General features: G+C 43.6%; 4 protein-coding genes across 27 annotated transcripts in view; 2 read left to right on the forward strand and 2 right to left on the reverse strand.

Annotated features, from left to right (window-relative positions):
• Positions 1 to 17,415: 17,415 nt before the first annotated feature.
• TRAF3IP1 (TRAF3 interacting protein 1) lies at positions 17,416 to 105,503 on the reverse strand. Of its 9 annotated transcripts, XM_078848035.1 has the most exons (19): positions 105,325 to 105,387; positions 103,896 to 104,018; positions 103,352 to 103,420; positions 102,468 to 102,629; positions 96,835 to 96,978; positions 96,211 to 96,711; positions 90,087 to 90,164; positions 83,589 to 83,664; positions 80,304 to 80,342; positions 78,393 to 78,494; positions 76,605 to 76,706; positions 70,301 to 70,321; positions 61,688 to 61,778; positions 51,423 to 51,506; positions 46,383 to 46,503; positions 46,163 to 46,199; positions 40,832 to 40,905; positions 23,507 to 23,730; positions 17,416 to 17,624 (listed from the first exon to the last, which is right to left on the reverse strand). In XM_078848035.1, the coding sequence occupies exons 3-19, from the start codon at positions 103,397 to 103,399 to the stop codon at positions 17,459 to 17,461; spliced, it is 2,070 nt and encodes a 689-aa protein (XP_078704161.1). In that variant the 5' UTR covers positions 103,400 to 103,420; positions 103,896 to 104,018; positions 105,325 to 105,387; the 3' UTR covers positions 17,416 to 17,458. The 9 variants fall into 9 exon arrangements, 8 of the variants coding, with proteins under 8 accessions (XP_078704161.1, XP_073162944.2, XP_073162946.2 ...); XM_073306843.2 differs by lacking the exon at positions 103,896 to 104,018 and having other exon boundaries at positions 105,325 to 105,503; XM_073306845.2 differs by lacking the exons at positions 90,087 to 90,164; positions 103,896 to 104,018 and having other exon boundaries at positions 105,325 to 105,503.
• A 17,175-nt stretch (positions 105,504 to 122,678) lies between these two features.
• On the forward strand, positions 122,679 to 129,908 carry LOC140895923 (anterior gradient protein 2 homolog). Its single transcript, XM_073306852.2, has 6 exons — positions 122,679 to 122,817; positions 124,381 to 124,444; positions 125,401 to 125,453; positions 127,062 to 127,138; positions 127,679 to 127,742; positions 129,817 to 129,908. Exons 1-6 carry the CDS (start codon positions 122,679 to 122,681, stop codon positions 129,906 to 129,908), a joined length of 489 nt encoding a protein of 162 aa, XP_073162953.2.
• A 17,881-nt stretch (positions 129,909 to 147,789) lies between these two features.
• On the reverse strand, positions 147,790 to 206,809 carry USP40 (ubiquitin specific peptidase 40). Of its 13 annotated transcripts, none has more exons than XM_073306857.2 (32): positions 206,710 to 206,809; positions 203,496 to 203,714; positions 202,355 to 202,422; positions 201,684 to 201,797; positions 200,841 to 201,005; positions 199,943 to 200,089; positions 194,660 to 194,672; positions 193,146 to 193,216; positions 191,991 to 192,095; positions 191,556 to 191,663; positions 185,911 to 186,232; positions 185,309 to 185,390; positions 183,308 to 183,479; positions 182,344 to 182,428; positions 179,774 to 179,844; positions 178,115 to 178,434; positions 175,003 to 175,129; positions 173,675 to 173,732; positions 172,840 to 172,893; positions 171,427 to 171,515; positions 170,770 to 170,856; positions 169,444 to 169,480; positions 165,833 to 165,897; positions 165,149 to 165,223; positions 164,200 to 164,326; positions 159,956 to 160,050; positions 158,616 to 158,734; positions 158,101 to 158,166; positions 157,621 to 157,831; positions 155,290 to 155,385; positions 154,753 to 154,847; positions 147,790 to 149,129 (listed from the first exon to the last, which is right to left on the reverse strand). In XM_073306857.2, the coding sequence occupies exons 2-32, from the start codon at positions 203,692 to 203,694 to the stop codon at positions 149,021 to 149,023; spliced, it is 3,552 nt and encodes a 1,183-aa protein (XP_073162958.1). In that variant the 5' UTR covers positions 203,695 to 203,714; positions 206,710 to 206,809; the 3' UTR covers positions 147,790 to 149,020. The 13 variants fall into 13 exon arrangements, 11 of the variants coding, with proteins under 11 accessions (XP_073162958.1, XP_073162955.1, XP_073162954.1 ...); XM_073306854.2 differs by having other exon boundaries at positions 194,537 to 194,672; XM_073306853.2 differs by having other exon boundaries at positions 193,146 to 193,274; positions 194,529 to 194,672.
• An 8,014-nt stretch (positions 206,810 to 214,823) lies between these two features.
• The window catches only part of LOC140895926 (UDP-glucuronosyltransferase 1A6), an 87,954-nt gene continuing 14,419 nt past the window's right edge, over positions 214,824 to 288,358 (forward strand). The window contains exon 1 of one of the 4 annotated variants that reach the window (XM_073306869.2): positions 214,824 to 215,728. In XM_073306869.2, the coding sequence (XP_073162970.1) occupies positions 214,868 to 215,728 (861 nt within the window). In that variant the 5' untranslated portion in view covers positions 214,824 to 214,867. Of the gene's footprint in view, positions 215,729 to 234,751; positions 235,724 to 267,579; positions 268,633 to 280,163; positions 281,072 to 288,358 lie in introns of those variants that run through there. The other 3 variants (XM_073306865.2, XM_073306867.2, XM_073306866.2) reach the window with 3 other exon arrangements.

The following is a 288,358-nucleotide window of genomic DNA, read 5'->3' on the forward strand; positions in this document are numbered from 1 at the left end:
TTCCACTGTGGGTGATTGACAAGCAGTACCTAAGTAGGAGGAGGTGTGAGAATATAGAAGGTAGAGCTGAGCAAAGGAGCACCATCCCAAAGGAGACATCACTAGACTTCTGCACCAGGGCATAATGCCTCGCAAATGTATGAATGGAACCCCAAGTGGCCACTTTACAGATATCAAGGAGGGGCAGCTCCTGACGTGATGCCATAATCACTGCTGGTGTTCTTGTGGAATGAGCTCTTACCCCACGAGGAGGGGGAAAGTTTGATAGCTGAAAGAGTAGAACCCAGCCAGCGATCCATTTGGAGATTCTCTGGGTGGAGATGGCATGCACTCTGGTTCTTTATAGTGACGAATAGTCTCAGGGACTTTCTAATTGGCATTGTTCTTTGTAGCTAAAGCCAAGGACCATCTAATTCCCCTGAGGAAGCATGCGGTTTTGGAAAGAACACAGGTAAATGTATTGATTGGTTTAGGTGAAATTCTGAAATGACTTTGGGCGTGAATTTGGGTGTAAAAGCAATTAAACTATATCCTTATGAAATATAGTGTAAGGAGGATCCACCATTATTGCTCCATGCTCGCCAACCCTTCTGGCTGAGGCGTTGGCTATAAGCAATGTAACCTTCATGTAAAGGAGAGACACGCACCAAGAAGTTAAAGGTTCAAAGCGGGGCCTTGTGAGTGCTGAGAGGACAAGGTTCAGGTCCCACTGAGGAGCAGGTTTCTAAATAGGCAGGAAGGTCTGGTTAGGCCTTTCCAGAATCTGGTGGTCAATGGGTGCATGGAGACTCAGACTCAGATATTAAGGTCAGAAGGGACCATTGTGATCATCTAGTCTGACCTCCTGCACAATGCAGGCCACAGAATCTCACACACCCACTCCTGCAATAAACCTCTCACCTATGTCTGAGCTACTGAAGTCCTCAAATCATGGTTTAAAGACTTCAAGGTGCAGAGAATCCTCCAGCAAGTGACCTGTGCCCCATGCTACAGAGGAAGGCGTAAAACCCCCAGGGCCTCTTCCAATCTGCCCTGGAGGAAAATTCCTTCCTGACCCCAAATATGGCGATCAGCTGAACCCTGAGCATGTGGGCAAGACTCACCAGCCAGACACCCAGGAAAGAATTCTCTGTAGTAACTCAGATCCCACCCCATCTAACATCCCATCACAGGCCATTGGGACTATTTACCATGAATAGTTAAAGATCAATTAATTGCCAAAATCATGTTATCCCATCATACCATCTCCTCCACAAATTTATCAAGTTTAATCTTGAAGCCAGATAGGTCATTTGCCCCCACTGCTTCCCTTGGAAGGCTATTCCAGAACTTCACTCCTCTGATGGTTAGAAACCTACGTCTAATTTCAAGTCTAAACTTCCTGATGGCCAGTTTATATTTATTTGTTCTTGTGTCCACATTGGTATTGAGCTTAAATAATTCCTCTCCCTCTCCGGTATTTATCCCTCTGATATATTTATAGAGAGCAATCATATCTCCCCTCAACCTTGTTTTGGTTTGGCTAAACAAGCCAAGCTCCTTGAGTCTCCTTTCCTAAAACAGGTTTTCCATTCCTCAGATCATCCTAGTAGCCCTTCTCTGTACCTGTTCCAGTTTGAATTCATCCTTCTTAAACATGGGAGACCAGAACTGCACACAGTATTCCAGATGAGGTCTCACCAGTGCCTTGTATAACGGTACTAACATCTCATCTCCACTGGAAATACCTCCCCTGATGCATCCCAAGACCGCATTAGCTTTTTTCACGGCCATATCACTTTGGCGGCTCATAGTCATCCTGTGGTCAGCCAATACTCCAAGGTCCTTCTCCTCCTCCTCCATTTCTTCTAATTGATGTGTCCCCAGCTTATAACTAAAATTCTTGTTATTAATCCCTAAATGCATAACCTTACACCTCTCACTATTAAATTTCATCCTATTACTATTACTTCAGTTTACAAGGTCATCCGGATCTTCCTGTATGATATCCCGGTCTGTTTCTAAATTGGCAATACCTCCCAGCTTTGTATCATCTGCAAACTTTATTAGCACACTCCCACTTTTTGTGCCGAGGTCAGTAATAAGATTAAATAAGATTGGTCCCAAAACCGATCCCTGAGGAACTCCACTGGTAACCTCCCTCCAGCCTGACAGTTCACCTTTCAGTATGACCCGCTGTAGTCTCCCTTTTAACCAATTCCTTATCCACCTTTCAATTTTCATATTCATCCCCATCTTTTCCAATTTAACTAATAATTCCCCATGTGGCACCATATCAAACACCTTACTGAAATCTAGGTAAAGTAGATCCACTGCGTTTTCTTTGTCTAAAAAATCTGTTACTTTCTCAAAGAAGGAGATCAGGTTGGTTTGGCACCTTTTGTAAAACCATGTTGTATTTTGTCCCATTTACCATTGACCTCAATGTCCTTAACTACTTTCTCCTTCAAATTTTTTTCCAAGACCTTGCATACTACAGATGTCAAACTAACAGGCCTGTAGTTACCCGGATCACTTTTTTTTCCTTTCTTAAAAATAAGAACTATGTTAGCAATTCTCCAGTCATATGGTACAACCCCTGAGTTTACAGATTCATTAAAAATTCTTGCTAATGGGCTTGCAATTTCATGTGCTAATTCCTTTAATATTCTTGGATTCCTGGATCCCCCGATTTAGTCCCATTAAGCTGTTTGAGTTTTGCTTCTACCTCAGATATGGTGATATCTACCTCCATATCTTCATTCCCATTTGTCATGCTACCATTATCCCTAAGATCCTCATTAGCCTTATTAAAGACTGAGGCAAAGTATTTGTTTAGATATTGGGCCATGCCTAGATTATCCTTAACCTCCACTCCATTCTCAGTGTTTAGCGGTCCCACTTCTTCTTTCATTGTTTTCTTCTTATTTATATGGCTATAGAACCTTTTACTATTGGTTTTAATTCCCTTTGCAAGGTCCAATTCTACATGATGTTTAGCCTTTCTCACTTTATCCCTACATGTTCTGACATCAATAAGGTAGCTTTCCTTGCTGATCCCTCCCATCTTCCACTCCTTGTAGGCTTTCTGCTTTTTCTTAATCACCTCTCTGAGATGCTTGCTCATCCCAGCTTGGTCTACAACCCCTGCCTATGAATTTTTTCCCCTTTCTTGGGATGCAGGCTTCCAATAGTTTCTGCAGCTTTGACTTGAAGTAATCCCAGGCCTCCTCTGCCTTTAGATCTATAAATTCTTCAGTCCAATCCACTTCGCTAACTAATTTCCTTAATTTTTTTAAGTTAGCCCTTTTGAAATCAGAAACCCTAGTCACAGATCTATTTTTGTTTATCCTTCCGTTCAGTTTGAACTGAATTAGCTCATGATCACTCGAACCAAGGTTGTCCCCTACAACCATTTATTCTATGAGGTCCTCACTACTCACCAAAACCAAATCTAAAATGGCATCCCCTCTAGTCGGTTCAGCAACGACTTGCTGAAGGAATCCATCAGCTATCGCATCTAGGAAAATCTGAGCCCTATTATTATTACTAGCACTCGTCCTCCAGTCTATATCTGGGAAGTTAAAGTCTCCCATGATCACGCAGTTTCCATTAGTATTTACTTCATTAAAAACATTAAAGGGGGCTCTATCCATATCCGATCCCTGAGGTCTATAGCCCACCCCAAGCACTATCCCAGGGGAGGCTCTAGTAGTTTTCTTCCCCAAAGTGATTTTTGCCCAGACAGACTCTGTCTTAGCCATTCCATGGCTTCTGATTTCTTTACATTCTACCTCATCCTCGATATACAGTGCTGCTCCACCACCTTTACCTTTATTCTGTCTTTCCTAAGCAGCACATGCCCTTCAATACCCGTAGTCCAGTCGTGACGACTATTCCGCCATGTCTCTGTTCTCCCTAGAATAGCTGGTTTCACTTCCTGCACCAGTAGCTCTAGTTCCTCCATTTTGTTACCGAGGCTCCTCGCGTTGGTGAACAAACATCTTCATTTTTGCTGTTTGGCCTCGCTCACATTCTGTACCCGATTAGGCACAGACATTCTACAGCCAGTATGACCTATTGGACTGTATCCACACTGCCCTTCCTCCTTATGTCCATTCTCCTACCCACGGCTGTATCCTTTCTTGCTTTGTTTTCTTCCCTCTCAATGCTAAAATCCGGCCTGGAGATTACTGGACATCTCCCAACCATCTCCCCCAGATTCCTAGTTTAAAGCTCTCTTAATCAGTTGTGCCAGCCTCCATCCTAGAAGTCTATTTCCTTCCCTACTCAGATGAAGTCCATCCCGAGAGAACAGTCCTCTGTCCATGAATGCCTCTCAGTGGCCATACATCCCAACGCTCTCCTTATAGCACCACTGCCTGAGCCATCTGTTGATAGTCATAATCTTGTCACAACTTTGTTGCCCTTCTCTAGGAACAGGCAGAATCCCACTGAAGATCACCTGAGCCTCCATTTCCTTAAGTGTCTTCTCCAGCCTGGCATAGTCTCCCTTGATACGTTCCAGCGAGAATCTACCAGTATCATTTGTTCCCACATGAAGGACAATCAGTGGATTCTTTCCTGCTCCCTTCAACCTCAGGTCCACATCCCGTATCTTAGCACCTGGAAGACAGCACACCCTTCTATTCTCTGAATCAGCTCTGGTTACAGGCCTGTCTATTCTTCTCAGTAAGGAGTCCCCAATCACATAGACCTGCCTTTTCCTGGTGACGATGCGATTCTCCGGTCTATCCCCTGCTCCCTCTGGCTGCAAGTTCTTTTCATTACTATTCTCCCTTGTAATCCTCTTCAATCCATCCTGTATCCAAGCAGACCTGAGAAAGTGGATGATACGCACTGATCACTGCCAAATGGACTCAAAAGGAGCTGATGGACAGGCCTGATGTCTTCAGAGGAAAGTTATAGTGTACGATGAGAGGAATATCTGCAGTTTCTGGGAGAATGTGCCTTATGTCCCCAAGAAGAAAAGCGTCTCCTTTTAGCTAGATAATATCTTCTAGCAGAGTCCTTCCTATTACTAGACATGATGTCTCATACGGCTGTGGAGCATGAACATTCTAAGGACAATGCCCACCCAAAAACCAAGCCCTGAAGTGAAGCGGACATGGATTGGGGTGCTTGATCTTGCCTTTCAACTGGGTCAGGAGGGCAGGAAATGTTGGGAGGATGATTGGCACTCGAGATGATGTGTAGGAGGCTCAGAAACCAAAACTGTCTGGGCCAGTGTGAGGTGACCAGAATAATCCATAGCCTGTCCTGCCAGATTTTGCAAAGGACTTGTGGCAGGAGCAGTTGAGCTATGCATTCCCTAGACTAATGATCTGGCCAAGGAAGAAGTAGAGCATTACCTTGGGGGTTGCAGCTTAGGGCTCCTCTGGAGCAGTACGTGCTGCGTTTCCTGTTTGTTTGAGAGGCGAACAGATCCCTGGTTGGGGTTCCCAATAGTGCAGAAATGTTGCACAATACTGAGTCATGGAGCTCCCACTCGTGGTCGACTCAAAAAGTCTGCTGAGGGAGTCTCCAAGCATATTTTGTTTCCCTGGAAGGTAGACTGCAGGTAGGATTATTTGATTGCTGACACACCAGTTCCACAGCCTGACGGCTTCTGCACACAAGGGGATGGATCTCACTCCTCCCTGCTTGTTGATGTAGATGGCAGTCAAAACATTGTCTGACATTATGAGGACATGGTGAGCGTGGCTGAATGGAAAAAAGGACACGCATGCCTTCTGGACTGCTCGCAACTCCAGGCTATTGATGACGTGCACCCTGGACTCTCAAGAGGTCTAGGTACCTTGTGCTATGTCGCTGTTCACGTGGGCTCCCCAACCGAATAGGTATGCCTCTGTACTAATGGTCCTGTCTGGTGAGGAAGGGAGAACGCGGACTCGTATGCATACCTGGCGAGGATTCATCCACCACAGCAGGGAGGACACTACCTTGGTGGGAACTGTTACCATGAAATTCATAGGATAGCGGTTTGGAGAGTGTACCAACTCTAGCCACATGTGAAGGGAACAAAGGTGGAGTCTTGTGAACAGGATGATGTAAGTGCATGATGCCATAGGACTTGAGAGACAGACATGTCTTGACTGGTACCCGGGGGTTGTCTGATGTGGATTAGGATATTGTTCATGGTCTGGAACCTGTCCTTGGGCAGGCTCAGGCTTCAGTCCCCACTTCTGGGGTCTAGTAATTTTTGTTGTCAGAGGGAGGTCGCAGTGCAATAAAGTTTGAGAACCCCTGCCTTTGAGGAACTGGAGCCAAATGAACAGCATAATCACATTAAAAGCAAGGCCTCTGGCATGTTTCGTGCTGCAGCCAAAAATGTGAATGCAAACCTGGGATGCATAAATGGGGGAATCTTGAGTGGGAGTAGAGAGTTCATTGTACCTCTGCATTTGGTACTGGTGTGACCACTGCTGGGGAATGCTGTGTCCAGCTCTGGTGCCCACAATTCAGGAAGGACTTTGATAAAATGGAGAGGGTTAAGAGAAGAGCCCCAGGAATGATTAGAGGACTAGAAAATATGCCTTATGGGTTAGACTCAAAGAGCTCAATCTATTTAGTTTAACAAAGACACGGTTAAGAGGTGTTTTGATTCCAGGCTATAAGTATCTACATGGGGAACAAGTATTTAATAATGGGCTTTTCAGTCTAGCAGAGAAAGGTTTAACATGATCCAATGGCTTGAAGTTAAAGCTAGACAACTCCAGATTGCAAATGAGGAGTAAATTTTGTAACCATGAGGGTAACTAGCCCCTGGAATGATTTACCAAGGAGTGTGGTGGATTCTCCAGCACTGACCATTTTAAAAACAAGATTGGGTGTTTTTTTAAAAGCTCTGCTCTAGGAATTAGTCTGGGGAAGTTCTCTGCCCTGCATTGTACAGGAGGTCAGATGAGATGGTCACAGTAGTCCCTTGGAATCTAGCAGTTCTGCAAGGACTTGGTGCCAATTTCAGTGGCAGAGCTGTCAAAGATTCTGTGGCTGCTGCTGCAGAGAGACTGTGCAGGCAGGATAGCCTTGCTCTGCTGACACATCGTCCTACTCTCCTCAATAATTGGTTACAACCTTGACTGTAAACAGGCTGGGATAGGGAGGGTTCCTTTTCCTGGGTATCCATGTGCTTAACACTAATCCTTCATTGGTGTCCCTGGGTGGTACTGCAATCCCAATAAACCACAACAGAATGGGAAATAGGGCACCACCTCAGCTTGGGGCTATAGCCTTACACTGCCTAGATTTCCACACACATACAATGTCCTATATATTTCATATTTATTCATAAATGAGTGGATAACTGGACTATAAAAGCAAGCACCTGAGCATACAAATGATCTGCTAGAGGTGCCAACAAAAATCAAATCTTAACCCAGACCCAGCCACGCAACAACGTCAAGTCTGTAGACCATGGCCCAGCCTAAAATAATTCTAACCCTTACTGCCTTTGCTTGGCAAGTCATAATTTGGCTTGTTTGGGCTTTTTAAAGCATTTTTCTTCTGTGGTTCTCAGGTTCAATTCCAGACTGATGTTTTTTCATCACTTTAAATTAAACTATAATTTTAATTATTTTAATTACATTGCTCACTGGAGAAGGAAATCGTTTCCTAATATTTTCTGGCACAATATGGCAGACAGCATTTCTGAAATTGGCACCTGGCAGCCACGTAGCCAACTAACTTTGATTGATGCATGTTTGGTTGTTCTCTGGCAGCCAGAGAAAATAGGGAAGAACTTCCCAATCCTGCTCCTCCTCCCTCCTTTAATTAGGTAGGAGTCTTGAAGGGCCTGATCCAAAGACCATAGACATTCATAGAAAGACTCCCACTGAATTCAAGGGCTGTGGATCAGGCGTTAGGAGGGTTTGCAGAAAATGGAGAATTAGGCCGATTACCATCAATGGAACCTAGGGGATTTAGGGGGTGATAATAGCAGTAAGGTGCCTAACACCCTTTGAAAGTCATTGGGTAAAGTGTTTAGGTGCCTAAGTGCTTTAGGAGGCAAAATACCATTTATTTTCAATTGGCTTTAGGAGTCTATAGCATTTAGGAACTTTTGAAAATTTACCTATTGGGGTGTGGGCACCTAGCTCCCACAGGCCCTTTAAAAATCACAAGCTTCATCTTTTTGACATCTTCTGTCTACAGTAGGTAAAATATTGCTCCAAAGTTCTACAATTATACTGCGGTTTGAAATAATTTCTGGCATCCCCCGCCATTCAAAGTGCCGCATTACAAGGAGATTTGCTGCCAGGAGGTAGCCCTGAAGAAGGCGGCGGCAGTCTCTAGGTCCTCAAATTGCACCTCAAATCCAATTGAAAGCCAGAGCAGAGCACGAAGCACAGGTGTAACGTGCTCCTCTCCGCTTAGTCCTCCTTATTCAGTAAATATTCAGCACAAGCTGAAGTTTCCACATGGTCTTCAAATCGCCAATCCAATATCACTGACTGAAAGGCCTTGATGACAGTTACCAAGTCCAGCACCTGAAAGCAAAGGTATCATCTGTCTATGCAAAGGATATGCCATTTGCAGAGCCCCATGTATCCCATAGTTCTGCAGTAAGTGATATGCTATGGCTTGCAGTGTTGTGCTCCAGAATAAAGAAGGGTAGTCCCATGGAAATAGATGCAGGGGTGATTTCCTGAGTCTGCAAACAGCCTGAGATGATGGCTCAGAGAGATGAACTCCACCATTCATCTCCAAGGCACCATCTAAAGGAACGGGTTCAGAGCAGCTTGTTTTAGCAGCAGCGCTCAACTAAAGCACTGATTCCATCATCCCTAGCTGCCTCCAAACCCTTTGTTCTACACAAATGCCAGATTAGGGCCAAATTAAAATCAGCTCTGCCCATCAGACAGCTGCGAAGCAGGGTAGGCCAAGAATTCTGGGAGTGGGTTTTAAAGGTGGGGCCTGCCCCCAAGATCACCCAAAGCAGTGGTGTTGTCGATTTTGTTGTTTAGCAGAACAAGAAACCCATTGTCAGGTAGTCTCCTATGGATGGAAGAAAGAAGTGTGATCCTGTGGTTAAACTACAAGAGAGAGGAGCCAGCCACTGGTATTTTTCAATGGGATTTGGGCTCCTAAATCTGGGTTCTTCATCCGGCTGTTACTCTTGATTTCTTGTAGGACACTGAGCGAGTCACTTAACCTTCATGCCTCAGCTTCCTCCTCTGGCAGATGGGGAATAGTACTCAGCATACTTCACACCCCAGGCGTGGTAAGGCTGAAATGTTTGACACACATATTGAGGTCCCCAACTGCAAGGTGCGAGCCAAGTACAAAGTATCATTGTAACAGCGGTTGGTCCACTGCCCTTCTAACAGCTGTACATTTCAGTTCTAGAAATATTCAGAACTCCTAAAGGCTGGGTTGGCAGCACACCCTCCCCAGTTGCACAAGTTACAAGAATTTGATGCACTTTATGAAAAGCAAACAAACGCTTCCCAGAACCGTCGGGCTCTGTTAGTTCCAAAAGGGCCTGCCAAATCAAGGTTTTCAAACCTCAAACCACCAAGCTGGTGAATTTCCCTTGTTAAAGAACCACCCACCTGTTAAAATCCAAGCTGCTAGCTACATGGACTAAGTGTTGCGTGACATATCAAAAATACACCCCTCCATTTGCACAGGGGTGATCTTTCCCTTTCATGCATTTCGGCTTTGTTTGTTTGAAAGGCGGTGTCCAGACTATGGTTTTAAATTCATAAAACCTTGGCTCCAAACCACTATTTTGTTCCCTCCCTGGAAAGGAACCAAATGAATACTGGTGCTAGGATTTACTATGCTTGATATCTAACTCTGATCCTTTTGATTAGAAGTACATTTGATGCCATGACCAAGGAGCGGAAATATTGGGAAATCACATTAGTATGGTTATGAATTTGTATTGCGGTAGTGCTCAGGCTCCCAGCCAAGGACCACGACCTCGTTGAGCTAGGTGCTGTACAAACACAGACTAGAGACTGGCTCCCTCCTGCTGCCCAGATAAGCTCACTGGAATAATCTTGGACGTTAAAAGGCTAATGTGGAAGATCAGGAGGTCTGGGGAAAACACTGGCAAAGAAAAGATCTGAACGGTAAAGCCCTCGAAGGGTGGGAGAATTCTGAGAAGCAGGCCCCTTGCTGATGCCCAAAGACTGACCCAACTTCATCAACCTACATGTTAATCAGGACACAGAATTCCAGAGCCATAAGATACCCTAGCACAAGCCCCATTATGGGGGAAGACGTCTGGTTTCTAAGACTGCTCAGATCAACAGAGTAAGTGAGGGACAGCAAGGTAATTCACACACTTTGTTCTGGACGGGTAGAACAAATGAACATGTCCACATTTCCATCTCTCTTGGTACTCATGTGGCCGCCATTACAAGGGAAGGCATGGCTATTATCCCTATTGCAGAGATTGGAAACTGAGGCACAGAGACACTAAATAAAAGACCTGCATTACAGCTTGGTCTGGCCTGGGTCAGATAACTCGGGCTCAGGGTTCTAAAATTGCAGTGTAGACATTCAGGCTGAAGCCCAGGCTCTAAGACCCTCCCCAGGGAGGTGGGTCACCAAGCCCAGATTCCAACCTGACCCCGAATATCTATGCTGCTATTTTTAGCCCTGCAGCTTGAGCCCTGTGAGCCCAAGTCAGCTGACCCAGGATGACTCGGTGGGTTTTTTATTGTAGTGCAGACAGACCTTAAGGGACTTTCCCTGAATCAACTTGGAAGTCTGTGGCAAAACCAGGAATTGAACCTGGGACTCCCAAATTCAAGACTAATACTTAAGCCACTGGACCATCCTTCCTATTTGAAGGCCTAACTGCTTTGAAATGGGCCTGTTGCCATGGGGCAGAGCAGGCGGCATGTGGCAGTGGAGGCCCTGCAGAGGCATTGTCAGGAAGTAGGATAGCTTAGGAACTGCAAAACGTTATTCCCCTTTATGTACACAGACACCTTCTATGGACAGAACCATCACTCTGCAACACAACTGCACTGGTTTAAAGGACTGAATTTAAAAGCTGGCCTAACAAGCATATTTATTTATTTGCAATAAATATGGCTGTGAAAAATCACTCGACGCTCAGTGCCTCTGGCAGGACCTGCAAGCTCCATGCCTATTTCAATGGAAGATGCGCACGCCATTCACCCATGAAGAAAAGGAGTACTTGTGGCACCTTAGAGACTAACCAATTTATTTGAGCATAAGCTTTTGTGACCTACAGCTCACTTCATAGGATGCATTCAGTGGAAAATGTAGATCTTTTATACACACAAAGCATGAAAAAATACCTCCCCCCACCCCACTCTCCTGCTGGCAATAGCTTATCTAAAGTGATCACTCTCCTTACAATGTGTGTGATAATCAAGGTGGGCCATTTCCAGCACAAATCCAGGGTTTAACAAGAATGTCTGGGGCGGGGGGGGGTGGTTAGGAAAAAACAAGGGGAAATAGGTTACCTTGCGTAATGACTTAGGCTTGAATAGAGTAGTGGCTAAGTTAATTGTATCCAATTTGCAAATGAATTCCAATTCAACAGTTTCTCGCTGGAGTCTGGATTTGAAGTTTTTTTGTTGAAGAATTGCAACTTTCATGTCTGTAATCGCGTGACCAGAGAGATTGAAGTGTTCTCCGACTGGTTTATGAATGTTATAATTCTTGACATCTGATTTGTGTCCATTTATTCTTTTACGTAGAGGCTGTCCAGTTTGGCCAATGTACATGGCAGAGGGGCATTGCTGGCACATGATGGCATATATCACATTGGTGGATGTGCAGGTGAACGAGCCTCTGATAGTGTGGCTGATGTGATTAGTCCCTGTGATGGTGTCCCCTGAATAGATATGTGGGCACAGTTGGCAACGGAACGCCACTAGCCGTCACCTTCAGCCCCCAACTAAAACCCCTCCAACGCATTATTAAGGATCTACAACCTATCCTGAAGGATGACCCAACACTCTCACAAATCTTGGGAGACAGGCCAGTCCTTGCCTACAGACAGCCCCCCAACCTGAAGCAAATACTCACCAACAACTACATACCACACAACAGAACCACTAACCCAGGAACCTATCCTTGCAACAAAGCCCGTTGCCAACTGTGCCCACATATCTATTCAGGGGACACCATCACAGGGCCTAATCACATCAGCCACACTATCAGAGGCTCGTTCACCTGCACATCCGCCAATGTGATATATGCCATCATGTGCCAGCAATGCCCCTCTGCCATGTACATTGGCCAAACTGGACAGCCTCTACGTAAAAGAATAAATGGACACAAATCAGATGTCAAGAATTATAACATTCATAAACCAGTCGGAGAACACTTCAATCTCTCTGGTCACGCGATTACAGACATGAAAGTTGCAATTCTTCAACAAAAAAACTTCAAATCCAGACTCCAGCGAGAAACTGTTGAATTGGAATTCATTTGCAAATTGGATACAATTAACTTAGCCACTCCCAGTCTCTATTCAAGCCTAAGTCATTATGCAAAGTAACCTATTTCCCCTTGTTTTTTCCTCCCCCCTCCCCCCCAGACATTCTTGTTAAACCCTGGATTTGTGCTGGAAATGGCCCACCTTGATTATCATACACATTGTAAGGAGAGTGATCACTTTAGATAAGCTATTGCCAGCAGGAGAGTGGGGTGGGGGGAGGTATTTTTTCATGCTTTGTGTGTATAAAAGATCTACACTTTCCACTGAATGCATCCTATGAAGTGAGCTGTAGCTCACAAAAGCTTAGGCTCAAATAAATTGGTTAGTCTCTAAGGTGCCACAAGTCCTCCTTTTCTTTTTGCGAATACAGACTAACACGGCTGTTACTCTGAATCCTGTCATTCACCCATGGTTCCCTTGGAAAGCATTAAAGGATTGAATTAGTGGCAGATCCTCAGTTGGTGTAAACTGGCATTGCTCCAATGGAGTGACACTATTTACATCAGTGAAGCCAATGGAACACTGTCTATTTACATCAGGGGAAGGTTTGGCCCTGCTTGCCTAGTGGATGTCAGATGATGCCCTAACACACCTCTGGCCAAGTCTGCCGCCTTTGCAGCTCACAGCTTGCAACACAGAGGATTCGCCCCACCATTGAAACAAAGCTCAGACTGATACTTAATGGCAGAGTTGACAACGTAGGACCAACCGCTACAAGCCTGAGGGTCCTTTCTGTCCTGGGCACTGTAGCATCGGGAATTGGACTCTACCGTGATGAAAGCCATACACACATATAGATTGAATCCACAGTATGGCAGCCCCAGCCTGTCATTCTGCTATTTTCAGCTTAACTAATCATAGCGTCCACCACCAGACTCTTGTGGGGCTGGTACAATATTTCTGGTGAACCCTGCTAGAGGCTTCCAGCACCATAGGATAATGCTCACACCCAGCCAAAGAGAAAATGTAGGGGAAGAGGCACTGTCTATAGAAAGGGCTGGTTCCATGTACCGATTAACCACACCCCTTGAGGGTTTTCCTGTACAGGAAGCAGAGAAAGGTCAGATGCTCCATAATTAGTATATGGACCAAGATCCTCCTGTAGGGAGTTAATGTTTTCATTGTCTTCCTCAGGGCTGCATGCTCAGTCTTAGAAGAGTCATCCAAATTCTGGTTTCTCTCCTTGCCCCCAGCAGACATTGCACAATGCTGTATCAATACGCAGGGTGGAAGGGCTGAAGCTGCCTCAGCAGGCTCCATCAAAGGCTGTGTCATGTCTTCTAACGTAACACCTGCCAGAGGCATTGCTAACAGGACTGGCTCTGTGCAGACCCCTGGTACTCCAGAGCCACGGATTTCACACTTGAAGGCAGAATTGGTTCTAGCACCTCAGGCTTGTTGACTGACCCAAGAGATGGTGATTCAGGAGGTGGAGACAAGGCTTGACAGCCTGAGGGCAGTGACAGTCAGCCAGGCCTGAGCAGTTTTGGAGGGGAACAGGACAGCCGGGAACAACTCTCTGCTAGCAGAGCTCCACCGGGAGCCTAACTGCCCTAAAGTAGAGAATAGAGAGAGTGGGAGGCAAATGAATTGTACTGAGGTGCTCCACAGTGGTCTGAAAAGAACCTACTCGCTGACAGCAGAACATACACTCGCTAGGCACCTCGGCAAAGGTGGTACAATGCCCTCAGGTAGCGCCACCGACTCTGAGCTTGGGGGATTCTTTCCAGGCACTCTGACCCACCGGTGGGATCTGCATGTCATGACAGGACTCTTACACCCAAGACAAAAGAAATAGTAGCCTATCTTCCCTTGCATAAATATTAGCACACAGGACGATATAGGCGTATGATAGTCATATGGAACCCCAGTTTTACCCTCAGTAGTATTCCTTCCTTACTGGACTTTATCCAAATGGTGAATCAGGCATTATTGCATCAACTTGTGTGTTAGCAATAATTCAAACAGAGAGCATTGGGTCATGTGTTGTAAAGAACAGAGCTTCTAATACTCTTTTTATACCTTCAGAATCGCCCCATTTCCTTTCCACTCCCACAAAAGCCCCACATCACTGCAGCCTGTTATTATGGTAATGGAGGCTTGGCTAGAGGCCTAAAGGCAGGACACTTTTGTTCTATCTGAATCATTCTATTTCCCCTGGGGCTAAGAAAGTGGCCTCTGTAGTGGTCCCAACTCCAGAAGCTTCAGTCCCAAACTCAGATGCCTGCATGGAACAACTGTCACCAGACCCATCAGCTACTTAAAATATTTATATTTTAATAAAATGTCCATATTTATCGTATATAATGCTCTCAGACCTCATTATTGACTTTAGCATTTATAGACATACCTATGCTAACTTTGATCTAACTAGCTTAGACAACAATAGCAATGAAGCAGAGGTGACAACATGGGCTAGCTGCTCCAATACATCCACAGGGCCACACAGCCCACGCTGCTGCGGCTTCCCTGCTGCTGTTACTCGGAGTGCACAGATGAAAGGTAGCTTGGGTGTGTTTATACGTGCTGCGGTCACACCTCTGCTGTGTGGACGTTTACTGAAAAGTCCTCTCAAGGGCTCAGCGTGGAGGCAGTGTTAACACACAAATAAGAATTTACAACACACTTTTTCCAAACAAGTGGATTTAAAAAAACCCAGTCACTTATATTTCCAAAAAGGTAATTCAACTACTATTTTAAATGTGAACTTCACAATCCGAACACTCCACTTCATAAAAAAAATAGGTGATCATTTTTAATGATTTTTATATAAAAGAAAAATAATTTTATGATACAATTTGATATTCTACTTTGTACAAATTTTTGCTCACACACAGTATATTTGTTAAGTTTTTCTACATAAACAGTCCTAGTCGTATTTACAGATTTATGGAAGGCTTACATAGGACCTTGAAGATCAACAGAACTTCTCATGTTGAGAGTGTATAATTAAGACTAACTTCCAAGTGCCAATCAACACAGGTGGCTTAGTTCTAGCATAAACAAAGACTTGTACCTAATCTTTTAGCTTAACATTTTTGACCGATTACAAAGAAAGACCTTAACTCCAGTGTATCAGAGGTCTTGGTAGTTTTTTCATAGAGCCTTTCCAAGGAAAGCAACATGGCATCCTACTCAAAGGGATTATTTTGCTTATTCCACAAACACATTTGAAATGATATTTGTAATATTCCTTAAAGAACAAATATTCCGCTCAGAAAACTGAACTGTACTAAGATGTCATCCCAAAACTCTCATTAGTGATGAACCTATCTAGAAAAAATGAGTAAAGAATCAATCATTTAAAGCCAGCAAGTGCATGCTCTCACAGTATAAACCTTGTTCTACAATTTAGACTGATCAGTTCAATTACAGCCTAGTCCAGAGCTAACTGAAATACTGCACTGAACCAGTTTTAAGTCCCCAATGCTTCTTTAAAATTCCTATCAACAGTGACATACCAAGGTTGAAAATGGAGATTCATCCATTCATCTCTCTCCTATAAAGAGCATCTAAAATGTCACATTTTGTAGCTTTTGAGAAACATGTCTGAAAAGGTCAAGCCGCCACACAGTGCATGTTTGCTAACATACAGACCAATGTTTTCTAGTTTACACGCAATACAAAAATGGAACCGAAGAGGTACTTGTACATTATAAAACCTTGAAAGAATGGCCTACAATTTGCAGGAAGCTAGAATTCTCTGTGTTTCACATTAAGTTGAGCTCAACGTACTTTTAACAGAGGTCTGATCAGGCCTAATTTTTAAGCAGAACCCAAGCCCATGAGGGTTGATTTGTTTTCCAACCTGACCCCACTCCAGCTCTTGCCCCCGCACCTGAGTAGCCACTGCCGCCTCCTGCCTCTGGGGTCGGCACGGCTCTTCCTGCTTGGGGTTAGTGCAACAGCGGCGGCATGCCCTGCTCGTGCCATCCACTGACCCTGCTGCTGCGTGCACCTGTGGAGCAAGAGGTCCTGCCACTCCGCAGCAGGCTCACTCATTCTGGACCGCATCAAGGTGGTGGCGGCCAGCAAGAGGGGGTACGTAGCCAACACTGCACCCATGAGCAGGAGTGGCGGAGAGCAGACCTGACCCTGGAACAGTCTAGTTGTTTTCCCACCCAACCCGGACCTGACATTTGTAGTTGGGTCCTGATCAGGTTGCAGGGCACTAATTTGTGCCACATTTGAATATGCTTTTCAAATTCATGAACATGCAAGGCTGGACCCTTACACACAGTACGCTGGAGAGGTCAGCAGGAAAACACAGCAGCAGTTAACTAAAATCATTGGAATTATGCATGTACAAAAATCATACATGAACATGCATTTGGGAGGAAATTGGTACTTCAATGAAACCTTTCCAAATGAATGTATGCAATAAAAATGGAATTAACACCTGTACATATAAAATACTTTAGATCCCTTCCATGGTGATGCTTGTACTAAATTTTATAGGCCCCCTAATAAAATTCCTTGAGAGCTATGGAAATATGACATCACCCTTGTGACGATATAAGGAGCCATATAATAAACAACGTGGTTTTTTTTCAGGACTTGTAAATCATGGAAGGTATTGCAGACTATTCTGATCTGTAGGGATTTCAGAACTTTCTGCAAAAAAGGTACTTAATACCATTTTTCATGACATCAGGGTAGCCCACTATTGCCCAAAAGTAACCAAAATGGGTACACAGTAGGAAAAAAGGGGCAAGTTTGAACAGCAGATAGTTATAAAAACGGGTCAGGGAGGGCAAGTGGGTTATAAATAGCACATAACTGTATCATAGCAGCCTATGTCTAAAGACACTTAAAAGAGATACTTTAAAAGCTCTAGAAGATATCTGAATTCATGTAATTTGACGTGGATAATACCAATCTCACAAGTAAATTGAATGTAACGTGTATAAACTAATATGAAATATTTAGGTCATTGTTCTTGGGCGCTTTATTTGTACACAGTTTCTCTTCATTCTTTTCCCTTTTCTGTCTTTATTTGGTAAGAATATAAGTTCATCCTTCTTTTCACCTTCTCATAGATAAGTTAATGTTAAGAACCATCTTCTGGATTTTTTCTTCCTTCTTTAAAATATTAGCCTTTACAGCACAAATCTTGTCTTGCTGGTCTTTAATCAACTGTTCCAACTCAGCCAGCTCTGCTTTTAAGGGCTCCACAGCGCTGTCTGTGATGCTGAAAGACACAAGAAGCACACTACATTTTAGGGGATTACTACATCGTTTTGCATCATTTATGCCTCTGAGACAGTACATGAAACACTTGGAATTTGCAAAGAATTGTTAAATCAAACCCACCCTACCTGAAACAGACAGAATTAGTGAGACAGCTGAAGGGGAAATGAACACAGACAGAGAAGTAGATTGTCCAAGAGCTACCCTGATGTTTTACCACACAATTCATGGGCTAATGGTGGTTTCACAGCTAAAACTGCTCTCCTGCTAAACTTTGTTTACTTTATGGTTATTTCATCCTCCCAGCCCACCCTACCCTGTTTGTCTATTTCATCACCTCTTGCATCCTGTCTGACATGTAGACAGAGAACTCTCTGGGGTTGGGATTGTGGTGCCTAGAGCAAGGGGGCTCCTATCCTCAGCTGGGGTTCCTAGGCACTACACAATACAAATAATGCATAATGATCACCCCCCACACAACGAACTTCTCAGGGGGAGAAGCCGGCTTGCACAGACAAGGAGGTGGGGAGGTTGAAGCTATGCCAGAGGCTAAGACACAGTTCAGTGACAGGAAAGGAAAGTTCTCCCACTTGAGAGTCTTTCCACTGGCAGCTAACCTTGGAAAGGAAAGAACTCAGGCAGTTGGGGACCACATGGCCTCTTTGTAACCTCAGCCCTGAATGTTCAGTGCTACAAGAGGTCACTTGCACAGCTCCAGACCCATTTCCGAGAAGGCTTCTGAAGTTCAGTGGCACCAGATCACACATACCATAAATAGGAATATGCTGCCATGAGGCTCAAAGAATTGTAAACTATTAGTTGCAAACCCAGGCAGTGATTGCACATTGCAAAGGGACTTCTCTATTAATAAACTAACTCATGAGTAAGGGTGGGTTTTGTTTGTTTATATGAATTGAGATGTTTTATTTTAAAACAAATATGCACCCTTCCTAAATGCTTGACTTAAGATCCTACAGTTAGGGCAGTGCTGGACTGAAGTGCCCTGTAGCAGTTCAGAATTACACACGCACTCCCTAGAGTCGTCATTTAGAAGTCCATATTTCATAACCTTTTAATTCTCCTTCCCTTCCACAAATCACAAAAAATTATCAATGAAAATTGAACTTGGATTTCCCCAATGGGACCCATCAATTATCTTCCACAGAAGTAAAGAAAACAACACTGTGCATCCAAGTTATACTACATATGGGAAACATTGTCTTCTTCATGTCGGATACGGAGTAATTTTTTCCTGAAAGATGTGAACTGCCATAAAGTTGATGATGATCTTATTAGGATTTCACAATGAATCTGGCAAAGAATGTATTGTTGCAGAGTTTTCGATTTTTTATTTCTTCTTTATGTGAAAACTGAATGGCTATTACAAGGAGACGTTAGTCTCTCCATTGTTAAAGTAGAAGCCAGCAGGGTGGATTGATTTAAACATAAGCAATTTAAGTCACAAATTTTAATTATGATTTAAATCAGCAAGCAGAAAACTTTGATTAAAATCTTCAGTTTTAATTGTGTTTTACATTTGTGCTTTTTATTTATTTTCCTAAAGAAAAAAGCATTCTCATTAGCTTATAACCATTAAAACATGATGATTTACAACTAAATATAACCTATACACTAAATTTGGTGCTTCTTTTTGTTAACCAGGAATCCTCCAGTATATGCATACTATATTATATTTAAGCAATTTTACAGCTTAATTTACATTTATTCAAATTCCTAATTTCTACATTTTTATTACACTAGGAAATGGGTAATGATGCATTTCTTATTTACTAGAAGAGTAATGTTTTACTTGTGATTTCTGTCAAGCTGTATTAGAATGGAAATTCAAATTCAATTTAAAATGCACAAAAACAGCATTATATATATATATATGAATAAAGCTATTTTAAATGTGCTGAATACATAAGAAAAAAGTTTATCAAAAAGTTTATCACATCATGTTTTGTATTTAAAACCAATGGGTTTTAAACAAAGAAAGTATTATCTGTAGTTAGCAAAGTGAACTGATTGTTTCTAGTCACCATATGAACCAGTCATTGAATGGAGCTAGCTGAATAAAGGGAAAATAAGAAAATTTTCTCCCTTCACCTGCAGAAGAGGCTACCACTGTCAAAAGCTGGTTTAGCATTTATACATACTCCAGTTCCAGATGCTTAGCCAGTAACTCAAATCACTAAAACTGGTGGAACTTTCTTTAAAACATGCACTATTTAGTATTTTTTTAAAATTTAATTTAAATGATTTTAATAGATGACAATAAAGTTTAGGCCTTAACATAAGTAGACATTTTCTAATTTAATTTTGAACAGGTTTATGTTTTAAGTAGGGCTGTCAAGCAATTTAAAAAATCACACGATTAAGCGTGCTGTTAAATAATAGAATACCATTTATTTAAATATTTTTGGATGTTTTCTACATTTTCAAATATATTGATTTCAATTACAACACAGAATACAAAGAGTACAGTACTCACTTTATTTTTGATTATAAATATTTGCACTGTAAAAAACAAAATAAATAGTATATTTCAATTCACCTAATATAAGTACTGCAGTGCAATCTCTATCATGAAAGTTGAACTTATAAACAGGGCTTTGGAGCGGAGCCTGGAGCTGGAGCACGGAGCAGCAGGTTTTTGCCTGGAGCTGGAGAGGAGCCAGAGCACAGCTCCAAAGCCCCGCTTACAAATGTAGAATTATGTACAAAAAAACCTGCATTCAAAAATAAAACAAACAATGTAAAACTTTACAGCCTACAAGTCCACTCAGTCCTACTTCAGCCAATCGCTCAGACAAATAAGTTTGGTTACATTTGCAGCAGATAATGCTGTCCACTTCTTGTTTACAACATCACCTGAAAGTGAGAACAGGCGTTCGCATGGCACCGTTGTAACCAGCGTCGCAAGATATTTATATGCCTGATGCACTAAAGATTCATATGTCCCTTCATCCTTCAACCACCATTCCAGAGGACATGCGTCCATGCTGATGACGGGTTCTGCTCGATAACAATCCAAAGCAGTGTGGACTGACCCATGTTCATTTTCATCATCTGAGTCGGATGCCACCAGCAGAAAGTTGATTTTCTTTTTTGGTGGTTCGGGTTCTGTAGTTTCCACATCGAAATGTTGCTCTTTTAAGACATCTGAAAGCAAGCTCCACACCTCATCCCTCTCGGATATTGGAAGGCACTTCAGATTCTTAAACCTTGGGTCAAGTGCCATAGCTAATTTTAGAAAGCTCACATTGGTGCCTTCTTTGCGTTTTGTCAAATCTGTAGCGACAGTGTTCATAAATCAAACAACACGTGGTGGGTCATCATCCGAGGCTGCTATAACATATATGGCAGAATGCAGGTAAAACAGAGCAGGAGGCATACAACTCTCCCCCAAGGAATTCAGTCACAAATTTAATTAACTCGCTAGTTTTTTAACAATCATCGTTAGCATGGAAGCATGTCCTCCGGAATGGTGACTGAAGCATGAAGGGGCACATGAATATCTGGCATGTAAATACCTTGCAATGCCGGCTAGAAAAGTGCAATGTGAAAGTTTGTTCTCACTTTCAGGTGACGTTGTAAATAAGAAGCAGGCAGCAGTTATCGTCCGTAAACGTAAACAAACTTGTTTCTCCTAGCGACTGGCTGAACAAGAAGTAGGACTGAGTGGACTTGCAGGCTCTAAAGTTCTACATTGTTTTGTTTTTGAGGGCAGTTATGTTTAAAAAAAAAATCTACATTTGTAAGTTACACTTTCACAATAGAGATTGCACTACAGTACTTGTATGAGGTGAATTGAATAATACTATTTATTTTATCATTTTTACAGTGCAAATATTTGTAATAAAAACTAATATGAGTATGTAAACTTTGTATTCTGTGTTGTAATAGAAATCATTATATTTGAAAATGTAGAAAAAATCCAAAAATATTTAATAAATTTCAATTGGTAATCTGTTAACAGTGTGATTAATCGCGATTAAATTTTTTTAATCACAGTTAATTTTTTTGAGTTAATCGCATGCGTTAACTGTGATTAATAGACAGCCCTAGTTTTAACAATATAAACCTGTATTTAATTTAAATTTAAAATTTACTTTTTTTAAAATCATTGATTTTTATTGAAAACAAGCTTTTCATCATAATGCCCAGTTTGGACACAAATCCACTGAAACAAAATCAATCCACCCAAAATGTAAAAGGCATAATCTTGTCCAGAATATAATTTGTCTGGAAAGTTAAGAGGCATATAAGAGGCCAGCGAGGCATGTACAGTGTACAGCTGTCCTGTGAGAGCACAATGAAGGTGGATGAGAGGCCTGGCGTGAGCAATATTCTTCCACTAGCTAAGCACAGACTTGGGGAGCCCTGAGCCCCGAGTTCCATTGCTAGCTCTGCCTAACACTGTATGTAAATTGGAGAGAGTCACTTAACCTCTGGGCCTCAGTTTCTCGATCCATAAAATACCATTTCCCTACTCTTTATGGGAGTGTTGTGTGATGTTGAAAAGTGTGCTGAGATTCTGGGATAGTAGGTGCTATGTAAATGCAAGATACTAACATCATTATACTTCACATACAAACCAAAGCCCTAACTTATTCCCATCTCAACCATTAAACGCCTATGCCAGATGTTAGAAATGTATAGTTTTAACCTTCTACTACATAGTGTGATGGGGCTTCTTGCACTCCAGAACGTCCTAAAAATCAAGCCTTCCACTTAGGCTACATATATAGTGCCATGTAGCCTAAAATACATGTCCTGAAGGCAGCAGCTGTAGATAAAACAGTGCAAGCACAAGGGTTTAAAATGTCCCCAGCTATCCAGGTTTATGGCGATACCAGGAAGATACATATCTGTTACTTGACTTAAACCATATCAAGGACAAGCAGTAATGGGCTTCATCTGTGGCAAGGGAGATTTAGATTAGATATTCGAGAAAAACTCTCTATCTAAAAGGGGAGTTAAGCTCTGGAATAGGCTTCCAAAGGAGGTGGAATCCCCATCACTGGAGATTTTTAAGAACAGGTTGGACAAACACCTGTCAGGGATGGTCTAGGTTTACTTGGTCCTGATCAGTGCACTACCTGACCTCCAGAGGTCCCTTCTAGCCCCACATTTCTATTATTCTAACACAGGAATACACTTCGTAGTGACTCACTGAAGGCAGACCATTTCAGCTTCCTTAATCCTGCATTTTCATAATTTGCTTTAGCTAATTGTAAGCATAACTTTACTCTCCTGCTTTTCCAACATTTTTTTTAAACTACACTGTTAAGGTTGTTTTTTCTATTCAATTATTCTGCTGTATTTAAAAGTTGCACTCCATTTAAACCTTTTCCCCCCACTGTAAGTATTTATTAAGTGCAAAAGAAAATCCAGTTTTAATGTAGCGTAGAGGTTTCAAGCTCAAGCAGATGAGTGAGGATTAGTGTGTTAGGGTTTTATACTTGAAACTGTTCTGCAGACTTAACTATTGTGGACACTACTACGAAGCACTCATTAAAATAACTGCTTTATAGACTTCTTAACCCAAAATAACATCTAATTTACACCACATAACATTTGTTTGCATTAAATGGATATTCATGTAGGCTCTTGGAAAGGGTTTGGAAAATGGTCAGTATTTCAGAGGTACCACTATCTGCCATGTAACTCATTTAACATCATTTATTCACATAACAGAAGAGCTGAAAAGACTTTAAAATCTGCGTTAAACCAGAACCTTGACAGAATACGTGAAACTTTTACTATTTTTTTTAAAACAAAAGGTAATTAAAATTGTAGACACAGCCATTTGTAATTCAGCCTGTCCAAGGTGGCAAACCAGCCTTGCCCTGAGGACACTTCTTTAGGTCTTCTTACCTCTGCTCCTTCTGGAGAGCCTCTGCATGCTGTTTGTTCTCATGCTGCCACATTTGCAGTTCATTCTTCATGGAGTCCATGTCCTCCTGAATGTAGTCCATGATTTTCCCAAGAGGAAGTGCACTCCGACACAGCGTCTGAATAGATCCACGAAACTTCTCTATTTCTTTTGATACTAGGTCCTTCTCCTTTCTCCTTGCTGCTTCTGACAAAAGCGGCTTCTCCTAATTTAATTGATTAAAAAAATAAAACAGGAAAAAACATGAAGTCAAGAAAGGCCCTGAACATATTTAAGAGATGAACTAAAGAATTTTAAAAACAGGAAGTTGTGCATTGTAGAGGGGATGTTTGAGATCGACTGCAATGAAGCTATAAAGCCAAAGCAGTATTCTAGAAGAGGTCAGCAGTATCACCACTTCATTGAAAAGTGCTGGTCACAGAACCATGTAGTAACAGTATTAGCCACATTAAAACAGAATGATTTCCAGATCATTCAAGAAAAAAAGGGCAAGTTAAATTACAAGTGCAAATTCACTTTTGGCAATGCATAGCTTACGTGACATCACACAAAGATGAAAATCAAAGGATAAAGGGAGGCCTCGTTTAATCTGAATCTTCAATCTATTTATAAAGAGGCAACATCACTACTGCCCAAACTGAACTACTGAAGACACCAACTCCCCAGGATTCTCACTCCTGGCAGACCTCCCCTAATTCATAAAGATTTGTTTTGTAACCCTTGAGGGCAATGGTAACAGGGCGAGTACAAACCAGGCACACCACTGCAGAGTGTAATTGTTACCCAAACATTCCAATCTGTTCCTTCAACTGCATGGGTGGCCATTTGCCCAGAAAGAAAAGCCCATTCAAAAGGATCAGTGGAATATCAAAAGTGTTTGAGAGAAAAATCTATAAAAAAGGCTAGTGTCAAATTCTGACAGGAGGCGAGTGAGATTCCTACAAGATGGTATCTTCAGGATCCATGTGGCTAGTCTTCTCTTTAGCTACTACCCTCTCAACACCAGCTTTTCATGGGTAGGATGTTAGACAGTGTAAGTGGCATTCTTGGGAAGGATATACTTGACTGCTTAAGACAAAGAAGCTGTGTGAGAAGTCTGCCACATCTCCTTAACCAGTGGGTCCAAAATAGGTGCATGGCCATGGCATCCTTTACTGGACAAGAGTTGGTGGCTCAGGAACCTATCAACTGTATCCTTGTAGGTTCCTGGTCCAGCTTCAACAGAAAATCAGCTGACTTGGACAGGTTCTGTAAGAACTGAGGAAAGGTAGGTTCCCCTCCATGGAATCACTAAATGACTGTTCTGTTGGAAACGTATGTGGCATCAGAAGAATTCTTCAGCTCATCCTGGTCCAACTAATAGTCCTCCTCCACCTGATTGCTCACTCTGTCCTCATTACAGCAGCTACAATTATACATTATGCTATACCTCAACTCCAGGAATGCAGGTGCAACTTACTCCTACAAAGTGGAGGCTGCCCTCCTGAAAAGGATAATTCCAAATCACTGCAGTGTGTGTTATGATAAACATCCTGCTCAAGACGGACACAGGACTTGAACAACTAATAGGCTGTAGTAAGTCTGAGGTGCAGAACACGAGAGGAAATTAGAACAGCACCTGCTTGTAGTATTGTCTTTCTGCCACTAGTTGTAGCTCATCTTATTATGATCAAATTTTTAACTCTTAAAAATACTGATAGTTGCCAGCCAAAAAAATTGGAGAAGACACTTTCCAAAGCATTATGAAAAACTATCAAAGAAGTGAACTATAAAACCATAGCAGGAGAAGGCTGAACATTTACTGTAAGAAAGTATTTTACTATTCTAAAGAGGTTTACAAGAGGGGGTACAGGGCTCCAGGAAGATCTCTAGAACATGAGATCTGATCATTAACTGTGTTGGTGGGAAGCATGACCGCTGAGTATCATGTCTACTGAACACCATCATGAGACTCCATCAGGTACAACAACATGGTTAGTCAGCGTGGCTCAGCTAGACTGGCACTGGTAAGTCAGTGTGCCCAGTGTGTCACTAACACAACATGCTGATTTTCGGATAAGATTGTCACAGGCACAGATGGAAGTTTAGGTGTCCAAATAAGACTGACTTTTGATAGAGCTGGGCAACTCACTGCCATTTGTGTCTTTAAAATTTTCCCTCTTGGTGGTCCAAGTACAGTAACTGGGGAAGACAAGATTTTAAAAAAAATTAAAAGGACAGTGGATGGGATTTTCAAAGCATCCCAAGGGACTTAGGCACTCAGATCTGACTTTCAATGGAAGTTGGTTGCCAAAGTCCCTTAGGCATCTTGGAAACTCCGAGCCCACAGCATTTAACTTGGAGTGACAGACTAGTATTTGCTAAAAGTGACTAAATCACAATGGCCAATCTGACCTTAGCTGACACATCATTAACATTCTGTAACAAACCTATTCCAGTGAGCTTTCCTTCAAATGCACCATTTGCTGCAACAGAATTTCCATCTCCACCTCACCCCCGAAGTCCCTCCTTTCTGGATTCATTTTTCTTTCTATTAAAAAAAAGCCAGCAGCCAGAGAGTTTGGTTTCCAAAACTGAGTTTTCCTTTAGTGCAAAGTTTGTGCATGTTGAAGTTGATGTAAATTCCTTTCAGCTATTTAATGGATGCAGGAAAACTAGAAGGTCTTTATTTAACATCCTAGCTCCAGGATTGATCGGTTACTAAAAGCAGTTCCTACAGGCTATATAAATCCAGAGGTGGCAGCCAGGGTGTGCCTCACTGGGCCACAATCTACTATACTGTCCCCTATTGCCCCCCTACCTGATTGGACTTTCTTCCTACACAAGCTGTGGATTGTTTGCTCAGCTGCAATCTACAGGCAGCAGGGAATTCTGCCAACCACATTTCAACAGCCTTTGGCTTACTGATGAACTCAGATATATATTTTAGAAAAATACTTCTAAGATTTTAAGGCAGATTTACTTACTCCTGATGCTTGTATTTTACCACACACACTGTGTATGAAAACTATGGGACTTCAGAGTTTTCAGGGACTTTAGAACTTCAGATTTGTTTAATTAGGAATCAGGTGAGGCAATGAACACTGGTGAACTTTGTGACCTTGGCTTCGAAAGTCAGTTCTTGAGTGTTGTGGGCTTATGGTTTGACGGTTAAAAGAAATACTCAATTTAATTCTTCTGTTACTTGCCCATTACTTCTTTCTTCAAAGCAGGTGTTTCATTATACTGCACCACTGTATCGATTAAAGAGGACAGTATTCAGGTATTTTGCTCTCGTTTGTAATACAAACTTCAAAGCATGTCTTTCTTGACCAGTTTTGTCCTTTGTGATCTGGTAAGCATTGACACTCCCAAAATACCAAAGCTTCTTAGAGGGAGTGTTCCACAGAGAGCTGTGATGCTTCACCTCCTTGGCAATCTCTTGGGGAAATAACCAAATTAATGCTGATTATGTCAGTAATAATTCCCATTTGTTCTGCAATCCATACCACACTCCATACATTTATCATGACACACCATCTCTCTCCTGAGATCCATAAAACTTCCCCCTGGATCTCAAGACACACTTTGACCTGGAGGGCCACAACCTTTTTCACGTTGCCATCCACCACGCCATATCCACTGGAGGTATCATGGCAAACTTCATGGACACACACTCAGATTTTTCTATTAAATTTTTCCATTCTACTTTGAGTCTTGTACTGAACCTATCACCACAGTATCTCAGCACCTTATGCTCGCCCACATTTTATTTTTTAATTCCTTCACAGTGGAGGGCATAATCTCACCCAAAGTAACACCCTAATTGACCAAGGCATCAAAACTGGTGTTTTGAGGTTGAGGGCTAAGATGCTGAGGATTCAGCGGCTGATGGTTTATGCCTTCGAATCCTAGGCCTCTTTCGCTGTGGCTCATAGTAACGCTGTGGTACTGCGGTGGTCAGGATCCGTGGGATGGCTAAGAACTGAATTTTCTTTTCTGTCCTGGTGTGTAAATCCCTAGCAAGCACAGTGTGGCTCTGGAGTCCTTTAGAGTATAGAGTGATGCATCAGTCTTGTATGCCCTCAAAAAGGAGGTCCCTCAACCGCTGTCTGTACCTCCTTTAGCAGCCCTGAGAAATATAACCATGAGGTCCGTCGCATCACCACCGCCATCGATACCAAGCGCGCTGCTGTACCCGCGGCATCTAGCGTGGTCTGAAGTGCCATTCTCACTACTAACTGACCCTCGTGTAGGATTGCTTGAAACAGTTCTCATTATGCTTCCGGTAAGTGGGCAATAAAGGCATTACGTTTAGCATAGTTCATGTGGTCATACTTCACCATTAAGGCTTGGTAGTTGGCAATCCTGAATTGCAAGGTTGCTGAGGAGTATGCCTTCCTACCAAATAAATCAAGTCTATTCCAGTCTCTCTCATAATGGATTTAGTATGATATTGTCAGCCCCGGGAATCCACAGCATCCACAACTATAGAAGTAGGTGAAGGAAGACAGACAGACAGGGATTCTGCATCCTTGGAGGGCACAGAGTACTTTTTAACTGGCCCTTTTACACGTTGGTGTACTGGAGGCTGGCGTCTGTCAAATGATCTTAGCAGGATCTAGAAGCATCTCATTGACTGGGAGGACGATTCTTGAGGAGGAGGAGATGTGCAGTATATAAATCTAGTAACTTGTGCTGAGTATCTTTCACCTCTTCGGCGGGAATTTGTAGTGTCTCCCATCCTTTTTGTGAGACCCTGAAGCAGTTTAAATTCATTCGCCATGGATGGTGATAGGGGCATCACTGCCTCGTCTGGGGAGGCGGAGGAGGAGATATTCCCGTGTGGTGTAACCTCCTCTTCTAGGCTGGCCTCTTGCTCTTCAAAAGTTTCCTCTTGCTGTTCTGGGGCTCTGGATACAGAGGCTGAAGGAGACCATCTTATGGATTCTTGGTAAGAGACGCTAGATGCCGGAGAAGTATGATGTCTGTAGGCTGCTCACAGGTCCCCGTACAGCCACTGGGGCTGGGGAAAGGGCACGAGTGGTGGTACCCACGAGTGGCCATACCAAGAGGGTTGAGGCTCAGACCGAGTGTAACTGGGAGGGTCCTGGCTGATGTAGAGATGGGCCATGGTGTCGGGGTAGTAGTGAGAGGATATCATCCTGGTCACTGAGTCCTCACTGGATAGCAGTGGAGCCAATAAGGAGACTGGAGGCAAACGCCCCGGTACCAGTGGTGATTCTGGGGATCGAGATGTAGAGTGGGAACTCTGGAATCTCAGCCATCATGAGGTCTCTAGAAAAACTAAACGACTGCAGTACCACTGTGATCAGTGCATTCAGGGCTTGTTGGTGCTGAGTCGCTGGTACAGAGGAAATTGGAAGAGATCTTGTGAGAAATGATAGGTTTGACAAGGGTTGTTTGGAAGTAGTTGGTACCGTAGGTTTCCGCGTTGGTACCGCCTTCACAGAGACGGTATGGTCTTTGCTCTTGCCTTTAGCAGGCAGTGCTGCTGCTTCAGAGCCTGCACCCTTCAAGTCCTTAGGCTTATAGGTGGTGTCTGCACCGGAGGACCCATGTGTCCTACGGGTACCGTGTTTTGGGGCCGTCGGTGCCTAAGTGACCCATTGTGCTGGGGATCTCCTCTAGCCAGTCAGGAGCTCAGTCTGAGGGCTTGCAGCCCTCTTTTTGGAGAGAGCGAGAAGAGCCTGAAGATTTCCTGCTCAGCTCTCCCTCCTTAGAAGTTGAAGGCTCTGGGGACTATCTTTGCCGTGGAGGGGATTTGGGACTGGGGTCAGATGACTGTTTCAGAGCACCTTCCATCAGGACTAGTTTCTACTTTAACTCCTGGTTCTTTGGGGATCTAGCATTCAATTGTTGGCACAAGGTACACTTCTGCGGAATAGGAGTCTCTCCGAGGCACAGGACGCAGCAAGAGTGTCCGTCCATAAGTAGTATTGCATTCCTGCATGAGAGGCACTGTTTAAAACTGGGGGATCCAGGTATGCTCCTTACTGTGGTGATCCCCAGACAGTGGGGGGGGAAAAGTGGGGGGGGGACAGGGAGAAGGATTTTTTTTTTTTAAACATGGGGAAAAAAACTAAAGAAAACTCTATAAAGCTAAGAAAAAACAAATGGAAACTCTAGTAGGAGCTAAGAAAGTGAACTCAAACTCTGAGGTAAAGAGAAAAGCAGACTGCTATTCGCTCTGTCTCAGGCCAGGGGCAGCAGAGAAAGAACTGAGGGTGGGTCACCCGTGCAGGGCTAGTTACCTTCAAAGAAGAGCACAAGGGAGGGAGAGTGCATGTGCGGGCCAAATGGACACTGCTATCTAAAATCTCTGATCAGAGGTGCAGGGACGCAGATAAATGTATAGTAGAGCTACTATTTCTACAGGGTAAATGAGTAAAACTTTGCAAGAATGCCCAGTGAGAAAGGCAGTTAATAAAAATGAAGAGTTCCTGATCTCACGGCTATGTTTATGGGTTAAAATTTGCTTGGATCATTTCTCTTTAAATCCCTAAGAATTGTGGCAGATGGTGCATTACAACAAGCAATGTGGGTGGTAAAATCCTACATGTCACCTTTGCTCATTTTGCACAAATATATAACAGGATATATTCCATTTTAAGAAAAATGCCAGAATCATTTAAGTTGGTCATATACTTCAAACAACCCACTCTCAATAAAATCCAAGAATCAATAAACTGTCCCCATATAAAAGGACTATTTCACTCAATAGGCCCAGTGTGCCTCCTTTTCTTCATGTTTTTTTAGGACACCAAGATAAATGTTTATTTTGGATGCCTGGGGAAAAGGTCTACCTTTCCCCTTACCTTGTTCAGAACAGACTGCAATGTGGAACGGCACGCAGGGATTTGCCAAATTAAAAAGTAGGAACATTCTCTTTTTGTAATCAATGAGGGAAAATCTACCATTGATGCAGGGGGTGCGGGTGGGAGAGGGGAGGGATGGGAACCCAAAATAAACCACCAACCCACAGGATTTACTTTCATTTCATTCCGCCTTTCTTAAGCGACTAACACAAGGTTATGGTGTGCATAGCTCTGCAGATGGTTTATCATAGAACACCCAGTTCTAATGCTCAATTTTTTCGGTAAATTTGAAGTGCTTGACATCCTAAAAAAGTTAGGAAAGAGGTGATGTAATTATTCACCATTTGGAAAGGGTATTTCTAGAGTCAATATTTTAATGAATTATTTGATAATAGTTTATTTTATGTTTATTACCACGTACAGTGCTTGTTGTTTGAAAATGAACGGAAGTGAAATATGGATTAAATTACAAAACATGCACACTATAAATGGTTAACAGTTTCTACATCCCCTTTTACCGAAGTAGTACATCCTGCTATCAAAGTAGAACAAAACAGCCACACTTTTATTGAGCTACACCGTTTCCCCCTTTTTTCTATAGCACAGGAAAGGGCAGAACACTCATTTTGGACAAGTTTTTTCTTTTTTTAAATCCATTTGACTCCAAAACCACAGTTTGGATTTTTTATTATACAAAATATTGTGTGATCATAAATAGCATAGTCTATTTAAAATGCAGAAACTATCTACTAGGGATGCCCAAGAGAAACCTTTTCACAGAAACCATTGGAAAACAGGTTTCAGAGGAACAGCCGTGTTAGTCTGTATTCGCAAAAAGAAAAGGAGTACTTGTGGCACCTTAGAGACTAACCAATTTATTTGAGCATGAGCTTTCGTGAGCTACAGCTCACTTCATCAGATGAAGTGAGCTGTAGCTCACGAAAGCTCATGCTCAAATAAATTGGTTAGTCTCTAAGGTGCCACAAGTACTCCTTTTCTCATTGGAAAACAGTAAAACAAATAATTTCTCAATTAACAGGATGCTTTTTCTGCTTACACCAGGTATGAAGTTCAAAGTAGGAGGCCAAGAAACAAGGACACAATGTTATTTGCCCTGCAAATTCTGAAAGTGAGTGAGTGTTCCCAGCTTCTGAACTGGAACCCACAAAGAAAAAAAAAACAACAGATTTCATGAAGAGTAGGGATATTATTTTTTATTTAGAACACACAATTTAAAGTTCATATTTATATGGAGGAATAGAAATGCTGAAACAAACACAGGAAGAGCCACCTAGCCCAGGTCAGCTTCTGGTGGTCATCTTACTCAACATCAATGAACGTTCTGGAGAAGCATCAAAACTAAATACTTAGCAAGGGTTTGTTTAAGCAAAGTCCTAGGAGGTTTTGAAACCCAAACACATCCAAAAACAAATCTAATGATTAATTTTTATACATACAGGAAGTTAAGTGGAAAATATTAACTCAGCACTGATTTATAGAGGGCAGTAGTTCTATACAGACATTGGTTCTTTCTGAATGACATCTTTAAGATCCAGCAGTTGCTTTCTGTCCATTCTGCTAAAGCTCGTTTACGTTCTCATCTTCAACCTTGCCTACTACAATCTCTCCTTTCTTTGCCTTCGCAGATGCTTCGCCCCGCCGCCTCTGCATTTATATCCATTCAAAATGATACCAAAAATAAAAAAAATCATCTTCCTGCCTTGTCATTTACTGCGTGACCCCACTCTTGCATCCCTTCACTGGCAATTTCCATGCCTCACCCATCGCAACAAACACAAATAACTTGTCTTCATATTTAAGGCCCTTCATGGCTTAGCTCTCCCTCATCTCTCAGACTATTAAGCTGTTGAATCCCCATCTCTCTGTCAATGGTACCAGCCTTCATCAGCCATTAGTTTAAGGACATGTCTACGTTGCAATGTAAGCCCAGGGTCAACCATGAGTTAGCAGACCAGGATTGTTAACCTAGGGTTTGAGAGTCTACACTCATTTGTAACCCCAGATTAGGAATTGTTGAACCCAGGATCCCAACCTAGGGCTCCAGTGTCTACACTACATTATGTAGGGCCAAGTCCAACCACCCGTATGCCAGAATTACTAGTGCCCTCCCACATGTGGGTGCTTTAGCTCTTTGTTGGTATACAGTGTAGGAAATCTTGACTGTCCACTAAACTTGACTCTCCAGTGAGCAAAGAAAGTCAGCCTGTGGGATACTTTTGGTGGACTCCCAGAGCCCAAGTCTGGTGGGGCTGCGTCAACACTGCAAAGCAATAGGGCTTGAACCCTGTGTTCCAGCTTGATTCAGGCTTGGACCCTGCACCCCCATGGGGTCCTGGGACTGAGCCACGAGAAAGTACAATTTGTGTGCAGATGGAAGGGGGTAGACTTGAGCCTGAGTTCAAATCCTGGGCTTACATTTCAGTGTAGACATACCCTAATTTTTCCTTTAGACAACTTCATGCTTTCTTTCAGGTCATGCATGGGAAGGGCTCCTCACATAACTCCACAAAGACACATTACTGTCCTCTTTCAAATTCCTCCTTGAAACTTGCTTCTGCCATGACACCTACAAAACACTTAATTAGGCAGCGAATGTGTTGTGACCCCTGGTAATTACAATAAGCATAACTGTCTCACTGTGACTTTGTGCATACATTCTGCCCCCCCGCCAGTCTGTTTGCTGTATCCACCTGTTGTCTCATCTTATATTTACATTGTAAACTCTTCAGTGCAGGGATCATCTCTTTTTTTGGGTGCGTGGTGTACACATACAGTGTCTTGCATAACAGGCCCCGATTTCTAATTGGGGACTCCAGGCACTACAGGAACTCAAATAATAAATATTCACAAAATCCTGTTCATTACATTGCAACCATCTTTTGGTGACTTCAGGGTATTCCTGAGAGCTGTAGTCACAGTGATCTGAACCTGGGACTAGGATAAAAGACCAGATGGATTTGAGCATTCCATTAGCCTGTGCTAATTTTCCCTCAGTGACGTTAAATGAAAGGTTCATCAGCCATATCCAGGCTCTACTGCAGGAGCCCTGAAATAGTATGGTTGTTTACTTGCAGAAACATATTCGTTATGCTAGTATCAAAAGTTTCTCACTGTATTTTATTGCAGCTTTAAATAATCACTACATCACGACAAAGCACTGATAATACAACTGGCCTTCGGTATGCCTCTAGGGTAGCTGCATTCTCATAGTTAAATCCCACTGTAAACATTTCCTTGTGACACAAACTAGTAGGATACAGAGAAGCTTGGGCTCCCAAAGAACAGACTGTCACAACACTTGATCTGAGGATAGTTTAAACAAACAGAGCTAATTTAACTGTCATAAATTACTACTACTGAGGTAACATCTTTTATTGAACCAACTTCTGCTGGTGAAAAAGAAACTTTTGAGCTACACAGAACGCTTCTTCAGCTATAAAAAATATTACCTCACCTGTGTCTCTAATATCCTGGGACTGACAAGACTACACCACTGCATACATAAATGACTAATTGCATTTATGGGGGATCCATCATATCATATGGCTGATAGACTAGTGCAGAGTCTATGCTGTTCTGAGGAACTTTACCAAAAATAATATCAACAATCAGCATGATTTGTTTGGTCTTAAAGTGATAAGATTTTTTGTTTTTAAACCATTTGTGATAAAAGGAAACTTTATCCAGGTTATGGAACTATTTACTAAATTTGTTTCAAGCAAAAACCTTGCAGAATTGCTTCTTTTTCAGAGCCAGTGAACTTTTTTGGTAGTACAAAGATGGGAGCTTTTATTAAGTGATCCCACGTAGCAAAAACTCTATTTCATAACCTGTCTACTTTTGCCATGCATCAAATAAATGAAGTGGAATACAAAACATAACATCTGTTTCTTTCTCTGACTGTTTAATATAGGGGTCAGGTTCTAACCAAATATATTTAGGAAGTCTTTTCAAGAATTTGTTAGGCTGAATGCAGCTAATCAAGACAGCAAAAACCTTGTGTATTTCCAAGGTGACCTCTTTGTTTGACCTGAAAAATTTGTATATTATTTTAAGTACTTTCACTACATAGCTTTTGCATTTGTAGATTTAACCTTCTTTTTCTAACACCAGTGTTTCAAGAAAGCATAGGTATGTTTGTGAGGGTGGGCACGGAAAGTATTTCAGATGAAGCTATGAATAAATAAATGCTACATTGCAATCAGCAGTTAAAAGTTACGGTGTGTAATATCCTCTAGTCAAAACATAACACTGCTGAATTCTAAGCATTAATTTACCATCTTTACCCACTTTATAGATTGGATTTTTAAAATCAAACAGTATCTAATAATAAATTAATGCACATAAACAGTACTCAGAATACAGACAGACAATTTTTCTGATCTTTGCTAAGTAACAGCTTTAGGCTTTAAAGTCTAAAGAATTGAAGATGGAAAGAAGAAACATTCTTCTGCCAACAGGATTAGTTTAGCAACATCAGGGAAGATACGTACTCTTACTTTTAGGGGAAAAAAACCCACCTTCTTACTGCCAACTGCAACTAAGATTTTGCAGTCACCAAGTTAACGAGGCAGTTCAGCTATAGCTTGAGAGAGATGAGACCTCCTCCATTAGCTCCAACGCTACCACAGTGTGTCAGATATCCAGATGTATCACCCTCAACATATGGACTTTGCAATTCCCCTGACAGTGCCTGAGTGAAGATATTTTTAATACTATTTCTTTTTGCACCACACATTCAGTTTCTTAATTCCTCAAATTAAGGCAAATGCTTTCCTGAAATCCAATACCCTCCAATTATCACAGCTACCAAGCTCCTTTAATTTCCCCCTCAAACAGTTCTTCTCTATTGTTGGAAAAATAACAGCTTCTCTCCGGATCATAAAGATGCCTCTGATGTAATCTGAAAAGCAGTAGCGATAAAGACCCAGTACAATAGCAGGCAGCTACTTAGAGGTCATATGATACAAAGATATACAGTGTGACTAAATGATCACAGAGGAGGGATACAAATGCCATGTGCATTTGAAAAATGTGAATGGCCAGAAGGGAGCAGATTTGTTCACTATGGTTTAAGGAGATTTAATTAGGAGAAATGGAATGAAATTATTCAAAAGGAGATTTGGGCTGATTACCAAAAAAAAAGTCTCCTGACAGTGAAATCTATTAGGTGTTGTACAGCTTCTCACAGGAAATGGATGAAGTCCCACTGCTTACCTTGACAGGACAAAATACTCTACAGAACAATCCCGCCCTGGCAGAGGAATGAACTAAATGACCTGATAATTTCCCCCAAATCCAGTTTATCAGATTTGATGATTGAACAGCACCATCTAGTTACAGATCTAGGAATGGTAACATGCACAGAAGAAAATCCAATACAAGTTCAGTGTACACTGCTGGTAACTAATTATGCAGTACTGCAGAGCAGAATGTCACTCACTCATCCCTTCCATTCTCTAAGCATTTGTATACAGACAGAGCTCATTCCTGCCAATGGATATTAAATCAACAGCCTTATTAGTTCAAGATGACCTATATACTTTGTATATGAGAGGAAAGTGATCAGGAACAGCCAGCATGGATTCACCAAGGGAAGGTCATGCCTGACTAATCTAATCGCCTTTTATGATGAGATTACTGGTTCTGTGGATGAAGGGAAAGCAGTGGATGTATTGTTTCTTGACTTTAGCAAAGCTTTTGACACGGTCTCCCACAGTATTCTTGTCAGCAAGTTAAGGAAGTATGGGCTGGATGAATGCACTACAAGGTGGGTAGAAAGTTGGCTAGATTGTCGGGCTCAACGGGTAGTGATCAATGGCTCCATGTCTAGTTGGCAGCCGGTGTCAAGTGGAGTGCCCCAGGGGTCGGTCCTGGGGCCGGTTTTGTTCAATATCTTCATTAATGATCTGGAGGATAGTGTGGATTGCACTCTCAGCAAATTTGCGGATGATACTAAACTGGGAGGAGTGGTAGATACGCTGGAGGGCAGGGAGAGGATACAGAGGGACTTAGACAAATTGGAGGATTGGGCCAAAAGAAATCTGATGAGGTTCAATAAGGATAAGTGCAGGGTCCCGCACTTAGGACGGAAGAACCCAATGCACAGCTATAGACTAGGGACCGAATGGCTAGGCAGCAGTTCTGCGGAAAAGGACCTAGGGGTGACAGTGGACGAGAAGCTGGATATGAGTCAGCAGTGTGCCCTTGTTGCCAAGAAGGACAATGGCATTTTGGGATGTATAAGTAGGGGCATAGCGAGCAGATCGAGGGACGTGATCGTTCCCCTCTATTCGACATTGGTGAGGCCTCATCTGGAGTACTGTGTCCAGTTTTGGGCCCCACACTACAAGAACGATGTGGATAAATTGGAAAGAGTCCAGAGAAGGGCAACAAAAATGATTAGGGGTCTGGAACACATGACTTATGAGGAGAGGCTGAGGGAACTGGGATTGTTTAGCCTGCAGAAGAGAAGAATGAGGGGGGATTTGATAGCTGCTTTCAACTACCTGAAAGGGGGTACCAAAGAGGATGGATCTAGACTGTTCTGAGTGCTAGCAGATGACCGAACAAGGAGTAATGGTCTCAAGTTGCAGTGGGGGAGGTTTAGGTTGGATATTAGGAAAAACTTTTTCACTAGAAGGGTGGTGAAACACTGGAATGCGTTACCTAGGGAGGTGGTAGAATCTCCTTCCTTAGAAGTTTTTAAGGTCAGGCTTGACAAAACCCTGGCTGGGATGATTTAATTGGGGATTGGTCCTGCTTTGAGCAGGGGGTTGCACTAGATGACCTCCTGAGGTCCCATCCAACCCTGATATTCTATGATTCTATGAACTTTCACTAAAATTTGTTGTAAACAATAGACTTTGCTGTAAGAACCAGGGGGGGCTAGTATTTCTGTACATTTAAAGAAAAGGAGCACTTGTGGCACCTTAGAGACTAACCAATTTATTTGAGCATAAGCTTTCGTGAGCTACAGCTCACTTCATCGGATGCATACTGTGGAAAATACAGAAGATGTTTTTATACACACAGACCATGAAAAAATGGGTGTTTATCACTACAAAGGGTTTTCTCTCTCCCCACCCCACTCTCCTGCTGGTAATAGCTTATCTAAAGCTATTACCAACAGGAGAGTGGGTTGGTGGGGGGGGGTGAGAGAAAACCTGGATTTGTGCTGGAAATGGCCCACCTTGATTATCATACACATTGTAAGGAGAGTGATCACTTTAGATAAGCTATTACCAGCAGGAGAGTGGGGTGGGGAAAGAGAAAACCCTTTGTAGTGATAAACACCCATTTTTTCATGGTCTGTGTGTATAAAAACATCTGTATTTTCCACAGTATGCATCCGATGAAGTGAGCTGTAGCTCACGAAAGCTTATGCTGAAATAAATTGGTTAGTCTCTAAGGTGCCACAAGTACTCCTTTTCTTTTTGCGAATACAGACTAACATGGCTGTTACTCTGAAATCTGTACACTTAGTATTGGGCTAGATCGGGGTAGTCAATTATTTTTTTGTCAAGGTCCAAATTTCTCGGTCAAGGTGTAGTCAAGGTCCAGACTCTAGAGAAACATTTTTCACACCGCAAGTGCCCCTATTCAACAAACTCATACAAGCTGTGCATTAGTAATATACCCCATTGCTAATATTTGTAATGCATTACATGAAAAATAAAATCAAACCGCTGTATAAATTAAGCATAGTGGTCAAGCCTCTGTTCTGATGCTGTGCAAAATAAAAAAATATTAGTCTACTCTTCCTGAAATGAACAGTTTTTGGTATCAATTTTATGTTTAAACATGGCATCAAAAAAAAATAAAGCCATTAAACGTCGAAACCACCGGAGGCAGGACTACCGCTTTCAACAGAGTAAATGCGCCTATGAGCATGAAATCATTTTTTAAAAAGGAACACACAGTTTTTTATTGGAGGAAATGATGATAGCTCAAATTAAGCAAATAAAGAATTAAGGTGGACCAGTCAATCATTAATTCACAGTGCAACATATTAGAGATTGCACTGTGAGAAAATGAGAGGGTAAAAATAATTTTAAAAACAATAATGATCATCAGTAAATAAAAAGATTTTGCAGTCTGTTTAAACACGTCTTTTGGTCCAGATTTGGTCTGCGGTCTGCCTTTTGACTATTCCAGTCTAGATAATACTTAGTCCTGCCTTGAGTGCAGGGGACTGGACTAGAAGACCTCTTAAGGTTCCTTCCAGTACTACACTTCTATGGTCTATGATTTGTAATGCAATGTATTTTAAAGTAGAATAAAGAGGAGTTTGATGCAGCAAAGTCTTCTGATAATGGGTTGCCATTTGGAAAAATCTAATGGGTTTTCTTGTTTGAGGAGGTATTCATTGTATTGTTTGACCTCACTTTTCCTCTGCCGCATTGTGGGACTCTCCCCCGGCCAAGGAAGGCTGGCTGGACACAGCCTCCCGCATCACTCAGGAAGATGCTCCTTCCCTCTGAGGAACTGCACTCCTCCTTGACAGTCCCAATATGGGGAGGAAGGAAAGTAAATCCTGATTCCTCTGCCCTAGATCCATAAAGGGATTTAGGTGCCTAAATTGCTTGCCTCCCCCCATTCATTGTATCGGGAGAACATGGCCTAATTCAGGCTTTGTGGATTTCAGTGATTTTTAGGCGCCTACAAGTTAGGCATCGCAACCCCTATGTCTATTTGTGGATCCAGGCCTTTCTGACAACATAATCTACTGCCTCCAGACAGCAAGGCAAACTGTGTTTATTTTTTAAGACTAGATATACCAATCTCAGGTCTTAACTATGGACAAACTGAAGATTATACTTCGAAGGGTTCAGGTTAACACTACCACTTTTGGCACAGAAACTAGAGGCCACTATTGAGCCATAATAGCTCTTCATAAGGTAAGTTCTTCGGATGTATCTGTTTTTCAGTCATCTAGAGATATTTATACTCTCTAATGAATTCTGTTCCTGATCCACCAAGATGCCAGCAGCCAGCCTTGTTGCATCAAATTAAAAAAAGAGATATGTGACTAGAATGGGACTATAGTATTCAAAAGCTTCCCAAGATACTTGTTCACAACAATGAATCAACCACAAAGTCATCAAATAACCTTCATGACTCAAGGTATCTTTGGGACTAATATTAAAACTATAGCCATAAAGTCTGCCACTAAGCGTGAAATTATTAACTCTGATATGACAAAAGAAACCCAATGGCCAAGGTCCTCAAAACTGACTAGTGATTTTGGATGCTCAACCTGAGACACCTTAATAGGGGCAAGATTTTCAGAAGATGGGTGCTCAGCACCTTTTTTCAAGTTGGGCACCCAATATTTGAGGCACATAAAATCCCAGGTCACTACTGAAGTTCTTGCCCAATGAAAACAGTTATGAATAAAGATTAAGGATAAACTGAAGTAAAAATAGGTTTGTGGACTTTCCAGGTGAGATTTGATGATAATTGGGAGTTACAAGTGCCTTCTTGTAAGCACATGAAAGTCTACCTGTCTAGGCTCTTATATTGGCACTCGCCAACATATATTTTAGTGACTCCCAAGGTCCTTCTCCAGCTCATCAAGTTGGCCCAATAATTTACTAGCCTTCTCAATGGCTGGTTGATCAGGAAAATCAATCAAAAGTTATTGTGCACTCTAATAGGCATTTGCAACAAGATCTTGACAAGGCACAAACAGTAAAGGATTTTCAGTATAAAGACTAAAGACACTTACTACATTAATTACACTTCAGTACTGACTGGAATCAAGATAGCTTTGGAGACATGAAGCAGTATCAGAGAACCAACATCTGATTATACTTTATAAGGTTAACAGTATCTTAAGATCGTATTTTGGTTAGCAGCCCATGAAAACTGTTGTTGGACAACAGGATGCTGCTCTACAAATGCCCAAAGGACAACTAAGACTGGAATCAAAACATTACAGCTATTCAAACACACAAATCATGCCTCATATAGTTCCCAACTGAAGCAGTGTTACAACTACAGCAGCTTGAAATTAATAAAACTCATTGGCTTCTGTTGCTGCAAAGATGCTTTCTTGATAAAGTCAAGCGACTTCAATTATAGAGCTCTGACCAGAATACGAGTGTTCAGTGACATTTGATAAGTAGCAAAATGAGAGATGTCACTATCTTCTGAGACTCACTTATTTTCCTCATTCTCTGTCCTGTCTTTTTTTCATTTTCTAGCTAACGAAAATAAAGGACATGAAAAAGGAGTACGGTACCAAATACAAAAACAGAATGAAAAAAGGGAGAAAGGCAGAGTCTGATATGGAAAGCTTGACATAATTTGAGAAGCACAAAGATAAATTTAAGAAATCAAGGATAATAACTAGATAAGTAAGGAAAATAAAACTGGGAAGAAAAAAACAATGCACGGACGAAAGAGAGGTCACTACTGAAACATTTATGAATGACAAGTCTTTGGAGCCCATTATCAAATTACCTTCTCTGTAGACTTTGACTGTTGCGATGTCTCATAATCTCTCTTTGTTTCCAAGATTCTTTTTACAAGACCACCTGTTGAAGATCAATGTTTCTCTTAGTGCTGGTTACTGACATTAAAACACTGTTGTAAATAATCTGAAAACTAATCTAAAACCTGATCACTTAATTCTGTTAAATGAAAAGTGATTTTAGACCAGCTGTAACTGTATTCCAGTAAATTAGTCTATCTATCCCATCTCTATATGATGTCAAGATGGTGTAGTGGCAAGTACATTACACAGCACAACCAGAGAGGAGATGGGGAGGAAAGAAATCAAGTCAGGTCACAGAATCATAATAGAGGCCTACTAGGCTTCGTTCATCTTCCTGAGGCACATACCAAGGTTTGTCTTTTGCTCCTCTCAGTTGAACTGCCAAAGAGGCAGCATCTAAACTGGTGGTCAAAGCAAGGATAAAGGCTTTATGGGAGCCACATCCAAATCTGCTTGGCTGGAGGGTAATGGATAGGAGAAGGATAAATGGGAACAGCTCAAAGGACAACATCCCCAAACAACTACTTTTGTCAATCGGACTACCTCATGTTATAACAGTATATTTACAAGACTACTATTCTAGCCTTTGAACTGATGACTTAAAGGCAACCTGAACCACCCAAAGTAGGTTAAAGTAAACCTTTCTTTTGCAAAAATATCAAAGAGTAAACGTGGTTTTAATTTTGATTTAAATACATTTGAAAAAATTAACACAAAATTATGTGAAAGTACAGTTCACTAAAGGTATAGAACCACACTCTTGACTTATATGTTATCATAACAATCTCTTACATTTATACAGCATTTTTCATTCAGAAAAATTAGCCAAATGCTGTACAGACTACATACAGAGATCATCTAATCTCTACGCCCTTCCTTTACAAAGTGCAAAATTTACATGTGGACATTTAGGAAAACACCTCTCTCAAATAAACCAGGTCCAATACAATTACAATGGATTCTAGGTTTTGAGAAACTAAATAAATGAGATTTGGGATAAAGAATAAGCCTAATGATGTTTAGAACCAAGTTGCTTGTGTAGATTTATTTGTACACTTTTTCAAAGTTTACTCTAAATCGGTCAATCATACAGAGGTACACACACTGCTGGCTAAAGTAACATGCCACAAGAACATTTAAATTATTTCGAGACAAAACATGTCTCCTGAACTCAGCCTAAAGAGACAACCATTTGAATTGGATACTTGATTACATTTCAGAGATACCAAGTCTACTATTCACACTGACAGAGTTACAGATTACACTGCCATGGTGCACTGCCCAACAGGCTTTTCACAGCTATGAAGATCAGATTTTGAAGGATTCTATTTTTTCTGCAACTTTTAATGTCGTCATTAGTACCTAAAGCAACACAAGGTATTACCTGCATTTCCTATGCAGTCTTAGGTGTGTATTGTAGAAGAGGAAACAGCACTCAGGTATTGTTAGGTAAGAGACATTTAATTTATTCTGTTTTAAAATATAGTTATAATACATCTAGAGATGTAGTCTGTTAAGGTTCAGCAATCAAACAGTTGAAAGGTTTTTGTTTTTTTTCCTTCAAAGCATTTTATTTCATTTTAGCACAACAATGCTAAATATTGGAGGTACAGGTTTTCTATACTTTCATTCAGGTACAGTGTCCTTCAGAAATTCTCATTTAAATGACACTATGTAGCGACAACTCATCTTTCCTGTTAACTGAAGTGGTCACACAGACCATGCTGGGCTACTGAGTATGAAGTCTGAAACTAACTCCCTGCAGATTTCTGGGCTAGCTCAGAATCAGTTTCCACATGATTTTTCTCATCTTTTTTCATACTTTAACATAACATTCTTATGGCTGTGAGAAACAACAATAGTACTTGATACCTAGATAGTATTTTATGCTTTCAAAGTGCTATGCAAACATGAGCTAGTCTTCACAACACCTTAGCCCTGATTCAGCTAAGCACTTAAGCATGTGAAATCAATGAGACTGAAGCATCTGCATAAATTTAAGTATGGATAACATTTTCAAAAGCATTTAAGTGACTTAGAAAGTTAAGTACCAGCAGGAGTCAGGCCTGGTCTACAGCAGAAAATTAGGTTGGTATAATTATGTCACTCAGGGGTGTGAAAAATCCACATCCCTGAGCAGTTTAGTTAAGCCAACCTAAGGGCATATCTACACTACAAACTATTTTAGGTTGTCTTATAGCTACTGCAGCAGTTACTGCGGTGGTTCAAGTCCACACTGCCCTCCTTCTGTTGGTGGTATGCCTACTCACCAGGAACACTTCCAGAGACTTAAGGGGGGGGCTGAGAGCTCAGAATCTCAGCTCTACACAGCTCCCTGCTGGGAGCCTGTCTGCTCTCACCCCCACCCCCTCCGGGTTCTTGGCTCCCTGCTCCCCACTTGGAGCTCCACACCTAGAACCTGGATGGCTGCCAGGTTCCCAGTGGGGAGCCAAGAGCCCAGTGTGGAGGGAGTGGTGAGCTGGGAGCCTCGGTGTTGCGGGGCTCCCAACAGAGAGCCAGAGCAGCAGCTGAACTGGAGGACAGGAGCCTGGGGGGCAGCCAGGCTCTAGTTGGAGCCCCCGACCCACCCCTGGGTGATCGCTCAAGCTGCCAGCAGCTTTCTTGTCAGTTTCACGGCTCCAGCATGGAGCCAATGTAAGTAACTCATAGTGTTCACATAGATGCTGCATCATCCTAACTACATCGACATAAGCCTTACGCCTCTTGTGGAGGTGGAATTATTATGTAGGTGTAGTAGGGCACTTACATTAGTGGGAACAAGGCTGTAGTGTCTACACTGACATAAACAGGTCAACATAAGCTGCTTTACATTGACCTAACTCTGTAGTGTAGACCAGGCCTAAGTCCCCATGTAGACATTGGTATGTCGACCTAGCTACCGTCTCTCACGGAGGTGGATTACCTCCTGTCAGAGTAAGTAGTCTCTACACTGAAGAATTACAGCAGTGCAGCTATGCTGCTGTAGTGTTTTACGTATGGACAAGCCCTTAGGCACTTAAGCATGTGAGGTAAAATTTTCAAAAGCTTAAGCGCTTTGCTGAACTGGAGCTCTTGTAAACTAGACAATCCTCAATCCAATCCCAAGGTCTGTCTATATAGAGATATTTGTACTGGGGCAGCTACACTGATGCAAAACTCCAGTGTAGATACACTGTCTCAGTATAAAATGGGAATTGACCCCTTGGCGGCTTACCACAATCACAAAACCACAGTCCCTGATAGGCAGAGACAGAGAGAAGTTAAGTGACTCCCTCAAGGCCACAAAATGGGTAGTGGTAGAGCTCAGATTAGAACTCATATCTAGATGATTGTTTTTCAGGAGACACTTCTCAGAAGTTAAGTATCTATTCAGTGTTATTAGAATTTAAAACAGGGGTAGGCAACCTATGGCACACATTCCAAAGGCGGCATGCGACCTGATTTTCAGTGGCACTCACACTGCCCAAGTCCTGGCCAACGGTCCCGGGGGCTCCGCTGCCGGCCTGGGGTACCATCCGCCGGCCCTCTGCCATCCAGGGTTCTGTCTGCCGGCCCTGCTCAGCCCGCTGCCAGCCCCGGGTCCCAGCCACTGGCCCGCGGAGCTCTGCTCCTGGCATCGGCCCGGGGGGCTCTGCAGCTGCCCCACGCTGTGCCCCTCTGGCCCCAGCCTGGGGCAGCGAGTGGTGAAGACAGGGCCAAGAGGGGGAGCAGCTCAGCATGGATTCTTATTACTGGCACGCCAAACCTTAAATTAGAGTGAATAAATGAAGACTCGGCACACCACTTCTGAAAGGTTGCCGACCCCTGATTTAAAAGGACAACAAGTTTAGTTCCTGATAATATGTGCTGCTTATTACATAAGTGTGACCTGACAGTTCCGACCACACTCAAAAGAAAGTCTACATCGGCTGTATAATACCACCAAACTTAGCTCCTTCTTGGGCTTTGCCTTACTGGTAATTCAGTCACCACCACAAAACAAAACTAATTAAGCCTAGGTGCCTGGTGGATTGATTTAAATCACCAATTTTAAATCAGAAACCATGATTTAAATCTTCAATTTTAATACTGTTTTGCATTTGTACTTTTTAGTTATCTTCCTAAAGAGAAAGGTTGATTCTCATTGGTTGGTAACCATTAAAACATGTTGATTTGCAACTAAATATAGCCATTATCCTAACTTTGGTGCTTATTTTGCTAACCAGGAGGATATACTATATTATACAGATTTATTTAAGCAATTATATAGTTTAACTTATATGTATTTAGATTCTTAAGTTTTATATTTTATTAAGTTAGAAAATGGTGAATGTGAATGATGCGTTTCTTATTTGCTAGATGATTTTTTTTTTTTTAACTTACAATGTGATTACAATGATTACTTACAAAGAATACAATGTGTGTCTATCTCTATTTGGATGGAAATAGAAATTCAATTAAAAATGTACAAAAATCGCATTTTATTTACTAAACACTACTTTAAATGTGCTGATATGTAAGAAAAATGTCTATTAAAAACGTTTTGCATTTAAAACTAATTTAATAAACAAAGGGAAGTATTATTCGTAATTAATGAAGAGAACTAATTGTTTCTGGTCACCATGTCCTTCAAGATTTTAGAACTAGTAGATCTTATCCTCTAATCCGTAGTTTTTATTCATAGATTAGGGAAGGAAAATAAACTTCCCTGCTTTTTCAACTCATAACCAGTTTCTCAACGGTGAATGAACTAGTCATTGAATTGAGCCAGCTGAATAAACTGAAACGAAGAAAATATTCTTTCTGCACCTGAAGCTATTACTCTAAAATCTGGTTGAGCACGTCAACAAACTTTGGTTCACGGTGCTTAGTCAGTGACTTCTGCCAGTTCAGTGGTTTGATCTTCTTTAAAACTTCGCAGCAAACACATACTGATACCACAGTTTAGTTTCACTTTGATCTGATAATATGCTGGTTCTCTGTGGACTTTACCAGCGGTACCTACCATAATAAGTTAGCAGAATTTACTCAGCAGGGTTCTAAACTCTTGTTAACAGGATGAATTAACAAATCTGTATCCCTACCTGGATTGTAGATCCTGCTACCCTGTTACAATAAGAACAGATTGCTTTTGCTAAATAGCTTGTTTCTATATTTTTCTTTTTTAAAGTTATTGCATAAATTAGAAGTATGTACCCTCAAGATGCAAGATCAAAACATGATTAAGAAAGGTTATTCCCATTATCTATTTAAGATTCTTTTACATCCTGTGCAGAGTATGAACCACAGATGAACGGAGAAGAGCCAGAGAAACTTACCATGCTTCTCATCACCATCCAGCTCTACTATTGGCTCCTACATAAGAAAAAGAAAAAGCTTTTAGTTATTAGGAAGCTTACACTGCTGTGATCTAACGCATGCACGCATCTCAGATAAGAAACTGCTCAAATAAAAAAAATAATTGGACAGCATTAAGGGAACTCAACATTAAGGGAACACATTTGGACAAAAAGGCTGGGTTTTGTTATATTAACAGACCGTTTCCATTTCTGGCATTTCAGGTAGCTGTGGTGCTGCCTCCACCACAAACTGATCATCCTCATCGTCAGAATTCTGTTTGTCTATGATCACATTTGAGACGGCTTTACCGCTGCCATTCCTGAAAGACAGACCATGGAAATTTAAACCATACAGAAATTTGACCAAAAGTTGTCCATACCTGAAGAGAGCACACACCTCTCTCTCTAATACAGTAGAGCCTCTCTTTCTCTAATACAAGTATCAGGGGGTAGCTGTGTTAGTCTGTATCCACAAAAACAACAAGGAGTCCGGTGGCACCTTAAAGACTAACAGATTTATTTGGGCATAAGCTTTCATGGGTAAAAAACCTTCATCAGATGCATGGAGTGAAAATTACAGATGCAGGCATTATATACTGACACATGAAGAGAAGGGAGTTACCTCACAAGTAGAGGACCAGAACTAAAATTCATTTGCAAATTTATCATCATTAATTTGGGCTTGAATAGGGACTGGGAGTGGCTGGCTCATTACAAAAGCAGCTTTGCCCATCCTGGAATTGACACGTCCTCATCAATTATTGGGAGTGGACTACATCCACCCTGATCGAATTCGCCCTGTCAACACTGGTTCTCCACTTGTGAGGTAACTCCCTTCTCTTCATGTGTCAGTGTATAATGCCTGTATCTGTAATTTGCACTCCATGCATCTGAAGAAGTGGGTTTTTTACCCACAAAAGCTTATGCCCAAATAAATACGTTGGTCTTTAAGATGCCACCGGACTCCTTGTTCTCTCTAATACAGTAGAACCTCTGAAATGTTTGTGACTCTGAACAAAACGTTAGGGTTGTTCTTTCAAAAGTTTACAACTGAGCATTGACTTAATAGTTTTGAAACTTTGCTATGCAGAAGAAAAAACACTGATTTTAACCACCTTAATTTAAATGAAGCAAGCACAGAAACAGTTTCCTTGGCTAGTCAATTTTTTTTAAACTTTCCCTTTATTTTTTTAGTAGTTTATGTTTAGCACAGTACTGTACTGTATTTGCTCTTTTTTTTTTTTTTGTCTCTGCTGCTGCCTGATTGCATACTTCTGGTTCCAGATGAGGTGTGTGGTTGACTGGTCTGTTTGTAACTCTGGTGTTTGTAATTCTGAGGTTCCACTGTATAGGAGAATCACTTCCTAATCTAAATTTATGCCATTTTCCAATTGTAGCCCAACTTTACTTTGCAGTCTATAAGTATCTCCACAGTGAACAAATATTTAATACCAGGCTCTTCAATCTAGCAGAGAAAGATCCAATAGCTGGAAGCTGAAGCTAGATAAATATAGACTGGCAGTATTAAGGTGAAAATTCTTAATGGTGAGAGTAATTAACCACTGGAACAACTGACCAAGAGTTGTGGTGAATTCTCCATCGCTGACAATTTTTAAATCAGGACTGGATGTTTTTCTAAAAGATATGTTCTAAGACTGGTTTGGGAAGTTCTATGGCCTGTTTTATACAGTGTTGTAGTAGCCACATTGGTCCCAGGATATCAGAGAGACAAGGTGGGTGAAGTAGTATCTTTTATTGAACCAACTTCTCTTGGTGAGAGAGACGAGCTTTCCAATTTACAGAGAGCTCTTCCTCAGGTTTGGGAAACTTACTGAGAGCCTTGGAATACATGAATCTATGAAGACAAAAGTACTGGCCAGGCATTCAGGTTCTTCTTCGAGTTGTTAAAGACATTCCTTTCAGGTGTATGCATGCACAGCTCACAGAAGTTAGATAATTTTGCCTCGCAGTCACTGCAGGGGCAGCACTTAGGCCCTTTTTGTCACTGCCCCTCCCATGACTATGTAAGGGCAGTGACACCCCCCTTAGTTCCTTCCTACCGCCAGCAGCTAGCACTTAGTGTGACCTTACCTCACGCTTGCCTTCACTGTCTTCTGTGATCTTTTTTGCATATATAGTAAAACCTGCTTTAGCAACCACCTCTGAAGAGAGACCACCGAAAGTTTTTCCCCCTATAATTTAACTGTGAAGAAAACGTGAAGAGCGATAACCTGGCATCTGCAACCAGTGACCACATTTTCTTACTCCTATCTATAAAAACAAACCTGTAGAAGAAACCAATCTTCCTTACCTCCAGCAGCTGCTGCTCTCCGGTGTGCAAACCTCTGAAGAGAAGCCACCTCTTACAAGCGACCACTTTTCCGAACTCCCATGAGTGGTCACTCTTGGCAGGTTTTACTGTAGTTAGTAGTACCTTTTAGTTTGTAGTAATTAGGTAGGTAGTTTTTCCCAGTGGGATGCTCTCCCAGAGTTTAAATATTGTCCTTTTGTAACACCGATGCTTTTGTGCCTCAGAGAAGGGCACATGAAGGAAAGGTGCTTCACCTGTAACTCCTTTAAGAAGAACTCAGGTGGCTAGAGACTTCAGATTAAAGCAGCAACTTCTTGAGCAGGCCATGAGACTTGCCTCAGTAACAGGAACAATCCAGGTGTGTCCGGCTCCTAAAAAAAGGACCTGACTTCTTGACTGAGCTCAGATTCCTTGCCCAGAAAGAAAAGGGAATGCTCTCCTTCAGCAGGTCCCCCAAGAAAAAGAACCCAGAAAATGGACCGGGGGAATTCCAGAGTATAAAGGAGATTCATCTTCTCTGTATAGGGAAAGTACCAATTAGCACCATGAGTCTGTGGGTATGTGGGATAGAGCTCGGCTGTCAACCTCTCAACAGTTCCATTGCAGGACCAGGGGTACTCCATACTGTGAACTCTGGTATTGCCTTGGGGACATCTGAAGAATCCAGTACTAAGGAGCATTGTCTGTTTCCACACCAATTGCATACCAGACAGCAGATTTGCTGTGCCTGCCTGTCCTAACTTGCTGCTTATTCAGGAACAATTGACTGCAGCAGTGTTATCTGTGGTGTCCCCACTTCCACCTGGACCAGGGGCAGACTTATAGTTATTTACAGCAATGTCCTCCACCCTGCGGTCCAGGGGTGCAGCTGTTTTCCTCATTGGCGCTGAGGGTGTCGTTAATGGGGACGGAATTTTTGGTGCAGACACTGATTACAATGTAGTCTGCATCTGGCAGGCCTGAGACCAGCTTCAATGGCTGCTCCAGGGCCAAATATGAGTGTGAGGCTGCTACCAGTGGTCAACAAGCCGTTGACTGTTCCTCCTGCACCAATGACATCATCAGGTTGGAACACAAATGATGCAGGGCATTTAGTGGCGCCATCAGGAGCAGCTCCCCTGCCACCATCAGATTACCTGGAAGGGTCCTCAAAGTGGAATTTGGAGGCATCTCCCTCTGCTTCCTCCTATCGCTTTCAATCTTGAAGGTCATCGAGACAATGGGAATCATGGTCAGTTCTGGGATTGGTACCATTACCACCACAGAGACAAGTGCTCCTGCTCATTTGGCTGTGATCTGAGTTTTCCATCCTCCCATACAAGGAACGGTCAGTATTCTCAAACCCCATGAAAGTGAGTTTTTGTGTTTTTTTAAGGGTATTGTTCTCCTTTTTCTACCAGTGAAGGAAATGGTGCAATTGTTGGACCTTAATGGGGGCTGACGGTGCTAAAGAGCCTGCAGCTCGAGCAGATAGCAACATGTTTATTGGCTCTCTTCTCGCAAGATGACGGAGCAAGATACAAGCCTTAGTGGCAGATCCTTGTACACTCAATTCTTCAAGAACAAAGTGGCTTTAAGACCACATCTAAAATTTTTGTCCGAAGTGGTATCTCCATTTCACTTTACTCAGGTTACTTACCTATATTTTTTTTCCAAACCATATTCAAGTGCAGATGAGCAACATCTATATCCCTTAAATGTCAGGAGGTGCCTAGCATTCTATTTAGAAAGGACTAAGCAGTTTTATACATCATCTCGACTATTCGTACCCTATGTGAGCAGATGAAAAAACAACTGGTCTCCATTCAGACCATTTCCAAGGGGATAACTGCTTGTATTACCTAAACTCATGATGTTGCTCAGATGACATCCCCTCAGTCATTATGGGCTCATTCAATGAGAGATCAAGTGACATCAATTGGATTCCTTAGCAATATCTCAATATTGGATATCTTCAGGCCAGTGACATGGTCTTCTGTACATACTTTTGCTAATCATCATGCTATCACTACGGCATCGAGATCGGATGAAAACTTTGGAAAGACAGTTCTGCAGTCACTGTTTAAATAGACTCTGATCCACACCTCCTGCTCAAACTGCTTGAGAGTCACCTGAATGGAATACATGTCTGCAACCACTTGAAGAAAAGACGGTTACTTACCGGTATCGTAACTGTTGTTCTTCAAGATGTGAGTGCAGACATATATTCCACAGTCCACCATCTGATCCCTCAGCACTAGAGTCTCCAACCTGGGGTTTCAGTGCAAAGAAAGGGAAGGGAGGACGGGGCGGCACTGCCATATAGCCATGGGAGGGACTAGGAAGGAAAAGGCATGAGTGCCACTTCTACAGGTAGTGCTAGGCGCACACAGACCTGAGTGGAACACACGTCTGCACTCACGTCTCAAAGAACAGTTACAATACTGGTAAGTAACTGTCTTATTTGGCCACAGAAATATTTTTTTTTTCTTTTAACTATCAACTTGCTTTTCTGGATTAGAGGAAGTTAGCAGTTATCAGATGCTTATCATTTTGGTAATTAGAACTAGTTTCAAAACGCACCTTCAGCATTCTGGAGCCATGGTCTATTCACTGCATTTTTGACAGGTCTTTTCTAGGCCTATTTTAGATTAGCATTATCAGATTTATTGTTCCAGAGTTTGCAACAGCCGACGATTTTATCTGCTTTTCAAAGCTTCTGACACCACAGGTCAGTTTCACTTTGTTCTGACAATATACTGGTTCTGCAGAAACAGTAAGACCAGCATATGAAATCTTTAAATTTTCTAAGCTGAGGCCATGTGCAGCATGTATGTTTTAGTATCATTGTTATGGGTGAGTGTCACATGGCACACTACAGAATGATGTGTTGGGATAACTAGGAATGTTTATTCTGCATCACGTACCCACACATAGCCCTTCCCTTACCTCTCTGGAAGTAAAACCTCTGTACTTTCTTGTCGTTTTATCCGGGGGGGAGCTGGCCTGGCACTATTGGGACGTGGTGGTCTTCTACAATAAACAAAAGATTTTTCCATTTATAGCTACAAAACGTACTAATACATGTCCATGGAAGTTACTAGTTTATAGTAGGGCTGTCGATTAACCATGGTTAACTCACACGATTAACGCAAAAAAACGTAATCGTGATTAAAAAAATTAATCATGATTAATCGCAGTTTCAATCGCACTGTTAAACAATAGAATACCAATTGAAATGTATTAAATATTTTGGATGTTTTTCTACATTTTCATATATATTGTATTGTGTTGTAATTGAAATCGAAGTGTATATTATTTTTCATTACAAATATTTGCATTTTAAAAATAATAAACAAAAGAAAAAGTATTTTTTCAGTTCACCTCATACAAGTACTGTAGTGCAGTCTGTTTCGTGAAAGTACAACTTACAAATGTAGATTTTTTTTGTTACATAACTGCACTCAAAAACAAAACAATGTAAAACTTGAGAGTCTACAAGTCCACTCAGTCCTACTTCTTCTTCAGCCAATAGCTAAGACAAACAAGTTTGTTTACATTTACAGGAGATAATGCTGCATTCTTCTTATATATTTACAATGTCACCAAAATGTGAAAACAGGCATTTGCATGGCACTTTTGTAGCTGGCATTGCAAGGGATTTACATGCCAGATACACTAAACATTTGTATGCCCCTTCATGCTTCGGCCACAATTCCAGAAGACATGCTTCCATGACATGATGGAATGATGACGCTCGTTAAAAAAAATGTGTGAATTAAATTTGTGACTGAACTCCTTGGGAGAGAATTGTATGCCTCCTGCTCTGTTTTACCGGCATTCTGCCATATATTTCATGTTACAGCAGTCTCGGCTGATGACCCACCATGTTATTTGTTTTAAGAACACTTTCACTGCAGATTTGACAAAACACAAAGAAGGTACCAATGTGAGATTTCTAAAGATAGCTACAGCACTCGACCCAAGGTTTAAGAATCTGAAGTGCCTTTCAAAATCTGAGAGGGACGAGGTGTGGAACATGCGTTGAGAAGTCTTAAAAGAGCAAAACTCCGATGCAGAAACTACAGAACCTGAACTACCAAAAAAGAAAATCAACCTTCTGCTGGTGGCATCTGACTCAGACGATGAAAATGAACATGCATTGGTCCGCACTGCTTTGGATTGTTATTGAGCAGAACCCGTCATCAGCATGGACACAATGGTGGTTGAAGTATGAAGTGACATATGAATCTTTAGCACCTCTAGCAGGTAAATATCTTGAGATGCCAGCTACAACATGCCATGAGAATGTCTGTTCTCACTTTCAGGTTACATTGTAAACAATAAGCGGGAAGTATTATCTCCTGCAAATGTAACCAGACTTGTTTGTCTGAGCAACTGGCTGAACAAGAATTAGGACTGAGTGGACATGCAGGCTGTAAAATTTTACATTGTTTTGTTTTTGAATCCAGGTTTTTTTGTACATAATTCTACATTTTAAGTTCAACTTTCATGATAAAGAGATTGCACTATAGTACTTGTATTAGGTGAATTGTAAAATACTATTTCTTTTGTTTTTTTCAGTGCAAATACTTGTAATCAAAAATAAATATAAACTGAGCACTGTACACTTTGTATTCTGTGTTGTAATTGAAATCAATATATTTGAAAATGTAGAAAACATCAAAAATATTTAAATAAATGGTATTATTATTGTTTTAACAGTGTGATTAACTGCAATTAGTTTTTTTTAATCGCTTCACAGCGATTAAAGGAAAACACAAACTGAACTTTACAAACATTAAGGGTTGTGTTTATAAAACAACTCATCTCCCGATATCACAACAGTAGTAAGTATTGTGATCATACTATGAAGCAACGTAGAGAATGCATTCCATAAATCAATATACAGTGATCCTTTGCACAGTAACCTTTTGCATTTCAAGGAATCCAAATCTTTTGCACCAGCTGAACACCTTGCGCACCCTGTTAATAACATAGCTATGATCTGCTGCACTATGTTTAGCTTAAACAACAAGGAGTCCGGTGGCACCTTAAAGACTAAGATTTATTTGGGCATATGTTTAGCTTGACTTTGAACTGCAGCAGCTGCATCAAATTCAGCATTAACAACAGAAATCTTAATGTAAAAGAGAAAGTTTGGTTTTGGCTCCAACTATAAGGAAAGAGTCACTAACTTATTTCACAATAAGTTTTCCTTCAGGATGTGTTCCGCATGTCCATTCCATTCTTGGTGTGGATGTGCCCCAAGCACAGCTGTCAGAAATTTTCCCCTCAGTGGTACATCAGGACAGCTCAAGGGCCCTCTGCTGCTGCATGCCACTGCATGTCACTGCATGTAGGTATAAAGGGCAGACCTGCCCTGATCCTTCTCAGTTCCTTCTTGCCAGAAAAATTCAAATGGAGAGGAGTAGAAGGATGGGTCATGGAATGGACATATGCAACACATCTTGAAGAACAATAGTTATGGAACAGGTAAGTAACCGTTTTTCCTTCTTCCAGTGACTGCACAAGTGCATTCCAGTTTTGGTGGCATCAAAGCCCATCTGAACAACTGAAGGACAAGCTTCGTCTCTTGATTGCTGAGTGATGGCATAATGGGAAATACACATGTGCAACGAAGACCAAGATGCTGCCTACAAATGTCTAGGACAGCCAGGAAAGTCGCAGAAGCCTCTTGCAATCTTGTCAAATTGCTGCCGCTTTGCTTGGGGGATAACATTAGCCAAACTGTAGCACAAGAGAATATGCAAGGCTATCCAAGACGTTATTCTATAAGAAGAAACTGGGAGCCCCTTCATTCTCTCTGAGATCACCACAAAGAGCTGGGAATACAGACAGAACTGTTTAGAACTGTCAAGGGAGAATGCTAATGCTCTTCATCTTTATTCAGGTGTGGTCTCGGGGAAAAAGATGAAGGTAGGTAAATCGCTTGGTTGATACGGAAGCTAGATAATGCGGTTGAGAGAAACTTTGGGTGAAAACGAAGGTACATTTTGTCTTTAAAGAAAACAGTATAAGGAGGGCCAGACAGGCAGGGCCTGCAGCTCACCTGATCTCCTACCTAGCAGAAGTCACGGCCACCAAAAAATGTTACCTTCATTGAAATCAATGAGGGCCAAATCGCACCTGGAGCTGCAGCTAGCAAGAGATGTCAAGAGTAACAAGAAGGGTTTCTTCAGGTATATTGGCAACAAGAAGAAAGCCAAGGAAAGTGTGGGCCCCTTACTGAATGAGGGAGGGAACCCAGTGACAGAAGATGTGGAAAAAGCTAATGTACTCAATGCTTTTTTTGCCTGTCTTCACGAACAAGGTCAGCTCCCAGACTGCTGCGCTGGGCATCACAACATGGGGAGTAGATGGCCAGCCCTCTGTGAAGAAAGAGGTGGTTAGGGACTATTTAGAAAAGCTGGATGTACACAAGTTCATGGGGCTGGACGAGTTGCATCCGAGAGTGCTAAAGGAATTGGCGGCTGTGATTGCAGAGCCATTAGCCATTATCTTTGAAAACTCGTGGCGAATGGGGGAAGTCCCAGATGACTGGAAAAAGGCTAATGTAGTGCCAATCTTTAAAAAAGTGAAGAAGAAGGATCCTGGGAACTACAGGCCAGTCAGCCTCACCTCAGTCCCCGGAAAAATCATGGAGCAGGTCCTCAAAGAATCAATCCTGAAGCACTTACATGAGAGGAAAGTGATCAGGAACAGTCAGCATGGATTCCCCAAGGGAAGGTCATGCCTGACTAATCTAATCGCCTTCTATGATGAGATTACTGGTTCTGTGGATGAAGGGAAAGCAGTGGATGTATTGTTTCTTGACTTTAGCAAAGCTTTTGACACGGACTCCCACAGTATTCTTGTCAGCAAGTTAAAGAAGTATGGGCTGGATGAATGCACTATAAGGTGGGTAGAAAGTTGGCTAGATTGTCGGGCTCAACAGGTAGTGATCAATGGCTCCATGTCTAGTTGGCAGCCAGTGTCAAGTGGAGTGCCCCAGGGGTCGGTCCTGGGGCCAGTTTTGTTCAATATCTTCATAAATGATCTGGAGGATGGTGTGGATTGCACTCTCAGCAAATTTGCGGATGATACTAAACTAGGAGGAGTGGTAGATACGCTGGGGGGCAGGGAGAGGATACAGAGGGACCTAGACAAATTGGAGGATTGGGCCAAAAGAAATCTGATGATGTTCAATAAGGATAAGTGCAGGGTCCTGCACTTAGGACGGAAGAACCCAATGCACAGCTACAGACTAGGGACCGAATGGTTAGGCAGCAGTTCTGCGGAAAAGAACCTAGGGGTGACAGTGGACGAGAAGCTGGATATGAGTCAGCAGTGTGCCCTTGTTGCCAAGAAGGCCAATGGCGTTTTGGGATGTATAAGTAGGGGCATAGCCAGCAGATCGAGGGACGTGATCGTTCCCCTCTATTTGACATTGGTGAGGCCTCATCTGGAGTACTGTGTCCAGTTTTGGACCCCGCACTACAAGAAGGATGTGGATAAATTGGAGAGAGTCCAGCGAAGGGCAACAAAAATGATTAGGGGTCTGGAACACATGACTTATGAGGAGAGGCTGAGGGAACTGGGATTGTTTAGTCTGCAGAAGAGAAGAATGAGGGGGGATTTGATAGCTGCTTTCAACTACCTGAAAGGGGGTACCAAAGAGGATGGCTCTAGACTGTTCTCAATGGTAGCAGATGACCGAACAAGGAGTAATGGTCTCAAGTTGCAGTGGGGGAGGTTTAGGTTGGATATTAGGAAAAATTTTTTCACTAGGAGGGTGGTGAAACACTGGAATGCGTTACCTAGGGAGGTGGCAGAATCTCCTTCCTTAGAAGTTTTTAAGGTCAGGCTTGACAAAGCCCTGGCTGGGATGATTTAATTGGGGATTGGTCCTGCTTTGAGCAGGGGGTTGGACTAGATGACCTCCTGAGGTCCCTTCCAACCCTGATATTCTACGATTCTATGAAATATGCAGTAAAGAGCAGGTAGCTAAAGGCTCAAAAGGACAATTTCAAGTTTAGATCCCATTAGGGAACAGGATCTTGTTCCTGAGGATACATCTTTCCAAGTCTTTCAAACATCTTCTTGACATTCTATTAGAAAAGACAGCAGTTATCCACCTGAAGGTGGAAGGCCAAGATAGTCCCATCAAGGTCTACTTAGCAACTAACAAAACAAACCTTGCTGTTTCAGAGACTGGTTTGGCATCCTCGATTCCACCACCAAAATGGTTGCTTAGCAACCCCAGGATGCTTAGATGGACCAGGAAATTCTGAAGCAGCAGCAAGAGCCAGTTTGCGTCTATAACTCCTATTCATTTTCCTCCATATAGCTTGACAAGGTGCAGAAGTGGGGTAGCTGTGGGACAGCTGAGGACAAAAGTGCTTCCTAGACTTCAGAGTCATCTTAGAGTCCTTTAAGCTGTGAAGTTTATCATCAGTCTGAGATGAAAAGAGGGATGACCTTCAAATAGCAGGTCCTACAGAGTCTGCTCAACCTTCTGGGGCAACTCCAAAGACTGTAGACATGAGCACCTGCGTATGGTGATGGCAGAGGCAATGGTCCTAGCAGCTGAATCAGCCATGTCCAAACCAGCCTGAAGTGATGTTCTTGACATTCACTTCCCTTCATCTATCAGTGAAAGAAACTCCTGCTTAGAATCCTCAGCCAACTTGTTTCAGGATCCCGACAAGGGAAGTCAGGGCCTAGGGTCAGAGCAGGGGCAAACCCGAGGCTAGGAGTTGCAGAGGAGTTTGGAGTAAGGGCCAGGCCAGGGTTGATAACAAGGGTCAGAGTCTGAATCAGGAGGCAAAGTCCATATCAAGCCAAGGTTAAACGAGGAATTCAAGACCAAGGAGCAGGAATGGTCATGGCAGCTTCAGAAGATCCACGCTGTTGCCTGGACACTTCCTGGAACTCCTCTGGGATTTATATCGGGCAGAGAGCCAATCGGGAGATATGGGGCTGCCATCTGTAAAACCTTTGAGGCGGAACTTCCCATGGTCTGTGTCCACGGTGGGTCACGGGAAGCAGAGTGCAAGTTGATTGCAGCTGCCGCTGGGTGCCAGCCTGGAGATGTCAGCTGCCTGGTAGCTCTACAGGCCCAGGTTCTAGATCCATGAGGCCTTACAACTTGTCCTTAAATTTTAGAATGGCGTCCCAGATATTAGAGTTATATCGCCCTAATAAAGCCTCCTGGTTAGTGAGTCTAAGCTGTAACCCTGCCATAGAATAATTTCTTCTACCGAACAACTCAAGCTTTTTAGCACTCCTTGATTTAGGGGTAGATGTCAGTTGCCCCGGAGCTCCCTCTCATCATCAGCTGAGACTAGTGACCCCAGAGAGGGATGGGAATAAAAGTGCTCAAAACCTCGGAGGGTTCATAATATTTATGCTCCACTCATTTAGATGTGGGAAGGAGTGAGGAGGAAGTTTGCCAGAGAGAGACTTGATAGGTTCTAAAATTTCCTCATTAAATTGGCAGTGCCACCGAGATGGAGCGGCAGAGGCCAGAATATCAATGAGACAGGGAAAAGATTCCCTGACCTCCTCTACCTGAATGTCCAAGGCCACCCTTTTTAAGAGCTGCTGGTGGACCCTCTAGTCATCAGAAGGGGGCAAAGGCAACCCTAAGGAAACTGCCTCACCTGGTGAGGAGAAAGATGAATCCAGCACAAGCTGGGGCTGTGCGTCCCTGTTCATTGCCCTGCCAAACGTTCATGGACACCTTCTTCCTGCTCTGTATTGGACCCAATAATGGGCTTGACGAGCTGACTCATCATGTTTAGCTGAGGAAACTGAACTTTGGGAGGGTGATCTGGAAACAGGGGGAGCCCCCATGGGTTCCAGAAGGGCAACTGAAAGGGCACTGGACCCCAAAGTCTTGCAGGTCACATGTCCATGTCAGCACCACTCACAGGATCTAGCAAGTGTACCCTGGGTCGTAAGGTTTAGGAGGGGGAACAGCAAGACACACACTGCAGCTGGGAAACATAAGAGCAAAGGTCCGAGTCAGCAGAAGAGTCACCTTCTCCTGACCAAGGAGGGGCGAATCCAGTCACTGCCAGGGACTGGTGCCAAGAGTCCAGGGAAGAGTGAAGGATAAGAGCTCCAAGACTTCACTTCAGTACCGGGCAAATTGGTTGAAACCATCATAAAGAACAAAATTGTCAGACACATAGATGAACAAAATTTGTAGGGAAATAGTTAACATGGCTTTTGTAAAGAGAAATCATCCCTCACCAATGTACCAGAATTCTTTGAGGGGGTCAACAAGCATGCGGACAAAGGAGATCCAGTGGATATAGTGTATTTAGATTTTCGGAAAGCCTTTAACAAGGTCCCTCACCAAAGGCTCTTAAGCAAAATTAGCAGTCATGGGATAAGAGGGAAGGTTCTCTCATGAATTGGTAACTGGTTAAAGGATAGGAAACGAAGGGTAGGAATAAATGATCAGTTTTCAGAATGGAGAGAGGTAAATAGTGGTGTCCCCCAGGGATCTGTACTGGACTCAGTCCTATTTAACATATTCATAAATGATCTGGAAAAAGGGGTAAACAGTGAGGTGGCAAAATTTGCAGAGGATACAAAACTACTCAAGATAGTGAAGTCCCAAGCAGACTGTGAAGAGCAACAAAAGGATCTCACAAAACTGGGTGACTAGGCGACAAAATGGCAGATGAAATTTAATGTTGATAAATGCAAAGTAATGCACACTGGAAAACATAATCCTAACTATACATATACAACGATGGGGTCTAAATTAGCTGTTACCACTCAAGAAAGATCTTGGAGTCATTGTGGATAGTTCTCTGAAATCATCCACTCAGCATGCAGCGGCAGTCAAAAAAAGCGAACAGAACGTTGGGAATCATCAAGAATGCATCCGATGAAGTGAGCTGTAGTTCACGAAAGCTTATGCTCAAATAAATTGGTTAGTCTCTAAGGTGCCACAAGTACTCCTTTTCTTTTTATCAAGAAAGGGATAGATAATAAGACAGAAAATATCATATTGCCTCTATATAAATCCATGGTATGCCCACACCTTGAATACAGCGTGCAGATGTGGTCACCACATCTCAAAAAAAGATATTGGAATTGGGAAAGGTTCAGAAAAGAGCAACAAAAATGATTAGGGGTATAGAATGGCTTCTGTATGAGGAGAGATTAATAAAACTGGGACTTTTCAGCTTGGGAAAGAGGCGACTAAGGGGGGATATGATAGAGGTCTATAAAATCATGAGTGGTATAGAGAAAGTAAATAAGGAAGTGTTATTTACTCCTTCTCATAACTCAAGAACTAGGGGTCACCAAATGAAATTAATAAGCAGCAGGTTTAAAACAAACACAAGAAAGTATTTTTTCATGCAATGCACTGTCAAACCTCTGGAATTCCTTGCCAGAGGGTGTTGTGAAGGCCAATACTATAACGGGGTTCAAAAGGGAGCTAGATAGGTCCACCAATAGCTATTAGTCAGTATGGGTAGGAATGGTATCCCTAGCCTCTGTTTGCCAGATGCTGGGATTCGGTGACAGGACATGGATCACTTGATGATAACCTGTCTCTTCATTCCCTTTGGAGCACTTGCCATTGGCCACTGTCAGAGGACAGGATACTGGGCTTGATGGACCTTTGGTCTGACCTAGAATGGCCGTTCTTCTGTTCTAAGACACAGGAGATTGACTCAGTGCTGGGAACTGCACTGAGGAGCTGGCACCAAGTGGTCAATCGATACCATATAAGCGATCTGCACCGCTGCCCTGATAAGCTCAGCAAGTCCATTGCAGCTTAAAACATCTCTGGAGTAGATGTACTGGGATAGTCTTTGACTGATGTGCAATAGGCGTAGACAGTGTTGGAACTGATGAAGATGCTTCTTCAGGCCCCAGACTCGACAGTCCCTGCCCCAGCACCAGAGTCAACGGTGCTGATATAGCTGATGATGAGTGGAGGAGTGCTTCAGTTTTGATTGCACTCTACTCTACACTGTCCCCTTTCTTGGCTGACTTAGCGACTGGGGATCTGCATCTCCCAGCAGCGTCCTTGGAAGCCTTCTGCTTCTTCCTGGGCACAGGCAAGGGAGAGCAGTGCCAGGATTCAGTCAGTATCGGAGCCTCACTTCTTCAGATGCTGAAATGCTCAGTACCATCTCCAATCGAGACGGCTCTGAAGATAGTCTCAGAACAGTCTCTATCAAAAGAAACTCCAGTCTGGTCTCTAGATCTTTCTTGGTTCTAGACTTGAAGTCCTTGCAAATCTGGTACCAATCCTTATATGAAACTCACTCAAGCATTTCAAACAACTAAAGTGAGGGTCACCCACAGGCAAAGGCTTCAGTCATGCCAGGCAAGGCTTGAAGCCCAGTGACTGAAGCATTCCTCAGTACTTATAACAGATCCCCAACCTTGGGGAACCGAGAAAGAACTAACAGACACTAAACTAACTCAACAAACACCAACTATCCCTAATAACTGTACAAACATGTAACTATATACAAGAAAAAACATGCTGAGAGCTCTTGCTAATGCAAGACCAACAGATTCGAACCATCATCATGCGAAGTAAGAAGAAACTGAGGCGAGAGAGGTTTCAAGGGCAGCTTGGCCCTATCTGCATGCAGTGGCATGTGGTAGCAGAGGGCACTCAAGCTGCCCCAATGGGTAGCACTGAGGAAAAAATTTCCGACAACTATGCCTAGAGGGTGCACCCACCAAGAGCAGAACACACATGTGCAATCACTCAAAGAACCACCTTTGCTGTCTTGCCTGGACATATAGAGGAAATGTAAATTTGGATTTGGAAAGACTGAAAAAAATAAGGCAATTGAAAAGGAGAGTTCTGTACCTCAGTAGTATCGAACTTGGGAAATGCATTAATGTAATGTACATCTCATTATTTCATTCTCAATCTGTGCACTGTAATTGAAAATAGTACCATTTACATCAAAGCATGCTATAAACTAACACAGTAACATTGAATTCAACAAAAATTACAAACTGGAAATAACTGTTCATTAAGACAATGAAGTCAACCATATCTAGGAGTACTGGGCTGAATCATCTGATACATCTTCTTAATGCAGACTATCATTAGCAGCAATTTCTTGCCAGAAGTGTCCTTATCTGCTCTCAAGTCAATTGCCTTCTTCAGACCTGTTACAGTTAGGTTAGAAAGGAACAGAGAGATAGGAACGGACCTTTGGTTGACGTGAGGTGGAAGATCATTAGATACTTCGCCATTCTCGGACACCATTGGCTTCTCAGAGGCACGGTTTCCAGCTTCTCCTTCTATTAAAAGGAAACACCACCACAGCTTAGTCATAATTACAAGTTTGAAATGTAAATCTAAGATTTTGTACTGCATTATTTTACATTTTATCAAAGCTCATCAGTGTGCCAGTTAACTAAATCCACTACAAAAGAAACACTGAGTTTATTTTTTAAAATTTATTTGTAACCAAAACCTTTTAAGACTGAAATATTTAAAACTATTTAAATATTGAACTTACAGTTCAAATGGATATTGAGAAATAATACTATACTCCAGTATGGTTCGAGTCTGGGGCGTGAAGAAGCACCTTCATCAGTTCCAACACTGTCTATACTCTAACTCTTCACATTTGTTCACAGTACTGTGACCTTTTCCATTTGGAAAAAGATGGCTACTTACCTGTAGCATAATTGTTGTTCTTTGAGATGTGGGTGCAGACATGTATTTCACTCAGGTGTGCACACGCCCAGACACCAAGGCGAAGAACTTTGCCTAGTAATACATGCAAGGGCGGAGCTAGTGCCCTTTCCCTCGTAGGTTCTACCATGGCTATATAAGGGCAGCACCACCCCAACCCTCCCTCTGTTCCTTTACACCAAAACTGAGGCTGGAAACTCTGATGCAGAGGGGATGAAAAGAAGGAAAGGTTACTCACCCTGTAACTGTAATTCTTCAAGTTGTGTCCCCCAATGGGGTGCTCCACTTCAGGTGCAGATGCACCTCTGAGCAGTTATTTTCATTAGCAGTCTGTTGGGCTATTGTGGAAGCATTTGTGATTAAAGTTCTGGTTCGTGGAAGAAAGGCAAAAGGGACCCCTTTGAAACACACTGCTGTGCTCTATCCATGATTGTAGTGAGTCCAGTAGCTCTAAGGATACTCAGAAAAGGGTGTCCAATGACTAGCAACTTGGGTGACGGACCAACCTCAGACACAACTGATGAGGGCAAAGAGCCTCTCCTGCTGTGCCTTGGAAATACACGAGGCCATATGGCCCAGTAATCTCAGGCATACACAGACCATGGTTGAAGGATGGAATTGGAGAGCCAGACAAAGGTGCCAAATTGTCTGGAATTGTTCTTACCAGAGAAAGACCCTAGACTTTGTAAAGTCTAATAGGGCCCCAATTAATTCAATTTTTTGAGTTGAGTTGGGATTAGAATTTAATTTTCCTTTGTTCAGGATCAGACCCAGCTAACCAAAAAGGTCCAAGTGAACTGGACATGAATGATGACCTGCTTCTTGGATGTGCCTTTCACCAGCCAATTGTCCAAGTACAGAGAGACATGAACCCCTCTCCTTCTGAGAAAGGCTGCCGCCACCATCACAGTCACCCAATCTGGTAAAGACCCACAGGACTGAAGATAGACCAAAGGGGAGAACTGTGTACCGGCAGTGTTGGCCAGTAACAAGAAATCTCAGAATCTTTGTGTGGCCTGGGAAGATTCCTCATTTGAAAATAAGCATATTGGAGAAAGACATCAGCAAACCAGACATTATAATTCAGTGCAGAAAGAACAGTAGTCAGGGTAATCACAGAGATCAAGGATAGGTCTCTCTCCTTCCTTGGACTTAGGGATCAGGAAGTACTGGGAGTAGAATCCTTTTCCATGAACATAAGGAGGAAGCTCCTCTATGACCCCATAGCACACAGGGTTTGCACCTGCTGAGTAAACAATGATAGGAAAGAGACTGGATATGAACTGAATAGCATAATCCGATCACATAGTGCTAAGGACCTACCTGTCTGTAATTATAGCCACCCAAGTACTACAGAAGCGGGACAACCTGTCCCGGAACAGAAAGGACAGGAAAGTGATGTTCCAAGATGGAGTCCTGCTCTTGAGACTCAAGTCAAATAGGCTGTCAAGTCCACGAGACAAGAAGATGGGCCATGTGGCTAGAATTAGACCCAGAAAGTCTTCTCTGCAATTTGTGCCCCTTTCTGGAGAAATCCTGCTACCTCATAGAGTAGAGGACTGATGGAAATATCGCTGAGGGGGATATTGCTGCTGTTGTCGATGGCTACCAAAGCCATGTCTCCTTGGGGCCTGCACATAAATCCTCAAGGAGCACGGGGGGTTTGGAGGTCTTTAAAGGAATGCAATGTCTCGTCATTTCTCTCAGTAATGATGAGGTGACTAAAAACAGCAAGTCCTCTATGCTCTGCTAGATTTCACAAGCTATGACAGGGTTTTGCAACCATATAAGATCCTTCTCATTGTAAAGACTGAAGCCACTAGCCTGGATGAAGCATCCACTATATATCCAGAGCTGACTGTAATGATGTCTTCGTCACTAAACGGCCTTCTGCAACAAAAGCCTTGAACTCCTCCCTGAAGGATTCTGGTAACTTATCCACAAATTTGGACATGGGGTCCCAGTTCACAAAGTCATTTTTATACAATAGCACATGCTGGTTGGCAATACACATCTGCATGGGGGACCTGATGAAAAGAGATCCCTCTTCCTTCTGACGAGGAAACTGCGCTCAGCTGAGAAGATCCAGCCTGTACTAGTTCAGGCCCCTCAGTACCTCTGACGGGCCTGATGCTCCAGAGTGGTCCCCAGTGCAGAGGCAGAGCTCAGGGCCTGCTTGAGAAGATGCTGCTTTAATCTTAAGTCTCAAGCCACCTGTGTCCTCTTTTTTAAAAAGCTTACAGATGGAGCACCTTTCTCTAATATGCCCTTCCCCCAGACATCATAAACGTCAAGTGTGGGGGACGTTATTGGGGTAGCTACCCTACACAAAGGACAAACTTTAAACCCTGGTAAGGGCATTCCACCAGGAGAAACTACCTAATTAATTACTATTACTACTACTAACTATTATGACTAACAGGTACTACTAACCAACTATAACTATTTTCCAAAGAAACAGAAAAAACTGTGAAGGTAAGTGCGGGGTTTAAAAAAAAAAATCTCACCGAAGACTCACTGCCTACAGCAAGCATCCGAGAAGGAACTGAGGCGGGTGAGGGCAGTGCTGCCCTTATATAGCCACGGGAGGGGCTATGAGGGAAAAGGGTGCAAGGTCTGTCCCTACAGGTACTGCTAGGCAAAATTCTCCAGCTTTGATGTGCTAGGCATGCTCACACAGTTGCAACCACATGAAGAACAAGGATTTCACTCTCTCCTCCAGTTCTTCGAAAGTAACATAGCAAATTTTTCCTCTTAACTTCAGATTTGTTCATTATACAAGGTACATATGAGAGAGGAGATGAAGTTCATAAAAAAGATTATGTTCCATACATTAGGACATTTAAAATCTATTGCAATTACAAGCTTCTATTTCATTCCATTAAATATTTACATTTGCTGTTTCCCCTCTAACAGTGTTCATAGAATCATAGAATATCAGGGTTGGAAGGGACCTCAGGAGGTCACTTAGTCCAACCCCCTGCTCAAAGCAGGACCAATCCCCAACTAAATCATCCCAGCCAGGCCTTTGTCAAGCCTGACCTTATAAACCTCTAAGGAAGAAGATTCCACCACCTCCCTAGGTAACACATTCCAGTGTTTCTCCACCCTCCTAGTGAAAAAGTTTTTCCTAATTTCCAACCTAAACCGCCCCCACTGCACCTTGAGACCATTACTCCTTGTTCTGTCCTCTGCTACCACTGAGAACAGTCTAGAGCCCTTCTCTTTGGAACCCCCTTTCAGGTAGTTGAAAGCAGCTATCAAATCCCCCCTCATTCTTCTCTTCCGCAGACTAAACAATCCCAGTTCCCTCAGCCTGTCCTCATAAGTCATGTGTTCCAGTCCCCTAATCATTTTTGTTGCCCTCCACTGGATGCTTTCCAGTTTTTCCACATCCTTCTTGTAGTGCGGGGCCCAAAACTGGATACAGTACTCCAGATGAGGCCTCACCAATGTCAAATAGAGGGGAAAGATCACGTCCCTCGATCTGCTGGCAATGCTCCTACTTATACATCTCAAAATGCTGTTAGCATTTCCAATTAGTTAGTGATTCCAATTCTTGTTTAGTTATAGTTACATGATTATGATCTCAGTACAGTTGATGCCACGTATTATAAAGATTACTCTAATAAAATACAACTAATCTCCCACCCCGACCCTTGAATGGAATACAAAACTAGTCTGGTCAAAGGGAATCTCAACATTTCCTCATGCTAAACCTATGGAGATTGTCTTCTGAATCTGTCTTTTTCAAGCTGAGTTTAAATAGACATAAGAATGGCCCTACTGGATCAGACCAAAGGTCCATCTAGACCAGTATCCTGTCTTCTGACAGTGACCAATGCCAGGTCCCCCAGAGGGAATGAGCAGAACAGGTAATCATCAAGTGATCCACTCCCAGCTACTGTCAAACAGAGGCTAGGGACTCGATCCCTGCCCATCCTGGCTAATAGCCATTGATGGACCTTTCCTCCATGAATTTATCTAGTTCTTTTTCTGTTCTCTCTGACAAATAACTGTGCAGGTTAGCAGGATATAAACAGTTCCTCAGGCTTTGCAACAGTATTTCTGTGGATACTTTTTATAAGTAAACATAAAAATTAGAAAAAACAATATTAGGAGGCAGAAAGCATTCGATACCCTTACAACCAATCTTAAAATTTGTATAAACAGATATTTAATGACTTTTCCTATTTAGTATTGATGTGTTCAGATAGTGCTCTAAGAGAAGACTAACCCTCTATAAGAGGTTTGTCTTCTGCCCCCATAAACTTTAGTTCTGATACCTCCGAAGAATGGCTCCGTCCCAGTAAACCAGGCTTTGAGTCATCAAGGTATTTATGCATATGCCTAACTTTGAGCATGTGTGCCACCACTGCCCTCAATGGGGCTACTCGCATGTTTAAGTACTTTGCTGACTGGGATATCATTTGTTCACTTTTCTTAACTTTTTTATTTTTACCCTGAGCCCTGAACAATTCATTTATTATCAGTAAGACATCCCCTTTCTTTTTTCATTGGCAAATAGATAGTAAGGATTTTTTAAAGTTAATTTTAACTTAATGCAGCACCCAGCCATTTTGAATACGTAGTCTACTGATTTACTTCGTTAGAGTAAAAGAATAGGCATGAACACATTTAATGTACAAAAATGCTACTTTAACACTAAAGTTGATAGTACAAACTAATGAATAAGGAAATTAGGAGTTAACAAGCCATATCACCCTTAAGCAAGAGAGGACAAATAGTTCAGTGACTTAATATCTAGGCTAAGAACAGGTTTTCTGATTCTCATTGCTGACTCTGACGGGCTTTGTGTGGCCCTCGCAAATCATGTAAGCCTTCCTGTTTCTCAGTTTCCTCATATATAAAATAGGCATAATATTTCTCTATCCCACACGAATGAAGAATACCACAGATTGCTTATAAAAGTAGGAAGTAACTTCTTAGTAAAGCACATGACAGTATGCATTAAGATCCACTGACTGAGAGACTGCACATATGCACAATACTAAGTTACTTAGAGACTACGGTGATGGAGCTTTAGAGAAGATTTAGGCAGCCTTAACTCAGAGTGCTTTGTTATGATTAGTGTGAAGGTCAGGCCTTTTTCTTTTTAATGACAGGTTTCAGAGTAGCAGCCGTGTTAGTCCGTATTCGCAAAAAGAAAAGGAGTACTTGTGGTACCTTAGAGACTAACAAATTTATTTGAGCATAAGCTTTCGTGAGCTACAGCTCACTTCATCGGATGCATTCAGTAGAAAATACAGGGGGGAGATTTATATACACAGAGAACAAGAAACAATGGGTTTCCATATTTAAGTGCTTACCAGCAGGAGAGCGGGGGTGGGGGGGGAACCTTTTGTAGTGATAATCAAGGTGGGCCATTTCCAGCAGTTGACAAGAATGTGTGAGGAACAGTGGGGGGTGGAGGGGGGGAAATAAACATGGGGAAATCGTTTTACTTTGTGTAATGACCCATCCACTCCCAGTCTCTATTCAAGCCTAAGTTAATTGTATCCAGTTTGCAAATTAATTCCAATTCAGCAGTCTCTCGTTGGAGTCTGTTTTTGAAGTTTTTTTGTTGTAATATTGCGACTTTTTAGGTCTGTAATCGAGTGACCAAAGAGATTGAAGTGTTCTCTGACTGGTTTTTGAATGTTCTAATTCTTGACATCTGATTTGTGTCCATTTATTCTTTTACGTAGAGACTGTCCAGTTTGACCAATGTACATAGCAGAGGGGCATTGCTGGCACATATCACATTGGTAGATGTGCAGGTGAACGAGCCTCTGATAGTGTGGCTGATGTGATTAGGCCCTATGATGGTGTCCCCTGAATAGATATGTGAACACAGTTGGCAACGGGCTTTGTTGCAAGGATAGGTTCCTGGGCTAGTGGTTCTGTTGTGTGGTGTGTGTGGTTGCTGGTGAGTATTTGCTTCAGGTTGGGGGGCTGTCTGTAAGCAAGGACTGGCCTGTCTCCCAAGTTCTGTGACAGTGATGGGTCGTCCTTCAGGATAGGTTGTAGATCCTTGATGATGTGTTGGAGATGTTTTAGTTGGGGGCTGAAGGCGATGGCTAGTGGCGTTCTGTTATTTTCTTTGTTGGGCCTGTCCTGTAGTAGGTGACTTCTGGGTACTCTTCTGGCTCTGTCCATCTGTTTCTTCACTTCAGCAGGTGGGTATTGTAGTTGTAAGAATGCTTGACAGAGATCTTGTAGGTGTTTGTCTCTGAGGGGTTGGAGCAAATGCGGTTGTATCGTAGAGCTTGGCTGTAGACAATGGATGGTGTGGTGTGGTCTGGATGAAAGCTGGAGGCATGTAGGTAAGTATAGCGGTCAGTACGTTTCTGGTATAGGGTGTTTATGTGACCATCGCTTATTAGCACTGTAGTGTCCAGGAAGTGGATCTCTTGTGTGGACTGGTCCAGGCTGAGGTTGATGGTGGGATGGAAACTGTTGAAATTCCTCAAGGGCTTCTTTTCCATGGGTCCAGATGATGAAGATGTCGTCAGTGTAGCGCAAGTAGAGCAGGGGCATTAGGGGACGAGAACTGAGGAAGCGTTGTTCTGAGTCAGCCATAAAAATGTTGGCATACTGTGGGGCCATGCGGGTACCCATAGCAGTGCCACTGATCTGAAGGTATACATTGTCCCCAAATGTGAAATAGTTATGGGTGAGGACAAAGTCACAAAGTTCAGCCACCAGGTTAGCCGTGACATTATCGGAGATACTGTTCCCGACGGCGTGTAGTCCATCTTTGTGTGGAATGTTGGTGTAGAGGGCTTCTACATCCATAGTGGCCAGGATGGTGTTTTCAGGAAGATCACCGATGGATTGTAGTTTCCTCAGGAAGTCAGTGGTGTCTCGAAGATAGTTGGGAGTGCTGGTAGCATAGGGCCTGAGGAAGGAGTCTACAGAGCCAGACAATCCTACTGTCAGGGTGCCAATGTGCCACAAGTACTCCTTTTCTTTTTAATGTGTTCTATTTGGTTTATTAATGGCACAGTTTTACTATTCACACTGTAAAGCCATCACTTGGCATCATGATTTTCTTCTAACTTTGGGGGGAAGTGTGTGCATGGTTTTTCCTGGCCTCCGTGCACACCCAACTCCCATTAAAAGGTTCCCTGCAAGACTTTAAAATTAAGCGAGGAGTGCAGGCTGCTAACTGAATTTAGCCTTTAAAACAAAAATCAGCTGTACTCAAGTTAGCAACAGAGGGAAACCAGATATCTCAAAATGCATCCCTCTTTGATATAACAGCTACCAATAAACTCTGCTGGAGTACAGAGTTGGCCTAAAAGTAGCCAGGAAAATGGCATGGCTATTATATGGAGCAGTTACAGAGTCTTTAAAATATTATTTAACCTGGAGATGAAAACCATACTACATATAAAACTTCACTTTAGTGAACTCTTCTGGGCTCCTAAGTGCAACAGGGGGAAATGGTAGCTGCAACATCACAGCATAACAGACTGTGGAACATCACAGCAAAATACCAATGACTTTAAAGAGTTGGTATATTTCATTTTTCTAAAAGGCAGTTACTAGCAGAATTATCCATCCCATGCTATTTGGGAAGTAAATGTTGCAGATCAGCTTTAACATAAATTGAAGCCGTAAACACATAAATGGGGGCGGGGAGGGCACTGGGGGAAGGAGAGAGACCAATGTCTTTCTAAACTTGTACTTACATTAGGAAAGTGGAAGATGGAAATGCCACTGAAGTAGATGGTGAAGTAACTACCTACAGTATTTGCAAGGCAAGTTCCATGCAGTGTCTGCTTATTCTCAAAATATATAAAGCAGTTGTAATTTAAAAAAATAAACATACAGAAACACCACTTAGCCCTAAATACAGACCAACTCCTAGAGTAACTTATTATTTTTGACTTAGAACTACTTGAATAAAAAATTTAAAAAAGTGTGAAAACAGATAATTTTATATTTCATTTTTTGTTTATAAATTAAACGTTCTTTAATGTATACTGCTGTAAGTGTAAAAAATACACCATTAAAACCATAAAAATTATTTAATACTACAATGACAAATTTAATTTTAACTGTGGATAGGTATTTTGTGAGTGCTATTTATATTTCAGTGTAATCCTTACTATACCTGCATCACTGGCAGATTCCCCTGAAAAAAAAACAAACACACATTTATCAATCTTCAGATAAGAAATTCTATATCTTGCTAGAGAAAATAATGATCAAGTTAGACTTCTAGCACTAAAACAGAACTACAGAAAAGTACAACCCACAAAGGGATTGAATCATTACCACGGAGAGCAAATAATTTAGTGGAGTACTCCACGTATAGAATCACAGTCTGTTCTATGATGCTGTAGTTATTATGCAGAACACAGATTAGTGTCTTAATCATGGGCTGAAACAAATTTAATGAAAGACAAGAAACTCCTGTAGCTTTCACCTGACCAGACCATAGGGAGCTGCCTCACTTTGACATAAATGTAGCATAATCCACAATTACACTAACAAATGAAAGGTGTAAAGAAAAACTCAGAGATGAGAATATTTAGAAGCAGTCATCACAACATGCTTTGTGGTAAGCCCGAAGTTCCAGCACATTGATATGGATGAAGGCTTCCTATTCTGACCGCAGGCCCTACACCCTCAATGAGTCCTGATGCACACCCCAACCCAGAAGGGACGTGTCAGTAACCACTGACTTGGTCAGAGGGCCGAGCAAGGGGGACCCCGGCACAGATTGTGTGGGGACTCCCACCAATGAAGGGAATCTAGGACTGGCGGTGGGAGGTGAACCAACCTGACCAGAGGATGCAAGACAGGGCAGTAAACTCTCCTGAGCCATATCTGAAAGGGGCAGAAGGTGCAACCTGGTGAACTGGGCCACCTGTGTGCAGGCAGACACATGGCGCAACAAGCTCAGGCACACACAAACTGTTGTGGATGGCTGGGATTGCAGACTGAAGCAGATGCTGAATTGCCTGGAAGAGGTCGGTCGGCAGGAATGCTCTCAACCTCGTGGAGTCTAACATGGTCATATTAAACTCGACTTTTTGAGTAGAAGCCAAGATTGACTCTGCGGTTTTTAAAATGAGTCCCAGATGGTCAAGAAAATGCAACATGATATTGACGTGGGTGAGATCATCATCTCTGGAGCCACCCTTCAACCACCAGTTGTTGAGATACAAGAACATGTGGATTCCCTTCCTCCTGATATATTCCATGACCACCACCAGACATTTGGTGAAGACTTAGGGGGGCAAAAGAAAGGCTGAACAGGAGAACCGTATATTGAAAGTAGCATTTTCCTACTATGAAACACAGGAACTTCCTGTGGCTCAACAGAATGCCCACATGAAAGTACCCTTTCTGAAAGTCCAGACCAACGAACTAGTCATTCTGAGACTAGCGCAGGGAGGACAGTCAACAGTGTGACCATGTGGAGTCTCATGTACTTGATGAATTCGTTGAGGCCATGAAGGTCAAGACTAGGTTTTATCCCACCCATAGACTCCTCTCTCTTGTGGGGTCTATCCCACTCTTCCTAGGCCAGTCCCATTGTTTCGGGGGAAAAACTGCGCGAATCATAGAATATCAGGGTTGGAAGGGACCTCAGGAGATCATCTAGTCCAACCCCCTGCTCAAAGCAGGACCAATCCCCAATTAAATCATCCCAGCCAGGGCTTTGTCAAGCCTGACCTTAAAAACTTCTAAGGAAGGAGATTCTACCACCTCCCTAGGTAACGCATTCCAGTGTTTCACCACCCACCTAGTGAAAAAGTTTTTCCTAATATCCAACCTAAACCTCCCCCACTGCAACTTGAGACCATTACTCCTTGTCCTGTCCTCTTCTACCACTGAGAATAGTCTAGAACCATCCTCTTTGGAACCACCTCTCAGGTAGTTGAAAGCAGCTATCAAATCCCTCCTCATTCTTCTCTTCCGTAGACTAAACAATCCCAGTTCCCTCAGCCTCTCCTCATAAGTCATGTGTTCCAGACCCCTAATCATTTTTGTTGCCCTTCGCCGGACTCTCTCCAATTTTTCCACATCCTTCTTGTAGTGTGGGGCCCAAAACTGGACACAGTACTCCAGATGAGGCCTCACCAATGTCAAATAGAGGGGAACGATCACGTCCCTCGATCTGCTCGCCATGCCCCTACTTATACATCCCAAAATGCCATTGGCCTTCTTGGCAACAAGGGCACACTGCTGACTCATATCCAGCTTCTCGTCCACTGTCACCCCTAGGTCCTTTTCCGCAGAACTGCTGCCTAGCCATTCGGTCCCTAGTCTGTAGCGGTGCATTGGATTCTTCCATCCTAAGTGCAGGACCCTGCACTTATCCTTATTGAACCTCATCAGATTTCTTTTGGCCCAATCCTCCAATTTGTCTAGGTCCCTCTGTATCCTATCCCTACCTGCCACCTTATCTACCACTCCTCCTAGTTTAGTATCATCCGCAAATTTGTTAAGAGTGCAAGCCACACCATCCTCCAGATCATTTATGAAGATATTGAACAAAACCGGCCCCAGGACCGACCCTTGAGGCACTCCACTTGATACCGGCTGCCATCTAGATATGGAGCCATTGATCACTACCCGTTGAGCCCGACAATCTAGCCAACTTTCTACCCATCTTATAGTGCATTCATCCAGCCCATACTTCTTTAACTTGCTGACAAGAATACTGTGGGAGTCCGTGTCAAAAACTTTGCTAAAGTCAAGAAACAATACATCCACTGCTTTCCCTTCATCCACAGAACCAGTAATCTCATCATAGAAGGCGATTAGATTAGTCAGGCATGACCTTCCCTTGGGGAATCCATGCTGACTGTTCCTGATCACTTTCCTCTCATGTAAGTGCTTCAGGATTGGGGACCTGCTCCTTGAGGACCTGCTCTATGATTTTTCCAGGAACTGAGGTGAGGCTGACTGGCCTGTAGTTCCCAGGATCCTCCTTCTTCCCTTTTTTAAAGATGGGCACTACATTAGCCTTTTTCCAGTCATCCGGGACTTCCCCCGATCGCCATGAGTTTTCAAAGATAATGGCCAATGGCTCTGCAATCACATCCGCCAATTCCTTTAGCACTCTCAGATGCAACGCATCCGGCCCCATGGACTTGTGCACGTCCAGCTTTTCTAAATAGTCCCTAACCACTTCTTTCTCCACAGAGGGCTGGCCACCTACTCCCCAGGCTGTGTTGCCCAGTGAAGCAGTCTGGGAGCTGACCTTGTTCGTGAAGACAGAGGCAAAAAAAGCATTGAGTACATTAGCTTTTTCCACATCCTCTGTCACTGGGTTGCCTCCCTCATTCAGTAAGGGGCCCACACTTTCCTTGGCTTTCTTCTTGTTGCCAACATACCTGAAGAAACCCTTCTTGTTACTCTTAACATCTCTCGCTAGCTGCAGCTCCAGGTGCGATTTGGCCCTCCTGATTTCATTCCTACATGCCCGAGCAGCATTTTTATACTCTTCCCTGGTCATTTGTCCAATCTTCCACTTCTTGTAAGCTTCTTTTTTATGTTTAAGATCCGCAAGGATTTCACCGTTAAGCCAAGCTGGTCGCCTGCCATATTTACTATTCTTTTGACACATCGGAATGATTTCCCCCTGTAACCTCAATAAGGATTCTTTGAAATATAGACAGCTCTCCTGGACTCCTTTCCCCCTCATGTTATTCCCCCAGGGGATCCTACCCATCAGTTCCCTGAGGGAGTCAAAGTCTGCTTTCCTGAAGTCCAGAGTCCGTATTCTGCTGCTTACCTTTCTTCCCTGTGTCAGGATCCTGAACTCGACCAACTCATGGTCACTGCCTCCCAGATTCCCATCCACTTTTGTTTCCCCTACTAATTCTTCCCGGTTTGTGAGCAGCAGGTCAAGAAAAGCTCTCCCCCTAGTTGGCTCCTCCAGCACTTGCACCAGGAAATTGTCCCCTACATTTTCCAAAAACGTCCTGGATTGTCTGTGCACCGCTGTAGTGCTCTCCCAGCAGATATCAGGATGATTAAAGTCGCCAATGAGAACCAGGGCGTGCGATCTAGTAGCTTCTGCGAGTTGCCGGAAGAAAGCCTCATCCGCCTCATTCCCCTGGCCCGGTGGTCTATAGCAGACTCCCACCACTACATCACTCTTGTTGCTCACACTTCTAAACTTAATCCAGAGACACTCAGGTTTTTCTGCAGTTTCATACTTGAGCTCTGAGCAGTCATACTGCTCCCTTACATACAGTGCAACTCCCCCACCTTTTCTGCCTTGCCTGTCCTTCCTGAACAGTTTATAACCATCCATGACAGTACTCCAGTCATGTGAGTTATCCCACCAAGTCTCTGTTATTCCAATCACATCATAATCCCTTGCCTTCACCAGGACTTCCAGTTCTCCCTGCTTGTTTCCAAGGCTTTGTGCATTTGTATATAGGCACTTGAGATAACCTGCTGATCGCCCCTCATTCTCAGTATGAGGTAGGAGCCTTCCCCTCACAGACGTTCCTGCCTGTGCTTCCTCCCGGTATCCTGCTTGCTCACTTACCTCAGGGCTTTGGTCTCCTTCCCCCGGTGAACCTAGTTTAAAGCCCTCCTCACTAGGTTAGCCAGCCTGCTCGCAAAGATGCTCTTCCCTCTCTTCGTTAGGTGGAGCCTGTCTCTGCCCAGCACTCCTCCTTCATGGAACACCATCCCATGGTCAAAGAATCCAAAGCCTTCTCTCCGACACCATCTGCGTAGCCATTCGTTGACTTCCACGATTCGACGGTCCCTACCCTGGCCTTTTCCTTCCACGGGGAGGATGGACGAGAACACCACTTGCACCTCCAACTCCTTTATCCTTCTTCCCAGAGCCACGTAGTCCACAGTGATCCGCTCAAGGTCATTCTTGGCAGTATCATTGGTGCCCACGTGGAGAAGCAGGAAGGGGTAGCGATCCGAGGGTTTGATGAGTCTCGGCAGTCTTCCCGTCACATCACAAATCTTAGCCCCTGGCAAGCAGCAGACTTCTCTGTTTTCCCGGTCAGGGCGGCAGATAGATGACTCAGTCCCCCCGAGGAGAGAGTCCCCGACTACCACCACCCGCCTCCTTCTCTTGGGAATGGAATGCTGCGGGAAATATTGCTACTGCTGCACCACCCCTCAGGGCATCTTTGTGCCGACGGCATGGACACTCCCAAGGACCACAAAGTAGCCCTGGAATCCTTGAAGAAGCGCAAAGTGTCATCCGACCTCTCTGAAAACAAGACTCAGCTGTCAAAGGGCAAGTCCTTTATGGCTTGCTGGACATCTAGAGCGATCTCAGAGTTTTGCAGCCAAGAAGCCCTCCTCATGGTTACTGCTAAGGCTATGGCCCTGAACCCAGTAACTGCAACATCAATGGCGGATTTCAGAGATGTTGTGGCAACTAAACAGTCCTCTGAAACAAATGCCTAGAACTCCTCACATGAGGCCTCAGGCACCTGCTCCTCGAATTTAGTTATGGCTGATCAATTAAGGAAATCATACATGGCCAGTAAAGCTTGTTGACATCTCTAGGGACGATGAGGTATGGTTTCCCCCTGAATATCTACAGGCTTTTAGCCTGCATTCTTGATTTGTTTCTAAATTTTAATTTGGTTACAGTATCTACTTACCCTTTCAATTAGGTATTCTTATATTGTAATCTTCAGGAACTGAGGTTTTAAAATAGTGAAATAAGGATGAGGAGATGGAATTTGCTCTAAAATCTTGTACAGGGTTAGCAGGCTGCGACAGTCTGTAGATATGCAGGGGGAAACCCATCCACTTGAACAAATGGGGACATCCTGCAATCACGCAATTGTGGGATGGAAACAGTCATCAAGACGGGGTGCAGCTGGCCTGTCTCTCCTCGGACGTAAGGGAGCATGCCGATTGCTTCTTTTGACAGTTCTGCCTGCATTGAAGTGCAAGTGCAACAACAATGTAGTCTGTTACCACACTTCCCTCTCCCATTCAGCATTGTTTGTATCCCCCCCACAGCATGCCAGCAACAAAGTTCAGTTTGTGGGGAGAAAAACAATAGTTGCTTGGTCATCATAGGAAGGACACAGAGAATAAAAATAGACCAGAAAATAAAGCTTTAGGATGTCTAACTAGGGTTTCAAATCTATTATCGCATTATTCATGAATACAACTAGAGAATAGATGTGGAGTGGCTCATCTCTACCACTCATTAGAGTACCACCACCTATCTTCAAGTTTTGATTTGAAAGGCATTCTGCTTCAGTAGGGAGTAAAGACCTTACTAGGAAAGGTATGATTTCTGAACTATGAAGTTCACGAATAGTTACAGGGTGAGATTAAATTATAGGGGAGCATCTGAATTAGGTAGAAAAGAACACAACTTAACTTCTTAGATGTACTTAAGAGCATGGACCCAAATAAGGAATTCTGAGGAGTGAACAAGGTTTTATTCTTCTTACCTTGGTGTTTTATTGCAGGTCTGGGGTCAGCTTTTGCATGCAATATGCTAGCTGCTTTTTCATCTGAAACACTATCTGCAGGACTATTCGTTTCCACTATTCCTAGCATAAAAGAATTTACAAGAGGAAGAAATTAGTCATATAATAAAAGTTTAGAATAAATTGCTGTGCTAAATATTTAATCCACTTAACTACCTGTTTAAAGATTACTCTGGTTTAATGAATTATCTTGAGTGCAAATAAGGAAAGTTACAAATTTACAATGGCTTTTCACATAATTAGTGAAGTACAAAAAAAAAAAATCACCACAGCAAGTTTTTCATCCCAAGAAGCAAAAGACTGAACTATGTAAGTTACAAACACAAGAAAGTTTATTCTATTCAGGAGCAGTTTACAAATATATAGTATCATTTACTAGAAGGGTAAGTCGTTAAATGAAACTGTATTTACCTAGTAAAACCTAAGCAGTTACTGAAGTATGCTTTCTGGATTATATGGCAAATAACTGACTGATTCAGTTCCAATAACTTTCCATTACATGGTATTCAGTAATAAAATTGTGAAGTGTTATCAAGTAACTACTTCCAAAATATGCAATATGCGCACCATACAATTTGAAATTAATCACATAACAAAATGCCTAAATCCATGGTTATTGTCCAACTTTTTAATGCTACGTAGAAGTACAGTTATTTTGGTACAGTCCATGCTAAAATGATGGAAGAGATTTCATATGCCCACTACCTTAAACTACTTTCCCAGGTGTATGTATAATGAGAGGACACTTAACAAATGCAAGGTAATTCATATCAGAAAGAATAATATGAACTACTCATGCAGATTGCTGGGTGCTATATTAACTGCAACCACTCTGAAAAAGGAGGTAGGGCATCACTGTGGCCAGCTCAATGAAACCTCTGCGCACTGAGCATCCATGGTCAAAAAAGCAAACCAACTGTTAGGACATATAAAAAACAGGACAGAAAATAATACTAGAAGTATTATAATACCATTATATAAATCAATGGTTTGCCTTCGCTGGAATAATGTGTTCAGTTGTCACCCTTGCCCCAAAAACTACAGCAGAAGTAGAATGGGTCCAGAGATAGGCGATGAAAAAGATTAAAAACATGGCAAGACTAGTGTAAGGAGAGATTGAAAAGACTAGGACTGTTTAGAGGAGAAACAAGAGGGGACAGGATAGAGGTACACAATGTAATGAACAGTAGAGAGAAGGTAAATCAGGTGCTCTTATTTAGCTTTGCTCATCAGAAAAGAAGACAGGGACAGTCACAGAAAAGGAAAGGCAACCAATTTAAAACTGTTACAAATTTGGACCACCACACACAATCAATCTATATAACTCTGACATAAGCTATCCATGAGGCCAAGAGCTTAGTAGGAATCAAAAAAGGAATAGACATTTGTATGGATGGTGAAAACATCCAGGTACATTAGAAAAGAATATTGACATGCACAAGGGATATGAACCCTCATACATCAGAGTGTAAGCCAACCACTAATGGTTTTAGGAATAAATATATCTCGTTGACAGGTTAGTTCATAATTGTCCACTAGAGGATTCCTTTGAAGCATCTGCTAGTAACAACTGTCAGAAACAGAATACTGGACTATATGGACCACTGAGCTAATCTGGTATAGTAATTCCTATATTACATCAACTAGCTAGAAAGGTGGACAAGGAAGACACTGCTATTCCAGGAGTGTTTAATAGAACGTTATTAAACCCTATTCAGCTATGACATACCAAGCACTGTTTTCTCTTACCTGGCTCTTGCATTGTAGTGACTGACTCAGCTTTCTCTTTTAATATACTAGCTGCTTTCTCAACCAAGACACTAGTGGCAGTTTTACTAGCTTCCTTTCTTCCTGACATAAAATAGTTTACAATGAGATATATACTATACACATCAGGGACATAATCCCAAACATTTCAAAATCTGTTGCTGCATTATGTAATGTGTTCACAAGCTACCCAGCATGCATCTCGGTTGTCAAGAGCATCCTACCATATGTTTATTCTTCAGATTTATAAACCACAAAGGTGGAGTGCTTTTGCTGCCTTCTGGGTAGGCAAGATGACACTCTTGACGATCATGCAGATATGGCTGTGGATCCACTGACATTTCACAAATGTTTTTAATGTAAAATTCACAAGCTTTCCTCCTCTCCCAATATAAAGGATGCATTTTTATATTACTTTATAAACATTTTACTTTTGACATGGATACACAGGCAAAGAGGCTTTAAATCTTGTAAGTGATCTACTCCTAACACTTGCACAAAAATTAGTATTTTCTTTACATGAGGACGAAATGCTTTAGTGAAACAATGTTATGAAACAAAAATATTCATTCTTTTAAAAGGAAGGCTGTTCACATGCTCTGTTAAAGACAATTATAGACCAAAAATCACAACTGATTTAATGGAAGGAGTTATTTAAACATCACTGACAACTGCAACATATAATTTATGGATTAACTTAATATTTGCATTGCTAGACAATTAGTTTTACTACAAGACATGCTACAACAGTGAAAATAGCTCATCACCAACTTGAATGACAGTAGATTTAACGTTTAACTACACAGGATAATTAAAAAAATTTAAAATGGCAATATTGAAAAATTATTCTTAATAATAAGGATGGGCAAAATATGGCATCATCGGCTATGACTAGTGAGTATTCATTAAGCTGGAAAGGTTCCTGTAGTTTCCATTTCAGTTTTATTAACACGACTGCATTTGCAGGTCTATTTGTAGTGCAAGCATCTTTTCTTCCTGGCATTATTTCTTTTAGATTTAACATTAAAAAACATTCAAAGCTCTGAGCCCCCTGACAAACTTACAACAGCCACAAAATAATTTGCAACAGGCATTAACACAGGAAATAAATGGGTCTAAGGCACATTGGCACTTTTGGAAATCCTACCAGGTGCCTAAGTACTTTTCAATATTGTACCCATGATCTGATGTAACATGTTAGCTTTTTACCTGACACACCTCGGAACCAAACTAGCTTGGGATCAGTTTCTGAACACAGGGGATTTGAGTCCTGTACACAGACAAAGTGGTTTGAATGGTACACCATGATTAGCAATCTGCACAAAAGCTGGAATAGCAGGAATGTTCCAGGCCAAGACTAAGGGATGTGGGGAACTAAACATCTCACTTGTCTAAACTGTGAGTCTTTCTCAGCAGTATTTCTTACCTTTTTAAAAACCAGGTAGAGGAAGAAAGTGAAAATTCACCTTTTAAAAATCAATGCAAGTGTCTAAATTAATGTAAAAATCAGAATGATTGCTGCTGCAATCAATGTGAATAGTGTTAAATCTTTAAAGTGTTCAAAAATGAGAAAAGTATGATCCACATTAAACAGTTAAAATGAATGAAGTAAGGGGGGGGGGGAAATCATAGAATATGGAAACGCCAACTAAAGTACCAAAACATGAGACATGGTTAATGGACAGGTTGGTTCTTACCTAGCTGTTTCACTATCGTGTCCTTCCTGGCTTTCATATATGAAGGGCTAAGCTTTTTTTCAGTTGACACACTAGCTGCACTGTTTTTAGATTCCTTTCTTCCTGACGTGAAAGTTATGAGATAAGCATTTAGGATATTTTAAAAGAAATGTTATAGACTCAATTGGTGTACAAATACCATATCTAATGCACTTACTAACTACAGGTGGTGACCTAATCAGCTGGAATGAAGAACCTTAAAAGATAAACAAGATAGGTTACATTTTTGCAAAGTACAGGACAGCTGTTCCTAGGCATAGCTAGAATTAACAAAAGACTAAAATCTTCACTTAAACACGGTCTAAGGAGATAAAGAGAAATTCTTAGAAGGAGAATGTGGCAACAGAGGTGAAGAGTTGGTATCAGGCTCAAGTCTGCTATGGTCTGTAGGAATTCAAACAGATCCCCATACAATAACTTAAATTGCCTATTCATACGAATAGATTGGTGGTCTCAGTCCACTTCCTAATGGGCAAGTGTGGCCATCACAGAACCATTGCCACAACTGATAAACTTGGACAGTCTTAGGACAGAGGCCAAGGACTGAAACTTGGAGACAACTACATCTTTACTTACTGATCTTTTCACATACAGTCATGGTATGCTGGCAGGGTGGCAAGTGAAAGGCTTACGTTGCTGCTTGCCCCATCTGTATCTGTCCTACAGATGCTTTCAGTTTGCATGCTGTCAAAGCAGGCACTTTTCACATGTACTCATTTTTTTTCTTGTTAACGAGTTAATTATGAACCCAAATCATAGCAAAAGTTTGATTAGTACACTTGATCCCAACATTACACTAAAGCAGGAAACCCAGGAGAGTCTCTTGGAAAATTTTCTGCTTGATTTATCCATGGGGCTTTTTTGGTTTTTGGAGATGGCACAGAAGTAATTTTCTAATATTGATAGGAACCTAGTTTTCTTTTTTCCATATGATTCACCTTGGTATACACAGTTAATTTTCACTCACTATGGTACTACATTTCACTTGAAAATCATGTTTGAAATGAGAGAAAGGTGGAATATCAAATGTCTCAATAAGCATACAGTTGTTTGCTACAGCTTCCTTTCCTTCACAGCACTGTGACTTTCCATGTAACACCCAGAAGATGACAATGTGAACACAACCATTCAAGCATGTATGCTAAGACTCTGATGGTGTACTAATACTCTTTCCTAATGCTGGTGCCCACTTCTGCAGTAAGGGAAGTGCCTTAAACAATGTGATTTATTTACAAAGTAAAAGTATTTCTTAGGTTTTTCTAAGATCACAGCATTAAACTGATCATTGAATACTGTGGTTTCAGAGCACAAAAGTTCTGACAGAGAAGACATTTGACATCCATGACAACAGCCACTTTGGGTACAAGAACCGGCAAAAATGAGAAAAGGAACAGAAACGAGAAACACATGACTTTCTAAACTTCGGTTTAAACTGGTTTAGTATAGATCAAGCGTCTGTGACACAGAGATCTAGCTTCTTCTTGCATATGCCACAACAGCACGGCCTATCCACGCTAGCAATGTGAAAATTCTTTGATTCAGATTAGATGTGTTTCTGAATACTGGCCATTTGCTAGTATCTGTATTTAATCAAATGACAAAATAATACACAAATGTCACAAATATGATGGTATCCATTGAATTCCACTAAAACTGGGAAACTCCAGACTGCACTTTGCTTCTGAGCATAATGCATGAGAGATATTAAAACCAAGGAAAGCCCAAGGTGCAGTCAATTGTGCAACAGCATCCTCCATAATCCTGCCACAATTCCAAACCACATCCCATTGCTGCTACACTCCCCTCACTCCTTCCCATCTTCTCAGGGAAATGGACAGCTACCAGGCACAGAATTGCCTCAGATTGACCTGCTCGTTCCTTTCTGATTGTTTCCAGAGATTAAATAAGCGACTAGCTTCTCCCAATCAGAGGATCACAAAAGTGATATCCCACAACGTTCAGTACCATCCCACTTTTTATTCCTCAACTTCTAGGTGAAACCATTGTGGGAAAAAATAGGGGCTACAAAGTCAGCAGCATACTGACAACACCTAGCGCCCTATCCTTCTCCAACTACCTAGACAAGCCACAAGGCAGGATGAAAAAAGATAGCTGAAACGCAATCTGGACAAGCCTGATCTTATGCAGAGAGTTTGAGGAAAGCACTTAGAGAAGCTATCAAAAGGTATCTGTTCCAATAATTGGGGGCATCTTCCCTAATCAACATGGTCTGCAGTCTAGTGATCCTACTTGACTCCTCAATATTGCTAGACTTGCAGATTACATTGATCCCCATCCTGTCAGATATGGGTTGTGTTACTTCTGCACCTCTCAGGACTGAAATTGTAAGCAAACGCTACCCCAAAAATCCTATCTAGTCCAGAATTCATCCAACCATCTTCTGAATCTGGTGAACTCATAAAAGCATATCAAACCTGTCTTCTACATTCTGGGCTGTCTATCAAATTACTGCAAGGTGAAATTAAGTTATTGGTTACTATGGATTATGCTCAATTCATTCTATGAACCACCTTGTCATTGCCAAAAAAGCACCTATCTGATTTTCATGCACAAATCTGGAACTCCATGTTCTGGAAGCGAAGACTTGTAGGTATTGGAGAAAGAACATTCTTAACTGCAGGCCCACACTTCTGGAATTTGCTCTCTCCCAAAATAAATGCAAATATGACCCTGGCTGCTCTCAGAAAGAGTTTTAAGATACACTTCTATGCCTAGGTCTTACCAACTGATAAAATTATGAAATGCTGGGTTCCTAGTCAAGTGATCAGTTTAAAAGTTGCAGGGCAGCATCGTGTTTTGTCTCATTATTGAGATCTTTGCAAAGGCACCCAGATACCAAGGTGAAGGGCATCCTATAATAAGTATTTCAAGTTTAAGTCTTTCAAAATCTTTTGCCCTCAAGGATTTCATATTGAAAGGGAAATTCTAGATACTTAGCTATACATACAAGCTGTCCATTTTTCAGTAATGCCATAGCATGTGCACACCCACACACATACACTTATACAGAGTTTTAAAGGAAATATTTGTCTAGTCCTGATAGCTTATGGAGCATCAAGAAGCATCCTTTGTGATAGAAAAAAATAAAAAGTTTCCAGACTTTCTAGAGATCATAGGTCATGATCTAATAAACCGTACCAAATTTTCAACATCAGCCCCTAAGTTTGTGCCTTAAATTTTGCATGCACAGCTTTTCTGGGGGGTTTTGTTTTGGGTTTTTTTGGTTGTCATCATTTTTGTTTTGCATGCTAAATTGGGTAGATATATCTACTCACTCAATCTATGCAAAAAATTGCCATTTGGATTTATAAATACATGTTTTGTGCGTAAAATAGTAAACAAAGATACTTTATACATTTATGATATTCCTATTTATCTCTCAAGCATATTTAATAGACAAAGAAAAATGCTTTACAGTTACCTTCCGCTCCAGGTTTGACTCGTTGCCTGGGTCCCTTTGTTGAAGACTGCCTCGGTATTCTTGCAGGACTTTCACTCTTAAAAACAAAAAAACAAAACCAAAAAAAAGCCCCACATTAATGTAAGTTAGATTTCATTCATATAGACAGATCCACATACATATATTAATAAAATAAGGTCTAGCAAGCAGGAAACTTTCGTAGATTAATGCAATTTCTTACCTTTTTTGTTTTAAAGCAAATGAAGTTTTTAGCCTTCACAGTTTCAAGAGAGAACCTCTTGTGAGCTAAGCGTACCCAATGCAGAAATGTCTCCCCAGTCTGCAGAAAGACTGTTCCAGTGTCACTGCTGGTCTTGGAGTGATAGGGGCGCTGATTGTCACCGCCGTTAAGGCAACCTGGGGGAAGTGAGCCACTGTAGGAGTGGGTGCCCTAGGGGTCTGCCACTCCCACTGCTGCAGCAGATACATTAGATGGGGCTCAACTGCCCCAAAGAAGGTCTCTGTACATGGGGTATAAGGTAGTTTCCTTCTACTCTAGCAGAAGATTCAGGCAGGGGAGGGGAGATCATACCATACAAAAACTTCACTCCAAAGCCAAATGTGGGGTAGAGTGGAAAAAAACAGGTCTTCAGACAAGTACTATTTTGTCATATCCCCCTGCTCAAAAAAAGGTGTCTTTGAATTTGCTGAGAAGACTTCTGCTCACTTGTAGGTTGAAAGATGAACCCAATGATGGAGATTAGCTCATCATTTAACCATTGCTCCCTTGCTCTTATAGCATGGCACAGAGGGAACAGAACACCCAGTAGCTTTCACTAAACCATTCATTATTAATGTCATCCACCATACCTCTAATCAGTTTCACTGCCCTTTTACAGAACTTTCCTATTTTGTCTACATCATTTTTAAGATGTAGTGACCAAAATTGAACAGTATGAGGTGAGAGCATACTAGTTCTTTATAGAAAGCAGTTTTATTTTTCCCATATTCCAAGGGTTCTCAAACTGGGGGTCGGGACCTCTCAGTGGGTCATGAGGTTAATACATGGGGGGGTTGCGAGCTGTCAGCCTCCACCCCAAACACTGCTTTGCCTCCAGCATTTATAATGGTGTTAAATATATTAAAAAGTGTTTTTTAATTTATTGGGGGGGAGGTTTGCACTCAGAGGCTTGCTATGTGAAAGGGGTCACCAGTACAAAAGTTTGAGAACCACTGCTATATTCACTATCCCTTTATATATCTCAGCATCTTGGTCCAAATCCTGAAATATGTTTAGCACCTCTCAGGATTTCCCCCTCATCTGACTTTTGAATGCTTCTATGAATTAACAACCCATGTGTTTTACATCCAAGAATAACTGCCAACCCTACTGATAATGCATATTCTCATAATATGAATCAGACTCATATCTTGATCATTTCTATATGGTTATTAAAAAAATGCTTCAATACGCCTTCAAATCTGAACATTGCTCTAAGCTAAACAGCACACAATAATATTTCTTACATCTGTGATAACTTAAATACATGGCTATAGAACCCCTACCCATGCATTAAGGAAAACACTAACCATAAAAGACATATATGAAGTAAAATGAAATATAGGAGAAAGGAAAAGTATGCTTACAAACTACTGTATATTCCTATTCACAACAATGCTAGAATCAATTTCTAAGAAAGCACGGAGACAGTGCACCCCTTTGATAATAATTTGAGACACTATTAATATTAAGAAGGCGAAGATTACACGCTAGAGGAGGGTCTGTAAATTTGCATTTAGAGGGTATATTTTCCCCATTATGTGCTAGTAATGTTCATGAGCACAGTTGGAGTTAAGGATGCAGACAGTAGAGAGAACTTACTGATTTTGTCCTAACACAGAAGTGAAAAATAGTTATTTTTAAATGGTGGTTGCAATTATGTGATTGCTTCACCTCTTTCCAGGAGCCATTAGTCACTACAGGCATCCTATGGACAAGCAAGCAATCTACGGGCAAGTCAGATTTAACAACTAGTTTGAGCCACTCAAAAATAGTAAGGCGCATACCTCTGCCTTCAGAATTTCAGAAGGCTTGAAATAAAACAAGAACATACAGATATTACAGTCAGAAAAGTCACTATACAAAATGAACAACAGGTGATATTGAATAAAGCAACTGGTTTTGATAAACATTTATTCAATTAGATTTTTGCAGTTATTTTACCTATAGCAAGATAGGAAATGTTTTGGTTTCACTCTAGGAAGTATTGAGTTTTACTGCAAAATAAAACTACTATAAACAAAAGTGAAGGTAATAATGAAGTGGTTTATTTTAATTACTACCATCTTTTTACATTCATAACATTATGCAAGAGGCAAAATAAAACCTAGCATTCCAGCAAAATCTGGGTTGAGAGCCTTTGGGGCACATCTGGTCTGGTCAAGCATTCTTCTGACTTTTGGTGATGCAATTATTAGCACAAGTGGGGAAGAAGCTGAGAATAGGTGGAGAGGCTTCTAACAGAGCTGGTTTAGTGATTTATTTGCGTCAGGTAGGGACTGAAAGCATGGTTTTACATTTTTGTACAACACATGCACCATGGCAACAGATGCAAAAATAATAGCTTATTTTTATCTCTGTGGTAATGTACAAAAACAGAAAGGCCACATGTTTACAATCTGACTTTTTCCAAAGGGAGATTAAAAAAAAAAAAAAAAGGTATGTTAATTCTGTTCTCTTACAAATTCAGAGGCTCTGAGACCTTAGCAGTCAATAATGGAGTCATTACAACAGTTTTTACTTTATAGTCAATTTGAAACTAGTCTGGAAAAATTAATTTAAGACTTAACCCAAGTAGTAAGTACAAATACTTGCAAATTTTGTGAGGTCTTACTTGTATTTGTTTGGGAAGGTTAAAAAAGTCTGTGCTACATCTAAATCTAGTTCTCAGGCCTTCCGTATCAGCAGCTACACCCCTTCGATAGCTGTATTTATGTGGTAAGAGGCACAAAAGTAATGTTGATCGTTGGAAATCTAGCAGATCAAGAGGAGAATATGCTCCAGAGAGATTGCCACTTTTGCTTTTAAATCCCTCTTCTGATCCATGTGAGCAATGCTGTTCAACCACTACATTAACGAGACACTTAATGCAGAGACATTATGAAAATCCTTTGTCAATGTCCAAAGCCCTTCCGCTGAGCTCCACTGCCCTCAAGTCACCATGACATACAAAAAACTCATGCCAAAAGTAATGGCATGGCAGAGGTTAGAACACTGCTGGACACAAGATGTGTTCACGATCCAATCATTGGCTCAGTGATTTTATACTCCTAGGTGGTCTGAAGGCTAAGTAGTTAACTGGGAACTCAAGGACAAAAGTAACATACTGAGAATATACCTTTATAACCTGGGAGGAAGAGAAGTTAGTGTTTGCACCATAGTATTCAGGGTCTCATGGGGATATAAATTGGACCAATGTCTACTTACTGGACTTCTCATATTTCTCACTGGCCATTGTGGTAAAATGTATCTCCCACTCAACAGAAAGGGTATACAACTCATACATGTACTGTAAGGTATTAGCAGTTTGTTATACCCTTCTCCCTTTGTCAATCATCAAGTCCAACAGACTGGGCACTACATTAAAAAAAAACAACCCTTCAGCATTCCTATTCTCAGGCGTAATTCTAATTCACCCATTACCCCAGAATCTTCCAAAGGGTACTGTTACCCTAATTAGAACAACATTGCTATGCTTCTTTTTTAAATATAGACCCAGGCTTTGCTCATGTCTGCATATCAATATAAAGCATTTAGCACATTCTCTAAATGAATGTACTGTTGTGTTAAGTGAACAGTAAACACTTGAAATACAGCTCATTTCCAATGCACTGAGAGCTACTATCTCCCTTGGAGAGTTCCCTGAATCTCTCTCCAACCTTTTATATTCCCATTATTTGCTTCTAAAACAGTTGTCATTCTGAATCAAAGTTTTGTTTAACAGCCACAATTTACTGACCATTTGAGATGCATAACAGCAACAGACAAAGATCGATATTTGTCAAGGTCCTTACAACTTGTGTGATTTTGATGGTATGACTTACTACCTGAGGTCTGTAGCCTGTAAAGAGATGTCCCACCAACTTTGGCTAATGCTAACTAACCCTTGCAGCCACAAAGGAATGTCCTAGGACAGAGAATTTTGGCTGGTAAATTGTATATTTTAACGTACGACTTCCATTATATGAATGGAGCATGAATAAGTGACACCATCAAAAGAGAGTCATTTGGAACTTTAATATTTATGGAAAACTCCCAAACAAAGCTCTGTGGAACTACTGCCTTTGTCTCTCTCAGAGCAGCTATGCTTTCTTTGATTCAGTAAAACTGTTTTAATATGTATTCCAGACCAACTTCAAGTAGAAATTCTCCTCTGAAAGATCATCATTAGATGTGACTTAAAGGATGATCCAAATGATCAGTTCCAGAGCAACATAGCTTGTGCAGCAATAAACAACAGACGCTATAGATGTGGCCAAAAATGAGAGGATATTTGAAAATGCTACTGCCAAAAGTTTCAACAGTCATCTGTAAAACAGGACAGACCTTTTCAATGTGTTTTGCCTTACAGTTAACTGACGTACCTATCCATCTTCTGTAGCCACTTTCCCCATAAACAGCACCATATGCTTCAGAAGGTCTGCCTACGGCCTGAGTCCCCCGCTTTTGTCACAAGTCTCCAAGTTGTCTTTATGATCTAAAAAGTCAGTCATGCTATGGAAATGCCCACTTGAGAACAAAACTACTCACTTAATCTGGACCACGAACATACAAAACACAATTTTACTTTCTTTGATCACAAGCAAGGTGATAAGCAATAACCAGCAGGCATCCATCTTCCAACAGACACTGAAGATTGCCAGCCAGATATTATCCAAATGCTTCCTGTTTGTTTCTGCTCATACTATATTTACTTTCATTTCAGAAAATGTATTATGGATTCCAGGACATCACCACTTGCTGGCGACAGAACAGATTTTCACTAATAAAGAATACGCAAGAATTTGAAGGAATTTGCCCAGTACTCTGACATCTGGAGATAAATAGCAAAAGGAATATTAAAATTCTGAAAAGAGAGAAGCACACACAAAATCTAGTCTAGAACTCTAATCTCAAACAAGCATGGTTAACAAATTGAGGCCTAAGTGACAGCTTTACTATACATGAAATGTGTTAAGATAGACTTCTAAAATGAACAAAGCTTTCTTAAACGTAGTATTCAAACCATTCAGTTTGAAACACTGCAGGCATCAGAACTGAGAGCAGGGAGCCTGTCTCTCCTGCACTTTCAGTATCCCCTCTGCTGCTGCCCAGTCAGAAAGGAACAGGAAGGTGCCTGACTTGAATGCAAAGGGGACAGGAGCCAGACCACATAAAGGGAAAGGAGCAGATTGGTACAAGAAGGCTGGTAAAACTCGGACTAACGGTGGGAGGGGAGAGAGATAATGACTGGGAGCCAGGAGTGGAAACAGATCTGGAGCGTAGGGAGAGAAAACGGGGACTGGCTGGGCAAAGAGATTGGGACGATGAGCCAGGGGTGTGGTGGCATAGACTGGGGCGCAGTGCAGCGTCGGAATAGTTTAAAGGTCAGAAGGGACCATTATGATCATCTAGTCTGACCTCCTGCACAACGCAGGCCACAGAATCTAACCCACCCACTCCTGCGAAAACCTCTCACCTATGTCTGAGCTACTGAAGTTCTCAAATTGTGGTTTAAAGACTTCAAGGAGCAGAGAATCCTCCAGCAAGTGACCTGTGCCCCATGCTATAGAGGAAGGCGAAAAACCTCCAGGGCCTCTTCCAATCTGCCCTGGAGGAAAATTCAATCTGCCCTGAAGGACTGTTGTTGTTACGAAAACAGTCACTAATGTCATACGCATTGTGAGTCACTGATGTATGATCATTCAGGATGAAACTGTCCATAGAAAGAGTTATAGAGATATCATGCAGTGACCACAACCAGACAGTCTCTTCATGGACAGTTAAACTTCTCTGCAGTTCCTTTGTAGGCCCTAGCCTGCCTTAGCTGGGTAGCACCGCCAATGGGACTTTTAACGACCCGGTCGGCGCTGCTGACCAGAGCAAGGTGACCCAGTGCCTTACATGCCGCGACCCAGTACCGGGTGGCGACCCATGGTTTGAAAAACACTGCCTTAATATACTTGCTTTAGCATCCTGCAACTTTATATTAACCTAAACCAAATTTTTTTTAAAAAAATCACAGCAATCCTCAGATGACAGACTCCCATAGGTGCTGGCACTAGGGCCCCCTGGCTTAAAGTGGTTTCCATTATATACAGAGTTTACACTTTCGTTCAATGGCTCTCAGCCCCCACACTATGAAAATTGTTCCAGTTCCACTGCAGACTCCCAGAGCTCAATATGAGTTAATATATTCTAAAATGTGACACTTTAAATAGCCAGCTTGATAGAGCTTTGTATCGCTTTGCAATACTTACCTCTTTATCTGGCTCAGTCTTAGTGTCTTTAGAAGATCTCTCTGTTTTCTTAGTTAAAGTATCCTCAGCTCCTGTGGACTGAAGAGAGACAGCTGCTATATATACACAACCACTGAGATACTTAATATAAATGAATGACCTACATTAAGCCACCTAAAGGAAAAAACTTGATGATAAAATCAATGTACAGTAATGCTGAGTGTAATAATGAGGCAAGTTTCTTCTTATCTGTCTTCTTTTAACAGATATCCCCAAGCAATTACTGGTGTAAGGGTCACCCTTAGGACAAAGGGAGTTCTCTGATAGAGGTTTTGGTGTAGTGCAGTGCCTGTATAAAAACCCAGATGGCACCACACCTCCAAGTATGCATCCACTGATAAACAACTAAAACTTTTAAAATGTCACCTTTTCTGAGTAATCCCAGAGGGAAAAGAATCCTCCAGATTGGGGGGACATGTACCTGTAAATTATCTTCTCACACAAAAATTAACCTGTCCCCACACTCCAGATGTCCCCTAATCTGGAGTCACTATTGGCAAATGGCAAGCAGCAGAAGAGAAACAGAAGCTAGGAAAGATTTAGAGAAAGTTAGCAGGACCCTGCATCCAGAAAGCCACAGCTTGAGTGATGAAGTGAAAGACAATGAGGAGATGGATCTTAAGACAGTTACGAGTTCTAGACAAGAGAAGACTACATACAGGGAGTAATGACTGGGAATATGTCCCTTGTCTGAGAGAGAACTAACAAGTGTGTGATCCATTACAGATTCAGATATTCCAAGGCCAAATAGGACCACTGTGATCACCTGAGCTCTTATAGAAGACAGGCTAGAGGAGTTCCCCAAATTAATTCCTAGAGCAGATTTTTTTAGAAAAAAAACTAATCTTGATTTAAAAGTTGCCATTAAGGAAGAATCCACCACGACCCTTGGTAAATTGTTCCAGTGGTTAGTTACCCTCACTGTTAAATATGTGCACCTTATTTCCAGTCTGAATTTGTCTAGCTTCAACTTCCATTCACTGGATCATATTATACCTTTCTCTGCTAGATTGAAGAGCCAATTATTAAATATTTGTTCCCATGTAGGTACTTATAGACTGTAATCAAGTCACCTCTTAACCTTCTCTTTGTTAAGTGCTAAATAGATTGAACTCCATGAGTTTATCACTATGAGGCACATTTTCTAATCTTTTAATTAGGGCTGTCAAGTGATTAAAAAAATTAATTGCGATTAATCACACTGTTAAACAATAACAGAATAGCATTTATTTAAACATTTGTGGATGTTTTCTATGCTTTCAAATATATTGATTTCAATTACAACACAGAATACAAAGTGTACAGCAATTTATACAGTTCACTTTATTTTTATTACAAGTATTTGCACTGTAAAAAACAAAAGAAATAGTATTTCTTTAATTCACCTAATGCAAGTACTGTAGTGCAATCTCTTTATCATGAAAGTTGAACTTACAAATGTAGAATTATGTACCAAAAACTGCATTCAAAAATAAAACAGTGTAAAATTTTAGAGCCTGCAAGTCCACTCAGTCCTACTTCTTGTTCAGTCAATCGCTCAGACAAACACGTTTGTTTACATTTGCAGGAGAAAATGCTGCACGCTTCTTGTTTGCCAGTTCTCACTTTCAGGTGACGTATTCTCATGGCACTGTTGTAGCTGGTGTCGCAAAATATTTGTGTGTCAGATGCGCTAAAGATTCATATGTCCCTTCCTTCTTCAACCACCATTCCAGGGGACATGCACCCATGCTGATGACGGGTTCTGCTCAATAACAATCCAAAGCAGCTTTCTTTTTTGGAGGTTTGGGTTCTGTAGTTTCTGCATCAGAGTATTGCTCTTTTAAGACTTCTGAGAGCATGCTCCACACCTCATGCCTCTCAGATTTTGGAAGGCACTTCAGATTCCTAAACCTTGGGTCAAGTGCTCTAACTATCTTTAGAAATCTCACATTGGTACCTTCTTTGCATTTTGTGAAATCTGCAGTGAAAGTGTTCTTAAAATGAACAACACGTGCTGAGTCATCATCTGAGACTGCTATAACATGAAATATATGGCAGAATGCGAGTAAAACAGAGCAGGGGACATTGAACTCCTTGGGGGAGAATTGTATCACCAATTTAATTAACACATTTTTTTTAACGAGTATCACCAGCATGGAAGCATGTCCTCTGGAATGGTGGCTGAAGCATGAAGAGGCATACGAATGTTTAGCATATCAGGCACGTAAATACCTTGCAACGCCAGCTACAAAAGTGCCATGCAAATGCCTGTTTTCACTTTCTGGTGACATTGTAAATAAGAAGAGGGCAGCATTACCTCCTGTAAATGTGAACAAACTTGTTTGTCTTAGCGATTGGCTGAACAAGAAGTAGGACTGAATGGACTTGGAGGGTCTAAAGTTTTACATTGTTTTGTTTTTGAGCGCAGGCATGTAACAAACAAAATCTACATTTGTAAGATACACTTTCACAACAGAGAATGCACTACAGTACTTGTATGAGGTGAACTGAAAAAATGCTATTTCTTTTGTTTTATCATTTTTACAGTGCATTTGTAATAAAAACTAACATAAAATGAGTACTGTACACTTTGTATTCAGTGTTGTAATAGAAGTCAATATACTTGAAAATGTAGAAAAACATCCAAAAATATTTAATAGATTTCAATTGGTAATCTGTTTAACAGTGCGATTAATCGCAATTTTTTTGAGTTAATCGTGTGAGTTAACTGTGATTAATAGACAGCCATAGTTTTAAGAATATAAACCTGTATTTAATTTAAATTTAATTTTTTTTTAAATCATTGATTTTTATTGATCCTGAAAACAAGCTTTTCATCATAATGCCCAGTTTGGACTGAGTAGACTTGTAGGCTCTGAAGTTTTACATTGTTTTGTTTACGAGTGCAGTTATGTAACAAAAAAATTTCTACATTTGTAAGTTGCACTTTCACAACAAAGACTGCACACTACATTACTTGTATGAGGTGAATTGAAAAATACTATTTCTTATTTATAATTTTTACAGTGCAAATATTTAGAATCAAAAATAATATACACTGATTTCAATTACAACACAGAATACAATATATATGAAAATACATCCAAACATAGAAAAACATCCAAAATATTTAATAAATTTCAATTGGTATTCTATTGTTTAACAGTGTGATTAAAACTGTGATTAATCGCAATTAATTTTTTTAATCACTATTAATTTGAGTTAAATCACGTGAGTTAGCTGCGATTAATCGATAGCCCTACTTTTAATCGTTCTTGTGGCCCTTCTCTGAACCTTCTTACATTTATCAACACCCTTCTTGAACTGTGGACATCAGAACTGGACACAGTATTCCTGTAGCGGCTGCACCACTGCCAATATAGCAGTAAAATAACCTTTCTACCCCTAATCGAGATTCCTCTGTTTATGCATCCAAGGATTGCACTAGCTCTTTTGTCCACAGCATCAGACTGGAAGCTCATCATCAACCACCATCCCGAAATCTTTTTCAGAGTCACTGCTTCCCAGAATAGAGTCCCTCATCTTGTTAGCATGGCCTGCATTCTTTGTTCCTAGATGTATACATTCACATTTAGCAATATTAAAATGCCATACTGTTTGTTTGCACCCAGGTTACCAAGCGATCCAGATCAATCTGTATCAGTGACCTGTCCTCACGATTATTTACCACTCCTCAATTTTTGTGTCATCTGCAAACTTTATCAATGATGATTTAATACAGATATAAAATATCATAGCACTGAGAACCAATTCCCCTGGGACACCATTAAAAACGCATATATTGGATGATGATTCCCCATTTTGAGACCTATCAGTCAGCTTTTAAGCAATTTAATGTGTACCATATTGACTTCATGTCGTTCTAGGTTTTAAATCAAAATGTCATGCGTTACAAGTCAGATGACTTACAGAAGCCTATTACATCAACACTATTACTTTTCATCAACCAAACTTGTAATCTGATCAAAAAGATCTATCAAGTTAGCTTGACAGGATCTGTTTTCCATAAACCCATGTTGATTGGAATCTAGTAATGGATCGATACTATTGTTAGGATTCTTTTTGTTCCTAATATACTTTAAAAAAACTCCTTATTGTCCTTTACTCTCCTGACCATAGATTTCTCCTCGTATCCCGTGGCACCCCATATAAATTTTCCACAATTCCTGTATTTATATTCATTGGTATATAGGCAATTAAATAATTTATTCTTTTCATGTCCTTTGGTTCCTTACGTCCTGATGGACATAATATCCCCTCAGGAAGGAAATGGCTTGATGCTGGTGGACTTCCTTTCAGCTCTCCCAGCAAGAACAGAGCTGGAACCAAGTGAACAAGTCTAAAGACAGCCAGTCACAAGAAAGGCAGGCCAAAGAGGCCAAACTTCTACACTAACTGCCCTACTGCCATTCAGAAAAGCAATGCCAATTTGATTATCAGGAAGTACAATACAGAACCTAATGGCTCAAATTAAGGTATCACGGAGGGAGGTGGGATTTCCACAAAGGCCTGATGTTAACAAGGCTTTCTAGCACCTAGTAGTATTCAGTTGATTTTACCACTAGGTGATTTAAGTGCTAACAGGCCCATATGTCAGTGTTTCTCAAACAAGGGGTCTCTACCCATAAGTGGGTCATGGGAAGGTTGTAGATGGGTCACAGGACGTAGGCAAATGTACACTTCTCCCCTCTCCAAGCACTGCAACCTGACACGTGGTGTAACCATTGGATGATGGAGCCAGCCCCATGAGATAGGAGCCACCTCTGCAGGCTGAGTGCAGGGTAGGCTCATTATCTATCCCCCACCTCCTCCAGGGCATCCCTCCATACCTGGCTGGGATCAGGGTTGCAGTGCTGGGATGGGAGGTGCATATATGTAATGGTGGGTGGCAAAAGACAAAATTCAGCTGATGGGTCACATCAGTAAAAAGTTTGAGAATTACTGCTATGTGTTATTCCTCCTGGAGAAACTTAAAAACTTCAGAGGGAACATTTCCAATAATGGCACTCAAAGAGGGTGTTGGTATGTAACTGGAGATTTAAAATTATTACACCATTACTCCACTCTCTTCACAAATTTTGTTTTTTTCACAGAAGACATCAGGATATCTACCACTAGCAATTACATGGACTGATTTATTGGTGAGAAGAGTTCCTCAGCTCAAGAGAGTCAGGCCTGTAAAGACAGTCACCTGCATAGCAGCAACCCGGAGTACATTCTTATCCCTGATACAGTAGTAGGAGCTGAAAGATTTCTTGACTGAAGACTAGAAGTAGACAATCCAGAATGGGCAATAGCTTCCCAGAGAAAAATTATGTTATAAATCAGAGGCAACAGCTATTGGTTTGTGTTTTGCGGTTTAATAATGAGAGCCCTTCCCCCTCAGCAATCATTTTACATAAAAGGGAAAGTAGTCCTCACCTTCTGCATATCTGAACTGTTGCAGGACTGTTTCTTTACTGAGACTCTGCTGCTACTGTCTACAAGGACTCCACTATACCACAAGAATATTTTCAACAGCTGCCATTTGTAGGGAGGATGCTGGTTATGTGGTCACTTGCAGGACTCAGATGCTCAAGATCCTCTTAGCTAGAGCACACAATGCTTCAAATGAGATGCAAGGGGTTCCACTACCTTCAAGGTTTTGATATGCTCCAAGATTCTCTTTGCTGGATGCCATTTACAAAAGCTGTGAAAAGGCTAGTACAAAGGACACAGCATCAACAAACAGGATCATGGAGGACACTACAGCCCCTGGAGCTGCCTCTGCAAAGCAGTATTCAGCTGAAGGTATAGCGTGTATATGCGTTCATACAATCGCAGACCATGTTAAGTGCTACAAAAAAAGAAGGGAAAGGGATTTTGATGGTAGGAAAGAGTCTCCATTACTTTTAATGAAGCAAGTAGGTTTTTGCTTGAAAACAAAGGCACTTAAGAATCATTAAATTAACCACAGACAACCAAAAATGCCAGATGAAGATATGTGCAAACATGATATTAAGACACAGACTCAACATTAATACCACAGGGCTCAGAGCACATTAGTAAGGGACCTTTTTTCCCCACAAAGTGTTTGTTTTACCTTTTTTTCTGCTTTAACCGTTCCTTGTTCTTTCAAGCGTTCCCCGACTTTGCCTCGATCCCTTCGTCTGTCCCTCTCTCTGTCTTTTCCCCTATCTCTGTCTTTCTCACGGTCTTTGTCCCTGCCCTTCTCTTTGTCCCTTTCTTTCAATTTTTCCTTTTCTTTTCCTCCTTCATTTTTTCTTTCCTTCTCCCGTCCTTTATCACGTTCCAGATCTTTTTCTCGTTCCAGATCTCCTGTGTCTTTTTCTCTGCTTTTTTCTGTTTCTCTTCCTCGTTTGGATGTTCTGTTCTTGCTTTTCTCTCTTTCATGTTTTTCACCTTCTCTAAAATTGCCCCCTTCAAGGTCTTTGTGCCTGTCCTCATTATCTTTATGCTTGTCTCTTTCCTTTTCTCTTTGCTTCTTCTCTTCTTCTTTCACCTCTTCTCTAGGTTTTCTGTCTCGGCTAGGTTTTCTGTCTCGGCTTGTACTTCTATCTTTTATTTCATTGTCTCCTCTGCCCTAAAAATAGAGTAGAAGGTAATATTAAACTACAGCACAAGCCAGTTCCATTACACAGTATTTTTCACCCCAAAATATTTCTAGTTGTAGCCCATTTCCCCCCAGAAACACAGCAAAGCCCACCTCTTTATCCTTATGGCTTTTTTGTTCTTCTGCCCTGGATTCTCTATTTTCTTTATCTTGAGATTTAGAAGTAGATGGAGGCTTTCCTTTGATATCTGCTTTCTCCCCAGCAAGCACCCTCTTCACAGCATCATCACTGGACAACTGCAGAGAAGATTAAATCCAATGAAAATTAGCTTGTGTTACTTTATTAAATGCAATCTGCATTTCTAATTCTGTAGTTCCCAGGATGATTTTTATGAAATCACGTATGTTTTATGCTACTCCTCTCATTCAAAGACAATTCACCGATTTAAGTCAACTGCTTTCTTGTGCCTCTTTTTTAATTTGACTCTATCCACCAAAGCTATCCATATATGTTGTGATTTTTTTCTATTACTATTACATGTTTCCAATGCTAATGATTCTCAGTACTTCGTCTTTTACATTTTCTCTGTAATAGCAACATGGATTATTTTGAAAGTGTCTACCATATTACGACTGCTACACTAAATATTCCAAACCCTACAATGCTGCATTTAGATATACTCTGATGTGGCTCCATTTTAACCAACAAACTGTTTCATTTTAAAGATGCATTTTTTACAAAATGCTAGGAACCCGATGCTGAGGAGCACTTCCAACAGAATTTAGCGACCATGTTAAAAGAAGCCCTCAAGTGTCCAGTTCAATTTGATCTAGCTTTGAAAAACTACTAAGCAAATAATTTTTACCAGTCCAATTGGGTGGCAGCTAAAGTCAGATCTCAGCTTCTGCACAACAGTGACCATGAATTCTATTATACCAAGATCTGAGTATATATACTGAGGTTACCATACCCTTAGGAATTTTGCTACTCAAGCTTCCTCTTCCTGAAAGAGAACTGGATAGTTAAAATCACTGGAACTGATTTTGCCCCTCATGATAACTCAATAGAGAGAAAAGTCAGGCACCTGAGCTACTCTGATCCTCTCTTGGTATACAATTGGAGAAGGATGACTTTTTGTGGGTTTTCACATTCAGTCACTAGCATCTGAACATCATTCGTGACATTTGCCACATTTACGGAAACAGTAAAGAGCATCAGATTGGCATGAAAAGTCTTAAACAGTCCTGAGACCAGAGGATCCTTTGCACACAACAGACCAAGTCTGATATTTTCACAATCATAAAAATAAATAGGATAATTATCTCAACCCCATACCCAGGCAACTGAGACTACTTTCAGGATACTGGATCTTGTCAAAAATTCCCAAGGAAATTCGGGGTCAAGAACATTATCTAAGCAATCCAAAGCCTGTTTCCTAGATTCTCCCTCCCTAAGTTCAAACAAGAAAGAATCTAACACAATTGATTTACTGAAAAGCTATGGGAACGGCTCGCATGCAATATGAACTTCAAAAACTACTGGATTACCAAAAAATCAATTTGAATGATCCTCATGTACAATCCAGTATTTTATAATAATGTCCTTAAAAACTTCACTATCATTATCCCAAGTGTTTTGGACCATTAATATAGTATTTTCTTTTATGAAAGGGAAGGACTCTGCAGGAGACTAGAGCCTGTCCATCTGTTCTTGTTCAGATCAATGATCAGACTGAGGCTATAATCAAGGAGGGCATCAGTGGATAAAGAGCTTGAGAAGATTAGTCTTATTTGAAAAGCTCCACAGTGACTATAAGCAAAAAACAGGAATACAACAAGCTATATTAAAGGCAACAGCTGTTTTAAAACCCATGAGTTTCCAAGGGTACTAAGACGAGATCTAATGTCTCCATTGCTGCTTTTTTGTACACTCGGAGGAAAGAGTGGCTTCTCTACAGTAAGCACCTCCATTTGTGATTTTAAAAGGTTGAAAGATTTTGAAAAGTAAGTGCCTAAAGATATGCTCATCAACTCTTTCAGGAATATTCAAGTGCACTGAAAATCTGGAAATTCCTACTGAGACAATGCTTGTGGATTCTGTTGTAATTAAACCGAAGAGTATTCCATGTTCACCTAATATGGTGATGATACAGCCAAAGTTCATGGGCCAGATCCTCAATTTATGTAAAAAGCTCCACTGATTTCCATGGAGTTACACTGCTTTACATCAGTTAAGGATCAGGCCATCTGTACTTTTAGTTATGTTATGCTGCAGTTAACACAACAATACAATTCATATATTGAGTAAATACAAATAGTGGATGAGTTTCCATATAGTTTGTCATATCCATGAATCAGTTTAAACTAAACGGAAGGATGAAACAACTGGGGTCCTTGATTTCAAAAGGGCAAATAAAAAAAAAAAATTAAGGGACTTAGTTACAGAAGAGGACTACACTGACTAACCCAAGGATCTGAATAGAAAAGAGGCTTGGAATCACTTTAACTCAAAGTTGCAGGAATTATCTGGAGCCCACCTCCTGAGCAAAGGGGGAGGGAGAGGGGGGAATCATAGGAAGGGTTGCAGACCAAACTAGATGGAAAAACACCTCAAACCGGTTATTAAGAGAAAGCAGATAGCCTGCCTATGCGGAATAGAAGGGATGGATCCGCAAGGAAAGATACCTCTTGGAAGTCAGAAAGCGTAGGGGAACAAGTAAGAATTGCCAGAAGCCAAGCAGAGCTGGAATTTGCAAGGGAAATTAAAATCAATAGTAAACGGTTCTTTAGCTATGTAAAGAAAAAGAAAACAAGGAAAGAAGAAGTGCTTAACACTGAGGATGGGGTGGAGATTACAGCCAATCTAGGAATGGCCTAACACATAAATGAATACGTTGCCTCAGTTTTTGATAAGACCAATGAGGAGCCTGGGGATAGTGGCAGGATCAGTAACGGAAATGAAGATGTGCAAGTAGAAATCACAATATCAGAGATAGAAGTTAAATTCAAACAGCTTGACGGGATCAAATCCAGGGGGCCTGGATAATTTCCATCCAAGATTTTTAAAGGAACTGGCACATGAAATTGCAAGACCAATAGCAAGGATTTTTAATGAATCCGTAAACTCGGGAGTCGTACGCTATGACTGAAGAATTGCTCATATAGTACCGATATTTAAGAAAGGAGAAAAGGCAATCCAGGAAACTACAAACTATTAGTTTGACCTAAATTGTAGGCAAGATCTTAGAACAAATTTTGAAAGAGAAAGCAGTTAAGGGCATACAGGTAAGTGGTAATTGGGATAAAATACAACATGGTTTTACAAAGGGTTGAACATGCTAGACCAACCTGATCTCTTTCTTTGGGAAGATAACTGACTCTCTAGACAAAGGAAATGCAGTAGATCTAATCTACCTGAATTTCAGTAAGGTATTGATACAGTTCCACATGAGAAATTAGTTAAATTAGAGAAGATGGGGATTAATACAGGAATCAAACTGGTTAATAGGAGACCATAACCAGTCATCCTGAAAGATGAACTATCAGACTGGAGGGAAGTTACTAGTAGAGTTCCTCAGGGATCAGTCTTGGGACCAATCTTATTTAACATGTTTATTAATGACCTTGGCACAACAAGTAGGAGTGTGCTAATAAAATTTGCAGATGACACAAAGTTGGGAGGTATTGCCAATAAAAAGGAGGACTGGAATGTCAGACAAGAAGTTCTGGAGGACCTTGAAAACTGGAGTAATAGAAATGGGATGAAATTTAATTGTGCAAAGTGAAAGGTCATGCACTTAGGGACTAATAACCAGAATTTTTGCTATAAGCTGGGATTTATCAGTTGGAAGCAACAGAAGAGGAGAAAGACGGAGGTATATTAGTCAATCACAGGATAACTATGAGCCGCCAATGTGATGCAGCTGTGAAAAAGGCTAATGCAATCCTAGGATGCACTTGGCGGGGTATTTCCAGTAGAGATAGAGAAGTGTCATTGTCATTACAAGGCATTGGTGAGACCTCTTTTGGAATACAGTGTGCAATTCTGGTCTCCCATGTTTAAGAATGATGAATTCAAACTGGACCAGGTGCAGAGAAGGGCTACTAGGATGATCCAAGGAATGGAAAACCTACCTTATGAGAGGAGATTTAAGGACCTTGAACTGGTTTACCCTAACCAAATGAAGGCTGAGGGGAGATATGATTGCTCTCTATAAATACATCAGAGAGTTAAGTACCAGGGAGGGAGAGGAGTTATTTAAGTTAAGGGACAATGCTGAGATAAGAACAAATGGATATAAACTGGCCACCAACAAGTTTAGGCTTGAAATTATACGAAGGTTTCTAATCATCACAGGAGTGAAGTTTTGGAACAGCGTTCCAAGGGAAATAGTGGGGGGCAAAAAAACAATTTGTTTCAAGACCGAGCTTGGTAAGTTTATGGAGGAGATGGTATGATGAGATTGCCTACAATGGCATCTGGCCCGTCCACGACTGCTATTAGCATTTATATCCTACAGCCATAGATGGAACACTAGATAGGAAGGGCTCTGAGTTACTACAGATAATTCTTTCCAGGAGTCTGGTTGGTGGGTCTCGCCAACATGCTCAGTGTCACTGATTGCCATATTTGGAGTTGGAAATGAATTTTTTCCCAGGGCTGATTGGCAGAGACACGGGTTTTTTTGGCCTTCCTCTGCAGAATAGGTCACTGGCTGGTTTGAACTGGTGGATTCTCTGAATTTTTAAGTCTTTAAACCATGATTTGAGGATGTCAGTAACTCAGCCAGAAGTTAAAGGTCTTTTACAGAAGTGGGTAGGTGAGGTTCCATGGCCTGTGCTGTGCAGGGGGTCAGACTAGATCAGGGTGGCCAAACTTATTGAACTTCCAACCCACATACAACAATCTTCAGAAGTTCGAGAGCTGGGGAGTTCCTGCTGGGGCTCAGGGCTTCAGCCCCATGGGATGCACCTGCTGGGGCTTCAGCCCTGCAAGGAAGGGGGTCTCAGGGCTTCAGCCCTGCAGGAGGCACCTGCCCAAGCTCAGGGGTTCAGCCCTGCAGAGAGAGGGGTGTTGGAGGTTCAGCCCCATGGAAGGCACTTGTCCCACTCCTGCTGAAGCCCTGAGCCATGGCACGTGTACCCCATGGGGCTGAAGCCCTGGCAGGTGCTTCCCGCGGGGCTGAAGCCCTGAGACCGACCCACTGGGCAGAAGCCAGAGGCAATGTGGGAGGGAGACACATGGGGTCACATCCTCCCCCCACAATTTTTGCCAGGGGTTGCTGGCCCCGCTTGGTCACATGGTGCCGCCGGGCCCCCTCCCTATATGGTAGCTGCTGGAGCCGGCAAGCTGGAAGCTGCGATTTGGGTAGAGGCAGCAGTCAGCAGCTGAGAGCTGCAGGGAGAGCCACTCCAAGGAGGGGAAGAGAGAGGGTGTGCCTAGGGGGTATGACTCAAGCTGTTGTGGGGGGAAAACCTTTACAATGTGTGCCCCCACTCTCAGCAGGCATCAGTCGTCTCTGGCAGAAGTCCTAGCCCCACCACAGGGCAGAAGCCCTGAGCTCCCCCCCCTCACAGTCTGGTAGACGAAGAATGGAGGGTTGTGGAGGGCTCCAGGAGCCTCACTTTAACTGTAAAAGAGCCACATGTGGCTCACGAGTCACCATGATGGTCTCTTCTGGTCTTGAAGTCTATGAATCACATATTGGTTATGTTTAACAAGAGACACCCACAGGACTGAAAAGGTTGGGAACCATTCATGTGAATCACTGACAGTATGATCATACCTTATTGAGACAGCATTTTCCAATTGCTTGGAGAAACTCATTGGTTCTTTCAGGTTCATGCCCAGCTACAATACGTGCTGGCTTCACTGACAATGGCTCCCCTGTTACCATTATGACAACATCAATAGCCTTCTGGAGGAAGCTGATTTTGGCATCTTTATCCTGGGAAAAAAATTAACGTTATACTTTATTAAAAGTCTATTTAACCTCTGATTTGTAGCATATTTACACAAACTTTCCTATATGAAATTATCCATTATTATTACAAATCATTTTCATTTTAGAAATAAGCATTTTGATAATGGATAGTTATTGTAATCCAAAATTAAAATATGAAGTTCCAATTGTAAGAGAAATGAAGAGGGCAGTTTAACCTGGACACTCTAGTTACCTTCTCCTGACCTGAGGAAGTTCAAAAGCTTGTGCCTTCCACCAACAGAAGTTGGTTCAATAGACGATACTACTGCACCCCTTTTGCCTCTCTTATCCTGCGACCAACAGCTACAGCAACACTGCAAATCATTGTTCATCTCATGTACATTATAAGATGTGCAGACATTGAGTTCTATTTTCTTGAGCTACATATTAAACAGATTAATTTTAAAAAACTGTAGAGGTAAGTATCTTTCCAACAATTTTGTTTTGTATCTGTACAGTGCCTGGCACAGTGGAGTTCTGATCAGTGACTGGGCACTACCACAATGCAAACATCACCACAACACTTTAAAAAAGGCAGCATCTGAGACTAGTCCTTGACAATATTAGCTTTAGAAGAGTGTAGGTTTGCCATAGTAAATAGAATTCAGTGACACATGAATAAGTGACAGTACCTGATGGCAAGTTATAAAGAATTCCAACATGAAATAAGGAAATTTCATACCCACCTTAACATTATCAGATTTCATCTCAAAATCTGTGTAAAGCCCATTCATAAAACCTGTCACTCTGATTACCTTCAAAGCAAAGGAAATGCAATAAATTACTAAAAAATACTGGAAAGCTTCTGAAAAAAACTTTTTTGAGCTTCCTGCAATCATTTAGAGAGATACTATTTCATGCTGAATTATTTTGGGGGCAGTTTTAAAGATCTTCTCTATTGCAATGATCACTTATGTAATGTGTTTCAATAAGCCATTCAAAATCTTGTCAATTATTACATCTCTGCAGTATGGAAGATTTGTGCATCCACTCTTTTTTTTTAATAGGAAATTAAGGTTCATGGACCCACAAGACTCTATGCTTTAACTACAATCTTGATTTATTCTGTTTCTGTTACTGCCTAACTTGTTGGTGGTTGATTTCTTTGTGGACATGCACAGACTATGAGTTCAGAGAATTTCAAATTTTCTAGTGAGTAATCCATTTTTCTTTCAAGAAAGGTAAAAAAGCATAAACTCTGTGAACATCTTTCAATATAGGAGTGCTTACCTCCTTTTATTAAATCTGTCAGAAGAGAATATAGTAGACATTCATTAGTAGCAACATATCTGTGCCTTTTGCTACGTTGCTCCAGTGGGAGTTGTGGATGCTCAGAAGGGCAGCCTGGGGGCGCTGTGGAGGCACAGGGGCGGGGGTGGGAGAGCAGCACACAGCCCAGGACCCCCGCTAATGCTGGGAGTGGGAGGTTGGTGGGGCTGGCAGACTCCCTAACCAGCTCCTCACAGCTCCCCAGAAGTGGTGACATGTCCCTCCCTCAGCTCCTAGCTCCGCATGCTGCCCATGCCCCAAGTGCTGCAGCTCCCATGGGCTAGGAAATGTGGACAACTGGAGCTGCTGGGGCCGTGCCTGCGGGCAGAGGCAGCGCACAGAGCTAGGAGCTGAGGGAGGAACATGTCTCTGCTTCTGGGAAGTCTCCCAAGGTAAGCGCCACCCAGAGCCCTCACACCCTCCCCAACCCCCCGCACCCAAACTTTTGCTGCTGCTGGGAAGGGAGGGGGCCTGACACTGCCCCAGCAGCAGCCGGTGTGGCTGGCTCAGGGGCTGCCCAAGCCCCTCAGGCAGCCCCCAGGCCAGCCGGACCGGCTGCTGCAGAAGCCACAGAATCCGTGACTTCCATCACAAACTCGCAGCCTTACTCATAAGCAGCGGTTGCTCTTACAAGGTTTGCTGCAAACAAGCATCTCCTGTAGTATTAAAGGCCAACTGGAATGCTAAAGACCAAAACTACTTTAGACTTTGGCACTATCTTTCATCTGCGGCTGTTAATAAGTTTGATGAAGATGGGCAAAAACTCTTGCCTCCACACATTAGAAAAGGGAGGCAAAAGCATGGCACTGCAGGGACGGAGGGGGTTTCTCCTTGCTGTAACAAATCCCTCCCCAGGGCAGCAGGTAGATAGCGACAATGCTGGGTCCACAGGAGGGGTTAGGTGGCCCTAACTAGGTTGCCCAGGGTGTGAAATGGGTCACAGCCCTGAGCCCTGCCGCTAGGTTGCCCTACGGTCTAGGTGTCAAGCCCAGGCCCGGGGGACTGGCCCATGGCCACTCCGCAGGCCGGTGGAAGGATGGGAACTCAACCCAGGCCCCCTGCACGGCGCAGCCCCTGATCTAGCCCCTCAGTTGCAGGGCTCTCCCCAGGCCGACGCTGCCCCCAGGGGCTGGGCTCCAGCCACACGCCCCCTTCCTTGGCCTCAGCAGCCGGGAGCCAGACTCTCGAGACGGCAGCTTGGAGAACCGTGCCGGGGAGGGGGCCGCGCCGGCCCCGGGCCCGCCGGGGCTCCCGCGGCGCTGCGCAGGGGCTGAGGCGGCGGGTAGGGGAGACGGGGTGGGGGGCTCCCTCGGGCGCTGCCCCCAGCCAGGCCCACGGGGGCGGCGCCTAGCAACCGGGTGACGCGGAGCGCGGGGCCGCCCCGCCTCACCTCGCCGATCACGTCGTGCAGGTAGCGGAAGGGGGGCTTGCTGAGCAGCCGGTCGGTGAGGGGCGGTTTGCGGATCACCCGCCCCAGCAACTCCTGCGTGCGCCGCACCACGGCCCCGTTCATGGCGGCCCCTCAGCACCGGCCGGGCCGGCTCGGGCTCCGACCCCTCCCGGCATGCACCGCGCCGCCCACGACTGCGCAGGCGCAGCGGCCGAGCTCGCTGTGACTACCCACATCGCGGCCCTAGCAACAGGCCGGAAGAGCCCTACTGGGCCCCGCCCCCAGCGGCTCCCCCCGCTCTTGGAGCAGCCCCGCCCCTCCGTGCCGGGGCCGGGACAGGGCCCGATCCGAGCGCCAATGGGGTCAACGGGGGCGGGGGGCACCACCAGGGCGACAGGGGCAGGGGGGCAGGGATAAGGGAACGGGGCATTGGGGCACCCCCGGGATGACAGGGGCAGGGGGGCAGGGATAAGGGAACGGGGCATTGGGGCAGCACCGGGATGACAGGGGCAGGGGGGCAGCGTTAAGGGAAAGGGGCATTGGGGCAGCACCGGGATGACAGGGGCAGGGGGGCACCCCCGGGATGACAGGGGCAGGGGGGCAGGGATAAGGGAACGGGGCATTGGGGCAGCACCGGGATGACAGGGGCAGGGGGGCAGCGTTAAGGGAAAGGGGCAGGGGGCACCACTGGGACCACAGGGGCAGGGGGGCACCGATAAGGGAACGGGGCAGGGGGCAGCGTTAAGGGAACGAGGCAGGGGGCACCCCCGGGATGACAGGGGCAGGGGGGCACCCCCGGGATGACAGGGGCAGGGGGCACCCCCGGGATGACAGGGGCAGGGGGCACCGATAAGGGAATGGGGCAGGGGGGCACCACCGGGACCACAGGGGCAGGGGGGCACCGATAAGGGAACGAGTCAGGGGGGCACCACCGGAACGATAGGGGCAGAGGGACACCAATAAGGGAACGGGGCAGGTGCATGCATCTGAAGTGGGGTTTTTTACCCACGAAGGCTTATGTTCAGATAAATCTGTTAGTCTTTTAGGTGCCACCGGACTCCTTGTTGTTTTTGTGGATACAGACTAACACGGCTACCCCCTGATACTTGACTGCCACTAATGTTTGGAATTAAAATGTTGATATGCCTATGAAAAATTGGGTTTCTTGTGGTGCATTATGGCTGCATACACCTTTATCAGCCCAACCTCCCAGCTCAGCTTGAGCAGCAATAAATTGGGAATTATTACAGGTTCACTTACCCCTCTCAACTTTTCTTTCCGAAACTATTGTATTCCCTCAGACAAATTCAAATTCAAGTGCTGCGGGGTAATGGAAAGTCTGAGTGAGAATGTGACTGAATAGGACTCTCAGAATCTGCTTCAGTCCAGGCAAGAGAGGGTGCCAAGCAGCAGGAGAGTTTGCTGCTGCGCTCATGAGAGCAGGTACTTCAGCACAAAGAGCTTGGAGGGAAATAGTTTGTCTCTTTTTTCTCAGTTTGAAACAATCTGAAAGTGACGAGATTCCCAGACCAACTCCGCGTCAGAGGACCTCTGGCGCCTGGGAAGAGTAGGAGGTAGTGACAGTTTCCTACATCCAAGGGCTTTGGAAGGAGTCTCGTAGGAATCCAGAAGAATGGGAAGAAGAAACTGGGGAGGAGGAACTGTGTTTATTTTGGAACTGTCTGGTTTATTTGGACTTCTGCCACTGGCTCTCCATGGAGTGTCTGCAATGCCTGAGAAGGACTGGGAGGAAGAGTCCTCAGGGGTTCTGTTAAATGTAAACTTTAGTGTTTATTTGGATGGCGAGGTGGTACCCTGAGAAAGGATGGGTCGGTTTAGCTGGAGAGTCAGAGGCTAACAAGCCACAAAGACTGTGTAAATCCCTCTGGACCCAAAGAGAAGCACTTGGAATTGAAGGCCATGTCCTGGAGCAATGACACGGAGAAGGCTTGAGTCTTGGACTTGGTCTCTATTTCCTTTTTGGGGCCAACGGCTAGAACTGTTGCTGGTTGGGAGCTCCATTCAATCCCACCGTATTAAGATGGGAACTTGTGATGTGGTGTGAGGGGTGGGATCTGTGAAAAGGGGAGAAATATGAAGTCTAGAGAGCTCTTATCGGTGGGGTAGAGAGCTGAGCGAAGTGTTTCCGTTCAATTTCTGGGAGCACCCTAATAGAAGCAGAAAATGTGGATATAGAACACAACAACTGGGGGAGTGGTAAATAATGAAGAGGACCGGTCACTGATACAGAGTGATCTGGATTGCTTGCTAAGCTGGGCACAAGCAGACACACATGCATTTTAATATGGCTAAATAGATATGTCTAGGAACAAAGAACGTAGGCCAGAAGGATGGGGGCCTCTATCCTGAGAAGCAGTGACTCTGGGAAAGATGTGGGGATCATGGTGGATAATCAGCTGAGGATGAGCTCCAAGTGCAACACTGCTCCCCAGACACTAACAGTGGAGCATTCTGTTTTCAGCCTACATTGAAAACCCGAAAACAAGCATCTGATAGCTGTGCACAATACATTGTGGGGTTTCAGAAAACCCTACAGTGTGGAATTTTTAAAAAGCTTACACTAAAAATCATTTGCCTTCGAAACAACCACCCAATGCCAGGCAAGTCAAAATCAAGAGAAGTAAGCAGAAAACTTAGAACTAGAAGAGAATTGCCATGTGCTAGGGAACAGACTTCCTTGGAACTTTCTTTTGAACTTTCCATCCCTTATATTCAATGTTTTAAAAATAATTATTACGCCTCAAGGGCCAAAATCTGCCCATAGAACAAGGATGCACACAACTATTTTAAAGAAGCCTTACTGAGGGCACAGGAACAAATCATCCTGATGTGCAGAAAGAATAGCAAATATGGCAGGTGACCAGCTTGGCTTAACAGAAATCTTTGGTGAGCTTAAACACAAAAAGGAAGCTTACAAGAAGTGAAAACTTGGACAGATGACTAGGGAGGAGTATAAAAATATTGCTTGAGCATGCAGCGGTGTAATCAGGAAGGCCAAAGCACAATTGGAGTTGCAGCTAGCAAGGGATGTGAAGAGTAACCAGAAGAGTTTCTACAGGTATGTTAGCAGTAAGAAGAAAGTCAGGGAAAGTGTGGGACCCTTAATGAATGGGGAAGGCAACCTAGTAATAGAGGATGCGGAAAAAGCTAATGTACTCAATGCTTTTTTTCCCTCTGTCTTCACAGTCAAGGTCAGGTCCCAGACTGCTGCATTGGGCAGCACAGTATGGGGAAGAGACGAGCAGCCCTGAGTGGTGAAAGAACAGGTTAAGGACTATTTAGAAAAGCTGGATGAGCACAAGTCCATGAGGCCAGATGCACTGCATCCAGGAGTGCTGACGGAGTTGGCTGATGTGATTGCAGAGCCATTGGCCATTATCTTTGAAAATTCGTGGCAATTGGGGGAGGTCCCGGATGACTGAAAAAGGCAAATATAGTGCCCGTCTTTAAAAAAGGGAAGGAGGATCTGGGGAACTACAGTCCCTCGAAATATCATGGAGCAGGTTCTCAAGGAATCCATTTTGAAGCACTTGAAGGAGAGGACGGTGATCAGGAGCAGTCAACATGGATTCCCAAGGGCAAGTCATGCCTGAACAACCTGATTGCCTTCTATGATGAGATAACTGGCTCTGTGGAAATGGGGAAGCAGTGGCTGTGATATACCTTGACTTTAGCAAAGCTTTTGATACAGTCCCCCACGGTATTCTTGCCAGCAAGTTAAAGAAATATGGATTGGATGAATGGACTATAAGGTGGATAGAAAGCTGGCTACATCGCTGGGCTCAGTGGGTAGTGATCAACGGCTCGATGTCCAGCCGGTATCAAGAGGAGTGCCCCAGGGGTTGGTCTTGGGGCCGGTTTTGTTCAACATCTTCATTAATGATCTGGATGATGGGATGGATTGCACCCTCAGCAAGTTCGCAGATGACACTAAGCTGGGGGAAGAGGTAGATATGCTGGAGGGTAGGGATAGGGTCCAGAGTGACCTGGACAAATTGGAGGATTGGGCCGAAAGAAATCTAATGAGGTTCAACAAGGATGGAAGAATCCCATGCACTGCTACAGGCTGGGGACCGATTGGCTAAGCAGCAGAAAAGGAGCTGGGGATTACTGTGGATGAGAAGCTGGATATGAGTCAACAGTGTGAACTTGTTGCCAAGAAAGCTAATGGCATATTGGGCTGCATTAGTAGGAGCATTGCCAGCAGATTGAGGGAAGTGATTATTCCCCTCTATTCGGCACTGGTGAGGCCACAGCTGGAGTACTGCGTCCAGTTATTGGCCCCCCCATTACAGAAAGAATGTGGGCAAATTGAAGAGAGTCCAGCAGAGGGCAATGGAAATTATTAGGGGGCTGGGGCAAATGACTTACGAGGAGAGGCTGAGGGAACTGGGTTTATTTAGTCTGCAGAAGAGAAGAGTGAGGGAAGATTTGATAGCAGCCTTCAACTGAGGAGGGGTTTCAAAGAGGATGGAGCTAGGCTGTTCTCAGTGGTGGCAGATGACAGAACAAGAAGCAATGGCCTCAAGTTGCAGTGTGGGAGGTCTATGTTGGATATTAGGAAACACTATTTCACTAGGAGGGTGGTGAAGCACTGGAATGGGTTCCCTAGGGAGGTGGTGGAATCTCCATCCATAGATTTCAGAGTAACAGCCGTGTTAGTCTGTATTCGCAAAAAGAAAAGGAGTACTTGGCCAGAAGAGTACCAGAAGTCACCTACTACAGGACAGGCCTAACAAAGAAAATAACAGAACGCCACTAGCCGTCACCTTCAGCCCCCAACTAAAACCTCTCCAACGCATTATCAAGGATCTACAACCTATCCTGAAGGATGACCCAACACTCTCACAAATCTTGGGAGACAGGCCAGTCCTTGCCTACAGACAGCCCCCCAACCTGAAGCAAATACTCACCAGCAACTACATACCACACAACAGAACCACTAACCCAGGAACCTATCCTTGCGACAAAGCCCGTTGTCAATTGTGCCCACATATCTGTAAGCAGTGTCAGGATGAGCTCCACCCTGACATCTGGTGGTGAGGTGTGGCAAGTTGTGGAAAAGAACTTCAGGGGCTGATCTCATTTGCATAGGCACACCCACCCCGCCTAGAATGAGGCCATAGCTGCCCAGATGGTCACTTTGGCTGCTGTGGGATCCCCAGTGTCTCTGTTATTGGGGCAGGAAGAATAAATTGTTATTACCCTGATTATGGGAACTGTGCTTGGAACTGTACTTGGCCTTTTGTTATGATGGAGGGACTCACCATCAACTAAGTAGCACTCGCTAGGCAAGGGTCATGGGTTTTAAAACTCTGTGACTGGAGAGAGGCTGGGGACAAGTATTAATACTTGGTGGCATGGGCCCCTTGGTGAGGGCCTTACGTGCTAATTGCACTTCCTCCTCTCTCCACTGTGGAATATCAGAGCTAATTTTGATTCTATTAGGAGTCTAGTTACAGGTTGCTGAGCTCACTTTGGGCTAATGGTGCACCGGCACTGAGGCTCCCCTACTACAAGCTGAATTCACCTAAGAGCTGAAATCACTGAGCGTTGTGTTAAGTAGTGGGGGAGCCTGAAGATATATTGTGGAAACAGTTTGCGGGACGGCTGGAGTGCCTTGTGGACAGGCTGGTGGACCAGTGCATAGAACGGCGGGAGCTGCTGGTGGGACACGGAGCAGTTTGTGGACTGGCTGGTGGAGCAGTTCATGGGACAGCGGGAGCTGCTTGTGGGCTGCGGAGCGGAGCTGAGCGAAGGAGTTCGTGGGGCGGCTGGCGGAGCGGAGTGGAGTGGAGGCTTATGGGGCTGTGGGGCGGTCAGCTTCAGATCATGTAAGGCGCCTCTTACCCCCGTCTCATCTACACCCAGGTTGGGAGGTAAAGCTCCGCAGATAAACTTTTGAACTCTGGGGCCACCCTGACCAGGGACAGAGACTTTTGGGTCATTGGACTTTTGGGACTTTGGGTGATTTGAGGTTGCCGGACTCAAGAACCAAAGGGAAAAGGGCATGCCCCAATTTGCTTGGGGTGGATTTTTTGCTCATGGGTTGTGTTATGAATCCTGTTGGTGGTGTTTCCCCAACATAATGCCACGTTGTTTCTCTCTGTTATTAAAAGGCTTTTTGTTACACTCAGACTACGTGCTTGCGAGAGGGGAAGTATTGCCTCTTGGAGGCGCCCAGCGGGGGTGGTATATATTTATCCCAGGTCACTGGGTGGGGGCTCGAGCCGGTTTGCATTGTGTTATTGGAATGGATCCCCGAGATATTGAACCCGGCCCTTGTTGCTGCCAACTCTGACGGGCAGAAGGGTTACATATCTATTCAGGGGACACCATCACAGGGCCTAATAACATCAGCCACACTGTCAGAGGCTCGTTCACCTGCACATCTACTAATGTGATATATGCCATCATGTGCCAGCAATGCCCCTCTGCCATGTACATTGGTCAAACTGGACAGTCTCTACGTAAAAGAATAAATGGACACAAATCAGATGTCAAGAATTATAACATTCATAAACCAGTCGGAGAACACTTCAATCTCTCTGGTCACGCAATCACAGACATGACAGTTGCAATATTACAACAGAAAAATGCCCCCCCCTCCCCCGTTCCTCAGACATTCTTGTTAAACCCTGGAAATGGCCCACCTTGATTATCATACGCATTGTAAGGAGAGTGATCACTTTAGATAAGCTATTACCAGCAAGAGAGTGGGGTGGGGGGAGAGAAAACCTTTTGAAGTGATAAACACCTATTTTTTCATGGTCTGTGTGTATAAAACATCCTCACTGCATTTTCCACTTTATGCATCCGATGAAGTGAGCTATAGCTCACGAACGCTTATGCTCAAATAAATTGGTTAGTCTCTAAGGTGCCACAAGTACTCCTTTTCTTTTTCCATCCATAGAGATTTTTAAGGTCAGGCTTGACAAAGCCCTGGCTGGGATGATTTAGTTGGGGTTGGTCCTGCTTTGAGCAAGGAACTAGATGGACTAGATGACCTCCTGAGATCTCTTCCAACCATAATCTTCAATGATTCTATGAACTGCTACTCAGTGTATAACTTGGACTTTAGTCAATTATTTTAAACAACATATATTGTGGCTCTGCACACACACAATGTATTTGTTTAGCACAGGGGTGGCAAACTTCAGCTCACCGGACGGATCCGGCCTGTCAGGGCTTTGGATCCAGCCTGCGGGATTGCCACCCCTCTGGCGCTGCAGGACCTGCACCGCTCCCGGAAGCAGCCGGCACCACGTCCCTGCGGCCCCTGGGGGCAGAGGGCTCCATGCGCTGCCCTTGCCTGCAGGCACCGCCCCCAGCAGCTCCCATTGGCCAGGAATGGGGAACCGCAGCCAATGGGAGCTTCAGGGGAGGTACCCACAGGTGAGGGCAGCACGTGGAGCCTTCTGTCCCCCTTCCCCCAGGGGCCACAGGGACATGGTGCCAGCCGCTTCCAGGAGCAGCGCGGCGTGGGGCCAGGGCAAGCAGGGAGCCTGCCTTAGCCCTGCTGCGCACCACTGCCATCCCAGAGCCGCTCCAGGTAAGCAGTGCCGGGCCAGAGCCCGCACCCCAAATGCCTCCTGCACCCGAACCCCCTGCTGCACCCTGCACCTCAATCTCCTTCCCTGAGCCCCCTATCACACCCCTCCTGCATCCTAACCCCCTGCTGCATCCCTCCTACACCTCAGCCCCCTGGTACACCAGCCTCCTGGGACCCAACCCCTTGCCCTGAGCCCCTTCCTGCACACTGCATCCCCGCCATCACACCGCACTCCCTCCCGCACCCCAACTCCCTGCCCTAGCCCTACATTCATGGCCCTGCATGCAATTTCCCCACCAAAAAGTTTGCCCACCCCTAGTTTAGCAGATCCCGCCCAAGGCGTTGTTTAATCAAACTTTCAGTTGTTGAGAGCCCAGACCCTAAATGATCATTTTCATTTAAGCTTTTAATTTCAAAGACAATTTAAGGTTTCCAGTGAGAAAACGTTCTTTACATATATTTCCAGTCTTCTCTACCAGTTAATTAAGGCTGCTTGTCTCCACTGTCCCAGTCTTGAAAACCCAGCCTGAGCCACAGTGCCCACACAGCTATTGTTAGTGAGCTAGCTCGAGCCCCTGCTAGCTTGAATCTGTCTACCTGGATCTGGAGGCTCGAACCCAGCTGCAGTGTAGAAATAGCCATCAATAGTCGTGGCTGTTCTGCTCCTATTTGGGCACCTCAAAAGAAGTGTTCAGCAGGCTGGATGAAAACAGTAAGCTGTCATGGACCAAGCACATTTGAAAATCTGGATTAGGGTAAAACACATTGTAGCAAGACAGCTAGAAAGAATAAGTGGTTTAGTTGTAAGCATTTCAGTGAATGGATGCAACAAGCAGTTGTAAGTATAGTTTAAAACTAGCTTTAGTATTGAAAGACGGGGCCAGATTCAATGGAGCTGCATACACCATCTCAGGATCTGGCCCACAAGGCTTAATTAGTGTTTTCAGAAGTGACCTTCCATATCTATCATGAGACCTATACGGGACTTCGAAACTTAGCCACGCTGCTTTGACACTATTTTTTTTCTTTTTTGGCTATTGGCAGTTCCTGTAAGATTTCAGCTCCACAATGGCTCCATTTCTCAACTGCTGCACCCAGCAGTGGTCTGGCTAGTGAAATGTGTCCCTGAACCACAACTGCTTCTTTGGCTTATTCCACTTACAGGCAAAGCTGATTTTTCCCTCTTCTTCTCCCATAAGCATGATAAAAAAAGGCTATTGCCTCTGTTTTGCTCTAGATGGAAACCAAGAAAGAGATTGAGTTGCCTGTATGGGTTGTTTTTCAGATCTGAAAGCTCCTAATTAGTCGCCCTGCAAACATGCCTTAAAATACCATGGTAGCAAATACACTGTGCCCAGAGATAACGCTTAGAAGTGTAGGACTTTTTGGTTTCCAGGATAAACACTTCCTGTTCCTTTTGATCACTTACATTCAATTTCTGTGCCAAACATTTAAAAGCAGTTTGTTTCTCTTTTACGTTTATCTGCTCAAGCTATTGATTAGAGGGACCGGTCCGATCCCTTGAACAAATCTGGCTGGCTTATCTGTGTTTGGTTGCTCAGAAAAAGACCCAAACTATGATAACCAGCCTTCATATTGTAACACGTATACACCATTGAATGTTAATAGAAAATCTTGTTTGTTTTATTCTATTGAATCAAATAAAATGGACTTTGTAACTAATGGGTATAGATGAAACAAACCTGCTTGCACAATCAGGAGATGCGGTTCCCATTGTGTCTAGTGAAGTAACATGTTACAACAAGACTCCAGGTACTGCCATTCTCTGAATCTATTCTCTCTCCATTGAGAGACAAGGTGGGCAAGGTAATATCTTTTATTGGATCAACTTCTCTTGGTGGAAGAGACAAGCTTTCGAGCTTACACAGAGCTCTTCATCAGTTCTGGGAAATGGGCTCAGAATGTCACAGCTAAATACAAGGTGGAACAGATTGTTAAGCATAAGGAGTTAACATGTGTTGCAAGAGACCATTCAAGGTGACGTGAGCAGTTAATGCCTCTGCAGTCACAGGACAAAGGAGGATTAGTGGGTTACAGAGTGTTGTAATGAACCATAAATCTGGTGTCTTTACTGAGCTGATTATTTTTAGTGTCCAGTCAAGTTATAAATTCAAGTTCCTTGGCTCATCTTTTGAAGGTGTCATGCAGGTTTCCTTTGGGGAATGAGGATTAAAAAGTCAGATATGGAGTGATCGCTTTGTAATATGTGGTTAATATGGTGTTTTTGTCTTTCATCATTTTTCTGTGTGAGTTCCTTCGAGAGCATAGTGATTTTCTGGTTTCACCCACACAGTTGTTCTTGGGGCATTTAGTGCACTGGATGAGGTACACCACATGCCTTTTGAAACCTTGAATGGTCTCTTGCAACATGTGTTAACTCTTTATGCTTTACAATCTGTTCCACCTTGTAGTTAGCGTGGCACTCTAAGTACCATCCCTAGACCTGAAGAAGAGCTCTGTATAGTTCAGAACTGTGTCTCTTTCACCAACAGAATTGGGTCCAATAAAAGATATTCCCTCACCCACCTTGTCTCTCCCATATCCTGGGACCAACACAGCTACAACAAAACTGCAAACTCTCTCTATTGAGGTGAAGTAGCTGAAATTGGACACAGTAATCTATTCAAGATTAGGCACTAGGTCTAGTGTAATTTAATTCTTTGGATTATTTATTCCATTTTACCATTCATCCTCTGGCTCAACTCCTCCAAGATATTTAAAAATCCAGCTGGAATTTCACCTTTATTTTTCCTAACCAAAATGTGATATCTGCACACTTCAGCAACTTGCTCTCCACCTTCATCCTCACCCCAAGTCATTAATATATTTAAGATCATTGGATGTAGTGGAGTGTAAGAATAAATACACGGCAAAAATATAGGAGACATCACACCTGTCAATTACTACATTTCACCCAGTCAGTGATGCTGGCAAGGTAAAGAGCTGGAGGAGGTTGAGGACACCACTGCTGGGTATCTGAAAGAGAAGAGAGCAGTAGAAGGGAATGGAGGATGGTTGAAAAATGAGAGAGGTCAGCTGTGAAGATCTCGGATGCAGAACTTTGATTCACTCCTTGTGGTAGTGACCCCTGTATTTTCTGTTTGTTTTGTGTCACCAAAAAGGCTAGTAGCAATTGGACATCTAACATAGTGAAAGCCAGCTTAACTTCAGTACCCAGAAAGATAATGGAGCAAATAATTAAGAAATCAGTTTGTACACACGTAGAAGAAGATAATAAGGTGATAACTAACAGCATGGATTTATAAACAAATTGTGCCAAACCAACTTAAAAGCTTTCTTTGACAGGGTAACAAGCCTTGTGGATGGGGGGGGGGGAGAAGTAGACGTGGTATATCTTGACTTTAGTAAGGCTTTTGATACAGTCTCACATGACCTTCTCACAAACAAACTAGGGAAATACAACCTAGATAGAACATAACTGGTTGGAAATTGTTTCCAGAGAGTATTTATCAGTGGTTCACATATGATATGCTGGAAGGGCATATCAAGTGAGGTCCTGCAGGCATAGATGCTGACTTTTATTTTTCCCCGGGGGTGCTCCAGCCCCACTCTGCCCTGAAGCCCCATCCCCACCCCACCCCTTTCCCCAAGGTCTCGCCCTCGCTCTGCTTCTTCCTGCCCTGTTCTGCCCCCACCCCTGAGACCGGGCCCTCATTCCACCCCCTCCCCAAGGCCCCGTCCTCCACTCACTGCTCTCCGCCCTCCTGCAAGCCACACCCCCAGCTGTTTGGCAGCGCCGCCAATTAGCTGATCCAGGCAGCCACCAAACAGCTGATCGGTGGTGCCGCAAACAGCTGCAGCTGGACCAGAATTGGTGCATACGCCCGCAGGGATCAGTTTTGGATCTGGTTCTGTTCAATATCTTCATCAATGATTTAGCTAATGGCATCGAGAGTACACTTTTAAAGTACACATGTGCCAGCAATGCCCCTCTGCCATGTACATTGGCCAAACCGGGCAGTCTCTACACAAAAGAATAAATGGACACAAATCTGACATCAGGAATCATAACATTCAAAAACCGGTAGGAGAACACTTCAACCTCTCTCATCGCTCAGTAACAGACTTAAAGGTGGCAATTTTGCAACAGAGAATCTTCAAAAACAGACTCCAACGAGAAACTGCTGACTTGAATTAATATGCAAACTAGATACCATTAACTTGGGTTTGAATAGAGACTGGGAGTGGCTGGGTCATGACACATATTGAATCTATTTCCCCATGTTAGGTATCCTCACACCTTCTTGCCAACTGTCTAAATAGGCCATCTTGATTATCACTACAAAAGTTTTTTTCTCCTGCTGATAATAGCTCATCTTAATTAATTAGCCTCTTACAGTTGATATGGCTACTTCCACCTTTTCATGTTCTCTGTATGTATCTTCTTACTATATGTTCCATTCTATGCATCCGATGAAGTGGGCTGTAGTCCACGAAAGCTTATGCTCAAATAAATTTGTTAGTCTCTAAGGTGCCACAAGTACTCCTATTCTTCTTGTAAAGTTTGTGGACAATTCCAAGCAGGGAGGGGTTGCAAGTGCTTTGGAGGATAGGATTATAATTCAAAATGATCTGGACAAACTGGAGAAATGGTTTGGAGTAAATCGGATGAAATTCCATATGGACAAATGCAAAATACTCCACTTAGGAAGGAGTACTGCAGAAAGGGATCTGGGGGTCATAGTGGATCACAAGCTAAATATGAGTCAACAGTGTAATGCTGTTGCAAAAAAAGCAAACATAATTCTGGGATGTATTAGCAGGAGTGGTGTAAGCAAGACATGAGAAGTAATTCTTCCACTCTACTCCGTGCTGATTAGGCCTCAACTGGAGTATTGTGTCCAGTTCTGGGTCCCACATTTCAGGAAAGATGTGGACATATTGGAGAAAGTCCAGAGAAGAGCAACAGAAATAATTAAAAACAATGAGGAGTCCTTGTGGCACCTTAGAGACAAACAAATGTATTTGGGCATAAGCTTTTGTGAGCTAAAACCCACTTCATCATGCATCTGATACAGACTAACACGGCTACCCCTCTGAAACCTGTCAGAAATTATTAAAGGTCTAGAAAATATGACCTGTGAGGGAAGATTGAAAAAATTGGGTTTGTTTAGTCTGGAGAAGAGAAGACTGAGAGGGGACATGATAACAGTTTTCAAGTACATAAAAGGTTGTTACAAGGAGGAGGGAGAAAAATTGTTCTCAATCTTTGAGGATAGAACAAGAAGCAACGGCTTAAATTGCAACAAGGCGGTTTACATTGGACATTAGGAAAAACTTCCTGTCAGGGTGGTAAAGCACTGGAATAAATTGCCTAGGGAGGTTGTGGAATCTCTGTCATTGGAGATTTTGAAGAGCAGGTCAGACAAACACCTGTCAGGGATGGTCTAGGTAATGGGTTTTGTCTACACTAGCACTTTTGTCAATAAAACTTTTGTCGGTCACGGCCAGGGGTGTGAAAAAACACCCCTGACCAACATGTGTTTCACCAACAAAAGTGCTGGTGTGGACAGCACTATGTCAGCAACAACACCGCTTGCTGGGGGTGGTTTAATTATGCCAGCCGGAGAGCTCTCTCCTGCTGGCAAAGAGCGGCTACATGGGAGACCTTACAGCGGCACAGCTGTATTGGTAAAACTGTGCCACTGTAAGGTCCATGGTGTAGACATAGCCAGGTCCTGCCATGAGGGCAGGGGACTGGACTAGGTAACCTCTCGAGGTCTCTGCCAGGTCTACATTCTATGATTCTATCATTCGGGCTGTGTCAAGGTTCCTCCCCCACTCTGAACTCTAGGGTACAGATGTGGGGACCTGCATGAAAAAACCTCCTAAGCTTATCTTTACCAGCTTAGGTCAAAACTTCCCCAAGGTACAAAATATTCCACCCGTTGTCCTTGGACTGGCCGCTACCACCACCAAACTAATACTGGTTACTGGGGAAGAGCTGTTTGGACGCGTCTTTCCCCCCAAAATACTTCCCAAAACCCTGCACCCCACTTCCTGGACAAGGTTTGGTAAAAAGCCTCACCAATTTGCCTAGGTGACTACAGACCCAGACCCTTCGATCTTAAGAACAATGAACAATCCTCCCAACACTTGCACCCCCCCTTTCCTGGCACATTCCTGGGAAATGTTGGATAAAAAGCCTCACCAATTTGCATAGGTGACCACAGACCCAAACTCTTGGATCTGAGAACAATGAAAAAGCATTTAGTTTTTTACAAGAAGACTTTTAATAAAAAATAGAAGTAAATAGAAATAAAGAAATCCCCCCTGTAAAATCAGGATGGTAGATATCTTACAGGGTAATTAGATTCAAAAACATAGAGAACCCCTCTAGGCAAAACCTTAAGTTACAAAAAGGGTACACAGACAGAAATAGTTATTCTATTCAGCACAATTCTTTTCTCAGCCATTTAAAGAAATCATAATCTAACACATACCTAGCTAGATTACTTACTAAAAGTTCTAAGACTCCATTCCTGGTCTATCCCCGGCCAAGATGACTACAGACAGACACAGACCCTTTGTTTCTCTCCCTCCTCCCAGCTTTTGAAAGTATCTTGTCTCCTCATTGGTCATTTTGGTCAGGTGCCAGCGAGGTTACCTTTAGCTTCTTAACCCTTTACAGGTGAGAGGAGCTTTCCCCTGGCCAGGAGGGATTTCAAAGGGGTTTACCCTTCCCTTTATATTTATGACAGGCTGCCTAACAATTTTAGTTATACAGGATGTTTGTGACTTTTCTGTTGAGCAGCAGTCCCATCTCCCTCATTCGCAGCAGGCCTTTGATAATCCCTGGGGGCTTGAGAAGTGTCCTTTCATCGTCTCAGGAAATGCCATTCAGCTTTTGCTGAGCTGTAAATTGGTAATCACCATTTCCCTTCTCCTCTCTCACTTTCCTCAGGGAAATGTTGGCAGCACGCCACAATCACTGAACATGCTAGGCTCCCGCCGAGCAGCAGCATCACACACTGGACTGGGAACACCAGCACGTGGCTATAGTAAGCAGAAGGGAGGAGGAGAGCTTAGCTGGACTCCCCCATACATCTGCAGACCCACTGCATGTGGCCATTGATACTGTCCCCAGTGGAACCACCGAGCCAGGAGCTCCTCCAACTCCTGGGCAGAAAGAGATAGATGGGCAGGAACCCTGCCCCCACCGTCCCATCTGGAACAATAGCCTCCTCCTACTGCTACCTGTAGCTTAGGCAGCAATCTGTGCTGAAGGCTCTGGGTTCAACTCTACGGAAGATTCAGGCACAAAGGAGAATTTTTTGCTTAAAACACACACACTTAGGAAACTACACATTCAGAAAACCTGTTAAAAGACCATTATTTCAGCTGCAAAGTCAAGAACTTGAAAGTTAGGAAATGCCAGCTATACAGTTGCCTGGGCAATCTTAATTCAGGCCTTCGTGCGTATGCATTGTGAAACGGTCTTTAATTACATGCTGACGTGCTGTCCTTTTGCTCAGTCAGTGCCCCGGATGGATAAACAAGGGGGCCAAATGATGGTTACAAAGGCAACTGTAAATCTGACGTTTCCTAACTTTGGAGTGCTTGACTTTGCAACCTCAATCATTTTCTTTTAATGTAGTATTTCGGGTGAAATATATTAAAAAATATTGTTTTAAAGAACAAGGCTATAATCCCTTGTGGGGGGTTGGAAGACTCCCTTGGCCATGGTTTATGACAGGCATGGCCAAACTGCAGCTCGTGAGCCACATGTGGCTCTTTTACAGTCAAAATGTGCCCTGAGGAGTGGGCTGGCAAGGTGTGGGGGAGAAGCTCGGGGCTTCTGCCTTGCAGCAGGGTGATGGGACTAGGGTTTTCTGTCCTGCAGGGAGGGGGGGGTCAGGCACCGCCCTGCAGGGCAGATTGTGCCTGTCTTGCAGCTCTCGAACTTCTGAAGATTATCGTATGCAGCTCAGAGGGTCAGTAAGTTTAGCCACCCCTCGTTTATGACATTACAGGACCCCGGTTTGTATTGTAACACTAATCTTCATGCTACCACCTAGATTATCCCATTCATTTACTGCTCTTCCCCGGATCAGCTCTTTTATTATACTACTGTTTTCTATGGCTTCAACATGGTTCCGTTCACAACAGGATTTTGCCCTTCACATTGTGGTAGCTTATTTTCCTTAATAATTAATCTCTTCTAAAGCACCTTAAACTAAAGACGTTTGTAAATGAAAGTACACTGTGGGCATGGACAGCTGGTCTAATGGGTTACAATGGATGTCAAAAGAGAGGCCAGATGCTTTCCACGCACTATCCTTACAATCTACAGTAGTTGTGAGAGTTTACTGACACAGCCAACCAGGCTGATGCAGAGTGTTAGCCATTCTACGGTAATTCAGTCCTGTGTAGCTGAAGCTATGGTAACATACAAAAATGAAAACAGAATTGATTACATTATAAGGCACCTTTGAGATGCTGTAGAATGCTAACAAACAATGTCCATTGAAAAAGTTATTCAAGTGGATTTGAACAGAAATGACACTAACTCTTTGGAAGAATTTATGAAACTAAAAAAAGAAATTACATATGTGACTTCCTCTTAATAAACTTTTCATATGCACTTAGACCAAAATCTTAGACCAGCTCGTGGCTTAGAGACACATAGCCCATACTTAGGGAAGCAAACATGATAGACGAAGGTGTGTCTAGTATAAACACTATAGTGAATACTTTCATTAATCACTATCCCATGATTAAAACCAAGCACACGGCTGTGTCGATTAAAAGAAAGCTATTGTAGAAAGGCTGTTCTGCACTTTGTCAGGAGCAGGATATCCTGGAATTTCAGTTGACATTCATCCTCACTAACTGAGCAAATACAGGGGTATAAATAGCTGTTAGCTTACTTATTCCTACTGCAGATGAGTAACTGGAAGAGGTGCATTTTCACTCTCTGCTCCGAGACCTCAGCCTAAGGTTCCAGGTGAGAAAATCATTCTAAGAAAATGCATTTTTATAGGACTGTCTTTTTCCTGAAAAGGATATGCATTTCCTTTCCAAGGTGTACATGTGCTCCTTGCTGAAGTTCCTACAGCTGTCATTGCTATTCTGTAGGTTAAAAACTGTAACAAAGAAATTAAAATAAGTAAAAATCTGTAAAAAAAATTATTTCAAGAGCTGTAAAGGATTGTTGCTGGGGTATTTGACAACACGGATCCATGCAGCAATGTCAAACCAACATTGTCAAATGTAGCTGATTCATTTTTGGCTACAAGCATATGAATAGAAAGTCTTGTGTTCAGAGCTGCTGAGCAACCCCAGCACACAAATGACCAGCACACCTCTGAAAACCAGGCAACTTTGATTAAAGTGGACTTGGAAGCCTATTTTTAGGCAATGAGGTTGGAAACTTTTGACCTCCAAGTGAAAGAAAAAATTCAGAGGTGCAGTTGTAATAAGATACGTAGAAATGTCTGTCAATGCAGGAAAGCTCCTCTAGTTTTCTTGAGGAGTGGATCGCTAAGGTCCAAGATCCCGTGGCTCAGTATAGATGGAGACCCAAGATCCTGTTGAGTTATTCATAATTGTTTACTCCAACAATAATGAAACAAGGTGCTCTGACCAGAAACAATGCTTCCCGAGTAACTTTTGCTGAAGTGAGGTGTCCATGAGACATGGCTTATAGGCATTTCAAAGTTGTATTGTCTTATGCAGAAGCTGTCTAAAGATTTTCTCTCTTAACACTAGACACTTCTGAATTTACTTTCCAGAAAACATGCACTCCTTTCAGTTACTGTGTTTTCTCCTCCTCTGCAATGCCCTGGTGGTAGCTGCCCAGAGAAAACTACAGAAGGTCCCTGAGCAGGAGGAGGAGAACGTCACGCAGATAAGGATGCCTCAAACTCTCTCCCGAGGTGAGATGGTGAAGTCTCTGAGCACAGCATTTATCTGTATTAGCATTTCCATGTGATGCCCATCTACATAACTTCTGGGCATCTTACCTTAGCAAAAATAATGTATAAACATGAATATCACCCATGCACCCAGGTAGTCAAATGACTTCTGTTGCTTCCCAATATTTACAGTCAGTGGCTGGGAGACCTTCCCTCACTGACATTCAGAAATATAGTCCCAAACCATTACTTAAAGAGGTGCACTTTGATTGGGCCCTGAAGGCCAATAAATCCTGCCTCTGGCCCTTGGGGAGATTGAGATATCTTCCCCAGCTTTCAGCTTGTATGGGACTACAGTGCTTCCAGACCCAAATCTAGACAGGCTATGAAGGGGAGGGAGGGGAGTCTGAAGTTGCTCACCCTGCCCATCCTGCTGGCTGCCAATCCACTACTAAGAGGTTAAATTTCATGTAGGCAGGAAGCAAATGTAGCCTTCTGCCAGCAGGTTCACTAGTGCCATCCCCTCCTGCCCATCTTGGCAGGCAGACATCTGCAGCTATGGCTCCTGACTGCAGCCAGCTCCACTCTTCCTTTCCTGAGCTGCTCCTCTGCTGAGAGTCAGGGTAGCATCTTTACTTCCTAGGGGCCAGGCCCAAGACCGGGGACCAGGGGGAGGACAGCAATATTTGTAGAGTGGAAGTCATCAGTTTTGAAAAGTATTGTGTAGATTTTTGATAACCTGCTTCTGTTGTTAGATTTCTTAAATGTTCTTCAAAGTTGGTGTGTATCTAATCACTAAAGCACAACTGTCCTGTAAAATGTAGATGTTTGGAAATATTGAAATAATGTATATTTGGGTAATTGTCATATAATTGATCAAAGGCATATACCTGACTGGTCTTATCAAGAAAATGAGTAAATCTAGTAAGACCACAAAGGTCCCAGTCTTCACATAGACACATACAGAGGAAAAAAAGGATTATTACAAAAAAAGAGACAAGGAAGAGATTGGAAGGCATTTATGAATTGTGGCAACTCTTGTTCCTATACCCATTGTATGCTAAGTAAATGGGTTCATTATTGTAGTGTGGATAAAGAAAAAGATGTATAGAATGGGGCCATCTTCCATGAAAGGAGATGTTTTAAATGAAGGGATAATGGAATAGTTCAGTGCTTGTGAAAAGGGAGTACAGATGGGTGTCCACCTGGAGGAATCATCTAGTAGAACAAAAGCACGTGTGTTAGTGAAGCACGTGAGTGGCTGCATCTGTAGAAGAGTAACTTTCCTATCCCGTAGTCTACCAGGTGTCTGGTGGAAATTGTTCAATACTCTGCAGGTAAGACATAGCATGGACAGAGCTTAAATGCATTTTATGTGGTTCCAAACTTTTATTTCCAAGCTTCACCCCCCAGAGAGATTCCAAGTTCTTCATTCCCCTTTGTCCTGGATAACAGGAGGATGAGTAGCAGACAACATTTAGCCTTTGGCGACATTGGTCAGCAAAGTGTGGACATCCACCTGCTCCAGAGATCAACTGTACCATTTGTACACAAAAGAAATTAATCAATCTATCTTCTCTATAGGATGGGGTGATGAAATTGAATGGGTTCAGACATATGAAGAAGCTTTAGCTATATCAAGAAACAGGTAATCTTTAGTTATTCTTTTGCTGCATCATAAAAGGGTTTACTTAGGGACACTGGTGATAATTCTACAAGAAGCTATTGTTTAAATAGGCAAAATGTGCTAATATGATGCCAAAACTATTGACTATGATTGTGTTATGGTTGATTTGTATTCCAGCAGTGAGCGAGGCCCTACTCAGAACTGATACTCCATTGAAGCTAGGCACTGTACCAATATATTGTAAAAAGCAACCCCTGCCCACAGCGGCTTTGGAAAAACTAAAGCTCATGAACATTCTAGGAACTACAGTTCCACTTATGTCATTTGACACCCTGACAAAGACTCATCTTTGTTTTCCTTGTACAAGCCTGATTCTCCAAGATGACAAGTGCCTTTCAATCCTGTTGATTTAAAGAACAGCTGAATAGAACTTCAGTGGGAGGTGACCTCCCAGGAGATGAGCACCTTGCAGGATTGGGTCCACAGTATTTATCAGATTAATTTTAATACAGTTGCTGCTCTAACTGAAAGCTTTCATGCTTCAAAACTTTCACACTTCAAAAGTCTTGGACTTTTATACTATAAAATCAACCAGGCTGAAGAGAGTTATAGGAATGTAGTTCCATCCTGGTTTCATTAAATTTCATTTGCGTGTTACGGTTTCACTAGAACCCTTGTACATAATCCTTTCTTTGTATATCATCGCAGCCATATGATCGAATAGCCATATTGTTGTGACTTGGAATATGAAGGGACATTCCACTTATAACAGCTAAGCAATGCACAAAACCTTAGTATGGGAAGTATACTTGGAAGATCCACTGACAAACCAATCAAGCTCTTCTCATAGTTCCTGGATGTGGTTTTTAGCAGCATCAGAACCCCAATGCAATTATAGCCCTGTAACAACATAGTTGCTTATATGTTAGTGTTTTCTATAAATGATCTGACATGCCACCTTTTTCATGTTCTTTTAGCAAAAAACCTGTGATGGTCATCCACCACTTAGAAGAATGCCCTTATAGCCAAGGTGAGAAAAAAGGAAACCCTTCTAAGACCTCCTGAAACATCCTCCAAAACAGGAGCAATAAACTCTGCTTGGCTTATAGATAAGAGTATGGAATAAAAGGTCCATAACACCTTTTTAGCAACCTGCTTTAGGTCAAAACTTCAGTGGTTGAGGCACTGTTTATGGAGGGTAAACCTGTTAGCTTTTTGGATCAGCATCCAAAATAGCCTTGGCACCTAAACTTCCTCAGAGGACACTGACAAGGGACATGAAGTCATTGCATCTTCTTTCACCCAGACCCAGCCAGGGTAAAGCTCAATTTATATTAATCAGGGATTATAATTTTATCAGAAAAAGGTCTCAGATATTCTGTTATTTGTTTCATAGTTATGTAGTATATACAACATTACAAAAACAGTATGTGATCATATCATTAAAGATTGCATCATCACATATGGGACAAGGGGGCAAAAATATTAATTCGGGCATTTCCTAACTTTGGAGTGCTTGACTTTGCAACCGTGATGTTGTTAGTTGGCTTGCGTGTTTGGTGTGTTCTCTCCCTGTGCTTTCCCATCTCTGCGCAGAGAGCTGGTCCAGCAGAGCTCTGGCTCCTCAATTCACAATTAGCATGAGAAATTTCAGCTCTAACAGCTGAAGTTTGGCAAAATAATAAGCAAGTACAGAACAGGGCCAGAATGGCAAGTGTCATGCAACCTTAATTACAGGCATCGCTAGCTGCTAATTATTTTTATTATTGATAAAGGGACCTTCATGCTTATAGTATTCTGAAAATGAGATGAGTTAGATATTGGTAAAGAAGTGACTTGCCAATGACCTGCAACAGCCATTCTCTGATCAACGTGGTCTAAAACATCTAGAATAACTTTAGATGGGACTTCTCTCCAAATGTAACATCTCATCTGTAGGATGGCATCTCTTAGAAGTGCAGTGACTTCTAATTGCTCTATAATGCCACCATAAGGCCTGAGACCGCAGTCTGGTGTGGCATTTTAAGACAGGACCTTCAAGCCTTCAAGGCCATTTATATTTATAAACCAGTCAGTCATTCCAAGAGGGAATATTGGTACCTTTCCATTATCTAGGAAGATCCTTTTTTGCCAAAGAAAACCTGAGAAGAGTCACTGCTCTATTAGCTTTTCATCCCACTGTAGGTCATTCAGAACAAACTTGAGGATCACATGTAAATTCTGACCTCAGTATTTCCTGCAACATTTTAAGTATTTGTTATTATAGTGGTTTTAGTTCTATGCAGCATAAAACATACATACATGCATGATTCCTATTCTGTCTTGTAATGCTAGTGACTACTGGAGGAAGTCAAGTTAGATTTATGATTGAGTCCCACAAAGGGAATGAACTATTTTACATTACATCAAGCAGCAACTAGCTTCACAGGCAAACAACAGATTTTTTTTCCTGCTGCTTAGTTTATTAGACCTGAATTATCCAAGCCTTATCTAACATGTGCATGTGATAGTCTGAAGATGTTAACCATAAATTGATGGTTTTAGGAACACTATAAGTGGATATAAAACATACACCGGAGTGGAAAACAGTGAGCTACAGATCAAATTCCCCACCTAAATTATTTTTGTTTGTTTTTAGCTTTAAAGAAAGCTTTTGTTTCCAGCCCAGAGATCCAAAAGATGGCTCAAGAGGATTTTATTATGCTTAATCTGGTGGTAAGATCATAATTTAAAAGTCGTAATTATCAAAATATATGATGGGAAGCAGAATAAAGAGTCTTAATATCAAATCAGAAATTTACTTCTTTGGGCTTTTTTATTAATTATTTTATTTTCATTCAAATATGTGGTTTCCAAGTTGCTGGAAACCCACAACAGGGTTTGGTAAAAATTCCTTTTTTAGGAGGAGAAGACAGAGACATTACTACTCTCAAATCCAGATATATTTATGTTATCTAGTCTCAAATAGTTTTCTTAGGTTTCTTAGGACCTCTATCGGCAGGTCACGGTCAGTAACAGAATACTGAATTGAGTGGGACCTTGTTCTGATCCAAGACAGCAAGCCTTATGTAACTAACTATTGGTGCTGTGTTATATGCAGGGGGAGGAGGGAGACTCCATAGACCACCCCACAAATTGTACTTGAAGCGAAATAAAGACGACTGATTAGTTTGTTCCATTTCTGTTGCTTTGACTGATGAGACAGCTGTTCTGATAATGACCTGTCACAAAAAAAATTAACTAACTTTCTTTCAGCATTCGAGCACAGATGACAACCTGGCCCCTGATGGCCACTATGTCCCTAGGATCCTCTTTGTTGGTGAGCTTCCCAATTCTTTGTGATAATCAAAATGTAACAATTGCCTTGTGTGATGTGTAGCACAGATTTCTTGCTTGGTCAGCAGGAAACCCACATTTCTCCAAGTTATACTTAAATAGTTAAGGTTTGGTTTTTAAAGCTGCAGGACATTACGACCAAGACTTGAAAAAGTGGTTAGTGATTTTTCTTGCCTAACCTGAGACATTTAAAAAAGATTTGCTTTTCAGAGGATGGCTGCTCAGCACTGTCTGAAAATTGGGCTCCTTTAAGGTGTAAAGTTGGCCACCCAAAAATCAGTAGTCACCTTATTTAAATGTTGGCCACCATGGGCTAAATCCTCAGTTGGTATAAATCAGTGTAGCGCCACTGACATCAACATACCAACTTATACCAGTTAAGGAGCTGGTCCTCTATACACACATGATACAGACCCAACGTGGCACCATGCTGGAGTGTGTGAAAATGGATAAGGATTAGACTCCCTGCCTATATCTGAATATTTATTAAGGATTAAGGGGGGAGGGATAGCTCAGTGGTTTGAGCATTGGCCTGCTAAACCCAGCGTTGTGAGTTCAATCCTTGAAGGGGCCATTTAGGGATCTGCTTTGGGCAGATTGGGGATTGGTCCTGCTTTGAGCAGGGGGTTGGACTAGATGACCTCCTGAGGTCCCTTCCAACCCAGATATTCTATGATTCTAAGACAACAGAGATGGTGCCGCAGACAAGGAGTCTGATGAATTTTTCAAGTTGCAGTGGGGGAGGTTTAGATTGGATATTAGGAAAAACTTTTTCACTAAGAGGGTGGTGAAACACTGGAATGCGTTACCTAGGGAGGTGGTAGAATCTCCTTCCTTAGAGGTTTTTAAGGTCAGGCTTGACAAAGCCCTGGCTGGGATGATTTAACTGGGAATTGGTCCTGCTTTGAGCAGGGGGTTGGACTAGATGACCTTCTGGGGTCCCTTCCAACCCTGATATTCTATGATTCTATGATTCATTGGGCTTCCCAGGGACAGGGTCTAGCCTCATAAGCAATAGTTCTAGGGGAAACCCAATGTGAGATTGTTGGGCATGAATGGGACAAAGACCGACCCTTTTTAATGGCCACACGTACCTGGCATCATTACTAAGCTCAGAATGGCAGTTCAGATGCATCTAACCAGTTTATTGTCCAACAGTCAATCTAAGGCAGAGATTAAGCTCTGAGATCCACAGGGCTGTTAGCCTAAAGTGTTTCTCAGATGTGGCTACCAAGGGCTTTACTTGCAGCCACAGCTTCCTGGGCTGTGAAGGGGGGGAGGGCAAAGTAGAAATCCCTCCCCTGGATGTACCACCCTGATGTTGGTTGCTGGGGCCAGCAGCAGGATTGGGCCCTGCCCCCATGTGGAGTCACCTGGAGCAGAATATTGTAGGAGCAGGCAGCCACTGAGTTCCCCACCTTCCCAGGCTTTGGGTTTCAGCCCTCGGGTAGCAGGGCAGCAAGCTCTGGCTGCAAGTCCTGGGCTCTGGCTGCACAGTGGTAGGCCCCAGGCTCCAGCCAAATGGCTTCAGGCTCTGTCCCTGGACCCTGTCGTCCGGCCATGGGGCTTTGGGCCCAGGACTTCAGGCTCCAGCCCCACACTGCCTCCCCCAACCCTCCATCCAGAGCTTAATTTGTCCCAAGGCCTGCCAGGGCTCATTAAGTCTGCTGTGAAAAGTGATACTTGTATGTTTATTAATATCACTTTTCACAACAGACTTACTAGCCAGCAATAAATAAATTTCAATCATTTGGATGTGAATGTGTGCATATTTATTTGGCTTTCCTAAAGCTAATTAAGTATTTTAGGAAAAATTGTGAGAGCGGCCACTGGCAAGAGTTGGTGGCTGCACTCTGAGGCCACCAAAAACTTTTCCCTGAGAAACCCTAGCCTAAACACAGCGTCAGAGTGCTGTGCTAATGAACACCGTTTTTAAAGGCTTGAATCTCTCCCCTCTCCTCCCTCCACCCCCACCCCCACCCCACCCCCCAAAATTAAGCAGCACTGCTCCTTCCTAAAGGCCTCCATTGCTAACATTTTGGACTTTTCCCCTCAAGATCCCTCTATGACAGTTCGAGCCGATCTGACAGGAAAGTATAAGAACAGAATGTATGCATATGAACCAGAAGATATTTCAAACTGTGAGTGAAATAAGCAACATTTTACATGAAACAGTGTTAGTTTCATCTCAAGCTTATAACAAGACATGGTATTTATAAAGAAATAAGGATTTGAGAGTTTAATTTTTGAAAAGGGACCTATTTTAATGGAACATCCTCTCAAACAGCTTGGTTTTGAAATATTATGTTTGCTTTGTTCATTAACCCTCAATGGGAACAAGTACCTTTGAGTATTGCTGGAAAGCTGAGCTCTTTATTTCTGACAACTTCCCTGACACTATCTGAACCTCTGAAAACTTCCTCAGGAAGCTGGTTGTAGAGATGTGATAGACTGTGCGGGCCACAGCAGCTTACCTGCTTGCGTTCAAGGTTTTTGCAAACTTCAGGATTAGTTTGAAATTGACTCAGTTTGAAATTTCTATCACTTAAGTCACTAAAGTGGATAACGATTCCCACTTGAATATTACCAATCCTGAGTGTTAATATAATGAGACTGCCCCTTAAAAAACCATGAGGTCTTTAAAGTTGTATTTTGGGTTCTCTCTCTGCCTTCTGGTTTTAAAACCTTTACGGTACCTGGCAGATCATTTTCAAGCTTTTCTCTGAAACCATGAGGGCTAGAAACTTATTTTGTAAAATGAAAGATGAGATTGTCACAGTCACATAACTCAAGGAGCTGGGACTTTAAGAAAAAGAACAATCATTTTAAAACCTATGATAAAGAAAAATCACAAGCATTGGCAACAGTGCACTTGTGCAGGTCAGTAATATGTTAATTGAATTGCTCTGTTTCAAGGTTACAAACCCTGCTACTGAAATACTGATTAAAACAGAAGTGTGTGTAAAAAGAAAAGGAGTACTTGTGGCACCTTAGAGACTAACAAATTTATTTGAGCATAAGCTTTCATGAGCTACAGCTCACTTCATCGGATGCATTCAGTGAAAAATACAGTGGGGAGATTTATATACATAGAAAACATGAAACAATGGGTGTTGTCATACACACTGTAATGAGAGTGATCACTTAAGGTGAGCTATTACCAGCAGGAGAGCAGGAGGGGTGGGGGGGAGAGGGAACCTTTTGTAGTGATAATCAAGGTGGGCCATTTCCAGCAGTTGACAAGAATGTCTGAGGAAGTGAGCTGTAGCTCACGAAAGCTTATGCTCTAATAAATTGGTTAGTCTCTAAGGTGCCACAAGTCCTCCTTTTCTTTTTGCGAATACAGACTAACACGGCTGTTACTCTGAAACCTGAGGAACAGTGGTCTCTCTGGTCACTCGATTACAGACCTAAAAGTTGCAATTCTTCAACAAAAAAACTTCAAAAACAGACTCCAACGAGAGACTGCTGAATTGGAATGAATTTGCAAACTGGATAAAATTAACTTAGGCTTGAAGAGAGACTGGGAGTGGATGGGTCATTAGACAAAGTAAAACTATTCCTCCCCTCCACCGTTCCTCAGACGTTCTTGTCAACTGCTGGAAATGGCCCACCTTGATTATCACTACAAAAAGGTCCCCCCCCCCGCTCTCCTGCTGGTAATAGCTCACCTTAAATGATCACTCTCCTTACAATGTGTAGGGTAAACACCCATCGTTTCATGTTCTCTATGTATATAAATCTCCCCACTGTATTTTCCACTGAATGCATCCAATGAAGTGAGCTGTAGCTCATGAAAGCTTATGCTCAAATAAATTTGTTAGTCTCTAAGGTTCCACAAGTACTCCTTTTCTTTTTGCGAATACAGACTAACACGGCTGCTACTCTGAGAAGTGTGTGTGTTACTCTAAATGTGAGTTTACACTAAATCCAGAGTTAAAATATAGTCCCATCAGAAAAAGTAAAAAATCTACAACAAGTTTACAAATCAGTGTTTTAAAATATTTTCTACAGAAAAATCCTCATGCAAACAAGCTTTGCTAAGATACAGTTATGGTTGTGAATAGTTATCAATGTAAAAATTGCTGGAAAGATGTAATTATTTGAAAAAACAAACCATTTAAAAGTCAGGAGATTCAAAGCATAGTATACTCTTATTTCTCACTCCCACATAATGTAGCCATCTGGTCTGTACTGCACATTAACAAATGCACACAGCAACAACATGTCAGTGCTTTCAGTAACTCCAGTATTTTCTACAGTGATTGAAAACATGAGACGAGCAAAGACACTTCTCCACACAGAACTATGAACAACGGGCCTGACCAGATCTACACATGCCAGGGAAGTGGACAGATTGCACAGCAAAAGCCAGGGTTTGACAACCCTGATAGTGCAGAAAACATGAAAATACAAATCTGGAAGTTTAGTGGCATTAGTGCATTTTCAAATGTTCTGTAGATAGTGGCTTTTTCAAAAAAGGTTAATATAGAGGAAGTGGTGGTACTGAGGGATTAGACTAGAATACATTCAATCTTCTCTGAAATAACTCTATGGCAAAGTCAAACTTATGTGAACCCTGTGTGCTGGATGGGGAACATCTGAACAGTACACTTCTTTCTTGTAAGTAACTGTTTATTTAGGAAGTTAGCAAGTTTACAAATCACTATACAAGCATCAGGATTCTGTTTTTGCTCATGTCTGATGTCTTTCAAACTTAATATTTAAAAAAGTGTCAAATGCAATGTTTTTTTGTGGGCCAGTTTACTTTAATTATTGAATAAATAGTAACCAAATATCTAAGTATCCATTTCTGCTCTGTATTTTGGAGGGTATATACTTCCATTAATTTTTCCAAAACATAAACCTATATTTTAACCATTTCTCTCTAATTATGGGCTATTGGTTTTTTCTTCCCATGAGAAGCTGCTAACGAATCTCGCAAATGAGTAATTCTTCATTTCTTTGCACGTGACCATTTCTGCTAGAAAGCTCCAAGAGAAGATTAACCAATGTTTTCTTTGGTAATAAACATCCAACAATCTAATAGTTGGTTATGAATCACATCCCAGTACTCTGATTGGACACATCTACCATATGAGTCTTTTATAAGCTGTAAGTCTGCTTTACTTTTTTCATGTCATCTTGCTTACGTCCTCGACACAGAAGGTAGCTATGGTTAAATATACTCTTCCATAGTTGTGTAGTAAAAATTAAGATGTGTAAAATTCTAAACAGATTAAAATGCACTCAAGGGCAAGCTGTATACATTTTCCAAGTTTTGTACTTACCCCTTACCTACTAGCCTACTGGGTGACCTTGGGCAAAAATCACTTCCTATGTCTGTTTCCCCCTCCATTAAATGGCAATAATGATGCTGACCTCCTCTGTAAAGTGCTTTGAGATCTACTGATGAAAAGCATTAGGTAAGAGCAAGGTATCACATTACATTGTGAATTTCCACCATGACTAATGTAGGTCTCAGAAATGTTACCTGTTTTTAAAAACACCAAGTCTTTACTATCATTCAAAGAACAACGCAAAAGCATCTTCAGTTGATTTTCTTTCCAGTCCAACTTTTTCTTTAATCCTTTACATGGTTGGTTGGTTGATATAAGCATGGCTACACTCAGAAAAGTGACTGGGAATAACAGTGTGGAATTCCATGCTTATGATTCCCATCAAATCTGCTCAATTCATAACGATTTAATTTAACTGCCAGTTCTGCAACCTGAGATTCGGATCTGAAAATCAGAGATTATTTTTGGGTCACACATGACCAAGTTCTTATTGCTGAATCTTTAATGACTTTATTCACCATCCCAGAGTCAGAATAGATTCCAAATATCTCAAACCATCGCAGTCATGTTTACATGATCATTTTTCAGACCAAACCCACACTTATGTTCAAAAAGAAAAACAGAACCTGATCCCTGCAATAAGTATCTGAGAGAAAAACACAAGGCTATGAAATCTCTTTAAAAATTCAACTTTTTTTTGGCATTAAGAACGTTCTCTAAATTACATTAGCATTTCTAGGGAGCAGTGGGATGAGAATAAAGATCTAGGTTTATTGAAGTATATTTTACAGCATCCACACAAACAGAGATGGTGCCCCTGAACTGGAGAGTTCATAGAATATCAGGGTTGGAAGGGACCTCAGGAGGTCATCTAGTCCAACCCCCTATTCAAAACAGGACCAATCCCCAACTAAAACATCCCAGCCAGGCCTTTGTCAAGCCTGACCTTAAAAATATCTAAGGAAGGAGATTCCACCACCTCCCTAGGTAACGCATTCCAGTGTTTCACCACCCTCTTAGTGAAAAATTTTTTCCTAATATCCAACCTAAACCTCCCCCTCTGCAACTTGAGACCATTACTCCCTGTTCGGTCATCAGCTACCACTGAGAACAGTCTAGATCCATCCTCTTTGGAACCCCCTTTCAGGTAGTTGAAAGCAGCTATCAAATCCCCCCTCATTCTTCTCTTCTGCAGATTAAACAATCCCAGTTCCCTCAGCCTCTCCTCATAAGTCATGTGTTCCAGTCCCCCAATCATTTTTGTTGCCCTCCGCTGGACTCTTTCCAATTTTTCCACATCCTTCTTGTAGTGTGGGGCCCAAAACTGGACACAGTACTCCAGATGAGGCCTCACCAATGTCGAATAGAGGGGAACGATCACGTCCCTTGATCTGCTGGCAATGCCCCTACATATACATCCCAAAATGCCATTGGCCTTCTTGGCAACAAAGGCACACTGTTGACTCATATCCAGCTTCTCGTCCACTGTCACTCCTAGGTCCTTTTCTGCAGAACTGCTGCTGAGCCATTTGGTCCCTAGTCTGTAGCGGTGCATTGGATTCTTCCATCCTAAGTGCAGGACTCTGCACTTGTCCTTGTTGAACATCAGATTTCTTTTGGCCCAATCCTCCAATTTGTCTAGGGCCCTCTGTATCCTATCCCTACCCTCCAGCATATCTACCTCTCCTCCAAGTTTAGTGTCATCTGCAAACTTGCTGAGGGTGCAATCCACACCATCCTCCAGATCATTTTTGAAGATATTGAACAAAATCGGCCCGAGGACCGACCCTTGGGGCACTCCACTTGATACCGGCTGCCAGCTAGACATGGAGCCATTGATCACTACCCGTTGACAATCTACATTTAGATGTGACGTGATGAGTGAGTGTAAACATCTATAAGGAAGGTCAATATTTCAGCAGCACAATCATATGGTAACCTGCTGGTTTAGACTAGCCACGTTCAGGGTTTTTTTACAAATGCATTTAACACACTTGGTTACACCGTGACCACTGACACTTCCTTTGGGTGTCATGGAGGAAGTGAATTAAGGAGGGATTGGAAGACAAAAGGGTGGAGGCTGGGTGGGCCATGCATGGCAGCCCATGGAGGAAAACCACCTGGAGACAGTTGTAGAAGAGGACATCAAAGATGGCATAATTGCTGGAGGAGTGGGGGGTCGTCAAGAGCAACACTCAGATTATAGGTTGAATATAAAGATGGAGGTGGAGTTATAGAGGGCAAGGAGAAGATGTTACCTTGATACAGTGGAGGATTCAAAGAGGTGGATGACAGATCGATGAGTAAGGAAGATGATTTCAGTTGGGAGGAAGACAAGATATGATTAGGGCAGGAATGTCATGTCTAGCTGCAGGTACAGAAAGGAAGGTTTGGAACTTCATAACAGCTGGGAGAAAAAATGGCCAAGATTTGGCTACTGTAGCAGAATAAAAACAGACAGAAAATGGTTAATCAGTGGACTAACCAATGTTCAGTTATTTCAAACAAACTTTTTTTTCTGTGTCAGTGATGAAGCAAGCATGACGGCTGAAGGCCAATTTTTATTCTCACTTGATATAAATTTTCCTAGACGATCAGAAAGGGAATTTTAGCAAAGCCAGGTATTTAACCCCTACTGATCACCAAAGTCAGTTTTTTTGAGGGGGTCAGTTAAAACTTGCAACAAGAGCTATACGGTATAAAGGTTTATAGATTTGCTAGTGATGAGAGCCTGAGGCTGTCTTCCTTGGCAGCAGACTCAGCATTCCAGCACGGTAAACATCTGATGAAGTGAGCTGTAGCTCACGAAAGCTCATGCTCAAATAAATTGGTTAGTCTCTAAGGTGCCACAAGTACTCCTTTTCTTCTTTTCTGAACTCCTTAAGAAAGGAGCACAAAAAAAGATGGAACCCTCGAGTGGAGTTCTGTTTGTGGGTGGAGCTCATGAGTACTACCACTTTTTTCGCACTGGATCCACAAATTAGGTAGCATGAAATTAAAGTTACCTAATCCATGGGTCAAATGCAGTGGAAAAAAGTAGTGGTATGCATAAGCTCCACCCACAAACAAAGCTTCACTTAAGAGATACCAGAACAAGATACCACTTTGTGTGCTGCAGATCTTCATATGGATCATTATCATTATTCATAGAATCATAGAATATCAGGGTTGGAAGGGACCCCAGAAGGTCATCTAGTCCAACCCCCTGCTCAAAGCAGTACCAATTCCCAGTTAAATCATCCCAGCCAGGGCTTTGTCAAGCCTGACCTTAAAAACCTCTAAGGAAGGAGATTCTACCACCTCCCTAGGTAACGCATTCCAGTGTTTCACCACCCTCTTAGTGAAAAAGTTTTTCCTAATATCCAATCTAAACCTCCCCCACTGCAACTTGAGACCATTACTCGTTCTGTCATCTGCTACCATTGAGAACAGTCTAGAGCCATCCTCTTTGGAACCCCCTTTCAGGTAGTTGAAAGCAGCTATCAAATCCCCCCTCATTCTTCTCTTCTGCAGGCTAAACAATCCCAGCTCCCTCAGCCTCTCCTCATAACTCATGTGTTCCAGTCCCCTAATCATTTGTGTTGCCCTTCGCTGGACTCTCTCCAATTTATCCACATCCTTCTTGAAGTGTGGGGCCCAAAACTGGACACAGTACTCCAGATGAGGCCTCACCAATGTCGAATAGAGGGGAACGATCACGTCCCTCGATCTGCTCACTATGCCCCTACTTATACATCCCAAAATGCCATTGGCCTTCTTGGCAACAAGGGCACACTGCTGACTCATATCCAGCTTCTCGTCCACTGTCACCCCTAGGTCCTTTTCCGCAGAACTGCTGCCTAGCCATTCGGTCCCTAGTCTGTAGCTGTGCATTGGGTTCTTCCGTCCTAAGTGCAGGACCCTGCACTTATCCTTATTGAACCTCATCAGATTCCTTTTGGCCCAATCTTCCAATTGGTCTAGGTCCTTCTGTATCCTATCCCTCCCCTCCAGCGTATCTACCACTCCTCCCAGTTTAGTATCATCCGCAAATTTGCTGAGAGTGCAATCCACACCATCCTCCAGATCATTTATGAAGATATTGAATAAAACCGGCCCCAGGACCAACCCTTGGGGCACTCCACTTGATACCGGCTGCCAACTAGACATGGAGCCATTGATCACTACCCGTTGAGCCCGACAATCTAGCCAGCTTTCTACCCACCTTATAGTGCATTCATCCAGCCCATACTTCCTTAACTTGCTGACAAGAATACTATGGGAGACTGTGTCAAAAGCTTTGCTAAAGTCAAGAAACAATACATCCACTGCTTTCCCTTCATCCACAGAACCAGTAATCTCATCGTAAAAGGGATTAGATTAGTCAGGCATGACCTTCCCTTGGTGAATCCATGCTGGCTGTTCCTGATCACTTTCCTCTCATGCAAGTGCTTCAGGATTGATTCTTTGAGGACCTGCTCCATGATTTTTCCAGGGACTGAGGTGAGGCTGACTGGCCTGTAGTTCCCAGGATCCTCCTTCTTCCCTTTTTTAAAGATTGGCACTACATTAGCCTTTTTCCAGTCATCCGGGACTTCCCCGGTTCGCCACGAGTTTTCAAAGATAATGGCCAGTGGCTCTGCAATCACAGCCGCCAATTCCTTCAGCACTCTCGGATGCAACTCGTCCGGCCCCATGGACTTGTGCACGACCAGCTTTTCTAAATAGTCCCTAACCGCCTCTATCTCCACAGAGGGCTGGCCATCTCTTCCGTATTTTGTGATGCCCAGCGCAGCAGTCTGGGAGCTGACCTTGTTAGTGAAAACAGAGGCAAAAAAAGCATTTAGTACATTAGCTTTTTCCACATCCTCTGTCACTAGGTTGCCTCCCTCATTCAGTAAGGGGCCCACACATTCCTTGGCTTTCTTCTTGTTGCCAACATACCTGAAGAAACCCTTCTTGTTACTCTTGACATCTCTGGCTAGCTGCAGCTCCAGGTGCGATTTGGCCCTCCTGATAACATTCCTACATGCCCGAGCAATATTTTTATACTCTTCCCTGGTCATATGTCCAACCTTCCACTTCTTGTAAGCTTCTTTTTTACGTTTAAGATCCACTAGGATTTCACCATTAAGCCAAGCTGGTCGCCTGCCATATTTACTATTCTTTCGACTCATTCCTTTTCTTTCATGTGTATTCTGACGGCGGATTGCCATCCTTCTTTCTTGCCTGCTTTGAGCAGGAAGGGAAAGTGAATGTTCTCCCGTTAGTGTTCTGGTTCAGCATCAACTCTCCACTGGAGGTAAATGGGAGCAGTTTACATCTCTGAGCTTCTTTATGGCTGTCTGCAGACTCAGGCAGACATCGCTACGTTAAAGAGCCTTCAGATTGTGAACTGTGTATTTGCTACTATAAAGACTGGAATAAATTTTAACTGAAAGCCTAGAGGCTTCGGCGGGGGTGACAGGAGGGGAGTATGATGGCAGCCTCCAAAAATTACTGGCTCACCGAGCCAGACGCATTCAACCCCTGTTCTAAAATCCATCCACCCCCTATTCAGGACTTCACTGCCACATTGTCTATAATGTCAAGAAGTTTCTTCTGAATCGAGCCTGAATATGTTCTCTCAGTGTTGCCACACATTTGTCCCTGTGCTACCCTAACTCCTCTCCCTTCTTGGAGTTTACCTCCCTCAGATATGTGTAGACTCTAACATCTTTTTGGTGGTCACTTAGAAAAAATTAAAGAGTTAAATAACTAGCTTTCTGAACAAGTGAGTTCCACCAGCTCCCTAATCACTTAGGTAAACTGTAGGAAGTTATAAGAAAAAACAAAATTTTTCCCATAATGAGGTGCCCAGAGCTGAATACAATACTCCAGAAGCAGTCTTGTCAGGGCTGTACAAAGATGGGGCAGATAAAAGATAAAAAGTGGGAGTTCTGTTGGAGGAGAAGGTATTTGTAGAGGCTGGTAGGGGCAGTGTGCTGGGAGAGAAGCTGAGCCCTGGTTAGGGGTCGGGGCTTCTCTGACTAGGAGTCCTATAAAGGTAGCCAGCCAGGCAGGCAGCAGCATAGACAGCTGCAGCAGCCAAACAGAGCTGCAACAGGGGAGTTTAAGCGGGAATGTGCAAGGGGAGTTTGGGGGGGAAGACTAAGAGAGCCAGGCAGAGGAACAGACAGGCTAGTGAAGGGAGTGTTGTGGTGCTCTGGCAGTGTTGTGGTGCTCGTGGGGGGTTTGTTTTGCTGTGGGTGGTGGTGTTTTGGTTTGGTTTGTGTTTCCTGGATTAACAGGGCTTAGGTGACAGACACAGAGGCAGTAGTGGGAGTGACCCATGTCATGGAAGACACAATGAGGATGACTGGATGTGGAAGCTGTGGCATGTGCATGATCCTGGAGGAGGTACCTGAAAAAAGTTTCGTCTGCATGAAGTGCCGCCTGATAGAGCTGATGGAAGAAAAGATCCAAGGCTTAGAGATGCAGGTGGAAAGTCTGGTTGAGTTTAAAAGGGGGGGGGGGTCGAGCAGATGATGGAGCAAAGACATGAGGAGGCTGAAGGGAAAAGCTCAGACTTCTAGATGGAAGCAGGACCAAAGAACTCTGAGGGGAGACTGCTGGGTGAGGAAAGTGGACAGTGGAAGCATGTGACTAAGAGAACCAGGCAGAGGAAAAGACGGGCTAGTGAAGGAGAAATAGAGCTCAGGAACAGGTTTGCAGAGTTGGAAAATGAAGAAGGGGCTCAGCAGGTGGTCACTGAAAGGTGAGAGGGCAAGCAAGAAGAGAAAAGCAACTAGTCCTATAGGAAGAGGGGAAGAGTTAATGGAGATACCACCACCAAATATGAGACCCAGGAGGATATGGGATGGATTGCAGAGGATTGCAAGAGACAATAGGAATCGAGAGGACTTGCAGCCAGGGGGAACAGGGGATAGACAAGAGAATTGCACCATTACCAGGAAAAGGCAAGTCTACATGACTGGGGACTCCTTACTGAGAAGGATAGACAGGCCTGTAACCAGTGGTGAGCTGGAGCCGGTTCACACTGGTTCACGTGAACCGGTTGTTAACCCGCTTCCCTGCAGGGGGCACTGAGGCTTCGATGGGCTCCGGCCGGGAAGTGATGTAATTCCTCCTCCGGCCACCAGGGGTGCTGTGCTGCAGGAGCCATGTGGGCTGCCGCCTGGCCCTGAGCATGAGCCCTGGTGCTGCTGCTGCTGCTCCCCTGGCCCTGGGGCTTCCGCTGCTGCCTGGTGGGTCCCCGGCTGCTCTGCTGGGCCTGGGCTGCGTCCTGCTGCTTTCCCCGTGAGTACCCACCACTCTGCCGCACCCCCTGCCCTGCCTCCAGCCACCCCCCACCCCCTGCCTGCAGCCAGCCCCCACCTCCAGCCACCCCCTGCCCTGCCTCCAACCAGCCACCCTCGCACCCCCTGCTCGCATCTCCAGCCACCCCCGCACCCCCTGCCCGCAGCCTGCCCCTGCCGCACCACGTCCTGCCCATCTCCAGCCAGCCCTGCATCCCCCTGCCCTGCCTGCAGCCAGCCCATCTCCAGCCAGCCCTGCATCCCCCTGCCCTGCCTGCAGCCAGCCCCACACCCCCTTGCCTCCAGCCAACCCCGCACCCTCCTGTCTCCAGCCAGCTCCACACCCCCTGCCCTGCCCCCCGACAGCCCTGCCCCCAGCTAGCCCTGCCCCATGCCCCTGTCTGCAGCTGGCCCTACGTCCACTGGTGCCCTGCAGTTCCCAGGGCAGTAACCCTGCACACCTGCTTCAATGAGGGGGGCAGGGAGCAGCTGGGACCCACACATGTACACACCCTAGGGTGACCAGACAGCAAGTGTGAAAAATCAGGACGGGGGTGGGGGGTAATAAGAGCCTATATAAGAAAAAGGCCCCAAAATCAGGACTGTCCCTATAAAATTGGGATATCTGGTCACCCTAGCACACCCCCAGGGAGTGGCGGGGACCCACACATGTGAAACAGAGCTCATTTCTAGTTCAGGCCCATCTTTTTAAAAAAACTTTAGGCAGGGTTAACACACACCTGTATTTTCCTGGACAGGTCAGGCATTTTGGTTCTTAAATCGCCATCCAGGAGGAATTTTTAAATTTTAAAATATGGGAAAATACGGACGTATGGTAACCCTGCTGGTACAAAAAAATACATACTGGGGCACATCTCTTAAATCAGAACTTTTTATAGGGAACCGGTTGTTAAGATTTTGGCAGCTCATCACTGCCTGTAACCAGAGCTGATCCAGAGGACAGAAGGGTGTGCTGTCTGCTGGGCGCTACGATACAGGATGTGGACCTGAGGCTGAAGAGGATCCTAGTGGGAGAAGGAAAGAATCCACTGATTGTCCTTCACGTGGGAACAAATGATACGGCTAGATTCTCGCTGGAATGTATCGAGGGAGACTATGCCGGGCTGGGGAAGATGCTTAAGGAAATGGAGACTCAGGTGATCTTCAGTGGGATTCTGCCTATTCCTAGAGAAGGGCAACAAAGTTGTGACAAGATTATGACTATCAACAGATGGCTCAAGCAGTGGTGCTATGAGAAGGGCTTTGGGATGTATGGCCACTGCGAAGCATTCATGGACAGAGGACTGTTCTCTCGGGATGACTTCACCTGAGTAGGGAGGGAAATAGACTTCTAGGATGGAGGCTGGCACAACTGATTGAGAGCTTTAAACTAGGAATTTGGGTGAGATGGTTCGGAGATGCCCATGTAATCTCCACGCTGGATTTTAAAATTGAGAGGGAAGAAAATGAAGTAAGAGAGGATACAGCCGTGGGTAGGAGAATGGACATAAGGAGGAAGGGCAGTGTGGATACAGTCTAATAGGTCATACTGGCTGTAGAATGTCCGTGCCTAATCAGGTACAGAATGTGACCAAAGCCAAACAGCAAAAATTAAGATGTTTGTTCACCAATGCGAGGAGCCTCGGTAACAAAATGGGAGGAACTAGAGCTACTGGTGCAGGAAGTGAAACCAGATATTATAGCGATAACAAAAACATGGCGGAATAGTCGTCATGACTGGACTACGGGTATTGAAGGGCATGTGCTGCTTAGGAAAGACAGAAATAAAGGTAAAGGTGGTAGAGTAGCATTGTATATCGAGGATGAGGTAGACTGTAAAGAAATAAGAAGTGATAGAATGGATAAGACAGTCAGTCTGGGCAAAAATCACATTGGGGAAGAAAGCTACTACAGCCTCCCCTGGCACAGTGCTTGGGGTGAGCTATAGACCGCCGGGATCCGATCTGGATATGGATAGACACCTCTTTAATGTTTTTAATTAAGTAAACACTGAGGGAATTGTGTGATCATGGGAAACTTTAACTACCAGATATAGACTGGAGGACGAGTGCTAGTAATAATAATAGGGCTCAGATTTTCCTAGATGCGATAGCTGATGGATTCCTTCACCAAGTAGTTGCTGAGCTGACGAGGGGATGCCATTTTAGATTTGGTTTTGGTGAGTAGTGAAGACCTCATAGAAGAAATGGTTGTAGGGGACAACCTTGGTTCGAGCGATCATGAGCTAATTCAGTTCAAACTGAATGGAAGGATAAACAAAAATAGATCTGTGACTAGGGTTTCTGATTTCAAAAGGGCTAACTTAAAAAAATTAAGGAAATTAGTTAGGGAAGTGGATTGGACTGAAGAATTTGTGGATCTAAAGGCGGAGGAGCCCTGCAATTACTTCGTCAAAATTGCAGAAACTATCAGAAGCCTGCATCCCAAGAAAGGGGAAAAAATACATAAGCAGGTGTTGTAGACCAAGGTGGATGAGCAAGCATCTCAGAGAGGTGATTAAGAAAAAGCAGAAAGACGATATTTTATATTTTTAAGGCCAGGCTTGACAAAGCCCTGGCTGGGATGATTTAGTTGGGGATTGGTCCTGCTTTGAGCAGGGGGTTGGACTACATGACCTCCTGAGGCCCCTTCCAACCCTGATATTCTATGATTCTACAAGGAGTGGAAGATGGGAGGGATCAGCAAGGAAAGCTACCTTATTGAGGTCAGAACATGTAGGGATAAAGTGAGAAAGGCCAAAAGCCATGTAGAGTTGGACCTTGCAAAGGGAATTAAAAGCAATAGTAAAAGGTTCTATAGCCACATAAATAAGAAGAAAACAAAAAGAAGTGGAACTGCTAAACACTGAGGATGGAGTGGAGGTTAAGGATAATCTACGCATGGCTCAAAATCTAAACAAATACTTTGCCTCAGTCTTTAATGAGGCTAACAAGGGGCTTAGGGACAATGGTAGGATGACAAATGAGAATGAGGATATGGAGGAAGATATTACCATATCTGAGATAGAAGCCAAACTCGAACAGCTTATAGGGACTAAATGGGGGGCCCAGATAATCTTCATCCAAGAATATTAAAGGAATTGGCACATGAAATTGCAAGCTCATTAGCAAGAATTTTTAATGAATCTGTAAACTCAGGGGTTGTACCGTATCACTGGAGAATTGCTAACATAGTTCCTATTTTTAAGAAAGGGAAAAAGGAAATAAGGAGGTGTTAGGACCATTATACAAGGCACTGGTGAGACCTCATCTGGAATATTGTGTGCAGTTCTGGTTCCCATGTTTAAGAAGGATGAATTCAAACTGGAACAGGTACAGAGAAGGGCTACTAGGATGATCCGAGGAATGGAAAACCTTTTTTATGCAAGGAGACTCAAAGAGCTTGGCTTGTTTAGCCTAACCAAAAGAAGGCTGAGGGGAGATATGATTGCTCTCTATAAATATATCAGAGGGGTAAATATCAGGGAGGGAGAGGAATTATTTAAGCTCAGTACCAATGTGGACACAAGAACAAATGGATATAAACTGGCCATCAGGAAGTTTAGACTTGAAATTAGACGAAGGTTTCTAACCATCAGAGGAGTGAAGTTCTGGAACAGCCTTCCAAGGGAAGCGGGGGGGCAAAATTAATATCTGGCTTCAAGACTAAGCTTGATAAGTTTATGGAGGGGACGGTATGATGGGACAGCCTAATTTTAGCAATTAATTGATCTTTGACTATTAGCGGTAAATATGCCCAATGGCCTGTAATGGGTTGGATCAGAGTTACTGCAGAGAATTCTTTCCTGGCTGTCTGTCTGGTGAGTCTTGCCCACATGCTCAGGGTTTAGCTGATCGCCATATTTGGGGTCAGGAAGGAATTTTCCTCCAGGGCAGATTGGCAGAGGCCCTGGGGGTTTTTCGCCTTCCTCAGCAGTGTGGGGCACTGGTTACTTGCTGGAGGATTCTCTGCACCTTTAAGTCTTTAAACCACGATTTGAGGACTTCAATAGCTCAGACATAGGTTAGAGGTTTGTTACAGGAGTGGGGGGGGGGGGTGAGATTCTGTGGCCTGCGTTGTGCAGGAGGTCGGACTAGATGATCATAATGGTCCCTTCTGACCTTAAAATCTATGATTCTATGAAAACCGATTCTTTAAAAAGCCTAATTTTTTTTTTAATTGTTCATGGGTTCACTGATCTCCAGAAGGTTTGTGATATTTCGAGAGAGAGAATGAACAGATTAACAGAAGTATACTAGGGAAGTTAAATTTATGGGGCAATAAGTTAGCAGTCTTTTTTTGAAGATGGGGAAAATCTAACAGTTTCAGAGTAGCAGCCGTGTTAGTCTGTATTCGCAAAAAGAAAAGGAGTACTTGTGGCACCTTAGAGACTAACAAATTTATTTGAGCATAAGCTTTCGTGAACTACAGCAGTCTGAATGCATCCGATGAAGTGAGCTGTAGCTCACGAAAGCTTACGCTCAAATAAATTTGTTAGTCTCTAAGGTGCCACAAATACTCGTTTTCAAACGGTTTCAGTTATCAGTATACACAAAGCCTCAGTCATGCAATGGAACATGCCTAGGAAAACTCAATGGAGAGAAGCCAATGGAGCTCCACCCAGATCTGCCAGTGTGGATCAGACTGCTGTACTAGGAAGTAAGTCTGTTTGAAAATTGGGATGAATATAAAATAGTCAGGCCTAGATACACATCTTGGAGCATTATGAAAACGAGCAAAATGAATAGTTCTTTTCACAGAATCTCACCTCCTATTCATCCAAGCTATTTATTTTAATTGTTGAAAATAAATTTTAAAATAGCTGAGTATTTCAGACATTTTGGATAGTCATTCATTTATTTTTTCTCCATGTTCATTAGTATTATTCTGGTGGTTTGGTAACCAATCTAAAATGTATGCTATGGTACAAAGAGCATGAGTGAAACATTTGTTTGTTTATATATATATATATATATATAAAAAATAAACAAACAATTCTTTATTCAGTTTCTGAAGCATACTTGGGAAATAAGGAGCAACACTTCTCCTCACATTGGAGCATAACTGTAAAACTGTGGAATCATGAAAACTCAATTTTAAAAAGGTATTTTCCCCTTTAACAAAAGTCCTTGTTGTGGGCTGATCCACAATGACTTCTCTTAAAGTCTTTCAAGCCAGCATTAAAAACAATAACCCAGTATTGGTCCAGTGCAGTCATTGGTACACTACACTTCAATAAAGGCACATATTACAACACCCCCTTAAGTACTTAATCTATATCTAAATTTCTCTGAGCTTCATGTCTTCTGAAAAGTACAAACTTCACTTATTAAAGGAAGGTGGAAAGAGAAAGGATAGTAGAACTGTCCAACATAGGAACAGAGTAATAAAAATGTCAGCAAATTAAATATAATGTAATGAAATAGCTTGCAAGCACACAAATTCTTTCCTTATTTATCATAATTTTAATCTTGGTACTCATTATGTGAAGTGTCTTCTGAAAAATGTGTGGCTTAACAAAATGTATGTAAAATGAAAAAGGCTTTGGAAAACAAGGTCAGTTTGAGGGAGACAACTTTGCTGACCTCTGCCAAGTCTTAGGAGAGAATCCTTCCATAAATCTAGCATTACATAATTCAACTGCACTTGGCTCTAATTATTTGGTTCTACTCTTTATTTAAGATTAAAATATCCCCTTCCTCCCCCCGACTAATGCCCCAATTCAAGAAAGGACTTAAGCACCTACTTAATTTAAAGCACATATGCAGCCACAGTGAGTCCGGACTGTTCACATGCTGAAAGTTAAGCATATGCTGAAGTGTTTGGCTGAATCAGAGCCTGAAGGCAGGGGACTCAGTTACTCAAACTCTGTCCAAAACAGAAGAATTCTGCTCACCTTAACAGCAGGATTTTCCCACTTCTCTCCCAAAGTTTTAATAGTCACCATAATGAGGTCTTCTACTACTAAGATTACTATACTTACAAAATAAACTATACAAGATTTAGTAGCATACTCTAAATCAATACAGGTACTGTATCCAGTCACTTTGGCAGCAGTAGTTGAATTATAATGAAAACATTTAACTTTCTTTTTCAGAAATTGTTTGAACACTTCCTTTCAATAGTTTACAGGGGCTTTTCCAGCCATGAGTGCAAGGTTTTGTAGTGTATCTGATCAGATAATTAATTTTCCCAGCCTTCTAACAGAGAGAGGCAAACTTGTAGCACGTGATGAACACTTCATTGTAGCTCAGTTAAGGATATGTGGTTATTTTTAATTTATATATCCTATTCTCAGCCTATCATCACAGATATGTTTAAAAAAAAGTACAGTTTATTACAAACGATATATGCTCCAGTGTTTGGTTAATTCAGTGTATCAACACCAAATGAAGAAACCACTGAACCTGACGGCAAATCAAATGATGATGCATGTACTATAAGGGAACATATAAAAAAAGAAAAGGAGTACTTGTGGCACCTTAGAGACTAACCAATTTATTAGAGCATAAGCTTTCGTGAGCTACAGCTCACTTCATCAGATGCATATCGTGGACTATTCTATATCGTGGACTATTCTATTCGACATTGGTGAGGCCTCATCTGGAGTACTGTGTCCTATTCGACATTGGTGAGGCCTCATCTGGAGTACTGTGTCCAGTTTTGGGCCCCACACTTCAAGAAGGATGTGGATAAATTGGAGAGAGTCCAGCGAAGGGCAACACAAATGATTAGGGGACTGGAACACATGAGTTATGAGGAGAGGCTGAGGGAGCTGGGATTGTTTAGCCTGCAGAAGAGAAGAATGAGGGGGGATTTGATAGCTGCTTTCAACTACCTGAAAGGGGGTTCCAAAGAGGATGGCTCTAGACTGTTCTCAATGGTAGCAGATGACAGAACGAGGAGTAATGGTCTCAAGTTGCAGTGGGGGAGGTTTAGATTGGATATTAGGAAAAACTTTTTCACTAAGAGGGTGGTGAAACACTGGAATGCGTTACCTAGGGAGGTGGTAGAATCTCCTTCCTTAGAGGTTTTTAAGGTCAGGCTTGACAAAGCCCTGGCTGGGATTATTTAACTGGGAATTGGTCCTGCTTTGAGCAGGGGGTTGGACTAGATGACCTTCTGGGGTCCCTTCCAACCCTGATATTCTATTATTCTATGACTGCAGTTTCCACGATATGCATCTGATGAAATGAGCTGTAGCTCACGAAAGCTTATGCTCTAATAAATTGGTTAGTCTCTAAGGTGCCACAAGTACTCCTTTTCTTTTTGCGAATACAGACTAACACGGCTGTTACTCTGAAACCTATAAAAAAAGAGTTTAGTAATTGTAAGCACTGAAAAATATTTGACATAAAGATACTGAGAATTAATTAACTGTAATGATCCCAGTTACCCCACACAGTGGTAGAAAAGTGTAGTCTCATCATCGAGCAAGAACTACTGACAATAATGCAGTGAATGTTTTATTTACCATAACCCACAACAGCCTTGGACAGCACAGTGTTTAGCTGGTATTAGAAGCAACCACGTATCCTGTTTCGGTTGTACATACCCCTTGTATTATTGGGGATGTATTCCCAGCTGTACAACACCCAGAGGGGAAACCTTTTTTGGCCTTTTTTTTTTCTTTTAACCTATTGAGGGCTATCAAGTCAGTCAAGCAAAAATTACAAAGGTCCATTTAATTTAAAATAATCACAACCTTTTCCTGAGTAAAAAAAATTCAGTATTCCATCAAATACTCTCTTTCTCTCCTCAAATTTTTAATAACTTAGTCTATAATGAAAAAGGATGAGGCATCTAGAGAAGAAAACCAGCACAGTGACTATATATTTCTATTTTACAGACACAGCTCTCCAGAGTTTTATAGATTTTGAACCCATTTGCTTCTTACTTTGGCCAGCTTAGTGTATTTGTTCTAGAGATTAAGGAAATGCTGAAATCAGTTTCTGCTCATGTTCCTGATGAACAGAGAGCTTCATTATATGGCAAGGAGTAGAGTTTGGACTTGCTGCACAATGGAAAGATTTAATGTAACAGAGAAGGCAAGTACTGAAATGTCACATACACTGTTTAAATCAGTCACTTCTGCAGGGCTCAGATGGAAAACTATTAGCAGTTTGCTGTTGGGCTACTGCTAGAATTACTAGTGCTGCAGAAATTATATTTATCAACAAAATGGCTGCAGAGAGAGAGAGGGGGGAGCATGAACCCAATTTTGATTTAAACTGTCAAAGCTCAGATTTATCAACCAGGCATGTGAACAGAACCTAAGATTTCAGAAGTCAAAAGAGTCAAACAATTCCTTTTAGAAGTTACATGCCTGCATGAAAAAATAGTTTTGTAGTGATGGTATAGGATAGCAATGTCAGAGAAAAATACATATGATTATTACAAAATAGTCACTGAAAGATTATGTAATATAGTCATCCATTTTCTCATTGATAAAGTGCATTTATCTAGCCTGAGAGTAAGTTCCACATTGATAAAGGAATGCTAAAGCATTTCACCAATATAGATTACAGGAAATACAGAGCTGTCCTGAATCCTATAGCCAGTTGTCTCAGCAGAGACTCAGGACACTTCTGAGAAGAGCATCCCTCTGCCGGTCCAGTTGAGGTACTCCATTCTAATTCAGTACATCATTGGCAAGGGTCACTCAGCAAATCACCTGTCCAATGCTATCTGAAGATTCCCACATTGATGGAAAGAGCCACTTCCGGTTTACGATGCTTAGTAGCTACCTTCCCCTCAGAGAAAACATCGTTCTGTAAACGCTGTGCTTGTCGGCTATAAGAAAATCACACGGTGATATTAGCATTAAGCTGTAGTGCTAATAGTGTACTTATAGGAAGCTGTAAATCAATTTGGAACCTGATTACTACTTTGGCAAAGATGACACTGCACTCTGACACTTGCTAATTGTGTATTTAAGTGTGCCCCAGATGAACAAAGGGCTGATTTTTCCATTGCTCTGTATCTTGGGAGGTCAACCTGTGCAAAGTGGGTGAAACATGCTACAAAATCAGAATGGACACACAAAATGCAAGCTAGGGGAGAAGGGAAGGTTACTTACGTGTAACACGAGATTCGTCAAGATGTGTGGTCCCTATCTGTATTCCACTGAGGGTAATGCATACATACCATGCACCTAGAACTGGATTTTTTCAAAGTGGCAATGTCTGTTGGTCTGTGCACGCGCCCCTGCATTACCTCGTGATTTCGCCCGAGGCGATAAAGGATGGGGCAGATCGACCACATCTTTAGTTCCTTCTCTACCTACCATATCCACAGCAGAGGGGAAGGAGGCTGGGATTGGAATACAGCTAGTGGCCACACATCTTGAAGAACCTCCAGTTACAGGTAAGAAACCTCCCTTTCTTCTTCAAGTGATGGCCCCTATTGTATTCCACAGAGGGTGATTAACAAGCAGTACCTAGTTTCAAGGAGGGTGCCAGGAAGAGGACGGAACCATGAAGGGGCGGACTGCTACATCGAACACGGTATCCATCACAGAATCATGCACTAGCGCATAATGAAAAGATGTGTACCGAACTCCACCTGGTTGCCTTACATAGGTCCGCAAGGGGTACGTCCTGGAGCGTGGCCATAGATGATGCCTGTGCTATTGTGTAACGGGCCCGGATCCACCTTGTGGGGACTATCCTGATAGTTGATAGCAGAGCGTAATGAATCCTGAGACTCACTTCAAGGTTCTCTGGATGGAGATGGCCTGCCCTTTAGTTCTCTCTGCTCCAGCAACAAACAGTCTGGAAGACTTCTGGAATGGTTTGGTTCTTCGCAGGTAAAAGGCCAGAGTCCTACCGAAATTGAGGGAATGAAGCTGCCATTCCTCATCTGAGGTATGTGGTTTGGGAAAGAAAGTGGGTAGGTGTATAGGTTGATTGAGGTGGAAGCAGGAAACCATCTTTGGTAGAAACTTGGGATGTAGGTGCATAAGGAGACCTTGTTCTTATGGAATGTGGTGAATGGGGGATCTGCCATCATAGGCCCCAGTTCACCAACCCTCCTTGCAGAAGTAATCGCAACTAGGAAAGTTACTTTCTTAGAGAGAAGAGAAAGACAGCTAGGCCAGAGGTTCAAAGAGGGGCGGGGCTTCCAAGATCTGGCAAACAAGGGGTGGGTAAAGATGGAATGCCTTTCCACAGGAGGCTGGAAGCCACTAATGATTGCAACGTGCACTTTGATGGTGCTGAGGGCAAGCCCTGAGGCCTTTAGAGACAGAAGGTAGTTCAATAGCACAGGGATGCCCAGAACTTCGGGGGCATGACCTCTATATTGGGCCCAGGCAACGAAATGAGACCACTTGGCCTGATAGGACTCCACACGGCGATCCTTTCTGCTATTGGAGAGGATATCACAGACTGTTGGCAAGCAGCCTTGTGCTAGCAGAGGCGTCCATCCAAAAAACCAAGCTGTCAGGTGGAGTGCCCTTGGATCAGGGTGTCCGAGTTTGCCATCGTGTTGAATAAGTAACTTGGGGAACACTAGTAGTGGGAGCGTGGGATGCTTTGACATGCAGAGAAGAAGAGGGAACCAGAACTGACAAAGCCAATATGGGGCAAGCAGGATGACTGTCGCCCTCTCCCGTCTGAGTTGGCGAAAAATGAGTGGTAGGAGTGGCAGTGGAGGGAAGACTGTTGTTCCAGTCCAACTAGTCAACGATCAGTGCATTCCCTATACAAGTGGGTACCAAGACCTCCCCTGGAGCAACTGGTGTTGGTGTGAGATGCGAAGAGTCTCTGGTCAGAGTTCCCCAGAAGCTGAAAACATCCATGAACTGCATTGTGCAGCACCCATTTGCGGTTGGTTGCAAAGTTTCTGCTGAGAGTATTGGCAATCACATTCTGGGTTCCTGCAAGGTAGGCTGCAGCCAGGAGTATATGATATGACATGCACCATTTCCAGAGGCGTACCACTTCCGCATACAGTGCTGGGGACCGTGTGCCACCTTGCTTGTTTATGTAGTAAACTGCAGTGGTGTTGTCAGACATGGCCAGGACATGATGAGAACAGACAGCTGTTAAGAATATGTGGCATGCCTTGCATACTGCTCGTAGTTTGAGAATGTTGATGTGCATCCTGGCTTCTTGGGCAATCCAAGTGCCTTGTGTCATACGATCTCTCATGTGGGTGCCCCAGCCCTCGGATGATGCATCCGTTATAATTGTAAACACTCGGTGAAGACAGGAGGAAAGGTATCCTGGAGCAAACTTGGAGTGGGTTTGTCCACCACTAAAGGGAACAGATGACTTCCGGTGGAATGGTGAGAGGGATGTCCATGGATGGGCACATGGGGGAGTAGATTGTAGCCAGAGTTGTAGATAAGCAAAGTGTGTGATCTACATACACGCTACAATGTTAGCGAGGAGGGAAAGGCAAGTTCTGGCTGAGACAGAGGGACTGAAGTCACCAAAGATGATCAGGTCCAGTAAGCGCTGGAACCTGTCTTTTGGCATATAGGCATGTGTGGAGGCTGCATTGATACACGCTCCTATGAATTCTAGGAATTGTATATAGAGCAAAGTCAATTTTTCTACATTGATGCTCATTCTTAGGGAAGAGTAAAACAAGTTGGGATGTCAATTCCTGAGCTTCTTTTCTGGACTGTGACACCAGCAGCCAGTCATCTAGGTACAGAAAGACAAGGACTCCTTGTTGCTGGAGGTGACCCGCTACCATAGAGAAAAACCTTTGTGAAGACTCATGGGGCAGTTATAAGTCAAAACGGCACGGGCACCAGGTGAACCGTGGGCTCAGGGAAGCTAGTCCCTGGCCTTGCCTGTCCCTTCCACCTGAGGCCCCGCCCCACTGCCCCACTTCCCCTGCTGAAGCCCACCTGAGGAGTGTAAACAGGATTCGCTCCTCATGACTAAGCCTGCGACTCTTTCACGGAGATTGCAGAAGTCATGGATTCTGTGACTCTCCTCCCCAGAGTCTTAGGCAGGTGTGGGGGGGAGGGGGGTGGAATTTTGAGGGGTGGGTTCTGGGCAGCATGAGTGACATTATTGGCCTGCTGGGAGGATTTGAGGACTGGCACTGGCTCAAGGTAAATTGAGTTTGGAGACCCCTGCTCTAAACTAGCTTGGAATTCAAAATGATCCTGGTAGCTTATCTGTGGATTTTACCATCTGTCCATAGTGTAAGAACTCGTATATGGCCATTAGCACCAGAAGGTTCGAGATCCAGAACTGGAGGCTGGCTGAAGAGAAGGTCCAGTCTCTTGCCCTCTTGGTCAGTTGGGGTGGAGCGTGGGTGCTGTTGTATAGCAAGCTGCATAGCAGCCTGAATCACCAGGGAGTTGGGCAGAGGAAGAGAGAACAGGGACTTGCACTCTTTGGGTAGGACACAGTACCTTTTGTCCGCCCCTTTCGCAGTTGGAGGCACACATGGCCAGGGTCTGCCACACAGTGGGTATAGGTTGCAGAATGTCCTCATTGCTCAGTAGGGCCACTCTGGCCAGTATCGAAGTATGAAAAATGTCTAATAGGTGGCACTGCTTGTCCTGCATCTCTTCCCACGGTATTTCAAGGGCATGAGCTATCCTATGTAGTAGGCTCTTGAAATTGATGGTAGCTGGCTGGGGGAGATTGACAACACAGTCTCATCCAGGGATGTTGAGGGACTTCCTCTGGATCCGCCAGTATGGGTGATCAGGGCATCATCTAATCCTGGTTCTGAGCATCTACTTAGCGAAGAACAGGTTGGTGATATGGGAGAGTCCTCCTGTATTGAACAGGACAGTTCTGAAGGCAAATATTAGGGCCACGAGCGCCAATATGGCCAGCCTGGTTGATTCTGGCCATACTGTTACAGCTGTGTAGTCCAGAGATACCAGAGGCTCCTGGGTTAAGGTAAGGGAGGGTATTGCCATGGGACCTTCTGATAGTCATGTCTTCGTTACGGAAGTGGCGGGCCATATGTAATGTCTGGGCCATCAGACTCCATGGAGGAATTGGAGTCCTGCATCAGTGGTGGTGCGGACGGACCCAAGAGTGTCGTATGAACACAGCCAAAAGGTGGAATATTGTGTACGGAGATGGGCCCCTCTTAGGAGGAGAGAATACTGGGGCACGCAGAGAGTGCATGTTTCCCATTGTCAACAGTTCATGAGGCCCGGGAGTGGTTGCAAGTCTCCTTGGAGTCAACCGCACCCGATCGATGGACAGAACCAGGGCCAGTAAGATTCACTGGTTCCAAGACCGGCATTCACTGGATGCCGGTGGAGCTGGTGCCCGGGTGTGCTGATCCATAACCAGGACTGGTGGATCTGGCGAGCAATGCAGGCTTTTGTCACTCTTGTGGGTCTTGGAGCATGGTGCCCCTTCTTGGCCAGAGCTCATGGACAGCAGAGCACCTTTCTTAGACCTGGAGGAAGAGCTACTGCCATGTTTATGTGTGTGCGTCAGTGACTCATGGCTCGACTCTGGCATGGGTGCATAGCACTGGTACTGGTGGAGCCAGTCTGGGGTTCCGTGGCAGGAGGTGTACTCTTGGAGTGTTCAGAGTGATGTATGGAGGGGAGGGAGGATTCCCCGGCCAGGGTCTGACTATGGCCTGATGGTGACCTCCAGGAGGTACTTCTTAAAGTGGAGGGCTCTGCCTTCCCGTGTATGGGCAGGGAAGGAGAGACAGATGCTATATCTGAACATAGTGTGGGCTTCCCCCAAGCACTACAGACAGTGCTGGTGTTCATCGTTGGGGGAGAACAAAGAAGGGCAGGAATCCTGGCCTCTCTGTCATACTCCAGTACTCAGAGGTGGGTTGCTGGAGGCAAGGAATTTTTTGGCGGGGAACCACCAAGGCAACGTTCTGAGTTTGGAGACTTGAAGACTTTCAAAAACAAGAAAAGTACTACATAAAACAACAAAATCCTGACTACATAAAGAATAGAAACATTTTTTTGAGAAAAGTTTGGAAAATGCATCACCAAGGATGAAAGGACAGCTGAAGCTCCAACTTGGACCATGCGGTAGTGAAAAGGAACTAAAGATGCAGTCGGTTCACCCTGCCCTTTATCACCTCAGGTGAATCCACGGGGCAATGCAGGGGCACATGCACGGACCAGCAGACACTACTACTTTGAAAAGCTCTGGGCACATGCACATTACCCTCAGTGGAATACAACAGGGACCATCACTCGAAGAAGAACTGAAGCCCCACATGTTGAATGGGTTCATGGTGCAGACATAGTATTAAAAACAAGAAGTTTTTGAATTACTTTTATTCAATGCACCTCCTTTGGTCCTGTCAGGACTGACGACTGTTACTAGGCGTTGACTATCCTTAGTTACATCTTCTGCCTCAGACAAAATATCACAGCACTAAAAATCTGTGAAAGCTGGTAAACCCCTTTACATATCTGAGAACACAAAAATACTGTAATAAATACCTTTTCTTTTTTTCCATTGCAAGCTGCCTCTGCGTCTCCTTTCCAATATCATCTCTCACAGTACTGAAGTCCTTACCATCCTCAAGTAGGAGATTCTGTTGCCAGAAGGTATTGAGTGCATTAGTTTATTTTTAGTTCTCATATTATATCAGCCTCTTAGTAGTTTAATATAGTTCATTTGATTGAACATTTTTTTTAAAACTTACAATCTTTGCACCAAACCACTTGGGTTACTGAATCTGAAATAATACAGGGTGGTGGGATCCCCACAGTACCCTACGCACTCTTCCATTAGGCTGGTAACGAGCATTAGGAGAGGCAGCAACAGGAACAGTGCCCTGTCCCCAGTCTCACACAAAGTTGTGACAGATGTTTATATGCAGTCTCTGTCATACCCATGCAAAGGAATACAGAAGAATGAGGCAGAAATCAGGACACAGTGGATATTATCACTGTTGAAGCTACGTGCTTGTTCATTAATACAACTGGCTGTTAAATCCCAGCTATTTTCACAACTGTGTTAATTCTTAAGTTTACCTTTACACCGATAATGTCTCCATCTTTCAGGTGAAAGGGTGCTGACTGCAAACTCTCCTGTTTTTTCTTCCGTTTCCTCTTTGAAATTTGCTGGGTCTGAATAAAGCCAAAGTATCAAAAAGTGTTCACATGTCCTAAGCCTAGAGATTTCAGAGATTCTTAAACTGATTTTTGTTGGTTTCACCTTCTAAGGTATGAGCGGCAAAGAGTCCTGTGGCACCTTATAGACTAACAGATGTATTGGAGCATGAGCTTTCGTGGGTGAAAACCCACTTCGTCGGATGCATGTCATCCGACCAAGTTGGTATTCACCCACGAAAGCTCATGCTTCAATACGTCTGTTAGTCTATAAGGTGCCACAGGACTCTTTGCTGCTTTTACAGATCCAGACTAACATGGCTACCCCTCTGAACCTTCTAAGGTATAAAACTCCTGGGGGCAGCTGCTCTTCAGCAACTGAAGAGTCTTATTTATTCTTAGAATTGCATATGTACCTATGTCAACAAGTTTTCCTCCAGAGGTCCCCGTACCCTCATTCACCATGAGGTTTCCCACTTATCCTTCCTCTTCTCCATACACATACTTTAAATTTCCCACATCCCTCCAACAAAGGAGGTCTAGATTATACTGCATTTATAATCAGTTAACTACAAAAAAAAACAGGAGTACTTGTGGCACCGTAGAGACTAACAAATTTATTAGAGCATAAGCTTTCGTGGGCTACAGCGCACTTCATCGGATGCATAGAATGGAACATATAGTAAGAAGATATACATATACACATACAGAGAAGGTGGAAGTTCAGTATATTGAATCTATTTCCCCATGTTAAGTATCCTCACACCTTCTTGTCAACTGTCTAAATGGGCCATCTTGATTATCACTACAAAAGTTTTTTTCTCCTGTTGATAATAGCTCATCTTAATTAATTAGCATCTTACAATTTGTATGGCAACTTCCACCTTCTCTGTGTGTGTGTGTGTATGTATATATATATATATATTCTTATTATATGTTCCATTCTATGCAGCCAATGAAACGGGCTGTAGCCCACGAAAGCTTATGCACTAATAAATTTGTTAGTCTCTAAGGAGCCGCAAGTACTCCTGTTCTTTTTGCTGATACAGACTAACACAGCTGCTACTCTGAAACCAGTCTTATTGATCTCTCCTAATAAGGAAGCCATTCCGTACCCCTAATCGTTTCTGTTGCCAGTTTCAGTACCTTTTCCAAATCCAATATATCTTTTTTGAGATGGAGTGACCAAATCTGCCTGCAGTCTTCAAGATGTGGGCGTACTATGGATTTATATAGAAGTAATATGATATTTTCTGTCTTCTTATCTATCCCTTTCCTAATGATTCCCTACACTCTGTTAACTTTTTTTTATTACCATTGCACATTGAGCAGATGTTTTCAGGAGAACTATCCACAATGACTCCAAGATCTCTTTCTTGACGGGTAACAGCTAATTTAGATTCCATCATCTTGTATATGTAGTTGGGATTATACTTTGCAATGTGCATTACTTTGCATTTGTCACCACTGAATTTCATCTGCCATTGTGTTGCCCAGTCACCCAGTTTTGTGAGATCCCTTTGTAACTCTTTGCAGTCAGCTTTGGACTTAACTATCTTGAGTAACTTTGTATCACCTGCAAATTTTGCCACCTCACTGTTTATCCCTTTTTCCAGATCATTTATGAATATGTCGAACAGTACTGGTCCCAGTAGAGACCCCTGGAAGACACCACTGTTTACTTCTCTCCATTCTCATAATTTATTCCTACCCTTTGTTTCCTATCTTTTAACTAGAGTACCTGGCAATGCTTTCAGGATCATCTAATGATCCTTAATTTAACTTAACGACAAGTCTTTTGTTTGTTATCTTAATCACCCTGCCTCTGTTCATAGACAAACTCCTTGCCACAAAAGTGGAAGCTGTGAGCAGCACAGAATTCATCACATATCACACTCAAGTTGTGTTGCAGTTAAGAGCTCTGTCTGGGGTTAGGGTGAGCGATGTGAGCAGACCTCAGGTATGAAATGGCGTGGGGGCTCATAAATGGCACCCCGGTTCTACTGGCATAGGATGTAACTGAACTCATTGTCCTTCCACTGAAATCAGGAAGAGTTGGATCAAGCCCTTAAAGAATAACCAACCCCATTCACTTCCAAATCCACCTGATGGGTAATACTGAATGAAATGTGTGTTCAAAAGTATTTAAACTTTCCTACTTTACTTTTATATTAACAGTCTCTGCACAAAGTAAAATTGTTGGCATCTGTCATTCCAGTCCCAAATTAGTTCCTCTGTCATTTCAGATCTTACCCAGCTGGAGACTGTCATCCACTCAAACTTCTCAGGGAAGTATTTTGCAATTTCGATTTTCTCCACAGGGAGAGAATAGTGAGCAGCAAGTCTATGCCTCAGTGCCCATGCTGTGCATTCTTTGGAGATATCCCACACCAAATCCACAGAGTGGTAGTAATCCCTCTCCCCAGGTATGCCCATCTGCACCCGAAGCAGCAAGTCACTGGGGCTGTGATCAGAAAAAATAAAATAAGGGGTAACAAAGTTCTTGCGAATCAAGCTTCCAGGAGCCATGCACATTCCTGATCAATTCTTTTCCTTCTAAGGAATAGTTCTGCTGGGAAATAAGAAGTAAAATAATCTGTTTGTGAAATAAATATCCTAGAACAAAGCACTGGCTGGAACCCTGACTGAAAGTTTTAAGTTAAGAACTGCTAGATTAAGTCTCATCTAGTAAGGTACATCAATAAAATACTAATAGGAATTTGTAGTACTTACCCCAGATTCTCTTCCTTCTGTAAAGGCTCAATACAGATTTCTGTTCTGCCTCCCAGTTTATATTCACTAATAAAGAAAGACAAATGAGTTTTATTAAGATTACACCTTGGTTTTGTTTTTTTAATATTTAAAAATCATGTGTTATAATTTGACAAGTTACAGTTTAAAGGGATGGCAAAACTATCTTATGTTGAGTTGGAAACTAAAGTCATAGCCTGTTTGAAAGCAACACGAGGAAAAAAAAATCCAATCAGGTGCATACTGCATTTCAAAAATTCTAAAGAAAAAGTCAGCATAACCAATAAACATAACCTGATAAAAAAAACAAAACATGATATTCCAGATGAAAAACATCTAATTTATAACAGTTACTCAACTCACAACACTGAAATTACCAGGAATGGGTTTTCTGTTAATACTGACTGAACTGGTATATTTCTCCACCAATCCATCTCACAATCCAGTCATGTAGCGTTGCAACAGACTGAAGGTTAAGTGTTCAATTAGAAACCTACTTGAGTTGTTGCTGGTTGTTTCGTAAAAGCTTGCCTGGGCGCTTACTTTCCAATGTCCAGGCTCTGAGAAACTCGGGTGATGGGACACTGAGCTCCTGGAAGAATGGCAAGGTCATGGCCTGAAAAAACCAAACATCTCTTCAATAATTTTAGTTGCCAAGATGTAGTAATGCCACACAATGTAACCCATTTGACTGATCCTCTGTGCAGTATTTAAGCAATCAGAAATATAGAGAATGAATTTACACAGATCTACTTCTACTCTATTGTCCACTTAACTACTGTCTGGTGTGGACTACAAGGGGCGGATTTCCTTTTCAGCCCCAAAACAAATCTGAGTGAACTCCCTCCCCAACATTCCTCAGTTTAACATATAGTTTCTGAGATTCTTTGAAAACACTTACAGACTCGTTTATATTTTGGTTTTAAAAGTGAATGAGATGAGACATGATCACTCCAGCCAGATGCAGAGTAAGCTTTCCCTACTCTTCTGCAAAAGGTATATCAAATGCACACCGCTGTTTCCATTCTGAGTTGGTTTCTTTGATGTGCATAAAGGATGTAAATGTTCAGCATGGCCTTTCATATTCGTCGGCCATACGAAAAGCGTTTGGCTGAAACCAAGCTGTTCCAGTCTAACCTAAAAGTGACATGTAATATGGAGCACAGTTAAGATGATAGTCACCCTTCCCCATGCAGTGAAAATGGAACAACCAGTTGGGTGAATAATGTGCCCTTTGCAGTGGAATTTATAAAAATCTATTCAGTTAGTTATGTTTTCTTGTCCAAAAGCTTGCTACAATTGTTAAGGCATCAGGAATAATTACTAAAATGCATCTTAGATTCCACTCAACAGGGCCAAATCCACATCTTCCAAAATGACATAACCAGGCCTTCTTAGCACCAAAAGCATTTATTGAATCATTAAATTCAACATATGAAACAAAAAACTAATACAGGAACAATGTAGAAATGGAAAGTGGTTCTTTTGATAGTGTTTGTAGAGGTGTGTGTTTCTCTTATTTATCACTTTTACAATAACAAGATAAAAGTAGGCCTGCAAACCATAAGAGGTAAAGTTCAGATGAAGTGCAGCATGACGCTAGCAGCTGGGAACATGTAAAAGGTAGAATGGCAACTGCAGGAAACAGATACTAGGAAAATGTCTGAGCTACATGCTCATATTGCCTGTTGGTACTTACCACTGAACATGGCATATAAGCAAATGCCATATCAGAACATACTGGAGATGAGGGGAAAAGGAAATAAAAAATATATATTAATATAGCTCACTCATAGAATCACAGTAGCATGGTGATATACAAAGAATAGTATCTAACCTGAATTTTCAGATCCTCCAGAAAAGCTTCTCCAGAGATTTCCACATTGCCTGCATAGCAAAGCCCGATGTCTGACTGGACATATGTTGGGGAATCTTTGAAGAGATCAGTAGATACAGTCAAAGAAAAATGACATTATATAACCACATGTATTGTTCTATACAATCATAGAATCATAGAATATCAGGGTTGGAAGGGACCTTAGGAGGTCATCTAGTCCAACCCTCTGCTCAAAAGCAGGACCAATCCCCAATTAAATCATCCCAGCCAGGGCTTTGTCAAGCCTGACCTTAAAAACTTCTAAGGAAGGAGATTCCACCACCTCCCTAGGCAACGCATTCCAGTGTTTCACCACCCTGCAAGTGAAAAAGTTTTTCCTAATATCCAACCTAAACCTCCCCCACTGCAACTTGAGACCATTACTCCTTGTCCAGTCCTCTTCTACCACTGAGAATAGTCTAGAACCATCCTCTCTGGAACCACCTCTCAGGTAGTTGAAAGCAGCTATCAAATCCCCCCTCATTCTTCTCTTCCGCAGACTAAACAATCCCAGTTCCCTCAGCCTCTCCTCATAAGTCATGTGTTCCAGACCCCTAATCAGTTTTGTTGCCCTTCGCTGGACTCTTTCCAATTTATCCATATCCTTCTTGTAGCGTTGGGCCCAAAACTGGACACAGTACTCCAGATGAGGCCTCACCAATGTCGAATAGAGGGGGACGATCACGTCCCTCGATCTGCTGGCTATGCCCCTACTTATACATCCCAAAATGCCATTGGCCTTCTTGGCAACAAGGGCACACTGCTGACTCATATCCAGCTTCTCGTCCACTGTCACCCCAGGTCCTTTTCCGCAGAGCTGCTGCCTAGCCATTCGGTCCCTAGTCTGTAGCTGTGCATTGGGTTCTTCCGTCCTAAGTGCAGGACCCTGCACTTATCCTTATTGAACCTCATCAGATTTCTTTTGGCCCAATCCTCCAATTTGTCTAGGTCCCTCTGTATCCTATCCCTGCCCTTCAGCGTATCTACCACTCCTCCCAGTTTAGTATCATCCGCAAATTTGCTGAGAGTGCAAACCACACCATCCTCCAGATCATTTATGAAGATATTGAACAAAACTGGCCCCAGGACCGACCCCTGGGGCACTCCACTGGACACCGGCTGCCAACTAGACATGGAGCCATTGATCACTACCTGTTGAGCCCGACAATCTAGCCAACTTTCTACCCACCTTATAGTGCATTCATCCAGCCCATACTTCTTTAACTTGCTGACAAGAATATTGTGGGAGACTGTGTCAAAAGCTTTGCTAAAGTCAAGAAACAATACATCTACTGCTTTCCCTTCATCCACAGATCCAGTAATCTCATCATAGAAGGTGATTAGATTAGTCAGGCATGACCTTCCCTTGGGGAATCCATGCTGACTGTTCCTGATCACTTTCCTCTCATGCAAGTGCTTCAGGATTGATTCTTTGAGGACCTGCTCCATGATTTTTCCAGGGACTGAGGTGAGGCTGACTGGCCTGTAGTTCCCAGGATCCTCCTTCTCCCCTTTTTTAAAGATTGGCACTACATTAGCCTTTTTCCAGTCATCCGGGACTTCCCCCGTTCGCCACGAGTTTTCAAAGATAATGGCCAATGGCTCTGCAATCACAGCCGCCAATTCCTTCAGCACTCTCGGATGCAACTCGTCCGGCCCCATGGACTTGTGCACGTCCAGCTTTTCTAAATAGTCCCTAATCACCTCTTTCTCCACAGAGGGCTGGCCATCTATTCCCCATGTTGTGATGCCCAGCGCAGCAGTCTGGGAGCTGACCTTGTTAGTGAAGACAGAGGCAAAAAAAGCATTTAGTACATTAGCTTTTTCCACATCCTCTGTCACTAGGTTGCCTCCCTCATTCATTAAGGGGCCCACACTTTCCTTGGCTTTCTTCTTGTTGCCAACATACCTGAAGAAACCCTTCTTGTTACTCTTAACATCTCTTGCTAGCTGCAGCTCCAGGTGCGATTTGGCCCTCCTGATTTCACTCCTACATGCCCGAGCAATATTTTTATACTCTTCCCTGGTCATATGTCCAACCTTCCACTTCTTGTAAGCTTCTTTTTTATGCTTAAGATCCGCTAGGATTTCACCGTTAAGCCAAGCTGGTCACCTGCCATATTTACTATTCTTTCGACACATCGGGATGGTTTGTCCCTGTAACCTCAACAGGGATTCCTTGAAATACAGCCAGCTAATACAATACCTTGCTAAATACAATACAGCCAGCTAATACAATACCTTGCTAAAAATCATAACAGTTAATGAATGGTCAATTCAGTGTTCAATAAATGTGAGATTTCACTTTCATTTGTTTAATTAACCATCCTCTCTCTAACATTATTATATAATTTCATAAAACCTCTAATACCTTTAGTAGGATGCAAAACTGGAAAGAATTCAGCCTGTCTTAATACTGCAAATTTCAGCTTATGACTGATTACTGTCAACCACAAATGAAAAAATTCTTAAAACCTCAAAGGCAACGTTGAACCAATTACCTCAAAATGAGTGGTGTGTAAGATTTGCCTCCTTATAACTTCTTAATTAGAAAGAAAGTATGTGCTTACTAAGTAGATCAGAAACCAAGACAGAGTGTAAAATAACATGATTTTCCCCTCTGCCAATAGATGTTAAAACGGTGTTCAACAACACAGGTATTAGGACAAGGAAGCCCCAATGAAAGCTATTATCTGAACAGCATTCCAAGAAGATTGGTACAGCTCCACATCTTACATAGCAAGAGTGGGATATATTATTTAGTGACCAGTTATGCTAATTTTGAAGCAGGGAGGAGAGTAACAAGAAAAGACAGAATACTGAGTTCTTCTGTAATGCAACAGAACTCTGTACTGAAGAGGAGGGTTTTTTCCTTCGTTTGGCAGCAGGAAGAGGTGGAAAGTAGCTTTGGTTTTTTCCAGTTTGCATTATTTCTCCACCTTATTTTATTCCTTCCCCACTTCATTTAATCTTCCTACCTTAACTGGTATTGTTTGATTTTATCAATTTTAAATGAGCAAACATTTCTAGAAGAAAGCAATGTATGCATCACCCTTAGTAGCTATGCCCTATTTACTCACCCATCATTTTGCAGCTTATGAAAAGTTACATTTGTCAGCAATACTTTGGGCTCATCTACACTACCGCACAGTTCAGATTACAGGGGTGTGAACAGCAACCAGCACTGAAGTGCTGTGGGTGCAAACTAGAAGGTTCCTAGTTCGCATTAATGTAATCCTCTTCAAATAGGACTAAGTTAATGTAATGTAGTTTTCACATGGGAGGAGTTACAGAGCTGTACGTTGCTGCACACTGATATTCACACCCCCATAATCCAAACTGTGGGGCAGTGTACAGAGTTTAAGGATTGTGGTTAGATGTTCGGCTGCATCTGTGTGGGTTTTTTGTATGCTGCCCCAGCTCTGCACAAACAGCCAGCACAGCAGAACTGGAGTGAACCGCCCAATAACCACAAGATCCGTTAAGGTAAGAAGGCACCCTGCCAGATTTATTGTCAGCAAAGTGCGGTAATAGCACCTGGCAGACTCTATGAGAATACTAAGACATGTATGCCCATGACAATGGACGCAACTCAGTAACTGGCAGGACTTTCCATTCCCCCCTCAGCTGGACAAAGATACTCCCTCTGAAATACATTTTTATACCCTAATACAAACAAGTTAGTACTGGCTCTGACACAGTTAGTTACTGCCCCAAGGTGGCTAGTTATTACCCATCACCTTGTACACGTTGGTTCAATTAAAACATTTTTATTACGTGCTATCTTTTAGGAGGGATCAGTGTGTTCCTGTTATTCTTGGGAAATGTTTATGTACCATCCTTAATATTGGAATGTTCTGGTACAACTTGATATCAGGATGTGTTTGCGTAAGTACTTTGTGCTTAGCACCTCTTAGGAATGTGTATTTTTGCATTACTAGCCCTGTTCTTGCCAGATTCTGTGAGCAGGTCCTACATAATACCAAGCCTCTAATACAAGGGCTTATGTCTTAGGCTCTCTTCCTACTACAAGGATCAGAAGAAGACTGTTATAACCCATAAAACATCAGGCCCTTCAAGAAAATATTCTACAAATATTGTTGCCTACTTGGTAAATATGGGATGGCCATTTGGTTTTGCAAAAGGCAACTTTCTCTACTCAAGAAGTTCATGGAAACCTTTATTTCTGAACACCAAGAACTCACCTCCTGCTGGAGATACTCGCAATGCCCCCATCATGCAGGTCATGCAGTTCATTTGATCCTGCATGCTCTCCTGGTGTCCGAAGTGCATCAAAGGCTTGTACCACCAGATAGGCACTTTCAAGAATCCCTGTACAGTGAATGAAAAATAACTTACTTGTAATAGTACAGAAGTTTGATTTTTGCATCAACAGAGAAGAAGAGTATTAATCTGCAATGTTAATTTTCCATTTTCATTGTTTTTCTAATCTTGTTTTGTGTAAAGGACTCCTGCATGGGCCTCGGATTCTAGCTTGTTCTACCTGTATAGAGCCCAGGGAAACGGTTAGTGACAAAACTGGTAACAGCATAATGATGTCACCCAGTTTTGTCTCCAATAAGTGCAATGAACCCCTTGGTCAGAGGCTTGTAGAGACTGAGACATGGTAAGAACTAGCTGACTGAGGCTTAATTAATATAAGACCTAAGTGACATTGCTAGTTTGGGGAAAAGCATCAGACTGTATTTCAAAGATGACATCTGCCCCTCTGACAGGGGTGTTTGTCCATCTTTGGTGACATTGCTTCACATTATGGGGCTCTGGTTAGACTCCTAACTGCCCTTAGTTGATCAGGAAGTGGAAATGACTAGGATGACGCTCTCTGTCCACATCTGACCAGAAGGTTGCAACCATATCTTTCTGGGGCAGACCTATCATCACACACTTCTTGGTCACTTCACTTCAAGCCTATTGCAATGCGCTCCACACATTTTAAAACCATTTGTGAAAAACCGGATACAAAATGTGGTGATCTAAGTAGTGTCTCTCATCATGTGCACTTTACTGTGCAGAGATCTGGACTGGCTGCCTGTTGGTTACCGAGTGAAGTTTCAGGCTTTGTTTTTGATTTATACAATTCTAAATGGCTTAGGATCTGCCAAACTGTAGCATGACACAAAGTGAAAATTTTACCTTGGGTGGCAGTTTCCCTTCAGTTATGACCAAAGTATCTCCACTGCAGACATTAAGCTCCTTCAGTCTGGCACTCTGAGGGAGCAGAAAGCATACTGTATTTTGTTAAGTGAATGAGTTTTTTCACTTGTAAAAAGCGTGCTGGGTGTGCAGGCCTTAAAGCCACAGGGGCTTGTTTTTCCATACAAGAGCACTTTAAACTTCATCTGGCTGCTGATTACTTGATGGAGACTCAACAACTATTCAGATGCACTAGACGGAGCAGGAATTTGGAGTACCGTGTTGTGCCACCACCTGACCAAATATCCACACCAACGTACAAGTCATCCCTTTATATGGGTCTGTGTTGCAAGTATAACAGGTGTCCTATTGCTCTCTGGTTCCCATTTCCTCTGAAGCTCCCTAAGTTATCAATACATAATAATACCTAGCAGTTATCAGTAGATCTCAAACCTCCTAACACACCAAATCCTAGGCTTCAAGAAACAATTGTATGGAAAATCTTTAACAATAGCCACAGCAAATCACTACAGGGCAAATACTTTGTGTGTTACATATTCTGCACACATTCTCACTCTTGCCTAATCACCAACAACATAAAATAGGATGTGATCTCCAATATACCACAGACCTAGGAGCCCTTAACATATTTGCTTTTTAATGTAAAACATAGGGTTCTCTTACTTCCTCACTTAATGCCTCTCCAGCTTCATAGCACCAATCAATTCTTCTCAAATGCCAGTTGTCACCTGCAAAAAGCAGAACACTGAAAACATGCAGCAAAATATCACTATTACAAAATAATATGTAAACACACTCTTCCCAAGGGTAAGTAATTCATACATTTCTCAACTTTGACAAAATGTTAGAGATTAAATGGATGCCAAATTTAAATTAAAACTAGTTACAGATACCATACATGCTCAACTCCCTAAAACAATTTGTTGTTTTGCAACCACATTTTCCCATTTTATAAATGTTTCTCTCTCTTCCCCTAACCAGAGGAAACTAATAATAATGACCAGGAAGGAGTATAAAATTATTGCTCAGGCATACAGGAGTGAAATCAGGAAGGCCAAATCACACTTCGAGTTGCAGCTAGCAAGGGATGTTAAGAGTAACAAGAAGGGTTTCTTCAGGTACGTTAGCAACGAGAAGAAGGTCAAGGAAAGTGTGGGCCCTTTACTGAATGGCAGAGGCAACCTAGTGACAGAGGATGTGGAAAAAGCTAATGTACTCAATACTTTTTTTGCTTCTATTTTCACGAACAAGGTCATCTCCCAGACTATTGCACTGGGCAGCACAGTATGGAGAGGAGATGAGCAGTCCTCAGTGGTGAAAGAAAAGGTTAAGGACTATTTAGAAAAACTGGATGAGCACAGGTTCATGGGGCTGGATGCACTGCATCCGGGGGTGCTACAGGACTTGGCAGATGTGATTTCAAAGATAATGGCCAATGGTTCTGCAAACTCATGGCAATCGGGGGAGGTCCTGGTTGACTGGAAAAAGGCTAATGTAGTGCCCATCTTTAAAAAAGGGAAGGAGGAGGATCCAGGGAACTACAGGCCAGTCAGCCTCACCTCAATCCCTGGAAGAATCATGGAGCAGGTCCTCAAGGAATCAATTCCGAAGCACTTAGAGGAGAGGAAAGTGATCAGGAAAAGTCAGCATGGATTCACCAAGGGCAAGTCATGCCTGACTAATCTAATTGCCTTCTATGACAAGATAACTGGCTCTTTGGATGAGGAGAAAGCAGTGGACATGTTATTCCTTGACTTTAGTAAAGCTTTTGACACTGTCTCCCACAGTATTCTTGTCAGCAAGTTAAAGAAGTATGGGCTGGATGAATGGACTATAAGGTGGATAGAAAGCTGGCTAGATCGTCGGGCTCAACGGGTAGTGATCAATGGCTCCATGTCTAGTTGGCAGCCGGTATCAAGCGGAGTGCCGCAAGGATCGGTCCTGGGGCCAGTTTTGTTCAATATCTTCATTAATGATCTGGAGGATGGTGTGGATTGCACCCTCAGCAAGTTTGCAGATGACACTAAACTGGGAGAAGAGGTAGATACGCTGGAGGGTAGGGATAGGATACAGAGGGATTTAGACAAATTGGAGGATTGGGCCAAAAGAAATCTGATGAGGTTCAACAAGGACAAGTGCAGAGTCCTGCACTTAGCATGGAAGAATCCCAGGCACTGCTACAGATTAGGGACCGAATGGCTAGGCAGCAGTTCTTCAGAAAATGACCTAGGGGTTTCAGTGGACGAGAAGCTGGATATGAGTCAACAGTGTGCCCTTGTTGCCAAGAAGGCTAATGGCATTTTGGGCTGTATAAGTAGTAGCATTGCCAGCAGATCGAGGGATGTGATCATTCCCCTCTATTCAGCATTAGAGAGGCCTCATCTGGAGTACTGTGTCCAGTTTTGGGCCCCACACTACAAGAAGGATGTGCAAAAATTGGAGAGAGTCCAGCGGAGGGCAACAAAAATGATTAGGGGGCTGGCGCACATGACTTATGAGAAGAGGCTGAGGGAATTGGGATTTTTAGTCTGCAGAAGAGAAGAATGAGGGGGGATCTGATAGCTGCTTTCAACTACCTGAAAGGGGGTTCCAAAGAGGATGGCTCTAGACTGTTCTCAGTGGGAGCTGATGACAGAACAAGGAGTAATGGTCTCAAGTTGCAGTGGGGAAGGTTTAAATTGGATATTAGGAAAAACTTTTTCACTGGGTGAAGCACTGGAATGGGTTACCTGGAGAAGTGGTGGAATCTCCTTCCTTAGAGGTTTTTAAGGTCAGGCTTGACAAAGCCCTGGCTGGTATGATTTTGTTGGGTATTGGTCCTGCTTTGAGCAGGGGGTTGGACTAGGTGACCTCCTGAAGTCCCTTCCAACCCTGCTATTATAGGATTCTCTGAATAAGATATAGAAGAGAAGTGAATTGTCCGCTTAAAAAAATGCTGTCAAATACAAAGAAAACAAAATTTTAAAAATTGATAAAAATTAGTTTTCAGTTACAAAGATGTTAAGCGTTACTTGTAGGTATATTTTCAAACAGATGTACAATTAAAGTTGATGATGGCCTCTTAAAAATGAATACAACTGTTGCTGTAAGAAAAGGGTATTTTTACTACCTGCAAAAATTCAGGGCTGATTTGCACTAGTTCTGGGATTATAATACATTATAGATAGAGAGAGAGAGAGAGAGAGAGAGCAGAGTGAGCACAAAGCATTACGGAAGAGCAATTATGTTTGTTCTTGAATTTTTCCTCTGAGGAAAGTATTATAAAAATATTTATATATGTATGCATTTTAAGGTCTAAAATTTGACCTAACTAAAACCCCTAAATCCAAACAGAATTATTTTAATAAAGTTCAAGAAAAAAAGCATGTCCAACAGTCTTTTTAAGTGAGGAAAAAAAGAATCCAAGTGATCTGAAACACACATTTTATTAGAAAGAGAGCACCTATACATGAAGTTCAAATTAAGGCCTATTTCAGCTTTTCAGGGTTGGTGATATAAAGTAACACACAAGAACACAGTACCATTGCTTTCATGGCAGGGAAATCTATACTTACAGAAATTAATGAGGCTAACATTTTTCAAACATGAATTTACCTACTGGGTGGTGCGTACACACACACAGAGAAGTTTTAGTTTGGCTGCTTAATGTGTATCCTAATACAAGTAAATGAATGTAGATGAAAATGTTTTTTGAACATGAACTTTCCTATTATCTGACTTGTGTTTAAATTTTCAACCTTCACTTTACACTAACATAGAATGTTGCATTTAATACATATTAATTTCAGTGCTCAAGATAGAGGAAATGATGGTACGCTCCTTTTTCTTTCCTTTTTTTCAACCAGCAGCTATGAAAAATGCTGTACTGACAAAACCACCAATATAGACAGTCAATCACTAAATAGCTTCTGCATGCTCATTTCATTTAGCACCTTTAATAATGGAATGGTCCAAAGCACATGTTCACAGATGCAATTTTACCATTAATTTCACTTTTACAGTTTGCTTTGGCAAAGTGATTTAAAGATCTCTTTTTATTTATTGTGATCACTGAAGTCAAGGGTGAGTTTTTGCCCAATTTAGACTGGCATGAACTTTATTTCCAGACCTTCATTCATTTTCTCCAGCCTCTATAAATCCTCTCTCTCTTTCATTGCATCTCACAATGATGCAAATGAGCTTAATTTAAACAATTACTTTTTAAGCTTGTAGGGTGTGCAAAAGAAATCTGGAAAACACTGAACATATTAGACAAACTACCTGGTACAACTAACCTGGTAACCCAGATTTCTCCAGCATTAAGTTTAGACACTGAAAGAAAAGAAAAATAGATGGTGATATTTAACTCCAGTACATAAATTGAAAAATAATTTCATTTACAAAACTAGATTTTCCAACATGTGACCAAGTCACAGTCTGGTTCCTGATCTGTTACTATCTTAATGGATAGAACAACTGCACTCAAACCATTACTTGATGCTTGTTGGAAAGCCATATCTGGGCCCTTAGAATGTACAATTGTTTTCATGTATAAATGTATACATACAAAATTTTAATATTCTATAAGAAGCAGCTTTCACAGCCTGTCAGAAAATAGACTTGTGCTATCAATTTATCACTTCTATGAAAGAACTTCTGTTGTGTAGGAGTTTGACACGACAACTTCCTCCCACAGGTTTCCTTTACTAAAATAAAGCCAGAATCTTAAAAAGCCCAACTCCCTCTGATTACTTTTAGTCTAACTATGTGCATGGTAGATACTAAGAGTTTATGCTAGTCACAATGAGAACTGCTGTGGCAGCAGCAGGGCACCTGCTATGGGGGTGGGCTGGCGATAGAGAGAGAGAGAGTTGTTTTTTTTTTTTTAAGTGTCTTCCAAAAGATTTTGAACCCACATTGTGTGTGTCCTTATGTTCAGCACCAACACTTTGCTTTAAAAGTCCAGAGGAGCAGCATGTACATATTTTAAAGACATGGTAACTCCAAAACACAAAAGTTAAAGATATTAAACATTAGAGCTTCATAACCACAACAATTTAAAACATATTTTAAAGCACTGTTTGATATCAAGACCCGTATCCACTTCCTAGTTTGGAGCAAGGTGCTGCTCTGAAGCCAACTCTAGCAAAAAGAGTCAGCCACTACCAAAAGCTACCTTCTTCCTCTTCCACAATAGGCTCTGCTCACAGACCTTGCTTCAGTTTTTAAAATGACTAATTCTACAATAAAATTGCAGATCCAGCTGCTTACACCCCACTTAATCGTGATCAACCCTGTCATAGTATTACATGGTCCCACATGACTAATAAAGTGACACTACTTGTAAAGATGATCACATGACCATGTCTAAGCCAGCTGGATTCTGATCAGTCCATGGGCAGTATCCTCTCCGCACCATCTTTAAGGAACTCAAGACATTTCTCTCCCCTTTCCTACTTTTGAAATTTTCCCCAATAAATCAATTTTCCCGGGGGCACCTGCTGTAATATGGGTGCTATTTTGAAGCAATACACAGTAGCAAGTGAGAAGTATCCAGGTGCAGAGGAGCTGGCATTGGAGTGCTAAAGTATCCATGCAAAAGGAAAGACTCCAATACTTACCTCTCTCACAGATGCAGTCTCTTCCACTATTATCTCCATCTCCGGGCCTCCCTGCAGATCACTCCCAACAACAAAATACAAGAAGAGCTAAGAAAAGGATAGCATGTCAAGTTAAAGCTCAGAGATCATGCAGCATGATTTTATATACACATATAATAGATTTACATGATTTTTAATTCCAGAATAAGGTTAAGACAGACTACTTACAAATATGGGGTAGTCTATCATAATTACTTATCTAAACTCTCAGAAGATATAGTTAAGAATGAAAACAGGGTTAAGTTTTCTTTGTATTCACTGCACGTGCATGTTGGTTAATTACAGCAGGGTTGTCTCTCTAACAAAACAAACAGCACTGAAATCCTCTTGTGGCAAAACATACAATAGGCAGACCAGGTACATCTTACAGTTAAAAATGAAATAAGGCAGGGAAGGTGCTGAGCCGAGTAAATGACAATGTTCCTACTACCCCTAAGTCTCTAAAGTGAGTAAGCCAATTAGCATATTTCGTAAAAGGAATGAGCATTTCTCCTATACTGCCATTAACTCTACGAAGTGTTATGATGAGAAAATACAAATGATGAATATTGGAAAATGTAAACATGATCAAAGCTCTTTTGCGCCAAGTCCTCTTTCTGTGTATCCCTACTCTTTTACCTGAGTGGAAGTTGGAGCTTTTCCATGACACAGTCCCAAAAGACTTCCCATCTTTAGTTCTGCTTCTTTGACAGTATAATCCTCAGGCACTTTAGAGAGGAGAAAAATATGGAAAACACAATAAAAGTTTGTTTCCAAAAAATACTAGTGTTGCCAGCATGGTCATGAAAGTGATGATGCAAACACTTAACTGTTAATATATTTATTCATGCTTAGTTATCCAATCCATTCTAAAATCCTCCTATTGTGTATCAACTTTAATTATTTAACAATATAAACATTTAGTTTGTAATGTTTATAGGAATATATGTTGTAAATCCATAAAGAGGGACTCTACTTTTCCTGAAACAGTTAGCAAGCAGCCTTAAAAATGAAAGGAGCTATGGACTCATTTTTAGCAAGATTCAAATTACTCTATTTTCTTTATAAATTTATTTACATGGCTTACTTAGTGAAAACTAATAGTTATTTTCATCTACATATAGTATATTGTATTGGGTAGCTGTTCACCTTTTGTGCATTTCTGCAGTGATCCAGCATCCAGTTCCTAATGAATACATGATTGGTAGTACAGTATTTAATATTAGTGAATTTAGATGCAAGTAATAAAAAAAGACAAATGGTTTATTTATCTGATAGCGGAAATGCTAACAGACAAATATTACTATTGGAAAAAAGGCTCCTGTTTTAATTAAGTATGGGAACACCATGAAATGCTACTCATCACTTTAATGTGATATTAGACTTGTATATAGGAGCTGGGTGAAATTGTTACAATGAATAGTTTATTTGGCCAACCTGAAACCATTTGGCAAACACAATAAGAATTCATGAATAGATTCGACATTACTGAAAAACTGAAATATTTCGGTAATATAAGAACCAAACAGTTTCATTTCAACATTAGCAAAACATTTCGAGTTTTTGGGCTGGAGTCACAAAGCAGCCTGAAGCAGCAGCGGTGGCAACCCCACAGCCCTCCTTTTAACGTTTAGTCCAGTGACAAGGGTCCAATTCACTCTCTTCCTGACAGGGAGAAGTGATTTGAACATTCGTGTCCCATACTGCAGGCGTATGTCCTAGTCATCGGCTGATGGGGTATTTTGGGGTGGGTCTCTGTCCATCTCTTCTCTCAAGCTGCTCCACTTTGTATCAACAGTAAGAGAAGAACCTGGAACTTGGGTCTCCAATGTCTTAAGAGAGCGGCCTAGCCACCACGCTACAGAACAACTCTCACTTTCTCCCTGGCACAATGACTATTCATTATAATTATGAATGACTATGAACTTCCACTATGAATGACAGTGAATCTATTATTCACCCAGCTATATTTGTATGTTCTATTAAATGAAAAATATAGCAGCTATGCATCTTCTCCTTAATTTTATCTGACAGATTACTAAAGAGGCTTACCTGGAGAGAGAAGCTTCCCATTTCTGTTAATAGGTCTGAGACAGCTATCGTTCACTACAATGGAGGAAAAAGGAGGACAAGATGGACTAAATAGATTAAAATCAAATTGAATTTGGCTCAGCTGTTTGGAGTGATAGAGGACTGAAAATTAACAGACTAACCGGTTTAGCTAAGTAGAGGCATCTCATAGTAGAAAATTTTTTGTCCCTAAGGTACAGCACTAATATCACAACTTGATAGCACTTCCCAGAGGTCAAGAAAACACTGCTAGCCTAGCCTCCTGGCTGGACATTACTTTCCCTTTTTAAAAAGTCAGCTACCTTAGCAATAATGGCTTGAATATTGTGATTGGCCAAAGTTTCCAACTTTGGATACACATTTTTAAAAATGCCTTGAAATAAATCTTATAGGGAGGGACAGAAAGTATAAGTCTTACAGGAAGGCAATTTACCAGTCTCAGAATTGCTTTCATTTGTGATGTGTTTGTTTTGCTTTTTTAAACAAGATGACAAAGTTCTTGGACCTGCAAAAAAATGGCTTCTAGGAAAAGTAGTTGGTGGATATAAATAAGGTACTCCTAACATACGTATGTTTTCAACAGCAGTTAGTTTGGTACATTGTAGTATTTTTAGCCAGGAAGATTTGTCATTTTATTCACAACTAAAGGAGTCTCAAATCCTTTACATCCTGCAGCAGAGAAAAATTATTAAAAAGTCTTAATACTAAAGACTAACTCCCATATCTCAAGTAATCTCCCTTTTGTAAACTATAAAAGCCATCCAGCAAACTGAAATAACCATATTACCAACAAAATAATTATTGAACAGTTATTTACCTAGATCTTCCCCTAATTGCAGCTCCTGTATTGCTTTAATTTTGATATCTGACATCACCTAAGAGAGAATTATTAGTGACTATGTAATATAATAGACTATGCAAAAAACAGAATGCAAGCTGTGTGTGTGTGTGTATGGAATTCAAGCACTAAGAAAGACATTACTCTTCATTTAAAGTGCATTAATTTCTCTTTGATTTTGCTGTAGCATTTTGCAAATTGGTAATATATTAAGGAGATATTTTCTCCGATTTACATAGTCACATTTTGGGATTTTTAAAACCATCAGCTGCAGCCCTTCCCACCCCCCCCACCCCCCAAAAGTGAATATAATATCAGACTACAGCGCAAAAGAAAATGCACCAAACAAAGAACTAGAAACTGATGCACTATGCTGCACATAATGTTTAATATTCTTTCTATAGCATTCAACAATAATGGGAGAAAGAGCAAGAGAAGTCTCAGAGGATTTATATCTTATGACAAGTTTAGGAAAGTGAAGTTGTAGTTAATGTAGTAGGAGATTAAGAAGACAACTCAGGTGTATAAATAACGTGGGTGATGAAATCAGAGAAAATGGTTTGAGGAGATGGGAATAAGATTCAGAAGATAGGGGAGTTTGAGATGGTGTACAGAAAGTAATTAACATGTAAAATACTCATAAAAGAAGCAATAAAGGATGCAGACGTAAATATGTTAAAAAAGAGAGGAATTACACAGAAACCAAAATCTAAGTTGAATAATTAAAATAGCTTTAGATTAAATGCACAAATTCCTTCTGTTCTTTACTGTTAAGATCGTGCTAAAACACACTAAAACACACAGTCCACCATTTTTTTCCATCGTACCCTTGTAACAAGAACTATTTTCTTCATAAAGAGATATTTAAAAGTTTTGTTCTCCAGCACAGTCTCATGCAACACATTGTTTTCATGATGGCCCCTAGAAAAGCTGTTGTGGACTTTAAAATTCACTGAGGTAGACTGTAGTAAGTCTACATAATGCATCACAACCTAAAGAAATTAAAAAAGTTTCTTCAAAGCAGACATGCATGTGCCTGTCACAATTACACAATGTTATTCTGGCTCTTGTGGGTGACAATGCCAAGCTTGCCACCCTTGCTGTTTTTCCAACATAAGCCAGTGTACTTAACTGAAAATTCCCAAGATGAAATCCTGGTCTCACTGAAGTCAATGGGAATTTTGCCACTGATTTCAATAGGGCCAGGATTTTACCCCCTGTGATTAACCCAACTGAACTGAAGAAGCTGTGCGGAGTAAGGGAAGAATTCTGTTATATCCCTGAACAGTTGTAACTCCTTTACTCACTGTTTCAATGGTTGCAGTAATTTTAACTTGCTTCTCTTCAGCTTCCAACCGGCAGAAATTTTTAACTTGTAGCCAGCTGATATCATGTGTAAAAGCAGTCAAATTGCCACTTGCCATGTTCACCAAGCTGCAAACAAGATATATTTAGAGCGCAGATTTATGTACTATATGTAAGTGAAGAATACAAGGAAAATGTACATTACTTATACTGAGGAAGACTGCTAAATGCCACAGTGTCTTATTGTTTATATATGAACTAGGTCTTATTACTACGCTTATAACATGGTGACACCCAAAGGTCCCAGTCAGTATCCTTCTGTGGTAGGTATTGGACAAACAGAAATAGTTATATGGTAAATTTTTCAAAAATGCCTTAAGAACTTAAGGAACCTAATTTCAATTTTCAAAAGGGATGTAGGCAGTAGGGAGTCTAAGGGTATGTCTACACTACAAAATTATGTTGACCTAAGTTACAGCGATGTACAGCCACCGCAGTAATTAAATCGCTTTTGCATGTCCATGGGGGGAAGGGGTCGCTCAGTGGTTTGAGCATTGGCCTGCTAAACTCAAGGTTGTGAGTTCAATCCTTGAGGGGGCCATTTAGGGATCTGGGGCAAAAATTGGGGGCTGGTCCTGTTTTGAGCAGGGGGTTGGACTAGTTGATCTCCCGAGGTCCCTTCCAACCCTGATATTCTAGGAGTCTATACCACACTCCTTGTGTCAGTGGGGCACGTCCTCACCAGGAGCGCTTGCACCACTCCTGGTGAGGACGTGCCCTGCTGACACAAGGAGTGTGTCATTGACACAAGCACTGTGGGATGGCTTCTGAAAGGCAGCAACAGTCGAAGTAAAGCAACACAGTGTCTACACTGACACTGCATCAACCTAACTAAATCAACATTGATTCTACACCTCCCATGGGGGTGGAGTTATTAAGTTGGCATAGTGGGCAAGTTACATTGACAGGTGAGACATTTTAGTGTAGTTGCTTACAGAGTTAGGTCCATGTAAGCTGCCATACGTCGACCTAACTCTGTAGTGTAGACCACGGCTAAGTCTCATTAAAAGCCAATGTTATTTTTAAGTTATTTTTAAAAATGGGACGTAGGAGTTTCTGGGCTGGTCTACACTAGAAAGTTAAGTCAACCTAGCTATGCCATAGGTATGAAAAGTTTACATGCCTGAGAGATGTAGGTAAGCCAATGTAATCTACAGTGTAGACAGTGCTAGGAAGAACACTTTCCATCTCTGTAGTACGAGTTTATGCTACAACGGCAACAGCAACGTGTCTAGTGCACATATACCCTACGTCAGTCATTCTGACAAATTTTACCCACAGCCCCTGTACTAAAAGAGCTACATTGACCTCCAGAGGCCCAGGTTTCTATTTGTTTTTATACACAAAGGAAATTAATTTGGTGGGCTTAAGCCAACATGATCTTACTAGATAGCAACCATACAATTTTTCCACGATCAGAACTTCTTGCTCAGCAAAATGGCAAGTGGTGGAATATCAGTAGCATTCCATCTAAGAGGGATGATTAATGAGCCAATCTGCTTGTGTAAATTTACTCAACTCCTGACAGATCTTGCCATTTGCCAATTGTTTTTGTCCTTGTGGTTTAAGACACTGGTGTAGGACTCAGGATATCTGGGTTCAATTCCTGGGTCTCTCCAAAGACTTCCTGTATGACCATGGGCAAAGTCACTATTCAGTTCAGCTCCTCGTCTGTCTGAAGAGGACAATATTCCTTTTTCCAACCCTTTACCAGCCGTGTCTATTAAGATTTACATTCTTCAAGGCAAGGACTGTCTCTTACTCTGTCCATATAGAGTATCCAGAACAAAAGGGCAGGCCCCCCGTGCACTACCATAACAATGACAATAATGAGTAAAATACAGCCAGTATGACCAAAATTAAAAAAAAAGTGTCTTTGTAATTAACCCAATAAATGTTTGAAACTGAGGCATATATTACTATGTATACACCAAATGTAAGTTTGGACATATGCATTAGTATTAATTGCACTTCCCTCCTAAGAGGAAAACCATTTTGTGCTTAAAACTGAACTTTTACTTTTTGCCCTTTAATAAGTGCTAGTTAAGTAGTAGTGTTTTACAGCAAAGCACCGGGTGTCACTACTCATAACTGTTCTAGTTATAGTTTCCATTGCAACCTTGTTCTCACATCTCCATAACCGACACTAGTTTGGCTGATGTTTGTACATCTGGTCTTTGACCAAAATGTGAAATCTGTTTGCTTGACAAAACTCCGTAGGGTTTAAGTGATGTATTTTGTGGGGAAATATACTTTTCTGCATTGTAAAAATATTCTAATCATTCTGAGTACCATAAACCACTTGAAATTTAAGTCTTGGTATTAATATAGTCCCCAATGGAGAACCTGTTGTTTCACTTTTTATATTTAAAATGTTTAAAAACTTTACTGTAACCAATAAATCAAAATTTACACCATGGGCACTTGCAGCTGAAAATTTCCATATCTGCAGGAGTGCACTTAACTAATTGCATTTTCATGCACAGAGCCTTCCATATAAGTGCACATTTGGCTGTTTCAGAGAACTGAAAATGTCTACTGGCAAGTCCAACGCAGCTGTATGCTGCCCAGGACAATTGTTACAATTCTCCTCTCCCACCACCACATACAAGCTCCTTAAAGATATCCTATGAAGTCAAATGCCAATTAATTTCCCATTCCTGATGTTGCATTAAGTACTTAAACACCCATGAAATTCCAGAAGCGTTACCTCAGCCAAGCTGCATACATAAAGAGCTTCTTATTGCTCTTTTCCATGTTAAAATGTAAACCTCTCTTCTTCACATACACCCTAAATGCACAAAGGATGTTCAGCATGGCAAAGTTAATGTTGCTGTAGCAATCATAACTTTTTGGAATTCCCCCAACTTCTAAGCACCCCCATTACACAACCCTGAGATCATCACATTAATGGTGGTGGCAAAAATGACTAACAAGAATAGCAACAAGAACATGTAACAATGTAATTCTAGTCAAAGGAATTCTGCTTTGTTAACTGCCTCCTAACTTTGAAACAAGTCCTTCACAGGAAAGAAACACAATTATGAAATTTACCTTTGGTCATGGCTATCTAAAACTAATATTGAGCTTCCATCTGTCAGGCCAACACTTCTGACTGTCTTCTTCATATCCTCCTCAGGAACGACCTTCCAATTCTCCACCTCTTTGTCAGATCCCGAACTGTTCATTAAGATGATCCCTCCTGGCAATGGTAAGGCTTTCCACAGGGTGCTCAGTTCTGCACTGCATGGAACGGCATGCTGGGATTCGATGAAATGCTGACCTTTTCCTCCTTCATTATAGCCCGCCAACCGAAGAACATTTAGGAGCACGGGTTCATGGTCAAGACCTGATAACACCTCCATACCACCAACCTGTAGGAAGCGTGCAATATCTGCAGATGAAGGGTAATCAACAATAGCAAGAGGCCTACAAAGTACGGATGATTCTAGTTGCTCAGTCATTCAGGACAAGGAAGTCTTGCTTTTTCCCCCACCTCATTAGAATTAAGCCTCCCCCTGACTGAATTCCACCTGAACAGCTTGCTAAAGAATATCAGAGGTGTCAAGAAGGGGATATAATGCTAGGAGGCCAGGGATTGCTGTAACTCTGCATCCATCCTGAAAATACTGGTGGTAAAGGAAAAAAAATTGGGACGATAATGGACCCATTTAATCTTTTAGCACAGAAATCTAGAGAATACCTGCAGCTATATTACCTGGATCTGAACACTAACATACTGAATCTAAGCTTCAGTCAGATGAATAATCATTGTCAATCCTCACTGATTTACCCCTTCAAGATATTTATGAACTACACACTTTTATTCAATACAAAAATATATAAGAATAAGACCAAGGCAGCCCAAAAAATTAAAGTTGGGCTATTTTTAAGTTTAGCAAGGGAACAAAAATAAATGTGCATGTCAAGAACAAAAGCTGAGACTGTTAACATTAAATTTGTTTTCATTAGTTATTGGATACATCCTTAATATACAATTTTTTAAAACGTGAAATTTTAATTGGAAATGGAGACATATTTTGCAACAAGGTTTAAAAGATTCCCTAGTATCTTACTCTATTATAGAAAAATAAAGTATTGAGATTACAGAAATTAATACTTTTGAGGGCAAGCCATCTCCTACTACTACATAACTGTTGCATTTTAGGTGCTGAAACAAAGCAGAGGCCTTTATGTTCAAAAGAAGAGAACAATCCATGGAGAGTGTGCTGTGTTCAATGAATTATTCTTTTATATATGGTATCAATCACTGATGCAAATTTAGCTGTCTGCTGGATGTTGCGCAGCTGAGCAAACATTTGTTACTGCATCATAAACTGACCTAGCACACAGCAAATTTAAAAATCTGCTTTAGCTTAATTGGTATGGAATTTTTTTTCCTCCAAAAATCTATACAGTAATCACCTGGGAATCTCATTGACTATCACACACTGTAGGTGGTACAGTCTGTTTACACATCCATATCCTACCAGGAAAATAAATGTACCTTGAGGTAAATGAAGGGTATAGTCACAAGCAGCATAGAGAGAGCCATCTGTGAATGAGGCTGGAGCGGCATCACTGATGCCAAATATCACCAGCACTCCTCAAGAAAGTATTAAAAGGGATTTAAAATGACCAGAAACCTTTCTGAAGATTAAAAATCAGATTCTCAGGATCTGTAGAATATGATTTATTTTCCTGTTGTCTTACCTCCTTGCCATTCCACACGAAGACATGTGCTCCATCGGCAAGTCCAATGCCACCCAGTGTCATCTCATCTCCTGAAAAGATCAAACCATCAAGATTTTCCCAATAGGTAACACCCAAGTCAGCTGGCAAACTGGACACAGAATAGACTTCATTCATATTTGGATGTTCTATTTAGATGTAAAGTTGCTATGAAGAACAGATGCAGAAGGCTAAGTTCAGGGCCCAGTTGTGTAAAGTGATCCAGGCCCATATGCCTCTGAGGAGTCCCGCTAAGTCAACAGAACTACTGATAGACATAAGGGTACACCTAGGCAAATCCTTTTGCAGGACTATGACATTAAACTCTATTTGACCAATCTGTATGGTCAATAACTTCCCACATGAGATTTAAAAGTACATTTTTAAATTTAAGTAATAATGCTAAATGCTGAAGTAGTCATGTACTGTATCCTTACAGCCAGTATTTGACATAGATGTGCTTAATTTTTGCACGTAACTAGTTTTACTTTCTTACCATAATACAGATTAAATGACAATTACTTTAAATCTACAAGGATTACATTAAAATTTGCAAGAACAGTTTTTTGTTTAGCTTCTGTTTTCTGACATTTATGCTATAAAAATTACTTGAGTATTTTTGGCAAAAACCTAATTTTCTGAGGCAGACAGACCAAGGCCTATCATAAGAACATAAGAATGGCCATACTGGGTCACACCAAATGTCTATTTAACCTAGTATCCTGTCTTCCAACTGTGGCCAATGCCAGGTGCCCCAGAGGGAATGAACAGAACAGGTCATCATCAAGTGATCAATCCCCTGTCGCCCATTCCCAGTTTCTGGCAAACAGAGGCTGGAGACACCACCCCTGCCCATCCTGGCTAAGAGCAACTGATGGACCTATGCTCCAAGAATTTATTTCATTTTCTTGAATCCTATTATAGTCTTGGCCCTCACATCATCCTCTGGCAAAGAGTTCCATAGGTTGATTGTGCATTGTGTGAAGCAATACTTCCTTTCGTTTGTTTTTAACCTGCTGCCTATTAATTTCATTGGGTGACCTCTAGTTCTTCTGTTATGAGGAATAAATAACACTTCCTTATTTATTTTCTCCATACCAGTCATGATTTTATAGGCCTCTATCATATCTCCTTTTAGTAATCTCTTTTCCAAGCTGAGAAGTCCCAGTCTTATTAATCTCTCCTCATATGGAAGCTGTTCCATACTCCTACTCATTTTTGTTGCCCTTCTCTGTACCTTTTCCAATATATCTTTTTTGAGATGGGGTGACCACATCTGCACGCAGTATTTAAGATGTGGGCATACCATGGGTTTATATCCAATTAAAACCTGAAGCAATAGATATTGTATTTCACGTAACAAGTCAGATTTTTAAAAAAAAATCTGTTCCAATATCTAGAATGACAAAGCCATATAAAGTTGTAAGTGTCAAGACTAATGAAAGCCAAACTGATTACATCTTAACTGAACTGTGTATTGTGGTATTTATATACATAAAAAAAACCTTTCCTCTTCAAGTTTTCACTTCCATGAAGAAAAGGAGTACTTGTGGCACCTTAGAGACTAACCAATTTATTTGAGCATGAGCTTTCGTGAGCTACAGCTCACTTCATCGGATGCATACCGCGGATACTGCAGCAGACTTTATATACACACAGAGATCATGAAACAATACCTCCTCCCACCCCACTGTCCTGCTGGTAATAGCTTATCTAAAGTGATCATCAAGTTGGGCCATTTCCAGCACAAATCCAGGTTTTTTCACTTTAGATAAGCTATTACCAGCAGGACAGTGGGGTGGGAGGAGGTATTGTTTCATGATCTCTGTGTGTATATAAAGTCTGCTGCAGTATCCACGGTATGCATCCGATGAAGTGAGCTGTAGCTCACGAAAGCTCATGCTCAAATAAACTGGTTAGTCTCTAAGGTGCCACAAGTACTCCTTTTCTTTTTGTGAATACAGACTAACACGGCTGTTACTCTGAAACACTTCCATGAAGACATTCAATTTAAAATGTCCAGTCCACTTGTTAGCTACTATCCTGCCTCTCAGATCCTGTACCTTTTTAACTAATAGATAAATGCTAATAAGACAAACATTCAAACGGATATCACAGTAAAATCTTACATGTCTGTAAATCACAGAGACCTACACTTTCATCCTGCTTCCCACTCAAGGCTTCACAGAAGAGCCACTGTAAGGATCATAAAACTGTATTATGTTTTAATATTATGTTATTTATTATTTGTATTATCGTAGTTCCTAGGAGTCTGAGTCATGGACCAGGTCCCCCCCATCGTAGGCACTGAACACAGATGAAAAACAGCCCGTCCCACACAGCTTACAACCTAAGTTAAGTTTGCCATAAATAAGATCAAGACTGAAGAGACTGCAGTGGATTTGCAAATAGGTCAAACTGAACACTGCAGTTAATAAAATGTAATAATCTATTTCTCCAATAAATTAATAAATGAAACATCTTCAAAATTCCCTAAACGAGGTACAGTGCATGCAAATAGACAATGAAGCCTTGTTTTATGCAGGTCTTACCATCAAGTGTTTGGTAAAGATGAAGTCCTGCTGGTAGAGACTTTGCAGTACTGAGAATGATGTCTCCTTCCCAAAATTCCAACAGCTAATGGGTAAAAATAAAACAACCAATTGTGAAAAAAAGCAAAAGTTTAACCCCTCAAAGTTTCAAACTGGTTGTAAAGGGTGAAATCCTGGCCCCCAAAATGAAGTTGAACCGAGTTTTACTAATGAATTCAATGAGGACAGAGTTTCATGCATTATATTTACATTCTCTCTGCAAAGCAGATAAGCAGTATGCTAGAGCACTTTTTAGTCTTGCACTCAAATATTTTTAGCCAACTGTCACCAATGATTACCTAGCCAACAAAGTTCAGATCAGGCATTTGTGCCAAAGTTTGAAAATATTTTGTCTGCACTCTACAATGAAAATAAAAAGTGACTTGAGTTCTAAAACAAAGCCATTTTTAACTCCTGTGCTATTTGTGAAACTGAACCTGACCACTCTCTGGGAATTGTGATGTTTCTTTGGTTTACTGGGGGGAAAAAAAAGAGTTAGATTTCCCAGTTTGATAGTTTCAAAAAAATTCTAGGACTTCTTTTCAGCATATGCTAACTCTAATTGCTGAGTATTTTCTTAACTCTTTTTCCAGTCCAGGTCAGCAAGCTCCCTCCTAATATGCAGTTGGAAACAGCAATACCCAGATTGCAGACACAAAACGTCAAGAATTAGTCAGGTGGTTTTCAAGACTTCAATCCCCATCCACAGTGTACAAGTCTGTAAGTCAACTTTAACGTTTATTTTCATTACGATGGTAAAGGGCTTGTTTCATCATTTCCATGGCTTCAGATAGCAAAACGTCAAATACTATAGAAAATTTCTTCTTGGCATACAAAGCACAGTCGCATCCACAATTTTAAAGTTGTCTTTGTAACTCAGGTAAAGATAAAATGTTTGGATTAACACTCTTAAAAAAGTAAATACCTGAAATATCGATTGTCGCAGATCTCCTAGGGTTTTTCTTTTATCAATAGTCAGATCCAGCATACTTTCCTTCTGAGAAAGCGATGGGTGTAGGGCCCCATGGTAAAGTTTATAGTGAGAGCCCAAATGGAGGTGCAAATCAATATTACTGTCTGCAGAGTCACAGTCCATCCTTTTTAAAAAAACACATCAACAAAACATATCAATACCAACAGGCTAAAATGAAAGGTGATTTACTGCTGACTGTTCTAGAGTTGCATTCACTCTTACGGGATTGGCACACTATGGTGTTGAGCTCTCAGATTAGCTTTATATCAGCACCAGAGCCACAGGTGGGAATGTGCACAGGCCCAGTGACCCTAAGACCATCCAGTGTCAGACAGCACACTGTTGTCATGATATACACCCAAAAGGTGACATGTAATAGATATTTGGAAAACTAGTAACTCACTGATTAAAATTTTTGCATGATGTATATACAATAAACCCACAAAGGACCTCAAAGATATGTGCTGCAAATATGCTCTTTAAAAGTATTTGGCAGGCAGGGCCTAAACCATGCCTGTTCCAGAGAAAGGAATGAGGTTCTGCCTGTTTGAAGATGTCTCTGATGTAAATTAAGCCAGGCATCACTCAAAGAAAAGCACATTTACATGCAAGGTAAACAAAGCCCCCAGGAGAGCAAGTGGAGAAAGATGAGCCCTTAATTTCAAAAGGGGACAGAGACTACACTCTATACCCCATATGACATGCTGAACCCCATGTTCATCCCGTTATATGATTATGGTATGCTGTGTACAAAATATTCCTTATAAGCTAAGTTTCCTTGAAGGTGCACAGCCCCGCAGGGGCTCAGGGCTGCGACGGGGAGAGGCACCTTTCCCTGCCGGCCCCAGCATAGACCTGTCCTGGACTTGCTGCAGCCAGGGGAGAGGCACCCCTTCGCCAACCCGAACCTGCTGCGGCGTGGGGAGAGGCGCCTCTTCCCCCCCCAGCTCAAGTGCTGCTACTGGGAGAGAGAGAGAGCTGGGGGGAGTCCTCTCTCCCCACCATAGCCCCCGGGTAGCCTGCACCCCAAACCCCTCATTCCCCGGCCGCACCACTGAGCCCATACGCCCAGCAGGAGCCCTCACCCCTCCACCCACAATCCTCTGCCCCAGTCCTGAGCCCCCCTCCCACACTCCTAACCCCTCGGCCCCACCCCCACCACATGAATTTTGTTCTGTGCATCAATATGGAGGTGATGTGTCACACCTCACCTCCATACTAGTGCACAGAACAAAATTCATTCCGCACATGAAAAATTAGAAAAATTAGAGAGAACACTGCTTCTGAAGTATCATTTGAAAACTCAATCTGCTGAATATTATTATCCTGTTCAAACATGTGTAACACTGCACATTAAATTATGAGTTTACTATATGCTTGTTACTGAAATATGCTGTAATTCTGGGAAACACTGTCAGACCATTTTCTCAAAGACAAAGGCACCCTGGCTTGCCAGCGAGGTGCTAAAAGGCCATTACATGCTTAATCCAAGATTCACCAGCAGGGGAGTTGGAAACAAAAAATTTACAATTCACCTGAAGGACTGTTGGCAGCTTTCACAAAGGGAGGAGCAACTGACGACACACCCAGAAACACCCACAAGAATGTTTTTGCCCCATCATGCACTGGGAGCTTAACCCAACATGCCAATGGGCGGTGGGGACTGTGGAAACTGTGGGATAGCTACCTACAGTGCACCACTCTGACACTCAATGCTAGCCTTGGTACTGTGGATGCACTCCACTGAATTCACGCGCTTTAGTGGGGACACAGAAGACCGAATGTACAAAATAGCTTCCGAAAATTCGAATAGAATAATTTTGAAATAATTTCGTATTGTAGACGTACCCTCAGTGTTTCTCATCTGCTAAATTAGGATAATGATATTTTCCTTCCTTTGTAAAGCACTTTGAGATCTACAAATGAAAAAGTGATGATGAAGATACTACATACCTTCTCTTCCGCAGTTCGATGTTGGCAGCATCCATTTCATTCACGAGAGGGCCAGGAACCCGATATCTTGGATTTGCTTGTGCTGTGACCAAAGCAAGCTGGTTAGTTTGGATTTAGTTGTATAAAGCCACACTGACAGGGTTAGAAGATGCTCAAGGCCAGGCCACCAAATATGGTAATCTTTTAAAGTCTTTAATGAAGAAAGTGGTGGGTTCTCTTAAATTACATGTAGATACAATATGCACATTTTATTTCTGTTTCTATTAAGTCTTACTTAATGAAATACTAGATGTAACTGTTATAAAAATTGTTGCTTGTATTTTCATTACAATAGTGAGGTAATTTGCCAGTTTGTGGAAGATGCTGGAAAATCTTGGCATCTGGAGACCATTAGCTGCCTAATTTATCACTACCATTCACACCACCCCATTAAATCTCCTGCTAACCCTTTCCTCCATTATGTAGTGAGAGGATTTTTCTATTCCTTCTGAACAGAAAATATATACAAGAACTCCACTGCTGGGTTGTTCGGTTTGTTTGTCTGAAGTAAAAGTAATTTTGTGGAGGGAAGAAGAATCTGTCATGGTTAGTATTTTTCATACCTTCAGATGGTCTTTTCAACTGGGATTTTCGATAAAACAACATGTAGGCACTCTCTTTACCCTGAAATTGTTTCTCAATATCCTTCTCCTTAATGGGCTGGACTTTTGAATCATTCAAGTCAAACCAATGGGAACCAGAAGCGCTGTCCTTTAGTACTGTACATAGACTTTCTGAAGTCCACTGGACATCATTGTTCTGAGAAGAGCTTTGCAGACCTTGTCCTTGGGAATCTGACCCAAATTGGAGCTTATGGTACATCTCCTTTAGACTAACCTTATTATCAGGACTAAGTCGAAATATCTGAGAATGATTCTGCAAATACTGAAAAGAAAGAAAAACAGTACTGTCATAACGACGGAAACGTCTATTACTTGTGCAAAGCTGCATCTGTCACCTGCAAGCCTTTGCATGGCTTGACCTCCCTGAAATAACACCCACTTTTAGGCATCTCTGAAAAACCTGCTTCTACCATGCTTCCTATAGTGTGTCATCTTGATTTGTATAGAAAACCCCTTTTGTTGCTCCCCACCCCCTCATGTGTCAATCCTTAGGCTGCAAGCTTCTTAGGGCAGGAACTTCCCTTCTTGTCTGGAAAGGGCCAGCCACACTATAAGCACTACCACAAACAAAGAAAAAAATACAGCATCAAGAGTGAGATCAGACTAAAGTCAGGAATTTTAAAGTTACTGGCCTCAAATCATTTGGTACTCAACTTGACACCATATAAGGACCCCAGTTTTTCAAAAGTGCTTTGCTCCTGCCTTCTGAAGAAGAATGCAGAAAGTGTAAACAGAATACAGCTTGGTTCATTAGCACACTGTAGCTTTCACAGAACTTGAACCCTGGTCTCTCTCAGCTTTTGCCATAGTCCTGCTTACCTGACACCTCCTAAAAAAGTCTACAGTGAGAACTACAGGAAAAAAAACCTTCAGTAAATTAAAGTATGAAATAATAAAGATAGGTTAGGGACTGACAGCCCAAACAGGATCCCGAAGTGAATACAGAAAACTAAGAACAGCTACTTGGCAAACAGACATAGTAAACACCTTTGTTAAAAGAAAAGGAGTACTTGTGGCACCTTAGGGACTAACAAATTGGTTAGTCTCTAAGGTGCCACAAGTCCTCCTTTTCTTTTTGCGGATACAGACTAACACGGCTGCTACTCTGAAACCTTTGTTAAAGTAGAACTGCACATAAAATGACCAAAGGACGGGGTTGTTTCCTAACTCCCAGAGTTTTCCCTATTTAGTTTTTATTTATTGTATGTCATTTTGTTTTCTTCTTGTATGTGTTTCTCAGCAAGTCTCCAGAATAAAACCCATGTTGCAAGGTTTTTGTTGTTGAACTAATATCGTTCCTCAATTTAAGAGAGGATCCTCTGTTACAGTGGCCTACCTCTGGAGACAAACAGGATAGATAAGTAACATGGCAGAGTGTTGAAAAACAGCACTGATATCAAGCCCAGCAAACAGACAAATTGAAGTGGAATGTTGGGTGGGGAATAGGGCAGCAACAGGGAGAGGAAAGATGATAAACCAGAACAAGATTTTTCATGGATGAAAATTAATACTTTATACCACTGCATCATACCAAATCAGAGTTTGTGGACTTTAAATTTGTCATTCATCCATAGGACTAGTGTTTTTTGGCCTTTATATTTCAGGAGCATCCAGAGGTCCCAACCTTGATTGTACCAAGTGAAGTACAAATACACAGAAAGACACTCCCTGCCCCAGTCAGCTTACAATATAAGCACTTTATATAGTAAATCCAAACCTCAGACAAGTGTAATTTCTGATCACTAACAAAAGCACATTCTTGAAGTATCAAATGAGTTGATTTCAGTGTATGTTCATACAGTCTCATTCAAATAAGCACACATGCATTAATCAGAACATGTAAGACAGATCTGTACACTAGATGAACTGACATCATGAAAACCCACACATATGTACATGCACATTATAATTGTTAACAGACATTCAATCATGACAGAAATCATTGTGTATGTTCAGAATGCTTTTTAGCTCATAAGTTATTTCTCAGTTTACTTTCAATTGCAGCAAAGAAGCTACTCCTCTAAGAGAGCGGTTTGAATTTCACAATTTAAACTATTTTTGAATTATTCAAAATGTGAAAATAGTTTTGCAGTTCAGTGAAGCTTTCTTGGGAGTGCTCAGGACTGTAAGTCATCTTCTTACCTGATTGCTCAGCTAGAGAGAGACTTGCTAGTGCTAAACTGGGTGTCAGCTCCCTGTCACTCTAGTCTGTTGGCCACCAAAACAATCTCATCAGAAGCTGTGTCAGCCTTTACTTTGCCCTGCAGATTAACTTTAGGTGCACCCCAATCCCTGAGCCCCCTTGAACAGCATTCCCCTGTAGTATCCAGCTCCTGACACCGGACACTCACAGAAATTACCAAGTTCGCTGTCTCCATACAGACAGTGGACATACCAGCCTGTCTGGTTCAGCTAAGGAGTCACAATCTGTTTATAATAAAACCAAAAATAAGTGGTTAGTCTCTAAGGTGCCACAAGTACTCCTTTTCTTTTTGCGAATACAGACTAACACGGCTGTTACTCTGAAAAAAATAAGTGTATTAACAATGAACAGAGAGTCACGAATTCAAGTGATGGTTCAGTAAGAATAATAAACACAAAAAGAACCTGCTTCTACAAGACCAGAACTTAGCTCTAGCAAGTTAATCTTATCTAAAGCAGTTTCTCACCTGAAACCTTTTCTAGGCCATGGATCAGCGAGTAGTGATCGATCTATCGGGGATCGATTTATCCCGTCTACTGTAGACACGATAAATCGATCCCCAATCGCGCTGCTGTCGACTCCGGAACTCCACCATGGCGAGAGGCGGAAGCGGAGTCGACGGGGGAGCGGCGGCCATTGATCCTGCGCCATGAGGACGCGAAGTAAGTGATTCTAAGTCGATCTAAGATAAGTCGACTTCAGCTACACTTTTCTCGTAGCTGAAGTTGCGTATCTTAGATCGATCCCCCCACAGTGTAGACCAGGCCTTACAGAACTTGCTAGTTTTCAGGCTTAACCTGGATCCAGATTTTTCATGAACCACCCCCCCTCTGCCAAGGGTGTTGCTCAGTGAAATGGATAACAACATGTATTTTTTGCTTCTCCTTATATTTCCCCAAAATTAATTGTTTTGATGCCAGAAACAAGACAACTTCCCTATGGTTTTAGTTTCTGGTGTCTTTCCATGTTGATTTCACATCCCCCAACCTGACATTTCCTGTTGGACTTTCTCAAATGCAGCTTCCTTTGTGTTGGTTTCCCAGTGTTTAATTTACAATAGAGACAGCGTGGATAGGTGATTTCACACCCCCTTGTCTGGCAAAAAGCTGCTCATCCATGCCCTGTCACCCAATCCCAGCTTCTGGCTGTAAGTTTAAGGGAATAGACAGAAAGATAATATAAAAACAGGAGTGAGAAAGGAAGACGACATAGACTATGTACAGTCAATTGCCTGACACATACTTTAGGAAATACAGTTCTATTGCCTAAAGAGACATTGCTTTTTGAGCTGCCTATATGTAAAACCTTATTTGTTGTAGGCTGGGTGGGGGAAGGAGGTGGGTATTAGCACAGGACCATGGTTAGTAGTAATATTTAATAGGCGGATTCTTTCAAAGTACAGTACTAAGAGCCTGATTTTAGCCTTATTCATCTCTTTAGATAATCCGATGAGGGGGTCAACAAGCATGCGGACAAAGGAGATCCAGTGGATATAGTGTATTTAGATTTTCAGAAAGCCTTTAACAAGTTCCCTCACCAAAGGCTCTTAAGCAAAATAAGCAGTCATGGGATAAGAGGGAAGGTTCTCTCATAGATTGTTTCCTGTCTTTTAACCAGTTACCAAAGGGTAGGAATAAATAGTCAGTTTTCAGAATTGAGAGAGGTAAACAGTGGTGTCCCCCCGGGATCTGTACTGGGCCCAGTCCTATTTAACATATTCATGAACTATCTGAAAAGGGGGTAAACAGTGAGGTGTCAAAATTTGCAGACGATACAAAACTACTCAAGATAGTTAAGTCCCAGGCAGACTGTGAAGAGCAACGAAAGGATCTCACAAAACTGGGTGACTGGGCAACAAAATGGCAGATGAAATTTAAAGTTGATAAATGCAAAGTAATGTGCATTGGAAAACATAATCCTAACTCTACATATACAATGATGGGGTCTAAATTAGCTGTTACCACTCAAGAAAGAGATCTTGGAGTCATTGTGGATAGTTCTCTGAAATCATCCACTCAATGTGCAATGGCAGTCAAAAAAGCGAACAGAATGTTGGGAATCATCAAGAAAGGGATAGATAATAAAACAGAAAATATCATATTGCCTCTATATAAATCCATGGTACACCCACACCTTGAGAACTGCATGCAGATGTGGTTACACCATCTCAAAAAAGATATACTGGAATTGGAAAAGGTTCAGAATAGGGCAACAAAAATGATTAGGGGTATAGAACGGCTTCTGTATGAGGAGAAATTAATAAAACTGGGACTTTTCAGCTTGGAAAAGAGGTGACTATGTGGGGATATGATAGAGGTCTATAAAATCATGAGTGTATAGAGAAAGTAAATAAGGAAGTGTTATTTACTCCTTCTCATAATACAAGAACCAGGGGCCACCAAATGAAATTAATAGATAGCAGGTTTAAAACAAACACAAGAAAGTATTTTTTCATGCAACGCACAGTCAACCTCTGGAACTCCTTGCCAAAGGGTGTTGTGAAGGCCTATACTATAATGGGGTTCAAAAGGGAGATAGGTCCACCAATGGCTATTAGCCAGGATGGGCAGGAATGGTGTCCCTAGCCTCTGTTTTCCAGAAGCTGGGATTGGGTGACAGGGCATGGATAGATAGATGGATCATCAACCCTGTCTGGAACACAGATTCTAAACATATTTTCAATACATGCATACGCCTTCTTAAATAACATGCATACATATATCTGGCAATACTTATGACCAGCATAATATAAGCTTTCATTTGATACCTCACACAACATCCTTTATAGATAAATACTATGACAGCAAAGTGGTAGGTGTCATGAATTTGTCTGGCCTGACAAGAGTTACACAGACTGATGACCCACCAATGGGCCTGTGTGTCACAACTCTTAAGAGGAATCATTCAAAAGGTTAAAATTAAGTTCAAACTCAAAATTCAAATGCAGCAGTTTCCTTTACTATTGCAATGCAATTCTTGAGCTGGCAAGCCTGAGAATTTACTACAAGTGGTAATTTTTTGGATGGGTTCTAAACTACCAATGAGTAGGATTCAGAATAAGAGTCTCATTACAATCATGACTACTGAGTTGCTAATTCAAGTGTACTGTATTTTTTAAATCACCATTAATATTTCCATATGTACTGACATTTCTAAATACATTGCTATATGCATTTTCATTCATATATTAGACTTACATTACAGATTGCCTGCTGGGAAAGGAGAGCCACTGTTTCTCTTATTGTTCTTAACATTTGAAATTTTATAAGAACACAAGTTTAAAAATTTTTCTTAAACTGAAAAATCTGAAGTGATTTGTTAGTAATAGGTTTAACGAAAATTTAACTAAATGCACCTGTTAGAGTTTTACTGTTTTTCTTACCTTTCGTATTGGTCCATATTGTTTCCTGTATTTTTTGTTCCAGGACATTCCTTTTTTCTCCAGTAGTTTCTGCCCTAACTGATCCACAGGAATTTGTTTAGATTCTTCCTAAAGGAACACAGTTAACAGACTTTGAGATGAAGAAGTGGTGGGAAAAACCTCAAACACACCAACCAAGAAGTATGCAATAAACTAATGGGTTTTGCTAACCTTTGCAACAGCTTGGGTAAACTACTTAAGGCTACTAATGGAGTGGCCAAACAAGTATTCAGAGAAATCCAGTGGATGGCTACTTTTATATTAAAAATCAACTTCACACTTTCAGTCTCATGCTCCTTGCTGAATTACTAGGACAAGTTTAGATTCTTTTCACTTACCCACCCTTCCAGATCATTAATTAACAGGGAGCAGTAAAGATCTGTTTACATACCATACCTCTGATAAAATCCCTTTCAGGATTGTCAGTGGATTCTCCATTTCTTTGGAATTTTCAGTATCTTTTTGAACCTTCTCTTCAGTCATCAGTTTGCTTTCCTCCTCCTGAAAAAGATCATTGATGGGGTCCTTACTACAAGGCTATGGAAATAAAGATTAGTAAATACTATTATTTCAAACAGAGACCTGTATTTTCCTTTGGCTTTCTAACAGATTCTTTTCTCTTTCAGAATTATGGGTACCCATGCATAACTGTAGCAGTTAAAGGTGGAGAAAATGTCATTAAAGAGGTCGTATCAGACCACACACACACTTACTCACCAACAGGGTTGCCATAGGAGCAGGCATCATACTGCTTGGCTGCTCCACTCCCCCCACCTCCTTTTTTTTAAATGAACTTGGATGCTCAGAGGAGCGAAATACAATTTCCACACTGGGTGGCAAAACACTTTGGCATGCAAGGCTGGCCCTATTACTTTTGTCTATAGAAGGCTCCTGATCACTCAGTTACTGCCCCTCCTAATTTCCACATCCTTCCCCAAACCTCATGATGCAGCCTGTCAGATGAGATGTCAAATGTTAGATTCAAAGACTGCCAGTGCAGACAAGGTTCAGTGAACGGAAATTCCATGAGCTTTTACAGTGTAACAAAATAATTTTTGAAGAGGACTATCAAACCTCATACTGTATAGGACATTGACTTTTATAGATGCTGAGGTCACTGGCAATTTTTGATATGGGCTGGTCAGCCTCACAGATGAAGCTGACCCCTCTAAAAGGCTTAGCTCACTGACCCCTCTAAAAGGCTTAGCTTTGTAAATTTGATAGGCCCCTTGGAGCTTAAATCCCTCTCTAAATCATATGATGTGATCTAACTCAGCAGGATAGCGAATAGACAACCAAATCTAGTCACAAGGTTTGATACCGTTTCCAGTCTCCAATTAGAAGAAATCATTCCTTGACTGAATAAAGGGTCTCTTCACATCAGCTGAGCGCATGACAAAGGCCATGAAGGACAGCTTGAGTAAATGCCTCACTAGACTATTTTTGTTGATACAAAGTGTACTTAATGCTTTAGTACAGTCAATGTTAGTACAATACAATGTTTTCGACAACCAGGAGAAAAGCCATACAAAATGAGTGTTCTAGACTTACTTTCAATTGCCAATTTCCTAATGCATCAACATCTTTGATATAAACATGGTAGTGTCCTCCATAGCAGCCACCTTTGTGTATAATAACAGAGAAGAGCTCATACATATACTCCAAATCATCCAACTGAGTCTAAAACAAGAGGAAATTAATAAAGCCTGTAAGACTTTTACACAACTACAAGGAGGATTTTACACTGTGGACAAAACTTCAGGTGTTTTAGTGGGGAAAAGGATCAATCAATGCAGTTCTCCGTTAACCACCATTATTCCAGAGTTAAAGATACATTTGAACCAAGCCAAAGATGCATTTAACTACATTAGAAGTAAAATATTTTCAGTAACAGTGGTCAACATAAAAGTACGTTTTATTCAACTGCTGAAACATGCCAACTCGGCTCTCCCTGAAATTACTATTCATATTTATTGAAGTATAGTTAGCAGCTCCATTAGCTAATATTGTGTTGAATATTTCAATTGAATGCTGTTGAAATACTTTTCTTTGGAAACAAAAATGTTTATCAGAAACAAGTTTACACCACTTCAAGTCATAGTTGCAATTTTCTGGAAAGTTACAAGTAAATAGTTTAGAAGTTCTAAGTTAAAAGTGACTTCTTGAGAAATGCTGGTGGGGGGGGAAAGGGGGAATGTCTAATTTCACTGACCCCTCTAAAAGGCTTTGTTAACTCTTGAAACGTTGCGGAGCTTAACAAAAAAAACTCACATGTAGCCTAACCTTTACAAAAATTAAATTAAAGCAAATAATAAGCTCCTCCACCAAAGAATGTTGAAAAATTCTTCCTCAACTGCCAGTTTGCAGAACTTTAAAGACCAAAACCATGGTGATTAAGATTTTAGGAAAGCAGATTTTAAAAAAGTGTGTCTGCAGTAAGTATATTATTTACATAGTTTAAGGACTAAAGATAATTACGTAAAGGCTTTGTTTTGTTAATAACTATGTTTTGGTTATATGAATGTCTAATATGACTATTCATCTGTATAGATTTCTAAGAGTGCATAAACTATCATGGTGTGGCAATATACAACTGAGTTTCTATATAATGCTATTAGATAATACCAACATAAAAATTAATGTAATGCAACAACTAACTTTCAGGTAATGAGGTTTTTGCCTGGGAATGTTCAATTAAATTTTATCTATTACTGATTTTTCCCATTTGTCAGTACTACACATTTTCGCACCACAAACACTATTAAAAGAGATCTCTTTTGGAAGGATAGATTGCAGACAGAGGGAAAGCCATACAGTTTCTTCTGTAAATAGTCTGTGACCTGACCAAAAAGGTAAAATAAAATATGGCTCATCCTGGAGATAAATTTCCTACATATTCAGCCAGAGAACAAATTAAGACAAAATTGTTCAAACCTGCTCACAAAAAGGTCTGAGGTTAATCCTGATAGGGAACGTATAGCAGCTTGTTTCCTTGTATCGTTCACACTTCTCAAAGTCAAAGTTAAACCTCAGGAGCGAGATAGTAAGAAAGGGCGGCAACTTACGTAGTTTAGCAGACTGTAAAATGAATAAAAAAGTTTTAAGTATGAGTTTATTACTGGAAAGAAGCAGAATGTCCTCCATTCTAAACACAACTCTCTCAGGCTGTCAGGAGAAAAGTTTCCCAGAAGGTTTCAATAGAAAGCAATCAGCCATTATGGATTTTGTAAGAGGATATCATCCATTAAAAAGAAGATCCCAAAGGTAATGACAGTGGAAAGTAAAAATTAAAGCAAACTATGTAAAGGAGAATTCTGAATAGCACATCGAAAGATGTTTTTCACCACATTACATATTATGTGAAACGGTTACTTGTCATAGAACAGATGAACATATAGTGACTAGTTCTAGTAAGTGCCAACACAATCACTAGTCAATTCTTTGACACTTTCAAGGGAGACCCAAGTAATAAGTAGTAGATGTTATATCACCTTTTATTCAGATCCACTCCTTGACAGGTCATCCAGTACTGCACTAGTCTAAATGTTTCTCCTTCCCTCTGACAGGTTATGAGGCCCATCAGAAAAACTTCAGACATACCAGTTTTGAAGGACAGAGCACACAGACAGCCTAGAGTTTACAGTCCGCTGAGATGAATGAAAGCGGTTTACAGTCTTTTAGAGATGAATAATCCTGCCCTCTTCCCCACAGAGGAAGAAGTGCATGCAGGAGTTGCGGATACAATTAACTGCACAGGGTGTGAGGAATGGTTTAAGGAGCTTGAGCTGGGGAAGCACACCTCCTGGACAGCACAGGACAGTCCTTTAAGGGCTCCCCTGCACAGTATGCTGGGCAGTGGTGATTCAGGGTCATGGGTGACTGATCCACTGCTACATGGAGGGGAGGGATAGCTCAGTGGTTTCAGCATTGGCCTGCTAAACCCAGGGATTTAAGTTCAATCCTTGAGGGGGCCATTTAGGGATCTGGGGCAAAAATTGAGGATTGATCCTGCTTTGAGCAGGGGGTTGGACAAGATGATCTCCTGAGGTCCCTTCCAATCCTGATATTCTATGATTCTATGGATCCACTTGCCATTTCCCATCTTGTGCCCTTCACAGACATTTACAGTCAGGTGATGATGGTGTAAAATGCCACCAACCATGATCTGACTCGAAGATTCAAGAGTGCAGTGATTCTCCGCTTGTCTAGCTCTTGTACAAGTGGAGTTGCACTGATTTGCAAATTCAGCATATCTGACAAAAATAAAGACACCATAATTTTTGGTATTAATGTTTCGACAAGATTGCTGGTTTGAGCTTGCTGCTTACAGAGCAGCTCTCAGACACCTCTAAATGTCTGTGAAAACGTAATTACATCTCTATGCTGATATAACGCGGTCCTCGGGAGCCAAAAAATCTTCCGTGTTATAGGTGAAACTGCGTTATACCGAACTTGCTTTGGCCTTGAGCATTTCGGTTATTAATAGTCACTTCCCGCCCCCTGACTGACCCCTCAGAACGCCCGATCCATCCAACCCCCCCAGCTCCTTGTCCCCTGACCACCGCCTCCAGAGACCGCCTCGTCCCTAATCACCCCCAGCACCCCAGCCCCTACCCAACCCCACTGTTCCCTGTTCCCTGACTGACCCGACCATTATCACAGAATCATACAATATCAGGGTTGGAAGGGACCTCAGGAGGTCATCTAGTCCAATCCCCTGCTCAAAGCAGGACCAATCCCCAACTAAATCATCCCAGCCAGGGCTTTGTCAAGCCTGACCTTAAAAATATCTAAGGAAGGAGATTCCACCACCTCCCTAGGTAACGCATTCCAGTTTTTCACCACCTTCCTCGTGAAAAAGTTTTTCCTAATACCCAACCTAAACCTCCCCCACTTTAACCTGAGACCATTACTCCTTGTTCTGTCATCAGCTACCACTGAGAACAGTCTAGATCCATCCTCTTTGGAACCCCCTTTCAGGTAGTTGAAAGCAGCTATCAAATCCCCCCTCATTCTTCTCTTCCGCAGACTAAACAATCCCAGTTCCCTCAGCCTCTCCTCATAAGTCCTGTGTTCCAGTCCCCTAACCATTTTTGTTGCCCTCCGCTGGACTCTTTCCAATTTTTCCACAACCTTCTTGTACTGTGGGGCCCAAAACTGGACACAGTACTCCAGATGAGGCCTCACCAATGTCGAATAGAGGGAAACGATCACTTCACTCAATCTGCTGGCAATGCCCCTACATATACATCCCAAAACGCCATTGGCCTTCTTGGCAACAAGGGCACACTGTTGACGCATATCCAGCTTCTCGTCCACTGCTGCCAAGCCATTCGGTCCCTAGTCTGTAGCAGTCCATGGGATTCTTCCGTCCTAACTGCAGGACTCTGCACTTGTCCTTGTTGAATCTCATCAGATTTCTTTTGGCCCAATCCTCTCATTTCTCTAGGGCCCTCTGTATCCTATCCCTACCCTCCAGCGTATCTACCTCTCCTCCCAGTTTAGTGTCATCCGCAAACTTGCTGAGGGTGCAATCCACGCCATCCTCCAGATCATTTATGAAGATATTGAACAAAACCGGCCCCAGGACCGACCCTTGGGGCACTCCGCTTGATACCGGCTGCCAACTAGACATGGAGCCATTGATCACTACCCGTTGAGCCTGACGATCTAGCCAACTTTCTATCCACCTTACAGTCCATTCATCCAGCCCATACTACTTTAACTTGCTGGCAAGAATACTGTGGGAGACCGTGTCAAAAGCTTTGCTAAAGTCAAGGAACAACATGTCCACCGCTTTCCCCTCATCCACACAGCCAGTTATCTTGTCATAGAAGGCAATTAGATTAGTCAGGCATGACTTGCCCTTGGGGAATCCATGCTGACTGTTCTTGATCACCTTCCTCTCCTCTAAGTGCTTCAGAATTGATTCCTTGAGGACCTGCTCCATGATTTTTCCAGGGACTGAGGTGAGGCGGACTGGCGTGGAATTCCCAGGATCCTCCTCCTTCCCTCTTTTATCCACAACCCCACCCCCTGACAGGCCCCCTGGGACTCCCTCACCCTATCCAACGCCCCCATTCCCCGTCCCCTGACTGCCCCGCCCCCAGAATCTCTGAACCATCCAACCCCCCCTGCTCCCTGTCCCCTGACCACCCCCCGAGACCCTCTGCCCCTTATCCAACCCCTTCCGGCGTCCTTAACATGCCACTCAGAGCAGCGTGTCAGAGCCAGACACGGTGACGCACTGATCCACCGGAACACACAGACCCGCCCCACACAGCGCTGCTTTACCGCGTGTTATATTGGGGTAGAGGTGTACTTCCGTTGCGCAAAAAAAAAAAAAAAAGCGGCTTTCCCATACAGAAAATATTTGAAACTATTCCTAAATATATTAATGCAGATATGAATCTAGGTCAATATTGATCATTGTACATATACACCATATGCAACATGCACTTTATATTTTTAGTATCTGAACACAACGATATCTGTTAACAAATTCAATTAATACTTAACTTGTAAGTTAGACGTATTTTGCAAATCACATCTACTGATATATATTTCAAATACAAAATTAACCCATTTCATATGTTCTTTGTTTTAAAAGTTAAAAGAAGCTTTCATATAGTGTACAAGATGCATTAAACATGTATGGCTCTCGCCCTATAAGGGTAGCAAGTCAGCTTTTATAGTAGTTAACCTGCCTGCTCAACACAGGGAAACTTGAGATTGTTTTCCCTTTTGCTGATCAGTGCATTTCCTACTCCTGGGGGAATTCTGTGCCAATAAATAAAAAATTCTGCATAAATATTTTAAAATTCTGCAAATTTTATTTGACAAAATAGCATTACATAATCATGCCAGTTTCAATTTGGGTAATTATTTCAAAATACCTGTGAGCAAGCATATCCGTAACAATACAGACACACACACACAAAAATTCCCCCAGGAGTAGAGAGTTAAAAAAACCCTTATGACAACCCAGTTCCTGCTTCTCTGCCTCCCCATGCCGGCCCAGACACTCACACCTCCTAGAGCCCAGGGATCCAGAGGGAGAAAGCCTGATGCTGGGTCCTGGGCTTGCACAGAGTCTCCTGTGCACCACCACCTCCACCCTTTAGGGTGTGCTGTGAACTGCAGCTGCTGGGAAACCTCCAGTTCCCTCCCCTCCCGCCAGCCTTATCTTCTAGATGCGAACTAGGCTCTGACAGGTCCAGCGGCCCCTAGGGGCAGTCAGCATCTTTGCAGCCCATTTCTGTGGGAATGGAAAAGGAAACTCTATGTGCACATTAATTTCTGCAAAATTCTGCACTGTGCAGTGACGCAGAATTCCCCCACATCAAAGGATAGAAATGTTGGAGGCTCAAAGAGGTTCAGCCAATGCATTTACATCTGTTTTACCCACATGGAGGTGCAGACAGGACCAGAAGAAGCATGAAAAGAGCAGAGTCTACTCCAGCTCCAAGATCAGAGTATTGGTCAAAAAGCAGCTTCATGGTTCAGAAGGTATATCTACACTGAGACAACTTGGAAGTATATTTCTGCATTGGTGCAGATCCACCACCAGCAAGAGTGGAAGTGCTAATGTACAGCAGGCACAGGCATTCAACAACTGGTTTAATCTAATTCTGTAAAAAGTGCTAGGAAACACTCCCATTTGCCAGGGAAATTTTAGTAGCCTTTGAGGAGAGGATTTGTCAAACCCTGCGCAGAGCCATCAGTCTTAGCTAGAAAGTAGGATTCGTTCATAATCTACTTTTAACAAAATTGTTTGCACCAGCCAGTTGTGGTCTTCTGATCTACTCCAAGTTGTTTAGCCGCAGCTTGTCCTAGCCCCTCTTGCCTCCAGCCACAATGGGCATTATTTTGAGGTAAGTGAAGAGATCTGCTCTTCTACACTGACAGACTCATTCAGAAAAAAAAAATCTTACAATTTGCTAAGCCTGAATGAACACTTGGATACTAACTCAGGCTAAACTATTATGTGTTGCAGTGGTGCTGTAAATCACTGGAAAATTATTACTGGATGATGAATTGATATTTCATACCGCCCAAACCTTACCCCATCCATCCAGGACCTAGTAAGAAACTGCAATAATGTATATGTTAACACAAGACATAAAATATTTTAAAAATTTTCTATAACCATTCCTCATACCGGGGGGGGGGAAAAATGAGAGGTCTTTTCACATGTTCTCTGCTTAAGGTGACTGCTAAGAGTTTATATATTAATCAATTTGGCAAAGAATGCCAAAGCCCTCCCTAATGTAAAGTACCAATGCCAATCTTATCCAAATTCCTGAACTGCTGTCAAACTGGATACTATGGACCAGCTAACCCATTACCTTTGCTGCTTCAACCAATTTGTTGCACGCTCCACATCGGTACAAGTTATCATTTTCGAAATATTCCTCTTCCACATACATGTTCCACAGGGCCTCCTCCAAGCCAGATACATCCTTCACTGCTACCGTTAGATCTAAAAAATCCTCCTATACAATAGTACAGCAGAGAACCAAAGCCAATAAGTTGTGTAAACAGATTTTGATATTTGGTATACTACAGCACATTTGCATGCAGGCACAATAGCAGATTTGCTACATATAAAGAAACACATTAACACAAGTCATGCTTCTGGATTAAGGGAATCTCTCTCATCACTTTATTTCAGCAATACTAGTATTTTTTAGGATTTTTTTTTTTTAAAAAAACTGTTTAATTCCTCTGTCATAATTTAGCTTCGTAAGAAATCCTAGTTGTAAAAAACATATCAGATTAGAAAAAGTAAAAATAGATTGTAAAATGTGAATGAAAAATGGAGTTTCACTGTAGTAACATCATTACTTACATCTCTAACCATATCTACCATATGCGATACACAGTAACTCAGCTAGAAACTGCCACAGTGCTACTGTTTTCTTCTGATGACTTATGCCCTCACCTTAGGAAGAGCTTAGAAAATACCAGTCAAGGCTCAGTATGAACAAATACGCCTTGAGTATTTTCCATGTGTTTAGAAGTCTACAGAGTCCTAACCCATAAAAGCTGCATGGTTCCAATAAATTGATTATTAGAATGGTCAAAATATTTAATTAGCTTGGAACACGTTGTGAGGTTAAGCAAGCATTTACACGTACAGAAAATTTAACATCTTCAATAAACCGTAACCTGCTTAACAAGTTCCCAACAAGCTATGCTATTAAACACACACAAAGCTATCCTGGAACATGCCTACGAATTTACCTGTCTCTCACTGACATTCTTGCACTCCTTACAAACAATCTGGTTAACAACAGTCCCATGGTACAACCGATTAATAAGGTCATGGCCAGAAGTCCCCACAAGGGAAGTTTCCAAAGCACTGAACAGAATCCGATTTAACTCCTGTACATCATGTTGTCTCATCTCCTGCAAGACAACATAGGACACATTTTTAAGAAAGGGTTTATTAGTGCAGTCTGTGGCTTTTTATATTATGATGACTAAAGCATTTTCTAAAAGCAATAATCAAAAGTTACATTGGACACATAACAAAGGCCTTAAAAGGAAGCAAGATACAATGTGAGAGATGCCCACTACCAAGAGAGAAATACTGTGCTGACTTAAAAGTTTGTTTTTTTCCCTACTTCTTTCCAGCCTTAATTTACTTCCATTATTTCTGCTACATAACATAGCATAACATAGTTCTGCATAACATAGTCCAGGTCATACACTCTACTCCCACTGAACTCAGTGGGACTATTCCCTTTCATAAAGTATATGCCTAATTATTTAAAGGACTTTGAGCCTTAAGTCATCAGGCAAACAGTATCCTGCAAAAAATGAAAAACTACAAAAATATTTTTAAAATATATTTTATATCTGCAGAGACCCATGTTCTTGTTCTCCACAGGAAACAGTATGTGCTGTCAGTGGGGATACAGACAAAAAAAGAATATTTACCAAATTAAAAATATATTTCCCCAGCTTGAAAAATTCTAAGAAACTTTCTCACATATCAAAATATTTCAAGTGTCCAAGAGTCATCCTCTCTCTCTTTTGGAAGAAACTCTTACAAGCTGGGTCCTTACAGATACCATACTGTACCTCATTGCTGTTCCATCCAAAGCTCTCAGTGAGGTCTGTTGTAGATGCAGCCTGCTGATCTAAAAGCAAAAGCTGAGCAAATAAGCGTTGTAACTGTAATGGAATTATTCGAACCTAAACGTTTGAAGAAAAAAAAAAAAAAAGGTTCAGGAAGCAACTTCAAAACCAGTACTTTAAATAAAATGAATTAGGATTTAGCACAGAAGTGAGAATAAGCCACCGTCAACCCAGTAGCACTTATGTTCTAATTATAACTTGGCCTACTTCACAATTCTATAAATATGGATAAATCTTTCCAAAATCTACATAATAGTTCATCCTTCTCAGTTAAGTATCTCTTGAGAAATTCAAATTTATTATTTCAATGGTGGTAAACTAATATACAGAAAGAAGATTAAATTTAGGTTAATGATTTTATCATATTATAAACAAGTAACTTTCTTTTGTATTTTTCCCATTTTAGTACCTCAAAAAAACCCCAAAAGAACATTGTTTTAGATTTAATTAAATCATAGCTAGGACAGCTATTGTAGCTTTGATTTACAAAGAAAACTCACTTCACCAGCAATTTATATTCCCAGTATGGTCAGAAATTGTATTCCCTCTTGATTCAACCCCACACTTTTCTGAATCAACCTACAGCAGAGGATAATAAGAGTAGATTTTAACACCTTTACATCAGGTTTACTGATATCTTCCAGAGAACCAAGTTCTTCAGGGCCCAGGGAAAACAGTGCTTCTGTAATGGAAAAGGAAACATGACTTTAAAATAAAGAAGCTTTACATTCATATGCATCATATTTTAGTTTATTTCTATGAAAAGTTAACATGCTGTACAGTTAGCAATCAAAAACATCCCAGGAAGCCCTTAAATACCTTAAGAAGTTTATTCCTGAATGACATTTGTACTTTTTTGTACCAATTTATTTTCACCCCGCCCATATTAAATATCAATATTAAGAAACATACAAATGGTTAGATGTCTTCAAACACTGCTTCTTCATAAGTTAATGGTTACGTGAAAAGTGAATGAGCGGCAATAGCCAAAGTGAAATGGCACCCTATTTTAAAGAAGTTATAAGCACATTTGTGTCTCTATGATGTGAATTATACATAAAATATCAAGACATGCTATTTGCCTTTTTGCAGAGGAGAGAGATATTAACTTTATGGACCACCTGCTCTTTGTTTTCATCTTGGCTGCTACAGCTTATCTGGAGTGAACAGTACTAAAGTGCTTTTGAAATTGGCTTTCCATTGGTAACATTTTATAAATAACTGACAACCGTCAATGCAGAATTTCTAGTAAAACAGTGTTAATATGACATGTTGCTGGTAGGGGCAAAAGCAGGGACTTTTGCTCTTTTGGACATTCAGAGAGCTTTCTACAGATTTGACTGGACTTTCTCTGTTCTCTTGGTTTTTTACTCCAACCCTCCCCTCCCTCCACAGTATCTCCACCTCAGCTTCACTCCATACTTGCCCCTCTTCTCTCCTGTCCTTCCCTTTTCTTTTATTCAGCATATCCTCAATGAACCCCCACCCCAAAGAAGGGGGGGAAAGCGTGGAACACAGTGTTTACTGCCATCACATCTTTCACTCTGCTGGCGTGTTCTACTCCTCCTTCCACCCTGGGTCTGTCTGGTCTATTTAGCTTGACAGCTGTTTGGGGGCAAGGACTGTCTTCTTCTGTGTGTTTGTACAGTGGCCAGCACAATGGGGCCCCACTCTTGGTTGGCCCTTAGGCACTACTGTAATAAACATGGTTAATTTTAAAGTTACTTTAGAAAGTTAAATTTTAAGATACCATACCTCTAAATTCTGGTGTGAAATGCAAAGTCTGGAGAAGGGAATTGAGGTAGCAGGTCCCGCCCTGATTTTTGATACCACTTAATTTGGTGAACTCCCTTGGAGCAGGAGGCTCAGTATCTTTGGACTTTGGTTTCTTCCCTTTTCCACATTGATTATTTGACACAAAGGAAAAGTCCTCTTCAAATAAGTCTCCAAACATTGTGAAGCCACACTATAGTCCTTCAGAAATCCAACAAAAATCACCATTTAGCACAAAAACTGCAATATTAATTGGTTATGCAGTACATGCTAATTGAATCTTGAACATAGTGTTTTCAGAAGTTCTCAGCCTTGGCCTAACTATGTCAACACTGAAATCACTGATGCATCCATTCTATCTAGTCATCTACTATAAATCACAAAGATATCAACTTTTAGCTATAAATCAAGATAATTTAAAAGTTATTGTTTTTGTACTTTTTAACATCCACAGATTTCAGTTCCTGGACATTTCATAATTTTATTCCAATCTTAGTGACCAAAGCCTTGTCTATACACAAACTTGCACCAAAATATCAGCTTTTATTGATACCTTTGCGGTTTAGTTTCAAGTCTTTAGGTGGATACTTCTTTTGGAATAAAAAACACCCTATTCTGATTTTGGTAAAAACAGGGCACTTCTTCCAAAACATGCACAGACTTGTAACCAGTGGTGAGCTGGAGTCGGTTTGCACCGGTTCGCGCAAACCAGTTGCTAAATTTTGAAGCAGTTTTTAGAACCGGTTGTTAACCCACTTCCCTGCAGGGGGCGCTGAGGCTTTGATGGGCTCCGGCCGGGAAGTGATGTAATTCCTCCTCCGGCTGCCGGGGGCGCTGCGCTGCAGGAGCCATGTGGGCTGCCGCCTGGCCCTGGACACAAGCCCTGTTGCTGCTGCTGCTGCTCCCCTGGCCCTGGAGCTCCTGCTGTGTGCTGCTGCTCTCCCCGTGAGTACCCACCACCCTGCCCGCAGCCAGCCCCCATCTCCAGCCACCCCCGCACTCCCTGCCTGCAGCCAGCCCGTCTCCAGCCATCCCCTGCCCTGCCTCCAGCCACCCCCGCACCCCTTGCCCGCAGCCAGCCCCTGCCACACCCCCTGCCCTGCCTGCCACCAGCCCCTGTCTCCAGCCACCCCCTGCCCTGCCCGCACCAGCCCGTGCCGTACCCCCTGCCCTGCCCGCAGCCAACCCATCTCCAGACATCCCCGCACCCCCTGCCCACAGCCACCCAGCCCCTGCCGGCAGCCAGCCCCTGCCGCACCCCCTGCCCTGCCGGCAGCCAGCCCCTGCCGCACCCCCTGCCCTGCCGGCAGCCAGCCCCTGCCGCACCCCCTGCCCTGCCGGCAGCCAGCCCCTGCCGCACCCCCTGCCCTGCCGGCAGCCAGCCCCTGCCGCACCCCCTGCCCTGCCGGCAGCCAGCCCCTGCCGCACCCCCTGCCCTGCCGGCAGCCAGCCCCTGCCGCACCCCCTGCCCTGCCGGCAGCCAGCCCCTGCCGCACCCCCTGCCCTGCCGGCAGCCAGCCTCTGCCGCACCCCCTGCCCTGCCGGCAGCCAGCCTCTGCCGCACCCCCTGCCCTGCCGGCAGCCAGCCTCTGCCGCACCCCCTGCCCTGCCGGCAGCCAGCCTCTGCCGCACCCCCTGCCCTGCCGGCAGCCAGCCTCTGCCGCACCCCCTGCCCTGCCGGCAGCCAGCCCATCTCCAGCCACCCCCGCACCCCCTACCCGCAGCCAGCCACTGCCACACCCCCTGCCCTACCCGCACCAGCCCCTGCCACACCCCCTGCCCTGCCCTCAGCCAGCCCATCTCCAGCCAGCCCTGCATCCCCCTGCCCTGCCTGCAGACAGCCCCTACCTCCAGTCAGCCCCTGCACTGTCTCCAGCCAGCCCCACACCCGCTTGCCTCCAGCCAGCTCCACACCCCCTGCCCTGCCCGCAGACAGCCCTGCACCCCCTTCCTCCAGCTAGCCCTGCCCCACACCCCTGTCTGCAGTTGGCCCCACGTCCACTGGTGCCCTGCAGTTCCCAAGGCAGTTACCCTGCACACCTGCTTCAATGAGGGGGGCAGGGAGCAGCTGGGACCCACACATGTGCACACCCTCGGGTGACCAGACAGCAAGTGTGAAAAATCAGGACAGGGGGTGGGGGGTAATAGGAGCCTATATAAAAAAAGACCCCAAAATCGGGACTGTCGCTATAAAACTGGGACATCTGGTCACCCTAGCACACCCCCGGGAGTGACAGGGACCCACCCATGTGAAACAGAGCTCATTTCTAGTTCAGTCCCATCTTTTTAAAAAAGAACTTTAGGCAGGGTTAACACACACCTGTATTTTCCCGGACAGGTCAGGCGTTTTGGTTCTTAAATCGCCGTCCGGGAGGAATTTTTAAATTTTAAAAATTCCTCCCAGGAAAATACAGACGTATGGAAAGCACAAAAAATACATACTGGGGCACATCCCTTACATCAGAACTTTTCACAGGGAACCGGTTGGTTGTTAAGATTTGGGCAGCTCATCGCTGCTTGTGACCGAACAACAAACGGGATCACCCAACACCAAGCGCGTTACTTGGCCGCAGGAGCGCGCCTGGCGCTTCAAAGGGGGGGCTTCGCCAACGCCACGCCAGCGGAATGAGGCTCGGCAGAATCCGATTTCTGGTTTTGTGACAACCATGGGTTCGAACAAGCACTTCCCCGCGCGGCGAGGTGCTCCTTCACGGCCGCAGGGGGAGGGAGGCCTGACCGCAGTGGGCGAGTGGCCGGGGAGGCGGAGGAGATCCTCGCCGGGCGCCCCTTAGAACACCAACCGCCCCGCGCGCGCCGCGCGCGCCGCAGCCAACCGCCCTCAGGCGCTGAGGCCAGCGAGGTCTCGCGCAGCGCCTCGCTCCCTGCCGGGCCTCTCCACGGCGGGGACATCCACCTTTCCCCGCAAACCCCTCCCCAGCTCCGCCCCCGTCCCCGCGCCGCGACGGTGGGACGCAAACGCCCCGCTGAGGGGGTCTCGTCCCCGCGCCGCGGAGGAGCCAGCGGAGCGGCCCGGCGGGGTCCCGGTGCCTCAGCGCCCCACAGCCGCCCCCGCGCCGCGCCGCGCCGGGGATGCGTCTCCGCCCCTCCCCCACCCTGAGCTGCGGCTTCCCCGCCCGAGCGTGGGAGGTCCCCGCACGGCAGGGAGGCCCGAGGGGGAGTCTCCGGGCTCGCTCACCGCTCACAGCCGGGACCAGCACCGCGGCCAGCTCGCCGCCGCCATGGTTGTTTTGGCTCCGTTATCAGCCGGCTCCCGCGGGGCGCGATGGGAGTTGGAGTCTTTCCCTCGGCACCTGCATCGCCGCCTCCCGCAGCCCGGACTACAAGTCCCACAGGCCACGCGCCAGCTGGAGTCAGCGGCCTCCGCTAGGGAACCCGGCGAGTGGGCCCGCAGCACCCTCTGTAGAGGCATATGACCGGAAGCGGCGGGCGCAAGGCTCTCTGGGGGGTGTAGTTGACTCGGAGTGGTTGCCGCAAAGCCCGCTGGGAGGTGTAGTTGCCTGGGAGTAGTTACCGCAATACCTGCTGGGAGATGTAGTCTCTCTGGCGAAAGGTGGCTTCTCTGTGAGACTTAATCTAATGGGGAGAAAATTTCAGAAAATGTGGTATAAAGACTCATAAAATGCCACCCATCCCTTGTCATCGCAGGTTTCAGAGTAGCAGCCATGTTCGTCTGTATCCGCAAAAAGAACAGGAGTACCTTGTGGCACCTTAGAGACTAACAAATTTATTTGAGCATAAGCTTTCGTGACCTACAACTCACTTGTACTCCTTTTCTTTTTGTTCAAATTAAGTGGTTCATCAAGGAACACTTGGTTGACAATGTTTAATCCCCCCCTCCCCACACACACACACACACACACACACTGTTCCTCACACATTCTTGTCAACTGCTGGAAATGGCCCATCTTGATTATCCCTACAAAAGGTTTTTTTTCTCTCCTGCTGGTAATAGCTCACCTTAACTGGTTTCAGAGTAACGGCCGTGTTAGTCTGTATTCACAAAAAGAAAAGGAGGACTTGTGGCACCTTAGAGACTAACCAATTTATTTGAGCATAAGCTTTCCTGAGCTACAGCTCACTTCATCGGATGCATACTGTGGAAAATACAGAAGATATTTTTTTACACACAGACCATGAAAAAATGGGTGTTTATCACTACAAAAGGTTTTCTCTCCCCCCACCCCACTCCCCACAGGGGGAGAAAACCTGGATTTGTGCTGGAAATGGCCCACCTTGATTATCATACACATTGTAAGGAGAGTGATCACTTTAGATAAGCTATTACCAGCAGGAGAGTGGGTGGGGGGAGAGAAAACCTTTTGTACTGATAAACACCCATTTTTTCATGGTCTGTGTGTATAAAAACATCTTATGTATTTTCCACAGTATGCATCCGATGAAGTGAGCTGTAGCTCACGAAAGCTTATGTTCAAATAAATTGGTTAGTCTCTAAGGTGCCACAAGTACTCCTTCACCTTAACTGGTCACTCTCATTATAGTGTGCGTGGTAACACCCATCGTTTCATGTTCTCTGTGTATATAATATCGTCCTACTGTATTTTCCACTGCATGCATCCGATGAAGTGGGCTGTAACTCACGAAAGCTTATGCTCAAATACATTTGTTAGTCTCTAAGGTGCCACAAGTTCTTCTTCAAGTCCTGTTCTTCTCATCACAGTGGAGGGCAGGCACATGCTATCTGCATACACCACACACAAAGCCCTTACCAAACATTCCCTAAACAAATTCTCACAGGCTCTGGGTCTGCCTCTCCCAGTTGTTGAAACTAGTATGTATCAAACACAAGTGTTGCCAAGTCCTGCAGTGTTATCGTGAGTCTTGTGATATTTAGTGATTTTCTTAATGACTCAGCTCCTGAAGTCGGGAGGTTGCAGTAGAATCTCATCTCCCCATCCCCCCACAATCCCAAAAAAGCCACTGCGAGAGTTTTCTAGCACTGGAGGTTGGAGGCAGAACTTGAAAGCGAGAAGTAAATATACCAGAAGGCAAATAAAAAGACCCAATGTTTGTTTATTTTTAAATCATGTTTTTTAATCCAATCTCATGATTTTGGGATGCCTGTCTTGTAATTTTTCAGTGCATGGGGTTGGCAATAATCAATTGCTGACAATGTGTGTGCTCTGTGCTGTACAAAATGCAGGAATAAAGGTGGTCCCTGCTCCAAAGAGGTTATAATGCGGAAGGAGTTTGCAGTGTAGAATCTTCGATTTACTAGCAAGGGCTATTCCAAAACAATCCACAGTGCATGGAAAATACTTTTGTTGAACCAAAATGGGGCTCTCCCTCTGTCACTTTCATACCTTTTTGAGTGTGGATTGCGAAGTTATTCCTGCAAGCCTTCAAGCGTCTGTGGCAGAAACTCTGAGCCTGTGCCTTGAAAATGGTCCAGTGGCCTCTTTAAAATTATATTGCATTGGATCAGTCTCCCTTACCCAGGCTCGCTGCAACTGAGCCAGCAGAAGGCCCTATTACAAGACTGTGATATGCAAGACACTCTCATTGCTAAAGGGATTAGGGAAAACCTATCTAAAATTACCTCATCCTTCCCAGAGACTAATTTACTATTGAGGAAGTGAAATAAACTGGAGATCATTAATGGAGCACTGCACCATTTAACGGCAGATAATTTAAAAAAGCAAGCCTCCTCTTAGGAACAATGGGAGGCAGTGCTCATTCTCAAAGAGGGTTTAGTTAAGGACACTTTCAGCCCCATTTGATTGGGAACAATAGGACAAGACAGGCATATGGAAGTCTCTGTAGAAAAACATTATTTGTCAACCTCCACTGAAGGACAAATTTCAATTACGAAGGATAACAGCAAAAATTACTATTAACCTTTTTAAAAAATCTTCAACTGCAGCCAATACATGAGATCTCAATGAGCTATAACTAGATAAGAAGTTTGGTGAGCCTGTGTTATTTTTTACGATGATCAACTGAGGCAAAAAAGATTGTCTGCTGCCAAACCCACTCTCCTCCCAACATGAAAACACCTCCTCTCAAGCAATGCTGCTCCCATTATTAGACTCCATCCCCTTAAACCAGGGATGACCAACCTGAGCTTGAGAAGGAGCCAGAATTTAATGGTGTACATTGCCAAAGAGCCACAGTAATACATCAGCAGCTCCCCCACCCCGCTCCCAGCGCCTCCCACCCACCGGCAGCCCTGCCAATCAGTACCTCGCCCTCCCTTCCCGCACCTCCCAATCAGCTGTTTCTTGACATGCAGGAGGCCCTGGGATGGGAGGGGGAGGAGCTAGGGCACTGCAAGTTCAGGGGAGGGGGTGGGAAGGGGTGGAGTGGAGTGGGGGCAATGCCTGTGGCAGAGCCAGGGGTTGAGCAGTGAGCATCCCCCAGCACACTGGAAAGTTGGCGCCTGTAGCTCCAGGCCCGGAGTCGATGCCTATACAAGGAGCCACATATTAATTTATGAAGAGCCACATTTGACTCCGGAGCCACAGGTTGGCCACCCCTGCTTTAAACAATATCTCACAGTGAAACAATTCTCCTTCCCTTAAAATCATGCTTACTCTTCCTATCAACCATGCTGCCCCTACCTATTTGTACCTCTCCTGCTAGCAGAGTGGGCCCTTGGTCTCCCAGCTTCTCCACCCATTCCTTGGCCCCTGCGTGTCCTACCCTACCCTTAAAGTAGCCACTCTACTCCTTTGCCTGCTGAAAGTCTGCCAGGTCCCAAAGCTGTTCCACCTCTCCTGTTGTGTTGCAGGAACTGTTGTCTCTGGACTCCTCTACTCAGCACTGCCCAAGGGGAAGAGATGACTAGACATTGCAGGGTTCAAGTGAAACTTCCAGATGTAAGCAGTCTGAATGAGCTCTCCTCTGACATCTAGTGGTGAGCTGTGGAAAAGACTTCAGGAGCTGATCTTGTTTGCATAGACACACCCACCCTGTGTAGATGCTTAGCATGATGGGATTCCTTCCCCAAATGATCACTTGTGGCTGATGTTGGATCACCAGTCTCCTTGTTATTGGGGCAGGAGTAGTAAAGGGTTGTTATCCTTGTTGTGTGAACCAAGGGCAGCAGAACTGTACCTGGCATACCCTGATGAAGGAACTCACCCTCAACTAAATGGCACTCGCTCGGCAGGGGACATGGGTTCCAGAGCACAGCGAGTTAAGAGAAGGTGGGGATGAGCAGTAGTATCTGGTGGTGTAGGTTTTCTTTGAACTGTTATCTGTTTATAGTACAATAAAAGAGCTAGTTTAGACTTAATGGGGAATTTTATTTTATGGTCTAGAGCTGAAATCACTGATACCTAGGTTAAAATGTTAGACTTACTTTGAGATAGTGTCTCTATTGCAAGAAACTGCCTTATGTGCCCCAGTAGTAAGGCTCCTACCCTTAACAGCTGAAATCACTGAGAGCTATGTTAAGGGGGGGGCTAGCAGGGCAACTAGCCCATTTTCCTCTATGGGTAGGGCTCTCCAGCCAGACTACATCTCTCAAGACGCACTCGCTTCTCCTCTCCAAGAGGGAACCCTGATGCATTATGGGAGATGTAGTCTGACTAGAGAGTCTGGCCTACAGAGGAGAATGGGTGCATGATAAACCAAAATTAAAACTTCTATGGAGGCACTGAGGCAGTACCCCCTAATTGGAATACTTCTGTTCTGGGCCAAAATACTTGAGTTTTAGATTTTTTTTCATAAAAAAGTGTAAATTTTCCACAGAAACAAACTCCATTTTCTGACCGGACTGCTCAAAAGTTCATAGAAATGTAGGGCTGGAAAGGACCTCGAGAAATCATCTAATCCATTCTCCCATGCAGAGGCAGGACCTAGACCATCCCTGACAGGTGCTTGTCCAGTGTGTTCTTAAAAACCTCCAATGACAGAGATTCCACAACCTCCCTTGGAAGCCTATTTCAGAGTTTAATTATCTGTATAGATACAAAGCTTTTTCTAATATCTAACCTAAATCTACCTGCAGATTAAATCCATTACTTCTTGTCCTACCATTAATGGGCATGGAGAATAATTGATCACCATCTTCTTTATAACAGCCCTTACCATAATTGAAGATTGTTATCCGGTCCTCCCTCAGTCTTCCTTTCTCAGGACTAAAATACCAAATTTTCTTAACCTTTCAAATTTATCTGCTTTTTTAATTTTTCATAATTTTTGCTGTTTACCTCTGGACTTTCTCCAGTTTGTCCACATCTTTCTTAAAGTGTGGTGCCCAAAACTAGATACAATTCTCCAGCAGAGACCTCACCAGCACCAAGTACATTGGGACAATTACCTCTCATGTCTTACATACAACAGTTGTGTTAATATACCCTAGAACAGGGGTGGATAAACCTTTTGGCCCGAGGGCCACATCTGGGAATACAAATAGTATGGCAGGCCATGAATGCTCACAAAATTGGGGTTGAGGTGCGAGAGGGAGTGAGGGTTCTGGTTGGGGGTGCGGGCTCTGGGGTGGGGCCCAAAATGAGGAGTTCAGGCTGCAGAAGGGGGCTCTGGGCTGGGGTTGGGGAGGGGGGAAAAGGGGTGAGGGCTCCGGCTCGGGGTGCAGGCTCAGGGGTGGGGTTGGGGATGAGGAGTTTGGGGTGCTGGAGGGTGCTCTGGGCTGTGATCAAGGGGTTTGGAGGGCGGGAGGAGGATCAGGGCAGGGGCAGGAGGTTGGAGCATGGAGAGAGGCTCAGGGGTGCAGGCTCTGGGTGGCGCTTTCCTCAAGCTGCTCCCGGAAGCAGTGGCATGTTCCTTTTCCAGGTCCTGTGCAGACGCATGGCCAAGCGACTCTGCATGCTGCCCCGTCCACTGCAGTTCTCATTGGAGCGCCGGAGGGGGCCATTGGAGTGCGTAGGAGCTGAAGGGAGGCCATGCCACTGCTTCCGGGAGCCGCTTGGAGCAGCCCCCGACCCTGCTCCCTGGCTGGAGTGCCGGAGATGGGCAAGCCCCAGACCCCACTCCCCAGCGGAAGCTTGGGGGCCTGCTTAAAATGGCTGGTGGGCTAAATCTGGCCCACAGGCCGTAGTTTGCCCACCCCTGCCCTAGAATATTAGTCTTTTTCACAACTGTATCACATTGTTGGTTCATATTTAGTTTGAAATCCACTATGACCCCTAGATCTTTTTCAGCAGTATTACTGACTAACCACTTATTTTCCATTTTGTATGTGTGCATTTGATTTAGCCTTCCTAAGTGTAGTACTTTGCATTTGACTTTATTAAATTTCATTTTGTTGATTAAAGGCCAATTCTCCAATTTGTCAAGGTGTTTTGAATTCTAATCCTGTTCCCCCAAATTGTTGCAACCTCTCCCAGCTTGGTGTCATCTGCAAATTTTATAAGCATACTCTTTACTCCATTATTCAAGTCATTAAAGAAAATATTGAATAATACCAAACCCAGAACAGACCCTTACAGGACACTGTTAGATACACTGTCCAAGTTTGACAGCAAACCATTGATAATTACTCTTTGAGTATGTTTTTTCAACTAGTTCTGCACTTACCTTGTAGTAATTTAATTTAGATCACGTTTGTTTCCTTATGAGACTGTCATAGGGGCTGTGTCAAAAGCCTCACTAAAGTCAAGATATATTACATCTACAGCTTCCCCCCAGCCACTAGGCCAGTAATCCTGTCAAAGAAGGAAATTAGTTTGTTTTGCATGATTTGTTCTTGACAATTCCATGTTGGCTATTACGTATCACCCTATTATTCTTCAGGTGCTTACAAACTGATTGTTTAATAATTTCTTCCAGTATCTTTCTAGGTATCAAAGTAAGGCTGACTGGTCTGTAATTTCCCAGGTCCTCTTTGTTCCCTGTTTTAAAGATAGGTACCATGTCTGCCCTTCTCCAGTCCTGCAGAATCTCAGCTGTCCCCCATGAGTTCCTGCAGATAATCCTAATAGTTCTGGGATAGCTTCAGCTAGTCCCTAAATTACTCAAGAGTGAATTTTATCAGGCCCTGCTAACATAAATACATTTAACTTATCTAGACATTTTTAACCAGTTCTCTCCTTATTCTGGCTTGTGTTTGTTCCCCCTTGTTAATATTAATTATGTTAAGCATCTGGTCACAATTAACCTTTTCATGAAGATTGAAGCAAAATAGGCATTAAACACCTAGACCTTCTTGATGTCATCAGTTATTATCTCTCCTTCCCTGCTAAGTAGAAGATCTAAGCTTTCCCTTGTCTTTCTCTTGTTCACAATGTATTTATAGAACGTCTTCTTATTGCCTTGGGGAAATTATCTGGGTTTCTGGCTGCGTGAACTATGCTGACTGACAGTCTACCAGAATTTAATTTTCACCCAGCAGGCATTAAGTTCAGGTCCTGCAGAGTGTCTAAGTGGGGCCTGAAACTCTCATCTTATTTACAATCTTAAAAATGCAAATGGCTGCCTGGGATTTTCCATTAGATTTTCTGTCAGCTTGCTGCAGCTACGACAACCATCTCCCTCATGCATACATCATGGCTGCAGTGATTCCTCACGAGATCCAGCAGGTTGCAATGGTGCTAGCAGTACTGAGGGTAGAGAGACTCTCTCCTCCTTTGCTCCTATCTCCCTACGGTGCCCAGCCCAGCATAGAGCTGCTCATGAGGAGACGGCAGCAGCTATTGGCTGTTCTGAGGGCTTTGCTTATACAGGCTATGGAAATGTGGTTTCAAGGGGAACGGGCTGGGAGCTTCACTTGGTAGTTGGTACCCCATCCCTGCACTTGAAATGCCTACCTCCAGACCCTGTCCCCCTGCGGGGGTGATTCTCAGGTCACTCTAATTTCAGTTTGGATCAGTCTTTCCAGAACTGCATAAGCTAGCAACATGTTAATTCATCTCTTGAAATGATTCAAAGCAAAATCTATTATAATTGTACATTTCATTAGTACTGGCCATGTATGAATAGTGTCTTTAGCACACTTGAAGGTGGGTCCTGAAATGGTTTGCGTTACTGAAAGTGGGTGTTTGTTGTAAAATGTCTGAGAACCACTGCCTTAAACACTAGGGGTCAAATTTCTCCCTGGCTGAACTCCACTGATCTCAGTATCTATCTGTAAACACCACCCTGGGCACACTGATGCAAATACAAGAAATCTTTTCAAGGGTGAACTTCTGTGATCATTCATAAGATCATTTTGGCCCTCCCTCAACAGCTTTAAAAATTCCTCTGACCATCATTATCTGGAAACAAACTAGTATAATAATCTAATAATCATTTACTAGATCACATGGAGAATGCAGCAGAAGCCAACAGTTATAAATCTTTGTGTTTGCTCCTGAAATTTGTTTTCTCTTGAAGAAGGAAGGTTTATTTGGGTTTTGAGTTCCAACAGAAAGATGTTGACTGCCCTTTTCCTTCGCTATCAGCTTGCTGCATGGATGCTTCTCCTGATGATTGCTGGCTTTTCAGAAGGTGGGAAGCTGGTGGTTGTGCCCATGGATGGAAGCCACTGGCTCAGCATGCGTCAGGTAGTGGAAAACCTCAGTCAGAGAGGACATGAAGTGGTGGTTGTTGTACCTCAAGTAAATTGGCAGCTGGGAATAACAGGGAACTATACCTTGAAAACATATCCAGTATCTTATACAAAGGAAGATATGGATGTAAGCTTACAGACATATGTTGATGCTCACCTAAAGGGACAACCATTTCCATTTAATGTTCTATCAATACATAACTCTTCAGTAGCAATTTTCAATATGATATTTAGTAATTGTAAGAATTTATTTAACAACAAGGAACTGATGCAATATCTGAAACAAAGTGACTTTGATGCTCTCCTCACAGATCCCATTTCTCTTTGTGGAGCACTAATTGCTAATTATTTTTCACTCCCATCTGTGTTCTTCATGCGAGGATTACCATGCAATTTACATTACAAAGCGAATCAATGTCCAGATCCTCTTTCTTATGTCCCAAGAATTTTTACAATGAACTCAGACTACATGACATTTGCCCAACGATTGAAAAACGTTTTAGTTGACTCTGTAGAATTCTTATATTGCAATAGTTTCTATGCACAAGGTCTAAGCTTCGCCTCTGAGGTTCTGCAAAGAGATGTGACATTGTTGGACCTTCTGAGTTCTACATCGATTTGGCTGATGAGATATGACTTTGTGTTTGAGTATCCCAGACCAGTGATGCCCAACATGGTCTTTATTGGAGGCATAAACTGCGGTGCGAGAAAAGCTCTGCATGAGGTATGGTGTTCTTTTTTCTCTTCACATCAAACATTGACAAATGCAGTGCTTTTAAGTGACATGAATGAAATGTGAGTAAATAGTATATGAACATTTACTGACTGCTTTGGGGGAATTATTTAACTACTTTTTGGCAGAATCTTTCCACAGATTGATATGGAATTCATACTTCTCTTGGCATAGGCACATAACTTCCGTTTAAATTGCTAAGATTTCTCCAAGCATATCAAGGAGGAAAAAGGACACTGTCTTTCTGCAAGCTCTAAAATGGAACTATAGTCCTCGGTACAGTCCTGAAATATAGTTCTGGCTTCATTTGTATCATTTCAGGCTTAAAATTCTTCAATTTAACAAGAGTTTTTTTAGAAAATCTTAGAATCTCTTCTGGTTTTTATTCTGTTCTCAAACACTATAAAAGTGTTTTGGTCACATGCATGCATCATATGTTTCCCATCATAGAATATCCAGGTTACTTTGTAGATCACGATGAGAGCCAAATGTCAATTTGAGTTGGAAGCTAATTAGCCTGGAAGAGTGGATTTTTAGAGATGTACAGATGAACAAAGTTCAGTTAAGAATACATTTTTATCCTTTGTGTTTCCTTTGTCAGACAATTTGTCTGATGTTTGTTCTGAGGTATTTTTTAAAACCTTGAATAATTTTTACACGCTACTATGTAACTTGTAGAACAGTAGGTGGAGTTGAACATCTGTTCTCTGTCACAAAGCAACAGCAAATTTATTGCATTGCCAGATGCCCTTTAGTGTCTGGTAAAGTTACTGAAATACTTTACAGAGATAGCGTTGGGGAGATAATATTTTTAATTGGCCCAACTTCTGTTGGTGAGAGAGACAAGCTATCAAGCTTACACAGAGCTCTTCTTGAGGTCTGGGACCTGAAGAAGAGCTCTCAGAAGCTTGTCTCTCTCACCAACAGAAGTTGGGCCAATAAAATATATCACTTCACCTACCTTGTGTCTCTAATATTCTGCGACCAACACAGCTACAAGAACACTGCATACATGAAATACTTTATAATAGTGATCTGATTTGTTACCTTGCATTAGAATCTCTTTGCGGCCAATGTGTTTCTTTAAACTTTTCTAACCCTTTTCTTGTTTCACATGCAATATTTAGTCATTTAGGATTTGATGCAAAAGCCCACTGAAGTCATTGAGACTCTTTCCATTGACTTTAATGGCCTTTGTATCAGACCCATAAGAGATGCATATTACTAGACTTCTGGGATTTCACCTTCTTAGGGCAGAGTATGGGGATTTTTGAACTTGGGGTTTGCATATTTAGAATGGATATAATTATTTTTTATTGAATGACCCCTGTCCTGACCTTAGAAAGCCTTCAGCTTTTTTTTAAATGCCTTTCAAAATTTTATTTGTATTTATTTATTTTTATGAATAAGACCCACAGAGATTAATACAGTCAAAGTGCACATATAATAAAAGGGAAAATTAAAATGTGACAAGACAAAAGGTAATATGGTAGGGTCACTACAAGTTTACTGGGAGCCACTTAAATCAATCCTAAGCGGTCACATTATAAGATAGTCACATAAAAATCATATATAAAAAGGAGGAGAAACAGATTGTAAACTTCATTAGTTTATTGTATTCTCTTCACCAATTTATATATATATATGCTGGAGAGAAGAGTGATCATTACTTTAAATCATAGTAGACACAAATATAGTCGATGTCTCTTGAAAAGGCAGAAAAAACATTAAAATGTCTTACAGCAAGAACAAAGGACTAGGCAATAAAACAGGAAAGCTTGTGTTTTGGCAACTTGAGAAAGAGGAAACTCAAAATGCAATTATTGAGCTGTTGAGTGAACTTGGGAAATTAATAACAGGTCCACACTGGTCCAATTCCTCCTTCCAGCTGAGGATTATTATTCATTAATTTACATACAGTATGTTCACAAAAAGAAAAGGAGTACTTGTGGCACCTTAGAGACAAGTACTCCTTTTCTTTTTGAAAATACAGACTAACATGGCTGTTACTCTGAAACCATACAGCATGTTCTTTCTTTATTGCCTGGTTTCCAAAAGTAATATTATAAAACCAAAAGGAAAGGTTTCACAGGTTCTGCTTTCAGCTAGTTTACCATAGTTCAAAGTTCTAAGTGCATTTTTGTCTAGGACATTTGAGTTTAGGGGACGGGATGACCAATATTCTGCATCTACATGGACTTTTGCACAGGTCGTCTCACATTCATTAACTTACCTGGTGATTAAAGATAAACTCTGGTGGAAGTTCATAGATTCATAGATATTTAGGTCAGAAGGGACCATTATGATCATCTAGTCTGACCTCCTGCACAATGCAGGCCACAGAATTTCACCCACCACTCCTGCAAAAAACCTCTCACCTATGTCTGTGCTATTGAAGTCCTCAAATCGTGGTTTAAAGACTTCAAGGAGCAGAGAATCCTCCAGCAAGTGACCCATGCCCCATGCTACAGAGGAAGGCGAAAAACCTCCAGGGCCTCTTCCAATCTGCCCTGGAGGAAAATTCCTTTCCAACCCCAAATATGGCGATCAGCTAAACCCTGAGCATATGGGCAAGATTCACCAGCCAGATACTACAGAAAATTCTTTCCTGGGTAACTCAGATCCCACCCCATCTAATATCCTATCACAGGCCATTGGGCCTATTTACCATGAATATTTAATTACTCATGTTACCATGATACCATGTTATCCCATCATACCATCTCCTCCATAAACTTATCGAGTTTAATCTTAAAGCCAGATAGATCGTTTGCCCCCACTGCTTCCCTTGGAAAGCTGTTCCAAAACTTCACTTCTCTGATGGTTAGAAACTTTCGTCTAATTTCTAGTCTAAATTTCCTGGTGGCCAATTTATATCCATTTGTTCTTGTGTCCACACTGGTACTTAGCTTAAATAATTCCTCTCCTTCTCCGGTATTTATCCCTCTGATATATTTATAGAGAGCAATCATATTTCCCCTCAACCTTCTTTTAGTTAGGCTAAACAAGCCAAGCCTCCTTGAGTCTCCTTTCATAAGACAAGTTTTCCATTCCTCGGATCATCCTAGTAGCCCTTCTCTGTACCTGTTCCTGTTTGAATTCATCCTTCTTAAACATGGGAGACCAGAACTGCACACAGTATTCCAGGTGAAGTGTCACCAGTGCCTTGTATAACGGTACTAAAACCTCCTTATCCCTACTGGAAATACCTCTCCTGATGCATCCCAAGACTGCATTAGCTTTTTTCATGGCCACATCACACTGGCGGCTCATAGTCATTCTATGATCAACCAATACTCCAAGGTCCTTCTCCTCCTCCGTTACTTCTAATTGATGCGTCCCCAGCTTATAACTAAAATTCTTGTTATTAATCCCTAAATGCATGACCTTACACTTCTCACTATTAAATTTCATCCTATTACTATTACTCCAGTTTACAAGGTCATCCAGATCCTCCTGTAGGATATCCCTGTCCTTCTCTAAATTGGCAATACCTCCCAGCTTTCTATCATCTGCAAACTTTATTAGCACACTCCCACTTTTTCTGCCGAGGTCAGTAATAAAAAGATTAAATAAGATTGGTCCCAAAACCGATCCTTGAGGAACTCCACTGGAAACTTCCCTCCATCCTGACAGTTCACCTTTCAGTAGGACCCGTTGTAGTCTCCCCTTTAACCAATTCCTTATCCACCTTTTAATGTTCCTATTGAACTACTAAAAGTTCAGAAACAGATGAACCTCACTCAACATGGAGTTATGAAAGCTGTGAAACAGATTCATCCAGATATGGCAAAATTTGGCTCCATTTGGCCCCTAAAACTCCATTGCTGAAAAGAGAGCACGACCTTCACCTTTGCATTGTGTCTTTACTTGTAGGTAAAGCTGGTGAGGTTTTTTTCCCACACAAAAATGGGGTTTTATCAAACCCAGTTTTTTCCTATAGGAAAATGTTATTTGACTAAACTATTCAATTTTTCAATGGGAAATTTTGAATTTGAAATTTTTGTTTTAATTTTGGAAACCAAAAAATATTTGAAATGTTTGTTTCCTCCTCCTGCCACTTCCCCACCGAGTGCAATAAAATAAATGTCCAGGATTTTTTCCCCTCTTTTTCAGTTTTTATCCCTCTTACTTTATTTCCGATTTCCACTCTTGGAACTTTCCAAAACTTACCAAAAGAAACTACACCATCTGCTCAAGAAACTCCCTGAAAAAGCACAAGCGCAAATCTGCACAGACACACCCCTAGAACCCTGAGCAGGGGTATTCTATCTGCTACTCAAGATCCGTAAACCTGGAAATCCTGGATGCCCCATCATCTCAGGCATTGGCACCTTGACAGCAGGATTGTCTGGCTATGTAGACTCCCTCCTCAGGCCCTATGCTACCAGCACTCTTAGCTATCTTCAAGACACCACTGACTTCCTGAGGAAACTGCAGTCCACCGGTGATCTTCCTGAAAACACCATCCTGGCCCTTCTACACCAACATTCCACACAAAGATGGACTACAAGCCATCAGGAACAGTATCCCCGATAATGTCACGGCTAACCTGGTGGCTGCACTTTGTGACTTTGTCCTCACCCATAACTATTTCACATTTGGGGACAATGTATACCTTCAAATCAGCGGCACTGCTATGGGTACCTGCATGGCCCCACAGTTTGCCAACATTTTTATGGCTGACTTAGAACAACGCTTCCTCAGCTCTCGTCCCCTAATGTCACTACTCTACTTGCCCTACATTGATGACATCTTCATCATCTGGACCCATGGAAAAGAAGCCCTTGAGGAATTCCACCATGATTTCAACAATTTCCATCCCACCATCAACCTCAGCCTGGACCAGTCCAAACAAGAGATCCACTTCCTGGGCACTACAGTGCTAATAAGCGATGGTCACATAAACACCACCCTATACTGGAAACCTACTGACCGCTATACTTACCTACATGCCTCCAGCTTTCATCCAGACCACACCACACCATCCATTGTCTACAGCCAAGCTCTACGATACAACCACATTTGCTCCAACCTCTCAGACAGAGACAAACACCTACAAGATCTCTGTCAAGCATTCTTACAACTACAATACCCACCTGCTGAAGTGAAGAAACAGAATGACAGAACCAGAAGAGTACCCAGAAGTTACCTACTACAGGACAGGCCCAACAAAGAAAATAACAGAACGCCACTAGCGATCACCTTCAGCCCCCAACTAAAACCTCTCCAATGCATCATCAAGGATCTACAATCTATCCTGAAGGATGACCCATCACTCTCACAGATCTTGGGAGACAGGCCAGTCCTTGCCTACAGACAGCCCCCCAACCTGAAGCAAATACTCACCAGTAACCACACACCAAAAACACTAACCCAGGAACCTATCCTTGCAACAAAGCCCGTTGCCAACTGTGTCCACATATCTATTCAGGGGACACCATCATAAGGCCTAATCACATCAGCCACACTATCAGAGGCTCGTTCACCTGCACATCTACCAATGTGATATATGCCATCATGTGCCAGCAATGCCCCTCTGCCATGTACATTGGGCAAACTGGACAGTCTCTATGTAAAAAATAAATATACACAAATCAGATGTCAAGAATTATAACATTCAAAAACCAGTCGGAGAACACTTCAATCTCTCTGGTCACTCAATTTCAGACCTAAAAGTGGCAATATTACAACAAAAAACTTCAAAAACAGACTCCAACGAGAGACTGCTGAATTGGAATTAATTTGCAAACTGGACACCATTATATTAGGCTTGAATAAAGACTGGAAGCGGATGGGTCATTACACAAAGTAAAACTATTTCCCCATGTTTATTTTCCCCCCCTCTACCCGCCCCACTGTTCCTCACACATTCTTGTCATCTGCTGGAAATGGCCCACCTTGATTATCACTACAAAAGGTTTTTTGGGGTTTCCCCCGCCCCTGCCCCTCCTGCTGGTAATAGCTGACCTTACCTGATCACTTTGTTACAGTGTGTATGGTAACGCCCATTTTTTCATGTTCTCTGTGTATATAAAATCCCCCTACTGTATTTTCCACTGCATGCATCCGATGAAGTGAGCTGTAGCTCACAAAAGCTTATGCTCTAATAAATTTGTTAGTCTCTAAGGTGCCTCAAGTACTCCTTTTCTTTTAACTTAGGAAAAGTTATTGATAAAAATGAAATTGTATTACTCAATAACTTTTCCAAAGCTGGAAACATTTTGAAGGGTTTAGTATGAAAAAAAGTAAGTGAGAAACTCCCATCTCCAATCCCCTCAAAAAGCAAAACTAAATTAGACATCAGTCATTCTATTTCATTGTTTGGGAAAAGGCAGGGGGAAGGAAAAAATTGTCAAAACAGTTTTGGTTTTTGAAAACTGAATCCAAATGAAAATCCCAATTCAAAATAAAATTTTCAAAGAAAAGGAAAATTTCAAATGAAAATTTGTTTGAATTTTTTTACAGGAAAAAACTAAGCAGTTCTAATTGTAGGCATGCATCTATGACTTGGTGCCTTCTATCGCACATGAAAACTTGGCCCTCCCAATTTTAATTATGTCAGCATATTGTTTTCTCTCATTATCCTTTTGCAATTTTATGGCCTTCTACTGGGGACATCTCTGGGCTTACTCATAACAATGTGCCATCCATCATGAACTGTGAAAACCTAACAGCTAACCTTAAGTGCTACCATTAAGCACAGGTCTTAGTTTAAAAAAAAAAAAAATCCTTAGCAATTAAGGCCATGTTGTAAGAGCAGTACAAAATGGTGCAAATATGTGAAGAATATTGCCTGGAAAAAAGTTATCTGTCTAGGTACATAGTACAGTGAGGGAGCAGCTATCTATCTGAGAATCTTATTTTCTTATATGAATATATCCTTCCAGTCCCCATTGCAAAGGAGGGAAGTAAGGCACAGAGAGAGTAAGTGACTTGACCAAAGTCACATACAGAATCCAAGAAAGAGTGGGGAACTGAACAGTTGTCTCCTGGCCTACACTCTACTTTAGCCCTGTTTCGAATGTCTCCCTCTGAGCCACTAGCACTGTCAAGAGCATTCCGGAGGGCACTTATCCAGGTGGGAATGGGGACCTACATAAGACATCCTGTACCCAGTGTGCAAACAGCTGCAGGCAGGGACGCTGGAACAATTTGTATAGTGGGGAATGCTGAGAGTCATTGAACCAAACTGTAAACCCTGGATATGGTGGAAACCACATCAAGCCAGGGAGTGCTGGTACACCCCCAGCAACCTTAGTTCCAGCACCCCGGTGCAGGACTATGCCCAGGGGAGCACATTCTATGAGTAGACTCCATTCAGTGTGTTTGGAGATTTAGGTTCTGAGCCAAAGCCCACTGAAGCCAATGGGTGTTGTTTTAGTGATCTCAGTAGGCTTTCGATCAGGTCCTTTATGCCAGATCTTGTCTTCTGCTAACCAAACACCTACAGACTTCACCAGGGCTATGGCACATAATTCCCCATAAGGCAAGGTCAGTTCAACTTTGATGAATGTTTATCATTAGCTGAACATTAAAACAATATTGATTTTTCTAGGAAGTCCCTGAACAAAGTTAACATGATTTTCTCAAGGCAAAGATCATGAAGTTGAACTAAGAAGACCCTTCAACTCTTCAAGCTAGCTAACTGAACTTGGTTTTTAAACATCTGTAGAATTTCTGTAGTGAACATCATAGAAATCCCAGGGTCCTTCACCAGATGAAACTTCTGGTGGAGTTTGCCCTAGTAAAAATGGAACAAAGGCCTCAGGGTTTGGCTCTCTAATAAAAGGATTTGGCTAATACATCCTTTTTATAATATTAAACACTTATCAGTAGCAAAGAATAATCTGGGACATTTGGAAAAAATGATAAGAATTTCTGACTTTATTTGAATACAATTAAAATTGAATTCATATAACACTGGATAGTTCAGCTTCCAGGTAGATTGTTTAGGTCAGGAGTACACACCATGGCAAAACTTTCCCACGGCCTGCGTAGCCAAAAGTGGCATTTGGGATGACGACAAAAGATTTGTATCCCCTTTGGGTATGCAGAGGAGTTTCTAACAGGTGGCCAGATCCTCATCTGTGGTAAATTGTCATAGTTCCTTGGGAGCCATGCTATCTTACACCAGCTGAGGATTCTGGCCCAGTGTTTAAGTCTCCATTCCCAAGTGCTGTGGGTGCTGCACAGGCCCTGAGGGCAGGGCAGGGCCAATTTAGGGTGTTAGGTTCTCTTGTGACAGTTTCAAAAGCACCCTGTGGCCCCTGACCCCCATGTGCACACCCAGGGCTGGCCTTAGGGCTGAGCAAACGGGGCCCATGGCCAGGGCGCAGTAGCCAGAGGGCACCACAAGGGGCTCGGGCTTCCCCTGGCTGGCTGTGGCCAGACTCTGTTCTCCGGTCCCTCCCCTGCGCTGGGCCGGCAGGCTTCTCCCCAACCCCAAGCCCCTGGCCCCTCCTCCGCTCGCTCCACAGCCGGCCAGTCAAGGGCTCCAGCTCTGCCCCAGCCCTGGGGAGCCCAGAGTGGCGTGGCCGTGGCCAGTCACGGGTGGTGCAGCCCACTACTCGCTGCCCGGAGCGGAGCCGAGTCCCTCCCTGCCCACAGCCCTGCACGGTGCAGTCTCGGGGAGTGGGGGGACGGGCACGACACCACCAGGCTGGGGCCAGGAGGAGCAAAACTTTCACATGAGTGGAGCGGGGGCAGGACTTAAAGTGACAGTGTGCTCACTGTCTCTCAAACTTCCCTAACACACACACACAGGCTCAAACTTCCCTAACACCCACCCACACACTCTGTCTCTCACAGTCCCCCACAGATTGTCTCTCTCACACACACAGTCTCACACTCCCCAACACACACACCATCTCTCACACAGTCCCCCAACACACAGTCTCACACACACACGCTGTTTCTCTCACACACAGACTGGCTCTCACAGTCCCCCAACACAGATTGTCTCACACACACATAGAGTCTCACACTCTCCAACACACACTCTGTTACACCATCCCCCAACACACACACATACACACACACACAGGCTCTCTCGCTTTCACACACACACATATTATTGTTGTTGTTGTTATTACTGCAGTGCTTGGTACTTCCTGTCAAAATGCTTGTGGTGAGCCAGGAGTGGCTAGGGGCTGCAGGAGGGCCGTGGGCTCTGGCAAGATGCAGCTCCCATATGACAGCGCAAAGCCTGCCTTGAGCTGCAGGCCAAGTGCCAGGCACCACAAGCCACTGCAGCAGCACAGAAGTATGTGTGGCAATACACCATATACCATGCCACTCTTGCTTCTGCGCTTCTGCTGACAGTGGCCTAGGAATTTGCTAGTTGTCGTCGTTACTCATTGTGACATTATCTGATTAAAACATGACCCTGTAGATCATTGTTGCAACCACTGTTATATATTTGCTACTAATCTTGTACAAAATGTAGCATGTAAGATGTCTATGAAAAGGTTATGATTTGCTGAATATGTTCAAGCTATTTGTAAGCATGTATCATTTTTGTATTTGAAGTTATGAGTATTGGCTCTATACCTGGATTTCAAATGTTTGCTCCTGGGGTAATGCCCACAAGATAGTTAGCCAGCACATCTTGAAGGGATGAGTTAAAGTACGTGGCTCATCAAAGGACTTGTAACTCACAGTGGCCCATGGGAGACGCCCATCTACACTGAATGGACTTCCCTGTGGACATTCCATATGAAGTATAGGTAATGGCCCAGAGGTGATGGGGGCAGGTAGAGCCCAGGGAGCCTGTAGGAGCCAGGGATGAAGGGGAGGGGGGGAGCGCCAAAATACAAGTTTGCCCAGGGCACCATTTTCACTAAGGCTGGCCCTGCAAGAAACAGTCCCAGTAGCATAGTCACAGCAGGATTTATAGACTGTAAAGTCAGGACAGTGGCCATTTCTTACTGCCGGTTTATAAAATGCCTAGAACAGTGGTGTCTTTTAATAAGATGTGTAAATGGCAGTGATTCAGTAGGCTTGTTTTTAGAAAGAGAGATCACTAACGTCAAGTACAATTGGCATAAAACTAGGAAAGACAATTCCTGGCAGCTAATAATTGGGTGCATGTGACTGAGGAGTACAGTAACTCTTCACTTAACATCACCCCTGTTAATGTTATTATCATAGAATATCAGGGTTGGAAGGGACCTCAGGAGGTCATCTAGTCCAAACTCCTGCTCAAAGCAGGACCAATCCCCAATTGCCTTGATCCTTAAATGGCCCCCTCAAGGATTAAACTCACAACCCTGGGTTTAGCAGGCCAATGCTCAAGCCACTGAGCTATCCCTCCCTGCAGTGAGTTGTTAGACGTCACTGATCTAGTAGAGAACATGCTTGTTTAAAGTTGTGCAATGCTCCCTTATGACGTTGTTTGGCAGCCGCCTGCTTTGGCCACTGCTTGCAGGAAGAGCAGCCCGTTGGAGCAAGCTGGGGGGGCTTGGAACCAGGCTGGGCCAGCAGCCCACCCATCAGCTCCCCTAAGTTCCCTGTGCAGCAGCCACCCAGCAGGCTGTCAAGTGCCAGGCAGTTCAGGTTTCCCTCCCCTGCCACTGCCGTGCACTGCTCCTGCTCTCTGCCTTGGAGCTTCTCCCAGGAGCCTCCTGCTTGGAAGTCCCTGGGGATGGGAGGCGAGGTGTACAGGCAGGAGGAGATGCAAGGATCAAGCATGGTGGGAGAGGAGCAAAGGCAGGAACAGGGCAGGGTGCAGGAGGCAGGCACAAGCAGGATCCAATGCAGCCACAACAGCTGCATTGTTGCTCAGACAAACTTCCTGTTCCTCCTCCTGGATCAAATAGCGTCGTTGAACCAATCGATAGAGCCGGGCGATCCTCCAATCAGAGCTCCCGTGTGGATGGTGCTTGGCTGGGACTATAGCCCTAGTCGCTTCTCTGCACACCCAGTTTCAGTAGCCATTGGGTGGAGGCCAGGATGTGGCAGCTCTCTGGGGACTCTCAGACATCGGTTCAAGACCTTCAATATCACAATGGTTGAGCAGGCAGTCGAGTAGCCTCTGTCTCACTGCTCCCCTTGTTGAACCTGCGTGGGGAAGAAGCAGGGGCAGCAAATGGAGGTGATGGGGACAGAAGGCGAAGCAGGCCCCGTACTGGCTTTGTGCTTCCTAACCCAGCACTCATCCACAGGTTCAGCTGCCCCCATCTTCCTCTGGAACACTGCCGCAAAATCAGCTGTCCCCAGCTTCTTCCCCTAGATTTCATTCCTCTAGCTTCCTCCTAAAGACAGAGCCACAAACCTGTTTCACCCCCCCATAGTCCTCAGCTACCTCATCTTGCACTCAGACATCCATAAACCCAGCTGCACCTACCGCCTCCACAAACATGCTTCATCACCCACCCCACAACTTTTGTGCAGCTCTACTTTCTACCCCTGCCACTGCTTGGGGCAGGGTGTATTGACCTGCAGTTGAAGTTTGCAGTCATATGCACATTATTTGCAAATACATGTTATTTAATGAGCTGTTTTCCATATTTGTAAAACTTTGCATGATAAGCGTTCCCATTAAAAGACTGCAGTGCTCTAATCTCGATTTTTCATGATGTTCTTTCAATCACCACTCATGCTTTTCCAAAGTTTAGCACTTTTGCCCCTTTGTTCTGGTACAGATAGCTACCCATCTCCACCAACTCCATAAATAAATATACCTCTTTCTGGCAGAAGACTGCAAAGAACCAGTTTGTAATCAGATGGTTAAATTATAAGAGCTAAGTAACAGATAAATATCAGAAGCGCCTGATATCTGTTTGCTGTCTATAGCCATCTTTCTTTCACTGGTACAAATGCCAGTTCTATCCATTGAAAATCATAACTAACAGCAGGAAAAATACATCAGAGTAGGAAGATCAAATGGATTTTGTCAATTCCTCTCACTGCTCTTGTAATTTACTCCTTATCTCAAAGTCCCAGGCATTTCACCAGAATCATAGCCTCTGCCCAGCCTATGGGCCTTGTGTTCAGGCACGCTGTGATGTGTCTGCCTCTCCAAACTAAGAGATGTTGATTTTATTTTGAAAAACCTCATGATATGTTTGAATGGATCCACTCAGAAAGTCTCAGATACACTGACAAACCTCACAGAATTAAATAAGGGGAGAAGGGTGCTCAGCACTTCTTAAAAAGTCCTCAGCTCCTTGCAGAATTGGGCCCTATATCTTCAAACTCTGTTACATTAAGGGCACTTCTGCCGCATGGAAGCCTGTTGCTGCAAAGTGTTGGGCAGCCAGGGTGTTTGCAGAATCAGGACCCAGCTGTGCAAGACCTTAAGGGCATAATCCTGACCACTGAAGACAATGGGAGTTTTGCCACTGTTTCTAATGGGAGCCAACATACTCACACAGTCAAAGTTTCTGCATGCACATGTCGGCCTCTTCCTTGGTTTGCCTCATTCTGTGTTGGCTTTAATTTTGCTTACCATACAAAGACTTCAACAGGCTTTGGCTTAGGCTTGTCGGAAGGTTTTTGATATTATCATTTATTTGTAATACAGTACCGCCTAAGGGGGTACAATCATAATCAGGGCCCTACTGTTTTAATTGCTGTATAAACACAGAATGGAAGGATGGTCTGACCCCAGTTTCCACTTCAAGAAAGGTCATAGAATCATAGAATATCAGGGTTGGAAGGGACTCCAGAAGGTCATCTAGTCCAACCCTCTGCTCAAAGCAGGACCAATTCCCAGTTAAATCATCCCAGCCAGGGCTTTGTCAAGCCTGACCTTAAAAACCTCTAAGGAAGGAGATTCTACCACCTCCCTAGGTAACGCATTCCAGTGTTTCACCACCCTCTTAGTGAAAAAGTTTTTCCTAATATCCAATCTAAACCTTCCCCACTGCAACTTGAGACCATTACTCCTCGTTCTGTCATCTTCTACCATTGAGAACAGTCTAGAGCCATCCTCTTTGGAACCCCCTTTCAGGTAGTTGAAAGCAGCTATCAAATCCCCCCTCATTCTTCTCTTCTGCAGGCTAAACAATCCCAGCTCCCTCAGCCTCTCCTCATAACTCATGTGTTCCAGTCCCCTAATCATTTTTGTTGCCCTTCGCTGGACTCTCTCCAATTTATCCACATCCTTCTTGAAGTGTGGGGCCCAAAACTGGACACAGTACTCTAGATGAGGCCTCACCAATGTCGAATAGAGGGGAACGATCACGTCCCTCGATCTGCTCGCTATGCCCCTACTTATACATCCCAAAATGCCATTGGCCTTCTTGGCAACAAGGGCACACTGCTGACTCATATCCAGCTTCTCGTCCACTGTCACCCCTAGGTCCTTTTCCGCAGAACTGCTGCCTAGCCATTCGGTCCCTAGTCTGTAGCTGTGCATTGGGTTCTTCCGTCCTAAGTGCAGGACCCTGCACTTATCCTTATTGAACCTCATCAGATTTCTTTTGGCCCAATCCTCCAATTTGTCTAGGTCTTTCTGTATCCTATCCCTCCCCTCCAGCGTATCTACCACTCCTCCCAGTTTAGTATCATCCGCAAATTTGCTGAGAGTGCAATCCACACCATCCTCCAGATCATTTATGAAGATATTGAACAAAACCGGCCCCAGGACCGACCCTTGGGGTACTCCACTTGATACCGGCTGCCAACTAGATATGGAGCCATTGATCACTACCCGTTGAGCCCGACAATCTAGCCAGCTTTCTACCCACCTTGTAGTGCATTCATCCAGCCCATACTTCCTTAACTTGCTGACAAGAATACTGTGGGAGACCGTGTCAAAAGCTTTGCTAAAGTCAAGAAACAATACATCCACTGCTTTCCCTTCATCCACAGAACCAGTAATCTCATCATAAAAGGCAATTAGATTAGTCAGGCATGACCTTCCCTTGGTGAATCCATGCTGGCTGTTCCTGATCACTTTCCTCTCATGCAAGTGCTTCAGGATTGATTCTTTGAGGACCTGCTTCATGATTTTTCCAGGGACTGAAGTGAGGCTGACTGGCCTGTAGTTCCCAGGATCCTCCTTCTTCCCTTTTTGAAAGATTGGCACTACATTAGCCTTTTTCCAGTCATCCGGGACTTCCCCGGTTCGCCACGAGTTTTCAAAGATAATGGCCAATGGCTCTGCAATCACAGCTGCCAATTCCTTCAGCACTCTCGGATGCAACTCGTCCGGCCCCATGGACTTGTGCACGTCCAGCTTTTCTAAATAGTCCTTAACCACCTCTATCTCCACAGAGGGCTGGCCATCTCTTCCCCATTTTGTGATGCCCAGCGCAGCAGTCTGGGAGCTGACCTTGTTAGTGAAAACAGAGGCAAAAAAAGCATTGAGTACATTAGCTTTTTCCACATCCTCTGTCACTAGGTTGCCTCCCTCATTCAGTAAGGGGCCCACACATTCCTTGGCTTTCTTCTTGTTGCCAACATACCTGAAGAAACCCTTCTTGTTACTCTTGACATCTCTGGCTAGCTGCAGCTCCAGGTGCGATTTGGCCCTCCTGAGGTCAAAGAATAATGTTCTAATACAAAGAATTCCACTGGCCTCTTCCAAAATGGCCACCGCCTCCCATTCTTTCCAATCGGAGTAAAGCGAAGCTGCCTTTAGTGGAGGAAAGTTTGCAATGCTTGTATTGTATTCCCAGAGTTACTTAGATATATTCAACTTTAACTTCAGTTTAATGTAGTTTTTATCTGGGAATTTATTATGTTTGTAGAGTTCCTAGCATGTTAGGGCTGAGTCCCATTGCAATTGAACTGCTAAATAATAAGAGAAGACACAACACCAAACAGTCGGAAGGAATGTAGGGAGAGAGGATGAGAGACCCAGCAATAACATCATGCATTAACTAGGCCAGCAAAGTGCACAGCCACTTTTATCTGGTTAAATTATAAGAAATAAGTAACAGATAAATACCAGAAGCTCCTGATGTGTGTATCTATATGCCTTTTACTTCTATCTTGGAATAGATTGATTGGAATTCAAGTTCAGTCTCGATATCCTACACTACCAATAGGATGGAGAATATTATAAACCTGGAATCCTGCAGTGGTTTCATCTCTTCCCTGTATAACAAATAGTATAAATTCTTTTCACTGCTGCTTTTCCAGTTGTTTTTTGGCCTTTGTATCATCTTCTTTTCTGCTTATATCCATGTAATATGTTTAGATATTTAATAGATACAGAAAATAAGCCAATAGGAAAGCTTTCCTAAGAAGTTTACTCAAAACCGAATGAGTAAAGTTTCTCTCTGGTGCAATTCCATTGACCTCAGTCGACTTACCCTGAAGATAAATTAACACAAACAAAAACTTCAATTAGTGACAGTGCAGGCTGGACTAGGACACACCCCATGCCACCACCCAAAACCTTAAAAGCAAATAAGAATGAGGGAAACGTCTGCTGCTTTCCTTGCCACCTCTTAACATTGCTTGCAGTGCTGTTGAGAACAGACTCATTGCTTCATAAGGCTTTCGCTTCCATCTCCCACAGTTATCAAAAAGATTCTGGATGGGGGCTTCGCTATTTCATGGATTTTTTTTGTATACAAAAATGTTTCAAATAAACCATTAAACTAACTCATTGGCACATCTTAGTAAAATGATCCCTTTTCTTACTTCATGGAGCAGGAAAGTTTGAATTGATGCACTTTGTAACATGGGAAAGGTAATTCCTTCACAAAGTAATATTTTTGCTGTCTGTTTGATTCGTTCTGTATTTTTTTCTAAGATGGAACCAACTGAAGATACTGCTGTACATTTTTATTATTAAAGGTCACAACCTCTTTGTTTAAATGAGTAATATTTAAGACATCTTCCTTTGTAATTCATTTGGCAACTTTTCCAGCATTTCTCAGAAGGCCAGCTCCTCTGAACCTCCTTCTTACCACAGGCATGAGGAACATGATCTGTTTGAAAACCCCCATTACATTGACCTTGTGTCATAGGACATTAATGTGAGGTTGACTCAGGTGATACACCAACTTGATACCTGTGAACACAATAAAGCCACCACTTCTCAGTCTAGCTATAGTCCCAAGTTCAAACAAATGGGGCATCAGTATGCAGAAATTGTTGCATATGTTGGGGACACTGGGGCATGGCCACTAGGTAACTTGAGGGGATGGAAGACCATGAGTGTCAATGAAGCCCCCTTGCACTAGGCCCAAGTGTCCTTGGCCCCCCGCCTGGAGGCACTCGCAGCAGTTATGCTGAGGATCTGCAACAATATGCTGCAGAGTCAGACTGCCTGAAACTAAACAAGGCCAAGCAGGGCAGATATGGAAGAACAATGCTGAATAACAGCAGCTTTACGTATAGTTTAACAAACAATACAAAAAACAAGGGAACTAGCTGGTAACTGGATTGGCTGGCTATATGGATACTCAGGGCAGCTTGCTATTGGATAAGTATGCTGGGAAAAAGGATGTATAAAAGCCTGTGTAACTTCCTGCTCTGTGTACAGGATTTGAGATTCTATTCTCCCTGTACCTTGTTTGCAGCTGCAAATAAACTTTTCTGCTTCTCCACCCCGTTGTGATTATTGGGTGACGCACACCAGGTAACGAACCCCTGCTGTTGTTTTGCCTCTCGGCACTGGGTGCCGGCAACACATAGGTAGGGTTAACGTATTTCAGGTTCCCAAAAAGAGGACCTGGGGGAGTGGGGGGGAGGGGTGCTGGAGGGCAGGGTAGAGTTGCAGGAGCTGGATGGGGTACCTGCAGCAGGGTTACTCACTGGAGGTGGGGGGCAGTGTCATTCCCTGTCACAGTGGTAGGTTGGCTGGCGCAAGCCCAAGATGCGGAGACAGCTATCGGTCAGCGCCTCCCTGTGGGACCCCCTCCCCAGGGCTGCGAGCTGGGGCCTGGGTGGCCGGGATGAGATCCAGCAAATGCAGCTGCAGAAGAATGGCCCAGTCAGCCACAGATGCTGGGGAGGGACCAATCAGGAAGCGGACCAATCGGGGCTCTTTCTGAGATGCAGCCTCTGCTCTGCAAAAACCCTGGACATTGCCTGTTTGAAAAATCTCCCCGGACGGAAGAGGGATGCTCTAAAAAGAAGCTGTGTCTGGGGAAACCCAGACATATGGTAACCGTATGCACAGGACGGCAAGAACCACAACTGAGGCAGAATTCTGAGTCCAGTGGAGGAATGAGTCATTCTTTTGCCCCCACCAGACTTTCCCTACTTGGCGGACTGTGATGTTCTGGGGACCACAGACCAGTAAGGGGTTCTGTCACTGCCTGCCCTGAAACCTTGGGGGCCTCTGTGCCATGCAACTATGGTTCAGATTCCTGATGCCAGGAGCCAGTCCACAAGCATAAGATCTTGCCTGCCTCTCACCAGTCCAGTTACTCTTCACAGGGTGATACCAACAATCCTTCCATCCGGGAGTCTCTCCAAATCCATCTTGCCTCAGTTCTGAATGACCAGCTATTTGCACTGCTCCACTCTAGTTCATTACCCCTGAAGGCGTGAAACCAGCTGCCCAGATATCAGCTTGCTTTGGCACACGCACTCCAAACGGTTTGCACACTTATATATTAGATAAAATCCCTTTTCTAATAAAAGTTACCTATTGCCTTCAAACAGTTTCCTGGCATAACTCCGAGCTATTGGGGGATCCAGCATTCATGGACAGCCTCCCCCACAGGCTCTGGATAAAAAAAACTTCAATTCCAAGCTTGCTTTTAAAAGTTTCTCTTTTTTCCTCTCAGTCCATGGTTACTCATGGTTATTCAGAGTGAGGAAATTCCCTCTTGGCTTGGGAATTGGAATGTTCTTTTCAATTTCCAGTTGTCTCAGTATCTTTCCATTAACTCTAATGGTCCATCATTGTCTTTTCCTGGGCTGGACAAGTGATAGTTACTTGAAGCTGTTTTCATGTAAACACCTGGCTTGGGAGATGCCCCTCCTCACTTGACTGCTGTGAGGTGTACCTATTGTAGAACTAGGGATGGGCAGCTGGAGAGCCACCAGACTCAGGCATCAAATGGTTATGGGGGTGGGAGGTAACAAATGAAAAACAGAGACCGGGGTGTGCTGAGGATGAGGGAGCTCCGGCTCACTTGGCCCCTGTCCCTGGCAGCCGGGCCCAGGCACGGAGTGGAGGGAGTGGGCCACAGGCAGCCTCTGCACTGTACAGAGGCAACAACCCTGAGCGGCCACCCTGAGCTGGCATGAGAAGCAGCTCTGTCCTGCTTCCTCCACGCTGAGCCTGAGTTAGGGGTATTGCCCGAGCCTCCCCTGCTGAAGTGTCCGTGAGGGTGCCGGAGCTCCAGGAGACATTGTGGAGGTGTGAGTCTCCCCAGGCCGGGGCCAGCCTGGCCAGACCCAAAGGCACGTGCTCCCCGCTCCTGTGGCCTCATCCCCCCAGGAGCTAGTGGGATTGGCTGCCCTGGCCAAGGGAGGTGGGGCTGGAAGATTCCTCCTCAGTTCCTCTCAGTGTGCCCCCCCCAGTATCAGCTGGTACGAGTCGTCTCTGGTATGAAATCAGTTGCTTTAACTGCTTATTTGGGGGATTAAACCTTCTGTCCTCCACTTGGACAGTTATTGCTCTGCAGTTAATTTGATAGCTCTTCTGTCTCAGCTACCCAAATTTTAAAAAAAGCCAATACTCAGCTGGTGTAAACTGACTTCAGTGAAATGATGGCAATTTATAGCTGCTGAAACTCTGGCCCATAATGTTCAAGATGCAGAAAAAATCAAATTGAAATTGGGTTATCATACTATAGGTTCACAGTGTGTTTCCCCTTGTCTAGCTTTGTAAAAAGAGAATGTCTAGAAGGACTATGGGGAAAAGAACGTTAACTGCAGGGATCTTGAAACTACCTAACTGTGGCATAGCTAACAGCTCATGTGGAAAAGAGAGAAGAGAGTTATTCACTACATTTACGCAGATCCATATAAGGTGAAGCTGCCACCTTGAGGCCAATAATCTCCCATTTGAAATGGCTATTGCTTATAAACTGCTTCTGGAAACTGTTAATTGTGAAACAGTAAACATTGACCAGAGAAGCTAACGCCATTTCACAGCAATGCAAGCAAATCAACGTAGCAGTCAGGGACCTTGCAGCTCTTCGTTTTGGGTTCTGCTTTCAAATCTTTCTCAGGAGAATGTTTTGCTTTTCTTACACCGAGATGATTCCTGGGATTAGACCTCTTTATCCACCCATGATAAAGTTTCTTCCTCTGTTAATATTTGTGGGCTTTGCTGAAGGGGAGAAGCTGTTGGTGATGCCTATGGACGGAAGTGCGTGGCTGAGTACGCGTCTTATCGTGGAGAAGCTCCATCAAAATGGGCACGAGATAGTCCTTGTGGCACCAGAAACTAATCTGTTTTTGACATCAGCCAAGAATTTCACCATTAAGACCTATCCAGTGCCTTACAAAGACGAACACATGGATGCACTAATGGAGACTTTTGGTAAAGATCGCTTTGTTAAACAACCTTTTCTAAATGTTGTTATTTCACTATATAAAAGTCTAGCACGAGCATTCCAGATGCTTTTCCAAAGCTGTGAAAGTTTGTTGAGCAACAAAGAACTGATTCGGTACCTCGAAGAAAGTCAATTCGATGCCATCCTCACAGATCCAGTTGGCATATGCGGGACAATAGTTGCTGAGTATCTGTCTCTCCCTTCTGTGTTTTTCTTACGTGGATTCCCATGTGACTTAGGATCCAAGGCAACTCAGTGTCCAAGTCCACATTCTTATGTCCCAGGAATGTTTACTAGCAGCACAGACCACATGACCTTTACCCAGCGTGTGCAGAACCTGCTACACGGCACACTGGCACTGAGAGCTTGCATTACTCTCTATTCGCCGTTTGAACAGCTGGCTTCTGAGTTTCTTCAGAGAGAAGTGACTGTGCATAATCTCTTAGATCAAGGCTCTGTTTGGCTAATGAGACTAGACTTTGTATTCGAGTATCCCAGGCCAGTGATGCCCAATATGGTCTTTGTTGGTGGATTAAACTGTGCTGAGAAAAAGCACCTATCTCAGGTATGTACACTCTGTTTGCCCTTTATCAAGACTGGGCCAAATCATGACATGGGCACTCAGAAGTGTGAAGTCCAGCCTTATTTACAGTCTGAATTTGTCTAGCTTCAATTTCCAGCTATTGGATTGTGTTATAGATTGAAGAGTCCATTATTAAATTTTTGTTCCATAGGTAGACACCTATAGATTGTAATCAAGTCACTCCTTACCTTTCTCTTTGTTAAATTAAATAGATTGAGCTCCATGAGTCTATCACTATAAGGCATGTTTTCTAATCTTTTAATCATTCTTGAGGCTCTTCTCTGATCCCCCGCCAATTTTTCAACATCCTCCTTGAATTGTGTGTCATCTGCAAACTTTATGAGTGATGATTTTTATGTTTTCTTCCAGGTCATTAATAAAAATAGCATAGGGCCAAGAACAGATTCCTGCAGGATGCCATTAGAAACACACTCATGGCTTTGTGTGTTCCTTGTCCCTGCCTCTCACATGACAGGCCCAAATATGAAAGTGTTCCATTCTTTTTGCAATATATTGTGCATTTAGTGTGGTAGGTGTGATCATAAACACACGGAGAACCAGTGCAAAGCCAAAGATGGTAGAGGAACATGTTTTGCACTAAGGCCAGCCAACCTTTACTATATTAGATGTTAATTGTATTAAAAGGTAATTGTTTGATAGCAATAGTCTCTATGGTCCACAGTGGAGAACTGCAAGTTAAAAGAAAAGTGTTTCTCCTGGTCACAGGTTCGAGAGCCAGGACCGTTCTGTCCAAATTGGGACAGTTAGGACAAATGATTATTTGAATGGCCTTTTCAGCACTGGAAGCAGTTGTAGGATGAGAGGGAGAGGCACAGTAGGCTACACACAAAGCATCCTCAAAGAAAGAATTGTATTATTGAATGTATCAATGATCTGTCACCGTCCCTTGGTTTTGCCATCTGTAAAATAGGTATCAGTACCCACCTCACAGGACTGGCATTAGACTGGAACGTGTGTCTGTAAAACAGTTGTGTGAGATTCTCTCATTGTCTGAAATATTCTGATGAAAGCCACTATAAGAATGCAAAGAATTTTTTACATTGAAAAGTGGATGGAGGCAAGGGGAACTACAGACTTATGTGTTATTTGTGGGGGAAGTTACCATGGTTTTCAAAGTCTTTTTCATGCCTGCAGGAATTAAAGCAGACATGGGACAGCTTCGTTAGCACAAGCTGAATCAAGGTATAAATTACACCTTCCTGGGCTCCAGGGGAGATTTGCCTTGAGGGAGGACAGACAGTGGTGCCACCAGCCACATACTAAAAAGCTTCTGCTGAAGTGGAACACTTCTAAGTGGTAGTTAGGGCTTAAGAAGTAGTCCTGCCACGTGGCACTGCTCAGAGGATGGACTGAATCTGCACGGGCCCCAGTCTCCCTGGCCATAGCTTTCTGTAGCTAGCCCCACCCATTTTGTGAGAGGGTCAATAAAGGGGAAGCTGCAGCTGCTGCTGCTGCTGGCTGTCTGCCTGTAGTGGCAGACTTTCTGCCAGCAGAATCTCCAAGAGGAGCTAACAGCATAGACCCTGGGCTAAATCCAGGGTAAGCTGTATAGTCAAAAGGAATGCAATTTAACATCCTCCCATTTCTTGCACATAAGCCCTGGGAATTGCCACACTGAATCAGATCACCACTCCTTCTAATCCAGTGTAACCCTTCTGCCCGTCAGAGTTGGCAGCAACAAGGGCCGGGTTCAGTATCTAGGGGATCCATTCCAATAACACAATGCAAACCGGCTCGAGCCCCCACCCAGTGACCTGGGACAAATATATACCACCCCCGCTGGGCGCCTCCAAGAGGCAATACTTCCCCTCTCGCAAGCACATAGTCTGAGTGTAGCAAAAGTCTTTTAATAACAGAGAGAAACAATGTGGCATTATGTTGGGGAAACACCACCAACAGGATTCATAACACAACCCATGAGCAAAAACAACCCCACCCCAGGCAAATTGGGGCATGCCCTTTTCCCTTTGGTTCTTGAGTCCAGCAACCCCAAATCACCCAAAGTCCAATGCCCCAAAAGTCTCTGTCCCTGGTCAGGGCAGCCCCAGAGTTCGAAAGTTTATCTGCGGAGCTTTACCTCCCAACCTGGGTGGAAATGGGACGGGGGTAAGAGGCACCTTACGTGATCTGAAGCTGACCGCCCCACAGCTCCATAGCGGTGCTCCACTCCGCCAGCCGCCCCACAAACTCCTTCGCTCAGCTGCGCTCCGCTCCGCCAGCCACCCCACGAACTCCTTCGCTCAGCTGCGCTCCGCTCCGCTCCGCTCCGCTCCACCAGCCGCCCCACGAACTCCTTCACTCAGCTCCACAGCCCACAAGCAGCTCCTGCCATCCACACACTGCTCCGCGTCAAACTGCTTCACCAGCCGTCCCGCAAACTGCTCCACAATATATCTTCAGGCTCCCCCACTACTTAACACAACACTCAGTGATTTCAGCTCTTAGGTGAATTCAGCTTATAGTAGGGGAGCCCCAGTGCTGGGGCACTGTCAGCCCAAAGTGAGCTCAGCAGCCTATAACTAGACTTCTAATGAAATCAAAATTAGCTCTGATATTCTACAGTGGAGAGAGGAGGAAGTGCAATTAGCATGTAAGGCCCTCACCAAGGGGCCCATGCCACCAAGTACTACTACTTGTCCCCAGCCTCTCTCCATTCACACAGTTTTGGAACCCATGACCCTTGCCTAGCGAGTGCTACTTAGTTGATGGTGAATCCCTCCATCATAACAAAAGGCCACGTACAGTTCCAAGCACAGTTCCCATAATCAGGGTAATAACAATTTATTCTTCCTGCCCCAATAACAGAGACACTGGGGATCCCACAGCAGCCAAAGTGACCATTTGGGCAGCTATGGTCTCATTCTAGGCGGGGTGGGTGTGCCTATGCAAATGAGATCAGCCCCTGAAGTTCTTTTCCACAACTTGCCACACCTCACCACCAGATGTCAGGGTGGAGCTCATCCTGACTCTGCTTACACCAGTATCACATCTCTTGGTGCAAGATGCTTCAGAATAGGATGAACAGATGTCCCAATTTTATAGGGACAGTCTCAATATTTGGGACTTTTTCTTACATAGGTGCCTATTAGCCCCCACCCTCTGTCCCGATTTTTCACACTTGCTATCTGGTCACCCTACTTCAGAGGATACTGCAAGAAACCTAGTAGTGGACAATGATGGACTAACAGAGCTGTGCTGGGAATGGAAATTCTGTTTTGTGGAAGAATTTGATATTTTGAAATTTGTTTTTATTCCAGTCAGGAACAAAACCAAACGTGTTAATTCTCCATGGAAGACAATTCTGAAAAAAGAAATTCAGATGGATTGAAATGTTTTATTTCCATTTTGACTTTTTAGTTTATAACATCCAATGTAATACAAAATTTAAACAAATGTGAAACCAAAATCTGTTCCAAAAGAAAATAATCAAAACATTTAATTCCAAAAATGTCAAAACAGGATGTTTTGACATGATGGAAGCTTTATTTTCCCTTTTTTTCTCCAAAACAAAATTTCTGTGAAATTCATGAAAGGTTTTAATCTCAGCAGAACTGCAGGCTCTGATGGTAAATGGTTCCATCAAAGATTTTACTACCAGCTCTGTGGAATAACATACTCCCAGTGGAAATTTCTTCCTAACCCTCAGTTAATGCTTGTCTTGTGCAAGCAGTAACTGAATAAAGTTTTGTATCCCTATTGTTCTAGTCAAATGTAACTGTGGATGTTCCCACTGTTGGGAGAAAAGTTAGGGCATCCACCTCTATTGCTTTCATAGTCTCCTCACAGCTTCCAAATTATTTTTTCTTCTTCCTCTTAAAGCTGTTTCTCGTTTCATTCCAGGGTCATTTTATCTTTAGAAAACTAAAGATTTCTCAATTTTCAGTGTTTATTGACTCTCACAATTACAGCAATTAATATTCCCTTGAGGAGGGGAAGTTGGATAGTATAGCTTTTAGCGCTAAACTCAGGTACATTCTTTCCGCTTTACTAAGAGCTTAGGCTGCCAGCTCATGGCAAGCTATCCAACAATTATCAACGAGATGTAAAGACCGTGAAGATTTCATAACTGAAGGGGTAACAATTGTCTCAATATGAAGCCAAAATGAACAAAACATGGTAGGATGTTTGGTGCAGCCAGTCACTAACCTGCCGCATCCTCACGTTTGGCCGATCGCGGCTCCCAGTGGCCACGGTTCCCTGCTCCAGGCCAATGGGAGCGGTTGGAAGCGGCGGCCAGTACATCCCTCGGCCCGCGCCGCTTCCAACAGCGATTTAGTCAGGGATCGGTCCTGCTTTGAGCAGGGGGTTGGACTAGATGACCTCCTGAGGTCCCTTCCAACCCTGATATTCTATGATTCTATGAACCTGCAGACGTGGCAGGTAAAGAAACCGGCCCGGGCCACCAGGGGCTTTCCCTGCACAAGCGACGGAACAAGTTTGGGAACCACTGATTTAAGGATTTGTACACAAAATACCAAGACATTGCTTCAAAGTTTCTCCAGAGAGATGTGCACTTACCAACACTTTACCAAAATGGCTCCATATGGCTCCTGAGATACGACTTTGTGTTTGAGTATCCCAGACCAACGTGGTCTTCGTCGGAGGCATAAACTGTGAGGAGGGGAAGAACCTACCTCAGGTATGTCCAGTGATTCTGTTTTGTGTTTCACTATTATTTTGATATTTTTTCTGTGGAAAAAGCCTGTAGATGAGCAATGAGCATTGTAGCTCATTGTAATGTGCCTAATGTACACACCCTCCTCCCTTGTGTGGCTCTCCACACAAACTACAAAATAGGGTGCGGCCTGCACCCAATGTGAATCAGACTTCAAATGGTTTTCTCTTGCTAGTGACAAACTCTATTGCCCTAACATAAATTAAAAGTCTAAGCAGTATTGCCAAACAAAGAACCATAATTCAGGCTTTATTAAAAAGTAGGTGAGCCAAAGTCCGCTGTTGGGCAGCAGTGTAAATCTGGAGACAGGCCATTGACATTAACTGGCCAGAGACTTTCTCTGTTATAAATTAAACCAGACTTTGTAACTGATGTTTGTAACTTTCAAAAAGGAATGTGCTCAAAGAAAGCGAAAGTCCACAGCTGCCTGGACTGTTGTGTCAGCAGGAGTGGTGGGTCAGCCCTTCCGCCTCCCCCAGTGAGACCATTTCCTCCACCTCCTGATCAAACTCGTTCCTTTGTCATCCCTTCTCCTCCTCCTCAACCTCTCTTCCTTTCCCTCACAGAGCGGGTCTGCTTTGGTCCACCCCATCATAAGAAACTCCCCTTGAATCCATCTCCCTCCTCAGCTGTCACTCCACCGCCTCTTCCTTTCACAGGGTCCAGTTCCTTTCTTCCAGTTTAACTTAAACACTCTCCAACCACTCCACTGAAACTGCTCTCTCCAAGTTTCTAGTGGCCTCTTCCTAGCCAGATCCCTGGGCTTTCACTTGATCCTTATCCTCCTTGAGCTCTCATCTGCTTTCTGTCTCTGTTGATCACACTTTCTTTCTTGAAGCTTTTTTCTCCGCAACTCTGTCTCCTGTTCTTGTGTGAGACTGTGTCCATGTGTATCTCAGTGTGAGATTGGAGGGTTTTTGAACATCAGGGTCTGTTGGAGCTGACCAGGCTCCCTGTGTCTGCTCATGCTCCCAAGCAGAGACATAAGGGACAGTCCTGTCCCTCCCTGAGTTCCCCCTTACTGCCAGGGCAGCGAGATGGAATCCAGGCAGTGTCTGACCCGCTGCTTTCTTCCGAAATCTGATCAGCTTCCTCTTCTAGGGGTGAGGTGCATCACGCCAACAACCAAGCCTCATGGCAGAATCCAAACCCTCAGGATTCAAACACTGCCTGTCTTGTGACAGACCGATCCCCATCAGGAACATACAAAGACACTTTTTTCTCTGCCTAGTGGAGAGCCACATCCTGGCTAAGTGCTCTGTGCCTAAGCCTTTTCTTCCAGCATCTGCAAGTCCAGGGATGCCTGGCTCAAGCTGCATCCTCTACAGTAATCCATGCAGTTCACTTCAGACCCAGAGGTGACCATTATGACCAGAGCAAAGTTGGAGAGATCAGCATCGGCCAACACATCCCACCAAAGGATCAGGCAAAGAAAGAGGCAAAGGACACGTCAGAATTGTGACTGGGGACTTTGACTCTGACCACCTCAACAGTCATGAAGTCTGTGGTGCACAAGATCTCAGCATCTAAATCCCCGGGCAGAAGCTCTGGAACCTGTGTAAAAGTGAGGGGGGGCCACTGGTGCTGGAACAGTGGCCCCATCCCCTGCTCCTCCTCTTCCCTCCACCCTCTGGCCAGGCTGGAAGCTGGAGTAAGAACTGCTGAGGGAGTCTGGGCCGCTGTAGGGAGCCTCGGACCGTTCACCAGGCCAGGGGACAAGGCCTTGGGGGAAAAAGAGGAGTACGGGGTGGGGGCCCCTCGTGGGGGGGGCTGAGGCCCACCTCAGCCCCCGACCAGGAAGAGGCTGGTGCCGCACTTCACCAGCTCCCCCACCACAAAGTGCAGCCCCTTCTGCCACCACTTCGCAGCTGCCCAAGGCTACTACACCCATGTTAAAAAGTCAGTGGGCTTGGCCCTCCCACTTGGAAAAGTGAAGGGGGACATGGCCCCCCTACCCTGCCCCGGTTCCAGCGCCCCTGCCTCAGGCCTGTACCAGTTTTCCTGACACCAGTGCCCCACACAATAAAGCGAGCACCTTTGCCCAGTATCCTGGCATCAGTTCAGGGTATTGCAGGGATCTTCACCTCTAGAGTCCCTCTTGGTCACCTCTTTAGCCCTACAATGTCCTGAATCTCCATGACTCAGCCTTCTAGCTAAGTCCCATCTAAACCATGCCCCATCTGGAGTGGCAGTAGTACAACTAAATGTCTAAAAATGTCCCAAAACAAAAGATCCTTCAGCCTCCTCTCTTGTTATTCCTCGGCCTGTCTGTTGGGCTCAGTGTCCAGGCTCACCCTGGACTGAGTAGTGCTTACACCAGGCTTGTACACCCCTTCCTGATAGGGGAAACCAGGCCCACCATCTGCTCTGGGCTCCAACCCAGAGACCATATGTTTAACAGCTAGGTCTGCTCCTTCAGACACGCTACTGTTTCCCTCAGCCACTTCCTACTGCCGAGCCCCTTGTGCTGCTTCCCTCTAGCCTGTGCTTAACACAGCCTCTCCTCTGGTTCCCAGGCCTCTGGCTTCTCCCAAGGTCGTCCCAGCTCCTCCTTTCTCAGCGGGAACGGTGACCACTGAGGACTGCCTCCCTGTGCTTCACCCCTCTCCAGGGCTTACCACTGGGATTAATTCTAGCCCTGTGGCCTTCTTCAGACTGCCTTCCTCAGGACCTTCCACACTACAGTCCCTGGCAATTTACACACCAGGCCCCAACAGACAATGGTACACTACTGTCTCACCAAAGGAGGAGGACACCATCTGAGTGCCAAGACAGAGAGCCAGAGAACAGAACCTCTTAGAACCTCTTTCAGAATGCTGCTTACATCACCTCCCTGGTCCGCCTACTGGCTGTGATGTCATCCTGAAGAGCGAGTGAGCACTTGGCACTTAGGGCTGTACCCCACATAAGTCATTCACAGGGACACGGTGGTCTCAGAATTTCATCTAACACAATCAAGCCACCTGACTGTCTTCTTCTCAGAGTCACACTCAACACTGGGAGAAAAGGAGTTGCACCCACTGAAAGTTTCCAGGACTTTGCTTTATTATATTAACAAGACAAAGATATTCACAGTGTGACCCTGTCTGTATATAGCTACAGCCAGGCCATCCATGGTCAGGCCATCTCCTCCCGGAGAACACAGTGTGTCTCGCTGCAGTATCAGCTGCCTGGCATACCTCTTCTGCTGAGGCTCCTTCCACCAGAGCACAAGCGCCATCCTCTGCCTGCTTCAGAAGTGTGCTAAGGTCAGAGACCTGCAAGGCAGCAACATGGAGTAACCCATGGGCCTTTGTCAAGCACTGTGCCTCAGACTTAGCTGCTAGGTCAGACGCCAAGCTCAGGAGAGCAGTACTACAATCACTGTTCATAGAATCACAGAATATCAGGGTTGGAAGTGGCCTCAGGAGGCCATCTAGTCTAACCCCCTGCTCAAAGCAGGACCAATCCCCAATTTTTGCCCTGTTCAACTGATGCAGTTGAAATGCCTCAGTTCCACCTAGGGTGACCAGATAGCAAGGGTGAAAAATCGGGACGGGGCGGAGGGGTATAATAGCCACCTATATAAGACAAAGCCCTAAATATCGGGACTGTCCCTATAAAATCAGGACATCTGGTCACCCTAGTTCCACCCTCCTGAAGGGATACTGCATATCAGTCACCTGTGAGTCCCAATGAGCTCAATCACTGGCCACCGCCTCTTCTCCTCTACACCAGGGGTAGGCAAACTTTTTGGCCCCAGTGCCACAACTGGGAATAGAAATTGTATGGCGGGCCATGAATGCTCACAAAATTGGATTTGGGGTATGGGAAGGGGTGAGGGCTATGGTTGGGGGTGCGGGATCCAGGGTGGTGCCAGAAATTAGGAGTTCAGGGTGAGGGAGGGGGCTCTGGGCTGGGGCAGGGGGTTGGGGTGCAGGAAGAGGTGCAGGTTCTGGCTGGGGGTGTGGGCTCTGGAGTGGGGCTGAGGGATTTGGAGGGCAGGAGGGGGATCAGGGCTGGGGCAGGGCGTTGGGGCACCGGGGGAGGCTCAGGGGTGCAGGTTCTGGGCAGTGCTTACCTCAAGCAGCTCCCAGAAGCAACGGCATGTCCCTTCTCTGGCTCCTATGCAGAGGAGCAGCCAGGTGCCTCTGCACACTGCCCCAAATGCAGGCATTGCCCCTGAAGCTCCCACTGGGTGTGCTTCCCGGCCAATGGGAGCTTTGGGGGCGGTGCTGGGAGCGTGCAGAGCAGAGTGCCCTGGCTGCCCCTATGCATAGGAGCCAGAGAGGGCCATGCTGCTGCTTCTGGGAGCCGCGACCTTGCTCCCCGGCTGAAGCGCCGGAGCAGGGCAAGCCCCAGTTCCCACTCCCCAGCGGGAGCTCAAGGGCTGGATTAAAATGGCTGGTGGGCCGGATCCAGCCCACAGGCTATAGTTTACCCACCCCTGCTCTACACCCTTTCTTTACGTGACCGTATCAACTCATTTGGCTTTAATTACCAATTATACATTGCTGATTAAAAATCTGTTTGTCTACTCCTGACCTGTTCCCCTCCATCCAACTCCACAGCTCGGCCTGTCTCTCTGTAGTTCCCAGCTTAACCTTAGCATGGTTAAAACCAAACTGCTCTGTTCCACCCCTTGAAGCATTCCCCTCTTCCTCTCTCACTGGTAGCAACATCAGCATCCTCTCCGTTACTCAGGCCTATAACCTGGTGCCATCTCAAATTAGTCCCCTCTCTAGAACCACACATCCAGGTCATGCTAAATCTTGCCGCTGCTTCTTCCACAGCATCTCTGCGATTCAGCCCTTTCTCACTACCCACACCACTAAAAATCACATCCGGGGCCTCGTTACCTCCCATCTAGCTACTGGATTCTCCTCTTCTGCTTTTCCTGAAACCTAAGTCACCCAATGCAGGTCCACAAGAAAAGCTGCTGCCCATCATTTTTGACCAGGTCACCCCACTCAAGGAGTCCTTTCATTGGTTCCCTCTTCACCATATCAGATACAAGCACCTTGCCTTCACCTTTAAGGGCCTTCACAACTTAGCCTCTTCCTAGGTCTCAGCATTTGTATTTACTGTGTCTTCTTTCCACCAACAGTGCCAGTCGCCATCATGCATTTGTGTGCTTCTTTCACAAGCACGTTCCTGCTTTGATGTTGCAGCCGTGAGGGGCAGCAAGGGCAAAAGTGATGAAGCAAATACAAATAGTAGAGGCAGCGACCTGGTGGAGGAATCACCCAGACAGGTGATGGTACATATGTTGATTTGGAATGAGCCAGATAAAGTCAGAGCAGGGGAAAGGTCAGTGGGGTCATGCAATTCAGTCAAAACATTGTGGATAGGGACAAAAAAACAAGCAGAGGGAAAATACAGATAACACTGCAGAGTGGAGAAACATTTGCCAGCTTTATTTTGGGCACAAGTCAGAGGACTGAAAAAGCTTTAAATCTCACACATGAAAAGCCAGTTGTGTTTCAGGTTTTGGCAATCAAATGTTGGTTTAAAACATCTCTTTGGCAGAAAGGTAAGCGACACAGGATAAATATTTAGAAAGATAAATGGATAGTCTCGGGGTTTTAGCCTATTTACCTGTGTGGGACAGGATTTCTCCTTTCTCCATTCTGTGTACTGTTGACACTTCAGAATGGATGTCGCAGCTCAGCACGAACACAATGAACTCAACTGGAAACACTTCTTGTTATTACTAGGTACTGGTTTTCTCTTGGAGAAATCTAAGCAGCATAGTAGGGAAATGTATACAATGCCTTGAACACAGGAAGAGGTTCTTCTGCATCCTTATGCATTTTCTACCTAAAGAACACATATAAGTGCATAAGAGCTACCATACAGCATCAGCCCAATGGTCCACCTTGCCCAGTATCCTGTCTCTGACATTGGGCCAAACGTGAGCTTCAGGGGGAGTGAACAGAATAAAGCAATTGTCGAGTCTTCCACCCTCGGCTTCTGGTAGTCAGAGGACTAGGGTTGCCCTTAGCATGGGGTTGCATCTGTGCATCTTGGCTAAAAGCCATTGATGGACCTGTTCTCCATGAACTTATCCAGTTCCTTTGTGAACCCAATTATACTTTTGGCCTTCACAACGTTCCATGGCAATGTGCGCCACAGCTTACTTATGTGTTGTGTCGAAAAGTGTCTCCTCCTCTTTGCATTAAACCTGATACCTATTTTGATTGTACGACCCCCTGGTTTTTGTATTGTGGAAAATGGTTAAATAACATTTCTCTATTCACGTTTTCTACACCAGTCATGATCCCCCCTTAGTCATCCCTTTCCTCCGCTGAACAACCCTAATCTTTTTAACATCTTCTTTAACGGAAGCCGTTCCATACCCTTGATCATCTTTGTTGCCCCTCTCTGAAACTTTTCCAGTTCCACTAAATTCTTTTTGCGATGGGGCGACCAGAACTGCACGCAGTATGCAAGGCTTGGACGCACCATGGATTTATATAGAGGCATTAAGATATTTTCTGTCTTATTTTCTAACCCTTTCCTAATAGTTTCTAGCACCCTATTAGCCTTTTTGACCGCTGCTGTGCATTGAGTGGAAATTTTCAGAGAGCTGTCTATAGAGACCCCAAGATCTCTTTCTTGGGTGTTAACAGCTAGTTTACAAACCATAATTGAATATGTATAATTTAGATTTTTTCCCCCCAATGTGCACTTCTTTGCAATTATCTGTGTTGACTTTCATTTGCCTTTTTTTTTTTGCCCAGTCACCCAGTTTTGTGAGGTCTCTCTCAGGCTGTCTAGACTGTGGCTCACAACCACGAGTACCAACCACAGTTTGTTACACACCAGGACATAAACCCCAAACTGATTGTGAGTTCTGTACTTAGGTTTCACCAACCAAGTATCAAGTGTGAACTACTCAAGTGCTAGGACAGTCTAACCATGGAGTCACAGTCCCCTTGGGCACTCCAGTCTATCTTGCCACCCAGCCAAACCTGCCTTTGTCATAGATGGGCCCGTACACCAAAAGTCACAATATTCAGTCCCCCTTCCCCCAGAGTTTAAGCTGTGATGGGATGAGAATTTGTGCATGTCCCCTCTTTATGGGTGTGGGGGAAGCAATCAACAAAGTATTTTGTTCATTGATGTTCCACAATGGTTTGTCTGGTGTCTATAAGCCTTCTTTTGTTGGGCAGGAGATGACACCTCTTGTGGTAAACTAGTATGCCACACTCAGTAATGCTGCTCTCCTGTCAGGGTGGGTTTGCAGTTTCACAGCAAACACTTTCATAGTGTAAGCAGAGTCAGGATGAGCTTTACCCTGACATCTGGTGGTGAGTTGTGGCAGGTTGTGGAAAAGAACTTCAGGGGCTGATCCCATTTGCATAGGCACACACACCCTGCCTAGATGGTCACTTTGGCTGCTGTGGGATCCCCAGTTTCTCTGTTATTGGGGCAGGAAGAATAAAGTGTTATTATCCTGATTATGTGAATCAAGGACAGTGGACCTGTACTCGGCTTTTTGTTATGATGGAGGGACTCACCATCAACTAAGTAGCACTCACTAGGCAAGGGACATGGGTTCCAAAACTCAATGAATAGAAAGAGGGGCTGTGGATAGGCATTTGTACTTTGGGGTCTTTTTGAGGGTCTTAAATGCCAACTGCTCCACTGCCTCTCTCCACTGTGTAATAGCAGAGCTAATTTTAATTCTATTAGGTGTCTGGTTACAGATTGCAGCGCTGATTTCACTTTGGGCCAATGGTGCACCCACACTGGGGTTCCCCTCCTGTGACCTAAAATCACTGAGCACTGTGTTAAGTACTAGGGAGCCTGATGATATACTGGTGAGTGGCTCACAGGACAGCTACCTGGGAGGAGCAACTGGTGGAGCGGCTTGCAGGATGGCTACTGGGGAGGAGGAGGAGCTGATGGAGATGCGTGGCTGGCAGTGAAGGCTGCAGCAGAAACCCATGGAGAGGCAGGGCAGTCAGCCATTGGCGCATGTACGGTGACCCTTTACTCCCCATGCTCCCCGACCATTTCCACATAGACTGTGTGTGTGTGTGGGGGGGGGGTTAAAACTCTTTAAATGAACTTTTGAACTCTGGACTCACCAAGGACAGAGACAGAGACTTTTGGGTTACTGGACTCGAGAACCAAAGGGAAAGGACACAACCCAATTTGCTTGGGATGGGTTTTTGCTCGTGGGTTGTGTGATGAATCCTGTTGGTAATGTTTCCCTAACATAATGCCACATTTTTTCTCTTTGTTATTAAAAGGCTTTTGCTACATTCAGACTCTGTGCTTGCAAGAGGGGAAGTATTGCCTCTTAGGGGGTGGTATATGTTTGTCCCAGGTCACTGGGTGGGGGCATGAGCCGGTTTTACATTGTGTTACTGGAACGGAACCCCTAGATCCTGAACCCGGCCCTTGTTGCTGCCAACTCTGATGGGCAGAAGGGTTACAATAGTTACAGAGCAAAATACTTAACTATTACCTTATAACATGGAGTACTAGTGTCACCTTAGAGACTAACCAATTTATTTGAGCATAAGCTTTCGTGAGCTACAGCTCACTTCATCGGATGCATTCAGTGGAAAATACAGTGAGGAGATTTATATACACACAGAACATGACAAATGGGTGTTATCATACACACGGTAAGGAGAGTGATCACTTAAGATGAGCTAATACCAGCAGGAGAGTGGGGCGGGGGGAAGAAAACCTTTTGTAGTGATAATCAAGGTGGGCCATTTCCAGCAGTTGACAGGAACGTCTGAGGAACAGTGGGGGGTGAAGGGGGGGAATAAACATGGGGAAATAGTTTTACTTTGTGTAATGACCCATCCACTCCCAGTCTCTATTCAAGCCTAAGTTAATCGTATCCAGTTTGCAAATTAATTCCAATTCAGCTGTCTTTCATTGGAGTCTGTTTTTGAAGTCTTTTTGTAGTAATATTGCGACTCATCTTAAGTGATCACTCTCCTTACAGTGTGCATGACAACACCCATTGTTTCATGTTCTGTATGTATATAAATCTCCTCACTGTATTTTCCACTGAATGCATCCAATGAAGTGAGCTGTAGTTCATGAAAGCTTAGGCTCAAATAAATTGGTTAGTTTCTAAGGTGCCACAAGTCCTCCTTTTCTTTTTGCGACTACAGACTAACACGGCTGCTACTCTGAAACGTATAACATGGAATACAGATATTATAAGTGAGATTAATGCAGGCAGCAATTCACTAGCAGTTCATAAAGTTCAAACACTAAACACATTCTTATAATTCTAACATCTATTTTAATAGTACTAACACACAGATGAGTAAGACTGGTTTCCAGCTACGCATTTGAAAGTGTTCAGTGAGGCCTAGGGGCCTTTGTATGAGCTGGCATGTGGTCTGCCAGCATCACTCACTCTGCTTCCCCAGTCTGCTTTGGACTTAACTATCTTGAATAATTTTGTGTCTCCTGCAAATTTTGGCACATCACTGTTCACCCCTTGTTCCACATCATTAATGAATATGTTGAACAGCACAGGACCCAGTACAGGTCCTTAAGGGATCCCCCTCTTCACATCTCTCCATTGTTAAAACTGACCATTTATTCCTATGCTTTGTTTTCTATCTTTCAACCAGTCACTGATCCCTGAGAGGACCTTCTCTTGATCCTATGTCTACTTAGTTTCCTTCAGGGCCCTTGGTGAGGGACATTGTCAAAGGCTCTCTGTATCAACACAGTATCAACTGGATCACCCTTATCCATATGTTAGTTGACATGTTTATTCTAAAACCTCCTCTACTGACACATCAGTTGAGGGCAGTACGGCAGATCTGTCATCCAGAAAGAATAGCTCTGACATGAGTATCTCCTCCACATCATCTGCAGTAAAGATTGATGCAAAGAATTAATTTAGCTATTCCACAATGGCCTCGTTTTTCTTGAGTGCGCCTTTAATACCTTTGCCCTCCAGTGGCCCCCCTACCTGTTTGGCAGGGTTTCCTAACTCTGACAGTCTTCAAAGATATTTTTACTGTTAGTTTTTGGATCTTTTGCAAGTTCCAAGAAAGAAGTTCAGAAGGCCTGCCTGCATATACTTTTACATTGGACTTGCCAGAATGGATGCCCCTTTCCTATTTTCCTTATTAGGATTCAACTTCCAAAATTTAAAGGATGCCTTTTTTCCTTTAATGGCCTCCATTATTCTCCTGTTTAGCCACGGTGGCACTCTCTTGGTCCTCCGACTCTCCTTTTTGATTTGGGGTCTACATTTAGTCAGAGCCTCTATTTTGGTGTTTTTTAAATTGTCTCCCTATTGCTTGCAGGTATTTTACCCTGGGGACTGCACTTTTTAATGTCCACCTAACTAGCATCCTCATTCGCATGTGGTTCCCCTTTTTAAAATTAAGTGGTACTCTGGTGGGGCTTTTTGATATTTTCCCCACTACAAAGATATTAAATTTAGTTGCATTAGGGTCACTATTTTCAAGCAATGCAGCTATAGTTGCCTCTTAGAGCAGATCCTGCACGCCGCCTATGACTAACTCACGAATGGCTTCTCCCCTTAGAATCATAGAATATCAGGGTTGGAAGGGACCTCAGGAGGTCATCTAGTCCAACCCCCTGCTCAAAGCAGGACCAGTCCCCAACTAAATCATCCCAGCCAGGGCTTTGTCAAGCCTGACCTTAAAAACCTCTAAGGAAGAAGATTCCACCACCTCCCTAGGTAACCCATTCCAGTGCTTCACCACCCTCCTAGTGAAAAAGTTGTTCCTAATATCCAACCTAAACCTCCCCCACTGCAACTTGAGGCCATTACTCCTTGTTCTGTCATCTGCTACCACTGAGAACAGTCTAGATCCATCCTCTCTGGAACCCCCCTTTCAGGTAGTTGAAAGCAGCTATCAAATCCCCCCTCATTCTTCTCTTCCGCAGACTAAACAATCCCAGTTCCCTCAGCCTCTCCTCATAAGTCCTGTGTTCCAGTCCCCTAATAATTTTTGTTGCCCTCCGCTGGATGTTTCTGAATTTTTCCACATCCTTCTTGTAGTGTGGGGCCGAAAACTGGACACAGTACTCCAGATGAGGCCTCACCAATGTCGAATGGGGGGGAATGATCACGTTCCTTGATCTGCTGGCAATGCCCCTATCTATACATCCCAAAATGCCATTAGCCTTCTTGGCAACAAGGGCACACTGCTGACTCATATCCGGCCTCTCGTCCACTGAAACCCCTCGGTCCTTTTCTGCAGAACTGCTGCCGAGCCATTTGGTCCCTAGTCCATAGCAGTGCATGGGATTCCTCTGTCCTAAGTACAGGACTCTGCATTTGTCCTTGTTGAACCTTGTCACATTTCTTTTGGCCCAATCCTCTAACTTGTCTAGGTCCCTCTGTATCCTAACCCTGCCCTCTAGCGTATCTACCACTCCTCTCAGTTTAGTGTCATCTGCAAACTTGCTGAGGGTGAAAACCATCCTCTAGATCGTTAATGAAGATATTGAGAAAAAAACCCCATTCCTCTGTCTTGGGCACCTCCAAGGAATTCAGTTGTCTCTCCCGCTGCTGCTGCTGTCATCGACAAGTGTGGCACGCGGTTCATTGTAAAAGTGGCAGGTCTGCATACCAGTGCCAGATTTCTTGTTGCCCCTCCTCACCTCATGGTATGCCTTGTGAAGTTCCTTTGCTTTACCACGGAGCTGCTGCTCATCCCTGCGGCGATTTTTTGCCAATATTCCCCGTCCAATCTGCTCATAGACGTCAATATTTCTTTAGCTGTTCCACAGCTGTGCTTGCACCTCTTTTTCCCACAAGCCGAGGAACTCCCGTATTTCTTGCCCGTTACAGGCAGAAGCAACTCTATTAGCGCTCTGTGTGTGAGGCTGGCATGGCCAATTGCACACAACAAAGGTGAGCTGCTAGGCGTGAGGAGAAAGGAATTTCAAAAACACGTAGGTGTTTTAAAGGGCACAGGAGGGGCCACCAGTCTCTATGACCCCTGCACAGTGGAGTTCAACGCTGTGACCAGAGCAGTCACTGCGGCTCTGTGAGTCAGCTGCAGGCAGACTGTTAGGGTTGACACAACTAATGCAGTGACTGCACTCACACTGCGTTGACTGAAGTAGGTCAGCTGTGGCTCTGCATCATTCAGGGAGGTTGTGTTACTGTGTCTCTGTAACGGGGTATTTACATCGGAGGGAGACAAAGTTTAGGATAGACCCATGCGCAACTAGGTTGACTCAAGTCAACGTAAACCGACCTAACTTTATAGCATAGACCAGGCTCATGCTGATAAAAGAACTCCTGTGTTGGCAAACTGCATCTATACTGGGAGTTTAGTTGGTTTAGTTATATCACCTTGTGGGTTCCTGGACTAGATGCTCCCAGAAGTAGTTATTAATGGTAGAAATTTTATCCCTGCCTCACACCCTGAGGTGACATTTATCCAGTCAACATGAGTGTAGTTGAAATGATCCATTACTATTGCATTTGCTGATTTTGTAGCTCTTCTAACTTCCCTTTGTACTTCACAAACACGGTCACTATCCTGGTCAAGTGGTTGGTTGTATATTCCTACTGATGCTATATTCTTGTTTCATGCCTGGAATTTCTAGACAGAGAGATTCTGTGGTACAGTTTGATTCATTTAAGATTTTTCACCTTATCTGACAATGTTTTGGGTTTTTTTAAAATATGCAGTGCCTCTTCCCCACCAGCATGACCTACTCTGTTATTCCCCTATAGTTTGTACCCTGGCATTACTGTGTCTGGAGCTGCACTTCTCCGGATCCCAAGCTGGCTAGATTTAAGCTAGCTCAGGTCTGACAGCTCGAGCAGCAGTCACCCAGTCATACCCTCACAGTAGCTCCTCAGCTGGCACCCAGCACAGCTTGTCTGCAGGAGAGGATCTTGCCCATTGTTATTTTCGACAACTGTAACAGAAATTGCAGAACACAGAAATTGCTCCTCACTTTGCAGAGAGTAACTTTGAAGGGCTTCACATAGCTGTAGCATTGCTCTGTAGGGTGATTTTTGCAGTGTCTCCCTTCTTCAGCGCACTCCATTTCTAGATTTCCCCTCAATCTACAGCATAGGCAGTGCATATACAGTCCTCCTGGGCCTCTTTTGCCTTTCAGCATCTAGACTCATTTAGCCTACACTAGGGTCTTAACCAGTGTCCCTGACAGCCCTCCTCTCTCTCTTGCACTAAACAGAAACCCTGTTTGCCTCTAATGTGCTGAGGTATCAACTAGCCCTACATCCAACATGGTATCTACCTATTGAACTATGTGCTGAACGTATTAGTCCGCGCCAAAGAACAGTTCCTTTTTAAGGACTTAGATAAAGTTTGAACAAATGGCTCTTTCTGAAGTGATTTAAACAAGGTGGAGCTGCATGACTCTGCTTTGAGTGGTTGTGGAGATATCACTTTGCGTTTGAGAGTCTCAGGCCAACTGTGGCATTTCAAATTCGATAGGAAAGTTGAAAGGATAATCTGCGTTTGGTAGCCTGTTTATTCTTTTCATTCTATAAAGTGTTGACATGAGTGGGACGGGTTGTCACCCCGTGATGCAGTCTGGGAGCTGTGGGAACCGCTGGGCCCCTCTAACCACTCAGTTGGGTTGGCCCTGCTCATGCTGCTTGGGGACACAGCCAGCCTAACCCAGCCCCTGTTATCACTCCACACGACAGCAGGTGGCCCACATACCTAAACTGAGCTACCTGAGAGAGCAGCTTCACCCAAACTACTCAAATACATGCAGCAGACAGCAGCCAATTTCCCAGCTTTCCAGACACGCACCCTCTCTCAAATATAAACCAAAAAAAGTGTACTGTCTTGTGCTGCACAGGGAACTGTACAGCGTAAACTCATAAAATTCGCCCCCTCCCTCAATGTGGAGAGGAATATGCAACAGCCTTTGCCCCTGAGTTATGATTCCCACACGCTTCACTCCAACTCACTGGTTTAGATAAAGCAAGAACAAGTTTATTAACTACAAATGATAGATTTTAAGTGATTATCAGCGATGGGAAACAGATCAAAGCAGATTACCTAGCAAATAAACAAAACCACAAACTAAGCTTAATGTACTAAAGAGATTGGTTATGAATTAGCAGATTCTCACCCTAAGAAAAGATACAAGCAAGCTGCAGATTCTTAAGGGGCAAGCTGCATTTGCCTTACAGCTTGGAATCCCCAGGTTTTTCATTTACAGGCTAGAAATCCCTTTAGCCTGGGTCCAGCACTTCCCCCAGTTCTGTCTTTGTTCCGCAGGAGTTTCCAGAAGACTTCTTGTGTGGGGAGCAAAGTACACCACCTGATGCCACTTCCCACCTTATATAGCTTTTGCATATGGTAGGAACTCTTTGTTTCAAAGCTTGGTTCCCAGACCAATCTGTGGAAATATATTGACGTCCCAAGATGGAGTCCAGCACCATGTGGTCTGATCACATGTCCTTGTAGAGTCAAAGCAGCCATTACTCGGAGGCTGTCTGTAGTGTTCTCAGGAAGGCTCCCCAGGTGGGAGACAAGCTTCTTCTAAGGCCTACTGCTTTTTCCTAATGGCCCATTGCTCTGAATAGGCCCTTTCCACCCAGCTATCTAGACTAAAAGCATCTTGTCTAGTGGGCATTACCCAGGTGTAACTACATTTGAAATACAGATTCGTAGGCAATATTCATAACTTCAGATACAAAAATGATACATGCATACAAATAGGATAATCATATTCAGCAAATCATAACTTTTTCAATGACACCTCACATGATTTATCTTGCATAAAATGCATCGTAATTATGCTATATCATATCATAATATCACGTGAAGAATAGGGGGTGCAGCGCCACAATGAGTATTTCATCCTTTAGCCTTTTGACTCAAGGGACAGAGCAAAGATCCCCTATTTCTTATCCAATCTAAAAATATAGATCCATTTCCATCAAAAGAGGGGAAAAGCAGCCTCTTCCCAGTTCACTGAGTTCTGTCTCCTCTTTATTAGGACTGCTGAATAATTGCCCATAATTCCAAATAGCTCCTTTTCTGTCCCTCTTGAACATTTTCTGCATAAATAGGTGATATTTTTTCCAGAGGTGGCTACGAGTTTACAGGGTGGACTTGCATTGAATCACAACTTTCTCAGGGTTCTGGGAGAGCAGCGTTCAAATTTGGGGCCATCTCTTCATTGCTCTGTTCTTTCTGGAGTCCTCTTCCCACCCAACTTCATTTCTCTGATTTTGGTAATCTCTTTACTGCACCTTTTTAATCTAAGGGTATGTCTATACTACGAAATTAGGTCGAATTTATAGAAGTCGGTTTTTTAGAAATCGATTTTATATATTCCAGTGTGTGTGTCCCCACAGAAAATGCTCTAAGTGCATTAAGTGCATTAACTCGGTGGAGTGCTTCCACAGTACCGAGACAAGCGTCGACTTCCGGAGTGTTGCACTGTGGGTAGCTATCCCACAGTTCCTGCAGTCTCCGCTGCCCATTGGAATTCTGGGTTGAGATCCCAATGCCTGATGGGGCTAAAACATTGTCGTGGGTAGTTCTGGGTACATATCGTCAGGCCCCTGTTCCCTCCCTCCCTCCCTCTATGAAAGCAGCAGCAGACAATCATTTTGTGCCTTTTTTCTTGAGTTACCTGTGCAGATGCCATACCACGGCAAGCATGGAGCCTGCTCAGGTAACCGTCATTGTATGTCTCCTGGGTGCTGGCAGACGTGGTACTGCATTGCTATACAGCAGCAGCAACCCCTTGCCTTGTGGCAGCAGACGGTACAATAGGACTGGTAGCCATCATTGTCATGTCCGAGGTGCTCCTGGCCACGTCGGCCAGGAGCGCCTGGGCAGACATGGGCGCAGGAACTAAATTTGGAGTGACTTGATCTGGTCATTCTCTTTAGTCCTGCAGTCCGTCCTATTGAACCATCTTATGGTGAGCAGGCAGGCGATACGGATTGTTAACAGTCCTATTGTACCATCTTCTGCCGGGCAGGCAAGAGATGAGGATGGCTAGCAGTCCTATTGTACCATCTTCTGCTGAGCAGGCAAGAGATGAGGATGGCTAGCAGTCCTATTGTACCATCTTCTGCTGAGCAGCCATGAGATGTGGATGGCTTGCAGTCCTTCTGCACCATCTGCTGCCAGCCAAAGATGTAAAAGATAGATGGAGTGGATTAAAACAAGAAATAGACCAGATTTGTTTTGTACTCATTTGCTTCCCCACCTCCCCCCATCTAGGGGACTCATTCCTCGAGGTCACACTGCAGTCACTCACAGAGAAGGTGCAGCGAGGTAAATCTAGCCATGTATCAATCAGAGGCCAGACTAACCTCCTTGTTCCAATAAGAACAATAACTTAGGTGCACCATTTCTTATTGGAACCCTCCGTGAAGTCCTGCCTGAAATACTCCTTGATGTAAAGCCACCCCCTTTGTTAATTTATTTCCCTGTAAGCCAACCCTGTAAGCCGTGTCATCAGTCGCCCTTCCCTCCATCAGAGCAATGGCAGACAATCGTTTCGCGCCTTTTTTCTGTGCGGACGCCATACCAAGGCAAGCATGGAGGCCGCTCAGCTCACTTTGGCAATTAGGAGCACATTAAACACCACACGCATTATCCAGCAGCATATGCAGCACCAGAACCTGACAGAGCGATACCGGGCGAGGAGGCGATGTCAGTGTGGTCACGTGAGTGATCAGGACATGGACACAGATTTCTCCGAAAGGGCCCTGGCAATGGGCCCTGGCAATGCATGCATCATGGTGCTAATGGGGCAGGTTCATGTGGTGGAACGCCGATTCTGGGCTCGGGAAACAAGCACAGACTGGTGGGGCCACATAGTGTTGCAGGTATGGGATGATTCCCAGTGGCTGCAAAACTTTCGCATGCGTAAGGGCACTTTCATGGAACTTTGTGACTTGCTTTCCCCTGCCCTGAAGCGCATGAATACCAAGATGAGAGCAGCCCTCACAGCTGGAGCATATTGGTTTGATCCTCCAGCAGCCTCAGCATTGAATCCTGCCTCCTCTCATCACACTGCCGCCACATTTGAGCTTCAGCCCTGTCTTCAGCCCGCCACTTACTCTCTTCAGCCTGCCACTTACTCTCTTCAGCCTGCCACCTCTCCTCCCGGTCATTTTGTGCTTTCCTGCACTCTGACATTATTTGCCTCCACGCATTCGTCTGTGCTCTGTCAGTGTGGGAGGACAGCATGAGCTCAGAGAACATTTCATCAAGATTGCATTTTTTTTTCTTTCTAAGCTTCACTAGCCTCTGGGAAGGAGAAGATCCTGTGATCATTGAAACACATGCAGCTGGTGGAGGAAAAAAAAAGGGACAGCGGTATTTAAAAAGACACATTTTATAAAACAGTGGCTACACTCTTTTAGGGTAAACCTTGCTGTTAACATTACATACATAGCACATGTGCTTTTGTTACAAGGTCGCATTTTGCCTCCACCCACCGCGTGGCTACCCCCTCAACCCTCCCCGTGGCTAACAGCGGGGAACATTTCTGTTTAGCCACAGGCAAACAGCCCAGCAGGAACGGGCACCTCTGAGTGTCCCCTGAAGAAAAGCACCCTATTTCAACCAGGTGACCATGAATTATATCTCACTCCTGAGGATAACAGAGAGATAAAGAATGGATGTTGTTTGAACGCCAGCAAACATACACTGCAATGCTTTGTTGTACAATGATTCCTGAGTACGTGCTACTGGCTTGGAGTGGTAAAGTGTCCTACCATGGTGGATGCAATAAGGCTGCCCTCCCCAGAAACCTTTTGCAAAGGCTTTGGGAGTACATCCAAGAGAGCCGCAAATGCCAGGGCAAATTAATCCTTTCACATGCTTGCTTTTAAACCATGTATAGTATTTTAAAAGGTACACTCATCGGAGGTGCCTTCTCCACCTGCTGGGTCCAGGAGGCAGCCTTGGGTGGGTTCGGGGGGTACTGGCTCCAGGTCTAGGGTGAGAAACAGTTCCTGGCTGTTGGGAAAACCGGTTTCTCTGCCTGCTTGCTGTGAGCTATCTACAACCTCATCATCATCATCATCATCTTCGTCCCCAAAACCTGCTTCCATGTTGCCTCCAACTCCATTGAAGGAGTCAAACAACACGGCTGGGATAGTTGTGGCTGAACCCCCTAAAATGGCATGCAGCTCATCATAGAAGCAGCATGTCTGGGACTCTGACCTGGAGTGGCCGTTCGCCTCTCTGGTTTTCTGGCAGGCTTGCCTCATCTCCTTAAGTTTCACGCGGCACTGCTTCGGGTCCCTGTTATGGCCTCTGTCCTTCATGCCCTGGGAGATTTTGACAAAAGTTTTGGCATTTCGAAAACTGGAACGGAGTTCTGATAGCACGGATTCCTCTCCCCATACAGTGATCAGATCCCATACCTCCTTTTCAGTCCATGCTGGAGCTCTTTTGCAATTCTGGGACTCCATTATGGTCACCTCGGCTGATGAGCTCTGCATGGTCACCTGCAGCTTGCCACGCTGGCCAAACAGGAAATGAGATTCAAAAGTTCGCGATTCTTTTCCTGTCTACCTGGCCAGTGCATCTGAGTTGAGAGTGCTGTTCAGAGCGGTCACAATGGAGTACTCTGGGATAGATCCCGGAGGCCAATACCGTTGAATTGTGTCCACAGTACCCCAAATTCGACCAGGCAAGGCCGATTTAAGCGCTAATCCACTTGTCAGGGGTGGAGTAAGGAAATCGATTTTAAGAGCCCTTTAAGTCGAAAAAAGGGCTTCATTGTGTGGACGGGTGCAGGTTTACATCAATTTAACGCTGCTAAATTCGACCTAAAGTCCTAGTGTAGACCAGGGCTGAGTTAACTCCTGTTGTGTTCTCTTGTCTGTCCTGGAAATTTTTGCACTGAAAATCTGTATGTGCTGGGAAATCTCTTTTAAAAGACAGACCTCTGAACAGTATATAAAAAGATATTTACCTTTGCATCATATCTTGTCACCATTTCATGTACCAAACTCCTAATTTAAAACTGCAGTATCTAAAAGCAAATGTCAGGAGATGGCCTTATAAGCTTTGCACTAGAAAACCAACCAAGCCTAAGTGTTAAGGGGGAAATACATATGAAGCATATGCCTGGCTTACTTTGAATTGCAAAGTCACTCTTCCTTGTATTCCATATCCAGGAAACAACTGATGCACTCTATTTACTGATGGAAAGGTCAATTGTGTAGGGTCACTTTGTGTGTGTTGAGCACTGCATTTCTCTACTGGCCGATGAAACGTGTCATCATCCAGCCTTGAAAGGTTCTAACGCTTGTCTACTGTCTGAAGAGATTCAGAAGTGTTCATTAGGCTTTCCCTCTGGTCTGATCTGTTTCAGGTTTGTGCTGGTAAATTTAAAATGCTGGGTTTTTTTTTTTTATGGGACAAAGAGCATCCCCTCTTCTCCATTGAGTGCTCCTCAAAACACAGCAGTGGGCCAGGGTCTCAGCTTTGCTAGAGCTCTTGTCAGTGCACTTTTGGAGAGGGGTCGGGGCAAAGGCCATGCCCCAGCAACGGTGTGACATGAGCCTGCTACACGGGTATTATATCACACAGGATTTTGCTCCCATAATAAACAGGCTATCAAAACTACCTTCCTCCCCTCACTTTCCTATTGTATTTTATACCTGTGTAAGGGAAATCCTCTGCTGCACAGCGAGGACACCTTCACAGCCCTAACGTACTGCTCTGCCAGTGCAAAAGGGTTATAGCCCAGGCACTCTTTCTAATACAGAGCATGGAATATGATTGACATCACAGGGAGAGGAATGAATCTGGGTCTTGCATGAAAACATGGACTCAAACAAGTGTGTCCCTTCAGTTTAAAACGTATTTAATGTGCAAGCACCATGGATCACGCACATTAAATGGCTTTACAAATTCCTTACAAGTTTGTAAGAGTTGGATCGATGTCTAGTAAACTGTACTGAGCAAGGCACAGTAATTGGAATTATGAGCAGTCAGACATAGGTGCCAACTCCAGGGCTGAAGCACCCAGGGAAAAAAATTAGCTGGTGCTTAGCACCCACCGGCAGCTTAGCTCCCTCCCCCCACCTCTCACCTGCTGCTGGCCCTGCTAATCAACTCCTCCCCCTCCTTGTTCCATGGCATGCAGGAGGCGCTGGGAGGCAGAGGCGTGGAAGTGGAGGGTTGGGGAAGGGATGGAGTGAGGGTGGGGGCGAAACGAGAAGAGGCAGAGCAGAGGTGGGGGCTTGGAGGAAGGGGTGGAGTGCGGGTGGGCCAGGGACGGGGGGGAGTGTCGAGCATCCCCCACCTCCCCTGTGTAGAGAGGAAGTCGGCGCCTATGCGAACAGAGGCCCGTCAACCTGTGGAAAGTCCCATTAAATCAGTGGCCTGTTTCAAGGGTACAATGGTCTACACTAGCAGATTCCATTGCAGTTCTGGGGCTCAAGAGACCAGAATTATTCTATCATAGCCTTGATCTGCAGTATCTCGCCACAGACTTCAGCTAAGCACATACTCATTGGTAGTTAGTCTGTTACACAGTGACATTGGTCTCCCTGTTAATGGTACTGTAAGTATGAACTATGTATGGTAATTGCTCACTCTGGTCCCTGTTATCGTTCAAAATCTTCTTTATTATGCATTTTCTCTAAAGTCAATGATGGCATCTACAACTTGATATAAATATTCAGTTGAGGATCTTTAAATCCATACTAAAATATAAATGTCTTTAAAAACAAAAACCTTGAGTCTTATAAACAGGTAAGGCAAAATCATCTTTGAGATACTCTGAAATAAATTACAGGTTTCAGAGTAGCAGCCATGTTCGTCTGTATTCGCAAAAAGAAAAGGAGGACTAGTGGCACCTTAGAGACTAACCAATTTATTAGAGCATAAGCTTTCGTGAGCTACAGCTCACTTCATCGGATGCATACCGTGGAAACTGCAGCAGACTTGTATATATATAAAGTCTACTGCAGTTTCCACGATATGCATCCGATGAAGTGAGCTGTAGCTCACGAAAGCTTATGCTCTAATAAATTGGTTAGTCTCTAAGGTGCCACAAGTACTCCTTTTCTTTTTGCGAATACAGACTAACACGGCTGTTACTCTGAAACCTGTCACTTAACATTGTAGTTCTGTTCCTGAAAAATGCGACTTTAAGCGAAACAATGTTAAGGGAATCCAATTTCGCCATGAGACTTAATGTAAATGTGGGGGTCAGGTTCTAGGGAAATTTTTTCACCAGACAAAAGACACACACAGTATACGTTTTAAACAAACAATTTAATACTGGTACACAGTAATGATGATTGTGAAGCTTGGTTAAGGTGGAGGAATCAGAGAGTGGGATATTTCCCAGGGAATGCCTTACTGCTAAATGATGAACTAGCAACTGGCTGAGCCCTCAAAGGTTAACTCTCAGACTCTACAAGGCAGCAGGAAAGGAGGGAGGGCAGACAGAGACAGATACACACACCCTGTGTGTGTTTGAGAGATAGAGAATGACCTTGAGCGGATCACTGTAGACTACGTGGCTCTGGAAAGAAGGATAAAGGAGTTTGAGGCGCAAGTGGTATTCTCATCCATCCTCCCTGTGGAAGGAAAAGGCCCGGGTAGAGACCATCGAATCGTGGAAGTCAACGAATGGCTACACAGGTGGTGTCGGAGAGAAGGCTTTGGATTCTTTGAGCATGGGATGGTGTTCCAAGAAGGAGGAGTGCTAGGCAGAGAAGGGCTCCACCTAAAGAAGAGAGGGAAGAGCATCTTCACAAGCAGGCTGGCTAACCTAGTGAGGAGGGCTTTAAACTAGGTTCACCGGGGAAAGGAGACCAAAGCCCTGAGGTAAGTGGGGACGTGGGATACCAGGAGGAAGAACGAGCAGGAGAGCATGAAAGGGGAAGGCTCCTGCCTCATACTAAGAAAGCAGCACAAACAGCAAGTTATCTCAAGTGCCTATACACCTTGCAAATGCAAGAAGCCTGGGAAACAACAAGCAGGGGGAACTGGAAGTCCTGGCACAGTCAAGGAATTATGATGTGATTGGAATAACAGAGACTTGGTGGGATAACTCACATGATTGGAGTACAGTCATGGATGAATATAAACTGTTCAGGAAGGACAGGCAGGGCAGAAAATGTGGGGGAGTTGCATTGTATGTAGGAGAGCAGTATGACTGCTCAGAGCTCCGGTATGAAACTACAGAGAAACCTGAGTGTCATAGAATCATAGAATATCAGGATTGGAAGGGACCTCAGGAGGTCATCTAGTCCAACCCCCTGATCAAAGCAGGACCAATCCCCAACTAAATCATCCCAGCCAGGGCTTTGTCAAGCCTGACCTTAAAAACTTCTAAGGAAGGAGATTCCACCACCTCCCTAGGTAACGCATTCCAGTGTTTCACCACCCTCCTAGTGAAAAAGTTTTTCCTAATACCCAACCTAAACCTCCCGCACTTTAACCTGAGACCATTACTCCTTGTTCTGTCATCAGCTACCACTGAGAACAGTCTAGATCCATCCTCTTTGGAACCCCCTTTCAGGTAGTTGAAAGCAGCTATCAAATCCCCCTTCATTCTTCTCTTCCGCAGACTAAACAATCCCAGTTCCCTCAGCCTCTCCTCATAAGTCCTGTGTTCCAGTCCCCTAATCATTTTTTTTGCCCTCCGCTGGACTCTCTCCAATTTTTCCACATCCTTCTTGTAGCGTGGGGCCCAAAACTGGACACAGTACTCCAGATGAGGCCTCACCAATCTCGAATAGAGGGGAACGATCATGTCCCTCGATCTGCAAGCAATGCTCCTACTTATACATCCCAAAATGCCATTGGCCTTCTTGGCAACAAGGGCACATTGTTGACTCATATCCAGCTTCTCATCCACTGAAACCCCTCGGTCCTTTTCTGCAGAACTGCTGCCTAGCCATTCGGTCCCTAGTCTGTAGCGGTGCATGGGATTCTTCCATCCTAAGTGCAGGACTCTGCACTTGTCCTTGTTGAACCTCATCAGATTTCTTTTCGCCCAATCCTCTAATTTGTCTAGGGCCCTCTGTATCCTATCCCTACCCTCCAGCGTATCTATCTCTCCTCCCAGTTTAGTGTCATCTGCGAACTTGCTGAGGGTGCAATCCACACCAGCCTCCAGAACATTTATGAAGATATTGAACAAAACCAGCCCCAGGACCGACCTTTGGGGCACTCCATTTGATATCGGCTGCCAACTAGACATGGAGCCATTGATCACTCCTGTTGAGCCTGACAATCTAGCCAACTTTCTTTCCACCTTATAGTCCATTCATCCAGCCCATACTTCAACTTGCTCGCAAGAATACTGTGGGAGACCGAGTCAAAAGCTTTGCTAAAGTCAAGGAACAACATGTCCACTACTTTCCCTTCATCCACAGAGCCAGTTATATCGTCATAGAAGGCAATTAGATTAGTCAGGCATGACTTTCCCTTGGTGAATCCATGCTGACTGTTCCTGATCACTTTCCTCTCCTCTAAGTGCTTCAGAATTGATTCCTTGAGGACCTGCTCCATGATTTTTCCAGGGACTGAGGTGAGGCTGACTGGTCTGGAGTTCCCAGGATCCTCCTCCTTCCCTTTTTTAAAGATGGGCACTACATTAGCTTTTTTCCAGTCGTCAGGGACTTCCCCTGATCACCATGAGTTTTCAAAGATAATGGCCAATGGCTCTGCAATCACATCCGCCAACTCCTTTAGCACTCTCGGATGCAGCGCATCCGGCCCCATGGACTTTCTATCCCCATGGAGATTCTACCTAGGGAGGTGGTAGAATCTCCTTCCTTAGAGGTTTTTAAGGTCAGGCTTGACAAAGCCCTGGCTGGGATGATTTAACTGGGAATTGGTCCTGCTTCGAGCAGGGGGTTGGACTAGATGACCTTCAGGGGTCCCTTCCAACCCTGATATTCTATGATTCTATGACTTGGCTCCTCCAGCTTTTCTAAATAGTCCCGAACCACTTCTTGCTCCACAGAGGGCTGGTCACCTCCTCTCCATGCTGTGCTGCCCAGTGCAGTAGTCTGGGAGCTGACCTTGTTCGTGAAGACAGAGGCAAAAAAAGCATTGAGCACATTAGCTTTTTCCACATCCCGTGTCACTGGGTTGCCTCCCTCATTCAGTAAGAGGCCCATTCAGGGTAGGGATAGGATACAGAGGGCCTAGACAAATGAGAGGATTGGGCCAAAAGAAATCTGATGAGGTTCAACAAGGACAAGTGCAGAGTCCTGCACTTCGGACGGAAGAATCCCATGCACCGCTGCAGACTAGGGACCGAATGGCTCGGCAGCAGTTCTGCAGAAAAGGACCTAGATGTTTCAGTGGATGAGAAGCTGGATATGAGTCAACAGTGTGCCCTTGTTGCCAAGAAGACCAATGGCATTTTGGTATGTATAGGGAGGGGCACTGCCAGCAGATTAGGGGACGTGATCGTTCCCCTCTATTCGAGATTGGTGAGGCCTCATCTGGAGTACTGTGTCCAGTTTTGGGCCCCACACTACAAGAAGGATGTGGAAAAATTGGAGAGAGTCCAGCGGAGGGCAACAAAAATGATTAGGGGACTGGAACACAGGACTTATGAGGAGAGGCTGAGGGAACTGGGATTGTTTAGTCTGCAGAAGAGAAGAATGAGGGGGGATTTGATAGCTGCTTTCAACTACCTGAAAGGGGGTTCCAAAGAGGATGGATCTAGACTGTTCTCAGTGGTAACAGATGACAAAACAAGGAGTCATGGTCTCAAGTTGCAGTGCGGGAGGTTTAGGTTGGATATTAGGAACAACTTTTTCACTAGGAGGGTGGTGAAACACTGGAATGCGTTACCTAGGGAGGTGGTGGAATCTCCTTCCTTAGAAGTTTTTAAGGTCAGGCTTGACAAAGCCCTGGCTGGGATGATTTAGTTGGGGACTGGTCCTGCTTTGATCAGGGGGTTGGACTAGATGACCTCCTGAGGTCCCTTCCAACCCTGATATTCTATGATTTCCCCTTTAAGTATGAAGAGTGGGGTCAGAAGTACACTGCCTTATTAATTAGATCAGCAAGTTGAGACCTGACCTCAGCTGCCGCTGGCAGCGGCTCCCCCCTGCTCTATGGAAGATGGGGTAAGCGGGGTGCAGGGGGGAGGGGGACACCCTGACATTAGCCCCCTCTTCTTCCCCTCCCCCCCCACAGCAAGCAGGATTCTTGGGGAGCAGCTCCAAGGCAGAGAGCAGGAGCAGCACATGGCAGTCGGGGGAGGGACAGCTGAACTGCCGGCAATTGGTAGCCTGCTGAGCCGCTGCTGCACAGGGAACTTAGGGGAGCGGGGAGCTGATAGGGGGCTGCCAGCCCACCCTGGTTCCAAGCCCCCACCAGCCAGCTCCAACGGGCTGCTCTTCCTGCAAGCAGTGGACAAAGCAGGTGGCTGCCAAACGGCTAGAAGGGAGCATTGCAAAACTTTAAATGAGCATGTTCCCTAATTGATCAGCAACGTAACAATGAAACAAGGTTAAACGGGATGACTTTAAGTGAGGAGTTCCTGTAAATTACCTCATTTTACCGCCTCATGTCACCAGTTCATGTGTGACAGTGATGGAAATTCCAGACATGAATAATACAGTAGTTTACATAATAAGGCCTTTCATACAAAAGGATCTTTAAGTGCTTTGCAAACTCCATAGCAATATATGGGCAAGATTCACTTTGCCACCAGTTCAGGGCAGCCACCTCTGTGATGGAGCATGGAAGCGATTTAACAGCATACAAGAACATAACAAAACAGTTTGGGGCAGAAAATGAAACAGGACTATTGTTAGACTAATTGCTACCACAAAGTGAGCAGAACATAATAAGCTCCCCTGGGATTTGAATAGGTTTGCAAAAACACAGACTTTAGTGGCTGGGGCTGGCCAGGACCGTGGCTATCCATCACAGCAAAACCATGGCACTAACAGAAGCACAGTGGTCCTATGGTAGGACACTGGTGCAGGCTTACGAGGATAAGTGGCTGTGGAAGAGTCTCCTCAGCACAGGTGCACCCCCCTGTGGCAGGGCATGCTGTCGCTGCTCTCCTCCTCCTCTGGCACCCCTTCCCGACAGCAGCCCTGGCCCTGCCCTGCTCTGCCTTTTCCTGTGACTTTGCCCTTCGGCCAGGCCACTTTTAGTCCTTCCCCATCCACGGGAATTTGAGTCCAGCATGGCACTAGAGTGGCAGAATCACATCACAGCTTCAGCCCAACTTCAGGCTTTGTGGGCCTACCAGCCCTCGGCTCTGGGGTCTTCACATCCCCGCCAGTAGGGGAAGACAGGCCTGCCCTCTGCTCTCGGTTGTAGTCCAAAGGCCACAGAATCTCGTTAATCCCCTCTCCATCAGCGTGGGGTCTGTGTACTCCGTCACAGGGGCACATACTGAATTACCAACACCTTCAGTAACCTGGACGTCCTTTGGAGCTTCCCTTTCCTAATGTTGACATGGGACAATCTGATCAGCTTGTGTGAGCAGATGAGATCACAGCCTGAGCAGGAAGTTTTCACTTTCCTGTGGCTATTAAATGTCCTGTGTGGCTCACACAATTCTTACCGTGTCCACATCCTGAATAGATAGGGTGACCAGATGTGCCAGTTACCCCCGACCCCCTTCCCGATTTTTCACCCTTCCTATCTGGTCACCCTATGAATAGAACTGGTACTCTGTCACTCTCAGCAGAGATGCCAAGGAATGAAAGGGCATGAAGACTGGACTAGCCTGGAGGCAAAGTCCAAGCTGAATGCAATTGTGTTGTGTGTGCAGCCTTGTGGCTATATTAGTATTTGCCCTGGCCACCCACTAACAGACAATCAGAAAAAGAGTTTAGTGACACAATATAGTATGCTGATGGCCTATTCAATTCCTGTTACAAAACGGGCAATTCTTTATGAAGGACAGAAGAACCTAGCAATCCAAAATCTCTACTGTTTGAAGACAGCAACTGCTGCAAACGTGGGGTCATTAGGGGGTTTTTTTGCATCGCACTGGCACAAACCCAGATCACTACTTTTGCTGATCTAGTCTATGAATGATTGACAACCACAAAGACACCTCTGGGTGATGAAATGTGCTGACTCTCACGGGCTGGCACCAGGGGTCAGAAGGGGCCTATGCAATTAAGTGTAGAGAAATGGACTTTAAGTTAATGAGTAAATCAAAGACATTCTTCTTGACTGAAAATGATGCCGGCAAATCCAACAGTAGAATTTGTCCGTTAGACGTGTTTTCTTTTGCCAGCTCCACAGAGTTTAAAAATAAATGAGACAGTAAGTTCAAAAAGGTTGCAAGCAGCGCTAAAGTCTGGGTGGTGTTAGAAACCATTTGTTATAGCTGAACTAACACCTGCAGAGTCAAAGCATCTGCTTCCAGCTTGCAGATGGCTCCAGTCATTGCCAGACTTTACCAGTTTGCTGCAGGGTTTTTTCTTTTCTTAGCATCTTCGGGGTTTGTGGAAGGTGAGCGGCTGCTGGTGATCCCTCAGGATGGAAGTCACTGGCTCAGCATGCGTGCAGTGGTGAAGAAGCTCAGTGAGAAAGGGCATGAAATAGTAGTGCTTGCTCCAGAAGTTAATTTGTGCTTGAAAGAATCAGAGCATTACGCAAGGAAAACGTACGCTGTGCCTTACGCCCAGGAAGAGCTAGGCCGTCGTCTTCGTTTCTTTGCTAACCAGCCCTTTGATGAAGTCTCCTTCCCTACTATGATCACAGAAGCATACAGCAGTGCCATGTTTGTACTGGACTTGTTATTCTATAACTGTGACAGCCTCCTGCAGAACAGAGAAATCATACGGTACTTGGAAGAGAGTAAATTTGATGTGCTCTTCACAGACCCAGCTTTGCCATGTGGGGTGATCCTGGCAGAGTATCTGTCCATCCCTTCCGTGTACTTCTTTCGTGGATTTCCATGCAGTTTAGAGCATGCAATCTGTAAATCTCCAAACCCTGTTTCCTACGTCCCAAGATGCTATACCAGCTACACAGACCACATGACATTTACCCAGCGAGTGCTGAACCTCTTTGTTAGCTCTTTAGAGACATCACTGTTTAAGGATTTGTACACCAAATACCAAGACATTGCTTCAAAGTTTCTCCAGAGAGATGTGCACATACCAACACTTTACCAAAATGGCTCCATTTGGCTCCTGAGATACGACTTTGTGTTTGAGTATCCCAGACCAGTGATGCCCAACATGGTCTTCATCGGAGGCATAAACTGTGAGGAGGGGAACAACCTACCTCAGGTACGTGGCTGAGATTCACATATTATATAAGAACACATATATGCTCAGGAAGAAAGCATAGACAAGATAAGGCACCAACATTAACTTTTCCACATAGTGTACAGTATGTACCATCTTAGATACACGCCATAGTGTGTATATATAGTAGACATATTTTATGATATGCTGTAGTCAACTACAAGTTACTGGGCTGAGTAAAGGGGTGAAATTCTATGGCCTGGGTTATACAGCAGGTCAGACTAAGATCTAATCGTTCCTTCTGTTCTTAAAATAGATGCTTCTGTGAAGCGATGCATAGACAGCGAGTGAAATGTAGGTGATTTAACATTGTTATGAGAACTATGGAGCAGGCTGTGAAGGCCCTGGGGCCTCATTGATTATTCCAATGCAGCTGGAAAAAAAATACAGTAACTCCCCACTTAACGTCCTCTTGCTTAATGTTGTTTTGATCTTACGTCCCTGCTCCATTACAGAACATGCTCATTTAAAGTTGTGCAATGCTCCACTATAATGTCGTTTGGCCGCCTGCTTTGCCCTCAGCTGGCAGCCCCCCGACATCCCTCCCCCCAGTGCCTCCCGCCCGCCGGTGGACCCTGCGGATCAGCACCTTCCCCCTGCTCCCCGCCTGTGGCAATCCGCTGTCTTGCGGTGCTCAGGAGGCGGGGGGGGGAGGAGCGAGGACGTGGCGTGCAGCCTCCCCCCTCCCTCCTGAACACCGCAAGGCAGCGGATTGCTGGGGGCAGGGAGCAGGGGGAAGGTGCTGATCCATGGAGTCCGGCGGCAGGCAGTGGGGAGGGGGGAGTGTAGGGGAGCTGATGGGGGGCTGCCAGCCTGTTTAATACCTGTGTTAAATTGATTTTTAAAAATTGTTTAAAATGTATATAATGCCTTTTGTCTGGCAAAAAAAAAAAAATCCCTAGAACCTAACCCCCCCATTTACATTCACTCTTTTGGGGAAATTGGATTCGCTTAACATCGTTTCGCTTAAAGTCGCGTTTTTCAGGCACAGAAGTACAACGTTAAGCGAGGAGTTACTGTATCTGTAGGCACTTGAGCAGCAACGACATCAGCGGTATTACTCTGTATGGCGTCATCGTATAGGGCTTGTCTACACTCCAGGTTATCTCGGCAGAACTTATGTTGCTCTGGGGTGTGAAAAAGCCCCCCCCCCCCACGCGACGTAAGTTACACCAACCTAAGAGCTTCTCCCCCCGACATAGCTACTGCCTCTCACGGAGGTGGGTTTATTACACAGACAGGAGAACTCTTCCCCCGTCAGCGTGGAGCGTCTTCACTGGACACACTACAGCCAGTACCGGGTTTACAATGGCGCCAGAGCCACCCTGGCGCCGGGCCCACACTCAACAGGGGCCTGTCAGCCAGCCGGGCGCTGCCCTTCACTTGCACTGCCAGCCCAGGGGCCACCGCAGGCTGGCTCCTCTCCTCTCCAGCCCCTCCCCCGTGCTCCTGTCGGCTGTCTGGCCACCCCAGGTGTCCCTGCCCCTCCAGTCTCCTCTGCCCACTTGCTCCTCTGCGGGCTGGGGGGCTCTCGGGGGTCACGTCCCACAGGGGTCTGCCTGCCCCGCTCCCCAGCGCAGCTCCAGCTCCAGCTCGTCTTGCTCAGCCCGCCACCTCCCGGGGCTGAGCCACCTGGGGCCAGTGCTGGCATTCATGGATCCATTTGGCTGAAGAGAGTTGATTTTGTGTTTGAGTATCCCATGCCTGTGATGCCCAATATGGTCTTTATTGGAGGGATCAATTGTGGACAGAAGAAGCCATGGTCTCAGGTTAGTGATTTGTTGGTAGGACATACTGAAGGTGCAAGGGAAATGCTGTTGGCAATCACTTTATTATGTGCTCTGTACCACATACAACATGCATCCGACGAAGTGGGTATTCACCCATGAAAGCTCATGCTCCAACACGTCTGTTAGTCTATAAGGTGCCACAGGACTCTCTGCGATATAGAACTGTATATCTAAAGTAGACTTGGCTGAAAGAGTCATGATGGTTCATGTAATTTTAAAAGATAAGGGACATAATTAACAAATTAGGTCTGCTCCCTCTTCCATCTGTTTTCTCCTGGGACTGCCCATAAAGCTTTGCAAAACCTACAAGTTTTGGGTCGTAAGAGTTCATACACACATCTTCAATTTCAGTGGGTCCGGGCTCATGCACCCCACTTTCAAAGCAAATGCAACAGAAACTGCCAAGTATCCCTTGGGTTGGGGTTGCCAGCACAATCCGTGACCCGCCCTCCTTACGCCTAGCATCCCCATGTGCCAACTGGCCCAGCGTCCCACCATTACCTTTTGCTCCTTTTGACAGCTCTCCCCACTTTCCTCCTGCTACCTTTGGGGGTTTTGAAGTACTAGACTAGCAAGGTTGGCTTATCCCACAACTGCAAATACAGCCTCATACACCATGTGGATAGGCTCTTTGAAAGTACCAAAGATAAAAGGGAAAAATGTTATTTATTTAGTCTTAAGGCATTACTTAGAGTCATGGTGAGATGAGCATTGTGGCTAAAAATCTCTGCTCAGGGGACTTAGTTTTGAAGTAAATTTAATGGCTGTGCACTAAGAGTATCACAGAATCAGCAGAGTACTCACAGACACCCAGACGCTCAACCCAATACCCCAGATGAGGTAGCCCTAAGAGAGGTCACTTAATAGCTTTTGTTACAAATCCAGCTACAGCTAACATTATTCCAGCAATTTTTCTGCCAAATAAAAAGCAGTTGGAAGCAGGACCCCAGATCAGTGTGGCTTTTTGATACCCCTCTCCTGGCGTTGTTGAGCATGTAACTAATCTCCTTGCTGTGAGCAGATTTCAAACAACAAATGGATTTGCTTCATCACCTCTAGTATGTAGTTTTTTAGAATTCAGGAGCAGTCTATACTTTCCCTAGTGCCTGGGAGCTCCAGTTGGGGTTATGCTGCTTGAAATTCAATCCCTCCCAGAACTTCACCAGACCCCAATGCTGTGCGGAAATCACAGAGTCCGGTCTTAAGCGTTTGTCCAACAATTATAGCTACATAGGAGTCCCTCATATATAGAGCTATCTGCCCATTGTTTATCAGTTTTTGTCAAATCCAGAAACTTCACAGTGTAAAGAAAAATACATTTTATACAACTGTCCCCTCCTCTCCCTGCGAATGGCACATTTTATAACTAGTTTCAACATACAACAAAGATTATTTCAAAACTGTGAAACCAGTAGGCAGTAGAGCAGCAGCATTGTCGACAGCATTATTACTCTAGATGACTTCATACCAAAAAAAAATAGAGAGGAAACCTCTTCTACGACTTTACCAAGGCAAGCACACTATATTTTATATTGTCACCCTCTGCTAAGTGGTATCAGATGTTGAGGTCTTGCATGTTGATTTCTCATCGGATGAGAAATCAGTGATGTTGAGTCTGGGCATTTTCTTAGTATAATTGGTTCATTCATAGTATATTCACCAGTCCTGGAACCGATGTTTTCATAAACATCCAGCAAACAAATCCCTCTTTTAGTAATCTCCACCAAAACACTAATGCCTGGTTCCCAGGGAACAACTCTTACCTCAAGAACAGGCTCTACTTAGAGACATAAAGGCAGAGTGCAAAGTTTCTTGCTGTTTGCAACAGCTTCTCCAAAATGAATCTACATAACAAAACTAGAAATAATACACAAATTCTTTGAAGAGTGAATACTGGGCCATGTGGTGACCAGGGCTGGATTAATGCAAAGGCAAACTAGGCATATGCCTGGGGCTCAGTTTCATGGCTGTGTGTGTGGGGGAAATGTTTTTGATTTTTGTTTTTTTACATGACAGAAGGGCAGCTGGGCCAAATGTCAGTGATGTTGCAACCCCCACCATGCACTAGGTTGCAAAGCCACTCAGTCAAATGAAAAGAAAAGGAGTTCTAGAGGCACCTTAGTGACTAACCAATTTACTTGAGCATAAGCTTTCGTGAGCTACAGCTCACTTCATCGGATGCATCCAATGGAAAATACAGTGGGGAGATTTATATAGGTATTTTCCACTGAATGCATCCAACGAAGTGAGCTGTAGCTCACGAAAGCTTTTGCTCAAATAAATTTGTTAGTCTCTAAGGTGCCACAAGTCCTCCTTTTCTTTTTGCGGATACAGACTAACACGGCTGTTACTCTGAAATCAGTCAAGTGAGTGAAGTACTTTCAATCTGCATGCAAATGCACACCAGTGAATGGGGGAGCAAAGATAGTTCTCACACACAAGTGCGACTCACTGCCATTCCCAGCAGAGCCAAAGAGAGAGAAGGGCTGTGAGTAAAAGAAACCACTTTCTTCTCTAACAGCAGAAAGTGACCAGGCTGAGACAGGAATTACTGCAGTGACCTGAATGGGAGGGATCATCATCAAGATGTACTTTTCCTCTTCTTTTCATTTATTAGCTGTTTGTTGTTATTCATATTAGAAAGTAGGGGCCCAAGAGTGTATGTTTGCCTTTGGCCCAGTGATGGGTTAATCTGGCCCTGCTGATGACTCCAACTTCACTGCAACTGACATGTTGAGTGGGAACAATTGTGTCCTGTTATCACCAAAATAGCACACATTATAAAAGCTACCTTTGAAAATAATGGTCAAATCCTGGTCTACCTTGAACTCAATCGGAGCTTTTCGATTGAATGGAAACAAGATTTTGCCCAATGTTTGAATTACTGTTTGTATGGGAGCATGGGTTCATAAATTGCACCAGACATGCTATATGTTTAAGTATCTTATTTCAGCAAGCTAATGGAATTTCAAGATCCAGCACAGTTCACAAGCTTCAAGGCTTTTGCAAACCCTAGTTTTATTTTGAATCCAATGAGCATAGTGAAACCTGTACAGGAGAACATCCTATTAGACTGTCACCTGTCCCAAATGTACTGAGTACAATTCCGCTTCACCCTTTTAAAATTACCACCTTGGTTAAGGAGCAAGTTTTTGATGATCCCGTGAATGGGCCACTTGAAAACCTACGTCACTAAGTGGGAATGAGAGATTCGGCCACTGGTATAAATCAGGTTTCAGAGTAGCAGCCGTGTTAGTCTGTATCTGCAAAAAGAACAGGAGGACTTGTGGCACCTTAGAGACTAACACATTTATTTGAGCATAAGCTTTCGTGAGCTACAGCTCACTTCATTGGATGCATTCAGTAGAAAATACAGTGGGGAGGTTTATATACACAGAGAACATGAAATAATGGGTGTTACCATACACACTGTAATGAGAATGATCAGGTAAGGTGAGCTATTACCAGCAGAAAGAAAAGGAGTACTTGTGGCACCTTAGAGACTAACCAATTTATTTGAGCATGAGCTTTCGTGAGCTACAGCTCACTTCATCAGATGTTTACCGTGGAAACTGCAGCAGACTTTATATACACACAGAAATCATGAAACAATACCTCCTCCCACCTCAGAAACAACTCTGACATCATAATCAAAAAGGCTGACAAAGGAGGTGCTGTTGTCATCATGAATAGGTCGGAATATGAACAAGAGGCTGCTCGGCAGCTCTCCAACACGAGTTTCTACAAGCCATTACCCTATGATCCCACTGAGAGTTACCAAAAGCAACTACAGCATTTGCTCAAGAAACTTCCTGAAAAAGCACAAGATCAAATCCGCACAGACACACCCCTGGAACCCCGACCTGGGATATTCTATCTACTACCCAAGATCCATAAACCTGGAAATCCTGGGCGCCCCATCATCTCAGGCATTGGCACCCTGACAGCAGGATTGTCTGGCTATGTAGACTCCCTCCTCAGGCCCTACGCTACCAGCACTCCCAGCTACCTTCGAGACACCACTGACTTCCTGAGGAAACTTCAATCCATCGGTGATCTTCCTGATAACACCATCCTGGCTACTATGGATGTAGAAGCCCTCTACACCAACATTCCACACAAAGATGGACTACAAGCCGTCAAGAACACTATCCCCGATAATGTCACGGCTAACCTGGTGGCTGAACTTTGTGACTTTGTCCTTACCCATAACTATTTCACATTTGGGGACAATGTATACCTTCAGATCAGCGGCACTGCTATGGGTACCCGCATGGCCCCACAGTATGCCAACATTTTTATGGCTGATTTAGAACAACGCTTCCTCAACTCTCGTCCCCTAAAGCCCCTACTCTACTTGCGCTATATTGATGACATCTTCATCATCTGGACCCATGGAAAAGAAGCCCTTGAGGAATTCCACCATGATTTCAACAATTTCCATCCCACCACCAACCTCAGCCTGGTCCAGTCCACACAAGAGATCCACTTCCTGGACACTACAGTGCTAATAAACAATGGCCACATAAACACCACCCTATACCGTAAACCTACTGACCGCTATTCCTACCTGCATGCCTCCAGCTTTCACCCTGACCACACCACACGATCCATCGTCTACAGCCAAGCTCTGCGATACAACCGCATTTGCTCCAACCCCTCAGACAGAGACAAACACCTACAAGATCTCTGTCAAGCTTTCTTACAACTACAATACCCACCTGCAGAAGTAAAGAAACAGATTGATAGAGCCAGAAGAGTTCCCAGAAGTTACCTACTACAGGACAGGCCTAACAAAGAAAATAACAGAACGCCACTAGCCGTCACCTTCAGCCACCAACTAAAACCCCTCCAACGCATTATTAAGGATCTACAACCTATCCTAAAGGATGACCCAACACTCTCACAAGTCTTGGGAGACAGGCCAGTCCTTGCCTACAGACAGCCCCGCAACCTGAAGCAAATACTCACCAACAACCACATACCACACAACAGAACCACTAACCCAGGAACTTATCCTTGCAACAAAGCCCGTTGCCAATTGTGCCCACATATCTATTCAGGGGACACCATCACAGGGCCTAATAACATCAGCCACACTATCAGAGGCTCGTTCACCTGCACATCCACCAATGTGATCTATGCCATCATGTGCCAGCAATGCCCCTCTGCCATGTACATTGGTCAAACTGGACAGTCTCTACGTAAAAGAATAAATGGACACAAATCAGATGTCAAGAATTATAACATTCATAAACCAGTCGGAGAACACTTCAATCTCTCTGGTCACGCAATCACAGACATGAAGGTCGCTATCTTAAAACAAAAAAACTTCAAATCCAGACTCCAGCGAGAAACTGCTGAATTGGAATTCATTTGCAAATTGGATACTATTAATTTAGGCTTAAATAGAGACTGGGAGTGGCTAAGTCATTATGCAAGGTAGCCTGTTTCCTCTTGTTTTTTCCTACCCCCCCCCCCCAGATGTTCTGGTTTAACTTGGATTTAAACCTGGAGAATGGTCAGTTTAGATGAGCTATTACCAGCAGGAGAGTGAGTTTGTGTGTGTATGGGGGTGGGGGGGATGTGAGAAAACCTTGATCTATGCAGGAAATAGCCCGACTTGATTATGTAAAGAGTTGTCACTTTGGATGGGCTAGCACCAGCAGGAGAGTGAATTTGTGTGGGGGGGTGGAGGGTGAGAAAACCTGGATTTGTGCTGGAAATGGCCCACCTGTTGATCACTTTAGATAAGCTATTACCAGCAGGACAGTGGGGTGGGAGGAGGTATTGTTTCATGATTTCTGTGTGTATATAAAGTCTGCTGCAGTTTCCACGGTAAACATCTGATGAAGTGAGCTGTAGCTCACGAAAGCTCATGCTCAAATAAATTGGTTAGTCTCTAAGGTGCCACAAGTACTCCTTTTCTTTTTGCGAATACAGACTAACACGGCTGTTCCTCTGAAACCTGTCTATTACCAGCAGGAGAGTGGGCGGGGAGGACGGGGGAACTTTTGTAGTGATAATCAAGGTGGGCCATTTCCAGCAGTTGACAAGAACGTCTGAGGAACAGTGGGGGTTAGAGGGGGGGAATAAACATGAGGAAATAGTTTTACTTTGTGTAATGATCCATCCACGTCCAGTCTCTATTCAAGCCTAAGTTAATTGTATCCAGTTTGCAAATTAATTCCAATTCAGCAGTCTCTCGTTGGAGTCTGTTTTTGAAGTTTTTTTGTTGAAGAATTGCAACTTTTAGGTCTGTAATTGAGTGACCAAAGAGATTGAAGTGTTCTCCAACTGGTTTTTGAATGTTCTAATTCTTGACGTCCGATTTGTGTCCATTTATTCTTTTACGTAGAGACTGTCCAGTTTGACCAATGTACATAGCAGAGGGGCATTGCTGGCTCATATCACATTGGTAGATGTGCAGGTGAACGAGCCTCTGATAGTGTGGCTGATGTTATTAGGTCCTATGATGGTGTCCCCTGAATAGATATGTGGACACAGTTGGCAACGGGCTTTGTTGCAAGGAGAGGTTCCTGGGTTAGTGGTTCTGTTGTGTGTTTGCTGGTGAGTATTTGTTTCAGGTTGGGGGGCTGTCTGTAGGCAAGGACTGGCCTGTCTCCCAAGATCTGTGAGAGTGATGAGTCGTCCTTCAGGATAGGTTGTAGATCCTTGATGATGCATTGGAGAGGTTTTAGTTGGGGGCTGAAGGTGATGGCCTGGAACTTAGGCCTCTGCTGGGCCTTTGGCCAGATGCCACTCTTTCCCTGAGGGTGTGTGTCTCTTTGCTGAGCCTCTAGTAGCTCCTCACAAAGTCCCACTCCTGGTTTGTTTCCTGGGCTGTGCTGGTCCCTTGCCTGGGCACACACTTTCTCTGGGCCTCTTCCTTCTCTCTGTGGGCCTGTGCTTTTCAGGGAGACACCACTGCGAGTAGCTTCCTCACGAGCTCCCCTGAGATGTCTCTCCCCACCAGGAGCTTCCTCTGTTCTGGGGCTTTCTGATGGAGCCCTCATAGCCTTTATTGACCCAGGTGTTCCTTAACTTATGAATGGCCATCCAGTCACATAGGTAAATAACTCACAGGTGGATCTTGGTTGGCTCATTCTCCTTAGCAGAGCCTGTCACAGGTAGGCTAGGTGCCTGGCCACAGGGGCCAGCTACCTGATCACATGTCCCTCTAACTTTGGTTTATTGTTAAATGTGGGCATGTTATAAACTTACACATTGACTGGAAATTGTAACAAGATATACAGTGAGCAGGCAGGAGTTGTACCGAAGGCCATGGGGTTAGGCATAACACTTGACTTTGTTGTACATGGGGGATATTTATGGAGAAACATTTCAATCTTAGAGACTAACCAATTTATTTGAGCATGAGCTCACGAAAGCTTATGCTCAAATAAATTGGTTAGTCTCTAAGGTGCCACAAGTCCTCCTTTTCTTTTTGCAGATACAGACTAACACAGCTGTTACTCTGAAACATTTCAATCTTGTTGCACAGCTACTGACGTGCTGCTTCATTTCCTGGCCGCCTTGCAGGGTTGTGCTGACTCAACATGCACGCGGGCAGAAAGAGCATGCCGTAGTCATTGTTGCACCTGGCATAGATACGCACATAAAAGCAGCAGAGAACGTTGCCATGACAATGTTTCTAGCACCTTTCATAAAGGAAGAGCTGGTTGGACAATATCACTCCCTGACTCGGGTTTTTGACAAACAACCTTTTTTAGAAAGCTTTGTGAGAACATATGAAAGACTGGAGAACTCGTCTGCTCTGCTTTCATCCACTTGTACATATTAGTGCACAACAGACAGGATCAAATACCTTTGCAGGAGTAAATTTTATGCTCTCTTGATGGTTCCCCTGTGTATGCTGTGGACAGGTAATAGCTGACTATCTTGCCATCCAGTCTGAGTTTTTCTTTTCTCCACTCTGGTTTTACCCACTTATACACACTTTTTTTTAGGTGGGGGTGGAGCGGAGGGGATAGTACTGAGAAAGTCATTTTGCAGCAGCTCAAGTATTGTCTGGAGTGCTCAGCTTTTCGGAGCTCCTTTCATTCTGGTTTTAGACTGGAATAGGCGCATGTATTGCACAGGCTTCATTGACCAATCATTTCCTCTCGGAGATGGACAAAGCCCCAGTATTTATGCCAATTCTTTCGGATCTGCCATCTGCCTTTGATACTTTTGACCATGAGATACCGTTGACAAGGTTGTGGTGTATGGAATTCCAGTTGAGTGGCATCATTCTTCTTCCTATGAGAGGACCAGAGTGTAGCGTTGGGTTCATCTGTCCCAGAGGCCCTCTCCTAGGTGACACTGCAGTGGTCCTTTCCATCAGCCTTGCAGTTCAATATGTGAGGCTGCTTGGGGAAATAGTGGGGTGGCGTGCATTATGGTGTCATCGACATGCTGGTTTCACGCAGCTCTAAGTCTCCTTGTATCGCAAAAACACACTTACTGCATCTGTTATTTTTAAAACAATAGATTTCAATAATCTCCAGTATTTGACCTGACTATCTAAGGAACTAACCTCAGTCAAGAAAAATGGAAATGAAAAATGCCTTACACTCAGATTCTGAGAGTCTTATTACTCGTCACTACAACAGCTTTGCGTCTGATTCTGCAGCTTTGGGAAGGAACGCTAGAGATCTGCATTGTAGTGCTGGCAGTGGCGAATAACCACAGAGGTCTCCCTGCTTGGTTGCATAAGAGTAAGTGCAAATTCTTGTTTTAAACAGCTGCATTCATCTTGTGTGTCAGAAGAGGTGACCAGGCCGTGTTCAGTGTTTAGTTCGCTTCCTTGCCATAAGGAAGAGATCATTTTCATTCCCAGCCCCATGTTTGTACACATTTGTACAAAGTCTAGGCTGAGTTTGAGCCTCTAGCCAGGGGGATGGAACAGCCCACACAGTCCAAAGCAGTGTCCCTAATTGAGAGCTCTGAAACAGAGCCCTAAGCCGCGGTGCAGCAACCAGGTCCATTAAGAACCCCTCCCTCTGGGGATCAGAGGCCAAGTGCAAAGTATCAGACACCCATACCCTGCAACTGCTCCCATGGACAGAGGGGAACTCACTCCTTTCCCACCTTTTCTCTCCACCTCTCAGGAGCAGCGGGGCAGGTTGTTACTGAGGCCTTCGGGAGGCCCCTCCTTGGGGAGAGAGAAGGCTAAGTTCTAGGGGGAGCTGCTTGCAGGCCTGAGGAACTCCTGTGAATGAGTGCCACAGCTCTTGACTATAAAGGGGGAGATTTTCCCAGCCACTCAGCACTGGCCTAAATCCATCTCCAGTGAAGCCTGGGGGGAGTTTTACCATTGTCAGCCCATGCTGACTGCTTTTGAAAATCCTATCCAAAGGAACAGCTGGTTCCTTCATCCCTCTCTTCTGCGCCACCCCCCTTATCTACCTAACTATGCACCCATTTATCTGGCCAGTGCAGAGATGGTTTGTGCAACTGTGTAGAGGTTATGCATTCCAAGGTCGTGATTTGACTCCGTGGTTAATGATAGAGTGATTTGACTCAGTGATTAGAGTCAGAGAGTAACTTACCTTGAAAAAGGCCTCAGCTAATCAGGTTTATCATGATGCCGTTACTGCCAAAGTGCAGCTCAGGTTTCAGACCTTTGTTTTTCATCTTATGTACATACATTATGCAATTAAACATTGACTTGAGTAGCACGTAGGGATAAAGGTCAGAAGATAGAGTTGTCGGGATCTGACTGGCAATTTGCTAGTCTCTATAGTACCCACTGCATGGGGGCAGAGATGGCTCCTGGGTTTCACTCTAGCCCCCAGATCAGTGAAGCGCTGCTTGTTTTCCTGGCCTTGTTGAGCTTTGCTGATGGCGGGAGGCTGCTTGTGGTGCCGATGGATGGAAGTCACTGGCTCAGCATGCGTGCCATGCTGGATGAGCTGAGACACAAAGGGCATGAGATAGTCATTGTTGCCCCTGAAATAAATCTATACATAAAAACATCCGAGAATTATATCATGAAAACGTATCCGGTACCTTTCACAAAGGCAGAGCTGGAGGGACATTTTCTGGCTTTTACTCAAGAGGTTTTTGAGGAACGACCTCTTCTGGAAAGATTTGTTCGACTACGTGAAAGGCTGAAGAACGCCTCCGATCTGATTTTATCCACTTGTACACACTTAGTGTACAACAAAGAGTTGATCCAATATCTAGAAGAGAGCAAATTTGATGTTGTCTTTACAGATGCCATAATGCCCTGTGGGCAGATCGTAGCTGAGTATCTTTCTATCCCCTCTGTGTTTTTCTTGCGTGGAATTCCATGTGGTTTAGACTATAAGGCTATTCAGTGTCCAAACCCACCTTCTTATGTCCCAAGGCTATTGACAACCAATACAGACCACATGACATTTCCACAGCGTGTGAAGAATATGCTATTTAGCTTATTGGAGATTGTCCTTTGTGATTTTGTTTATGGGCCATATGCAAAACTGGCCTCTGAATTTCTTCAGAGAGAGATAACAGTGACTGAGCTTTTAAGTCATGGATCTGTTTGGCTGATGAGATTTGACTTTGTGATGGACTATCCCAGACCACTGATGCCTAACATTGTTATAATCGGAGGCATCAACTGTGTTCAGAAGGAATTATCTCAGGTTAGTAAAGCTTTTATTTTTGTTATACTCATAATAGGATCCTGAATTCACTAGAAATTTTGTATCCTAGATAGGATTATTATACCAATGATTTCAGTTTGGCAAGGATTAAGCATCTTGTTGAGAAGAAAATGATTTTGCTTTCACTTCATTATACACTTCTGTAGCTTTTCAGCAGCTGTTTTTCTTTCTTCTTAAATGTACTTTTAATTAAGCGATTATAGAGCAATTCAAACCACCTTTCCTTTTAAGCACTAAGTGCTGCTGGTTCTCATTTCAGCTAAGACTCCTTAATATTAACTGGCATCACAGACAAGGGCGAGATCCTGAGCTGCCATAAATCAGTCTAGCTCTGCTGAAGTCAGTTTACACCTGGAGAGGATCTGGTCCAATAACTTCACTTTGAAAACGTCCAGGAGGACACCAGTTACTGGCAAAAAAAGACTAAATCTACTAGCTAGAGGTAGACACAAAAGATGACAGAGACTGGTCCCCTTCAGGGGCGGCAGGGTTGTAGAAATTTTGGTGGTTCCCAGAACGCTCAAAGGGCCCCCCTCCCCCCGAACTCCGCCCACCACCTGCCTAAGGCTCTGTGAGGGAGTTTGGGTTGGGGGAGGAGGTCTGGGGTGCAGGCCCTGGGTTGGGGCAGAGAATTGCGGTGTAGGACGGTTGAGAGGTTGGGCTCTGGGATGGAGTCTGGGGTGCAGGCTCTGGGATGGAGTTTGGGTGCTGGGTGCAGGTTCTGGGAGGGCTTTTGGGGATGGGAGGGGCTGCGGAGGGAGGGGATGTAGGCTCTGGAACAGAGTTCGGTTATAGGCTCTGGGCTGGGGTAAGGGGTGGGGGTGTAGGAGGGAGTTTGGGTGCAGAAGGGGTGTGCAGGAAGGGGTTGGGGTGCAGGCTGTGGGACAGAGTTTGGGGGTGCAGGAGGGGGTGAAGGATGCAGGCTCTGGGACAGAGTTTGGGTGCAGGCAGGTGTGTGTGGGAAGGGGGTGGGGGTGCAGGCTGTGGGACGGAGTTTGGGTGCTGGGTGCAGGCTCCGGGCTGGGGTGCAGGATGGGTGGAGGGGTGCAGGCTCCGGGAGGGAGTGCAGAGAGCTGGGTGCAGGCTCTGGGCAGGGGCTGGGGGTGTAGGAGGGGGTGGGGGTGCAGGCTCTGGGAGGGAGTTTGGGGGCTGGAGAGGGGGTGTGGGCTCTGGGAGGGGGTGGTGGGTGCTGGAGGGGAGGGGACTGCCATCACATGTGGCTTCCTTCCTCCCCTGCTCCCCTGCCATAGCTTCACTGGGGCTGGGGCTGCCCCTTGCCCAGTGATTGCAGGAGTGGTGGCTGTGGGGGGGTGGATCACAGGGCCAAACGCTCACCGAAGCCCCAGCAGCTGCTCAGGTGAGTCAAGGGGGTCCGCTCCAGAGGTCTCCTGCCGGAAGCCCCCTCGGCGCCTGGTGCCGGTAGAGGGGAGGGGAGGGCAGCGTGTGCCCACGTGTGTGCCCCCTCGCTCTCCCCCTCCCCCTCCGGGGGGGCAGTAGCCGCAGCACCTGCCTCAGCCTGCTGGCGGGTTGCTCTTGTGCGCCGCTTTCCCTCAGGCAGGGGTGCTCCGAGGGTCGGGGGGGCAGGCGGGGGCTGGGGGGGGGCGGACGCTCCGGGGCGGAGGCCGCTCCAGGCAGGGCTGGGGGAGAGACCCAGCTCCAAACATTGGTGGAGCAGGGCCCCCAGCCCTGAATATTGCTGGAGCCCGAGCACCACAAGGGAATATAACTCGCCGCCCCTGCCTGGGGCGGCACCCTCATGCTGGGGAAAGGTGCTGGGATTTCCGTTAGCATGTTGTCCATGGACTCTGGCAGCTCCCTCTTTCACATCTGCTGTTTGCTAGTATAAGTTTCATAAGCATAAAGCCCTTACTTGCTGCTGGAATGAAGAGGATCCTACTCACAGGTGTCTGAGTGTCAAGGAAAGAAACTACAAGAAGAATCCTCTGCAACTTCTATGTTCTCTGTTCTATAAATCTTCCCCTCTTCCCTCCCCACCCTGCCACCAGTAATGTTCCAATCCTCTTTTTCTACTTCGTGCGAACACTTATTTTAAATTTAATTCTTAGGAACCAAAGAGCAAGTCCTGCGCTAGCATTCCATCAAAATAACATAGTAGTCCTACCTTTGCATAGCGTTGGCATTGCTTAATTTGTATGATGACAAACTCCTAGTTAATCTGATCTTTGTCTGAACCTAGGTAAACATTTACTTTGTAAGGAGTAAGCTTTGGTGACCATTGTTCTCTTGTATAAGTCAGTGTTCAGCACCTTGTGGTGGAAGCTTTTTCCCTCCCTACTACTAAGAACATGGCTCCTTCCTCCCAGTCATGGTGTTCAGTTGTTTCTAGGTTACTTCTTTGTCTGGCTTTCTGCAGTCTCGCTGAAGGTAGAAAGCTATTGGTGATGCCTGTGGACAGAAGTCACAGGCTCAGCATGAGTCAGGTGCTAGAGAAACTCAGCCTGAAGGGACATGAAATAGTAGCTCTTGGGCCAGAAGTTACTCATGAGAACGTCAGCATATTACACAGTGAAAACACACCCAGTGCCCCCCACACAGGAAGATTTGGATGTCTACTTCCAGTCCTTCGGTTATCATATTTTTGATGGACCTATTCTGAAGAGAGTTTTCACAGCACACGAAACGCTCACCAACTTTAGTACTATGATGTTTGCCATCTCTAAGCACTTTTTGCTGAGCAAAGAATTGGTGAACTACGTTGAAGAGGTTCAGTTTGATGCCGTCTTTACAGATCCTGTGTTACCTTGTGGATCAATAGTTGCTGAATATCTTTCCATCCCTTCTGTCAACTTTTTGCGTGGAATGCCCTGTAGTTGGGATAAGGCTACTCAGTGTCCAGACCCTCCTTCCTATATCCCCAATTTTTTTTACTTCCTACACAGACCATGTCACTTACCCAGCGTGTGATAAACTTATTATTTGCGTCACTGGAGTTCTTGATTTGCAAGTTTACATATTCTCAGTTTGACAGTCTAGCATCTGAGTTTCTTCAAAGAAATTTGACTGTCCTAGAGCTTTTAAGTCAGTCCTCTGTTTGGCTGATGAGATAGGATTTTGTGTTTGAGTATTCCAGGCCAGTGATGCCCAACATGGTCTTCACTGGAGGCATCAATTGTGGTCAGAAGAAAAAATTATCTCAGGTAATTTCTTTTTAGATCATAATGTTGCTGGAATCATTACAAATTACTCAGGTATGTTTTCTGCATTACATCTATTAATGTACGTTTTATGTGGTTTAGAGAAAAACACATGGCCTGCATTTTTGAAAAGCAACTTACTTTGGGGACCTCCATTTTTGGATGCCCAATTTGTGACACCTCAAAGAGGCCTGATTTTCAGAAAGTGCTGATCAGCCACCCTCTGACAACCAGGCCTTTGTAAGAGAGCTCAAGGTAGCTGCTTCAAAATTAAGGCACCCAAATCACAAGCCATTTTTCAAAATGAAATCCATGCAGCTAGTATCAGAGAGCCAGGAAATTATTTTTATTTATCATTTGTCATTGTGCTTTTTGGGCATTTCATTTTATTTTGTGTTATCGTGGCAGGCCCTGTTGGGGGTGGTTGGGCCCAGGCGGGACGTACAGGGCGGGTGGGAGTGGAAAGCCTCTGGGTGGAGGTATGAGAGTGAGCCCGTCCTACCTTCACCCCACAGTGGTGGCATCTGTCCCATGGGGACTCATTCCCTGCCCTGGGCACGCCAGCCTGATGCCTGGGGTCACAGTGCCACTCGGCCCGGTCACCCTTCTGTCATGATGAGTACATGGCTTGGCAACCCTGCGTGACAGGTCTCAGCTCCTGGAGCAGGGAGTAGGCCCACCCCCTGTGGCAAAAGAGCTGCAGGAGTCCCCATTGCAGGGGGAGTTTTTAGTTTTATTTCGTAGTATAAGTTGTTTGTTGTTGTATTTAGTATTATTCGCTTTGGCAAAAACCACCAGGCTCTATCTATTAGACTGAGACTAATTACAAATATTTCCTGTGTTGAGATGTTAAATAGATGAGTCCCCTTCATGCTGCTCTGTAGCGCTTCATCCTGGCAGCATGGTTTTCTCATGAGCCATGCTGCTATGGGGGGCCCCCATCCCACCTGTTCCCTGGGTAGAGGACAGTGGAGAATGCATGTCAATGTTGCGCTTAGAAGGGTATCTGGAAGTGCCATACAGGGGATGTCAGATTGCAACTACAAGTAGCTGAAAGCCCCTGCCGGCGCACTTGTGTCACTTCCAAAGTCCTGTGTGTAAAAATAGCCCAAAATGGCTGAGAACTAAAAATTTGATGGTAACACCACAGAACCCCGTGATGATTCCACCTGGTGATATTCTCAACCGAAAAAGAGCTCTCAACCACTGAGTCAGCAGACAGCTGAGGCTTCAGGGAGACATTCCTGGAATCGTATTACAGAGAGTAAATGAAATTTCTATGTAGAAACGAGGGAAATGGCTTCCTCCATACACTGAAGTAGTTTGGGCTTGAGCAAGGTGTAATGCAGTCAATTGCTGTGTGAGCTTCTTCAAACAACCCTGACCCACTGTACCCCTGCTACGAACTTCAGCAGCCTCGGGGGTGTAAAGATTGGGCTAGTTGTGCTGAATCATTGTACCTCACTGACATGACGGGAGGTGGTTTGTTAATATATCACTTACACTCCACGGACACTCCTGTTATCAGTTAACCATTGCTTACCGTTCTTGATTTTCCCTAGTTTATAACGTTATATATTAACTATATGAATCTTTCTAAGTATGTTTGCAGTGTTGGAGCCGTGTTTGGTACCAGGATATTGGAGCGCTCTGCGTAGCTTGAAAGCTTGTCTCTCTCACCCGCAGACATTGGTTTAATAGTAGATGTTACCTCACCCACATTGTCTCTCTAAATAAAAACTTAACTTGAATGTCAATAGGGCTTAGAGTTCAAAGAGAGACAACCAGAGTCCTAGACCCAGATCCTCAAAGGTCTTTAGGTGCTTATTTCCCTTTGGGGGTCTGGGCCTTAGTGATTTCTGATTGAAAACACAACTGCTTTCTGCTCCTCCATAAAGTTACAGGGCCTTTCTGGTCCTTCAGCATCTCTCTCCTGGAACCACAAGAGATGCAGTCCTGCTTGGCTCCTTCTGGGAGAAGGCTTCTTTAGCCCAGGCCTTGCTGACTGAGAACCTAAGGGAGGTGAAGTCTGATGACCCTTTCCTTCTTCACTACTGCTCCTTTGACACTGGAGGGCTTTTGTTGTCTGTAGGGTGACCTGTGAGAAGATATCCAAGCTACAGTCTAAGACTCTTGATCTTATTAGCACAAGATATTTTAAAAGCAGAGAGCAAATCACAGCAAAAGAAATTGTTTACATATCATATCTCGTATTATGGTTTTGATAAGCTAATCACGCCACGATTTGCTTTGGCTACTTATTACTTATTTCCTGCATCTCTCCCTAGTCATGTCTTTGAAATCCGTGCTCACTGTGAAGTTTATCATCATATCAGGGTGAGTGAGGTACATCAGCATGTCCACAAATCAGTTTGATTAGGTGCACTCATTGAAGTAGATAAAATAATAGTCTTCACTGGTGGGCGTGTGCTAAGTCCTGATCCTGCTGAACTATTCGGCCCAGTGGCTCATACTTAAACCCCAGTAGGATTCTCAGATGAGGCATCTCCCCCCTACACACACACACTTGCTGTGTGGCCCATCCAGTAGATGAACTCAGAATATGCTTAACCTGTATAAAAGATGGTCAAAGCAAGAGTGGGAGGGTGTGTCCCCCAGTCCCATTATACCAATGGTTAGGGCACTTACTTGAGATGTGGGAGACCTGCGTTTGAATCCCCTACCCCCACCTGCTTTGGCACAGAAATGTGAATCAGGTCTAGGTCTAACCACATTCTAGGTGGGTGCTCCTACGACCAGGCTATTGGGTATTCTCAGGTGTCTGTCTCTCTCTCCTGTTAGACTTTGTATAAACAATTACAGATTTCTTAGTTCAGGAACTTGACCCTCCCAGTTTGGCATGAGGGCCCTCCCCAGGGGCCACAGAGTCAGTCTCTCACAGTGGCTTTCTGTGAGAATGGACTGGGTTAGGAGCTAGCTCTGGGACAGGGTTCAGGGCTGTGAATCCTCACAGGCGGAGAGGCACCTCACCCTGGCCCAGAGTTTGATTACTGGGGCTTATGCCTCTCCTCAGCATTTCCGGCTAGCTTAGGGCTTTGTCCACACCAGCACTTTTGTTGGTAACATTTTGTTGGTCGGGGTGTGAAAAAGCATCCCCCTGACTAGAAGAAATGTCACTGACAAAAGTGTTGGTGTGGCTAGCGCTATGTGGGCGGGGGAGACCCTTCTCTTACCTGGGGAGGGGATGGAATCTCCATCCTTAAAAACCTCTAAGGCCTGGCTTGACAAAGCCCTGGCTGGGATGATTTAGTTGGGGATTGGTCCTGCTTTGAGCAGGGGGTTGGACTCAATGACCTCCTGAGGTCTCTTCCAACCCTGATCTTCTTGGATTCTGATGACATAGCTAACACTGCTCTTTGGGGGTGGTTTACGGACGCAGGCAGGAGGGTGGCTACATGGGAGATCTTACAGCAGCACCGTGCCACTGTAAGGTCCATAGTGTAGACATAGCCTAGGTTGCTCTCCGCTTGGCTTGCTGGCTTCTGAGAATCCCTTTCTTTGGTCCCTAATGCTCCCCATACAATGCCTGGGCACCGAGCTCAGGGCTGTGAATTCCACTGAGCGCCTAGCATTGAGGCATTGTAATACTCAGTCCCTTTGTGGATCTAGCTCTAACTCCCTTAAAAGCTGTAACCCTCTGTGTACACCCTCCAGGCTCAGGACTTCAAGGGGTTCCGAAATTCCAGCATGGAAATGCCCTCCCACATTGCCCCTTTCAGACCTAGGGACTGTGTGGACAGCAGCCTTCAGGATTGGTGCAAGAACTGTGCTCTCCTCGCCTGTATCCCGCCTTAGTTGTATCTGTCACCACTGTCTTGCCGCAGATGAGGAAGAGAGCAATTTCCTCAAGGTTATTTCTGGTGAGCGAGGCTAGTAGTCTGGGCTTGAGCCAGGTACAGAGCACACAACTGCGCTCAAAGGGTATGTCTACACTGCAGTTAGACACCCATCGCTGACACGTGCCACCTGTCGGCATTTAACGACTTCACCCAGAACACAAACATCTACACTGCAGTTTTACAGCCCATAGCCTGAGCCTCATGAGCCTGAGTCAGCTGAGATGGGCCAGCGGTAGGTGTTTAACTGCTGT

The sequence above is a fragment of the Lepidochelys kempii genome, chromosome 11 (genome assembly GCF_965140285.1).
Source record: "Lepidochelys kempii isolate rLepKem1 chromosome 11, rLepKem1.hap1, whole genome shotgun sequence".
Lineage (NCBI taxonomy): Eukaryota > Metazoa > Chordata > Testudines > Cheloniidae > Lepidochelys > Lepidochelys kempii.

Coding starts and splice junctions, on each gene's coding strand:
- USP40 (XM_073306853.2), bottom strand. CDS start 203,694: ATGTTTGGAGACTTATTTGAAGAGGACTTTTCCTTTGTGTCAAATAAT. Junction 193,275..194,528: donor TCAGACCTTTTTGTGAGCAG/GTTTGAACAATT, acceptor CTCTTGTTTTAG/ACTCAGTTGGATGATTTGGA. Junction 157,832..158,100: donor CAGAAGGAAGAGAATCTGGG/GTAAGTACTACA, acceptor TTCTGATCACAG/CCCCAGTGACTTGCTGCTTC.
- TRAF3IP1 (XM_073306843.2), bottom strand. CDS start 105,447: ATGAACGGGGCCGTGGTGCGGCGCACGCAGGAGTTGCTGGGGCGGGTG. Junction 76,707..78,392: donor CACTACAATGCAAGAGCCAG/GTAAGAGAAAAC, acceptor CTTTTATGCTAG/GAATAGTGGAAACGAATAGT. Junction 46,200..46,382: donor AAATGCCAGAAATGGAAACG/GTCTGTTAATAT, acceptor TTTCTTATGTAG/GAGCCAATAGTAGAGCTGGA.
- LOC140895923 (XM_073306852.2), top strand. CDS start 122,679: ATGCACTCCTTTCAGTTACTGTGTTTTCTCCTCCTCTGCAATGCCCTG. Junction 125,454..127,061: donor AGAATGCCCTTATAGCCAAG/GTGAGAAAAAAG, acceptor GTTTGTTTTTAG/CTTTAAAGAAAGCTTTTGTT. Junction 127,743..129,816: donor CCCTAGGATCCTCTTTGTTG/GTGAGCTTCCCA, acceptor TTTCCCCTCAAG/ATCCCTCTATGACAGTTCGA.